General features: G+C 49.5%; 10 protein-coding genes and 2 long non-coding RNA genes across 16 annotated transcripts; 5 read left to right on the plus strand and 7 right to left on the minus strand.

Annotated features, from left to right (window-relative positions):
- Positions 1-4,179: 4,179 nt before the first annotated feature.
- ZNF648 (zinc finger protein 648) lies at positions 4,180-7,832 on the plus strand. The gene is made up of 2 exons (XM_041479078.1): positions 4,180-4,190; positions 6,364-7,832. Exons 1-2 carry the CDS (start codon positions 4,180-4,182, stop codon positions 7,517-7,519), a joined length of 1,167 nt encoding a protein of 388 aa, XP_041335012.1. The 3' UTR covers positions 7,520-7,832.
- A 26,422-nt stretch (positions 7,833-34,254) lies between these two features.
- Positions 34,255-37,015, plus strand: LOC121359819. The gene is made up of 3 exons (XR_005956087.1): positions 34,255-34,326; positions 34,680-34,813; positions 36,793-37,015. It is a non-coding gene; the product is annotated as an uncharacterized LOC121359819 (long non-coding RNA).
- Positions 37,016-53,180: 16,165 nt separating this feature from the next.
- Positions 53,181-66,350, minus strand: LOC121359741. The gene is made up of 6 exons (XM_041478902.1): positions 64,447-66,350; positions 63,163-63,435; positions 56,825-57,028; positions 56,488-56,743; positions 54,566-54,980; positions 53,181-53,269 (listed from the first exon to the last, which is right to left on the minus strand). Exons 2-6 carry the CDS (start codon positions 63,420-63,422, stop codon positions 53,181-53,183), a joined length of 1,224 nt encoding a protein of 407 aa, XP_041334836.1. The 5' UTR covers positions 63,423-63,435; positions 64,447-66,350.
- Positions 66,351-77,306: 10,956 nt separating this feature from the next.
- Positions 77,307-93,911, minus strand: GLUL (glutamate-ammonia ligase). Of its 3 annotated transcripts, XM_041478917.1 has the most exons (10): positions 93,777-93,911; positions 90,813-90,939; positions 88,472-88,554; positions 87,565-87,791; positions 82,437-82,627; positions 81,147-81,308; positions 80,747-80,893; positions 80,229-80,356; positions 79,864-80,063; positions 77,307-78,989 (listed from the first exon to the last, which is right to left on the minus strand). In XM_041478917.1, exons 4-10 carry the CDS (start codon positions 87,696-87,698, stop codon positions 78,671-78,673), a joined length of 1,281 nt encoding a protein of 426 aa, XP_041334851.1. In that variant the 5' UTR covers positions 87,699-87,791; positions 88,472-88,554; positions 90,813-90,939; positions 93,777-93,911; the 3' UTR covers positions 77,307-78,670. The 3 variants fall into 3 exon arrangements, with proteins under 3 accessions (XP_041334851.1, XP_041334852.1, XP_041334853.1); XM_041478918.1 differs by lacking the exon at positions 88,472-88,554; XM_041478919.1 differs by lacking the exons at positions 87,565-87,791; positions 88,472-88,554; positions 90,813-90,939; positions 93,777-93,911 and adding an exon at positions 83,634-83,775.
- RGSL1 (regulator of G protein signaling like 1) lies at positions 92,082-111,537 on the plus strand. The gene is made up of 20 exons (XM_041478903.1): positions 92,082-92,094; positions 92,737-92,819; positions 93,078-93,152; positions 93,839-93,968; positions 94,782-94,886; positions 95,116-95,277; positions 95,428-96,377; positions 96,862-96,924; positions 98,935-99,166; positions 99,853-99,939; positions 100,615-100,687; positions 101,518-101,602; positions 101,687-101,845; positions 102,187-102,316; positions 103,024-103,207; positions 104,263-104,401; positions 104,936-105,060; positions 105,231-105,724; positions 108,127-108,222; positions 109,918-111,537. The coding sequence occupies exons 1-20, from the start codon at positions 92,082-92,084 to the stop codon at positions 110,166-110,168; spliced, it is 3,636 nt and encodes a 1,211-aa protein (XP_041334837.1). The 3' UTR covers positions 110,169-111,537.
- A 1,897-nt stretch (positions 111,538-113,434) lies between these two features.
- RNASEL (ribonuclease L) lies at positions 113,435-118,268 on the minus strand. The gene is made up of 7 exons (XM_041479035.1): positions 118,198-118,268; positions 116,359-117,945; positions 115,938-116,026; positions 114,849-115,039; positions 114,637-114,745; positions 114,222-114,343; positions 113,435-113,861 (listed from the first exon to the last, which is right to left on the minus strand). Exons 2-7 carry the CDS (start codon positions 117,746-117,748, stop codon positions 113,726-113,728), a joined length of 2,037 nt encoding a protein of 678 aa, XP_041334969.1. The 5' UTR covers positions 117,749-117,945; positions 118,198-118,268; the 3' UTR covers positions 113,435-113,725.
- A 7,343-nt stretch (positions 118,269-125,611) lies between these two features.
- On the minus strand, positions 125,612-132,294 carry RGS16 (regulator of G protein signaling 16). The gene is made up of 5 exons (XM_041479052.1): positions 132,162-132,294; positions 130,865-130,966; positions 130,167-130,228; positions 128,565-128,731; positions 125,612-127,527 (listed from the first exon to the last, which is right to left on the minus strand). The coding sequence occupies exons 1-5, from the start codon at positions 132,239-132,241 to the stop codon at positions 127,327-127,329; spliced, it is 612 nt and encodes a 203-aa protein (XP_041334986.1). The 5' UTR covers positions 132,242-132,294; the 3' UTR covers positions 125,612-127,326.
- Positions 132,295-132,312: 18 nt separating this feature from the next.
- Positions 132,313-134,756, plus strand: LOC121359817. The gene is made up of 3 exons (XR_005956086.1): positions 132,313-132,447; positions 132,539-134,234; positions 134,355-134,756. It is a non-coding gene; the product is annotated as an uncharacterized LOC121359817 (long non-coding RNA).
- Positions 134,757-145,702: 10,946 nt separating this feature from the next.
- Positions 145,703-160,692, minus strand: RGS8 (regulator of G protein signaling 8). Its single transcript, XM_041479030.1, has 5 exons — positions 160,622-160,692; positions 158,724-158,825; positions 157,765-157,829; positions 147,943-148,109; positions 145,703-145,885 (listed from the first exon to the last, which is right to left on the minus strand). Exons 1-5 carry the CDS (start codon positions 160,645-160,647, stop codon positions 145,703-145,705), a joined length of 543 nt encoding a protein of 180 aa, XP_041334964.1. The 5' UTR covers positions 160,648-160,692.
- A 26,300-nt stretch (positions 160,693-186,992) lies between these two features.
- On the minus strand, positions 186,993-200,925 carry DARS2 (aspartyl-tRNA synthetase 2, mitochondrial). 2 transcript variants are annotated; one of them, XM_041478932.1, is made up of 17 exons: positions 200,717-200,925; positions 199,592-199,691; positions 199,168-199,234; positions 198,862-198,912; positions 197,659-197,754; positions 196,932-197,055; positions 196,232-196,278; positions 195,426-195,532; positions 194,163-194,232; positions 193,438-193,617; positions 192,963-193,070; positions 191,712-191,774; positions 191,390-191,542; positions 190,308-190,526; positions 189,274-189,384; positions 188,979-189,054; positions 186,993-187,902 (listed from the first exon to the last, which is right to left on the minus strand). In XM_041478932.1, exons 1-17 carry the CDS (start codon positions 200,784-200,786, stop codon positions 187,715-187,717), a joined length of 1,830 nt encoding a protein of 609 aa, XP_041334866.1. In that variant the 5' UTR covers positions 200,787-200,925; the 3' UTR covers positions 186,993-187,714. The 2 variants fall into 2 exon arrangements, with proteins under 2 accessions (XP_041334866.1, XP_041334865.1); XM_041478931.1 differs by having other exon boundaries at positions 198,811-198,912.
- On the plus strand, positions 200,925-204,848 carry CENPL (centromere protein L). The gene is made up of 4 exons (XM_041478938.1): positions 200,925-201,147; positions 201,274-201,525; positions 202,448-202,990; positions 203,809-204,848. Exons 1-4 carry the CDS (start codon positions 200,926-200,928, stop codon positions 203,878-203,880), a joined length of 1,089 nt encoding a protein of 362 aa, XP_041334872.1. The 5' UTR covers position 200,925; the 3' UTR covers positions 203,881-204,848.
- A 794-nt stretch (positions 204,849-205,642) lies between these two features.
- KLHL20 (kelch like family member 20) lies at positions 205,643-229,464 on the minus strand. 2 transcript variants are annotated; one of them, XM_041478934.1, is made up of 11 exons: positions 229,400-229,464; positions 222,258-222,831; positions 218,040-218,198; positions 216,891-216,985; positions 215,575-215,690; positions 214,607-214,790; positions 213,398-213,541; positions 213,062-213,195; positions 212,302-212,510; positions 209,648-209,754; positions 205,643-208,085 (listed from the first exon to the last, which is right to left on the minus strand). In XM_041478934.1, exons 1-11 carry the CDS (start codon positions 229,420-229,422, stop codon positions 208,001-208,003), a joined length of 1,830 nt encoding a protein of 609 aa, XP_041334868.1. In that variant the 5' UTR covers positions 229,423-229,464; the 3' UTR covers positions 205,643-208,000. The 2 variants fall into 2 exon arrangements, with proteins under 2 accessions (XP_041334868.1, XP_041334867.1); XM_041478933.1 differs by lacking the exon at positions 229,400-229,464 and having other exon boundaries at positions 205,643-207,918; positions 208,005-208,085; positions 222,258-222,863.
- Positions 229,465-235,747: the final 6,283 nt, after the last annotated feature.

Raw genomic sequence — 235,747 nt, forward strand, 5'->3', positions numbered from 1 at the left:
TCCTCGGCAGTGTCAGTCACTTTGGAGGTGTGACAGAGGCTGTCCCCAGCTGTGTCCGCCCTGCCTTTCCATGTTCTTTACAGCCTGATTCTGGATTTTGGACCTCTGTCTGGCTTGTGGTGTATGTGGGAAATGGATTTGTAGAAAATTCCCAAAAAACCTGACAGAAAGTTCACACAGTGTGCATCTGTATGCAAACATTGAGATAAGAAATGCTGACACAGACAGTTTTTGCCTAGAAATTTGCTGAGTCTCCATCAATATCTGCAGAGGAAAATGCAAGTTTGGGAAGCTCAAGCATGCCAGGAAGTTATTCCTCAACCAGACTGTTTCTTTCAGCTCTTTTGTGGTTTGTTCCTGCTAATTTTTCCATGTTCTTTACAGCCTGATTCTGGATTTTGGACCTCTGTCTGGCTTGTGGTGTATGTGGGAAATGGATTTGTAGAAAATTCCCAAAAAACCTGACAGAAAGTTCACACAGTGTGCATCTGTATGCAAACATTGAGATAAGAAATGCTGACACAGACATGCCATAGAATAGGACAGATATTGTTGAGAGTGAAATTAAACTAAAAACAAGTTTCAAAAGATAGCCTTACCAAATAAGACTAAATACTTCAGAAAAATAAAACTAAAAAAAAAAAAAATACATTATAGTAAGACCCACAAAGAGTAATTTTAGATGATTAGCTTTAAAGCATTTACAACATAGTGTAACAAAAGCTAATAAGCCAAAAAAGCACTTATAGTATTTTATAATTAAGAAATAGTTTGGTTCTATTATAACAGTGTAAATTATAACATTTCATATCTCAATATATATGAATATATTACATAACAATATACATAACATATTACATATATTACACTATATATTATATGTTATATGTTATATATTATATGTTATATATTATCTATTATCTATTATCTATTATCTATTATCTATTATCTATTATCTATTATATATAATATATTATATATTATATATTATATATTATATGTTATATGTTATATATTATATATATTATCTCACCCTTCACATTAAACTAAAAGCATAATAAAAATTTTTAAAACACCTCTCAGTTACCCCCTCTCTGAGTCAGAAAAAAGCTTTATCCAACAGGTGTAGTCAGAACTTCGGGTTTTTTGGTGTTTCTTCTGAATGGCTCATTCATGAGATGCCAGTTCACTGGACCCAAAGATGTGGAAGATCCTGGAAAATGTCAGTAAAATGTGTGTTAGGGTAACAGGATGGAGCTGGACGGAGTGAAACAATTCTCTGCACCAGAGATCCTGAACCTTCTTTTAATTGAGCTCTTAGGGTCCTGTGTGCGTGTCCTTTCAAAATCCCCAAAAGGACTGCAGCTGCAAGTTTAAGTTCAGTGAGCTGAAGGGGGTCCAGCTTCCCCCTGGGGAGGTTAAAAGCTCAAACTTTACCCAAATATCAGTGAAATCTCTCTTGATTCAGCTCCTTCTTAGAAGAAACATTGCTTAAGATGTTTTACATAGAAAAGTCTGAAGCTCTCAGATGTTTAAAGTGTTTATGGCAGTCCTAAAACAGAGTAGCCAGATGTCAGAAAACTCTATGACCCATAAAAATTTCAGATTTGATGGAATGTGATGTTAAACCCTTCACAAAATATATTAAGCTCCCATTGTGCAAGCAATGTGAACCACGAGTTCACATATTTTAGTGAATTTAACAGAAAATTTGAATTAAGAAATCTCTCCAGAGTAGATCTAACTGGCAAATGCATTAGAGATCCTCATCTGTCCTGACACACTCTTCACATTTAAGACACATAAAAGTGAGGCAGCATAAATAAAAAGGATTTGGCGTCCACAAATGTGTGTGTTGGGAATATGAATGTAGGGCAGGCACAAAACACCAATAATGCAATTTTAATAGGAATCATATAGTGTAAGGAAGTGGGTGATTCAATTAGTTTTTTGCCTTCTCCTTGAGGATTACAGCTGATTTTTGTGTGTGTGTGTGCTGGAAGAACTCATCAAGGCTGATGGGAAAGGTTTAGAATGCAGAGTTTAATGAAATCATGTGAAAGAGAAACATGTGAAAGAGAAATCAGAAAACATTTCAATATCTCAGTATTAAGAGAAAAAAAATCAAAACGTGTGGAAGTTGATGGAGCAAAGTGTGTTTGTCTGAGGACCAACAGAGCAAGATCTCTGAATTTTGTTGTTATTTTATGCTAGAAGGGAAACCCTGACAGAGTGTTCTGTGTTATCAAAGCCAGAAGGGAAGTTTGGGGCTGTGCTGATGGATTTGATGAGTGTGTGGATGCTTTCCCAGTCCAAGTGTGGGGTGTGTCCACGCTGGTTTTGTTACCCTGCACAGAATCCTTCTCTGTCTCATCTCAGCCCAACAACAGCAGCCTCGAGGCCCTGCCCGGTGCTGCCCGGGGTCTTTGATCTCACCCACGAGGCATCGTTTGCACTGCATTATTTACCACCACTGAAGTATTTTCAATTAAACTGGCAGATTAAATACTAACTTTGCCTGGCAGATAATGAAATTCTTGTTTCTTTCCCGAGGAAGCCGGCGTGAAAGAAGCACAGGAATTTGCACTGCCTGAGAGTTTCCACGTTTCCTAACAAGTGAGCACTGTGTGATACCACAGGTGGGAGGCAGGCTTGCTTTCTGGTGCTGACAGTTGTCACAAAGGTGAGGAACACCCAGGTGATGCCACAGAAGCCTCCCAAAGAGTGGGAAGCTGGAGCTGATGGAAGATTCCTCACCACGCCTTAGGTGCATCCTGTGAGACCTTCAGTCCAACAGGAAACCCATACGGAACTGCAGTGCCAAGAAGAGGAGACCTAAAAATTTCCTACCAAAAGTGTGGTTGAATCAACCCACAAAGCCTGACCTGCAGCGTGGAGATGAATGTTGAGAATTCTTTTCCTCTGAACACTCTGAGAAACCTCAAGGGAGGATAAGTGGAGATGAGGAAAACATCATTTTTATTGATGCTTTTGAAGAGGAGAACGTGGACTTGGGCCTTTTCCTCCATGATCCCTCAGAGGAAGGACACTGCTGGCACTACACCATTCCTTGGTGGTTGTGATAAACCACAATTTGGAATTTTTAAACACTGGCCATTCATCAACTTGGCCCCACACAAAACATGCTTGGCTGTGAGGATGTGGATGCATGTGCTTATGTATTCCTAGAGTTTTCCTTATGAAAAAGGGGAGGGGGTGTGTATTTGTCTTCTATGAGGGATGTGGAAGGGCTGTGTGATCCTGTGCATCCTGGGTCTAGGTGGGAGATAGCCTTTACCCTGCCCAGCTAAGTAAGATACATCTAAGCATTTAAATTCTGAAAAAAAAAATACAGTAAAAACAACAGAAATCTTCTGAGTTGTGTTGTTTTTTTTCCTAGTTTGGGAAAGTTGGAATGACAGTTCTTCCCCTGCAAGGTTTGCCACTCCAAGCAGAGTGTGGGCTCCTCATGGATTCAAGGACTGCCATTAAAGGATTGTTGCAAACTTAATTTTGAAGTGCCTCATCAGAAGGAACTGAACTGCCACTTACTGTGCTCTCAGAAGGAACTTGCTTTTCCATGTAGAAGGAGTAGGTACATTTCTTTTCCTCACCCTCAACTCCCAGTAGAACAATTTCTGGTTTCATGTCTATTTTTAGCAAGATCTGTGCAATCACAAAAATAATACAGAGCTAGGAGCATTCTTCTATACCATATCTGCATGTTGGCAGTGTACACTCTTGTTGATTTGTCATTTCAGTTCTGTATATGCTGCTAATTGTGGAGCCCATTCCCCAAAGCTGGAGGAGTTTTGGTAGGAAAAGGCAGTGCAAAGCTTCCCAAAAAAAAGCTGGAGCAATCTCCATGAGGTTACACAGAGATGTTGGAGAGTGGTTTCAGCTGTGGACCATGATCCTGCTGTGGCTTTGGCAAAGGCAGGTGGGATCCTTGGATGTTTGGGCAAAGGAGTTCCCAAGGAACTGGTGCCGCTGTGCAAGGCCCCAGTGAGGCGTCGCTGAAGGTGCTGAATGTCCTTTTGGGTGCAAAGACTTTTCTAGTAGGAAGTGGGACACAATCCTGGGAGGTGGATTGATCTCTCCTGACAGGGGCAGAGCCCCTTTCTTCCGACAAAGCAGGGCCTGAGAGGGAATCAATCCCTGCCAGACTCCTGCAGGAAGATGGATGCAGAGTTATTGTCATGGTGGGGGGCACAGGGGACACTCCATGAGTGGCTCTGAGCTGGAGCAGAGGGACAGGAAGGGCACTGAACCTCTTGGGGCAAGTCCAGAGGAGCATACCAAGGTGGACAGAACGCCTCTGCTATGAGGAAAGGCCAAGAGACTGGGAGTGTTCAGCTTTTGGGGTGACCTAATTGTGGCCTTCAGTACCCAAAGGGAGCCTACATGAAAGGTGGGGCAAGACTATTTGCAAGAGCTGGAGTGACAGGACAAGGGAGAATGGGTTCAAATTGAAAGAGAGTGGGTTTAGATTAGATATTGAGAGATATTTTTTTTCCCTGTGAGGGTGGTGAGGCGCTGGCACAGGCTGCCCAGAGAAGCTGTGGTTGCTCCTGGATCCCAAGGCCAGGTTGGATGGGGCTCGGAGCACCCTGGTCTAGAGGAAGGTGTCCTTGCCCGCGGCAGGGGGCTGGAACGAGACGACATTCGAGGTCCCTTCCAAGCCATACCATTCCATGACTCCATGAACAGGCTCCTGGAGCACCGGGATCCCCCGAGCCGCGGCGGTGGGAAGGGCCCGGCCGCGGAGCCGGGCGGGGAGCGATGGCCGGGGACGGGACGCGGTGGCCGGGGAGGGGACGCGGTGTCCGGTCCCGCCCCGCTGCTGGCAGCTCCAGCGCGGCCGAGCCGCCACTGCGCCGGTGCCGCTGCCGCGGGCTCCGCGCCGGCGCGGGGGATGCGCGGGGGATGCGCGGGGGATGCGCGGGGGATGCTCGGGGCCGCACCGGGACCCGCAGCGCCCAGGTAGGGCGGGAGAACAGGGAACGGGAAAAGTTGGGGGGNGAGAACGGGGAGCGGGAAAATTGGGGGGGGGGGGGTCATGCTGCCTGGAACAACAGCAACAACAAAAAAAATTCTTCTTTTTTATTATATATACATATATATGTATGTGTATGTATTTATTGTTGATATTATTGTTTTTCAGCCCACGCCGTGGTTTCCACACCGCCCCCCTCCCTTCTGCAGGAAATGGGTAGCCGTGGTTATGGAGTTCTCTTAAGCCAAGCAGCGCCAGCATCCCTTGGAAAGTTTTCCCGCCCCAAAGGCATCGGCAGCTCAGCTGGAGGGCAGGAGGTGAGGAATACTGCTGTTAGCAGCTCCTTATTAAATTGTCCGGAATGGCTGGAGTGGGGGTGAGTCGAACCACGCTGTTCCAGGCAGTGACTAATGAGGACTAATCCAGATTGTTTTCCATGTCTCCAGCAGAAGAAAGCGTGGCTTGTGCTCTTGATGGAGCCAGCCTTTCTGGAATGTGAATACGAGCTTTCACTTAATGCACATTGCTGTACTGCCTTGATCACTGCATTTGATAAGCCTGCTGAAACTAAATAGGCAAGTTTTACATTTATGTACATGTGGAAATACAGAAATATTTATGTTTTTACATATATGTGTTCATTAATATGTATGCTTATATTCAGATGTCTTATCTCACCTTCCAGTAGTTGAAGGGATTTTACAGAAAAGAAGGAGAGCAACATTTTACAGAGAGAGAACAAAGGGAAACATGTTGAAACTAAAAGAGGAGAGATTTAGATTAGTTATTAGGAAGAAATTCTTTACTGTGAAGGTGGTGAGGACCTGGCACAGGGTGCCCAGTGAAGCTGTGGCTGCCACATCCCTGGAAGTGTTCAAGGCCAGTTTGGATAGGGCTTGGAGCAACCTCGTCTAGTGGAAGGTGTCCTGCCCATGGCAGGGGGTTGGAATGAAATGGTCTTTGAGGTCCCTGCCAACCCAAACCATTCTGGGATACTGTAACTTCTCATCTTTAGAAAAATTTAAAATTGGAATTGTCAATTTATATTTGGTAGTGCAGGCTGGCTGATGATAGTGGATTTAACTTTATTGAACATGGTCTGCGTTTTATGTGCTGAATATGTATTTTCTACTTATCTAATAGTAGATGATTCTGTTTCTTCTGCATATCTAATCATCTCTTCCTTTCTTTGAATCAGAAAGATACCTTCACTGTTCTAAATTTATAATATCAGAAGAATCACTGGTGAAACAGGTGGTTTATTTTCTAGGGAGGACTGTCAGAAGAGCTGAGAATGGACTTACCATGAAAGACACAAAGCTCTGGGTGATGATGAGCTGCAGATGAACACAGTGTTTGCTTCAGAGGATGGATGTGAGTGAGAATAACATTTGTGACACAGGGGGGAAGAATTCAATTTATCCCAGAAAGGCCACAAAGCAGGTGGGCCACAGCTGCAGGCCACAGAAGGAGGTGGACATGAATTACTCCTGCAGTCCTCCTGGAAACTCTGCTGGAGCTGCGGGAAAGCAGGAGCTTCCCGCAGACCTGCGGTGTGGAGGCAAAGAAACCTGTGACACCTACTGCCAGAAACAAGGTGAGAGCCCAGCTGGGGAGTTTCCCCCCTCCAGCACCAGCTTCCACCTGCAGAGAGAAGATGAGGATTTAGATCACTGTTCCTCTGAGCACCCCAGGAAACCACGGACGATAACGAAACTCCGTGAGGACAACGGAAGCGCCGCTCTTGGAGATGCGCTTGGTGAGGAGCTGGAGCGCGTCCCCGAGGAAGCTCTGCCCTATCGATGCAAGAAGTGTGGCTCCTCCTTCCACGGCATGAGCGAGCTGCAGGAGCACAGGCGAGCTCACCTGCTGGAGAACTCCTACCGCTGTCCCATCTGCTCCAAAGGCTTCTCCCGCGCCGCCAACCTGCGCATGCACAAGCTCATCCATTCCAGCGAGAGGCCGCACAAGTGCCCGGAGTGTGACAAGGGCTTCATCCGCACGGCCGACGTCTGGAGGCACCTGCGCAACGTGCACAAGATCGAGCGCTCCATGGTGATCCTGGCCAGCGGCATGGCCAGGAACCCCTGGTCCGTGGTGCACCACGGCCAGCAGCACAATGTTGAGTGCCCAGATCAGGCTTGTCTTGCAAACCCAAAGCCTCAGGAGGATGACTTCAAACCTTACGCCTGCCCGACGTGTGGTAAAAGCTTCGATAAGCCCAACCTGCTGTCCAAGCACAAGGTGATCCACCGGGAGGACAAGCCCTACAAGTGTCAGGAGTGTGGCATGGCGTTTGTGCAGCTGCTCAGGCTCAAGAGACACCAGCAGACTCACTCTGGGGCACGGCCCTTCTACTGTGAGGAATGTGGAGGGACCTTCACCCGGCTGGCATCGCTGCAGCGCCATCACCGCATCCACACCGGAGAGAAGCCCTACTCCTGTAATTTCTGTGGCCATTCCTTCACCGAGTCAGGAACCCTACGGAGGCACGAGCGCACACACAAGTTGGACAAACCTTAATTTGGGGTCTCTGTGGTTGTGTTGTACCTGAATGAAGTCTGCTCGGCTGGGCTGGAAAAGCACCCTGTGGTGTGTGCTCTGCGCAGTCCAGACCCACTGCCCAGCAGTGGCTGATGCAGCAATGCTGCATCACAGGGAGCTCTGGAACTTGTACTGAGAAGGATTGCACTGCCTGGCTTTAAACTGCTTTGTATGAGAAAATAACCTAATTACCCCTGAGTAATGAATTGGGAGACTTGAGGAGACTGAAACCACTCGCATGTGCTTGCTCTGTCTCTGCTGGACTGGCGATGCATCCGCTCGAGCTTTGTGCAGGATCCGCAAGCAGAGGCCGGGAGAATTCACTAGATAAATTGGCCCTGCCCTCATGAGTGTGATGCCTCTTTGGGTTTGGAGATCTTTTAACTCGCTAACTTAGAACAGTCCAGAGTTGCCCCTCTTTCCTTGTATTTTGCTGAGTTTTTCTTTCTGTTACACTTCTTTTTATTTGGAAGGGGAAGTATCATGTTGGTTGTTAAAAAAACCCAAAAAACAAACTCCACTTACAAACCAGTTCCTTAATAAACACAACAGTTACCAGCTGTATTTCAGAATGTTTCTATCTGAGAGAGTACCAATACTTTATGCACTTCTGAGTGATGGGTTGAATGTCTGTTAATAATGGGGAAAGCTTCATTTTGGCTATGGTGGTGCATGCTCTTGGAGTGACACTTGTGTCTCTGATGGTAACACGCACACTAAATCTAACCAGCTGAGTATTGTGGAAGGAAATGTTTGAGGACACAAAATTCAAAGAGCAAAAGACCAAATTGAAGCCACTTTTGCTACTCATTGCACAAGAACCTTCTTCATTTAAATGTTTTCACACATAGGGAAGCTTCCTATAACAAAAGCAAGTTCTGTGATGTGTCCAAGTACTGCCCAAAGTGTCTGTTAGACTCTTCACTTTGATTTAGATTCAAATGGTTAGTGAAGAAAAATTTCCTTAGGAATTAGCCTGGCAGACTTGGGCAGGTGTTGACAAATCCTCCGAGGCTGTAACTTCCAAGAGGTGTGTAATGCCTCAGTGTCAGCAATGGGGCTTTAACTTTGAAACTTAATAATGGCTTTAAATCTGCTGTTAAGCACTGTGGTAGAAGCATCCAGTTTGTCCTGAAGTTGCAGCCTGAATTTCTTTTCCATGTCAGAAGGTTTTGCTTCCTTGCTTCCTTTTTTCTTACCAGCTGCCATAAATTCATTCATTTCTTTCTAGGGCTTTCTGCCTTTTCAGTGGAAGGTTGTGTAGCAGAATGAAGGTAAAGCTCCAGGGTAATGTACCTTTGCATTTATTACCAGGTTATTTAATAAAAAGTACTGATTGTGCTGTTTGTTTCCATATTTTATAGAATAAAAAGGGACGTTGGCAGCTCAGCATCTCCCATCTGTGCAGCAGCTGAGGTGTCACACAGCAGGTCCTGTCGTGTTTGATGTCAGGTTCTTGGCTCAGATCAAGATTCACCACTGTTCACAGCAAAACTTTAGCTTGATTATAAATGGGAGATTAATTGGTGTCACTAATGGATCATTTCCATTTCATTCCTCAAAGAAATCTCCAGATGAGGGAACCGATGTGCATCCTGCCCCTGAGGGATGTGTTCTGTGGTCTGTGTGTGTTTGTAATCAGGGATGGCTGGGCCCTGAGTGAGATTTCTCCAACATCCCCTCTGCAGGAAGCTCCAGTTCGGTTTTAGGTTTGCAAAGGCCTTTGATGGGGCCCCTTAGCAACAGCTCAGTCTTATCTGAAGGCTGTTCAGCCTCTCAGAGAGGAAAGATCTTTGCATGAAAACAATCCTGGCTGGCTGTGGGTGAGTGATCTGCAGAGGGAAGTCACCAGTGGTGCTCTGTGGGGACCGTGCTGTTCAGCACCATCTGAGGTGACCTGGAGAGAGGGCAGACAGCAAAGTGACAAAGCTGTTCCAGAGGCTATCTTGCATTGTTTCCACACTCATTTTCTAATCCCATTTTGAAGTTATCAGCTACAATCTTTCCTGTTCATCATCCTGCTTTTCCTTTGGGTATGGGGATGCTCCTGCTGTAGGGTGGTTTAATATCCATTTAAACTGCACCACTTATGCACACCTTTATGTTGTGTGACAGTTCTGCTTAGGCAGTTATGGTAATTGGGAACATCCAGTTATTCTGCTTTTTAGTGCTAACAGTCAGTGGAATTTGTACCTCTGGCATAATGGTGGAAGTATTTTGAGCAGAGGCCTGTTATATGGGAAGAGTAAATGATTGGTGAAATGAAAAGTACCAGGCTTAACTAAAAAGTTATTAAAAAGACACTTGCTTGGAAGGTTGGCTTGCATATAAAGTGCTTGAATGTGTGAAAGGAGTAATTAAAATGTATGATGGTTTCTGGGAAAAGTGTGTAGAACTCTCCTCAAAGAAACTTCCACAACTCCTGTGTGAGGTACAGGAGATCCCGTGGAGCTTAATTTAACCCAGAAATCAGCACTTCTGCACTTTACATTATTCATATAAAGGTTTGGAAGTCTCTCCCAGGCCCTGACCCTCTCACAGTGTCAGTCAGAGTGGGTGATAGCCTAAAACAGACACAGCCAGTCATGACATGTAGCTGACATAGGGCAAATAGACCTGCTCTGCAGCATTAGGGAGGGTTTGAAGGGTCTGCTTTCAGCAGGAGTAATTTTTCTTTGTCCAGAGGGGCCAGAATATCTGTTAGCTCATTTGGATCTGTGGAGGCCATGGAAGACACAATTCCTTTGTCACTGTGTTCACAGAGGAAGCCCTTGGACATGAGCTGAGCACACAGGGCTGGAGCCCTGAGCTAGGCAGAGGATCCTGATTTGATCACTGGATAGTATTTGTCAACAGTGGAAGATAGGAATACCCTTTGCTTTTTGCTAATTTTTCTGTTGCTTCCCTATATGACTTCTGCCAAACTCATTTCCATCACAGAAAACTGTTCTCAAAACTGAGAAGGTAGAATAGCTCCAGCCCTGAAGATTCCAGGCCCTCACTGACCTGGAATCACCAGACAACCCTTGGCAAATATGGTACTGTTCTCTTACTTTGTTAACAAAGATGTGGATGGTAAATCTGTTAGCCTTTGCTACCAAAGGTGTTGATGGTAAATATGTCCATGATTGAGGAGTGTGGATACACAGCACTTTGAAGAAAGGAAAAGCTGCTGCTGTATAATCTGTGCCCCCCTGCACACCATCCTCCTCCTCTTACACTGCCTGTCTTCTCCTGGCAAGGAGAAGTTTGAAGCAGGACTCTCCCATGTAAACAGGGAGCACCAAGCAAACCATCATTTGTCAGTTAACCCCAGCAAAGGGCATTGATATCTCTGGAGGAGGCAGCTTTTATTTCAAGTGAGGCTTCATCTGCCTCTGACCTTGCGGAGTTTCTGTTGGAACAAAGAGCTCCCACTGCACTTTTCCTCCTTCCAGACTGAAACCGAGCAGGGGCTGAGCTCTAACCAACAGAACAGCAGATGAAAAGCTTTTTTTTTTTTTTTTTTTTTTTTTTGCTAGGATAACAATCTGGAACTAGAAAGGAGAACGATGTCTTTTTTTGGGTGATTTCAGCTATCTGATGCTTTGAGCAGTAAAATTGCTGTGGGCCTGTGCAAGGTTAGAGCCATCTTCAAAGAGCAGGCCCGGAATGGGAGCAAGCCCTTGAAGCAGCTAATACAGGTCTCTGCACCAGAGTGCAGCCCACTTGTAAATTCCTTGTAGGATGTTCTGCTGAACCGCCCCTGCGCTGTGGGAATGTTGTTTTCCAGAGGAGAGTGTGCTCAGTGTGCTCCTGAAGTTCATGTAATGGCTTTCTTGTTTATCTGCTTGAAGAAATCATGAGAGCAATAAATTCCTTTTCTCATTAAGGGATCTATTTGGATTGTTGCTCCAGTGCTTTCCACCTGAGAGCAGCAGCAGTGATTTGTTCTGTTTGTCTTCAAGCTTCCAGCACACATCCTGTTGGCTGCAAAGGATTTTTAGGGAATGGCTCAGTGACTTCCATGGTTTCTGGCCTTGGATATTTCCAGGGATGAGGCGTCCTCTCTGGACAACCTGTGCCAGCATTTCACCACCCTCATCATAAAGAAAATCTTCCTTAGAGCGAATATATGGGAAAAGCAGAGCACTGACACCACACTGCCTCAGCTACTGGCACCAAATCCAGAGAACTGGGGTTGTTTTCCACCTGGTGCAGTCTTTTAGACTGTCCATGGCATTCATAACTAGATAGAGAGTATTTATCTCCAATTTAGTCAATTGAGACGTAACAGCAGCTCTAAAACAGCTACGGCACAGGGGAGTTCATGTAAACACAAATAATATCCCCAGGCTCACCTACATAATTTCCTTCTCTGTTTGCAGACTGTGACACAGCATCATGCTTGTAATGATCACAAAGTGATCACTGCAAGAGTGAAAAATACAGCTGGTTTCCCCCATCCTTGGCAGCTACAATACTGTAACAATAAAAGCACAATTATTAGAAGCACATTTCTATATTATCAGTCATAGATATTCACATGCCTTCAATAGCACTGCGTGGCCAGGTGGTCAGAGACTCGGGCTTGGCTGTTTAGCAGGTTTTGACCATGTGAAGGGCAGAATAAGAAATGCACAACAAACATCTGAGCAATGTGGGATATCCTCCCAAAGTGCAGGGGGCAGTGCTGGCAGCAGTGCCCTTGTAAAGGTCTGAGCCACCAAAGCACAAGGGGAAGCCCTCTCTCTGCTCCATCCCCAAACTGGAAGCAGGTGCCTGGAAAGACCTTTCAATAACCCAGAAAAGGAAGCTCTGAGCCCTTCATGGGAATCACGAGCAGGGAAATCTTGCTGGCAAAACACTGTTGGTCACCAAGTGAGGCTGGATAAACCAGGTACCAAGCACTAAATCTCTCTCTCGTTGTTTGGAAAATCCCTGGCTTCCGGCATTTGGGGATGCAGCAATAACTAGAAACTAATTTAAAAAAAAAAGAGAAAAAAAAAAAGGCAAAAAATTCTACTTGCCCTTTTATTCTTTACAGCAGACAGGTGAAAAGAGTATTTTGCCAGCAGTAGCTCTGAATTATTTCATGACTGCACATCCCTCTTGCGTTGCAAGTTAGAAATGTCAGTTTAATTATTTTTTAATTGCCTCAGCTGTAAGGTACCTGAAAGAAGCCATTTTTGCCAATTGTTCTTGGGCTCTGAAAGCAGCTGATTGCTGGAAAAGCAGTCTGTGCTCCTCTACTTTGGAAAGGGGATCTGCAGAGAGGAGAGTGAGGGGTGCAAATATTTTTGAAGTGACTCTGTAGTTCCCTCATCCGGTGTGCTCTGTGTTTGTGTGGGTTGTGTGTTTTGCAGTGCTCATCTGGCTGGCGGAACAGGAGGCTTTGGGCTTTTGTTTGTGTGCATTTGAAGCTCTTCAGGCTTCTCAGGCTACTCACCTGCATGAGGCCAGGAGCCTCTGGGGCTCCTGCGCTCCCAGGGCTTTGCTGCAGGGACCTGGATTTTTGAGCAGGAGGGGATATCAGGTGTGAGGAGCAGAGCAGCTGGGCAGCTGTTTCTTAATAGAGCTGGATTTGTCTCTGCTCACATCAATTCATGCTTAGATCTGACCTCCCTTCTCTTTCTTCTCATGGCTACAAAGTTAATTTGAAAGCACAGATTTTTATTTTCTGCACTCTGTTAACGCTTTTCCTGCTCTTACAGAACAACCAGGAAACACAGTGCAGATGTTATGAATTACAGAGATGCTGGGGCTCTGCCAGCTCTCAGATCTGTTTCTCCTGGTGGCTGAGGAGCTCCCATTTGCAATGCCAGGCAAGCACTCCTTCCCTCAGAGATCCTCCAGAATGATCTTTGCACCAGGGCAGCACTCTAGTAGGACAAATGGGGACAAAAGAATGGGGTCCTGCATCCAACAAATGCCTTGTGCCACAAGGCACAACGACTTAGTGTCCCCACATCCTTCCCAGCCTAGGCAGCGCCCTTCTCCTCTGCCCCATATCACACACACTGCAATGCCCCGGGGACCAAAAGGCTTCAGGATTTCCCCCCAAATCAATGACCACAGTGCAATGAAAATAAAAAGCATTTCTGATTCATTCATTGTGTCCTTTTCTTTCAACAAAAGCACCAGTCGAACCACTTCTAACTTAGCAGAAGCTACAACTCAACTGACTACAGAACATACTCCAAACATAGTGTTGAATAATATTATCTATCAAAACAAAAAAGGGCTTCCTAACAATTTTCTTTTAAAAAGTTACCTCTAGTTCAAGCCTTTAGGACTCTTAATGTTAACCCCTTGGCTTTTTTATATCACTTCCTATGTTGAAATCCAATGTGTATTTCATTAATTAAACAGGAATAGAAGGCATGAGATGGCCTTCATCCTGTTATCTTTACTCCTAGCAGGGAGCACTACTAATTTCTACAACTTAGAGTTTCTATAGAGTTTCTATTAACACTCCTGTTTATTCTCCTCATGTTCCTGGTATGAACATGGGCACGCATGGGATGGACCGCGAGGCACTCGTCTCTTCCTCAGTGCTCCAGCTCAGGTGTCTTCTGGCCATGTTGTGGCCTCAGTGCTCCAGCTCAAGTGTCTTCTGGCCATGCTGCAGAAGGCACTGGCCACACTTCAGACAGTCCTGGGTCCTTTGGAGCCAGAGCCCTCCTTGGTTGGTGGCAGTGACAGGCGTAGCTCTGCTTCTAGCCCTGCTCCTGCCCACTGGGAGCTTCCAGCAGGCTTGGCGAGTGGCTGTAGGGCAGCGCTCTGGAGGCAGGCCTGGAGTCGAGGCCTCTGCCCCGCTGTGAGGGGCTCTGCTGGGCAGAGCTGGGCCTTGGCTGTGGCTGTTCACGGCTGAAGGTTGCCATGCTATAGCCAGGCCTTGCGCAGCCTCGCACAGGGCCTCTGTTCTGCCATTCCCCAGCTCTGGTCTTGGTCTCATTTACCTTGGGACATCTCTTCGGGGCTGTCCCCTTCCCAGTCTGGCTCCAGAAGGAGGCAGGCCTCCCACTCACCCGCTGGCAGTGGCAGACCTGCCTCCTCTGCTGCTCCTGGCCCCTGCCCACCGAGAGCTTCCAGCGGGGTGGGCGAGGGGCTGGGGGTGCAGCAGGGGCTGTGCGGGGCAGCTGCCCCACTCTGTGCTGCGGGGGCTCTCGCTGCCGTCCCGGCCTCCATGCCCTGGTGCAGGTGCTGCTGTGTCCCCGGCTGGTGGCTGCGTCGCCGGATCACAGCCGCCACCCTGCTGAGGATGGCCCGGGAGCTGCGCTGCAGGGAGTGCAGCAGAGCCTGGCCACAGGCCCTGGGAGCCGCTGCCCGGCTCTCTGCTGCTGCCGCCTGCGCGCCAGGGCCGGCAGAAGCCGCTGTGTTTGCCACCTCTTCTGGCGAGGCAGTGTCACGCACAGGGTGCTCCTCGTCCTCAGGAGCTCCGGCCAGTGCAGCAGCTGCTGGCTGGGTGTCCCTGGGAGCTGCCAGGGCACGAGATGTGCTGGGCAGCTCCGCATCCGCCTCTTCTTCCAGCGGCGTGTCGGGGTACACCAGGAGCTGTGGGTAGTGGGGGTTCACCCAGATGGTGCGGAGAGCGATGACATTGCACGTCTCCTCTGGCAGCTCCTTGCTCTTCCTGTCTTCCCCTTTGGCAGCTGGCTGATCTCCATTTTGGGGAGTAAGCTCCAAGATTCCTGCACCTTTGCATGGCTCCAGAGGTTTTGGTTCATATTCACGGGGCACATAGATGCTCTCATCCCCGCTGCTGCTGCCCTGCACGTCCTCCGAGCTGTCCCCCTCCTCACTCTGCAGCCCTGCCAGGAGGATCCTCGCTGTTGCTATCGCCCACTGCCTGCGAGCTTCCACCTGGCTGGCTGAGGGGCTGGGGGGCCAGTGACGCAGAATTGTTTCAGAACTGGAGGTCTCTGCCCCGCTGTGAGAGGCTGTGCTGGGCAGAGCTGAGGCTTGGCCTGAGGCTGTGCACGGGGGAAGGTTGCTGTGCTCTAGCCAGGCCTCGCATGGCCTCACAGGGGGCCTCACTTCTCCGCTTCTGCAGCTCTGCTCTGGGTCCTGTTCCCCCTGGGACAGCTCTTTGGAGCTGCTCACTTCCCAGTCCGGCTCCGGGCTGGAGCAGACCTTCTCCTCACCATCTGGTGTTGTCGGGACAGCCCCCAGCTCTGCCCCTGCCCCCTGCCCACCGAGAGCTTCCAGCGGGGTGGGTGGGGGTGTGGGGGGGCAGCTGGGGCTGTGCGGGGCCGCTGCCCGGCTCTGTGCTGCTGCCACCTGCGCGCCAGGGCCAGCACAGGGGTCACGGTGTTCCTCAGCCTCCTGAGGTGCTGCCCGTGGCTCACAGCTGGACATCTGTACAGAAGACGAGAAGGATGGGGATGAGGTGGCCCTCCGGGGTGGAAATGGCCCCTCTGGCACAGCAGCTCCCTGGCTGATGGCAAGCACGGCCTGGCCCCGAGGCAGCTGTGTGCTGCCCCATCCCTCACCTTCTGCCTCCTGTGAAACATCAGCCATGTTTTCTTGGGCTTCACGTCGGTGCTCGTCTCCTTGTCCGTGGACATCTCAGAGCCGCTCCAACACTGCGGTCCCACAGGAAGATGCTGTCTCCTGATGGAGCTGCTCTCCTGGGAGTGGGCACCCCCGGGCTCTTTGCCCCCTTTTATACCCTCTGGGTCAGGGTATGCCCCAAAAGTCACAATGGGATCTGGACACATGCAAACCCCACGTCACAAAGGGGAACGGTCCAGGTGGGGTCCCAAGTGTCCCCAAGGGCTCTGGGCACAGGTAAGAAGTTCAACATTCCCCACTTTATAATGCAGAATAAGACACAGGACAACTCACACGGTTCAGCAAGCAAAGGAAAAAAATCTGCTGATAAGCTGTTGGAATAGAATTTTGAACCAAAGGAGACCAAAGACCCATGATGGGCTGGACTGCTTCAGTGTCTCTTTGGCTTTAGATGAATCCAAAAGATTTCCTTCCTAAAGTGATTGGAAGTATTATACTGCAAATCCTTTCAAGTGTGTATTTTCCTTGTTGTATCTTTGTCTAAGAATACCACATTTGGTTCATCTCATGAAAGGTACGAACTGCTGAAATGCTCTGAATTGCTGTGAAGTCTTGGCTGAGGCTGGGTTTACCTGTGATTCTGGTCAGGATCCCCTTAGGCTCAGCTCTGCCATGATATGAACTGATGCAGTAAGTTTGACTTAAGAGCTGCATGGGCTAAAGGAGTCAGCCTTTGAATGCTTCTGAATATTTCACCTCTCTGTCTGCTGCTTTTCTGGGCACAGGTGCAGTTCCAGGGGCTTGAGGCAAAGCACAGTGTGCAAATTCCTGTTGCCATTCCTGCCTTCCTGCGGGGCACAGGTAGAACGTGGTTGTTTCTCTTAGAGGGTGGTTTCCCCAGGCTAGACGCCCTGGGCTTGGATTAGAAGGAAGAATGAGGAGGTTCACAGGCCCTGGATAGCTCATGTATCCTCTGGAGTACATTTTGGGACAAGCTAGAAACTTGTAAAAAGGAAGGAAGGAAGGAAGGAAGGAAGGAAGGAAGGAAGTCCAACATTGCTGACCAGGGCTTTGCATGGGAATATGATCCTGCTGCCAGGAGCTGGGAGAGCATGTGAGAAGGGGGAATTACCCCCTTTTTGCAGTTAGACCCTCTTAAAGATGGTTCAGAGCACAGCACCACTCACCTCACCAGACAGATGACTGACAAAGCTGCCACCATCCCACTCCCTGCTCCCCAGGTGCTTATTCCCTCTGTATTTCCCTCTCTTGGAAAACTTGCCTGCATTAAATGGGAATCCATGTCTTGGAAGCAGCTTTAGATGCAGTAACTTGTAGGAATCAATGCTGTGATGCCCACAGGAAACCAGAGACGTGCAAATACATTTCCCTCTGAAGCTGGAGCCAACTGAGCCAGGAGGTCACTGCTGAGTGACAGCAGACGTGAGCACACGTGAGGCTGCTCCAGCAGGGCACTGCTGGTCTCCAAGGGACTGAAATCAATATTTATTGTTGCATGTGATAAAAATAATGGATCCCGGTTCACAGTAGCCTGGAATCCTTCTCCCAATAGTTTCATAACCTCCTGTTGCACTAGAGCCAACCACACCACACCAAAAAGTGTTTGCTGGGTCTTGACAGCATCGCTGCGAAGCAGAGTGGCATGGGGAATAATACAACAGAGGAGATTTAGATGGGATATTAGAAAAAATTTCTTCACCCAGAGGCTTGTCAAGCACTGGAACAAGCTTGGCACATCCCACATGGAAGTGACAGAGTCACCATCCCTGGAGGGATTTAGAATATGTGTAGCTGTGGCACTTGGGGACATGGCTTAGTGATGGGTGCTGGGTTAATGGTTGGACTGGATGGTCTTGAAGGGCTTTTCCAACCTTACCAATTCTATGGTTCTGTGATTCTATTACTTGAAGCCATGAGGAAACCGTCACTGAACAAAAAATGGGGATGTTTTAAAACCAGAGAAGAGAAAGCCATGGGAAGGGATTTGCAGGGCACAGAGACAAGTTCACCTGGTTGCAGCAGGAGGAGCATCATCACAGTGACCAGCTGAGCTCTGCTCAGAAGCTATAAAGAGAGCAGGGAGGAGGGCTGGAATTCCTTTTCCAGCACAGGCCACCCAAAGTAGCTCCAGGCTGGCATGGTGCCATGGGATCCTGGCATTGCTGATCCCTCTCCAGCCATGCTGGGTGTTTTGGGGTATCTGTGGGGAGGTCCCTCCTTACGCCCTGCTCTTTTCCAAAAGAGCAAGACAAAAGCAAGAAAAAAGCTAATTGTGATGATTATCATTCTCCCCTTCAGCCTCTTGAAATAGGGGAAAATACAGTAAAGTATCCTCCCTGATTGTGAGGAACATTTTCTCCTGGGCTGGTTCTACTCACAGCAGAGCTCTGGGTTGAACCCAGAGCCAAGGAAAAGCCTAATGGGATGCTGTACGCTGGAAAAGCACAAAGTTGTATGGCTTGGGTGAGAAAATGATGATTTTAGAAGAAAGAAATATTACAAAATCTATAGCATGCAGAGAAGTGCACTTTTTTTCTTGTATGTTTGGGGGTTGTTTGGTTTTTTGGGTTTTTTTTTTTTTTTTTTTTTTTTTTTGTTTCTTTTCCTTGTGAGGTTGTTCCTTTTCCCTTGCAGTCTCTGGACTGCTCTGAGAGCTGCCTGGTATTTTCCCTGGTTACCAGCGTTAGGTTATGGGATAAACACTACGTTGCCTGCCCACAGAGAAGCAACAGTGGGAGGAAATCCAAATCATACCCTGTCCAATTTGCTCCTAGGCCCATTGCAGGAGCTGTCAGAGACACAAAGGCACATGGGAGACCAAATTACAGGCTCAGAGCAGGAGAAATCCTGGCTGGACTTCCCTGGAGCTGTCAGGAGACCGCCCTCCAGCCCCACAGGTCATTAGGAGAAGGGAGCATCTCTCCTGAGATTTTTGGAGCATATCCAGGGCCAGCTCTTGGGCAGCTGTGCACCAGCAACTGGGCAGACGGGGATCTGAGATGGGGGCACTGGGCAGGTGGCATATCTGAGGCCACCTGGGAGGAAAATGTAGGAAATAAATACTCTGGTGTTTAGGAATGGCACAGCAAATCTCAGTGCCAGCCTTGACGTGGGGGAAAAGGTGATTTTGCTTTCAGACAAGCCTAATTCCACTCATGTCCCTCATGGCCACGTGCACACCAGCACCAAAGTGTGTGGCCAAATGACCTGTCCAGCTCTCAGTGGTGTCCACTTCTCTTGTGATAACTCAGGGCAGCCCTAAGGTGGAGGTGACGTGGACTCTTTAGGTTGTGGTCACTTCTGATAGCAGGAGACATATCCATCCCCATAGAGAAAGGCATTTTCTCTTGCTTGGAGATGGAGAAACACCTTAAAATTAGTTTTATTTTTTCTTTATGATGCTGCTGCACCATCCAAGGTCCTTTCTTGCTTTCAATTTTTTTACCCCTCATTCCAGGGGCTGGATCCCATTACTCAGCACTTGATTGTGTCAGCCCCTACCAGTGGATTTCAAAGTGGAAGTCCTCCAGCACATTTCAAAGCAGAGCCATCAGCCTCTGGGCTTGGCTGATCCCCAAGCACTGTATTTTTGCAGGTCCCACTTCAGTGGATCCAGCTGCTGTTCAGATATAAGGTGGGAATTGAGATGAGGATCACACCTTTGGCATTAGAGCTTTCCCTGTGGTGCTTCTGTGTCTCTGTGCCTCTTGGAGACCATCAGCCTTGGTCTTTGTCCATGACCTATGAACCCAGGAGTGACGTGAAAAGCTCATGTCTCAGGTGGGCAATCTCAATTATAAAAGGCACAGCCTCTTTCAAAAGATCAGCTTAAAAACATGTGGTAAGTGTAGCTGGGAGCCCAATTCCTCCTCTGAAGGCTGAACTTCTGAACTGCAGATAATTACTACTCTTCTCCTTCCTTTGGTGGCATCTCCTATCTCAAGCTGTAGAAACAATATGTAGGTGCTTTCAAGCTTAAAAAAAGGGAACATCTCTCGGCGTGGCTGTGAGTTCAAAAATACCATCTTTGTGCTTCCAGATGAAGAGCCCAAGGCTGAAGAGCTGGAGGTGTGTGTTCCCATGTGGTGGCTGAGTCACCAGCAGAGCCAAGGGCAGGGTCGTGTCACAGCAGCTCAGAGCATGAGGGTGGTAAAACACTGGAGGGGGGTGAAACGCTGGCACAGGCTGCCCAGAAATGGGGTGGATGCCCCATCCCTGGAAACATCCAGAGTCAGGTTGAGGGCTCTGAGCAATCTGACCCAGCTGAAGATGTCCCTGCTGGTTGTAGGGTTGTTGGCCCAGAGGACATTGAAAAAGTCCCTTCTAAAATCACCAAAAGTCCACACCATTCTGTCATTCCATGGCTATGGAAGCCAGGCTGCTGGCAGGGGACAAAGCCCTGGTTTGGGACATGGCCCCAGTGTCCCTGTGCTGCTGGGTGTGGCACGTTCCTCAAACAAGCATTCCAGCCATGTTCCCTGCAGCAGGACAGACCTGGAGCTATGGGCTGGGATGGAGCACTGCTGCCTTGTGCTCCTTGCGCTGGGCTGGAACTGGGAGCTCGATGTGGGGGTGGTGGTGTGAGTGCTGTCCCTGAGCTGGTGACACTGGAGGACCCTGCAGGGACAGTCCCCAGCGGGCCCGTGCTCCCTCCCCCAGCGGTGGCAGGAGGAGAGTGGTGAGTTTTGTTTCTCAGGGAAAAGGGCCGGTGTTCATGTCCAGGGGTCTGTGGCCCCGAGTGGGCTGCCTGCCGCCTCTTAAAATTCCAGGATGTCTCCTAGACCCGACCCGCCACCACCTACAGCTCGAGCTGCCCTGGCAGCGCCAAGGCCTCCTGCAAATGACACCAGGAAATGCCACGCCGGGGTGACAGAGGCAAGCTGGCGTGTCCTGCCGAGCAGCAGGCAGCAGATGGCAATGTCGCCCTGCTGGAACCGCAGGGATGCAGGGAGATGCTTGCAGTGCTGACAGCTTGGGGACAGGAGACAAAGCCTGATGGGTCCAGCTCCTTCAGCAGAAGCTGTAGGGTCTCCAGAAGCGTTGGGTTGCTGGTGGAGGTGCTCCTTGACTCCGGGCTACTGTGGGTCCCTGCTCCCCACGGCCACCCAGGCGGGACAGATGAGCAAGGGAGCAGGTAGGGACACTCCTTTCTGCCTGCTCCCTCCCCAGCCTGGCAGAGGCTGCTGTGGGTTGCTCACAGCTGGAGCAGCTCAGACGTAAAAGAGCTCAGACTGGCTCTTGCCAGGCCTTGGTTGGAGTGGTTTTGACAGCTGGGGACACTGAGGCAGGGAGCAGTGTCTGTGAGTGGTACTGGAGCTGGTCAGCTGGGGTGAAGCTGCTCCCAGTGCTGGGCTGGGATGTGACCTTTGGCAGGGTGTTGTGCCTCTTCCCCCGACTCACCCTGGTGCCAGAGGTGTTTTCCAGATGCAGCCGCTGGGAGGTTTGGATGGTCACATCTCCTTCCTGGGCCCCACACAGCCCAGTGGGATGGGAAGCTGGGTGTTCACTGTCACTGCCTGCCTTGGTGGTATCCCAGAGTCACCTCAAGGACTTTGTGCCATGCACTCTTTACCTGATGGGAACAGAGCCAGCACTGGAAATGTTTTCTTCACCTTTTCTCCAAGCAGCTCATCCCGTCTTTTATCAGGCAGAGCTGCTGAGCTCAGGGAAATGGGAGCTGTGTGTGCTTGGGGCACGCTCCTGGGGCATGGCTGTGGGTTTTATTGATCTCTCTGAGCTGACAACATGCTGGTGACTGCATCAGTGGTACAAAACACAGGGCTGGCATCAGCTCCATGTGCTGCCACTGCAAGTACCACCAGCAGCCAAGGCACCTCATCACAGGCCTGGGAAGGAGAGGCCAGAAGGTGCTAAGAAATAATTCTGAGTTGCCTAAAGGGGCACCGTGGGTCCCCTTGGCCTCCCCATTGCCTGGATCCACATTTCATTGTGGTTTGGAAGCAGGCAGCTCCTTGGGGTGCAAGACACTGAGTTACACATCCTCTGCTCCCCAAACTGCAACTCTTCCAATTGGCACAGGGCCATGCAGGCGCTAAAAAACAAATTAATTTCCTCCATCCGAGCACTCCTGACTCAGCATTCCTTCAGTCAGCACTTTACAGCAGGTGTGACATAACAGGAAAATGCAATGCAGAGAGCAGAGCTCATTGTCCTGGCTGGGTATCTCCCAGTATAGCCACAGAGATGCTGGCAGTGCACTTTCAGCAGGCATGGGCCAGGCATGGCTTTGGCAAAAGGGTTTGTGGGTCATGGCAGTGGTGACCTCTTGGTGTCCCCTCACCCACTCTCAACTGTATCTGTGGCTCTGCTAAAGGGTGTGAGTACCTTGGAGGGTGCTGGGTTTGGGATGCTCCTTAAGAAAATTAAAGCTTTATGCCAGGAGGCATCAGGTCCGTGTGTTCTGAGCTTAATTTCTTCCTCTCAGAAGAATTTGTGTGACTCTGTTTTCTTTACCTAAGACATGGCATTGTTGTCATTCATTAGACAGTGGCCATGCTTTGCCACAATGGCAGCTTCATTTTGGGAGAAGGAGTGTCCTGGGCTGACTCATCCATGAAATGTGGTGAACAGTGCTCAGGAGAGAGGTCAGACTGAACGAGAGGTCCTGAGGATTCGGGGCTGGCCTCTGTGTCGATGCTGTGTGTGGTTTTATGTGCTCCTCCCCTCTGGAATTATGATTTGGTTTCCAGGAGAGGCTTGACTTTACACATCAGCCTTTAGATGTGTCAGCTGGAGGAGCTCCCAGGAGACCAGGGCACAGTGTGGAGGAGCAGAGGGCTCCTCTGTCCTGGAGAATGGTGAGTGTGGGATGGAACAGTCAGGGACTAATGGCAGAGAGGGGGTGTAGGCACCTGGAGAAGGGGACTGGCAGTGCTGGAAAAGCCATGGCTACAAACAAGGAGGAAGGAAACCCTGCCTTGAAATGAAGTACAAACTGAACCAGACCTTTTTTCACTTGATCATCTAGAAGTCCTGGAAAAATCAGTGGAGAGGGGAAAGCAATCCAAACTGAATGCACTGAATCTTGGCAGGGATGTTCAGAGATAAGGAATGTGCAAGCCTTGCAGTCATGGGAAGGAGCCCCAGCCCAAGACCAGGAGATGCCTATCAGGCTGGACATTGCTTGTGCCACGTACACCACACTTGCTAGGGGGTCAGATTGCTGCCAGTGTTATAAACCCCTATCACTTTCCAGATGCAAATAAGCCTTATCTCCTAAAGTGAATCCTATTAACCAGGAGTGGACTTTGCTGCTGGTGTTTGTGCCCTTTAAACCTCACTTGGAGCTTTTCTGCCTCTAGTGAGTTGAGGAGGGTTTGAGGAAAAGAAAAACAAAGTGGTTTCTTCCAGCATGAGTTGCTCTGAGCTGTGGGTGTCCTGTGAGCCCCATGGGTGCTGCTGCAGGAGCAGCTCCAGGTTTGCTTTGGTGCAACGGTGGGGATCCAGGAGCTCTGCCAACTCCAGCCAAACCAGTTGGGATATTCTTTGCCCAAGTTTGGAGCAGGAAGCTGCCCTTGCTCTGCAGTTCCCTTGGCTGCATCAGGAGAGTTTGTCAGAGGCACTTGCACACCATACTCTCCTTGCAGTGCTAAATCTACTGGTAATGGGACTTGCAGGTAACAATGCTGGGCTGCAGCTGCCCCTGCCTCCAGTCCTGCAAGCACAAGCATTGCAAGAGACCTTTCTGGCCCTTTGTTTAAATAATGTCTGTCTTGGTGTTCCCAGGAAGGCTTCTGTAGCAGGCACAGTAATTTATGATGCCCTGGTATGAGCAGTGACTCTGTTTCACACACGGGTCATGCAGTTCCCAGTAAGGATCCTTTGCTCCTGGGACAGTTTGGATTATCAGCCTGTCCTCCCTGTGAGGCTGCTTCTTTCCACTATTTCAAGGTAAAGCAGCCCATTTCCCTTGAGGAAGGGAGCCTCTGGTCAAGGAGAAAGGGAAATATTGTCTCCCAGTTTGGCTTCTCCTCCCTTAATGCTGTGCCCATCTCTCTGGGCTGTTCCTCTCCCCATTGCCTGGGGAAGGGGAGCAGTGCTCGGTCTAGTTGATGCCTTGTGAAGGCTGACCTAGAACAGAGACTAGATGGAGTTAAAGAAAAAATTGAGGGATTTATTAGGCCGCAATGGATCCAACTTGGGCAGTCCCAGCCAGGGCTACACCCAAGATGGGCCCAAAATGGTCACAAAATGGACAACTGGTCACGGGGTCTCTCACTTTTATAAGTTTTGCTCCATTTGCATATTGGAGTTAATTGTCCAGTTACAGCTCCAGCCCATGCAGTCCCATCCTGCTTGTTTTTCTCTCTTCAGCCCACGTTGTTTGTGCTCTTGAGCCTGAGATTTGGATCATTTGTCCTTGGTGCCCAGCTAGAGAAGGAATTGTTTTGTCTCCCTACTCTGTGCAGAGAGCTCACCATCCCCTCATATGAAGCCCAGACCCACACACTAAAGCAGCACAGAATCTGAAAAATATAAAAGCTCAAACCTGAGGCATCATAATGAGTGGGACTGCAGAGGGTAGTTCAGATCAGAGAATCACAGCATGGTTTGGGTTGGAAGGTCCTGGAAGGCCATCCCATTCCTATCCCCCTGCCATGGGCACAGATGCCATTCGCTATTCCAGCTTCCTCCAAGCCCTGTCCCATCTGGCCTTGAACCCTTCCCAGGATGGGGCAGCCACAGCCTCTCTGGGCAACCTGTCCATGACATCCTGCCTTCCTTAGGTGTAGCTATAACCCGCAGGTGTGAAGGTGGCAATGGGACCACCTGGACCTCTTGTACCAGCCCGGCTCCTCAAACAGCTCCACGAGCTGTGACAAACACCAGTTCAGCAGCAGAGGAATGTGCTGCTGCTGCCTTGCCAGTAGAGAGCTCGTGGGTAAACTGGAGCCTTGGCTGCCCCTTCAGAGCTTTGCAAAGCTGCCTGAATGCTGCTCTTCCTGCATCTCCCTCGGCAGCCGGATCAGCAGAGGGCACTGCATGTCCACGCTTAATCGACCTTGGAAGGGAGGGAAGGTCTTTTCCACCGCTCCAGCTCCAGCAGTATTTGCTCATTGACCACCAAACCTCTGCCCAGCTCCCTGCCAAAGAGCTTCGGGCTGCGGGACCGCCTCTCTGATGGAAAGATCGGGTCTGGTGAAGGAAATCAGGAGGCATTCGGTGAAACGACAGGAAAATTTAGATCAAACGGCAGGAAATCTGCCCTCGAGCAGCACAGAAGAGCCGTGCTGTGGAAAGCTCTGCTCTGGCAGGAGGTGATCCAAGACAAACAGGGAGCTGCCTTCTGGGATGGACTGGCTGGCAGGCAGGATGGGCGAGAGCCGGGGATCTGGGCAAAGCCATAAAAGCAGTTTGGCTTTGTGCTCTGCTGTGGTCACTGCAGGCGGTCAGGGAGGAGCTCCCGCCCTGCCCAGTCTGCAGGATGGCACCCCCAGCCCATGCAGGAGCAGAAGGAGCCTTTCTCACCATGGCCTGAGGCAGATATCCATATTTATAACTTATATATGGGTATTTAACAGGGTATTTAACAGCCTGAAGTGGCATCAACATGATCCCAGCTGTGTTTGGTGCAGACGGTGCCCCCCTTGGTGAGCAATTTGGAGGTTTTGGGCTCTTCCAGCAAGAGTATTTGTGTGCAAACACAGAGATAAATGTCCCCAAGCTGATGTTCCCATAGTGCCCATGGAAGTAGCTGCTTGCTGGAGTGAACAGGGAGCCAGGTGTTACCTCTTGCATTGCTGCAGCACTGCAGGTTTTGATGCTGTAGTGACTTCTCCTCAGTGGAAGTCTCTGGCTGCAGAGTCAGCAGGGAAGACCAAAGCCTCATGGATTTTCTTGGGTAGAATGTCCTGCTGCCTTTCATGGGGCAGGAAAGGAGAGTGATGGAATTTTGGAGTGTTTCCCCCTGGGTTTGTTCTCTGGTTGAAATCAGGGCTTGTCAGAGAGCCAAGTTGGCAGCAGTTGGGTGACCACCCCATCACCCCCACCTCTCTGCTGGTTCCTGCAGGGCTGAACCCCCATAGGAGACCAGGTATGTTCATCTTCATGAGGTAGCTGTGGGCTGAGCCAGCCCAAGGCTTCACTCAAACGTAAACTGACATATTTCCAGCCAGTAGGAAGTGATCACTGCCTGGGAACTGCCTTGGAGTGCATTTGTTGACTGAAATCTTTATCAGGAGAGTGAAGGTGGTTTCCAGACTTGTCAATGTCCTCGAGATAGCTTTCGTGGAGGCTTTCCAAGACACTGCAATCTCAGCTATTGCCCTTTGACAGCAGCAAAGATAAAGATATATGAACCTGCCGTTCAAGGAATCCTCCTCCTCCAGCAGTTCTTGATATTAGGCTGCTCCAGGGCTCTGTCCCTGGAACAACCTGCTGGGGAATCACACACAGCCCTAACCACCCATGAAAGTGCTCTCTGCCTTGTTTCTCTTCACCCTCTTGGAGCAGGGGCTTGTGTGGAGGTGTCTGAGCTCTGCACAAGTGAGAAAAATCCTTGAGGTAGAGGTGACTGATCCCCTCTGACTCTGCAAGCAGAGGGGTGGCTCTCATCCTGTTCAGGATGCCTAAACAAGTTGGTGTTGCTCAGGAGAGATGAGAAAGCTGAGCTAAAACCACATTCCCTGGCACAATTAACACCTGAAACAGAAGTGTGTTCATGTGGGACTGTAAAGGAGCTGGGAAATGCTGCCAGCCTATCCATGAATGTCCTGGTGAACCTCCTGGAGGCCACAGGAAAAAGTGTTAAACCCAAAAGGGAGAGAAGTCTGTAAGGGGGCCCAGCTGGGGAGGTCAAGGCTACACAGACCTGCCACAAGAAGAGGCTGTGGCAGTGCCAGTCAGTAAAGATGGCAGGGCAGGTGAGCTCTGGGCCATCTCCACCCTGCAGATGGAATCACAGAATCATTTAAGTTGGAAAAGACCTTTAAGGTCATCAGCCATGTCCCCAGGTGCCTTGTCTACACTCCTTTAAATACCCCCAGTGATGGTGACTCCATCCCTTCCCTGAGCAGCATGTTTTAATCCCTAGCAGCCCTTTTCATGAAGAAATTTTTCCTAATATCCAATCTAAACCTGGTGTGACTTGAGGCCATTTCCTCTTGTTCTGTTGTTGTTACCTGGAAAAAGAGACCAATCCCCACCAGGCTCCATCCTCCAGTCAGGGAGCTGTAGAGAGTGAGAAGGTCCCCCCTGAGCCTCCTTTCCTCCAGGCTGAGCCCTCCCAGCTCCCTCAGCCTCTCCTGGTGCTCCAGACCCTTCCCCAGCTCTGTTCCCCTCTCTGGACTCGTTCCAGCCCCTCAATGTCCTCTTTGCAGTGAGGGGCCCAGAGCTGGACACAGGATTTGAGCTGTGGCCTCAGCAGTGCCCAGCCCAGGGGACAGTCCCTGCCCTGGGCCTGCTGGTCACTCTGTGGCTGGTGCAGCCCAGCTGCCCTTGGTCCTCCTGCCCACCTGGCCTCATGTTCAGCTGCTGCTGACCAGCACACCTGATTGCTGGTCCCCTTAGGGACTGCCCTGGGGACCCTCCCTCTCAACAGTCAGGAATCTTCTCCAGATTTCCAGCACTGATATATCCATGGCTGGCTTTTTCCTCATTTGTTCCTGAGCCAGAGGACAGTGCTGGCACAAACAGCTCCTCTCCCTGCCTGTGCTCTTCGATGTTCATTTGAAATAGTCTCTCTTTGGCCTTGGGTTTCAGAGGGATGCTTTTCAAAACCAGAAATAAATGGGCTTGAAATATTTCCCATAATTTTGCAAGATCTCGACCCTCTGATAGCCAGATTAGAAGAAGGATAACAAGGCAATCAGCATTCAGGCTGGAACCACTATTGTTAAATAGACACCACCGTAAAGCCAGTACTACTTGTTTACAATTGAACTCATGAATTTTTAGATATTAATGTATGAGAGATTGAGTAAACAACCATTGTGCCTCTAAGGAATGAGTCCCAGGCTGTCCTGAGCTGGAATACTTTGTACTTTCCTGATTGCCTTCCAAGAATTTCAAATTACTTGGTAAGAGAAAAACAACCCGGCTTCACGAGATGTTTGTGAGGTTTTCTGGATGGACTTAGTTCTTCTGCTCTGTGATGGGGCTGCTTTGGGGCAGAGCTCTGGGAACTGTGGGACACTGAACACCTGGGTGTTCCTGGAGAGGTGGGAATTTCATGTGGAGGATAAACCACCCGGGTCAGGAGGTGTTAAAAGCCTGCTGCAGTGCACAGGTTTGCAGCTGGTGTGTAGGCCTGGCAGTCAGCATTCCCGGTTTGTTTGGCATGGAAACACCCTGGACACTGGCACAGAGCAGTGAAGGGACAAGTGTGAAGTCACACAGCAGTTCAGGGAGAGAGCCAGCAAGAAAAGGACCCTGCTTGCCTGATTCAGGAGCTTTCAAACAGCAGCTGGGATGCTCTTGGGCATGGGTCCATGGATACAGCCCCCAGGGACAAAGTGACAAAGGGATGTGTGGCCAGGCCACGGAGAAACCGTGCCATGCACTCCAAGGCAGCTGTGGCCCATGTTATGCACTCCTGGGTTCTCCAGGCTTACCCAGAGTGTTTCTGTGTCGAGGTGGCCCTGACAACTGCAAATTGTCCCTCTGGGTCAGCCTGGACAATCCTGCCTTGGGCATCCTGGCCGGAGCTTTGATGAAGCAGGCGGGATGGGTCCCTCTCTACCTGGCTTCTTCTTGGCTTTGGTTCCCAAGCCAGCAGCCTGGAGCTGTGGAAAGTCATGAATTCGGGTTACCAAACCATCTGCTGGCTGCATTTTAAAAAGCAATTAAAGCAAAATTGTTTCCAGCCCTTCTGTTTGCAAGATGTAGTCTAAAGAGAGAGAGCCAAGCCAGGATTTGCCTGATCCTGCCACTGCTCCAAGCATGAGTTAATTTGATTTAATTCCTCATGCTGAAAAGAGAGGAGTTCCCTGCTAAGGGCTCAGGGAGCATGCAGGTAAACAAGGCTGTGTGCTGTTCAGTTTAAATGATGGGAAAACCCAGGAAAATGGCATTTTGAGGCTTTTAAAATTGCTTTTAATTAGAAATTATTAAACAGAGTTCAGAAAATGTAGGAAGTAGGAATACTTTTGCATGGTAGAGGATGATAGAGTTTTGCTGGAGATGGATGGATGGCAGGTCTAGGCAGAGTTGGAGAGTCTGAGGAGCTGTTCCTGGGGTACCCCACAAGGCTGGGGCCTGGTGTGGGGGCAAGGGGTCCCTCAGAGCCACCTCTGCTCCCACCCTGACTCCCAGGGACCTCTCAAAGCATGAAACTCTTATTTCTTCCTTTTCTCATAGTGAAAGGCACACAGAGAGAGGGGGGAAAGGAGGTAGGGATGAAAAGAGAAGGTAGGGTGACATCATTCTTCCTTGTCCTCCTTTGGCAGCTGTCACCCTGCCAAATCAGAGGATGTCCTTGAGCTGGAGGGGACGGTGAGGCCATGCCTGGTGGTGAAGGGCACAGACACAGAGGATTTAATATTCTCTGTGTTTTTATGTCTGCAGGGTTTTCATTCCTGCTCTGCTGAGAGGTCATGCCCAGGAGAGCTGGGGAATTGAATCCTCATAACCCACACAGGGCATGGCTTTGGGGGCAACTGGGGAGCTAGAGATGACAGGATCAAGATGCTCTGGTGCTTCAGGCTGTGCTTGGTGGAAAGGTCACACACCCAGGCCATGGTGACAAACCTGTGATGTTCTGGGAGCAAAGGAGAGAGGGAACAGATTTGGGACAAAGCACCTTCTTTTTCCAGCAGGGGAAGGTGAGATGCCCCAATGCTGAGTCTTGGAGAGGGTGAGATGAGATAAATCAGAGAATCCCAGAATGGTTTGGCTTGGTAGGGACTGCAAAGATCATTTAGTTCCAACACCCTGCCATGGGCAGGGACAACCTCCACTAGACCAGGCTGCCAGAGCCACGTTCAGCCTGGCCTTGGACAATTCCAGGGACAGCACAGCCACAGCTTCCCTGGGCCACCTGTGCCAGGGCCTCACCACCCTCACAGGGAAAAAGTTCTTCCTAATATCCATCTAACCCTGCTGTCTTTCAATTTCTACCCCTTCCCCCTTGTCCTGTCACTACAGTTCCTGATGATGAGTCCCTTCTTTGCTCCTCTGTAGGTACCTGCAGACACTGGAAGGTGCTGTGAGGTCTCCATGCCACCTTCTCTTCTCCAGGCTGGACAACCCCAACTTTCTCACCCTATCTCCAGAGAGGAGATGCTCTTGTCAACTTTGTGGGCCTCCTCACAACAGTTCCATGTCGTTCTTATGCTGGGGATACCACAATTGTTGAGACGAGATAAAATGAAGTGCTGGTGCTGTGTCACTGTCATATTTTCTGAAAAATCCCATTGCCCAGGATTTTTCTCCTGGGAAGCTGAGAAGCCTCAGAGAAAAAGGAAAACAATTCTTATCTCATTTGCTTCTCCTGTGTTTTGCTGCTTTGGAATGTGGTTGGAAATTGTTTACCCACAGGTGATTGTTTCATTGGTTTCATGTGAATTGTTTTGACTCTTTGGCCAATTGGGGCCAAGCTGTGCCGGGACTCTGGAGAGACTCACGAGTTTTTATTGTTATCTTTTTAGCCTTCTGTAAGTATCCTTCCTGTATTCTTTAGTACAGTTTAGTATAGTATTCTGTAATATAATATAGTATCAATAAATAATAAATTAGCCTTCTGAGCTAATTTATGGAGTCAGATTCATCATTCCTCCGTGCCACGAGGGTCCCCACAAATACACTATTGCTGTGCTGAGTCTGGAGAGTGCAGGATGCCGCGGGGAGATCCCGGCTTGCCTCGTCCCCTCGCACCGTGCCAACAACCCGCTGAATGTACCACGGCTGTGCATCGAGGGGGCAAAACCCCAAATGTTCCCTGATCAGCAGAGGGCTTAGCACAGCTGCAGAGCCTTTGCTGCTTGGTTTACAAGGAAAAAGCCCCGAGAGCAGCCCCGGGCCGAGCTTATGTAAGAGCTGGCAGCGGGGCCGGCGGTGCGGAAACCCAGCGGGGCGCAGCCGCCTTTGATTCTCTCCTGTTTGCTCAGCAGCTCTCATGCGGCGGGGGAGCGGGGCGAGGACGCGAGATTCCTGCACACTGGACTCCTCTGTTTCTCTCGGCAGGATAAACAGGACATAAAACAAAGCGCCGAGCCAGCTCTCGCCTCGGAGGCAGCGCGCTGCCAAAAGCCCCGCGGGACAGCCTGTTCCCCCGGGGAGCAGCCACCCCATGCCGGGTGCCACGGGCTGGCGTGCAGGAGGCCACGGCAGCCCACCCAGCGGGGTTCTGGGGGCTGCAGCCCCTTTGGTGGCCGGGGGAGGGTTGTCCCGTGGCACTGAGGAGCAGGGAAATGAGGGCAAAACTCCCTGGAAGGATCCAGGGGATGAGTCCTATCAAGTTGAAGAGCCCGGGATGGGTTTTCCCAGGTGACACCAGGCTGGGCACTGTGTGGCCACTGTCACCTGCCCAGCTACCCCACAAGGCAGCAGGACCGAGCCCTGTCTGACCCACCGTGGGGTGCAGCAGGGAGATGAACAGGTCAAACTCTGTTCTTCTCTGCAATGGACTCTGTCTGGGTGTTTCCAGTGCTCCCTTAAAGCTGGGCTACTTTATTTACCATTTCCCTTGAGGAATAATTTCCGGGCTCTCTTGCCCCCATACTGATCCCCGCCAGTGACAGAGGGCAATGGGGCTGACCTCAGCCCTTTCCCAACACAGGATTAGCTAAGCTGGCTCCTCAGAGGCACAGCCCAAACCCATGCCAGCTCCCCTAAATCTCCAGAGAACCTCGATTTCGCCACTGCTCTCCTCCTCCAAGGTGAGAAGGCAATGGGCACACACTCGCTGGCGGGGTTTGAAACCCTTCCAAACAGTTTCAAGTGGGGTTTGCTTGGGAACACAATGTCCTGTAGCCACCCTAAAGTCACTTGGTTGGGGGAAAGCATTGGCCTAGTGTGAGGTTGCAGCAGAACTCCTCAGAAATGCGATTGCTGCTGAAGGAACACAAGGGGAGGGTGGTGCTGTACCCCTGTCCTGCCAGCCATGGTGGGCAGCGAGGTCCCCTCTCCCAGGACACTGCTGGGGAGTTATCCTGAGCTGCCCAGCCCCAGCTCTGCCACAAGCCTTGTGCTGCTCTGTGCACACTGCTGTGGCTGGCTTCTGCTCCCAAGAGGAAGAGCTGTGGCAGGGGAAAAGCCATCTGGGCCAAAAGCTGCTTTCCTGGCTGGGATGTGGGAGCTCTGAGGTACACACACACACACACAAACCCATGGAATGCAGAGTAGGAAAGGAGGTGCTGCCCTGAGGAGGAGCGTGCCTGAGTGCCTGCTTTGGCTGCTGAACACCCCTGCAAGTGTTTGAGCTCTGCTCCTCCAAAACTCTTGAGATCTTGGTGGCAGGGAAGATGCAGATCCTGGGACTGCTGTTTCAAACCTCTTGGCCTGGGGTTTTGTGAGAGCCAGCTTTCTCCTAGGATTCCCACTTTGGGCTTAATGGATTTGAAATACTGCAAGAGCAGCCCTTTTTCTGTTTTGTTTTTTCTTTTTCTTTTTTTTTCTTTTTTTTTTTTTTTTCTTTTTTCCCTGATGTTTGTGTCTTTCCACTTCTGTCTCTGGCCAAGGCAAGCAGTGCCAAGGCACAAGGGCCAGGCACACCCAGAGGGAGGAATGGGGAAGCAAAGCACCCTCAAGCCGCAGGACAGCGGGGACAGAACATAAACCCAGTGGTGGGAGTGAGGAGGAGGAGGGTTTGCTTACCACCCCTGCCTGAGGGATGGTTCTCCTCACAGGAACTCATGGAATCATCGAGTGGTTTGGACTAGAAAGGACCTTGAAGATCTTCTAGTCCACCCCCTGCCATGGGCAGGAACACCTTCCTCTACTAGACCAGGTTATTCCAAGCCCCATCCAGCCTGGCCTTGAACACTTCAAAGGATGAGGCATCCACAACGTCTTTGGGCAACCTGTGTCAGTGCTTCACCACTCTGAATGAAGAATTTCTTCCTAACATCCAATCTAAGCCTGCCCTCTGTCAGTTTAAAACCACTGCCCCTTGTCCTATTGCTCAGTGTCCTTGTCAGAAGTCCCTCCCTGACCTCCTTGGAAGCCCCTTTTCCATGCTGGAAAGTTCCTGGACTCGAGGCCAGTATCATGGCTCCCTGTCTCCTGCTCCTTCTCTGATGCTGGGTCACCTTGAGAGAGGTGAGGAGGGTCTGCACAGGGTCTTCTCACAGGATTCCCACCCCTTCCCAGCCCCATGGACAGCTCTCCCTGCCCCTGCTTTGAGCAGGAATATGGGCTCCAGCTGCACGAGTGGAAAAGGCTCCAGCTCCCAAAAAGCAGCACAGGATCAAAGCTTTCGAAACACTCGGGGCATTTGGCCCGGGAGGTTTTGTTCTGACTATTTATAGCAGTTGGGGCCAAGCGAGTTCAGAGTTGGAGGAAAACTTTTCCAAAGCTGGGGGCCATTTGGATGAGGGAGGGAGAAAGGGAGTTCAGCCAGGCTCGTTTCCAGCAAATGTTGACTCCTTCCCTTAGGTATGTGTTGCTATCCATGACACACTAACAACAGCTCTGCACACAAGTGCCTGGCTGGCCCTGTAAAGATTGGAACAAAAATGTGAACTGGCTGGGAAGGAGAACATGAAAAAGAGAAAGTTTCCAAACAGCAAAGCTGTAGCATTTGAAAGCAAAAACTTTCCTTACCAGCTTGTTTTCATCTTCCAGTCAACATCCCTCAATTACAAATACACTGGGATTGTTTTCCAGGGGAAAGCTGGCGATGATTTTAGGGCAGAAAGACCAAATTATGGTTTCCTGAAGATGTGCTTGGAAATTGAGAGGAAGACCTTTTTAACTTCAAGGTGAATTTTCTGGTTTTTCTGATTTTCTAGAATTTTTTTCTCCTAAGAGCATTTCATTTTCCTGTGCTGCCCAGCAAAGGCAGGCTTAAACTCTGAGCAAGCAAACCAACACAACATCCTTTAAATCCTCACACCCAGACCATGAAGGCAGAGCTGGGGTTTTCTTGTCTGCCAAGTGAATTGTGCTGCTGCTGCTGCTGCTATTTAGTTGTGAGGAGCACGAGGAGAGTGTTTAGATACATACCATGGCTTTTTGCATGCCTGGCTCTGCTCTCCTGATATGAGGCACTCAGTACAGGTTATAAAAATATCCCTCTAATTACCAGTAGCTTCCCAGCCATGCTCAGCATCTCCCTTTCTCCTAGGAAAAGGGTGCAATTAGGTTGGCAGGTAATTATAATCAGCCTAATGTGTGGATGGCCCGAGGAAGGTGGGTTTGGCAGCTGGGTGGTGTCCAGCCCAGGTGGGCTGTACTGGGAGGGAGGTTTTGCTCTTTCCTGGCACGGGTGGTATGGGATTTCTCCATGCTGTAAGAGCTGAGTGCTGCAGCAGCAGACCTTGGCTTGTTTTGGGGGAGAAATTCCATAGCTAGAAGATTTCCTTTCATACCATCACAGAGTTCTTTGGGGCCTTAGAGATCACCTAGTCCAACCCCCCTGCACTGAGCAGGTTCCTCTATACCCCATCCAACCTGGCTTTGACATCTGTGACATCCCCACCAAATCCCATCCTCTGCTCCACAGGATGCCTGTCCTTGCTGTGGGTGCTTGAACTGCACTGAAGGAGCCAGACTGTTCTCCTTCAGGGAAGGCTGCAAAATCTCCAAAGGATTTTGAAGCATGAAATGACCTGTATGTGGTTGGAGAGCAGGATGAAGGTGAGTCTGCGCTGGCTGGTGGCCATGGCTGGAGTTCCAGGGGGAACTGTCAGGCAAAGGGAAGGTTTCTCCTGAACCCACCCAAATGTCAGCTTCAGGACCTGGCTTATTTCATATTTCTGCGAATGACCCAAAAAAGCAGAAGAGCAATGTTGAGCTGTGTGAATGAGGCAGAGCTGAGGGGGTATCAACGGCACTGGAAATATTGGGTGTTAAAAAAAGAGAAATGGGTGACCTGAAACACAGGAGCAACAAGAATTATATGAAGAGCAGCATTATAAAACACATCTTTGAGCCTGAGGAACAACAACACACAGTAAGATATGACTTTGCACTGTATGGAGGTACCAGAGAAGGGCTTCTGGATCTGTTCTAGCTGTCTGTGGATCTCACAGAGCCTGGGAGCCACTGCCTCAATGCTGTCATGAAAAAGGGAGATGCATCCTTATATGACTTAGGTGACAAGGCCTCTCTGTTGATCTTAAGACCCTCATTGCAAGAGCTTCCAATACCTCCAGTGGAACAGCAGATAAAACCTGATCATCCCTCCCTAGGAAATGTAACAAGTGGAGAGAGTACAAAGGAAATCAACGTGCCATGAGTGCATTTGTTGTGAGGGTCAGACGTTTCCCTCTTCCATTTTGTTTTTTTCAACATGGCAGAGATGTGCTCCAAGCCCAGTTTCCACCCTTACCCAGCAGAAGAAAATGTTCTTCCCATTTTTTTGCCTCCTAATGATGATGATCATCATCATCCATTTTGTTTTGTACGTGTCCTTGCCATGAAAGACCCTTCTTGTGCTCAGCACTAATGTTCCCAACCCTTGACTTGGAAAGGCTACACTGGCCAGCTGGACAGTCACTGGTTCACTGAGAGGCTGTCTGCTCTGCAATTAACAGCCTAAATGCCCACCATTGTGGGTGGAAAGGAGTTTTAATTAAAATCCTTTGGTATTGGCTTTGGCCAGTCCGTGGAGTGAGTGGGAATAGAGCGGAAGGGCCAGGTCAGTGACCTGGGTCACCCCAGGAGAGCATCCACTGAGCTGAGACTGAGCACAGGGTTAATAATTGCATGGGATTTTGATTTTTTTTTTTCCCCTCGAGTGACCTGCCCAATGGACAATTCCAAGCTGATAGGAACGCAGACACTGCCAACCCAAAGTTGGGATAGCTCCACAGGTTGTTGGAGCCCTAATGAGGAACCATGAATAGAAGCTCACATCCACAAGGGAAAAACACCTCACTTCCTTCTCTAATGAGCGTGGCTCTCCAAATCCTTTTGTCTTGGGCTTTGCTTGGCTTTCAGAGATGCCAAGGGCTGCATCTTCCAAGCTGCTGCCACCTACCCCATCTTCTCTCGTGATGGCCACCGGGAAGGTGCCAGGTGGACCTGCAAAAAAAGGTGTTTGTGGTGGTGGCACAGGTCCTTGGAGGGTGACACCCCCAGACTGGAAGTTGCCCTCCACGTGCTCAGCAGTGGCATGCTGAGCTCTGGACAAACCACAAGTTATTGGTGTGTACATCCCAAAAGTGTAACCACAGGTGCTGCCTTTAAGGAGTGAGTGTCATGGGGAGCTCCTCCCCATGACAAAGAGCATCAATTAATGCAATCAATTAATGCAAACATCACACAGGAAACACCAGGAAACTGGAACCAGGATGGCTTTTCTGGTTGTTTGCATGAAGCAAGTCCTGATTGCTTTCATGATCCTATTTATATTCCCTCTGCTTAGAACGGGGTGATGAACTTTCTCATTTCCACACTAATGAGCAGACAAAATTAAGAAATATAAAAAAACCTAGTGGGTTTAAGAAAATGAAGAAATATAAAAAACCTAGTGGGCTAACACCCATAACTTGTCACCTCAAGTCCAGCATGAGGGTCCTACCTACCCGTATTTCCCCTGACAAAGCACCAGGGCCTTGAAGATGCTCTCCAAAATGTTACTCCAAAATCTCTTTTTATTTTTTTTTTCAAAGCTTTTTAAGGTAATTTAGGAAGTTTTCCTCCCACCCTGTCCCATCCACCTCGGACGCCTGCACCCTTCCTTCAGACTTTTTCCAGAGGTACCCCAGACATTCCTGCAGGATGATGGAGAGAACACCTGCCACAGCCTTCTGGCAAAGGGTTTTAATCTTCTCTTGGGCTCTGGCCTAAAGAAATCAGTTTGCTCTCACATGTTGTAAGGAAAGAGGGAAAATAAAAGATCATTTTCTGCTGCCACTGAAGTTTCTGGCTGCTGTTTCAGGTTTAAGTTTGTGCTGTGCGGGAACACTGAGCAATTTTGGCATTTCTCAATCGGTGCTGATGGAGGACGAGACCTTGTCCAGGTGAACCCAGGCTGCACATGGCCAGGACAGGTGTCGGTGCCCAGAGTGCCCCTGCCCAGCTCCCATCCTCTGGGGAGGGAGGAAGAGGGGGCAGTTTGGGTGGCAGGGGCTGCAAAATGGGGAGATCCCCAGTGGTAAAGCACGGGGTGGGGGGGCTCCAGGGACTGCTCAGAGAGGCTCCAGGGCTGGGTGAAACATCCAGCTGGGATCAGTTTAGCCCTGTGCTGGGCCAGCCACCTGGGATGAAATTAGCATTGGGGGCAAGTGGCAGGAGTTTTTTAAGTGCCCGTAGAAAAACGCCATTTTTACTGCCCAAGTGTAGCAGACAAAGAGGTTGGCTGTGTTTTTCCCTTTCCTTTCAATCCCCTTTCTGCACGGTAACACTTTCTACTTCCAGACCTTGTCTTTTTTTTTTTTTTTTTTTTTCTCTCTCTCTTTTTCGTAACTTTTTCCCAATTTCCTCTCCCTTCCCCCTCCCCAACCACCCCCTGGGGGGGCACAGCCCTTGCCCCTTTCCCGGGGTCCCCACGCTGGCAGGGTGCCGGGGAGGTGCCAAGGCGATGCCAGCGCTTCCTGCTCCCTCCCTGCCAGCACAATGGGGACATTCAGGCGGGCACCGCGGAGCCCAGCACCAACCCCGAGCCCCCCCTCGCCATCTCTGTCCCCCCTATCGCTGTCGCCCAAATAGCAGCATGAGACAGAGAGCAGCTGACGCCGTGTCCCAGCGCGCCGGCGGAGGCGAGCAGGAATCCAGCACCACAAAACGAGCCCTGTGCGCGCTCCCCTCCCGACGCAGGCGCGTGTGCCCCTGGCCCCCCCTCCCTCCATCCCCCCCAAAATCCCCAAGTCTGCCCAGTAACACCAAAGTGGGCTCCCTTTCCCACCCCCCCGTCCCGGCCGATCCGGCCAATCTGCGCCGCGGAGATGCGAGGGGCAGGAGGTGCTGCTGGAGCCGCAGGAACGGCATGTTTCCCTTCTCGCCTCCTTCTTCCTCCACAGCCCCTTGTTTTTCAATGCGGGGCCGGAGGGGAGGCGTGGGTTGGAGCTTGCAGGCAGCTCCCCTCCTTTTCCCAGCAAAGCAGAATAGCCTCAGAAACATAGGAGGAGATTTCATCGCTGCTCAAGGGAGCCTTGTTCTTAATCACGGGTATTTTAGAGGTGGGACGAGAAAAGCAGGGCTTGGTCCTCCCTGGGTCCAGCCAGATCGTTTCAAGGGGTTTGTTTTTCCCCCTCCTCTTTGCTGTTTTTCCTCATCTCTGCCGGTGCTTGCAGCAGCTGCTGTGTTTGGGGAGCAGGGGCTGGAGCAGGGCTGGTGTGATTCCCGAGCTCCTGGGGCACCGGGAGTGAGGGAGAGGGATTGCCTGCTGCCCTCCAGAACTCCACAGGACGCTGCAGGGATGAAAACACTGAACATGCTGGATTGTTTTTAGTTCCTCTGCCTCCTCCGTGCACCAGGGCTTTTTGCAGGCCACAGGGCATGAGCTGATGGTGACTGGGAGCAGGATAATAAACCATATTTTGGTCTTACCTGGCCTGCTCCTGGGGCACCTCACCTTGCCACACCTTGAGCACAGAGGTGTCAGAGATATGCAGTGCCCATCCCTGACATAAAGGATGGGTGTTTGGACCCCAGATTGGTGGTGCAGGCAGGATAACACACCCCGTGTTTGCTGCTGAGATGCAGAGCTGTGCTGAAATGGGAGTGGTGGAGGCCAGGTGGTAACTGCGCTTCTGTGGAGATGTAGGAGCTCTGCTGTGTCCACGGCACTGATGGCAGTGAAAAGGCTGCCCAGGGAAATGCAGGAGTCATCATCCCAGGGAGTATTTAAAAAACATGCAGACACAACACTGGACTCAATCTTAGAGCTCTTTTCCTACCCACGTTCTATGATTCTCTGCTCTTCTAATTTGCATCCTGCTGAAGCCTCAGCCTGGGGTGTTGTGTCGTAGCTTAAAGCAAATAAATCCATATGGGATCTCAGTAAGAATCAAAGAATCCCAGAATGACTGGGCTGGAAGAGACCTCCAAGATCATCGAGTCCAACCCAGCCCCAGCACCTCAACTAAACCCTGGCACCCAGTGCCACATCCAGGCTTTGTTAAACACACCCAGGGATGGTGACTGCACCACCTCCCCGGGCAGCCATTCCAGAACTTTATCACTCTTTCTGTGAAAAACTTTTTCCTGATATCCAGGCTGTATTTCCTTGGTGCAGCCTGAGGCTGTGTGCTCTGGTTGTGTCAGTGCTGCCTGGAGCAAGAGCCCAGCCCCAGCTGAGCACAGGCACCTTTCAGGAAGGGTAAGCTGAGGACTTGAAGGTAGTGGCCTTGCAGGGAAATTTCTGCCAGCAATGGTGGCAGCCAGAGGGCATTGTCCTGACATCCCAACACTTTGCAGCCACCTCTAGAGGAGTGCCACACTCCCCTGGCTTTTTGGGATGTCATGAAGGGATAATAGGACAAGCATCTGCTCGGCTCTGGGGATCCTAAAGGGCTGGAGGGAGAACACCTGCCTGCTGTGAGCAAAGAGGGGTCAGGCTGAGTCCTGCAGGCCCTGTGTGGGGAAAACCACAGGGACAGAGCTTGTGTGGGGCTGCAGATGTGCTGGAACACCAGCTGAGCCGTGCCAGTTGTCGAGGAGGGTGGCAGGGACAGCTGGCAGGGGCAGCGTGTCCCTGTGCGTGCTGCTGCTGCTCCAGCCCAGGGCAGGCTCAGCCCAGGGCTTCTTGCACAAATGGTTTGTGTAGGCGAGGAGAGCCGGGCCCAGGGGCACGGAGCAGCCTGGGACATCCCGTGGCAGCTCTCCTGCTACAGCTGCCTGAGGGAAACTCCAGGAATTACAGCTCCCAGGGGTGAGGGCACTGCCAGGAGAGCGGCACCAGCTCAGCACCGCGGGCTCTGCCCTGCACAGGGATGGGACAGGCAGTGCTGGTAGGAGTTGTGCCAGTAAAGAGGTGTTATTTCTTAAAAAGGCCTCAAGGTGTGTTTTTCGTGTCCAGGCTGGGGATACAGATGGGTTTTGCAGTAGGGTAAGGGTCCTCCTGGTGCAGGACAGCTCCGTGTTCATGAGAGAACCAAGGCAGAGGCTGCCTGAGCTCCAGCTCAGCCTTTTAGGCCAAGAGGATGGGAAAGGGCAGCAGGGAGTGGGCAAGGGGGGCAGCCAGCTTTGCACCAGGGTTATGGGAGGGAGAACACCTTCAGGAGGGTGTTTGCTGAGGCATGGCCCTGGGCCTGGGGCAATTCCCATCCTTGCCTGTGATCTGAGCAGGGCAGTGGTCAGTCCAGAGCATCAGGAGTGACCTTCCCTTCATTTTTCAAACCTCAGCGGGGACTTCCCTGGAAGAACAACTAAGTTTTCTCTGGAGCAAAGATAATCTTCCCCTCCTCCCTCAGTGCTGAATACTCTGGCATCGCACCAAATCACAAAGACAACATGAAATACACCCTCATTTCCTTGGCCTCTCTTCCCAGCCATCCCCAGCAAAAAGAAGTGATACAGCATCTGCGTTTCTAGCTGCAGCCTTCTTCCAGGGCCAGGTCTTTGTCGCTTCTTTTGGTGCCAAAAGCTTTGAAATCTGTTCAAGGCGTAAATCAAGGAGCAAGCAGCACAAGCAGCATTGCATGTTAAGCCCTGCCTGCTGCTGGTGGTGCCCCAAAGGGCTTCCAGTTTGCTCAGGCTTTTAAGGTGCATCACTGAGGCTACCACGATCCCATGGCATTGCTCAGCCTCCCTGTTCAGTGCACGTGGGGAATGGAGCCACTCAAATCTTTTCCCTTCCACTGCAGGCAAAAAAAGGAAAAAAACTCCAAAAACCCCCCAAAGCCAAACACACACACACACACAAAAAGAAATAGGCTGGAATAAGGATTCTGGCTCTGCCCCACTGGAAGCTGCTGGTTATAACCACGATGCTGAGTCTAATTTATGGGCTAAACAGATTCGGGAGAAGCTGATCAGCAGAGAGTGGTCCTGCTGGTGTGTGCCAGGCCATTTCCTCCAGGGACTGGAAGCAAGATGAGATCAGAGGTAAGCATGGTATCTGCTGTGCCTCCATCACACCAGCTCCTGGTCTTCCTCCCTCTTCTCTTTGAAAGTGACTCAGAAGCCAGAGAAGGGGCTGTCCCCATCTCCACCCCCTTGGCTTGCTGCAGGGACCTTCCCAGGACATTGCTCCCAGCTCCTCCTTGGCTGATGGTGTGATGCAGGGATAACACTGGGAAGGGCTCCCACCCGTTTGCTGTGGGCTGCAGAGGACACAGGGGGATGGACCCACCTTACACACAGGAGTGTCTGCTTTGGGCAGGATGGGGAAAGCAGGATTTATTAAATCCTTTTGAAGGAGGATTTAGAGCCTGGTAGGACATGCCTAGCCAGGAGGAAATTATTCAGTGGTGGGCTGAATAATTTCCAGCTTTGGTATCTCGTGCTGCCCATTCCTTTGCACTTCACTGAGCTGCCCTTCCAGCCACCCTCCTGAGCTCAGAGCCACTCCAGCAGGAGCTGTAAATCTCTGCCATCAGCCCCGGGATTCCCATGCCCTCCTGTTTACCACCTTTTGCCCTGGCCACTCAGACAGGGCAGGGGATTAAAGAGGGAAATAAAATTATCAGGAGGGTGTGCTTTGGGAATGACGTGCTGGACAGGGCTCAGGTGAGGCCTCTGTAATGGGGCAGGACAGGTCCCAGGGGTCAGATGCCACAGCTGGGTGTCAGAATGGGAAGAGCTGTGAAGCTTGGCATGGGGATGTGCATGCAGGCATATTTATTGCCTCTTCAGGGTTGCCTTACAGTTAAAATTTATGGTGCATCTTTTCTCTTCCAGCAGCATTTCCAGGATCCGACTCTTGGTTCCAGGACTGCAAAGATGACTCTGGGAAATGGCATGCAGTGAGTTTCCCCCCAGCCCTGGCACTGTACTGCCTGAGCTGAGGTTTTCCTCTGCTCTGCCCTCTCCTCCCTGCTGTTCCCATCCCTCCCCCTTGTTTTCCACGCCCTGCAGAGCCAGCTGAGCAACGTGCTGTCATATTTTCTTCCAAATGAAGCTTCCTACGGTAGTAAAAAAGGGAAAATGTGGTTTGTGCCACAAATGAGAAATGTCCATGCCCTACTGCTCCAATGCATGTGCTCCCCTTCTCTGCAGGTAGGTCTGGGAAAGCTCCTGAGTCACCCTGGTCCCCATTTGTTCCCAGGTGTGCCCATGGGCCTGGGGGAGATGGGGGAATGACAACCTCCAGGTGAGTCTCCAGCTCCTCTGGGCTGGGTTTGAAACCTCTGTTTGCAACCCCTTGTTTGCCCTGCTGGTGTCACCTGGCCACTGTTTAGATGGTGTAGGGGGAAGAAGGAGTTTCCCAGTGTGAAACCCAAGGGGTGTGTGCATCGTGCCAGGGAGGCACCAGCTGAGCATTCTGTGCAGCTCCCAGGCTGCCAACAAACCTTTGACTGGTGACGTGACAGGACACGGTGACTCCAGAAAGAGAGATCAGTCTCCAGTGACCACCAGGAGCAGCCTCTGAGCCCCAGCATGGGAGCTGACACCATGCCCAAAAATCCCGTGGCAAATTCCTCATGAACCTCTCTAGGAACTGGTCTGCTGCATGGCCAAACACCACCTTCACCATTGCAAAACTGCTCATCCTCAGGGTGCTTGCACAGCAGTGAAGAGCTGCCTGGGATTCCTCCTGCCTGCAGAGCACCAAGCACTGGGCAGAGACTCCTCCTGGGGTCCCTGTGGCTCCCCATCCTGGGGTCCCTGTGGCTCCCCATCCACGCTCAGCTAATGTGCTGGATTACAGTCCTTATATTTAACTGGATTAGGTGACTGTTTCTGCAGTTACTGTTACTGTTTTGCACTGGCCATATTTATAGGGTGCTCTGGTCGTATTTATAGGGCTGCAGAATCAAGTTACAGCTTCAAGGGCTGCAGCCCTGTAGGTGACAGCAACCCCGGATAAAGTGGAGGAGCATCACCCATCGCTGCCAACACTTCCAGGGTGGCACGACAAACAGAAAACACCTGCCCAGTGGAGTGTACTGAAATCTGCTTTGGGAGAACAGGGAGACAACCCTAAACTCTGAAAGGGGGCAGTTCACACAGCCCCTTGGGGTCCCTGTCCTCCGCTCCATCCCAGCCTGGCATGTTGGGAAGCTGCCAGGCCGGAGCTGCCGTTACAGCAGTAAACACCTTCCTGCGGCTGGGCAAAGTCCAGTGCCACCTCCTGCGTGCCACAACCACCCTGCTGACCCTGCAGGGAAGCCTCTCTGCTCCTCGAGTCAACAAGGCAACTCCTCTGCTCATCCTGGTCCGTGTCCTGGGTATTGGTATGGAGAATAAAGCCCACAATGGTGCTGATTCAGCCCCAGCTAAATGTTGGCTTTCACTTTGCACGGGCCCTGCTGGTCAGGACACCCTCATGTCCACCTTTCCTGAGTGCAGAGGAGGTCCCTGAGGGCACACACACTCTTAGCTGGATTTAAGGATGATGAATATTGGAGCATATTAAGCAAACAAGCCCCCTCCAGCAGGATCTCTTTGACTGCAGCCAATCTCAACCACGCTGCACGTTCTGAGGAGCTAAAATTAGCTGTGTTCCCATGCAGAGGCTGTGCTTGGAGCATCACAGCTTTAGGAGCTGCTGCTGCTGCTGGTTTGGTGTGAGTGCATGGGGCTGGGCAGCCCGTGTCCCAAAAATGAACTTTTTTCAAAAGCCACTTGCCTAAAGGCAAGGTTGTGTGAAATGAATAACCTTTGTGCCAGGTTTTTATCTCTTTGTTGAGATAAAAACGCTGCTCACACGGGCTTGTGGAGCATCTCGTGGCCCACTGCAGCCCCAGGATGCATGGAAAGACTTGCAAAGCCCCCAGTGACTCAGTCTTCACCATGCTGCCCCAAATCCACAATCCCAGCAGAGGAAACTCCACATCTTTCCTTTGTATCTTCGTGTCTAGCTGCTTGCAGATGACGGTGGGATGAAGAAAGTCACCTCCATTGCTCAGGCATCCTGAACAACGCCCAGCAGGGACCATCCCTGGGGACAGGGAATCCCAAATAAGCTCTTTGTGAGTAATGAGGAACTCCAGCAAATGCACTAAAAATAAGGAAGCATCAGACAGCAGATAAATCAGCTGCATGGGCCCCCAGCCTGAAAGAGCCTGATTTGTGGCCTGACCTCAGCCACACTCGCTGGACTCCTCAGGCCCTGGCTCTCCTGGCTGCAAAACCAAGGGGAATAAAAAGCAGCATGTCAAGGCTGGGTTAGCTTTCCCTTCTGCAGATAAATCACTTGGAGATGAGGAAATTGGCTGTGCTTGTTTGCCAACAACTCGCTCCCGGTGTGCCAGGCCTGTGCCAGGCAGGTTGCAGGGCTGAGGTTGGAGGATGAGCAAACGCCCTTTGCTGTCCTTGGCCTCGTGGGGAGGGTGTGGAGAGTTATCCCCGATGCCTCAGGTTTTGGTTTTTAGATTTTTCAGGTTGTGTGCTGCTTTAGTGTGTGGGTCTGGGCTTCATATAAGGGGATGGTGAGCTCTGTGCACAGAGCAGGGACACAAAACAATTCCTTCTCTAGCTGGGCACCAAGGACAAATGATCCAAATCTCAGGCCAAGAGCACAAACAGCGTGGGCTGAAGAGAGAAAAACAAGAAGGATGGGACTGCATGGGCTAAAGCTGGAATTGGACAATTAGCTCCAATATGCAAATGGACCAGAACTTATAAAAGTGAGAGACCACGAGACCAGCTGTCCATTTTGTGACCATTTTGGTTCATCTTGAGTGTAGCCCTGGCTGGGCTCTTGTGCTGCCCAAGGTGGATCTAACTAATACCTGCTAATAAATCCCTGCTTTATTCTTCAGCTCTGTCTGGTCTCTGTTCCAGATCAGCCTGAACAAGGCATCATCCCCAGGAGCACAGTGGCACCCAGGGACAGGGAGCAGGGGGTGAAGCACCCACGGGCAGAGGGGAGAGTGGAAGGACCCTCCCTGTTCTGCCCTGCAATATTTGGGTCACACCAACACTCTCCATCATTGCACAGCTGCCAGAAAAGCTGCATAAATCACCAAAAAAAAAAAAAAAAAAAAAAAGGCAAGGTCTTTCTTCAAGCATTTCCCCATCCCTAGTTCAAGTGTTGGTGTTTTTTTCCATTCCATGCAAGAAATCTAGTTTTTGAACCCTCACATCCCACGCTATGTTTTGTAGGAACAGAGTTGGTGTCCAACAACCTTGCCAATATTCCCAGGGTGGTTGGGGTGTAGTATAAAGGCACATACAGCTTGATTTCCCTTCTCCAGCTTAGGGGAAGTCAGGAAGGGTGATATGTTTCAGCTGGGGTATTGTGGAAAACTTAGGACTCTTGTACAACTAATATGATTAAGCAGAAGCTGTTCATTGTTTACATTACACACATATTTATAGATTCTACAAACTACTAAGTACACACGTCTTGATTGATTGGTGCCTTTGTTTTGTTCACTCGTTTTCTGCTTGTATTTCTCAGTATATGTGATTGGTTATAGTTCGGGTGTTTCACAGTTAGCTCTTGCAATCTTGGTATTTGTTTTCTCAGCTTCTTCTTTCCTAATTTAGAGCAATTTATGTTCTAATAGCCTTGATGAAGTCTTGGGGGTTTGATAACAAACTTGGAGGCAGGCTGGCTGGTGCACACTATGGTTTAACTCTTGCAAATGCATTGCAACGCTGGGGAAGTAAATCAGCCAGAGAAGCAGGCTGAGCTCATGGATATTGAATCATAGCAAGTGCCTGTATTTTTGACAGCAAAGAACCTGTCAAGAGGCACCTTTGGCACCTGCAAGGCTTGATTTGGGCTGCCTCACTTATTAACTGCTTCGTGGGCAAAGCTCAAGGAGACAGGGAGTAGGAATTGCACCTTTCCCACCCCTGTTTTCCAGCAGCAGGAGCAGTTGGCTGCAGCTCGTGTTCCCATCTATTCTGGAGCTGAACTGTGAAAACAAACGGAGGCTGATTACGCCCCGCTCTGAGGAATGGTGAGGATGTGTGGAGAGGCAGAAAAACTTGCTCACTTGGTGTTTTGCTGAGCGCCTGCCAGAGCTGCATCTGCTCCTCGGCCGACGCAGCGCGGGATCGCTGCCTGGCTGCTGGAAGAGAAGAATTTGAATAATTTCTGTCACGTGGAGGAAGAGGGAGCAGGGACCCACCCTGATGGCCTTTGGGAGCTCAAAATTGATGCTGGTGTTCATGGACTGCCACATCAATGTAGGGATTTTTCTTTTCCTTTTTTTTTTTTTTTTTCTTTTTCTTTTTAGAGCAGTGCTTTCCAAAATGGTTATTATTTCAGGGCTCTGGGGCTGTGTGTCTTTTAGAAACCTCAAATCCTTTATTGAGCAGATCCTAAAATCCTACTCCTGCTGCCCCAGTGTGGGAGTATAAATCGAATCCCCCTCTTCTCTCTCACTTATGTGCCCTGAGTCTCTTTGTTCCCTGCTTTTATACATGCAGATGTGTGTATGGATCAAGCCTCCTCCCAAATGGACTGTTCTGAGTACTGGGCCACATAAAAGGCAGAAATATCCAATAAAATCAGACATGGTGAAACCAAATAAAGTAAAAAAACCTACAGGCCAAAAAGCTCTGCAGAACTGCAGCAAGAGCTGCTGAGAGGTTTTCTCCAGTCCCACCTCCCCAGCCTCAGCAAATCCTTTTGCTTGTGCTCTGTCTTGGAACTGGGAGGGAGGGAAGAGCAAGAACAGATGTGATTCCTTGCACAGGAATGCACCTGGGTTCATGGTGAGGAGACCCTCAGGACCTTCCAGACCCTGGGCTGGGAGAGCCTTCTGCTGCCCCTTCCCTCTCCTTTCTTCCCATCTCTCAGCACCACCTCTTCAGATAGCTGGGACCAGTTTAAACCCATTTATTTGAAGCCAAGGAGGGAGGAAGGTGCAGAAATACAATTACTCCATGATTTATCTCCTGCAAGGTTCCCTGGGTGCAGCCTGTCTGCTAGAACAAAAATCACAATTCATCTGGCCCTGATAATTTTATAAACTGCTCCGGTCCATGGATGAAACAGAGCCATTCCCAGGGGATGCCTCAGACAGCTGCTCCCTCTGGGATGAGCAGTGCTCAGCACCCCAAAATGGGTCCTTTCTTTATTTCCAGGCAAGGGGAAGGGGATGGGGATCAACTGTGGTCCCAGTGGCATTGCTCAGGCTCTCTGCTCAGCCTCTACTCCCTGGGACATGCTGGGTGTGTTTGGAGGCTGGGAGGGATGTGGGTCTCTGAGCTGAGCTGGGTCTTTATGTCAGGTGTTTTAAATTGCACTAAAAACTGTGATATATATATTTTTAAAACAGCATTTAATTAGGAGGATCCCAAGGCCTGCTGTGCTCTGGTTTGGCCAGGGGTAGGGAATGGAGCTGGGAACATAACAGGGATATAACCAGCAGTAAAACATAATCCTGGGATTACAGACAGCAATTAGCACCAGGGGTATGTTCACCCTGTGCTCCCTGTCTGCAAGGTTTGGGATAAAACTGGGGACTGGATTGTGCCTCCAGCCCAAGCTCACCCCATGCCTCCATCCCTGGGTTTGGGCTAAGGCAGGATTAGAGGTTAAGGCTCAGAGGGAAGTGGCCTTGTCACTTGGGAAAGGGGCTGCTCAGGCTGTGGGATGTGGGATTCTGTTGTGGTTTAGGGCAACTTTGGCAGAAAAACTTCTAAAGAGGTTTCCTCTAGGTTGCAACACGTTGGCATCACAGTCCCTTAGGGCAAACAACACCTGGATGACTCCAAGCAGCATCGGTGTGGATGTGAGCGGGGCAGAGCTGCTGGCAGCAGCAGGAGGAGGAGGAGAGATGCTCCAGAGGATGGAAACAGGAGAACATGAGCTGCAGCCAAGGCTCTGCTGGGCAAGGCTGAGCTCCCCAGCGTGTGCCCTGTGCCCACCTGCAGGGCTCAGCCCACGCTGGCTGGCAGCAGGCAGCACCAGGCACATCCCAGGCTGCTTTTCAGATCTTCCAGATGGCAGCTGCAGTGAGCACCTCCTCCCCAGAGCAAGGCACAGCCACCCTGGCCTGCCAAAAAAACCCCAGCAGCACTGAGAGGGCTCAGTGCTGGGCTTGCAGGCAGCCACAGCAGCATCCTCCTCCTCTGAGATGGAGACAGCACTACAGCCATTCCCTCCTGGCCCAGAAAATGGAAAATTCCCCACTAATAAAATGTGGAATTCAGGCAGCCTTCGGTGCTGACTCGCCAAGGAGGCACCAGGTCACACCAAATGATGCAACGTTTCCCCGGGTTGGAACTAGATGGTCTTTAAGCTGAATTTTAGCCCAAGCCATTCCACAAATCCATGATTTCATGCCACAGTCCTTCCCTGGCCCAACAGCCCTGTGCAAGCTGCACCCTCAGCCAGCTCAGGCTGTTTTCTGGAGGGAGGGCAGTTAAAAATCCCGGATATTTCCCCAAGGGAGCAGCTTGCCAGCGAGCCGGTGTCCAGGAGAGGGCAGGGTGAGCCAGCGCAGCACCTGCATTTTGGGTCCTGCCCAGGCATTATTTCAAGCCCAGACACAGCTTTGGTTTTGTTTGTTTGTTTGTTTGGGTTTTTTTTCTTTTTTTTTTTTTTTTTTTTTGTTGGGGGTTTTGGGTGTTTTTGTTTTTTTGTTTTTTTTGGGGGGGGATTTTTTTCTTTTTTGTTTGTTTTTTTTTTTTTTTTTTTGCTTGTGGGGGGGGGGGGTTGGCTTTTTTTGTTTTGTGGGGGTTTTTTTGTTATTGTTTTCTTTTAGTTTGGTTTTTTGGGGTTTTGGGTTTTTTTGGGGGGAGTTGGGATATTTTTGGTGGTTTTGGGTTTTTTTGGCGGTTTTGGGGTTTTTTTGTTTTCTTTTAGTTTAGGGGGTTTTGGGGTTTTTTGTCTTTTGTTTTTTTGGGGGGGGATTTTTTTCTTTTTTGTTTGTTTTTTTTTTTTTTTTTTTTTTTTTGCTTGTGGTGGGGGGGGGTTGGCTTTTTTTGTTTTGTGGGGGTTTTTTTGTTATTGTTTTCTTTTAGTTTAGGGGGTTTGGGGGTTTTTTTTTTTTTTTTGCTTGTGGTGGGGGGGGGTTGGCTTTTTTTGTTTTGTGGGGGTTTTTTTGTTATTGTTTTCTTTTAGTTTAGGGGGTTTGGGGGGTTTTTGTCTTTTGTTTTTTTGGGGGGGGATTTTTTTCTTTTTTGTTTGTTTTTTTTTTTTTGGTGGGGTTTTTTTGGGTTTTTTTTGCGAGCTTAAACCCCACTAAAGCTCTGAGGTTTGTGCCTTTCCTGGTCCCTCCCAGTCCCTGGCCAGCAGGCGCCTTGTTTACAGGGAGCTCCTGCTGGTGGCTGCTCCTTGGACAGGTGACAGCAGCACCGTGTGCCTCGGCAGGGCGGGGAAAATGCCCTGCCTTAATCCAGGGATCAGTTACAATGAACATTGCCCTTCCAGGAAAAGCAGGCAGCTGTGGTCACTCATGTCCAGCCTCGGTTTGCCGTGGGCTCTGCCCCATCCCGAGGCTCTGGAGCGGTACCAGGAGCTCAGGGGGGCAGGAGGCATCACCCCCAGAGGGTCAGCACAAAGCCAGGCAGCTCAGGCTTGGGCAGCCTGGAAAATACCCTGTGCTGGGCAGCCCAGACCTGGCTGAGAGGTGGAGAAAGCAGCTGGGGAGCTGAGGAGGATGGAGGGAGTTGGGAGAAGGTCCCTGAGCAGCACAGCAGAGCTTTCCTAGCACAGCTTTCTCCAGCAATAACACCCTTCCCCAGACACTCTGGAGTCTCCCCTGGCCTTGCACTGGCCCCAGCCTGTTAATGTTCAACCCCCTGGACAGGGACAGCGAGTTGCAGGCAGCAGGAGGTGGTGCCAGCTGTGGGGACAGCAGTGGTGGCCGGGCACACAGGTGAGGTCACCTCCCTGTGCCCCCCGTGTGTCATCAGCACACCTGGCTCCCGCACTGCCCCCTGACCCCCAGGGCTCGGGGGGAAGTGGCATTGCCACTCGGGAATGGGGCTGTGGGGTGTGGGATTCTGTCCTGGTTTAGGGCAATTTTGGTAAAAAAACCTCTAAAGGGGTTTCTTCTAGAAAGCAAATTCAAGCAGCCCCTTCCCCAACTGGTTCAGGGAAATGATTTCAGAATCTCCTCCGTTCTTAAAGGTGTGAAATTATTTCTGGGCTAAACAGGCAAATGGGAGTGCAAGCATCACAAAGTCACCCCAGGACAGATCCCTTGGCTTCTCTGGGGTGAAAGGGGGAGGGTGCTGGGTCAGCCTCCCCGTGAAGCTCAAAGCTTGGCAGGCAGAGTCTTGGGGTGCATGGGGTGTGAACCCCATGTGTTTGTGCACACCCAGCCCCTTTTCCCCCAGGAACACCATCCCAAGCAGGCCCAGGCCTTCCAGGGGTGCTTGGTGCCGTGTTTTAGGGCGAGCTCTGGCGTATTGGGGGGAAAAACCCCACGGCTTCCTTGTAGGCAAACAAAGCTTGACTTTATTGCCTTTAAAGTGCAACCAGCACAAACAGTGGCAAAAGTGCAAACACTGATAATGCCCAGAACATTCTGAGCTGTGCAAACAAGCTGGAAGTGCAGGAGTGTGTTGAAATGAAGGGGTGAGGAGGCCGGCAGGAGGAGAGGTCCCTGCCCCAGCAGCCCCCCAGGTGCCTCATTCCCTTTCCCGAGGTGTCCCAGGCTGTGATGCTGACTCTGGGCTGGGAGGGGCTGGATGGAGCCTCCCAGAGCACCCACACCCACTGGGATGGGATGCAAATGTTGTTAGAACATTTTTAGCCCCGGCCCCAGGCTGTGTCCTGGCCTGGCAGAAGGAAGAGCTCCAGAGCTGCTCCCCAGAGCTGCCGGGACAAAGCAGAGCCACGCGTCCCTTGCCTGGTGGCTGCCCACACAAAGCATCCCACCCTGTTTCAGATGCCTTGTGGTGGTCAGAATGCTGCCCCTGCCTTGCTTTATTCCCCCTTTCCCCCTTATCTCACCTCCTTTTAGCTGCATTACACACACCTGGACCCTCCTGAGCCTTGCTCAGCATTTTCTGTCCTATCCAGTGTCCATTTCTGTCCATTTTCTGTCCTATCCAGTGTCCATTTCTGTCCATTTTCTGTCCTATCCACCTCTCCAGTGACAAGCCGGAGGTGGCTGCTGTATATCCCAGCTTGCCTGGTGGCACAAATCCCCATTTCCCACCACTCCAGCACCCTCAGGGCACATTTTGCCCTGGCTGGGGGAGGAGGATGTGCAGAAAGCTCAGTCCTGGCAGAGGTGAGATGATTTACAGGGAGCCAGAGCAGCAGTGCCATAGGGAGGGACTAAAATCCAGCTCCTCAGGAGGCATTTTAGGCTGTTGCCTCCTATTCTTAAAGATTACCAACCAGGCTGGGAAAAGCAGGCCACTGCAAGAGGGATGGGAAGAAGAAAAAGGTCACTGGAGAATCAGGCAGGGTGCAGGGCCCTCAGCCCTTCTCTGGATCCCAAAACACCAGAGAATCCTCCCAGGCTGTGTTTGCTGGCAGGCTGGGAGGGGAGGAGGTGCCTGGGATCAGGGCAGCCCCATCTCAATGCTCCAGCTGACAAATTCCCACCAGATGGGGATTTTTGGGAAACCAGGGACCCAACAAGCCTTTCCCTCACTGCTTGGGATCAAGCCAACCTCCAGCACTGGCACTTGTTTTCATACAGCCAGCAAGACCAGAATATTGGGAGGAATTAACATCCTTGCCAGACCTCCCCAAAACCAGCCAGTTCAGCATGTTACTGAGGGTTGGGGCAGGCAAACAAAATGAGGATCCACTTGCTTTTGTAAGGCTTGGGAAAACAGGCTGGAGTACAGTACATAATGTAACAAAAAATAGACGTACTGGGCTGAGTTCAGTTGCTTTGGGACAAAGTGATCCGGTTTTCAAATTTTTTTATAAAGCCAAAGCTTCCTTTACTTTTGCTTCTAGACCTGCCAAGTCTCTTCTGGGGATTTTCCCAGCTGGACTCCATGAATGGTAGGAGAGGCCAGGAGTGCCTGCAGTGCCCTGTCTGGGAGCAGAGAGGTGACAAACATCAGATGTGACACCTGGGCTAGTGTTGGCCCAGTGTGGCTTGTGGATATAACCAAGGCTGGTGGCCAAAAGGAACAAGGGATCAGAGGAAAGCAGGAGGCATGTGCTGGGTGCTGTTGAATGGCTTCAGCTTGACAGAGAGCAGGTTGGGAGGGGATATTGGGAAGAAATCCTTCCCTGTGAGGGTGGGGAGGCCCTGGCACAGGTTTCCCAGGAAAGCTGTGGCTGCCCCATCCCTGGAAGTGTTCAGGGCCAGGCTGGATGGGGCTTGGAGCAATCTGGGATGGTAGAAGGTGTCCCTGCTCATAGCAGGAGGTGGAACTGGGTGATCTTTACCGTCCCTTCCAACCCAAACCATTCCATGTGGGTGACACTCCCACGAGAGGGACACTCATGGAGGAAGCCAGACAAAGCACTCCCTGGCTGCTTGATGCTCCCAGGTTTTTGGAGCAAGCTGTTATTCCCTTTATGAGCTCTTTCTCCCCCGTTGCTCACCTCAAACACTCTCCTTCCAAAAAAACTCACGATGAGCATCACACAATCCCCAGGAGCCCCATTTCCCCCCAGCCCTGCCCCACAGGCTGCCTGGAGCAGCTGCACCTCACCTGCAGGGTGCTGGAAGCTGCCAGGCCTGAACTGCTCCCAGCTCCCCAGGGAGCAGCAAAGCTATTTCAGAGCCTTCAAAATTGCAGCAGCCAAAATGATTTCCTGCATTAAGTTATTTAAGCATCTCGCTGTGCAGGTACAAAAGCAACTCACTTACAAAAAAATGCTTTTCCCTGCTGGCTTTTCTTCGGTTTTCCCACAGACACACTTTGTGCTGCTGGGATTTGGGGAAACAACCTGCTTTGGGATGGGGCAGGATGGCCAGCATGTCCCTGGAGCGCTGGGGATTCATCCCAGGGAGGAGCAGCTGGCTCGGTGCCCTCCCCAGCAGGCTGCCCATGTCCCAGGCTGTGTCCCTGCCTGTGTCCCTGCCCGTGTCCCAGGCTGTGTCCCAGCCTTACGCCAGGGTCAGGTGCCCCGCATCACGCGCCGGAGCATCGCCACCGACTGGCACTTCCCAGCTGCTTTGAGGTGCTGCCAGGGATTGGAGGTCGTGCCTGCCAACAAATCACAGGCATTGTGCTCCCTCTCCCCATTAATGGCCCCTTTCTGTCCCCAGGGAACGTGATTCTGCATCAGCCCATCCCTCTGTGAACCCCAGCTCTGCTCCGGGCTGGCTAGCTGCACCCACCACTGGCCACGTCCCTGCTGGGGACACGGTGGCTCCTCAAGAAGCAATGGAGCCTCACCCCATCACCCCAAAAAATCACTTGAGCCCCACCCCATCCCCCAAAAAATAATTTAAACCCCACCCCATGCCCCCAAAAAGTCACTTGGTGCATTGAAGAAAGTCTCCCCCACCACAGCAGCCGTAAACCAAGACACCAAAATTGGGGTTTACCCCCAGCTCTTGCAAAAGCACTTCCCTCTCTGCCTCCCAGTGGTGTCCAGAGCAGGAGAACACAGCAGTGGGCACCCCAAACCCGAGGGCTGGAGCAGGGAGGGGTTTGGAAGCTCTCTGGGAGCACACAAGCCATGAGCCAAGCTGTTGTTCTCATTTGTTATTCAGCGTTAAGGAAATCTGCCTCCCCATCCCGGAGGATAATTGATGCTAACGTCATTTCATTGCAGTCCAGCTGCTGGGCTCGGGAACAGATGTTTTATTGTTCCAACTGAACACACAGAACCCAAAAAATTATATTAAAAAAAAAAAAAAAAGCAACAAAACCCAACTGATTTGTGTTTGTGGTGAGGTTAGCTGCAGTTTCCTCTCCCCACAAACGCGAGGAGGCAGAGCAGCAGTCCCAGGGAAGACCCAGGCCTCTGGGAAAGCCAAGGTTTGTACATCCAATGTATAATTCTACATCCCCACCTCCCAAATTCTGCCCTGTCCAACAGGCAGGTGCTTCCAGCGGAGAATCATTTCCTCACCTTCAGCACAGCCCTTGCATCCTCCCAGGAGCAGGGACCCACCTGGGTTTGCCACAGAGGAGCAAAGACACCCCTCTCCTCTGAGGAGTATTGTAAATGCAGGTCCACTGACGAGGGGAGAGAATGATCACATCTGACTCCATGTGCTCAGAAGGCTAATTGATTACTTTATGATGCTGTTTTATATTAAAGAATACTATTCTATACTAAAGAATACAGAAAATATACTTACTGAATGCTGAAAAGATAATAAAAGGTAATAATGATAATAAAACATAATAATGAAAACTCGTGACTCTCTCCAGAGTCCCGACACAGCCTGGCCCTGACTGGCCAAAGAGTGAAAACAACTCACAGCAGAATCCAGTGAAACAATCACCTGTGGGTAAACAATCTCCAAACACATTCCACATGAGCACAACACAGGAGAAGCAAATGAGATAAGAATTGTTTTCCTTTTCTCTGAGGCTTCTCAGCTTCCCAGGAGAAAAACCCTGGGCGAAGGGATTTTTTCAGAGAATGTGAATGCCACAGAGGAGAAGCCAAAAACAGGAGCAAAAACGTGCCACGTGGATTTTCAGAGCTCAGCCTCTTGTGGAAGAGCTCCTGGACAGCACCTTGGGTGATCCAGGGTGGGGGTGCTGCACTCACAGCCCTGCTGGGATCTCCCAGGGACACCCACGTTGCTCCAGGAGCACAGGATGGAGGCAGGAGGTCCATGGCTTTTTCTGCAGCAGGTGCAGGACAATACCTGGAACCACAGGCTGAGCTCTCCACTGCATCCTGAAACATTCCTCTGACGCTACCACCAGGAGCAGGTGGGAAAACCTTCCCTGTCTGCCAAAAAAGAGAGATGTTTAAAATGAAAAATCTTACTGAGCAGCCAAAACAGGAGCCTTAAACCCACTCAGGTTAACAGATGGTTCATGTTGATTTTCACTCTAGCACTAACAACCCTCTGGAGAAGAACGAAACTTCTCCCATGCAGAAAAACTGGGAAACACTCTCTTACAAACCGTGCAGGAACTACCAGAAGGGCAGGTGTAGGTGTTCTCCTTGCTTCACCTGAGGAAGGACCTTTGCTGTAGGTGAGAAATGGAGACCCAGAAATAAATCAAGGGCTCTGAAATGTCCACAACAAATTATTTGGGTGATTTTCTCCTCGGGGCTGCCCGTGAGGCTGACGGGAGCATCTTTTGACACCTCCTTGGCCATATTTCTGTGTTTTCTCCCTTTCCCACAAGAGGTGGGTGGGAGGGATCTAATCCTCAGGAATCCAGCTCAGGGAATACCCTGTTCCCCCTCAGGACACTGCCCTGGAGCTGGGGCCTGGCACATGGTTTGAAAAGCCCCAGCAGCAGAGTGAGTGTGGGAAATAGGAAAGGTAAGAAGATTTTTACAAGTTGGAAAAGTAAGTTTTAGAAACAGAAGGAGTAGAGAAACTTAGAATTAGATGTAATTGCAAAGTTCGAAGGTAGATAAAGTTATAATAGTAGAGTAAGTAAAGCTATAGAACAATAGTTTGAGTTTTAGGTTTGGTTAGGATAGATTTAAGGACTGCAGGAAAATATGCTTAGCAAGAGAGTAAAAGGTTTTAAACTTAATAATGGTGTATTGTGTATTGTTAATAGAGAGCAGACAAGCAAGCATTGTGTGAAGCAGGTGTATGTGTGCTTTTAGTGACTGGCTAAAACAATTGTCTGTAAGCTTTAGCAATGTGCTGTTGGCTGGAAAGTTTTTAAAGTGTTCTGTAACAAAGAAATCTTTAGCTACTGCTGGTTGTACGTGAGCTTTTACATCTTTCTATTGTCTCAACCATGTAATGAGGCTGAGGCTGCAAATAAAACTCAAAGAACACACCGCAGCAGTCCTGTCCTGTTCGTGAAAAACAAAACCTCTCCATCACAGTGACCACAGCACCTTGTCTCAGACAGCTGGTGGTGGAGCACTTCTCGTGGCTGCAAAGAAAACCCCTGCACCATGAACAGCTCTGGGCTCTGCAGCACTGTGCAGGAAATGCAGACACCAGACGTGACTGTCCCCTTGAGAAGGACAGGCTGGGGAAGGTCTCTACAGCCAAAACACAGCCAGGGGCTGGAGGTGGAAAATACCTCTTGGATCATCCACCCCTTCCCATCTTGGATCACCCACCCCTTCCCATCTTGGATCATCCACCCCTTCCCATCTTGGATCACCCACCCCTTCCCATCCAGCTGGGGATGGGAAGGGGTGGATGATCCAAGGTGGATGACTCCACAGGGATGGAGTCAGTGGGTGTCTCCCCCTGCCATCCAGGCCTGCTGACAAGTTGCTCCCACTTCCAGACAACCTCCCTGCATCCCACCTCAGGGTGCTTTGTGCTTGCTGGCTCCACTTCCCCAGCTGGCACGGCATCAGCCCATGGCCAGGGCGCTTGGAGCTCTGAGCAGCCATGGGGACGTGTTGGAGATGCCATCACAGCAAGCCAGAAGGATCTGGTGTCCCTGGGGAGTAGCACTGGCCCAGGGGCCACCTCCTTGGTCAGCAGAGTGTCCAGAGAGGTCACTGAGACCTTCAGGGGGTGACATTGCGTGGGGACACGTAGGGAAGCAAGGAGCCGGCTGTAAAGGCAGAGCTGGGTCAGCTATAGGTACAGAGCCCGGGAGGAGATGTCAGGAGGAGATGTCATGGAAAATATTTACCCCATGAGGTCAGTGCACCCTCGGCTGCTCTCTGGAGGGGACTTTGAACACAGGAGGGCAGACGTTTCCCTTCTGCAGGAGAGAGCAGGCACTTCCTCCTCCTCTGGGCAGATGAAAAGCACAAGTGGAAAGTTTTGTGCATGAGGCAAAGCAACTGAGCCATCAGCTGCCAGCCACTGGGTGCTTGCTGTTAGGGGAAACTGCCTGTTTTGGAAAAAAAAAAAGGGTGGATCTCTCAGAAAAAAGTCTGGGGGGGAAAAAAACACCAGAGGGGATGGGGCAGAGCAGAGCTGTGAGCTGGCAGTGGGACACAGGGAAGTGCAGGCACACTCTGGGTTGTGAATAGAGGGGAAAAATCATCCCAAAATTGTGTGATGGCTCAGAAGAAAAGACACCAGTCCTCATGTCTGGCTGTTTCCAGCAATAAAAACAGTGCTTGGCATGCTCTGCTACTGGGGCTCGTCACAGCCTTTCATGTTCAAGGCAAGGTTGGTCCTGCTAAATCCCATCAGTGGGATTTCACCCCTGGATGAAAGCAATGTGGGATTGATCACTGCTGGCTGCTTGGGCCACCTGAACCATGTGAGGCCAAGAATTTGGGTGGCTCAATCAGAGAAAATCATCTCCTAGAAGACGATGAGAAAAGGCAGATATTTCACACCTCGTGAGGCAGAGCTCTCAGAGGATGACTCCCAGCACATTTTGCTTGGCCTGATTTCCAGGCAAACCTCATGCCTTGAAGCAGGGATCTGATACTCACTGCCCTTCCAGGAATCCTCTTTTGCCACCATTGCTGCCTGGGTCAGCATCCCCGCGGAGAATTTCTCTCCTTATTTCAGGCTTCAGTGATAAATTGATGATTTTCCCCCAAAGGGACAGTGACTCCATCACCCCTCACAAGTGAAAGGGGCTTCCAGTGCTGCCAGCAGTGACTCAAGAGCTGGGGCTGCAGCCCTCCTGACTCACTCCCTGTGAGCCCAAGCCCTGGTGAGCAGCTTCCCTTGCATCAGTCACTCTGGAGATGATAAAGGGACCCAAGCTATGCTTTCAGGATGTGCTGTGCTGTTTTAAGCCCACACACATTCTCCTTTTCAAGGTTTTTTCCCCATCTTTTTCAGCTTTGGACTCACCATGTTGCCAGCTCATCTCTCCACTGAGCAAGCAGGGCAGGGGTGGCCTTCTCCCCACCCTCCTCCAGTTTGTCCCAGTCTCACCTCAGCATCCCAGTGCCCTCAGCTCCCCTGGCACAAGGGTGCCTGCTGTCCCACCAAACAAATTCCACTCACACCAGGAGCCCCCCTGTGCCCCCAGTGGGGTCTCCAGCTCAGCACCACCAGACCCTCACTGCCCTGGGACTCTCCCTGGAGTGACAACAGCGGGAGGGCTGTCCCCTGTCCCCTGTCCTGCTCTTCCCTGTGCGCACTGTGGTGGCTGAGACACTTGAGCCCCGGCTCAGCTGTTGGCTCCAGTCCATCCCTGAGGAGAGGGATGGGGGTGAGGACTTGCTCCGGGCTCCAGGGTGGAATTCCACTCACTGCAGTGACCTAGTGCCTGTGGTGTGCTCTAAAAATACAAATAAAGCAGTGGGCAGCCCAACCCCACCCCGTGTCCCACAGAGGGCTGCTCGGCCAGGCCCTGCCTCCCTGGCTGGGAGAAAATCAGCTGAAGGCTGAAAATTAGGGCAAATTTCAGGAGGTCTGGATGTAGGGTGAGGAGCAGGAAGGTTCTGTGTGCCCCTCACACTCCCTGCTTTGCTAAGCCAGACCAGCCAAGCTCGTCCCATCTCCCCATCCCTCTGACCATCCTGTTGCCTCTCTCATCCATGGGGATCTCATCCATCTCAGCCATGGGGATCACATCCCACCAAAATCATCCCCCCTCACGGTGTCCTTGTCCTCAGCCACTTCAGACAAGCTCCAGTGTGGCAGCAGGAGCTTTTCTCTCCCATCCTCACCTTCATGCTCCATAGCAACAAATTCCAGCCCCATTCCTTCCTCCCCAGGTCTCCCTCCCTCCTGGGATCATCCATACTCAGACCCCACATGGCTGTCATCATTAACAGAAACAAAACAAAAATTGGGAGGAAATAATGAGGAGCAAGAGGTGCTTGAGGGGGAGAAGATGGGGACTGAGGGTTCCTGGAGGATGCAGACACACCTGGGAGGGAGGGCATCCTCCCCGAGCCTGACACTGGATTAATTAATGTGTCCCCCTTCCCACCCTGCTCCTGTCACACCTGGGGGCCCTGGGACGCCGAGCTGGGGCAGGGGAGCTGGGGAACAGCTCTGTCCCTTGGCCAGGGAGAGGGTTTGGAGCTGGGCTATATTTATATATAAATATAGAATGTATTATTGTATATTATGTATATAATATATTAGAAATAGAAATAGAAATAGAAATTTAATATGTTTGTTTGTTTTTTTGTTGTTTTTTGTGCAGAAAACCCTCAGAAGCTTGAAACACCTCTTGTCCCTTGGCCCAGGGGCTGTTCCTGACTTTGGGAGAGGGTTTGGAGCTGGGCTATATTTATATATAAATATATAATGTATTATTATATATTATGTATATAATATATAATATAGAATATAGAATATATAATATATAATAAATATATAGTAGATAAATTTGTTTGTTTGTTTGTTGGATTTTGTGCAGAAAACTCTCAGGAGCTTGGAGCACCTCTTGTCCCTCGGCCAAGGGGCTGTTCCTGGCTTTGGGAGAGGGCTTGGAGCCGGGCTGCTCCCGAGGAACAGCCCCTCACCCTGGCACGGAGAAGCATCCCCATCCCCAAAGTCGCATCCCAAGCGCCCCCCGGCGCTGCCATCGCTGCTGTCCCCTCCCCGGTGCCACCCGTGCCCGGGGACACGCTGTCCGTGCGCTGCCACCCCGGCTGGCTTCCAGGGCACAGGATGTGTCATGTTTACCACGGCCGTGTCCCGTGCCGGGAGGATTCCTGGAAGCAGGAGGGGATTTCACAGCCCTCTCCCCGTGCCTCAGAAGACGCAGGTGGTGCCAAAAGCACAGCTCCTCACCTGGCTGCTGCCGAGATTTCCTCAGCGGCTGGCAGGGAGCAGCCACCCCTTCCTTGCTCCCCTCCTCCTCCTCCCTTGCCGATCCCGTTTTTAAATTCTCCCTCCCCTCCTCTTGGCTCCCATCTCTCAGTTCGAAGGGATGGGTAAAAGAGGTTTTTCCCATCTCTCAGTTCAAGGGGATGGGTAAGAGAGGTTTTTCCCACCTCTCAGTTCAAGGGGATGGGTAAAAGAGATTTTTTCCATCTCTCAGTTTGAGGGGATGGGTAAAAGATTTTTCCCATCTCACAGTTCGAGGGGATGGGTAAAAGAGGTTTTTCCCCTCTCTCGATTCAAAGGGATGGGGAAATGCTGGGTTTCCTCCAGTCCTGTGCTGTGAGGCTGCTCAGGTGACACCAGAGCCCCAGGCAGCCACTCCAGGGTGCAAGAAAGGAATAAAGTCCTGCACTCCAGGCTCTCTAAATGGGTTTTGGAACTCTTACCTGTGCAGGGAAGTGCGGTGTGGGTCTGACCATCACTTGCAAAGCCAGGCATTAGGATAACAAGCCCCTTGCTTGCTCATGCTCCTTTTTCCCAAGCCTCTCCAGGCCTCTGATCCCAGCAGGACAGGTCAGAGGGAAGGGAATCCCTGCAGATGCTGCTCCAAAGCTCTCCTTGATCCATGTGCCTGTTTGCAGATGTTCTGGACTGGGATCCCATAACTGGCATCGAGCAGTGAACCACTCCACAGCCAGGCCCAGCCCAGCCCTGCCTGTACAGCCTGCTGTAAATCTTTTGTTGTCCCTCTCTTTTGGGAGCAGCATCACCCACAGCTGGGCTTTAGCTGGTGCCCCACCTGAATTCCCCCATGACCTCATGTCCAGCACCTCACCAGGACTCCTGAGCTATTTTCTCTCTGATTCACTTTAAATACATCCCAAGACAGATTGTTTACACCTTTCAGAGGGTCTCGTGTGTCCAAATCTTTCTAGTTTTATTCCAGATTTCTTTTTGAGATTTCTTTTTGGAAGCTATGCTGAGCTGCCACTAGGGCAAAGGTCTCCCTGGGATAATTTTACACATTCGAAAAATAAACTGTAAGATCTAATCTTGCAAAAACCCCTGAAGTGTTTTGTTGAGACACCTGCATGATTCCTTCACGGCAAACAAAACAGCTTCAAGCTGCAAGTTCACTCAAACCTCCTGAGCTTTTTTCCTGGTGTGCTTTTTCCCCCTGTAAACAAAGAGCCAAACAAAGCACCTTTGCTACCCAGTGGAAAATTCAATCTGGGCAAAGGAGGAAAAAAAGCTTTTAAAATAAATGGTTGGTTTTGCAAAGGGCCAGGGCAGCGTCCACCCCGTGGGGTGGGCTCTGGAATGTGGCTCTGGAATATGGGTGGCCAATAGAGCTGCATGAAAATGAGAGGAGAAAGGGAAGAGAAGGATGTGATAAGGACTGCGGGAGATGCCATGAGCAGCCCCAGATTTCAGGTGACCACTCCCAATGCTCAGCACTGCTGCCACGTGGGGATGGATCAGCCTTGACAGGGCCTGGATGCCCATCCCACGCAGGGGAAAGCCCTGTCCCAGCCTTCCCAGCACAGGCACAGCTTGGGAGGGCCCCAGGCTGACGTCGTGGCTGTGAGCAATCCCAGCCCTGGCTTTGGGATGAGGATCCCTCCCTGTGACCTCCTCAGACACCCCCAGCTCCTCCAGGGGCTCTGTCACGTCTGTGTGCTGTCCTCCTCCTCCACCACCTCCCTCCCACCTTCCTTTCATTGCAAACATCATGGAAGCCCTGGCAGAACCCCGATTAGCAGCCAGGCCCCTGTCAGCACCTGTTATCTGCTGCGTGTCCTCAGGAGCTGCTTCGAAACAAAGGCAGAAGGACGTTGTCCATGGGCAGCAGGAATTTTCCACTGGGTGGGCACAGCCAGCCTGGGTCACAAGATGCAGTGCCCTGGCTTGCATCACCCCCCAGCACCCTGAGAGGCAGCTGTGCCCCCTTCTGTGCTGCCCAAATCCCGGGGGATTGCCCAGAAGAGGCTGAACCTGAACCATTCCCACCTCATCCGAGGGGGACAGGCTCCAATCTGCACATTCACCCCACAGCAGCTCACCTGAGGCTCACTCAGCATGGCCTTGGCAGGAGGATGCATGGGGTGGCTCCCTGCTGTCCTTGTGCAGGGGACAGGACTGAGCAGGGGGTGTGACACTGTCCCATCAAGCTGCCTGCAGGGATTTTAACAGAGTCCAGCCCTGCTGGTGATGCTCAGGAGGAAATCATGAGGAGCAAGAGGTGCTTGAGGGGGAGAAGATGGGGGCTGAGGGTTCCTTGAGGATGCAGACCCATCTGAGAGGGAGGTCATCCTCGCCTTTCCTGCTGGGTCGTTTCCTCCCTGCAGCACACAGCACTCTCAAGGGTCTCCACTGCAAAAATCCACTGTCCACTCCTCTCTCAGCTGGCAACCAGCTGTCTCCAGCTCCCTGCCACTCCACATCTGGAAGGGAAGCACCAGGAAGGGCCACACTGGGCACTTCCCCTCTGCACATCTGGGAATTGACAGCTCTGCTTCATTGTGCTGGGGCAGGGAGGGTTTTGCTGCTGTTATTATTCCAAGCTGGCCCGGAGTCCAAAGGAAACAAAAGCTTCTTCCTTGCCAAAGGGAGCGCTGGCTCAGCCACAGGAGACGAGGGCTGCGCTATTCCCTGGGCTCCTAAACACTGCATTTTGGTGTTTAAATTTAGACCTAGACTGAAGCTGCGCAGACACAGAGCCCTTCTGGAGAGCCAGCAGCCTGGCCAGCATCAACATCAACTTCGTGTGTGCCCTTCCTTTGCTGAGAGCTCAGCCCCCAAGGCTGCAGCCCCCAGATGTGCTCCACGGGGCAGATTCCTGGCAGAGAAACACCCCAGAGTGCTCTGGAGAGCAGGGCAAGGCAGCCTGGATGCAACAACAGCTCTTTTGGCCGTCCAAACTGCAGCAAGACAAAGGAAGAGGCTGGCAAGTTTTTCTCTCCTCCTTCAGCAGATGACAAAGACAACTTCCCAGCAGTGAGAGGTCAGACGTTGGGAGCTCTGGCCATGCCCTGTGTCACCTGCCTCTTTCCTGGGGCACAGAAAGTCCCTGTGGCTTGTGGCCTCTGGTACTTTGGGATGCCAGTCCTGGCCTGGGAAGGGAGCCAAGCCCTGGCTTCCATTCCATCAGCAGGATCCATCACCCCACCCCAGAGCAGAGCATAGCAAAGAGCCTCAAGGGAAAATGCTGAGCTCACAGCAGCTCCCACTCTACATTTGGATCCCCAAATGGGAGAGGCACTGGGTGTTTACCTCCCAAATCCATAACTGGAAGGGTCCAGATGGAAGTTCCTGCCATGATGCTCCATCACACCACCTGGGAAGCCGGGAATGGTCCAGAGCCTGCCAAAAGCTGTCACCCCCCTGCAGCTGAGCCCTGCCTGAGCTGGCCACTGCATCAGAATGGGCAAGTGAGGAATCAGGAGGAATGCTGATTGTTTGCTGGAGCTCCGCAAACAATTCATGTGGTCTTGTCCCCCGGATGAACCTGCTTTGATAAGGATCCTATTCATATTCCAGTGATTCCTGGAGAACAGAAAGTTGAGTGCAAGTGAGCCATCCTGCTCTTGTCTGCCAGGGAAATACATCTGCTGGCTCAGAGCCCTGGGAAAAGAGAGGTGCTCCAAGCTCCTGAGGGTTTTCTGTACAAAAAAACCCAAAAAACCAAAAAACCCCCAAAAAAACAAACAAACAAAAAAAAACCCACCCAAAAAAATCAAAAACAAACCAAAAAAAACCCCAAAAAACCCCCGCAAAACCAACCAAAACTTATTTATTTATTTATAATATTTATATATTTTAATTTTTATTTATATGTATTCTATATGTTATATATAATATATAATATTATTTATTATATTATATTTTATTTCATATTATATAATATATAATATATTCTATATTTTATTTATATATATTATATTTTAATATAAACATATAATATATTATATATTATATATAAGAATATAATTATTAATAATTATAATATATTATATATGTTATATAAATATACAATTTTTTTAATATATTGAAATATATATTATATATGTGTGTATATATGTATATACGAATATAGCTATGGGTAGAAATCTAAATATATAAATATATATATTTCCACCCTGTAAATAAGGTGGAAAGGAGAGGTGTGGTGAGGAATCACTGGCTGAAGAGACAGCCTGACATTCAAAGGGCACCAAAGGATGGGAATATCACACTGGATCTTTAGGATGAATGGCAAAAAATCGGTGATTTGTTTACACACAGAGTAGCAGAGTAATGAAAACAGCTGAACACCCAATTTCATGGCTTGTTAAAATCCTGGGGAAGGTGATGCTCTCCCTGCACACAGCTCCCTGGGGATGAGCCAGTTTCACTGCTCTGGGGAGGGCTCAAATGCCACAGGGATGCACAGAAACCTTTGGGCACAGCAGGAAACACCAAGGTACCTTTGGCTCCGTTATTTCACCCTTCTTTTTTCCTAAATACTAATTCAGATTGGAAGAGAAATACATAGCACTGACAGAAATATGTGCTCACCTCTCCAGGGAAAAGAACTGCAAGCCCACACAGCCATGCCCAAGCAGAAGAAGAAAGAAGAAATTCTTCCTTCTTCAGAAGGAAGAGCAGAAATCCTGGCAGCTTGGTGCTGGAAAGCTTTTCCCCATGACAAAGACAACCTGTGTGTAAGGAGTGTAAGGAGAATTAAGTGTTAGGAGAATTAAGGGGATTCAGTGAGTGGCTTTTGTGGCTCACTGAGGAAGAGGAGAGGAAGGAAGGCCCTGCCTGCTGCACAGGAGAACCCTGACACACTCACAATCAAGCTTAGCTGCCCTGCTGAAGCTTGGAGTGATCCTTAAGGTCTGGGGAATTCAGACCAGCTCCATTTGCATCAGCTCAGTGGTTCCTACAATCCCCACCTTTTCCTCTGCAAACGCTTTTCCTTTTAGCCACTTTCATTCCCTCTTCTCCCTGACCACTCGGTGCTGCCAGAAACGTCACACCTGCAGGCTGGGAAGGAATTCTGCTCCAAAAAAGCAGCTCTGGAAGAGTTGTGGGGGTTTGATCTCCATGACCTGCAGAAACTGAGCCCAAGGCTGTGCCAGCTCTGCGGTGCTACTCAGGTCAGCTAACAAAATTCAATAGCAAGTAGACTGCTCTATATTTCCATATGTGTTTTCTATTCCATGTGCAGTTACAGATGCTAAAACCAATTTGATGTCAAATCATAGTCCACGCTGGTAGAAAGGCAAAGTCAAAGCTCAGGGTAGAAGAGATGGCAGCATAAACATTAAATTTTTGCTTGTTAATTCTAATGCTTTGAACTCCTAGACTCTAAAAATGAATCAAAACCAAACGAAAAACAAACAAAACCAAAACCCAAAGAATCATGTGGCATGAAACTCTTGTAGCTGATGGCATAAAATTCTTATTCAAAACAAATCTTTTAAGGGGGTTTCCGAGCAAAGGAGTCCTGGACTTAAATCTATTTAAAAGAATACGTATTTTTTAATTAACAGAAATATGATTAACAGAAATGTGTAAATTTTTTCTTTATACTAAAGGAACACAAGCTCATATTGGGAATAATTGGGAATGCTGCCATCAAAAGTGGATGCTCAGGTGGGAGCCCCATCCAAGTTTCACTGGGATTTTTCCCTGTAGAGGCTGCACCAAGCCTGCCTGAGGTCAAGAAGCATTTGGACAACTCTCGGGCACAGGGTGGGGTTTTTGGGCTGTCCTGTGCAGGGACAGGAGCTGGACTCCATGATCCTTCTCAGGATATTGTGTGATTCTATATTTCCCCAGGATGGGCTGTGCTTGGAGAGGAACTTGGTGGTTGAACCGCTCTGATAAACCCAAAAGGAGAATCAGCAAGCTGTAAGCATAAACAAGAACAATTTGCAGGTTTTGTTGCCCCAAGTCACATCTTTGCTGTTGTTTTGCAGGAACCCCTGGTATTTTTTGCAAAGGTTTATTTGATAGAAAAAGGAAAGTGTTGCTGGACTCAAACAAAGTGCCAGCCCCTCTCACTTACCTGTGTTTATACAAATGCACACAACACCTTGCTGGGTTTGTACCACCCTGCTGATTTCCAGGCAGGTCTTCATGAGAGCAGCCCTCCTCTGGCTTCACAACTGCCCAAGAACTTCCTAAACAATTCCCCAGAAACCAGGGAAAATGGAATTGAAACGAGCAAAGGCAATCAGCTGGGGGGAGAATAAAATAAAATAAAATCACACTGAACACAGAGCCACATGCCTCGAGCTCTTCCCGTGGGGAAGGGCAGAAAGCCAAGAGTGGCCTCAACACTGCCTGTGTTCCATCAGGGGATGCTGCTTGGGAAGCTGGGAGGGCAGGGCAGCACTGCCTCCAATCACACCGCTGGCAGCCCTCGTTGCTATGGCCCTCAGGTCTGAAACTTTGGAAATTAGGTAAAAGGTCTAAACGCTGTCCTGTGCAGTTTTTTTCTTTTTTTTTTTTTTTTTTTTTGCCTCCTCCCCCTCTGCAGTGGTGCCCCTTGCCTAGCACAATCCCTCTTCCTGCTGGGGAAAGCAGCTGGGATGAAGAATTAACTCTCGCAGTCCCAGGGGTTTTCCGATCAGGAGCAGGGATGTGAGGCAGGAACGGTGAACCAGGGGAGGGGGAATGTGCCAGCAGGCCCTGATTCCCACCTGTCCTGGGGTGATGGAACACCAAAGGGATTCATTAAAGAATTCATGAAGGGATTCATCCCATTCCTGGAGGGATTCATCCTCCCCTCCCCCAGCAAGCGTGTGCATTTAAAGTGGGTTTCATACTGGTGCAACAGCAGTGGGAGATCCCAAGGGATGGGATTTTTCCCATTCCCTGGGTGGAATTTGACATTTTTAAGGGTGCTAGACCCAGAGAAATCCATCTCCTCCCATTCCAAAGAATTTTTCCCATTCCCTGGGTGGAATTTGACATTTTTAAGGGTGCTAGACCCAGAGAGATCCATCTCTTCCCATTCCAGAGGATTTTCCCATTCCCTGGGTGGAATTTGACATTTTTAAGGGTGCTAGACCCAGAGAGATCCACCTCCTCCCATTCCAGAGGAGATGTCCTGGCGAGGGGCTGGCTCTGCATGGCACAGCTTGGTTTGGCGCAGAGGGAGGTGATGCTGGCCTGGCACTGTCCCCACCCACCAGGGACCCCCACAGTGCCATTCCCACAGGAATCCTGCCTGTGCCCACTCCCCACTCTGTGCCACCAAAGAGCTGTGCCAGTTTTGTGTGAGCAAAACTCTTAGCAACATTGATATCTCTGTGAAACCTACAGGACAGGGAAAACTCACTCTTTGTCCCTCATGGTTCCACTAAACCTTGGTTGTGCCACGCATCTCCAGCATTTCCAATCATGAAAGGGGAAAATCCTCCTGATGGGAAGGATTTATCCCACCATTACAAGAGACAGAAGGGGCTGAGGGCCTTATTTCAGTGTTTGTGTAAAGCTGCTGCTTTGCTTCCCTACAGCTGCACACAGTTTCATCTGAGCTGTTTTGACGCTTCCATAGTGCTCTATCCTTCCAGCCCTGCTTGGTCCTTGCTTTTGAGTGGCAGCACTCATAAATTCAATTTGGAATTTGCGGCCATTCCCTCACCCTCCTGCCCACCAGGGCCACCCCAGGCGGCGGAGGTACCTTGGGGGGTACATGAGCACCTCCAGCACACCAGGCTGGGCTGGGAGCACCTTCAGGAGTTATCCCATCCGAGCTCCTTTTCTGCTGCTGCCGGGAGAGAGGTTGCTTTTCCAGGCAACTGCCCCAAATTCCAGCTCCGGGAAGCTCTTGGCTGCTCAGCCAGCCGTCCCCAGGCCCCTGGAGAGAGCCAGGCACCTCACTGGCTTGGGGCCAGCTCTGCAGGGCAGGGGAAGGGCCACAAAGGTGGCTTTGTTCCTCCTGCCTGCCGTGACACCTACGAGGTGGAGTCGTCTTTCCACAAAAAAATCTCCAGCAGCCTTTCCCAGGTGCTGCAAACCGCAGCGGGATCGGCCTCGTCCCCCTCCTGCCTTTCCCCAGGAGAATTCCAGGCCAGGAACAATCCAGGCAGGGTTTGGCAGGATCTGCTGGACCAGGTATTTGCATTAATCCCTCTCAGAGTCCATCCCCATCTCTGCATGTCTCCCTGGGACTCACCTCCCACCCAAAAGTGAAAAGCTGTGAAAAGCACCTCACACATCTTCTCTTTCAGAATCACAGAATTTTTCACCCCTGTTTGCCCAAGAAAGTGAAAGTGGAGAAACTACAGGTGTCAAGTCTTTAAATCTGTGGGGAAAGGAATTATTCTCTAGCAGAACAGCTGGGGAAACCCCAAAGAAATGCTGGCCCAAACCCACCTCAGGTTTGAGATGGGGCAAGAAGTCCCCAAACAGGGCCTGGCCAGCAGCAGAGCCAGCTCTCGTTGCTGATTTGAAGCTGGCCACATCTCTGCTCACACATTTCTTGTTTTCTTTCCCTTGTGCCAGCAGGTGAACTGTTTATTTCCCAGTGATCCCAGTGTCTAACAATGTTTTATCTCTCCTGACAAATGCTGCCTTGCCCATCACCCAAAACCAGCCCAGCAGGCACTGGGCAGCACTGCTACAATCCCTCTTCGTGAGCAAATGAATCTCCATTTGGCACAGCAGCCGCATTTAGGGACAGCAAAATGTGACCACTTTTAGAATATAATTCTGTTCTTTGTCCATGCTCTCAACTCCCTGCTTAGAAAAAACCCACCTGGATAAAAAATTCCCTTGGATATTAAGCACCTGCAGCTCCTATTAAACCCCAGCTGGGACCAGAGGACAGGAAAGTGGAGCCTTTTTGATGAGGAATTTGCTGCCTGGGTCTTACCTGGCTGCTCCCAGCACTGTTGGGTGGTTTGGGCACAGCAAGCTGGGCTGGGATGGAAGCTCAAGCCTGTCCCACCAGAACGGGCTCCAGGGCAGCCCAGCTCCTGCCCATCCCCATCCCTGCCCCAGGAGAGCAGCAGGAGCCAAGCCAGGACCCACCAGGCTCATCCACTATGTGGCTGTTGGATGCCAGGCTTTGCTGGCACTCGGGGATAGCAATAATTGGATTTTCCCTGCAAACTCTTTTGGATCCTAATGTATTCAGGATGCTGAAAACAGGCATCCTGTGCCTTGCTTCTGCTTCTAAATACAGAGCTGCTGTGCAGCACAATGTTCTGCCTCACCACCTGCAACACAGCACCAGACTAAACAAAAATGCCAAAAAACAACCCCCAAAAAAATGACCTGAGGGGCCCAACCTTGCTGTGGCAAGGTGAGACTGATTTTTAGGATGGCAGTGGGAAGCAGGGGCTGTGCAAAATAATGTTCCTCCCAATCTCTGCCAGGGGAAAAGGTTGGGAAGGATGCAGGGAGGAGTAAAAATTAATGAGGTGTCTTCCCCTCCTCCCATTCTGTCTTGGGTTTAATGGTTGGAAAGGGACCAGCAGATGTCAACAGCTGGAAATGCAGATCCATGCCAGGGAGCCATGAGCCCAGCACACCCAAATGAACCTGGGGAGGGGGCAGAAATGTGCAAGACAATAAACCCTGGGTGAGAGCAACCAAGTCAGGCAGCAAGAACCAGCCAGGGGTGTCATTTATTCCGTGCTCCCACTGCTCCTGTTTGATCCTGCTGTGCTGGGGGCAAATCCACGTGTCTCTGGAGGAGCCACCTGGATCCCTGCAGGTTTGGCAGGCTGGAAAGAGCCAGCACAGGTACTGGGAACAGCACAGCCAGGGCAGAGGGTTTTTGTTTATTCAGTGAAGGCTGGAGGGAGATACAACGCAAGGGGAAATCAATGATAGGTAGAGGGAGGAGGGAGCTCTGACAGCAAAGGTCCTCTCAGGACTAGGAACCAGATCTCTGGAGGGGAGAGAAAACAAAACAAAACAAAACAAAAAAAAACAACCAAACAAACAAAAAAAAACCCTAAAAAATCAACCAACCAAAACCCAACAAAAACCAAAACAAAAAACCAAAACAAAAAAACCTAACAAACAAACAAAAAAAATGCAAAAAAAACAAAATCCAAAAAACACCAAAACCCAAAAAAAAACCCCAAGCAAAACAAAACAAAAAACAAAACCCCCAGGTTTTTCTTACAGAGAGAAGTCACGTTTCCTCATGACTGGAATATAATGAATGGCCCAAAGAAATATTCCAAACAAGCAAACAAAACCCAAACCCTCTCATCTGAGCATATTCCTTGCCTTCCAGCCTTCTCCTGTCCCCAGCATCCTTCTCATCCGTGTCCCACACTGAGCTTCCCATCAGTGGGCAAACAGCAGAGGGACTGGAAGCTTGAGCTGAGGATCCAGAGGAGATGCAACTCTAATCAACACAACTTTTCTTCCCTTCTGTGCAAAGTTCAGGGCTCTGGCAGGGAGGTCCCTCAGCACAGGGCCAGAGGAACGAGTCCTGCCCGTGCCAGGGAGATGGGCCAGCAGTGCCCTCGGGCACATCTGCTCCTGCTTGCTCTGCTTCCCATGGCACTGACGTTGAAAACAAGCTGTTCCCAAGCCCAGAGGAAGGGCTGGCACCTGCCCAGGGGTACCTGGCAGTGGGAGGCACAGCGTACCCCTCGGGACGGGCGCACGGTGCCGAGGCTTCCCAGAACTGCGGGATGTTTTGGCAGGGCTGCAGCTCTGCTCTTGCAGCATGCTCGGGCAGAGTGCAGAAATACACACACACAGCTCCAGGTGCCTCTGGTTTTTTGGCTTCAGAAGAGGACTGTCCAACAACAAGCGACCCACACAACTACAATCACATCCAGCAGCAGCAGAGCTCCTCATCCTGCTGCTCCCACAGACCCCTGAGCACACAGGGCTGTTTCACCTCCCCAAAATCCCCCCAAGCCCCGGTCTGGGAGCCCAGTTCGGGATTGCACCACTTTCCCCCAGCCCTAGATCTGGCCCAGCTCTGCTGAGAACACTTGATCTCCTCCCTGAGCGCTGCCAGCTGGGTGAAATACAGCTGCTGCCTCAATAGCACTGCCGAAAAAAAGCCTGACATTATTCACAACAAAGAGACAAGCATTGCTGTGCTTGCTTTAGATTTCGTGGGAGCAGTTCCCACTGCTCCATGGGCACGGGGAGACAAGCAGGGGGGAGATGAGCAGGGGGAGCTGCTGGATCTCAAAGGGCTCTTTGGGCAAAGCTGCTGCAAGCTCCCACCCAAAACATCCCGTTCTCCTGTAGAACCCATGGGGTACCACTGCCATCCCCCTACCCCGAGCTGTGCATAGAGATTCTTGGTTTGCCAAGAGCATCTCTTCCAGCACAAGCTCCCATCTTACAAGTTCCATGGCTTTCTCCAGCCCAAGGTCACCAGGAAGCTGAGGGAGAACTGGCCAGGAGAGCCAGCCACAAGGAGAGGTGGAAAAGAGGGAGCCAGTTAATCACCCAGCCTGTGTTACCTGTCTGGGTGGAAAATGGTCTGAAAATACCCTGTACTTCAGAGCAAGTGCATGGTGATTCAGCCACCTGAAGCCTTGGCCTCCAGCTTTCAGATGAAGCCCATCTCTAAGCCCAGCTGTTCCCAGGCAGCTTCCTAAATGGAAATGGAAATGGCATCTGGACAACACAGCCCTGGGCACAGCTATTCCCACCTCAAACCTGGGGGCTTGCTCAGAATCCCCTAAAAACCAAACCACCTGAAGCTTACTGTTTCACTTTTAAGCTTCTTACTCTGGAGCTCATCAGAAAATTACAATTTAGCATTTAAATCAGCCAGTATGTAGTGACTTTAGAACAACACCAAAGGATCATTTGAGGGCTGCAGTGGTGCCTTAACTGAAATTATATTCTCCTGTTTGCATCAGCTCCAGAGTCCAGACACTCTGACAGTACCTTTTAACACATTAAGCAAGTTTTGGCACCACTTTCAATATAATTGTACTTACAAACCAAGCACAGATTAGTGTACAATGTTACAAACAGTATTTAAGCAGAGCAGAAAACGCATCTGTAAATAAACAAGATATTTACAGGCGACAAAAGATTAGAGTGAAAAGGAAAGAAGCCATCCTGGACAGTGCAATTGGGCATATTGTGGTTTGTGGCTGAAAGAAATGGTCCCAGAATTTTTCCAAATACCTGCTGGCCACCACGCTTGACAAAATCCAGCCCAGGACGGCAGGAGGCTGCTATTCCCTCCTTTCCCAGTGTTTTAGGCATTTTGGCCAGGCTGTGGCTCAGGACAGAGGCAGCTGGGCAATTCAGCAGCTGCTCAGCATCTCCACGAGCCATGGATGGGTTGGAGCCACACAGCTCTGTGATGAGAAATAACAGCCTAACCCTGGGTCTTATTAATATTTCTCATTTTAACAACATGTTTGGCACTGGGGGAAGCTGCCAGCAAAAACTGTGGAGTCTGGTGCCTCACCCACCCACAGAACATGAAAACAAGACTGCTGTCAGCTTCAAACCTGCCTGGAGGGTGGGGACCTTTCCTTCTGAACCCTCATGCCCAGCCAAATGGGGTCCTGAAGATCACCAGAGCAGCTGCAGGGGTTAGGGCAGCGGGCTGAGGCTGCTGGGGAGCCCCCAAACACCTGCCCTGCACCCCACCAGGATGGTGCCAACAGCACCTCTGGGTGCAGCACCTCCAGAGTTATCATGCTGCACTGCAGGGCTTATATCTGTAAACGTGGAGAACGGGTTACTTAGAATATTAACTATTGTTTGCCAAGGAGGAGGTAGACTTCCTGCTTTGCTGTTTCTCTCACAGCATCACTCAAAAGAGCCTTGGTGGGACAGGAATCAAGTCCTACAAACAGGACACTGGGAGGGCAGCCAGTGCTGGGAAGGTGAGAAGTTTCTTGCCACCGACGTGGTCTCCCCCAGGCTGTGTTTTCCACGCCAGTTTCCTGGTGCTGGGATTGTGGGAGCTTCCATTTCCATTTTGCTGCCTCACCAGCAGTTTTGAAGCCAAGGAGAGCAGAGAGTTCAGCAAGGAAGGGCAAGGAGAGGAGGGTCCCGAGGTGAGCTGTGCACGCCCGGGCCAGCGCTCCTGCCAAGGGCTTGCTGGGCACAGCCTGTTGACAAAGGAGCTCCCCAACAAAACAAGCTGGCTCCACCTGGGGCAAGGGATTAGAAACCTCGGCACAGCCCTCGGATTCCTCCCAGCAAACCGACTGTGGCTGGAGGCAGGGATTAAACCCCGTGCTGAGGAATGCGGCTCCTTCCCGCTGCGGAGTCCAAGTTGGCACCACATCCCCACTCAAGACTCGGCTTACATAATGCAGCTTATGAAAGCAAAATAGCACGGCCATGCCAGCCTGTGGGCAGGCCAGGATGGGAGGAAAGAAAGGGAAAGAAAGGCATTTTTTGGCTGAGGTGAAGCCTGGCTGCCCCCCCTGCAGTGCAGTGTCACTGGGGAAGGAGAGGAAGGGAGCAGTGAGGGAGAAGGGCCCAGTTCTCCTGCAAGGCTGTGAAGAGCTGCACTCCTGGTGTTCAGTCTGGAGCCACAGAATGTGGATTTTCCTCCCAGTTTGCCTCTCTGACCCTGGGTTTCTCCTCTGTCAGGCAAGTTCACGTTGAGGTCCACCACTGCAGGTTTTTGGGGGGCTAACATGCAAGAAGCACCCAGCCCCAAATTCCATTCCTTCTGAACACAGACACCTCCAGAGGCAGCTCAGAGGTGCTCTGACCCACGTCATCTCCCACTGGGAATGGAGCCCCTGGAGATGATGCTTCAGTGTGGAGAGCAGTAGGATTGTGTCTGCCCAGAACCCTTCTCCACACGTTCCCACCAGAGATCAGTGCACAAAAAGGAGAAACAGTCCCCAGACACCCAGCTCAGGGTGGAGTCACGAGGCTCAGACTGAGATCACCACTCATGAACCAGGCAATTCACAAGTGACATCTTTAGTCATCCCGCAGTGACTGATATCCCCCACAACCTTCATGGCCTTGGGAAAAGCTGATCCTTACTAATGGCCTGGCCCCTTTGTCAGCAAGCAGAGAGTCAGGGTTCAATTTACATCCACACAGGATGTGTTGAAACTGCAAATAGGTCATCAGTCCCAGCTGGAGAGCCTGGAGAACCGCTCGTGGGTGGAGGGCCCACCCAGGAACCAGCCCAGGTCTGAGTCTGCCTCCAGCTGGCTGGGGAAGCCAGGCAGGCCTAAGGAGATCTCCCCTTTCAAGAGCTGCCACTTGTTCCCTAAGCAGCTGTCCTCAGTTTAATCAGTAACTGAACAAGTGGGATGAGATGCTGGCTCAGCTGGAGCTGGGTTATGGATGTGTGTGATGGCAGGAGTCCCCTCCCAGCTCTGCCAGCTTCCTCAAAGGGCTCCCATGAGATATTATCACACCTGACCTTTCTCCAGCACCCTTTGAGGGCACAGAGAACCTCCAGCCACTTGTCCTAAGGTGGAAACCTCATCACTTTAATCAGCTGACCAACTGCAAGTGTAGATCTCAGCCGGGCCCCACACCAGAGGAGCCGCTGGAGATCCAAAAGGCATTTCAAGAGTACAAAGCTGCTCTGATAACAGCAGCTTCAAGCCCAAACAGAGGCTCTTGCAGAGCAAATCACCCCCTGAGCAGTGTGTGCCTGGGGCCATTTCTTCCCATCCTCTGTGGGCAGAAGGAGATGCAGGACAGTCCCAGCACCAGCTCTCCAGGAAGAGGGGAAAACACAGGTTGGAGAAATAAAAACACATTCACCCAGCAACTTCTCCCTTCCTGCCTCTCTTCTCCCCCAGGTGAGGGCATCCAGAAGTCAGCTCAGCAATGCTGGCCCAGCTAAGGCTTGCTGATTCCTCCTCCTCCTCCAGATGTGTTCAGCCAGAGGCTGTGCCAGCCTGTGAAGGCTGACCTACCAACCAAAGGTAATCAAGGAAGATCAAACAGCGCTGAAAAACTCCCACAAAATGGTAAGGGAAGAGGGATGGGGATACTGGAGCAGCATCAGTGGGAGTGGGAAAGGGCAGGAGAGATCCAAACAGCCACACCTGATGCACCAGGCTCTGCAGAAAGGGAAAATTCCTTGTGTCCAGGCAATAACTGGGCTGGCACAGCCTGGCACAAAAAGATGCTTCAAGTGTGATCTTGATTAGCTCATGTGCTCCAGGCTGTGTTTGAAGGGAGCTGTGGCTAATCTTCTTTTGATTGCCTTAAAATCCAGCTGTGGGGAGAAGCCTGGCATGTGAGCAGATATATTAATGGGTTAGGGGCAGCCTTGTCTCCTAAGCTGGTGTTTGATTAAAAGGGAGCACAACCAACAGGCACTTCAAAAAGCTGCTGCTATTTTTGGCTGCTTCATTTGGAGCAGTTCCTGATGCTTGGATGTGCCCAGCAAACCCTTTGGGACTGATCCTTGCTATATCATTATTCACAGTTTAAGGATGTGTGAGTACAGAGAAAAGAGATTCACTTCCTCCTGAGAGGCTCAGATCAAAAGTCAAAATGTTTTCTATGAATGCATAACACGTAAATTCAGCTTCTGAGGGTTTCAGTCTCAATTTGTAAGAGCCCCTTGGCCTTAAGAGAAGGCCTCCCTACCTTACAGAGCTGGGAAATGGTGTTTAGGTAACTACAAAGCAGATTCAGCAAGCAGGCTTTACACAAAAAGTCAGAAAACAATGTCTAGGGGGAATAAATTATTTTCTTCCCCCCTTCTAATTCATTATAATATTTTTTCCCCCCATATACTTTTAATAATGATCTGAAAAGCCATTTCCCAGCACAATGTTGTTCTGACCTTGTTTTCAGCCGGGTAATTGTGCAGTGAGTGGATAAATGCTTTCTCAGCTGAGAACAAGAGGAACCATTAAGCATCAAGCTCCTGACCTAAATTTACATTCAGGGCAGCTGGAGTAGCAAAGGATTGATGCCTGCTCCCCTTATCAGCCTGAGGGATACCCTGGAGATGGCATCTTCCTCAGGGACACCCCAATGGCACAGGGAGATGCTGTTTGTCCCAAAGCAACTCAAGGAAGTTGTCCCTGTCCATGCCAGGGGGTTGGAATGAGATGATATTCAAGGTCCCTTCCAAACCAGACCAATTCCATGGCAAAACACAAAACCTGCAACCCATCAGCTCCTCCTGCCCAAACCATTCCATGATTCCATGGCAAAACACAAAACCTGCAACCCATCAGCTCCTCCTGCCCAAACCATTCCATGATTCTATGGCAAAACACAAAACCTGCAACCCATCAGCTCCTCCTGCCTTGGTGATGCTCAGTGGCCAAAACTGAGCCATGTCCCCTTTTCCCGATTTTTTTTATTCCCCAGGAGGAAAGAGTGTCTGGAGGGAGATTCAGCTTCAATGATTCTCAGTGTTTGAAAGACCAGGATCTTTAAGAAACAAACAGAAAACCAAACTGTGTCTTTTCCTTCCTTCTGTGCCAACGCCTTTAGAAAAGTTCTCTTACTTCCAATTCTTTCCTCTGTAACGTTTTCTTGGAATGCATAAGGAAGAGCAGCTGCCTTGCCCCTGAGCCCAAATCAGAACAAAACGTGAAGATTTCCAGGCTCCTGAGTTAGCCCTGGGTTTATTTTGGCTGCAGTACTCCAGCTCCCAAGTCCTTGTGGCCGTGTCAGGACGGGAGGAAAGGAAAGGTGTTCACTTTGCCTCTGTTCCAATCACACCAAGCACAGGGACAGGGTAATTTTGGGACTGTGCTGAGGAAGGTGCTGCCTCCAATGTTCCCCAGGAGGGAGATGCAGGAAAACAGCTGGTCCACAAAAAACGTGATGGCAGGAATGGCCCCATCAGCCCAGCAGGAGGCTCAGGTGCAGTTAATCCAGATTTAAAGGTGGGAATGGTTAAAGCATCCTCTCCTGGATGAAGCACCTCCTGGGGAGCTGGGGAATGGCACCACGGGCTAAATAAAGGACCACGGGAGCAAAGTGCCACATTTCTACTGCCTGGGTTATTTTCCCGAATGACTGGGTTTATGCCAAAGGAGGACAAGGTGCATTTTCTCATTTCTCTCTCATTTTCTTCCTTAGGGAAAATGGGAAAGGTTCTTCTTCCACAAAGCTCCCTTTTAAATTAAGTTTGCTGGGGTTTTGTTTTCTGTAGGATTTCTACATCATGTAGAACTTGTGAGGAGACTGGGAAATGCACAAACACCTGTAGCAATCCCATAACCCTCCCTATGGACACTCACAAGCCCAGGCCCTTTCCCATCCCAAAAGGATCCCATTCAAGCCAGAGCTGGACCATCCCTCACCACAGAACCAACCACTGCTGACAAATTCCCATTTTCTGGAGAGCACACATGGATTGAAAGACCCCTGATCACCACCCCCCCCCCCCCAAAAAAAAAACCAACCCACAAATGAAAAGCCACATCTACCCACTATCAGAGTCAAAATCCTTTCAAATGGTGAAGGCAACACACGTACAAAAAGAGGCTGCAGAGGTCAGATTGAAGGTTTTGTTCTTTTTTTCCTTTTTATTACAAAAAAAAAAAAAAAAAACCTATTTGGAAGAAGTGTAAATGCAACGGAATATAACTGGCACCATCTAAGATACCCAAGTGTAAAATCCCAGAATGTCTGAACCCCCCAGCAGCAGCTGGGAGGCACAGGGCTGGCTGGGAGGGACAGGTGGCCTCTCCCTTCCCTTCTCCTAGCCCCCATCATCCTGGCTGGGTGGCAGGCAGCCCGAGAGAGCCAGGACACAACAGTGGCATCAACGGTCTCTGTAAAACCATTCAGTTGGAGAAACTAAGAACATTATGAAAAAAAATCTAAAACTTCTTTCTTTTTTTTTTTTTTTTTTGTGTTTAACCTTTATCCAAAGCCCTGCTTTAGTGACATGCTAGCCCTGCTGGACAGGTGACACAGCCACAGCTCTGTCCAGAACGCTGTTGACCAGTCAACTCTTGGTTCAGGACACCTTCCTCCCACTCCGAGCGTGTCACGGCCACCTGAATTACAGTAACAAATGCTTCTGCAGGCTTCCTGCTCTGGGAACCCCCTCCTGCAAGCTCCACTCCACGCTGGAACAAATCTCATCCCAAGTCTCCCTCCGAGCTCACGCTCAGTCCCACCTGCATCCGACTGCATCAGCAAGAGCTCTGCCTGCTCCGGCTGGATGAGGCGTTGGAACGTCATCTCTTCAAGAAAAAAACACTTTCATATATAATTTTTTTTTTCTGTTTTTATATTTAAATAGAAAAATACTACTTCACTCTGTGTTATGAGCCAGAGATGGGTTGACTTCCAGTGACAGAACCAAGAGTTCTCCTCAATGCCAGAAGATTCCCAGAAACCTCAGAGTGGCTGGAGGGCGACGATGTCCCCATCATGTCCCCATCCAGGCAGGAGCACACGCACAGCTCCCGTCACCACAGCTCCCATCTTCCCTTCTCCACAGAGAGGCACCAACCTCAGCCAGCCATCAGTCTGCAGAGAGCCAGCAGCAGGGCTGGCCCCCCAAATCTGGCTCTGTTTTAAGCTTTCTCCTCTCCTACGGGTTTTCTGCGTGTGCAGTCTGTCCCTGGAAGCCACTGGATCCCATCGGATGTACACATGAATTAGACAAAAAAAATAAAACAGTGGTTAAAAGTTCTCTAACACCCCGTCCTCCTCTCGTCTTCCGAAGAGTCAACGACAAACAAGACACGGATAAAACTAAACCTGCCCTCCTCCCCACCTCAAGACAACAAGAGTTACTGAGACACGAAACATGTTATCTTGTACCCTCGGGATTACAGCTAGAAGGGAACTTTAGGGGCGCGGGGAGCGCGGGGGGAGGCGGCGGCGGTGGCCGCGGGGCGCAGTCTGCTTAGTTCTTGTACTCAAAAGGCTCGTCCCCGGTTTCGTTGAGGAGACACGTGCGGACCAGCGCCTCCGTCACGGCGTAGGGGTCGCAGTTGGCCGAGGGCCGGCGGTCCTCGAAGTAGCCCTTCTTCTCGTGGCCCACGTTGCGCGGGATGCGGATGCTGGCACCGCGGTTGGCCACGCCGGCCGAGAACTCGTTGATGTTGGACGTCTCGTGGAAGCCCGTCAGGCGCCTGGCATTGTCCAGCCCCCCCTTGGGGTCGTAGGCACGGATGTGGTACTGGTGGCGCTTGCTCAGCTTCTCGATGGCCTCCTCGATGTGCCTGCAGAGGGAGGGAGGGAGGGACAGGGGTGGCACAGTGAGGGATGGGACGAGCTGAATGCCTCTGGCTGTCGTGTCAAAGTGACAACGAGATTAATGGCTGTTCCCAAGGCACTTTGTGATGATGCCTTGTGCCCCACAACCCACTCGGCAGTTCATCCCCACATGGGTTTCTCTCCGCTCCTCCTGCTGACCCAGAAAAAGTCTTGTGGTCAAATCCCCCAGGCTCCCCAGGGAGTGCCATCTGTGAGACATCACCAGTTAAACTTCCCACTTCCACCTGCTCTCGGACAGGAGAGCTCTCAACACTGGGGTTCCTATTCGTGAAGCTCACAGAGTCACGGGCTGTCCCATTATCTCAGGGCAGCATCACGATTAAGGCAAGAAACCAGAGCCGCCAGGATGGATCCTTCCACACAGCTCCAGTGACACAGGGTCCCTGACTGCACAACAGTCATGTGCAGGAACTCACAGTTTGCATTTTTAGGATGTTCATCTTTTAAGAAAACATGGCAGCCTTGCCTGGAGGAAGAAAATGGTCTTTCTCTTTCATCATGGCTATAAAAATACAATTTAAAAAGTCCTGTGCTGGGTTGGTTTGTTTGTTTGTTCCCAGCACTGGAAGGTCAGGAGCTGGACAGTCTGTTAGAGATAGCTGCATCCTGTACTGGTGGAGCTGTACTGCTGGCTGAATTGCCCACCAAGCATCAAGAAGAGAATGTGTCATTATAAAAAAATAAATACGAAGAAAAAAAGAAACCACAAAAACAAAACGACCAAAAAAACCCTATCCAGAAGACTCAGATGCCATGCCAAGCACCAAACTCCCATGTCATCCAAAATCCTGCTGCCCAGTAAACAACCCAAACACTTACTTGAGACCTCCTTCTTCCCTCATGCTCTTGGTGCTGAAGTTGGTGTGGCAGCCAGCACCGTTCCAGTTCCCAGGGATGGGTTTGGGATCAAAGGACACCACGACCCCGAAGTCCTCGCACACCCGGTGCAGGATGAAGCGCGCGATCCAGAGGTGATCCCCCATCTCAATCCCCTCGCATGGTCCCACCTGGAACTCCCACTGCAAGGAGGAGGCGTCAGGGGCTCAGTGGGGTGGAGACAGGCACCTCCCACCCCCTGATGCTGGACACAGCCGCACAGCTCAGAGCAGGCAGACACAGCTCCCGCTGCTTGGGGTTTTTCCACGCTACTCTCTCGCTCCATGAGGCGTCTTAGCCTGATTTACCTGGGCTGGCATCACTTCTGCGTTGGTTCCTCCGATTTTCACGCCGGCATAAAGGCATGCCCGGTAGTGGGCCTCCACAATGTCCCTGCCATAGGCTTTGTCTGCCCCTACGCCACAGTAATACGGACCTGCAATGGCACAGGGGAACGTCAGCTCCACAGGGAAAATCGCTGACATCCACTGAAGACCCAGCACGTGCAGAGAATGCTTCAAAAGCCCCAAGGTGTGTTTTTCATGGAAGAACTAGCAGGGTAGAACACTGACAGAGAGTAAGTTCTCCCCTGAGTTTAAGTCCCCTGCAGACCAACAAATTTGTTGTCCCCAGCAGCAAATTTGGACATGGCCTATCCCCACATCAGCCTTTCTGTGACAAATTTAATCTCATGGTTGGTTTTTGCCAATATTCCGCTTTCTACTGTCCACCTTCGGTTCAAGGAACACCTTGGAGCCCTCAGCTTGCCTGAAGCTGTGCCACACAGACTTCAGTTCTGACATGCTCCAGGCTCCCGGAAGATTACCTTGGGGTCCAGGGAAGCCATTGGAAGGCCAGCCAAACGGATGTCCATCTGTCCCCAGGAGAGTGTACTCCTGCTCCATCCCAAACCAGGGGTGCTGGTTCGACACCATGTCCATAATCCTCCTGCAGGTGTGCCGGAGATTTGACTCTGGAACGGAAAAGCGACACGAGGCTCATGAGCGATGCCACCTCCACTCCCCATTTCCACCTATTTTACACTTTGAGTCCCAGCAGCATTGAAGAATCCCAAGCCCAGCCTTTTATCCATCACCAGCACTTTGTTTGCTCTCTACTTTCAAGTTATTCCTGTGTCATGCTAAGGGCACAGACAGCATTGGGCAGGTCTCCCATTCCCCTTCCCGGGAACACCACCTCCACCAGGAGAAGGTCCGTTCATTCACCTGCAGACTGGCGGTTGTATTTGAAGACCTCACAGAGAACGAGTTTGTTGGGGTCCTTGCGGAAAGGGTCCCGAAACATGGCAGCAGGTCGCAGGTACATGTCACTGTTGGAGCCTTCGGACTGGTACGTGCTGGAACCATCAAAATTCCACTCAGGGAGATCTGGAGCAAAGAGAGGAACCAGCCACAGTGACCCACGGGCCTCATAGAGAAGAGGTTTAGTCCCAGCTCAGCTGATTTTGTTCCAAGTGGGGGAAGCAAAAAAAACCAACAAAACAAAACCCAAAACAAGCAAAAAAATCACAGGAGTGCAAGTCCCTGGCCACCCTGGAAAATAACAAGTTGCTGGGCTGCTGGCCAAGCCCGAGTGAACAGAGTAGCACTGAGGACATTTCCCATGTCACAACAACCACAGGGATGAGAAAGCACCCAGTCCCCTCAGCTGGGAGAGGGCAGACCATGAGCCATCTCCCAGCTGTGGGAGTGAGGGGAGCCATACCCTCAATCACACTACAAGGCCTTAAGAAGGTGGGAAGGCAAATCAGAGAGGTGGAATCTCCTATGGAAGGGGAGTGTGGCCCCTTGCCCACCCTTCCATCCTGAGCACTGCCCTCCAGGTCAAAGCCCAGAACTCCACCTGGGCAATGTTATCTCCTCCATAACCCAGGGGGAAAGAGGGAGGATGGGAAGCACAAAGATTTCCAAGGAGCTGTGTCAACCACTCCCTCAGAGGGAAAAGGGGAAAGTAGAGAGGGGAAAAGAAAGAAAAAAAAAAAAAAAGGAAAGAAAAAAGATAATTCTGCTCAGTCACACACAGTATTTTCATTTCATAACTGTCTCCAGCCAGCTCCATGGCAACCTGGGGAAAATCCTAATGCTATTATTGTGTAAGCTGGGACTGTTTGTTCTGAGGGACACAAGCTCTTAATTACACCGGATAGCTCCATTCTTTCCCCTGCACTTTCTTCTGCCAAACTACTTCCGGCCAAAACGAGTACTCAAGAGTCAATGGGCAGCCCAGCCCCTGCCAACAGCCCCCAGCCCCTGCCAGCAGCCCCTCCACGGCGAGGACAGCACCAAGGATGGGCTCCCAGCCCCAGGCATCTCCCTGAAACTCCACATCTGGAGAGCTGGGAACGTTCCCCCATGGTACATGGGGGGAGAGAGGTAACTGGAAGGGCTGAGGAGGAAACGTCTTCCCTAAAAACCATCCTTCTGCCACGGGAAGAGAGAAATGGCATCCTTCCTCCACCCAGTGAGGGGCTACGAGTGCTGCACCTGCCCTCTCACCTTCCAGGCTCTTGGGCTCATGGTCCAGCGTGCGGGTTTTGCAGCGGAGGTGCTCCCCCGTGCCGTCGATCCAGATGTACATGGCCTGCACCTTCTCCCCCTGCGGCAGCTTCATGTACATGTGCTTGATGGCTTTGCTCAGGTGGGAGCTCGCTGAGGTGGCCATGGCTGCAGTCCTGACAAGGGGGTTCCTGCGGGGGGGAATCACAAACAGCCCCAGATGTGAGCCCTTTCCTGCGTGCCCACATTTTTCAGCAGCCCCCTTCCCCACCCAAGGCCAGGGAGGAGCACGAGACAGTTCGGCCACAGGGCTGGCTGCCATCTCCAGCGGTTCCCTGTCATTCCTCAGGGAGAACACACAGCAGTTCAGGCTAGCCCTGCTCCAGAAACCCTTCAAAACACCAAACTCCTGCTAATAAACCAGAGCAACAGACTTCCAAAGGGCTCCTTAGCCCCACGTGAACTTTTCACCTCCACACTCCGCTCAAGAGCAAGGCTAATGCAAGGAAAGCTTAGCCGGGGCTTTCTTAATAAATCTGCATCATCGAGGAGGGCTTTTCTGCCCCAGCTGCCTTCTCAGCCCGGCTGAGGTTATCCAAGCCCGGTCCCAGGGCAGCAGGAAAAGCAACAGGCAGCACACACGAGCCCTGAGCACGCCAGGCAGCAGAGGGGAGGCGGGATGGGCCGGGGTCGCTCTAGAACCAGTGTGTGGGAGCTGCAGCATCCCCAGAGCCCTGCGGGCCGGGCTCCTATGGCCAGCCAGCCCACTGGCGTCGGACCCACAGCACCGGCTGTTTTCCAGGGAGCTCGGAAATGTTTGGAAATGCGGACTGACTGGGGAAGTCGCTCCAACATCCCGTTGTCCTGCGGGTTGAGCCGTCCCCAGCCCACCCCGCCGAGGCTCCCAGCGCGCCCGCTGCACTGCCAGAAGCATCTCCCACGCGTGCATCTCCAGGGAGCAGCTGAGGAGCCTCGTGGGGGTAAAAACAACACCCACAACAACTGCAAAGGGAATGTTTTCAACAGAAAACTCAAGCTGCCACTTCCTCCCCTTCCCCGCCCCATCCACCCCTTCCCCCAAAGGAGGAATTTTCCCGTGGAAGACCTCCCCGGGGCTGCCTCCCCGGCCCTGCCGAGCCCGGGGGGCTGCGGCGGGTGGCGGCACGGCCGTGTCCCCGTGTCCCCCCGGGCCGGTACCTGCGCTCGGCGGCGGCTGCGGCGGGCGCGGGGCTCCCACGCTCGGCTCCCGGGGCCGCGCCCGCCGCCCCTTTATGGCGGAGCAGCGCCGGCCCCGCCGCACGGATTGGGCAGCGGGCGGGACGGGAGGGACACGGGAGGGGGGACAGGGCCACCACCCCGCCTGCCGCCTCCTCCTCCTCTTCCTCCTCCCGCTCCGGCCCCGGCAAAGGGGCGCAAGGGTGGAAAGGGTGGGTGGGTGAGGAGAACTGAGGGAAGAGAGGGCAGAAAGCGGAGAGGTTGGGTGTGTTTGGGGTCTTTTTAACAGCGCTCCCGACCGGAAAAACAACCCCTAGGCAGGCGGGAGCTGATCCAGAGCTTTCGGCAGCGTTTACATTAGCGGCTGCCTTGGCAGAGCTCGCAGGGATGGAAAACGGCCACTCGGGAAAAGGGGGAAGAGAGGGAGGCACCGGAGCTCCACCGAGACCAGGGCACAGGCTTTGGCTTGGTGCCCGCTCTTGGGAGGGGGACAAAAGCCTCGGTGCCCCCCTTCTCCTCCCTGGAGCAGGTCACAGCCTCCAGCACCTGGATTTGCAGAGCCTCGCTGCAAGGATCGCTCACTGTCACTCGAGGGGGGAGAAATCCCCCAGCCCCAACATGGGAGCACCCAGCAAACCGCAGGCAGTGCCCAGTATTTTTCCACAATGTCCGGGTCTCCACCCCACAGGGTCGCTTGTCCCGTCTCCTGCAGCTCCGTGCAAGTCCCAGCCCGGATCCAAGGGGCAGGAGAGCCACGCCAGCAGGAGCAGACGGAGCTGCCACCCATGTGTGCGCACGCCGAGGGCACACGCAGGTCCCAGGGCGAGCACACGCCACCCACACGCCTGCCACGGAGCCACAGGATCCTGCTGTGCCCCGTGCCAGCCTCGGGGAGATGGCACCAAAACTGCCATTCCTCGAGAAGCTGGAGCCTCCCGGCCATCACAGCCACCCTGCCCCGGACACGGCCACTGTACAGCCAGAATCCAGAGGGAAAGTGGCCAGGGAGAGCCGGATCCTCAGGAGGGAGGAGGTGGAAGTGCTGGCCAAAACCAGGCTTTTGATTTATCGCCCATCTCAAGAGCCACATCCCCACCCTCCCTGCGGGGACAGCTTGGCTCAATCCTCACACCACCTCGGAGCAGCCATGGGTGTGTGGCAATCCCCCGAGGCTGTCCAGAACAAGGTGAAAATCGGGTGCATTTCTCCTCCTGGAATTGCTTGGGCAAGGCAGAGCCACGGAGCATTGCAACAGCCTGCCCTCAGCACCCCAGAAAGTGCCTCCTGCCAGCACCCCCGCTCCTGCACCCTGTGCACAGAGAAATGGCTCCAACACACCAACAAACGTGGTGTTTTACCCACGGAAATGAGCTCAGGAACTCACGTTCAGCCCAAGTTCAGCTGTGGTCACCCAAATCTAACAGCTCAGCTGAGTTAAAGGAAGCAGAGCGGGAGCTGGTGCCCAAAATAGCTCCCATAAAGGGGAGCTGTCAAGCCACAGGCAACGTAAAGCAGTGTCCAGCCCTCTTCCCTAGGTTTGTTGAGGGTTTCTTTAATCTGAGAGCTCTGATAGCTCCAAATTCTTGGAATTACAGTTCTACCTGCTAATTTCCCAGTAACTTTGTCCACCTTTGGCTTCGCACACACCCAGATGTTTACAAGAGGAGGCCCCCGAGCAGTGGGTGACCCCCGTGCCCTGCAAGCCTCGGGGCTGGGCAGCTCCGACCAACCCTGAAGGCGGGCGGGGAGCAAAGGCAGCTTGACAGTGTAAACATCATCTCTCCATCCCAAAAATCCACACGCCAGCCCGGCAGAGCCCCCCGGGGAGGGCAGGGCAGTGGTGGCGGGGTGGTAGGATGGAGCTGCCAGCCCCGGCGGGGTTTGCTGGCTGGCTCATGCCCCAGCGCCGGCGGACAAGCGGCAGCCGCGGACCCAGCGCCCTCTCCCGGGAAGCGTCCTCCACCCAGCTTGTTTACTGCCTGCCTTCCTTGCCCTCCTCCCCTTCCAGCCTGGCCTTTTTTTCTCTTTTTTTTTCTTTTTACATTTGGGAAAGCCTGCTCGGGCCGTGCTTTGGCCCAGCTGCGTGCTGCAGTGACCCCCGGCGTCGCTGAAAAAACCCTCCTGGGGGGCAGCTGGGGAGGGCTCGGTGCCAATAGGTGACACCATCCAGGGGTGGATTGAAATCCACCTTCAAAGGGCCACATGCACAGCCAGACGGCGAGACAATGTCCCCTTCCAGGGGCGAGTCCCAACTGGCACAGGTTTTTCCTTCTTCCTCCTGTTAATTTGTGGGAACATCTTTATTGGCCTTTATTGGCCTGGCCCGGCGCTTCCCGCCGGCACAGTTTGATATCCTGAGAGAAGTGCCAAGGTTGGGAAGTGGCTGCTGAGTTATGAGGGTTGGGCAGGCTAGACTTTGCAGCCTCCTGCCTCCAAGGCAGCTGGGCAAACCCTCAGGGACAGGGCACAGCCGTGTCCCTGCGCTCTCCAGGGAAGGCATAGGGAGCAGCATGAGTTTCTCTCAGCTAGCATAAGGCATGCCTCTCCTTTTCCAGCTCGAGCCAGCAGCCAGGCAGTAAAAGATCAAGGCTTCCCTCTGCATTGTGCCTTGCTGGGGCTGCTGTGACCCTTTCCTTGTTCATGTGTTCCCCTCCATCCCTGTCTTCCATTTAGGAATGCCTTCAAATGCAGAAATGTCACACCATTGCGGGGGTAGGGGGGTGGGTGGGAAGAGGAGGGTGGCAACTTGAGGGTTAAATAGATAGGATATGAAATTTCCCTGTGGCTCAGGCCCTGGGGCAGTGGCTGATGGCTTTTGGGGACTTCCCCAGCACTGTGATCCTCACCACAGATCCTGGGATTTCAAGCCAGACAGATTGCAGACCTGGACTGCTAAGTGCAGGTACCCATTGGTTTTTCACCAGCACTAAAGAAAAATTCTGAAGTAGAAAGGGATGTTGTTATTTTGGGTTTTTTTTTTTCCAACAGAGATGTCACACAGGGAGGATGAATTGCCCATTTTATTGTGATCCCAGGTCCCGGAAGGAGGCTGGACACACCCAAAATGGCCCAGCCTCCAGCAGTGGCACAGCTGGGACAGAGGAGGGATGGGCACAGCATCATGGAATCACAGAATGGTTTGGTTTGGTTTGGAAGGGACCTTAAGGTCATCAAGTCCAACGCGCTGCAATGAGCAGGAACATCTTCAGCATCTCTCCTATCAACAGTCAAGACACTCCTAAACTGAGCTAAATAAGGTGCCTGTGCTCAGCTGGGGCTGGGCTCTTGCTCCAGGCAGCACTGACACAACCAGAGCACACAGCCTCAAGCTGCACCAAGGGAAATACAGGCTGGATATCAGGAAAAAGTTGTTCACATAAAGAGTGATAAAGCTCTGGAATGGCTGCCCGGGGAGGTGGTGCAGTCACCATCCCTGGGTGTGTTTAACAAAGCCTGGATGTGGCACTGGGTGCCAGGGTTTAGTTGAGGTGCTGGGGCTGGGTTGGACTCGATGATCTTGGAGGTCTCTTCCAACCCAGTCATTCTGTGACTCTGTGAATTTTGTGAGCTATACCACTTTCAGATGCATCCTGGGAAGTGCTTTGTGCTGGAAGGCCTTGCATGAGGAACTGAACTGCACCCAAGTGACCTCAGCCATGGGCTGCCTGTCCTGATGTTGCATCACCTCCATCCCTGCCCACCCCTGGGCACAGCCGCCTCTGCCTGGACCCATGACAGCAGCTGCTGGTGGCCTCCCGAGGTGCTCCCAGGCTGGCACACCTGGCGATGCAGCACGTTTCACCCAGGGCTGGAAAAACCAACCTAACACCCGAGCAAGCACTCAGCTCAGAAGTGACTGAGCCTGGGGAGCTCGCCCTGGGGTGTGGGGGATGAGGGCCCTGGGGGGACTGACCTTGTGCAAGCAGCAGTGGCCGAGCGGTGTCCCCCGGAGCGCTGCAGGAGGCTGACGAAACCCCCCAAGGCAGGCAGGCAGCAGCTGCTGGCCCTGGCTGTGAGCAAACATTGCACGCTCCGCAGCAGCCCCATGCTCCCTTTGAAGATGCTGCCAGGGTCAAGGGTGGCCGTGGGCTGGTGGCCAGAGAGCTTTCAGCCTTTCCAGAGCAGATCACCTGGGCTGCGCTAAAGGGCAGTTTAGGAAAGCAAATTAATCAGTGCAAACTTGCAGAGGCACACGCAGAATGATTTAAAAAAAACCCTCCCTCCCCATTCAGCTCCCTGGACCACGCACAGAGGGAAGAGGGACCTTGGGGCACGGCCCCCAGGACAGCCCAGGTGCTGCCAGCAGGTTCTTTCTTCAATTAGGTAAAAAGACACCTCATAGGACTTTGGGGACTTCACTTCAAACTTAAGGATAGCCAATTGGACAGGAGCCAAAAAAGTCTTGCCTAAGCAATTCACTAGAAAAAGAAGAGAGCAAAGGAACTAATTGCTTTTGTGGGGTGTTTTACCAGGAGCAAGAACCTCTTGCACCTGGCTTGGGTTTTGTCTGTAAAGAGCTTTGTTATTTTGCCTTTTATTAAAACTTTTTTGTTTCCAACACTTAAAAAAAAAAAAAAAAAAAAAAAAAAAAAAAAAAACACTTCTAAGCTTTTTTTCCTTTTTAAAAAGACAAAAAATAGTTTTGTCACTCCGTCAACAAGAAGCACATTCCTACAGCCACCTCCCTCCCCACCCCTTTCTGAGCCACCTGTCCCCGTGCCCACGGCTGGCTTGGCACCCTCCCAGGAGCCATGGCACTGCCCCATGCCCCAGCAGCCCCCTGCCCGGATCCAGGGGCATTCCCGGCAGGCAGCCCCTACCTGCTGTGCTCCGCAGAGCTCGCCCGGGGGCCGAGCACCTTCCCCGAGCACTTCCCCTTTCCTTCAGCAGGGCTGGGGGGAAGCTGGAAGATGAGAACGTCAGGGGCAGGCGGGATTTGAGACCCAGAAATTGCTTGGCTCAGTTCGTTCTGTACAAGGGTGGAGAATATCCCAGGGAGCGCTCGGCACATGCCTTTCCCCGCCGTTGGAAATTGGTTACGCTGTGCAGGGTTGTTTTTGTTGGGGTTTTTTCCCCCCTCATTTTCAGTTCACACCGTTTAAAAGCGCTCCCAGCCAGGTTGGGGCTGCGTTAGCTGTGGCTGGCACGTTAATTTCAGCCTAACACACCTCACATCTCCGTAAGTGAGAGGGCAGAAATCCTCAAACTGCTGCCTGAGAGGATGAAGTGGTGAATCTGGGCCTGACATTGCAAATTATAAAATAAAATAAAAAATTTAAAAATTAATATTAATTATAAAAATTAGAAATTATTAATTATAACAGCAAAGTGCCGCTGCCCATGTCCCTCCCTCGTGGCTGAGTTAGGTCCCTGTCCTGCCACAACACATACTTAGCCCAGGCTGCTGAAGTCAACAGCCCCAGAGGCTGGGGTAAGGTTACACCAGTGGTTCTGCTTCAGCTGGAGGGGAGACAAGTGAAGGCAGAGCCTGCCACAGGGGCTGTCAGCTGTAAGGGACAGTCCCAAGCAAGGAAACCACAGACAGATGACAACAGGCTCAAAAATACTCCCCAAGGAAACACCAGTGGTGTGCTTGCTGAGCAAACAGATCTTACACGCTCAGGGGACTGAGCATGGAAGTCACATGTGAAAAATCACTGTAGTGTGTTCAAGAAAGAAATTAATATTTAAGGCTGAGCTGGAATTCCTCAGCCTTGGGCAACTCCACTTTTTAAGGTGCTGTGGGCCCAATGTCCTATAAACTATTTATATGAAAAGAGGGATGAAAATTTGGGATTTTTTCACCCCCAAATCTTCCCCCAAAAGCACATGGTGGGGATATACTTATATACTTATGCAAGAGGGGAGAGCAGGTTTGTGCACTCAGGCTGGAGTTCCCCAGATTTCTGCCTCTCCAGACCATCACCCCGAGCCAGCAGCAATGCTGAGATGTTCGGGGTGTGTGGGAAACACCCCCCACCCTCCTGATGGCACCAAACGGGCCAGGCTGGGCTGCTGGGGGGGCTGTGAGTGGCCAGTGACCCCAGGCAGCGAGGCTGACACTGTGTTTGGGCAGCCTTGGACTTTGCCACGCTGGGGAGCAGTGCCAGCTGATGTTGGGCAAGGAGAAAAACCCCAGCCCATCCCCTCTGGGAACATGAGGCTCTGCCCCTCATCACCTCAGGGCTGCTCCCCACGTCAGGGTGGGTGATTTGGGCTGGGGCAGAGGGGCAGAGAAGCCCTCCTGACGTGTTTGATGTTGCAACCCTGAACCTTATCTTTTTATGGAGTCCAGCCACTCCGAGCTTCCTTCTAAATCTGGGCTCTGCTCCTGTGTCCGCTTATTTTTTTCAGTTTTTTTTGGTTTTTTGCCTAAATAGCCACCCAGCTCACGTGAGCTCCTCTTGTGAGGAGACCATGTGCCCTGGGAAAACCTGGGAAGCTGCAGCCAGGGGAGGAGAGCTCCATCCTGCCAGACCTCTTGGGGTCCCCTCTTGGGGAAAAACTCCATGGAAATGGCCCTGTGCTCTCCCACAGTGACCATGTTGGCCAATTCCTGCTCACAACCTTATTTTTTTTTCCTGGCAGAAGCCATCACACTCCCACTGAGGCCAGTCCAGAGCTGGATGAGCACCCAAGGAGCCACCCCAGCCCCTGAGGATCCTACTGGGCATCTGCTCAGTTGCCAACTGGAAAATGTGTTATTTTTTTTTAAGTTTTGACCTTTCTCTGAGGATTTCAGGTGTGAGACAGCCACCACTCCAGTTCATTCCTTTCCCCTCCCTCTCATCTCTTGGGCTCAGCCACAGAAATCTTTATGGATCCATGATGGGAGCTGCTCCTCCCCAGGGTGCTCCAAAACTCCTTCCCACAGCTCTGCCTGCCACCGCTGGGACGAGCAGGCGTTTTGTAGCTCACAGCTGCCCCTTCCCCACATCAGTGTGGGTTTTGGCACAGTGACCAGCCCCGCAGTCAGCTCGGAGCTGTCCCGTACTCCCTGGCGCTGTCTGAGATGCAGAGCCCTGCTGCTGCTCTGGGAACAGCTTCGCATTCCTGGTTTGACAGCGCCACCTCGTGAGGTGGCCCCGCTGCTGGGACACTCTGGGACACTGTCCTGCCCCCAGGTCTGGCACAAAGACCAGAGCAGGATCAAACACCCACCTGGGGAGCAGGTTCCTCCTCCTGCCAAGGGAACAGGTCACTCCTGCTGCAGGACGGGCTCCTTCTTTTTCACCTCCTTCTCCTCCTCCAGCTGGAAGGTCTCCAAGGTTGGGTCTCAGCCCCAGATCTGGTGAAGAAAGCAGATAAAAAATGTGGGCTTGGTCTGTTTGGGGCAGACACAGTGGGGTCTCCTGTGAAATTCCCATCCCGAGCTGAGCAGATGGACTGACAGCGACCACACCCAGCGCTGAGGTGCCACCAGGAACCTGCTCTGAAGGCAAGAAGTTTCCCCAGCAGGGAGAGGGGAAGAGTTTTGTGGCATTTACATTCTCTGAAAAAAATTCTTTTGTTTAAGATTTTTCTCTTGGATAAGCTAAGAAGTTTCAGAAAAAAAAAAAAAACCAAACAAAAAACACCCCCAATTCTTATTTTATTTGCTTCTCCTGTGTTGTGCTCATGTGTAGAATGTGTTTGCAAATTGTTTTCCCACAGGTGATTATTTCATTAGTCTCCAGTATAAGTTGTTTTAACTCATTAGTCAATCAGGGTCAAGCTGTGTCGAGACTCTAAAAAGTCACGAGTTTTCATTGTTATCTTTTTAGCATTCAGTAAGGATCTTTTTCTATATCCTTTAGTTTAGTACAGTATTCTTTAATATAATATAGTATCATAAAGTAATAAATTAACCTTCTAAAAACATAGAATCAAATGCATCCTTCCTGCCTTCGTCGGAGCAGTTTCCCAACAAATACAATAGGGTTTAATTTCAGGACTGCCCAAGTGTGTCTGCAGGGCTGGCAATTTAAAAAGTGACATTTCACAGCATCACAGGATGGGTAAGGTCAGAAGGGACGACCTGGACCAACACCTCAGCTCAAGCAGAGTCCCCTGAGCTCAGTACTGAGGATTGTGCCCAGATGGTTCTTGAATATCTCCACTAAGGGGGAATCCACAAGCTCTCAGGGCAGAGAGGTTCCAGTGCTCAGTTACCATCACAGTGAAAACGTTTTTTCTCATGTTCAGGTGGGAATTCCTCTGTTCCAATTTCTGCTCATCCCATTGCTCGGCACCCCTGAGAACAGCCTGGCTTCCACCTTCTGGACATCCCCTCTTTCAGATCCTCTCTCAGTACTCTCCTCTGCAGGCTAAGCAGGCCTGGAGGGAGCTGCTGAGAGCCCCGTGGTCCCCAAGACCCCCAGGAGTCACCCAAACAAGCGTGTCACAATCAGGGTGGCACTTCGGAACCCAGCACCGGAACACTGCACCACCATGATGACTGCTGGTGAGTTCCCCTTTGCTGGGGGCTTCAGCCCCTCTAAGCACACCCCAAAAGGTGGAAAAATGGGGGGAAAAGCAGTGTTAAGCTTTGAAATATAGGTCCTCCCTGTAACACAACTGTGCCTTGATGGAAGAGGGCATTTCCAGGGGCACCCCCACGAGGGGGCTGATGCCAGCCCACCTTCTTGCTTCCAGATTCTTCCAGACATGAATAAAACTTTGCAGGGTGGTGGGAGGTGTTGGCCACTGACACTTGCACTGAGTCCTGGGTGGATAAGCTGTGTTATGCCCAGTGTCTGGGTGAGGCAGAGGAGCACAGCCTGTGCCCTGCAGCCACCTCCCTTCTCCTGCCCTATGGATGCCACCGCATTTGTGCCCAGCCTCTGTGAACCTTTGCTGTTTGGGAGGCTGCCATTCAAACTCCCCAGCTCCTGCACGCCCCTGGACCTGGTGCTTTCCAAACAGCCTGTGCCACCCCTCCCCAAACACATTTCACACACTGTCCCAGCTCCAAATCCTCCCCCTGCATGAGCACAGGACAAGCTTTTACCACACATCCCCTAAAGCTGATTCCCCCCCAAAACTCCTCCTCTTGCTCACAGCTGGCAACAAAAAGCCCAGGTAACTTTCTCTTCTCCCCCTGTAGCATCCATAGCCTCCACGGACATAGGGCTGCTGCTGCAAGATGATGTTTTTGTTGACTTTTTCAACATCTTTCTGAACCTTCCTGTAAGTGCACTCTGCACCATAAAACCTGAAGCTTTTCAGAGCTCTCCTCAGGTGAACTTTGTGTGGCATTAGAAGCCACAGGAAGACTGGGAGTTCACCACATTCAGGCTGGAAAATGAGGGAAACCTGAGGATCTCAACTTGGAGATAAGGGGTCTAAAAGGGAATTTTATGCCTTTCTGCGTAGTGGGAACTAACTAGAGCACCGGGCTCCGGGCTCTTCTGCCTCTTTCAGCTGTCCCTTTCCGTTTTGATCCAGGTTTTTGGGCAGACACCCCTTTACATCAGCGGCACGGGCCGGTGGTGCCTGTGGCCAGAGCTGCCGAGCCACCTGGTGAGAGCATGCCCCTTGTTAGAAAGGAGGAGTGGGAGGAAGAGGGAGGAAGGGCACAGGGCAGGGCAGGAGCCGGTTTGTCACTGCCAGGGCCCCTCTCTGGCTCTCCTGCCCGTGCAGCTGAGCCATCCTTTCAACCCCGGCCGTCGTTTCGCTTTTAAACCCTGGGCGGAGCACGATCCATTTAAAGTCCTGCTGCAGTTTATGGGGTCTATCTATAAACACCGAGAGCTGGAGCGAAGGAGAGCATGTGTGGCGGCACAGAAGGACACAAACATCAGCCCCTTGTCCTGGATTCCTCCTGAATTCAACAGGAGCCAAGCCCTGTTGGTCACCGGGCTGGCTCAGCCCTCCCTCCCCACCCGTCCCCGTTCCCCACAGCCGCTTGCAGCGCTCAGATCCCAAAGCAAAAAGGAACCCCCCGCTCCTCCGGGGAGCTGGGAAGGCTCTGGGAAGGCGGGCGAGGAAGGGGAAGGCAGCCCCGCAGGCAGCCGTGCGGCTGCCACGCTCGTCTTGGGGACAGGCAGCGGCTGTAACTTGAGAATCCTCCTTGTGCCACCATCGCCATAAAGCAACAGGGCGCCTTCCCCACCTCCTGCCCTGGAGCAGGGAGGTGTTACTCACCCTAAAGGCCAGGCAGGAGCCGGCTCCTTGCTCGCAGCTAATCCTCCCCTTGGGCAACGCAGGATGCCAGCCCCGCGGCTTTACTGGCTTGGTTGGAAAAGCAGCGGCTGCCTCACTTCTGCAAATCCAGCCTGTGCCTGCACCTGGTGCTCTGCCAGAAGCTGCTGGGTTTCATTCGCTCGGGGGAAGCAGGTGAGTCATCGCGGCACGGAGGAAATCGGATCGGCTTCTCCTCCTCTGCGGGGCTGGCACTGCCGGCTGCCTGCCCACTGGGTCGTGCCTCTGCTCCGGGCTAACGAGGCGTTGCACATCCCATTTTTAGGGGTGCAGAAGGTTCTGGCGGGATGTGCAGGGATTTACCCCACCACGCTGTTAATGCAGGCTGGCTAAGTACCTGCCTAGCAGGGAACAGCGAGGGGTGGAGCGGGGCTGGAGAGCATCGAGGGGCACGGGGAGGCGAGGTGCCGATGTTTTGGGTTTGCTGCTGGGCAGGGATGCCCTGGGAAAACAGGCTGTGGTCTCTCTTACTGGCAACAACTCGAGGTTTTGCTCGCTTTGCCCCTAAAATGAGCCTTCTCAGTCCAGCCAGGTTCTTCCTCAGCCCGCGTGTCAGCTGCCACTGGAAAGAAAGCTCTGGCAGCAGGAATACAGATTCTCACTTGAGGAAAAAAACAATTCACCAAGGCTTTTCCTGAGTATATTGCTGCTGCTTCTCCAGTCGGGTTGAAACTCAAAGCTGGAGGAAGCTGAGGGTGAGCCCCAAACTCAGGACAGCAAAGGTGGGCATTTGTAAGGAAGAGAGGCACAAGAGCAGGACAAGCTGTCCCTGACAGGAGCGAGTTATCCTTGCAAACACCCCGTGTGCATCCCGCAGCCTGTCCAAAACTCCCAGTTCAGGGTGATTTGCTGGTCTCCCTCCAGCAGCCTCTTTCAGGGTGGGAGCTGGAGAGTTCCCTTGGGCTCTGGCCGGCAGCCCCGATGCCATCTGTGCTCTGTGTCCCACAGCAGAGCTCCTGAACTGGCAGAGTGCTGACCAGTGGCTGCTGGAGAGGTGCATCGGCGGGACACAGGGCATGCGGCACTTCTGCGCCTTCCTCCGAGGGACAGCAGGTGGGCACAGGATGCTCCAGAGCCCCCTCCCTGCCAGCCATGGGCCACCTGCCTGGCAGGAGGCTGGCACAGAGCTGGGGGCATGGGTAAGATGCCAGAGAAAGCAGGTGAGCTGGGAGGGAGATGCACAGCCGTGGCTTTTCTCTGCTCTGTTCCCTCGGTTCTGCTTCATCCACCCTCGGGGCTGTCAAGGGCTCCTCCCAGCTCCCATCCCCTGTCTGATCTGTAGGGGAAGAACTGATCGACTTCTGGCTCATCACTGAAAGGCTCCTGGATCTGGACGAGTCAGATGAGAGTCAGAGGGAGCTGTTCTTGTCCCTGGTGCACAGGCTGAGAGCCACTCACCTGCGTGAGGGCTCCAGCGTCATCACCTTCTGCACCACCATCGTGGGTAAGAGACACTGGAGCTGGGGATGGGCACTGCCCTTCCAGAGAGGGGATCTTTCCCGGCTGCTCCCAGGGGGATGGGATGCCATCCCCTGTCTGGGGAACAGCCTGCACGAAGCCATCTCCCTGTCATAATTCCCTGCATCCATCTCAGGATCTCTTCCGAAAGCCAGGCACATCCAGTCCATCAGCACCAGGAGGGAGATCCTAAGCAAGATGCAGGAACAGGTCCTTTTTATGATTCAGAGTTACTGGCTCCCTAAATTCTTCGTGCACTGCAAGATGGGAATGGAGGAAGAGGAATCGTGCTGGCCTTTGCTCCAGGAATATCAGGAACGTTTATCACAGGCTGGCTGGCAGCAGCCCCCAGGCCCTTCAGAGCCCCTCCCCACGATGCACATCAAAAGGAGCCAGGGTGTGCCAGGGCCCTACTGCAGCCAGAAGGCCAAAGCAGAGGTCTGGGCTCTGGTCAAGGAGGGCAGAGACACCCAAGAATTGAAAATGGCCACTTTTCGGGTGAAAGCAGAGAAGCAGCCAGAGCCAGCTGGGAGTAGGGAGGAATTGTGTCTGGATAAGGATGCTCTGGGATCGATTCCCCAGCAGTCACAGCATCCTGCCTTTGGAGGCAGAGGAGGAGCAACATTTCCTAGCAGACCTCAGTCCAGTGCAGAGCAGGATCTAGAAAACGTCTGTAAGGAGAAAATCCTCTCTGACCTGCTTCCCTCTGCATCCCTTGCCCGGCTGCCATCCCTGAAAAAGCCAGTCAAGACCTTGGATTTCCTTCCCTGGGCTCTGAGTGCCGAGGCCTGTGCAGGAAGACCCTTCAGAGATTTCTTGCAGCACCAGAACCGGCCCATGGAGACTCATCTCCTGGATCTGTGGCAAGACCTGGAGGAGTTTCTGCCCGTGGTGCTGGACTCCAACAGAGAAAACAGCTTCTTCCTGCGCCATTTGATTGGGGAAAAGATCTGCAAGACCTACCTGGAGGACAGCAGCATTGAGAAGCTCCCCTTGGAGACCAGGACTCTCGTCAGTTTGTGGAACCATCTGATATGTGGAGAATTCTCCCCCTGGATATTCAGAGCCCAGAAAGAGATTTGTAAGGTACACAGGGGTGCTGGCAGCAGTCAGGCTGGGAGGTACAGCTGGCATTGGCACCCCTGTGGTGGTGTGAGGGCTGTGGGGATGTTTAGGAAGTGAATCATTTGGATAAAGAAGAGGAAAAGGGATTAGGAAGGGAATAACTTGCAGTCACCTTGCAGTGGGCCAGGCCAGTGGAGAGGAGCATCCTCACTGGTTTTCTGGGCAGCAGAGCAGGGCTGGGTAGCCACTGAACATCTCTGGTGACCCTGGCTGGGTGCACATTGCAGGGGCTGGGGATGACAGGGCAGTGGCCATCCTTTTGCACCCATCACTGCTTCCAGCACAACCCCGGTAAAACCCATTTAGAACGCCAGCCCTTCTGGGCAGCCCCATGGACCAAGCTGGATGTGCAGGCGTGTCCTGGGCATGTCAGCAAGTTGTGAGCCACGCGTGGCACCAGCACTGTGACCCTGCCTGAGGACAATCCCCCTTTGCTCCTCCTCAGGTGCTCTGTGGCCTCTATGAGGAATTTCTGGCTGCTGATGACAGGACATTCCTCCAGTTTATGGTAAGGGGGATGCACAGGGGCATCCCCTGGGGGGTGTGCAGGCTCCAGTGGGGATGTGAAAAGTTGGAGAGAAAGAGAGGGAGGGAGGAGAAGCCCAGCATTAGCTGCAGTGGTCTGGCATCCCACAATATCCCCAGCCAGTGCTGCCACAGGGTGACACAGCAGATCCTACCCTGCTCCAGCTGCCTGGAGCAATGATCCTCAGCTCTTCCAGCACAGCATCCCATTCAGCTGGCAGCACTGCAGGCACAACCTGTGAGAGAGCTCCCCTGAGACAAACTGTGACCCTGCCTAAAAGCCAGGAGAAACGTAATTGCAGGCTTTTAGGGTAGGCACGGGTGAGCCCAGCACTTCTGGGAATTTATCTGCCCTTTTTTTCCTTGCCCACGCTATTAATGTGTAATTATTACTGCTATTAATGTGACTCATGTGCATGACACACATGGGATGACCCTGCCCCAGCACCAGTGCCTGGCCAGCACAGGGGGAAGAGGCCATGCAGCCTTTTAGCCTATGATTCAACCACCCTCAAGTTTTCCACTTTGTTTTTTTCCCACCAAAAAGAATTATATACGAAATCAGAGTCACACAAGCCCTCTTCCCAGACTATTATTCCTCTTGGCATCAGAAATCCCATAAAAACTCCCTAAATGCCATCATTACACCCAGAAACCTCCTTGCAGGCAGAACCCCCTGAGCATCCCACCTGCACAACCTGTGCAGGCAATTCTTCTCACTGCAGATGGCGTTCTTCAAACCAACTGTTTTCCCAAAAAGAAATGTAAAATCAGCAGCTGATCCTGGGAATGTTAAGGAGAGGCTGTCAGGGCTTGGTGTCCTCAAAGACCTGGCTCCCAGAGCCTCAGCCAGGGAGAGCCGAGCATTTTGGAAAAGTCAGCTGGCAGCTCCCAACTGCTCTTAGTGGGAAGTTAATTAGCTGCCCAGGTTTTTAAGCACCTCTTGTCGAGGAAATCTCCCCTCCGAGGCCAGAGCTGGTCTGGGAGTGTAATTAGCACTTCAGCAGGGTCGGGCCCTGCTCTCTGTGGGCACCATCCCCTGAGCCAAACTCCTCCCGGCGCTCCCGCTCCGGTGTCAGGGAGCTGCTGGCAGCTTAGCAGGGTTATTTTTGGTGCCTGCTCTCAGCTCCCAGCCAGAAACCAGCCACTCTACCCCTGCTGCTTGCAGAGCTGTGCAAACTGTTTGTCTTTGGGGAGAGGCAAAACCTGCAGGAAGGTTTGGGGGAATGAGGGAGGCACTCCCAGGGCACCAGCTGGAGCCAGCCCCGGTGACAACAGCCGACAAAAACAGCACACGAGGCTGCCAGGCTGCTGGGGACACCTTCGGGGTTGTTTCCAGCCCTCCTGGGGGGGAGTTGAGCCCTTCAGGAAAGCTGAAAGGCCGTGTCTGGCCTGCCTCTGGCTGCCTGTACATCCCAGGCAGCTGGAGCTGAGCTTTGTGCTCTTACAGATTCCTTCCAGACCACTTAAAGCTCAGGCAGAGGCCTAAACCGGGCAGGTTTGTGGTCTGAGGTGCAGTAAAACACATGGGTGATGCAGGCTGAGCTAGAACAGAGACTAGATGGAGCTAAAGAACAAAGTAGGGATTTATTAAGAGGCCTCAGTGGATCCACTTTGGGCAGCACAACCCAAAATGGTCACAAAATGGACAACTGGTCACGGGGTCCCTCACTTTTATAAGTTCTGCTCCATTTGCATATTGGAGTTAATTGTCCAATTCCAGCTTTAGCCTATCAAGTCCCATCCTTCTTGTTTTTCTCTCTTCAGCCCACAGTGTTTGTGCTCTTGGGCCTGAGATTTGGATCATTTGTCCTTGGTCCCCAGCTGGAGAAGGAATTGTTTTGTCTCCCTGCTCTGTGCAGAGAGCTCACCATCCCCTCATATGAAGCCCAGACCCACACACTAAAGCAGCACAGAATCTGAACAATAAAAAGCTAAAACCTGAGGCGGGGAAGGTGCTCTGTGCCATCACCCTGCCCTGTTCTCCCCGCAGGCTCCAGGCATGGATGTCCCCATGGCTGAAGTGCCAGGCCGTGCTGCTGGCAGATGGGGACATTTCCACTTGTCCCAGAGGATGAACCAGTCCCTGCAGCTGAGCCAGGCCTTGCATGGCACAAGGAGCTTGGAGGGGGTCTCCTCCAAGCACTGGCAATTGCTTGCTGCTCAGGACCTGCAGAAAGGGGGTTCCATCCAGGCAGAGATGGAGCTGCTCCTGGGCAGCGCTGGTAAGAGGGGGCTCTCCATTCCTGGTGGGGCTCACATTGGCTGAAGCCAGTAAAACATGTTTTGTGCTCTGGTGGTAGCCCTGAACAGGTGATGGACATCACGGGGTGGGTTGGTGCAGTGGGTCTGGGAGCTTTCGTTTGTAATTAGAGCTTTGGCAGCCTTTTTTTTGTCTGTCAAAATCAGTCAAAACTGTCCACTAGGATTTTAGACAAGGGCCAGATTCCCTCCTGCCAGTACCAGGGGCACCAAATGCCACATCCCTGCACTGGCCTGGCTCACCAGATCAAATGAAAGCTGCAGCAAAGTGACTGAAGCCCAAAGCCAGCAGTGGCTCCTGCCACCCCAGTTCCACATTTTGGCCTTCTGAGGATGCTGGGACTGGCCATGCTGGTGCTACTGGTGTAACCCCTCCGCTTTGTTCTGTCGTGCAATCTTTTGGGAATGACACCCATTTTCTAGGCACCTGTGCTGCTCTGAGGGTGACAGCAGTCACCTGTAGCACCCCTGTAGCTTGTGGGCCCTCAGTTTTACCCAAGAAATGCAGTGTCACGGGTAGATTGTGGAGCAGGACACACAAGGGGACAGGGAAGGTGACAAAACCCAGCCTGCAGAGCCAGTGCTGAAGGGCTGTTGTAACCAGAGGCAATGGACATGGGGTCTGCCCCCTCTCCTCTCTCTGATGCAGAATTCCAGAGGATGATAGGAGATGAGCTGGCTGTGGGCAGCCCAAGCAAGGAAGAGGAGCTTCTGCAGCTCATGAGCGCAGCACTCGGTGAGTCCAGGCAAGAGGCCAGGTGGGCTCCCAGACATCCATCACCCTTGGGGAGCTTCTCCAGAAGGAAAGGCCTATCCACCCACCACAGGCTGTGCTCTGGGGCATTAACCCAGCCAGGGAGGGTGGCAGTGGGGGATTTCTCTGAAGGAGATGATGAGGAGGTCAAACCATGAGAGGTGAACCATCGGCGATGATGAGAGAGATGAGGAGAGTGTGAGGTGGTCAAAGAATCCAGTTTTATTGTGGAGTACAAATGCTTATAGACTGTTTTTGGAAGGCTAGTAATGTTTTAGGACAATGATTGGGTTAAAAATCAAAGTTTGTATAAACAAACTTACACATTTTAAACATCTCTTGCTTGCAGAAGTCTGATGTCATTTTCTTTTTCCACTAAACCAGTCTGATTGAATCTTCTTGCAATCTTGATTTAATCCTCTAAGTTCTGTTTGCTCTTGCCAAGGCATCCTGTTACCAAATCTCTTAAGCTAACCAGGTCCAAAGTCCATCGTGTGTCTTTTGTGTCCCAGTATCCCCGTAGTGAAGAGCTCCCACAGCATCTCCTGGGCCAGAGTCACCACAGAGACACCACGTGGAGGCTCCAGGGTGCAGCTGGCTGCTGTCACCTCTGGCTGTCACCCGAGGAAGAGGCCAGCCCTGTTTCTGTCCCCACAGCTGTTGCATCTGAGAGGATTGCTCGAGAGAATGCTGCTGCTGCTGCAAGGAAGAGGGCAGCTAGAAAACGCAGGTCTGGCACCTCGCAGCACACCGCTTTGCTCCTTCCAGAGCAAAGAACCTTTCAGGTTCTTCCCAGTGCTCCCCTGTAGTGCCACTGCTCATTTGGTCCTCTCAGATGTAGGGTGGGCTGTGGGTCTAAACTGTAGAATTACCAGGGAGAGGAGAAAAATTAACACTCCCCACCCCCAGTTCAGATTTACTCTTAACACCTTGTGCAAATCTCGTGCACTTCATCCTCAGTCAACTCCCAGAATGCCACCTGAGCAGTGCTTAGATTCCCAGAAGGATCACTTAAAATCACACTGTAGCCATACTTAAATCTCTGGACTCACATCTCACCTCCTGGGAATACTCCAGCCATGAGTCCTTGCGTGGGGATATAAAGCAAATGGAAAAATGATGCTGAGCACCTGGGCTGAGCTGATTTCTTCAGCCCGGTCATGCAAATGCACCCTGCCCAACATCCATCCCACCCCAAGGGGCCAGACAGCAACTGCTATAAATGCATTTTTCTATGGCCCATCAGCAGTGATATTCCATCCAGAGCCTCACCCCAAACCTACCAAATGGCTTCTGGGCCTGCAGGCTGCTGGTCTGGAGGAGGAAACACTGCAGATAAGCAGGACAGACACTCCCAAGGCTACCACGTGCAAGAAGAGAGTCCGGGGGAGGGTATCTAGTGTTCTCTACCATTGTCCAACCTCCTCCAGGACCAGAAATGCAGTGGGACCCCAACCCTGGGGCTATCCCCTATCAGCTGCTCCCCACCTGAGCCCCCCTTCCATCAAACCAGTGCCCTCCTCATGCCTCTGATGCTCTCTCTGTTCTCCCATCTGGCAGCTTTGAGGACGAGGATGACGAAGATGATGAGGATGATGAGGATGAGGAAGAGGAGGAAGGACCCTACTATCAGAAGAAGAAGAAGAAGCAGAAACAGACAGAGAAGCAGAAACAGACAGAGAAGCAGAAAAAGACAGACAAGAAGAAAAAGACAGAGAAGCAGAAAAAGACAGAGAAGCATAAAAAGAAAGAGAAGCAGAAAAAACAGAAGCAGAAGAGGAAGGAACAGCAGCAGGAGGAGGATTTGTTTCCCTGGAGCAAAAAGCCCAGGTCTAGGCGTCCTCGGCTTGTGAAGGAAGGGCCAGAGGACCTCAAGACACCAAGGATGGTAAGGAAGGACCCGGTGTGCTCCCAGGCTGAGGGTGTTCACCAGGCAAGGAAGAGAGGAGGTGCTGTGAGACAAGGATGCCACATAAATGGGGTGAGGGGGTGAACTACAGAGAGGCAGCAGGGAAAGGCTCCCTCCTGCAGGCTCAGGACTGGCTGAGCAATTCACACCATCCCCTGTGGCCACCAGGGAAACTGAGAAATGCTGGAAAGCAGAGATGATGGCTGGCTCACAAATCCCACTGCCGAGGCTGCTCCAGCTCACAGTGGTAGGTCCAAAGAGGAGGGCTCAGCCCCAGTGCTGCAGTCCTGGCTGATGCCACCTGTGCTGTGTCCCTGCAGGGATGGGCCTGGGATGCCATCCGGGAGCTTGTCAGGAGCTTCTGCAAGTTCCAGAGGGACATGAAGAATCACACACGGCGTGCAGAATTTGAGGAGTTTCTCCGTCAGGAGCGAAGAAACAAGAGGGAAAGTATGTCCAGTGTCCTGCCACCCCTGCTCCTCCCTCCCCAGGACACCCCCGGGTTTAGATAGAGAAGACAATGGAGAAAACCTCTTCTTTACCTCCCACCACCATGACTTAGTGCCTTGTTATGCTGTTGCATTTCTCTCAAGCAATGTTGTATATGCAAGTTTGCATCCCTGCCTCAAAAAAAACAAAACAAAACGAAAAAACAACCACCCAAAACAGGAAACACTAAATGGAGCTAAGGTGAGACAGGCCAGGAAAATAAACAAAAGGAAATTGTCTTCTGGGCAACAGGGAGGTGACCTGAACAGAAAGTTTATACACAGGTTTGAGAGGAGGCAGGAAAAGCAGTTAGAAAAGTAATCTACTAAACACACAGAAACCCTATTTAGATTAAGAAAATTTTGTATATGGGGGAAACAGATTTTTTCCCTTTCACTCTCACTGATTATCTGCTTGTGTCAGAGCCAGGGCCAACAGCTAGATAGACCAGCAGGCTTTAGCAACAGGCCATTCCCTATGGAAACAATGGGCATAAACACTCTGGGTACAAAGAGGAGGGAAGGAGATCACTCAGCTGGAGGGAAGGTGTAGCTCACAGAGATAGAAAGGCCCCAGCAAACTGCATGCAGCTAAGGGAAGCCCAGGTGAGGTGAAGGAACAAAGCCAGAGCTGGACAGCAGCACACAGAACCTCTTCCCCTGCCTCAGATTTGCCTGTCAAGGAGAAGAAGAGCAAAAGTCCTGCCAAGAGCCCCCACAAGGACAAGGGCAAGGGCAAGGGCAAAGGGCAGGTGCAGAAGGTGACGCTGGTCAAACGCCGCATTTTGGACAAACAGCTCATCATCGTCAGCTTCCTCGTCGACGACCTCCGCTTTTACCTGGAGATAGACAAGTAAGTTCTGCTTCCAACAGGTGCTCAGGTACCTCGTGGTACACAATCCCAGAATGGTTTGGGTTGGAAGGGACCTTAAAGGTCATCTCCTTCCAGCTCCGTGCCTTGGGCAGGGATGTGTCCCTCTGGACAAGGTTGCTCAGAGCTCTGTCCAACTTGGCCTTGGCACCAGCCTGCCTTGGCTCTGGCCCAAACTCATCTCTGATGGGGGGCTCCAAAGCTCCCATTTCAGCCTGCAGTCACGCCCTGGATCAGGGTTCCTGTTTGAAATCCTTTTGGTTTGGTAGTCCCAAGCGATTCAGCATTTGGCTACACCATTCTGGATGTCCCAGTTGTGGTGGCATTTCTCCCTTGACTCTGTCCATGTACCCGACAAACCTCTAAGACCAATCCATGGCCAGTGGGCACCAGCCCTGCAGCCAGCACCCCCACAACAGGAAAATCCCCATCTTTCAGTTTCCCAAAAAAGGGAACATCACCTGCCCAGGGGAATCCTGTGACCACGAGGGTGGCAGAAGAGGGAGGTGGCTTTTTATACTTCCCGTGTCACTGGTCCAAGGGATTGCTTTGAGAATTGACGATTGAGGGTTGAGGATTGCTTTTTCTGGCCAAGCAAATACCAAATTGTCGGATTGAGCCCTTTTCTGACCCAGAGATGGGGCAACTGAGAGGTGTTTTAAAAACTTTTATTCCTTTTTCAGTCTCATGAGAAGGATGAGACAATACAGATGTTATAATTCGCTCCATCATAATCAGATGCCAACTAATTCTTAATAACAATATACTGTCAGCGTTTCTTGGCCTATCAGCTTTAGCCACACCATGCTGTAAATGCCTTAAAGCCAATTATCTAAAATTACTCCTTGTGGGTCCCACTACAATGCATCTTTCACAGTTTTATTTCTCCAAAGTACTTAGTCTTTCTTGCAAGGCCAAAGGAATTTAAGAATTTTCTACAAATCCATTTCCCACACCAAATTAAGCAAGAACAGGACTGTCTAGCCTAGCAGTTAAGGAGCACTTGTCTCAGAGCAAGACCCCACATGCCTTTGCAGGTTTTCCAGGCTGGCTGACTGCATGGAAGCTACAACACCCTGCAACATGCAGTCAGAAAAGCATAGTTCCTTTCTCAAAAAGAAACTTGAGGTCATCAGCCAAGTTTTCCTGAACTCTGACGTCCCCCCCAAGCTGCGGGTGAGACCCCAGGACCTGCCCAGGAAGGCTGGAGCTGCTCATTGCTCGAGGCCATGGCAGCACAGCTGGGAACAGTGGTGGGGAAAGGGAACAGGCAGGAGGCTGGATCTGCTGGGGGGGCTTTGGGGCTTCCACATGGGCTGGGAGGGGTGGGAAGCAAATCCCCCAGCAGGCCCTGATAAATTGAGAATAAGCATGTGGGTAAGGATGGGAGAGATGGGGATGATTCTCCAACATTACCTGCTGGAGCAATGCCAGGCCTGGAGTGCCAGTCCTTTCACTCCTCAGAGGCCGTGTCACCATCATCCCCTTCCACTGCACCCACCCCATCTCCTGCCAGTAGCTCTGCCATCTCCCCTTTGGAGGGCACAATGCTTTCCCCAGAAATCCAGGTGGGATCCTGCCCTTGTGGCCGGGGCAAGCAGCCAGGATGAAATTTGGGTCTTTGCTTAGAGACTGCTGAGGTGGGGTCGGGGAGAGAAACCTGGCCCCATCAGGAGTGCTGCAAAGTGCTTTGGTCTCCTCTGTGCCCAGGTCAACATCTCTGAGAAAGAGAGGGATTTAATCTGGCGTTCATCTTCCAAGGGGCCACTGACCCGGGCCATCTACCACAACGCCAAGGTCGCCCTCTTCCCCATCCTGATGTACTTCTGGAGAAGGTAGCCATCCATCCCCTCTCTGCCAAGGTGGAGGAGGCCCTGGGAATGCCACCCTTTATCTCCAGCCACTTGTTCCCCTGCCATGCTGAAAATGCAGACGAGACGCTCCCCAGGAGCTCAGCTGGAATTGTCTCCTTGGAGCTCCACTGTCCCCGGTGTTTCTCATGCAGGTTCTGCACCTGGAAGGTGATGAGGAGCTTTCGGGCCTACCAGGAGGTCATGAGCTCTAGCACCCATCAGGAGGAGGAGAGCTTTCAGCTCACCAAGGAGGACGGGAGCTCCCAGGTCCAGCAGGAGAGGAGCTCTCAGGAGCCCAAGGGAGGCAGGAGATCCCAGGTCCAGCAGGAGAGCAGCTCTCAGGAGCCCAAGGGAGGCAGGAGATCCCAGGTCCAACAGGAGAGGAGCTCTCAGGAGCCCAAGGGAGGCAGGAGATTCCAGGTCCAACAGGAGAGGAGCTCTCAGGAGCCCAAGGGAGGCAGGAGATCCCAGTTCAAACAGCAGGAGAGGAGTTCTCAAGAGCCCAAGGGGAGCAGGAGCTCCCGGGGCCGCAAGGAGGGCAGGGTTCCGGCCTCTTCACCTCCTGGAAAAAGCTCCTCCAAAGCACCCAAGACACCCGGGCCCAAGAAGATGGTGGCCATTCCCTCTGCTACACATTATAGTCCAGGTTTGTTCTTCCAGTGCAGGAACACCCAGACCTGACATCTTTTAGGTTGCCCTGGAAAGACCCCCTCCTTCACACAGCCTTGAGGGTGTATGTGGTGCAGGCCTGCTGGGAAAACGGAATGGAATTTTTTTTTTCTGTCAAAATCATTCAAAACTGTCCAGCAGGATTTTAGAAATTTTCTTTGGTGAATAGGGAAGTGAGCACAGAGACCTCCCATGCAAAGAGCTGTTGCATAATTCCTATTTATTTCAATAGCCAAGTTAAAAATAGTCAGGCACACCCCCTGAAACAGAAATAAAAACCCGCAATCTTTTGGGCTGCAAGTCAAATGGGAGCAGGAAAAGGAGAACAACTGTGCAGCCAAACACCAGGCATTCCATGGAGGGTGCTTTGAATATCTGGAATGGAGAATAAGCTCCATCAGGGTTTGAGGTGACATCTCCAGGGAAAGAGATGTTTTTTCTTCCTCATCCCCTTGTTTAGTTTTGATACGCTGAATAACTCTAAACTGGAAAACACAAAGTGATGCTGAGCGCTGTCAGTCTGCCTGACAGCCCGCTCCTTGGCTTGAATATTCATTTGGAAATTGTCTAATTGATTTTTGATTAAAGGGGAAACCAAAATAGGCACATACTAATCTTGCTTTGACGGATGAGTGGGTGTCAGCAAGCTGCTGTTCTGCTCCCTGTCATTTATCACTGTCAAGCTCTGGCTAAAAAGCAGCAGAGTTCGAGGATTTGGATGCCTCCAGGCAGGTGCTTGAGCTCCTGCTCCACAGCAGGGCTGAGGAGACAGAGCCCTGTGCCCCAGGAATGCCAAGCCATGTCCTTAGCTCCAACCACCTCACCCTTTGGCTATTCCCATGGACAACATCCAGTCTCCAGCTTGGGTCTCCACCTTGTTACATAGGTCTTCCAGGACCTTCTCAAACGTAGTTGTTTTAATGCAAAAGTCACCAAAAAAACCCCAGAAAAACCTCATCTATCACACATGTATTCCAAACTGGTGATAAGCCAGAAACCTTGTGTTACAGTGCAGTTATCCTGGACAAGGACAGTGTTTGCCAGGGTCTTCAGGGAGCAGAGAGAGTGACATTCAAACCGATTCAGATCAGAGATAGGAAGTCGTTTTTTACACTAGAGGGTGGTAAAACACCGGTATAGGTTGTCCAGAGAAGCTGTGGCAGCCCCATCCCTGGGAATATTCAGGATCAGGTTGGATGGGGCTCTGAACAACCTGGTCTAGTGGAAGGTGTTGGGGCTGCACTAGGTGGCCCTGAAAGGTCCCTTCCAACACAAATTATTCTGTGTTTAAATCAGTGCAAACTGCTGCAAGGCTTGGGGCAGTCCCAAGCAGCACAGCCCGTGTTTAACTGCAGCCACAGAGAGTGACTGTGCTGGGAGCTGCTCTGGACACCTGGAAAAGACTCTGATCTCTCCAGAAGGGACATTTTTCCCACAGGGACTGTCCCTTGGACAACACTCCCCAAGCCACCTCTCCTTGCTGCATCTCACAGGGAAGAGTGAGACATGGGGTCAGAAAAAACAGGAACAGGAGACAGGAGGAAAACAGGAGGAAAACAGGAGCCAGGCAGGAAAAAATCCCTCAGCTTGCCTGGCATGTGGGGGAGAAGATGTGTGACCCAAAATAGCTGCTGTTTCTGACTGTGCTGATGTCCATTCCAGCTCCCAAGACACTTTTCTGCACCTTATGCTTCCACCAATGACCTTTCTCTAAGGGTCTTGCTTTTCTAACCTTTAAGGTAAAAACTTGCTTTTGAGCTGTCAGAAAAAAAAAAAAAAATGTTTTGTTGCCTTTTAAAAAGCACCAAAATCGCTGAGGAAAATGCCTGGAAATGCAGAAAAAAAACCTCCTCTCCTTCTCTTTTATTGTGAGGGATGTGCAGACGTGGTTTGAGCAGGGCTGGGTGGTGGCAGGCAGGGACCCATCTGCCATCACCAGGCGTCACTGTGGCACTGTCCACAGGGCACAAGCTGCCCAGGCAGGCACAAAGCCTGGCACACCTTTCTTTTTCTAGAAAAAAAAAAAAATCCAGTTTATTTTCGCAATCATCCATTAATGTGGTTCAGAATGCTTCAGCTTGGCAGGTGAGAAATGCATAAGCTGAATTAGTAAAGAGTATCCAAAGAAATTTGAGGACAAACCTCCTAATGAGCCTGTATTTAAAAAAAAAAAATAAAATCTCCCATTTCTGCCACCCAGCCTTGCCACACAGCCAGGGTGGGACATGTCACCCCCAAATTGTTTTGCCATCAAGATCTCAAGTCCTTGCTCAGCCACCCTTCCTTATGCTCTGGGTGACCTCAAATGATTGGAGGGGGACACCAGTGCTGTCCCCCCTCTTTTGCCATCAGAGCACTCCATGTCTCTTCCCTCACCAGGTAAAAAGGCTGTCCTCACCTACACGATGTCAGAAGGCCTCGAGTTCCTGCTGCCACGGCCCCCAAAGAAAACGGAGCCTCCAGAGGAGAAAAAAGGTGAGGAAGCACTGCATGGAGCTGAATGGAGCCCTCCTGCTCCTGAGGGATGTGGGCACGGGAGCTGGGCTGGAGGGCTCCCTGCAGCAGCCCTGGTGAGAACTTTGTGCTGTTGTTCCCCTCAGCTGCAGATCCCGGTGGGGAGAAGAGGCCCTCGCTCAGGGAGCCCGCCCCACAGGCTGGGTAGGTGGTCCCAGGGGTGCTCGCCTCCTCCAGACCCCACCAGCACAGCCTTACATCACAGGGGTTGGTGCAGGATGCTGTTGGGCAGCCCCAGCATCTCCAGTGACAGTCACAGAAACTCCCAGCTGCTGCACGTCTCTGTGCCCAGAACTCCTCCCTGGGAGCATCCCTGGTCCTTCCCCATGCCCAGAACTCCACCTTGGGAACATTCCTAATCCCTTTCCATGCCCAGAACTCCTCCTTAGGAGCACACAGCCATGTGCTCACCCCTGCTCTCCCTCTCCATGCCCAGAACTCCTCCTTGGGAGCATCCCTAATCCCTTTCCATGTCCAAAACTCCTCCTTAGGAGCACACAGCCATGTGCTCACCCCTGCTCACCCTCTCCATGCCCAGATCTCCTCCCTGGGAACATCCCTGATCCCTCTCCATGCCCAGAACTCCTCCCTGGGAGCATCCCTGGTCCTTGCCCATGCCCAGAACTCCTCCCTGGGAACATCCCTGATCCATCTCCATGCCCAAAACTCCTCCTTAGGAGCACACAGCCATGTGCTCACCCCTGCTCACCCTTTCCATGCCTAGAATTCCTCCCTGGGAGCATCCCTGGTCCTTGCCCATGCCCAGAACTCCTCCCTGGGAACATCCCTGGTCACTCTCTATGCCCAGAATTCCTCCCTGATCCCTCTCCATGGCCAAATTCCTCTCTGGGAACATCCCTGATCCCTCTCCATGCCCAGAACTCCTCCTTGGGAGCATCCCTAATCCCTTTCCATGTCCAAAACTCCTCCTTAGGAGCACACAGCCATGTGCTCACCCCTGCTCACCCTCTCCATGCCTAGAATTCATCCCTGGGAACATCCCTGATCCCTCTCCATGCCCAGAACTCCTCCTTGAGAGTATCCCTGATCCCTCTCCATGCCCAGAACTCCTCCTTGAGAGCATTCCTGATCACTCTCTATGCCCAGAACTCCTCCCTGGGAACATCCCTGGTCACTCTCCATGCCCAGAACTCCTCCCTGATCCCTCTCCATGGCCAAACTCCTCCCTGGGAACATCTCTGATCCCTCTCCATGGCCAAATTCCTCCCTGGGAACATCTCTGATCCTTCTCCATGCCCGGAATTCCTGCCTGGGAGCATCCTTGATCCCTCTCCATGCCCAGAACTCCTCCCTGGGAGCATCCCTGCTCCTTCCCTATGCCCAGAACTCCTCCTTGGGAACATCCCTAATCCCTTTCCATGCCCAGAATTCCTCCCTGAAAGCATCCCTGATCCTTCTCCATGCACAAAAGTCCTCCTTAGGAGCATCCCTGATCCCTTTCCATGCCCAGAACTTCTCCTTAGGAGCACACAGCCATGTGCTCACCCCTGCTCACCCTTTCCATGCCTAGAATTCCTCCCTGGGAGCCTCCCTGATGCCCAGAACTCCTCCCTGGGCACACACAGCCCTGTGCTGGTCCCTGATCACCCTCACCTGCCTCCAGCCACTGATGCAGCACCTCTCCCTTCCCTGCAGGACCTAAGGGAATCTCAGCCCTCCCAAAACAACACCCACACAGGTGTGATCCAAGGAAGCTGAGCAGCCTGGACACAGGGAATTGTTTGCACTCAGCAATAAGAAACCTAAAAATAAAGCAACTCACAGCATTCTCCAGCTTACCTGGTGACAGCACAGCAGCTCACAGCTCACAGCCATGGCAGGGACGTGCTGTGACATGTTTCCAGCTGAAACACCACACAAATCTCCCTCCTCACGTGCATCTGTAAGATGCAGCTCCTCACCTTCCCGCACAAATGAAATACTTCCTGTGAGAGCCCATTTGGTTCACTTACTCAGCTGGCTGCTGAGATGGGGCCTTTTTTTGCCAAAGCCTTTCTGATCTTCCAGCAAAAATCAGCTCATGCCTGACTGGGGCTTCAGCATGCTTTTTTGGTGAGGTTTTGGTTTTTTGTTGGTTGTTTTTAAGCCAGTGTGTGTTTACAAAGCACTAACCAAATCATAGCAAGACCCTTCATTTTCCCCAGGTGAAACTGAGTCAAAGTGACTTTGCCAAGTCACCAGGAAGCTGCAGAAACCACAAATATTCTTTGGACCTTGTGAAGAAAAGACCTTTATCATTTTGTCAGAGGCAAGCTCTCAGCTTTGTCATTTTGAGCTATTTTTGTCCACTTTTTAATCCCAGATCCTAGAAGAATGCATCCTGGGAATAACACCAGGTACATTTTAAGGCAGAGGACAACGTGTTTCATATTTATGAGTTCTGATTATCAACACTTTGCCTCTGGAGGATCAAAAATACCCAAACCCAAGAACATTTATTGAACTGAAGGGCCTGGGAAGCTGATACCATTCCTACAACACAAAATGTGACCAACTCTCAAAACTGCTGTTCTGGAAGTTGATTTTGCCCCAAAAGCTTTCAGCCTCAAAACCTTGCTGTGTTTTTGTGTGCTTTTCACCAACACTCCCGAGCCCAGCTGAGCCCAGGCTCTCTAAAGCCTCGCAGATGTGCCTGAAGCTCAGCACAGCAAAACCAAAGCCTCAGAACAGCCTTCACTCCACTGCTTCTGTGGGTTGCTTTGTGCGTTTGTTTTTCAGAGCAGCAGATGAGCCACGGGGAGCTGGGAGCATCCCTGTGCACACAAGCATGTACACCCTCAGCATGCAAGAGCCAGGACAGGGAGCACCTGATCCCATCACTGGGCTCAGCCAGCTGTCCTGGGGAGCCCCAGCAGAGCAAAAAGGCAGAGGCACAGCAAATGCAGGCAGGACAGCAGGGCAATGAAGCGTGTGGGGTCAAATCACACTCCCGGGCACCCTTTGTGGGCTGCAAACCTGCCTGAGGAAAAGGCAGCACCTCCCAGGTGGGCACTGCTGCTGGGACATGCCACAGCACTAATTTTGGCAGCTGGTTCTGCCCCCAGCTCCCCAGGACAGCTCCATCTTCGGGCTGTGCCCCAGACACTGCCACACCACCAGCTGCAGCGCTGCCCGGCAGTTTTCCGTCCTGCCTGGTGTCTCACTGGCCCGTTCTCCTGGGAGAGGCAGCCTGGTGTTTTTCACAGAATTCGCAGGATCACAGCATGACCAGCTTGGAAGAGACCTCCAAGATCATTGAGTCCAACCCAGCCCCAACCCCTCAACTAAACCCTGGCACCCAGTGCCACATCCAGGCTTTGTTAAACACACCCAGGGATGGTGACTGCACCACCTCCCCCGGCAGCCATTCCAGAGCTTTATCAGCCTTTCTGTGAAAAACTTTTTTTAAATATCCAACCTGTATTTCCTTGGTGCAGCTTGAGGCTCTGTCCTCTGGTTGTGTCAGTGCTGCCTGGAGCAAGAGACCAACAGCCTTGCTCCCAGTCCTGCATTCCTTCCTCCCATGGGCCATGTGTGAAAAAACCCATAACCCTGCCCTGGATGTAAAACCCCTCAAGCCATAACCACCTTGTTAGGGTGAGGAAAAAGGCTTCTCCCAGCATGCCTTGCTGTGACATGCAGATTAAGTGTATCCCATTGGCCCTTCCATCCCTGTGCCCTCATCCCATTGGCCCTGCTGTTCTGCCCCACCCCTCAAAATCCATATATAAACCTCTGCTTTTCCTCTTGGAGTGGCTCTTCAGCCCTGGACACTTTTGATGAAGAAGCTCATAAAGTTCTCATTGGAGCCCCACGCAAAGAGCTGAAGTGACCCAGCGTGAGCACAGATGTGTCTGTGCCCCCGAGGTGTGTTTTTCAAGATGCTTTTTTGGGGAATGCCGTGGCACCGGTGCTCCAGGAGCAGCCTGCTCTGCTGATGCTGTGCATGGATCAGGTTTCTTCTCTGACACCAGGACAGAGCACAGGAGCCAGCCAGAGAGATAAGTCACAGCCTGGCTGGGTTTAATCACTGCTCTGTTTTGAGGCTGCCTGTTGTGGAACAGCAGGAACAACAAAAACTTGTGCCAACTCTTAGTGCCTCCCCAGCCAGGGTGCCCTTTTGCTGCCACAGCAGGATTCTCCCCACAATGACATGGGGACAGGAACGGAATCACCAAATCCCTTTAAAGATAGCTCAGGTGCTGTCCTTGAAGGGTTTTAGTTGGGGATGGATTCTACGTAGGACCAAAATAAAGATGTCCCACAAGGGAAAATTCTGATCAAAACAGAGCCCCGACATTATTTCTTCATACTGGGACAATATGCAGTGATGTTTAAAGCATATTAATGAAATATTTGCATGGATCTCTTTTAAACACAGCGTATTTTGTAGATGACAGTGACAAAAAGAAGTCATAATGGAAAACTCACTCATTTCTCACCATTAAGGAAAGTGCCTCAGCCACAGTGCAGGCTCATATGCCTATCCTGACCCAGCCCTTCAGTGGATTATCACAGTGATGGAAGAAGTTGCAAAGGTCACAGAAAGCAGGAAATGTGGCATTTCACAGGAGGCTGGAGGAGCCCAGCCCGTGGCCTCACTTCTCTTCATGCAAGAGCAGAAATGTTGCCATGGCACAGGGCACCCCATAGCCCCCTGCTCCCCCCACTGCTGAGACTGAGCACGCATCTCTGGGTGTCCTCCTGCCTTCTGGGCATGAGAAAGGCACAGTGAGCAAGAAAGAAAAACAAAAAAAAAACAGGGAGGAAAGGTAAAAAACCCAAAAATATTGGTGCAAGAGGAGTCAGCGTTCTCCAGGTTGCATTTTCTCATCATCAGTTGTGTAGTCATACTTCCATAATGTATTTTAAAGGTTCCCAGGACCCTCAGGAGGACCTTTGCTCCAAGGCAGGAGCACTGATGTGCTGCAGAACTTCCCTTCATGTGCAGAGGGGATGGGGGAACCTCGTTCCTAAAGGAGCATAGAGTCAGTTTTCTATTCAAGTTTATTTCAAGTTTGTTTCTCCATGGGGTCATTGAAAGAATAACAGTTTGGGTGGGAACAAACAACACAAAAACCAAAAAACAAACAAACAAAAACAAAACAAACAAACAAAACAAAAACCAACAAACCACCAAAAAAAACCCTAAAAAAACCCACAAACACAAAAACCCCAGAAAACCACCAAAAATACAAAAACCCCACAAAAAACAACCTTTTCAACACCTGAAACATATTTCCATAATCAACATATAATCACAGTGCAAATCAGAGCATCCAAAGCTCATGGCTGTTACACCAAACTCTTTGGAATCTTTCCTAATTTAAGTCCTCCGTACTCTGTCCCTGGGTGTGCTTTATCCCAACTCCTTACCCACCTCTTCAGCTCTTCTGCAGGTGAATAAGTCAGAAATAAAAAGAGTGATGGTGGGATCAGACATGGCACGGGAGGCAGTGACATCCTACAGAGAAGGCTCCTGGAAGTCTGCGAGGTGGCTGCAGGTGGGGTTCTGCCGTAAGCTGTTGTACACATAGGTGGTGAGTTCTGGGAAAACCTTCAGGAAATACTCAGCATAGTCGCCTATTTTGTTGGTGATCCTGAAAGAAAACAAAAACAAACAGGATTTTTAAAGCTTGTCCAAAGGGTCAATATTCGAGGATGCCCTTGCAGAGAAAAAGCCATTCCAGGGAGGCTTTCTGATAACTTGGAGATGTTTCCTAGAAACCCCAGAGCTGCAATTTTTCTACTCCTCAATCTTTTTTTTTTCCCTTTTTTTTTTGGCTATTCCTCCAGCACCTCCATGTGCCTTTCACTTTCATCTTGGGCAGATCTCTCAGGCACGTGGTAGGGATTCTTGGGCTTGTCCTGGGCAAAGACAGCACTTGGTGATCCTTGTGGGTCCTCTCCAGCTCAGGATACTCTCTGACTATGGCAGGGGCAAGGGTGAGAACACTTACCCTTCATCTTTGTGTTCATCCATGTTTCTCATGAGCCTCAGGAGTTGGGTGACATCATTTCCGTATTTGGTAGGTTTTGCATTCCTGGGGTGTTCCATGACATATAAAACATCTTTGTCAATCTGAAGGAAATCACACAGATTATTCCCTGCCTTTCACACCCCCCAAAAACCAATAGAATTTGAAAGTTTGCCAGCCAATTCAAAAATGAGCAACTCCTTTTACCACTCCAGTTAGCAGAGCTCCCTTTAGCATCAGCATCTTCTGACTATGTGCCTTCAACTGAATTGTTTCTTCCAGTTGTGTGTATTTTGTGTAGGGCTACTTTTTCCAATTCCATTTTTAAACACTCAGAAAATCTTCTGCCTGAATGTCTAGCTCAAACCTGAAACCAATCCAAATTGAAGAGGATTACCATTTTGGTCCAATGTGGATAAGGAAAAGCCTTAGGATCTCGAAAAATACTTTTTCTTTTTCGGTCATCTTTGATTTTATTCCATATACTCTTCAGGAAGTTGAACCTGCTGTGGGATGAGAAGCTTCATTAGCTGCAGTGGCACCTAACTGTTCCCAGCACTACAGGCAATTCCACCAGAATTCCACCTCCTTTGTACTCCCAGGCCTTACCTCTGATTGCTCCAGAAATAGGGATGTTTGCTCAACCCTTCCAAGCCTCGTTCATCAGGAGAGAACAGGCTTTGTACAAGGTCCCGAGCCTCTGTGTAATCTGGGGAATTGGGAGCCAAATCCTCAATTCCAACTTGCTGGAGGGGTTTCCTACCCTCTGTTAAGATGTAGAGCACGAGCCTGCCCAGGGCCTGCAAAGAGACATCACTGCTCCCGTGCCACAGGCACCCAGCCTCCAGCCCAATGGAAGAGGACTGGTATCCCCAAATCCTGCAGGGGCCCAGAAGTGTAAAATACACACCTGTTGGAACCCTGGTTACTGAGAATTTTAGACTTTCTGTGCTGACAGGCTCTGACCCCCAAGAGAACTCTGCATTGACCTGAGGCCATGGAGAAGGTTTCCAAAATGGAATGATAGAACTGGGGTTGTTGGTGTGGAGTTTGATTAAAAGTGTACAATATCACATGGTGGAAAACTTAGAGTTTAAGGTTCTAGAATATAGTAATATCTATAAAGCAAGATGGAGGTTTTAGGGTCGTGGCTGGTTCTTCTTCTTCACCTTCTTCTCCATGGGTCTGGGTGGTTTTGTGTAATTGGATAAAAAAGTCCACATTGCAGGCACGGGTGGTTGGCTATTGGGTTAAAAGTGAAAATAATTCAGGTTTCACTTCTTAATTGGACAGTTTATCCTTAAAAGGCCTTGTAGAGAGAGAGAGACAGGGCTCCATTTTTAGTTTGTTAGAGTGAAGTGCTGTAGAACTCAGGGTTTGTGAGACTGTGACATGGATAAGAACTAACAAACATCTGAGTCCCAACAAGAAATACCATCTTACACATTTCATCCCAACCCTGGCAAAAAGAAGTTAAGACTTGACACGCACCCAGTACAAACCTCGAAGCTGTGTGCACAAGGACAGAGGAGATGGGCATCCAAATCAACATCCCTCCTATGCAACATCTGTCCCTACACTGATTTCCCCACAAATCAAAGCATTTTCTAGTTGGGAATGCAAAAAGCCTTTCCCTAGGACCCACAGCTACAGAGCACCCAACATTTTAAACCACAGGCTGGTTCACAGAGAGCTTACCTGTAAATCTGACTTTACAAATTCTTCTTGGCCTTCAATCAACCTTCTTTTACTACCGAAGTCCGCCAAATAAATTTTGCCACCTAAATCTGGGGAAATAAGAGAAATTGTTAGCAAGTAAAGGTGGCAAACCTTCATACGGTCCATTGCTGACTTCTGGATGGCCCCTTCTTTAAAAAACAGTTCTCTGGAGGCACCTGTGATGTGTTGGTCAGCCTGCAGAGCTAAAGGGATGTGCAAGCTTGTTCTCTCTGTGGGCCGATTTGTACTTATTTAAAGAGGAGATCTAAACCACCCCATTCAGCACAAAGCCATCTCTACTTTTACAGACAGCTGTGAGGCACCTTCTCTAAATTTCAGGGAGAGAGAAATGAAAACACAAAGAAAACAAAACAAAAACATAAGGAAAGCAAAACATAACCTATTACGAAGTTCCCGGGCTGTAGATCCTGGTGAGCAAATCCGAGGGAGTGCAGCTCTCTCAGTGCTTGGAAGATGATCTTCAGAGCAGCTTTGTAATCCTTCTGGTCTTCAGGGTCCTGCAGGTGCTCCTGGAGGTTTTTCTCCCAGAGTGGGAAGCACAAGTACATGCAGCCTTTTTCCTTCTCAGACTGGAAGAGCTTCAGTAGATGTTCGCTGTGAGAACATTTTTCAAGGAACTCTTTCTCTTTGTCACCCTCTGTGCTGCAGGTTATTTGCACTGCCACCTCTGTCCCTCCGTGGAGCCCAAGGTAGATGCCATCCTGAATTTTCTGCTGGAAGTATGGAAATGTCTTCAGTTTGCCAATCATGGGGCGATACATTTGATCAAGTTTTTTCAGCTGGGCCCTCCAGCGTTTGCTGTTTGGCTCCCACGCTCTGGGGGTTTCTGGGGCGAGCCTGACCTTGTGCTCACGAAGAAGGTTTTCCATGCTGGAAGAGCGATTGTTCCTTGCAACTCTCATCAGGTTCCCAAGGTCAGTCCTCGCTCCCTTTTCACACAACAGCTTTGCTATTCTGCAATTATCTTTGTTCACAGCCACCATCAGGGCTGTGTTGCCTTCCTCATCTGCATCATCAATGTCTATCTCATCCTTCTCCAACAAAGCTGTCACCAGCTCCGGGCTCTCCATTTCAACAGCCAGGATGAGGGCAGTTTTCCCACATTCATCTTTGCTCTTCACATCCACACCGTGCTCCAGCAGGAAACTAACTATGGGCACAGGTGACTCATGCCTTCTTTTATCTGAGTCCTTCTTTAGGGCGTGGATCAGGGCGTTCCTGTCTCTGTTGTCACGGATGTTCACATCAGCCCCCATCTCTTGGACCAGGATTTTCACAGCTGAGAAGTGGCACTCCCTGCAAGCGTCCATCAGCGCTGTGGCACCTCCTTTGTGCAGCTTGGCTCTCTCCTCGCTGGCCTCCCTCCTCAAGTTCACCTTTGCCCCTCTGCTGTAGAGGAATCTCAAGGCTTCCTCCTTCCCGTACCACGCAGCCTCCATGAAGGCTGTGAAGCCGTTGTTGTCCTGCTCATTGATGTCTGAGCCACGCTCCAGGAGGAGCTTCAGGATCTCCACGTTCCCTGCGATCCCTGCCTCAGTAAAGGCAGTGCCACCATTGTCCTTCCTGGCGTGCAGAGAAGCTCCTCTGGCCAGCAGAAGCCGGACCAGCTCCTCATCACCCTTTCTCACTGCGGTCTGCAGGGGTGTCCAGCCATGGTCCACCTTGGAATTCACATCTGCCCCTTGCTCCAGCAGCGCCAGCACAGCTTCTTTGTCCTGGTAGTACACAGCATCATTTAACTGTGAGTTAAGGACTTCTGCTTCATTCATTCTGGGAGGGGAGGAGGCCTTCTTCTGGTTGTGAGCTGGGAGCTCCAAGGTGGTCAGAGGGAGGGCTCTGGGTTCACCACCAGAACCTGGGGCTCCACAGAAGGATGGGAGATCTGCAGTGCTCAGTGCCTTTGGAGTGGGGGGATGATGCCCACGAAACACATTAGGGGCACTTTTGAGGGCTCTGTGGTCTTCACCTGATTAACGAACAGAAAATACTGTTTCATTACCTGTGAAACCTCGCTGTTTACACCCCATGTGTCCTGTGTGAGGGGCAGCTGAGGACAGCAGTGCCAGTGCCAGCTGGGAGAGCCAAGGCCTGGGGAGAAGCACAGCTCTGGCACTCATGGATCCTTGTTTCCTTGCCTGGCCCCAGCCCCTCTCACGGCCCAGGGAGGTGTCCCTGCTGCTTTTGCTGTGAATGTCATCTCAGACTCGTCCCAGCTTACCTGATAAGCCATCAGTGTCAGGTGAAGATGGGCATTCCCCTTCAGTTTTGGATGGCAGCCACACACAGATCCAACACCTGGAGTGAGACAGAAATCCTTAATCCCTCCTGCTTCTACAGGCCATGAGGAGACCCTGCCTGACAGGAAGCCTCTCCTAAGCTTTTCACCACGTTAGGAAATTGATCAGGTAGGACTTAATTTGCCTTTATCTAGCTGGTATCTAGAAAAAGTGGGGCTCCAATACCCATTTTCTGTTCAGCACTTTCAGGAGTTACTGCTTGTCAAGCTGAACTGCAAATAAATTACCTAAGTAAATCAGGAAAGTGATAGAGAAGTCTTAAGGTGTAAAATAAAAGTATAAATTTACATTAATTTACGCTCAGAAAGCCAAAGATTGTTTTTTGGGTGGTTTATTTCCCTCCCACCCTCACCCCCACCTCCAGCAGGAAATAACACAGAATTTCAAGAATTTCAATAAATAAATACAGTATTTCATTTATTCCAATGCATTTCATTTCCTTGTATTAATTTCTATACATTTTGCCATACAGGGAAAAAAAAAAGAAAAAAAAAAAAAAAACAAAAACAAAACCAAACCAAACCAAACCAAACAAACAAAAAAAAAAAAAAAATCCACGTTACTTTCCTGGCCAGAAAAGCAGCACAGCATCCTCTGGGCTCGGTGGGGCTCAAGTTCCTCACCCCTGTCACGACAGCAGAACCCTGGGGAGGAGGAAGAGAGGGGCTGAGCACCTTCCTCTTCCTCCGAGCAGCAGAGTCACAAGGTCTGCACTCCAGGAAATGTTTCTATATTTCTATCCCCGCCCCACTGACTTTTGACCATGCCTGCATGTCCCTGTGTGTCACCCAGCCCTGCCTGCTGCCACCACAACGACACAGCCACCAAGGTGTCCCCAAATGTGTGCTGGCTCCTTCCAGGAGGGAAGGTTTTATCCACCTGCAGGAGGATGCTGGGGTTCTGGGGGAGGTGTTTGGTGCCTTTTTTCCAGCATGCAGCAGAGAAGTCGTGAGCAAAGTGCTCTCCCCCTGCACTCAGGCCCTGCTCAGAAACATCTGCCCAGCAGTGCTTCAGGAGCTGAAGGTCTGGAGACATCAGGGCTGTGCACTGGGGGACATCTGGGGTTTCATTTTTAAGCTTTTCCTCACCTTTTTGGTAAATCCATCCACGTGAGGGGAGTAAATGCTGCTGAATTACACCCAGGGAATCGCTGAGCTGCAGATGTGTGGGCTCCTCCCTGGCACCACCCTGGCACCCTGCCCCTTGTAGGCAGCTCTGTGTAAACACCAGCCTGCTCCTCCAGACCCTCCCTATCAGCCTGGAAAGCCTGTGCAGGAAACACACAGGAGGAGCCCAGGCTGTGATGGCACACCCAGTCTCCTTCACTGCCCTGTGAGCTGAGATGAGCTCAGCAGAGCCTGAGCAGCTCCCCCAGCCGCTGCACTGCGCTGTGCCAGCAGCAGGATGCAGCTCACATCTGAAACGGGGCTGGAACTGCATCCATCAAATCATTCCTGGCTTTCCCTGCTGCCTGGGCACATGCACAAGCTGGGAATCTGCACGTGGACACGGAGACATTGTGAAAAATGTGTATTTTATGATTGGCTTTTGGCAAATATTAAAATGAATATTGTATGTGTTATGTTAGAAAGTTGTGCTGTATTAATTTTCTTAAATATAGTTTTAGGTTTTAACATAATGTTTAAATAGAAACTATTCTATGTAAGATACTTTTTTAAATGAGAGGACTCGCACCAGGTAGCAGCCACAGGACACCTAAACCTTACAGAGAAAGAGAATTTATTGCTCCATTATCAGAAGAAACAAACTTCTTCCCACCTCGCTCAGCCCTGAAGGATGCAGAGGAAGAAGTTGACACTGACCAGCCAGAATCCTTTGTTTGAATGGAATTTATGCATCATGTATGAGCTGTATGAATATGCAACAGGCTTTTAAGGGTTAATCCTCTGTTAATGTGGGTCCTTTTTTGGGCTTATTTTGCCCAGAAAGAGGTACCCGGACTGTCTGTAACTCTTTTTTACTGTCTTATATTGTCCTAATTTCAATTGTTCAAATTTTTATTACTCTAATTATATTACTTTTTTTTTAGGATCAAACTTTTAAAATTTAAAAAACAAGTGACTGGTGTTTTTCACACATGGCCTGATACAGGCACAAGGGCAGGGAAAAGCCCTTAAAGAGCAGGGGGGATGCAGGGTGGACTTTGTCTGGCTGGGGAAGAGCTTTTAAGGTAGACAACTACTTTTGGATTAAAATTTGGCGCTTCTGCCATTTGAATTTTTGCAAAGCTCAATCAAGATAATATTTTTTTAAAGGTAAATAGATAATTACAAGGTCTTGGCTTGTTATAGCCAGCAATCTCATTTCGGCTCTCATTATAATTTGAGTTATCATCTCTATAATTGTCAAAACTGTTTTTGGAGGCTGCCATTGTGCAGAGCCCAGCATAAGGAGGGGATGATGTGTGGGACTAAAAAAGAGGTCCTCCCATCTCTGGGTGCAGCCCTGTGTGTGTTTTCCATGGATATCCCAATCCTTTGTCACATCTCCACGCCAGCTCTCACTAAACTCTGTCTCTGCAGGAGACACATCCCTGTACCTCATTGGGCATCCTGCTTCCCACAGCATCCACAGGCTCTGGGAACATCCCACGCTCTCGGCGTGGAATTCTGCAGGGTTTGTGCTGCCACAGGAGACCTTGACACAGCCCCAAAGGGACAGAGACTGCGAAAACTCAGGGGCGATCTCCAATCTGTCCCATGACTGTCTGGATCTCATTTTAATTCACAGGAAGAATCTCTCCCAGTTTGACCAGGGCTGTGGCTGCAGCTGCTGGTGCTCAAGTACCCATTTGCAGGCTGCAAAACACACAAACTACCAGAGCAAGGGCACGTCTCGGCTTCAAAGCCAGTAAAGACATCAAAAAAAAAGCCAAAAGACATTAAAAAAAAACCCCAATATAACAACATCACATCACCCACCCAAGTACAAGAGCCTTCTTCAGCTTGCTGGTTTAATTAAAGTCATTTATTGTCTTGTGTTGGTAGGAGGATAAAAATCCCTAGGATGGTAGGAACCCAAACCTGGTGGTGGGAACGAGGTGTTTGCAGCCAGCAGGGCTGTGGCAGGAGTGTGCCTGCACCCCAGTGAAGAAGGGTTTGCTGCTAGTGCTTTCCTGATCCAGATTGTTTTTCCCAGAGCCACAAGTCTGAACTCTGAGTCCCTGCAACAGCCAGTTTCCAGGGAATGAAAGGGTCTCCAAGGTTTTCTAAAGTGTGGGAGTAACAGAGCTCCTCTCCACCACCATTCCGTAGTCTCTGGGTTATGGAGTTCCTGCTGTATTTGTGCATCTGCAGAGTCATTATTTGCCCCCACGCACCCAGGGACTCAGGAGATGAGCTGCTGAGACACAGACAGCAGGGAAATCAAGGGCACAGCTAAGCAAATCTCCCTTTTCCTCCATTCTGGTGGACTTACACCCATTTCTGCATCCCTTCCCCTGGGATGACATCTCCCGAGAATCCTTGTCCTCCCAGCAGCCACAAATAAACACGGAGCAAAATGTGGCAACAAAAACTGCCTGCCAAGGGCAAAATTATTTTTTAAAGGAGCTATGAATAGTAGGATGAGGTTTTTTTCTTCATGTTCCCTTCATGTGCTTTCTTATTATATTTCCAAGTGGGAATATCCCAGGGTTTATGTGCTTGGCCATGCTGATATGATCCCAGTGCTGGAACACAACCCTGGAAAATAGTCCACAGAAGGATGGCAGGTGATGCCACCCATGGAGGAGCATCCACCACTTCTCACAGAACCATTTAGGTTTGGAAAGACCTCCAAGGTCATTGAGTCCAACCATCATCCCAAGTCCAGCACTGAACCACATCCCTCATATCTGTGCCTTTTCTGGAGTATTTTTACCTTTTTTAAACTTTATTTTTTTTAGTTTTTTGGACTGCTGCTCAGTCCTCATCACCACCAAAAAAGAAATTTTTGCCAGTAGGAAAGGAGAGATGAGGGCAACAACGAGGCAGGCAGGGACCTCACCAAGCAGGGCAACACATCCCAGTCCCTGGGCAAAGAGAGCAGGGCAGATCTATTTAAAATAGCCCAGAGCAGCCAAAACAGGTCAGAAAAGGAGTCAGGCTGAGCACCTGAGCTCAGATGCCTTTCCCAAGGAGAGCAGGTGGATGTCCAGCAGGATTTCTCCCAGCTGTTTCTCATCCCATCCTTCCCCGTGTCCCAGCTCCCCTCCAACACAGGCAGCCCAGCCCTGGGCAGGCAGGAGGGCTGTTGGATTGAGCCCTTTTCTGACCCAGAGATGGGCAACTGAGAGGCATTTTAAAAACTATTCTATTTTCAGTCTCATGTGAGACAATACAGATGTTATAATTCACACCATCACAATCAGAAGCCAACTAATTCTTAATTAGAATACACTATAAGTGTTTCTTGGCCTATCAGCTTTTGCCACCCCATGCTGTAAATGCCTTAAAGCCAATCATCTAAAATTACCCCTCGTGCATACCCAGGTAACATTTTACAGCAGGCCATTCTTTAAAATGAGAAATAAATCATGGATGTACATAAATGCAGCTGAGCTTCCTCCAAAAACATATCCAGATAACATTTTACAGCAGGCCTTTTTTAAAAAAAGAGAAGTAAATAATGAATTTATACACATGCAGCTGAGCTTCCTTCAGAAACATATCCAAATAACATTTTATAGCCTTCTTTCATGGACTTTCTTTAAAAAGTGAGATAAATCATGAATTTACACACATGCAGCTGAGCTTCCTCCAGAAACATATCCAGGTAACATTTTACAGCAGGCCTTTCTTTAAAATGAGAAATAAATCACAGGTGTACACACGTGTAGCTGAGCTTCCTCCAAAAGCATACCCAGATAACATTTTACAGCCTTCCTTCACAGCCTTTCTTTATAAAGAGGAATAAATCATGGATGTACACACATGCAGCTGAGCCTTCTCCAGAAACATATCCAGATAACTTTTTACAGCATTCCTTCCCAGCCTTTCTCTAAAAGGAGAAATAAATCACGGATGTACACACACACAGCCTGTCGTCACGTGTGTGTATCCATGGAAAACGAAAAGCTCAGAATTCCTACACTTAAATATCTGCACATCCACCTGCCTAATCCTTGTCCTAGCGCACTCCTGCATCCACATCCATGTCCTAAGAGCACCCCAAAGCTGCCTGGTCCCACTGGAGCAGGGATCTTGTGGCTGCAGGAGCCCCTGAGCTGCTGGGAATGCTCCAGCTCCCAGGGCACGGGGTGAAACAGCTTTTTTTTCTTTTTTTTTTTTTTTTTCCCACCAAATAAATCCATCCCTCCTCATCGTGGCTCATGGAAAGCTGGCCCAGGAGCAAGTTCATGTTCACAGCCTGGGGGAGCAGGGCAGTGCCAGCCCCCACGGTGGAGCTCAAATCCCCTCAGCTGCTTCCAAATGTGCAGCCTCCTCCCTGGGAAACTTCAGCCTGGGTTTATTTGAGTGACCACAGCTGGATGAGGGAAGCTTTGGCTCCTCGGTCTCAAATGTGGTTTTGTGGGTTGGTTTTTTTTTTAGTCCCCCCACCCCCAAGGCTTTAAGGTTTTGTTGTGTGACTGCTGGGTTTTGGCAGCAGGCACAGCTGGATGCAAGGCTGGCTTTTAGTGACTGGGTTTTCTCTTTGGGAAGCATCTCAGAGGAAACTGAGCTGCAAGAGGGATTGTCCAGGATCAGCTGTGGGGGCTGAGAGCTGCCACCGAGGCTGAGGCTCAGCTTGGGCCATGCATGATGCAGCAAGGATGGACACAGCCTCACATTTCCTTGTAAAGAAAGCTCAAAAAGGTTTTAATTCTATATTTTTATGACTTCTTTATTTTTAAAATTTAAATTTTATTTTTAATAATTTAATTTTAAAATTAATTTAAATTTAATTCTAATTTTATTTTTAAATAATTTAATTTTAAATGAAGTTTATTAATCATTTTAATTGAGTTTTGTTAATTATTTTATTTGTTTCTTATTTTATTATAATAATTTATTGTTATTTTATTAATATTTTTATTAATTTTTTTAATGGAGAATCAGTTTTAAATTAACTTCAAGGTGTGCAAGACAAAGTATTCATATTTTTCATTCAGAAGCTGCAGTGAAAAAAAAAAGAAAAGGCAACAACAAGATTATTTTTTTTATTCTGGCTTATTCTAGTCTGCTTTACTGCTCTCTTTTCTGACAAGTAATTTAAATATTTCCTGGCTACTTTCCAGCTCATTTCTTCCCTCTGACACTGACAAAGATCAGACAGAGATGCAAACTGCTAGGATCCCAAATCACCTGGCTTGTAAGACAAGGCCATGCTTAATTCAAAAGGTGAGGGGAAGCTCCAGCCCTTTCCCCTGGCCAGGTGGGGATGGAGCAGAGCCCGTGTGTTTTACAGCACCTGCTGATCCTTGTCCCTGCATGGCTGTCACAGGGCTCAGGAGCTGCAGCTGCTTGTGAAATGCATTTGGGTGGCAGGGGGTGCTTGTGCTCATAGTGACACCTTGGAACATGCACATTCTGAGTTATTCCCTGGGATCCCAGCTCCTCCTCACCAGCCCTCTCACACTCTGCTCCGCTGACGCAGGCCAGTTAATTTTGGCTTCCAGAACACGCAATAAATAGAAAGAAGGCAATAAATAAAACCATATTTTGGTTGGGTTTTTATTCCAAGCACTTCTTTGAGCTGCACTGGGCTGCTCTTCTCCAGCCCTGGGTGCTTCTGTGGAAAGCTCTTTCCATGCAACTTTCCCCTTCCCTCCCAGACCCTTAGAGGGAACGGCTCAGACCTCACTCTGCACAGGAACAGGATTTTTTTTTTAACCCCTCTGATATCAGAGTGTTCCCCCTTTGCCAACAAATTCAATAATCAGGTGTGCTACTGACAAAAATCAAGTATTGTTTATGTCAGTGGCCCAAAAAGAAGGGGTTTTTCCCTGCATCCTCTCAATTTTATGACATTTGTGTTTTTAATAATACTGAGCAGATATTGGGAACTGCAGTCCTGTAAAGGGCTGAGAAAGTATGAGCAACACAAGCAGCACTGGCAGCTGGCAGTTCATACATTCAAAGCTTCACTTCTGCTTTCATTCTTTCTATGAACTACTCAGTTTTCTTTGACAAACCAAATACCACAAAGTTTTATGCCTCAAAAGTCTTCCCCCTTCCTCTTCTGCTTTTGACACTGTCACTTTTAAAGGGACTGGAAATGCCCCCTGAGTCACCCAACACAAGCAGCTTTGCAAAGCATTTAGAATTATAATGTAAAATTTAATTGAAAGTCCACGACCAGAAAAATAAAGACCCAGCCCATGTTGTCAGGGTATTTTGCTCTGTACATTTTATTTTATTTGATTTTGTAATGACAACATTACGTCGGCAACGAGAACAGACCATTGTGCATCGCTCGCTTCAGTAACACAGCAAAGGTGGTTCCAGTTGTAAAAATAAATAATAAATAAGAAAGCAGCTGATATCTCCCTGTAAACACAGCCAGGACAACAGCCAGAGGGTCAGAGGTGGGACCAGGATGGGGGTGGTGGAAGAGGACTCGGAGGAACATCCCCAAACTGGTCTTTGGTCCCTTGCTCTGCTCAAGCAGCTGTGAAAAGCCCAAAGGATGCTGTGCTCCAGCTGCTGCTGAGACAGCGGGGCAAAAGAGAGTTCCCTTGGCAAGGAGTGAGTACCAGTGGGACAAGGATGTCCAGGTTTGGTCTTTAGGGATAAACAGAGCCCTGGAAAGCAGCAGAGAGCAGTGCTGGTGGCACATTCCCCAGGACCCAGCACAGGCTCCACATCACCCAGCCACCCACCATTGCTGCCAAGTGGGACCCACACCTCTCCAGAACCCCAAAATTCCTGCTGAGAGGGACTTCCTGAAGAGCTGTCCCCAGGTTTGGGCCGGTGATGTGTCCTGCCGCCCCCGAGCCACTGAATTCACGGGACTGGTTTCACTCACTCCACGGGTTTCTGATAAAGTGCTGTGGCTGCAGACTGGTTTCACCATCCAAGGGAACAACATGCCCAATTATAAACCCAAGCAAAGCCCTGGGTTTTCTCTCCCATGTGTGAAAATCAAGTTTTCCATAGAGTTGCTTACTAAAGTGCCTGTTTGACCTCTCTGTTCCCTGCCTGGGACAAGCTGCTGAGATGCCTTCCACATCTTGAAGGGGAGAGAGGGAACAACATGGGCTGCAAAGCATCCTTGCACTGCCATCCAAACTCTCTAGCAGCTCTCCCTGCTGCTACTGGTGTACCTTGCTCCAAAATTGTGCTACAAATCTGTCTGGTCCTCTCAAATTATTACACAGAAAAGGTGGGAGGCATGCTAAGTGCTACAACAGCTAAAAAAATTTAATTTACAAGCTCCTTGGAGCAAGGGGTACACGTGTGCTTTCAGCAGTGCTCCTGTAATAAATATAGCTATAATAATAATAATAATAATGAAATAAATAACAATAACAGGGATAAAACGTCACGCACGTGACCTAAGATTAGGTGCAATCTGAAGGTCGTGGAGCTCAAGCGAGGGATGAAAACGTCACTGCACTGGAAGGAGGTGGAAAGCGGCGATGCAGAGCATGCATGGGACACAGCTGGAGGATCTTGGGATCAGGAGAAGGCAGGAGCAGGATCCCTCCAGCTGAAATTGCCACGTAGTCTCGGGGCTTTTACGCCGGCCATTCCCTGTGGGCGGGATTGGCAGGTCCTGTGCTGGCCCCGCAGCAGGTGGGAGCTCTTCGGCTGTGGGTGCTCGGGGGAATCCCATCTCTGAACGAGCTGGGTTCCATCTGCACTCGCAGCTCAAACCCGAATTCTTTCCGCGTCCGCAGTGGCAAAGATCTCCGGCCAAGCTGCGAGGGGAGGCTCCGGGCTCCCACCCCCGGGGAGGGAGGAATGCCGTGTCCGGCGGCTCCTGAAGCGCTCAGGGTGCTGGGGATCCTGCTAAAATTCCACAGCTTCAGCTGGAACCCCGCCACACGGGCCTCAGCCCTCGCCATCCGCGTCCCACCCTGTGCCTGGCCCCCTGGCCGGCCCGGGTCAGGTGTGCGAGCGCTTGCTGGAGCCGCGGCTGGCGGCCTGCTTGGTCATGTCCTGGTAGGAGGCGGATTTCAGGAAGCGCGGGTAGGAGTCCTTCTCCATCAGCGTGCGCGTCTTGGCCTGCGCCTCGTTGAAGCAGGCGGAGGTGGCCCCCGAGAGGTTCTTGCGGGTGATCTCCCTGGTCTCGTGGTCGATGTTCACCTGCAAGGCAGCAGCGCCCACAAATGTTAGTTCCTCTTCTATGTGAGGACGAAACCTGGTTTTAATTTGTCTTCAGATGAGGGTGAAGATGCTCACTGTGAGAGACAACTGCTCACTTTGGACATTTAAAGGGTTTATTAAACCTTAACAAAAATACAACAAAGGACTACATAAGGAAAAATTCGCAGCACTGGGAGCTGCCCCTCGCGCATTCCACGTGGCCAGTTCATCCTCAAGATGGATGCTCAGTCCTTTGTACCCCTGGGGGTTGCATCAGCCAGCCCTGGCCCCTCCCAAAGTCTGTCAGTCAGCTCTTCTTTGCTATTTATCGGTGGAGATTGCTTTCTTGCAACTTGATTGGAGGTGAGGTGTTGCCATGCCTCACCCCCTAAGCAACAAAGCTTTTCCATTCCCAACTGCCCCAGGTAAGGGGCACATGTGCACACCTTCTTTTTTCCTGCCTTAGACAACCCCGGCTATCTGATGGATGCAATACGGGGGTGGGGGGAAAGGGAACCATGGGGAGAACAGAGGACACCTCAACTACAACAACATAACTATAAATTACTAAAGCTTTTCTTAATATTCACACAATAGTTGTCTTTTAATTGCGATAGCCAATCATCTCATTATCCATCTGTAACACTCACAAACCTTTCTGTCCCTTCACTAATGTGGCTCCAGGGTTTTCGGAGTCTCCCCGAAAACGGCTGCTGTGGGTGTCCCTCATCTTACAGAGAGATAACAAGGGTCTAAAGGTGGAAGAGGGGCTTCTTAGGTCCAGTCATCATAACTAGGCATTTCTTATCTTAGACAACTGACCACCAGGGAGGCCTTGCATGCCCTGTGTCTGCTACACTTCACAGTTAGACTCAATTTCTCTTCCAACATTATGTGATGGACCGCACGGTGTTAAAAATTAAATCTCTCATGAACAAGAGTACTCCTTCCCACTGATCCAACAGCACTTTCATAAAACCCACCAGGATATTTTATTCCTTTCCTGCCCTATTTGATGTGACAGAAAATGGTCTCACCTCCCTGGGTGCCTCACTTTGGACAAACTCCTCGAAGATCCTGTTGGCTTTGGAGGCCAGCTTGGTTTTCGACCGGGTCTTTTTGAAGTCCTCGCATGCCAGCCAGAAGTCGAGGTTCTCCTCACTGAATTCGGTCTTCAGGAAGGTGTGGAATGCATTTACCCCACCTATGGAGGGGAGAAAAGAGCAGTTAATGGGAAGGGAGGTGGGCAGGAAGAGGACCAGCAGCAGACACCGCCTGGCGAGCGTTGCCCTGGGAGCTCAGACCGTGACATCGGCAGATTTCCTTTCCTTCTGGGCAAATTCCACCCTCTGAGACACCACTAATTGGCCTCTAGACTCCAATAAAATCCTTTCCCACAGACAAGTAATCCTCTGGTTTTATTTATCTGACCTTTCTGTAATGAGGCTTCAGAGTATTTTCTTTACAGCTTCGGAAAAGAGCTAATTCTACCTAAGGAGAAGCGCGCTGACGCATCGGAACGCTGCAGGAGCCGAGCAGCCGTGCCTTGATTTTGATTTCTCAGCCCACATCTGGGGGGGAACGAGATGCTGAGGACGGGAGAGTAATTGCAGCAAGGATTTCAAAGCTGTGCTGGGAGGGTGGATTAAGTTACAAAGCTAGAGATGCTCATTAGCCATCACAGCACGTGAGGGAGACAGGGAAAAAAAATACACTTGGCCCCAGACTAGCGCTGTGGAAGGACTTTGTCTGGCTGGGGAAGAGCTTTTAAGGTAGACAACTACTTTTGGATTAAAATTTGGTGCTTCTGCCATTTGAATTTTGCAAAGCTCAATCAAGGTAATCTTTTATTAAAGGTAAATAGACAATTACAAGGTCTTGGCTTGTTATAGTTAGCAATCTCGTTTTGGCTCTCGTTATAATTTGAGTTATCATCTCTGTAATTGTCAAAACTGTTTTTGGAGACTGCCATTGTGCAGAGCCCAGCGTAAAGAGGGGATGATATGTGTGACTAAAAAAGAGGTCCCATCTCTGGGTCTGGAGGAGCTGCCTGCATAGGGAGAGGGAGACAGCATCTCACAGGAGCCCTGTGCATCACAGACACACAGCTGATATCAGAGTGGGAAAAGGGCAAGGTTGTTCAATCAAACAGCTGAATTCCTGCTCCCTGTGCAAGAGCCATCCCCGGAGGCACAGGACAGACAGGCAGAGGGCAGCAATGCAGTTGTCTGAACAAGCCTGAGGGGAGGTGGCTGCATGCCTGTTCCCACCAGACACGGAGAGCAGACACTGCCTTCTCCCCAGTGTGGAGAAAGGGGTGCCATGGGAATACCATGATGTTCCCCCTGGCGAGCTGCTCCTCAGGGGGTGCCCGTGACAGTGCTCCTGTGCCAAGGCAAGACAGCACTTCTGTCCCCCAAAAAATCCCAGCCAGGAGGGAAGGGTACAGCCTCATGGGGCAGGCAATGAGCCCTGTGCCTCAGATCTGGGCAGGAAAGGGACCTCTTTCTAAGTCCTGAAACACCTCATCTGAGGAGGAGGCGAGATTTCATCACACACTGACTCCAGTCATACAGCTCACTATGAGTACATTTGTCCTACACACTCTCACCAAGAGAAGAAAACAAGATTCTACTCACTTTTGCTCTTGAGGAGCTGGTCAAAGGACTCCCTCCATTCCAGCACCTCTTGGGAGGAGTCTCTGGAAAAGACAAAAAGGATGTGAGGCTCTCTGTCCAGCAGTGAGGGATGGGAGCACTTCAGTTGAGCAGCTCCATCAATGGGACACGGAGGCATTCGGCAGGAAACCAAAGCCGGGGGCCAATATCCATTACCTGTGGGCTCTCTTTCCTCTCTCCTCCCTTTCTTTCACCTTCCCTGAAGGCTCACCCGACCTCCTCTCCATGCTGCTGGCCAGGAGGTTCTTTAGGGGATGCTCAGAAAAGCCCTTTTCTGCTGGCCCAGCAGAGCCTCCTCTGCAGAAGACCCCCTGCCCTCAGCAGCAATATTTAGTGTTCTATGTTTAATGCTGCCTGCATTCCCCGGGGATCCCAGCCACTGGTGTGAGACACCAGGAAGAGCAGGAGCCCTGCGGCTTGCCTGCCTCTCGCCAGGGCCCTGCTCTCTGTGCCTAATGCCAGAGCATCCGTTCCCCTGCCGGATTTTATAGCCGCTGGAGCAGGGGAGTGATCCGCCTTCCCGGCCCGCCTGGGTGGGACTTCGTGGAGGGGGAGCTGTGCTCTGTGCTGCACAGATGGGCTGCAGCATCCCTCAGGAACGGCTGCTCCATGGGGGCTTGGCCCGGGCTGGACCTGGGGCAGAGCTGGGCTTGGCTTACCTGTGCCTCGAGCCCAGCTGCAGCTTGCTGGAGCTCCCACTCTTGTGTCCCAGCTCGGGTTTATGAAGCAGGATGCCCAAGCGGGTCTTCAGATCCTTGGCTCTGGAAGGAAGGGAGGGAGGGGCGAGATGGGATCTCTGCACCATCAGTCTGCTGCCCCCAACCCCTCCACTGGCAGGGGCACAGCCCTCGCTGCCCAGCTTCAGCCACTTCTTGGCTCTCTGGTGTGTGAAATAAATGCTCCCCGCCTGCTTTTCCTGCTCCCTGGCAACCGCGCATTAAGCCTGGGGGACCGTTTTCTCCTGCTCGCTTCCCAGGCAGAGACACATGGAATATAAAGCACGATGAGCTCTTTCCTCTGGGGCAGGTAAAAGCTGCTGGAGCACCCCCACCCAGCTCCTGGTTCCTTTTCCCATCCCACTCTCCCGGCAGCTCTCCGCTGGAAAAACACAGCAATTTCCTTCCTGTCGACACAGCGGGAGCATCTCCCTGCTGCCCGCCAGGCTGCTGCTCCCCTGCTCTAATTTTTGGGGTGCCTCTGAGCTCCCAGGAGCCTGTCACCAGGCTGTGGAGAGGGCAGCGCCATCCACCTACCCCATGGCTTCAGGAGGCAGAGGCAGCACTGATGCGCCTGTGCCAGGGGCAGGGATGCTCCTGTGCCAGGGGCAGGGATGCTCCTGTGCCAGAGGCAGGGATGCTCCTGTGCCAGGGGCTGGGGTGCTCCTGTGCCAGGGGCTGGGGTGCTCCTGTGCCAGAGGCTGGGATGCTCCTGCCGGTCCCCGCTGCTCCGCGGCCAAGGCGCGGAGAAGGCACCTGCCTGCCGGGAGGTGTCTGCGGCAGCAGGGCAGGAGAAGCGGCTCCTGTCTGTCCCCAGGGTGTCCCCGAGGCGGCGTGTGGCCCAGCTGCTATTTGCGTGCCCGCGGCTCGTTCAGGCGTCCCGAGGCGCCCGTACGAAAATCAGGGTTTAAATGTCAAGCCGGCAGCGTGGGGCTTGGCAGGAGGAGCAACATGTCACTTAACAGTTCGGCCGTGTTGACAAAAATACTCCTGCTGCTGTCGAGTTGTGCAGAGGCAGAGCCAGAAACCCCTGGTGTGTTTGTACAGCCCTGGGCAGCCTCCTCTCTCCCCCTCCGCTTGTTCCACCTCCGTGCTCCCCTCCTGGGGAGCAGAAGGGATGCAGCCACAAGGAACCATTCGGCCGCGTGTTTTGTGCAGCCCGCTTTCTAGCCCACCATCACATCGGCAGCAGCAGAGGCCGGTCCGGGTGCGACCCCTCTGCCGCCCAGAAGCGCCTTACCTTTCCAGGCAAGTGATGGGGAGCGCGGCTAAGCCCCGGCACATGCTGAGAGCTGGGCACCCAGGCATCCAGCAACTCATCGGCTCCTCCCGGGGGTGCCAGGGGGTGCAACAGGCGGCTGCGGCACCTCCTGCCCCGCGGTCCCGGGCTGGCGGCTGCGACAGCGGCGCGGAGCCGCGCTTTATATCGGCTGGGAGGCGGGAGAGCGGGAGGGGGACCCGGCATCACTCCAGCCTCCAGCCAACCAAAAGCTGCTCAGGCAGCGCCCCTGAAGATGAGAGCTTAGGTAAGTTTGTGTGCGCTGCTAAGGGAGGGGGGAGTGGGAGGCCCAGGCTCGTCCTTGAGCATCACAGTCATAGCCGCTTCCTCGGGAACAGGAAAAAACAGGCTCGTTTCCAGCGACGTGTGGAGCCTGCTGATGAACCGCCGGCGGGTGGGAGAGCGAGGGACAGGACAGACGCTGCAGCCCTCGCCGACAGTCGTCAGCTCCATCCTGCTGCTCCATCCCGCTGGCCCAGGGCTTCCAAAGCTCCCCGCACTTCCCGCTCTGCCCCAGTGGTTAAAGCAGGGGGTGGCAGCAGGGTCAGCAGGGTTTGTGCTTCCTGGGGGGATGCAGATGGAGTAGGAGGGTTTCATGTTTTCACTTTCCTTCTTAATGGCACTGCCAGTTCACAGCTGGAATATATAAGGACAATGTCTGGCTTCATGTGCTGGCTGAAGTTGCACTTCTTCATCACAAATTCCCTGCTGGGTGTGTGGTGAGAGGAGGGAAGGGAAGGGATGCACATCAAAGGAGCCAAAACCTGGGAAAGCATCTGATAATGGAGGATCCTGATGAGACCTGGAAATTGAAAGGAGATTAAAAGCCAGGGAGAGGTTGGAAACTGGAGGGGAAGGACTGAGCCAGCAAAAGAGAAAGGGTTAAACCAGTGCACACCAGCAAACCCCAGGGTCTGGTGCTACAAGAGCCAGAGGTCCATGAGGGACCAACAGGCCCCGTGGTGAGGTCAGGCTCACACAGGATCCCAGAGCTGCCCTCCCTGCAATTCCCCAGCTCAGCAGCTCTGGAAGGGAGTGACCCTAACCCCCCTGCTCATGGCCAGCCAAGCACAAGGCCACAGCTGCCACTTCCACTCCTCATCCTCTCCCTTGCTCCCTGCTATTCCCAGCTCAGACGTTTTTCCAGAGCTCAGGTTGTCTCCTACACTTGCTGCCTGCATTCATCACCCTCTGCACATTGCCAGAGCATCTTTCTCTTTGCCAGAGCATCTTTCCCAGGAGAGATGAGCTGTGCCAGGAGAGTGGCAGCACAAAGCCATCTGGGCCCTGGGCCAGGGAGAAAGACTCCTCTCAAGCTGCCTTTGGGAGCAGAAGCATGAGGATATCTGGGTGGGAGACACTGGGAGGAGCATGAGGCACCTCAGCCCCACTGAGCAGTAAAGGAGAGTCCTGTCTTTCTCTCATCACTTACAAGGAGCCCCAGAATGGTCTTGCTCATGGACAGACAGGAAGGATACATCAGGACTAATGACTGAACACTCACTCTGAGCTCCTCACGTAAGAGCAGCCTCTTTCCTGATGGCTCTGGGGATTTTCACTCAAATGATCAAGCCTTCTTGGCTAGCAGATATTCAGTTACAGATAAATGGCTGGAGCTACACCAAGCTCTTATTCATGTCTTCTCTGTGCCTTAAAACCAAGATCAGAGCTGTGATCCTTGCTGTGGATTCCAGGGAAGAAATGGGAGAGTAAAGGAGAGAGGGCTGGAAGGTTGCCTTTGCCTGTACAGCTGCTGAGAAGGTCTGTGCACACCCACAGGATGTCTGTGCACACCCAGAGCGGGCACAGTGCTTGGCATCGGTTTTGGAAGTGCCACACCAGCCTGGAGCTCCACCCCAGTTCAGCACCATGCTGGGAGCACTGGTGTCACAGCAGCAGTGGCACGTGGGGGTGGGCACGGGCTCCTGGCACCCACACTCAGCTCTTCCACTGAGTCACTGAATGCTCAGGGTTGGAAAGGAGATCTGGAAATCATGCCAAAGCAGCTTGGCACTCACCTCCCAGCTGCAGCAGGTGACTAGAGCGTTCAGGGTGGCAATGCCCCTTCTCCTCACCACCTACATCTCCATCTCCTCCCTGCTTTTTCCACATAAATGCCGTGGAAATGTTCACCTCTGTCCCTTTCCCCTCTAGAACTGCAGCCCATCCTCCCAGCCACAGATCTGCAAAGTCACAGGATGCTCTGGTAACTCTCCCTGGTGTTTGAGGCATGGTCTGAGCAGGTCATGCCGAGAGGAAAACCTCCAGGAGCCTGGACACGTGTCACAGGCACACGGGACAGATGATTTCTGGCTGCAACTCCATGGAGCCTGGCACAGCCACTGTGCTGGGAACCACGTGCTGCTGGGAGCAAATGTAACTATGGCAAAAACACAGCTGGGATGGCAGCAACTGCAACTGGTGAGGAGCCTGGGGGATGTGAGCCAGAGCAGAGAAACTCTGCACATCTCTGCCTTGAGATTACAGCCTGCTGAGCCCCTCTCTTGGCTTCAGGCCATGTTTCCCTGCCGCTTTTCCCCAGAGAAATAAAGTGTATTGGACAAACGTGTGTGTGTGTGGCTTTACCTTGTCCCCTGTGGCAGCTTTTGCAGCTCTGGGCTCAGGTGAGGCCAAGCTGACAGTGAAGGAAAGGGGAGGAGCTGCCCATGGTGGGAGAGAGAGCCCTTAAGGAAGGGAAGGGGTCAGCCAAAGGCTGTGTCTTTTTGGGGACCACAGCAGCTCAGCCAGAAGAGGCACAAAGGTGTTGGCTGCAGAGCTGGCTCTGGACTCAGGGCAGTGCCAGATCCATGTGTGCAGGTCTGAGCCCTGGACTGGGAGCAGGATTGGGCTGTTCCAGCAAAGTCCCCTCACCAAGGCTGGGACAGACCCTGTGCCCACTGTGCCACAGCCAGGAGAGGAGCCCTCTGCTCCCTGGGGCAGCTTTTCTGCCTGTCCCCTCCATGGGGCTGCTGAAGGCCAGGCAGCTGGCCAGCACGGGCTGCTCTAGGTGAGAGATTTCATACTGCACAGCTCTTCCCGGGGTTATGCAACAGCCTCTCAGCCCAGACCCGTGTGTGTACTCAGATGTCTCCATGCTGCTCTGTATCTAATTTAATTACGTGCTTCCTGTCTCATTTAGCTTAGCAGCCTCCCGCGGCTCCGGCCCCGTGCCCTCCATTATCAGCCCTTGTTTTGGAATACAAAAAAATTCATCTGTGTCGCAACCAGGCTCCCTTCCCAGAGCCCTGCCAGCACCAATCCACCTCCCATCCACAGGGCTGGGTTTCATCCCCACCAGGAAGGTCCAGGCTGGGAGGTGGCTGGGCTGAGAAGGCACCCACAGCCACCCTTCAGCAGAATTTGGGGGGTACAGCCACTGGCTGGCTTCACCCCCAGCAGCAAAAAACACACACCCGTCAGCCCCAGGGATTGCTGCTGGTGTTTCTGGGTTAGTGTTTGCAAAATGCCAGCAGCTTTGGAAAACACAAAAACCAAAGGTTTCAGCCCCACAAATGGGGTGGGGAATGGAAAAACAAGGGTTTGGTGACAGGGTGCAAAGTGCCCTTGTGTATGTGCCCCCCCAAGCAAAGAGGGGGGCTCAGCCAAGCTCTGAGGAGAGTTTCTGGCAGAGGCATTTTTGTGTTTTTATACAGTTTGAGTGGAATAAGGGGAAGATACCCAAAGAGATTGGGAAGGGGAGGCAGGGAGATGAAAGAGGGGAAAAGCCAGGCTGAGCTGTGCTGTTTTGGGGTCTCACTGCAGGCAGGCTCCCCAAGGACTCTGTCCCCCATTCCTCCTAAACGAGAGGGGAACCACAGAGGTGGCAATCAGGGATGATCGAACCTGAAGGCACTCCTGCCATGAAATCAGGGAGGTGCTGACCGCAAAGGAGCAGAAATGGGAGGTTTAAAGGCCCTGCTCCTGTTGCACAGCCCCTCCCTCCACCTGCAAGTTGTTGATGAGCTCTGGATGTGTTTAAGGAGGGAAGTAAGCCAAGGAGATGGGGTTGGTGCAGGCAGGAGTGTGGCAATGGGGACAGGGTTTGGTGGTGGGCTTGGCTTAGACCTGATGATCTTAGAGGTCTTTCCCAGCCTGAGAAATTCTGTGAGGGTGCCAGGGAGGAGCATGGAAGCTGCCAAAACTGAGACAGCAGCCAAGAATTTGCAAGTGGCCCCTGAGTAGCCACATTGCAGCTGGGTCTGAGCCATGGGCACAGCTTATGGGACAGGGACAGTCAGGATGGCTGTGGGACACCATATCCATGTGGCTGCAGGTGAGCCTGGCTCCATCTGTGCCTGCCCAGCCCATGGATATCCCATGAAGGATCCCTCACCACGGTTTGATGGATTCCCAACACTCCACGTTCACATGAGGCACGGGAGGAAATAGCTGCTCTGGAAATTTGTAGCAGTGCAGAAAGAGATTATTGAAATACTACTAATAATAATAAAAAAGAATAATTAGAATTACAAATGAGGTTTTCAAGGGGCAGCTGTTATCCACTCTGCCCACGTGCTTGCTTTGCACAGCTGCACAGGGAGAGGAAGCTGACAGCAGGTACTTTAATCTTCTCTTTCCGTTCCCAGCACCTGCTTTTTAAAGCCACTGAACAGCCAGGAAAAAAAGCTAAAAGATGATGGCTAAATATATCCTAACTAAGAGGAGAGACAGAGCAGCACTAATGGCAGATCCTTCCTTGGATGCATTCAAATGGGTTTGGCTCGGCGACAGGCTGAGGGAAGAAGCAGCAGATGAAAAACAGCAGAAGAAGGGATTTAGGGGCAAAAATAAGGGGGATATAAAGAAGCCAGAGGGACTGATAAATTCCACTAGACCCATTTCCAGAGGAAAACAAGCCAAATTTTTGGTTTTAAATGCAACATATGTGTGTGCAGACCGCAGAGCAAACACTCACCTTTCACAGGGAGAGGGGGCTGTGCGCCAGGCAAGGCGAGAGCCCTCGGTGTGCCCAGGGCCAGGTGAGATCCAGCTCACTGATCTTCCTGCTGGCCAGACCTGCTCAGGAGATGCTCAGCCCTTCCTCACTGAAGCCCCACACAGTTCCTGCAATAAATCTCTGTCCTGGGTTGTAGGATATGGTTTGGGGGTGTGTATTCTCTCCACCTGTCTTTTCAAACCAAGACAATCTCTCACCATGCAATTTCCCACTAACACCTAACATCACATCAAGCGCCCTGTTCCCTGCCCCTGCTAATGCCTCCCCTTTCCCCCTTGCTACCCAGGATTGCCCTCATTGCTGCCTGACCCTTCCCCAGCAATCTCAGCCCCCTCCAGGCTCCCCAAACTGACCCGTGACTGGCTTCGTACTCTCCTGCTCATCCCTCCCTGGTTTATCCCACCAGTATGGGTAAGCTGAGGCCCAGGCGTGAGCTGCCTGCTGGAGCACAGGGTGGCTTTTCATGGTCTGGAGAAAGCTCTTATCTGCTGTTTGCTCTTCGTGACCTCATCGTGCTCGATCCATCCCCACTGCTCCCTTTCCCAGGAGCTTGTGTGTCATCCCCCCCACCCTCCCCCCGCTGTTCCTGGTGCAGGGAGCAGGCTCAGCACTTGTTTCCACCTCTGGCCATGATGGTTTTGGGATTTGGGGCAGGGAGTCCATCACGGGCAGCAGGGAGGTGTACTCAGAGAAGAACAGTAGTGTGCTGCTGGAAGGCTCTTGGGATTCCTCTTCCTTGCAGGTCCTACTGACTCATTTGGGACTCATCTCTCCCAAATTGAACCTCTGGGGAGCCTGGTTCTAAATTGCTCCAACTGAGCCATCAACAGCTTGGAGCCAACCCATCCCCACTCTGCTGCCCCATCCAGCATGTCTGCACCAGGGGAGGACAAAGAGCTCTCCCCTCCTCTTCCTCCTCAGCAATTTGGCTGGGAGACACCCCTCCATGCCCAGGATTGCAGCTTTTCAGACACTCAGGCAGAGAACAAATAGTCTCAGGCTGTTTATTACGTCCTCGGGGTGTCTATACAGCACGGGTGTAACACTGCACAGCTGGTGACACGGCTCGGTGCGGGGTTTGTGGCATGGCTCAGGAGCTTCTCCAGCCTCCCAGGGAAGAAGGGTAGCCTAGCAAACAAGCAATTAATGCAGGGGAGCTCGGGGAGCCGAGCCCATGTCTTTCCTTGAGTGGGAAGGGATCAGACTGAGCAGCCTGCCTGGCCTGCCCCAACCCCAGCAGCACCCGGGCACCGCAGGGGTGGCGGCTGCAGCAGCAGGATCTCCTGGAAATAAAAGCGTTGCCCAGGGAAGCACTTTTGAGCTGTTCTTTCTGCCTGGTGGCTCACTTCTGAGTTCACTGCGTGCAGCAGAGCCATCCTCAGCCTCTTCTGAGCCACCCACGAGCTGATTTGCAGAGGAACCAGATATCTTTGTTATTTCAAGCAGCCTTGCTGGTCTTGTGGGTTTGTAGTCAGGTCCTCAAGGGGACACTGCCATCCCACCAAGGTGGAGGCACCAAGGAGCTTAAGGACAAATCTGAGCTCTTGTTTGGGTAACTCACAGAGGAGTTGGGGGGAGAGGTTATGAGAAGATGAGATCTTCAGTTGTGGCTCTTAAGGAAGGGGATCTACCCCAGGGTGTGCTCGTACCCTGTTCTCTTCGCTGCCAGGAGTCCTACAGAGGTCTGCAGGAGGAAACACAGCAGAAGGTGCCTCCTTCCCCTCTCTGCTTTTCAGCTGGTGGCTGCAGGCACTGATAGAGCAACATGAAGACATTTCTCTCGGGATAACGCTGTTACCTACACTGGAAATGCAAAGCTGAGCAGCTCCTCATCCATCATGTTTTAGAGCCAGCCCGGGGCACGCAGCACGTGAGGCAGACTGGGAGGTGTGGGGCTGCTTGAGACAAACAATTCACAGCACAGCTGGTCCCCAGAGCTCCCTGGTCCCTCCAGAAGCAGGCACTGCCTTTTCTCCTGTGCCTTTTGCCAGGAATGTTGGATGTTTTTGGTAACAAGCTCATCCCCCTCTGCCACCTCCCTCCCACAGCCTCAGCTCCCTGAACTCCCGCTGAGTTCACCGCAGTCTCAGATTAGACACACGTCCTCCTGTAAAGCCAGGAGGAGGCACAGAGCACAATGACTGACTTTGCTGAGCAAATGCAACCCACACACATTTATTGAGACTACTTTTATAAAGCAGAGAGCCGCGGGGGTGCCCAGCTGTGAGTGACCCAACACGGACACCCTCTACCCTAGCCAGCCCCTGCCACAAGCACTGCATGTGCAGCCTGTATGGAAGAAGGAGAAAAAGAAGGAAGACAAAAGACTTGGGGACAAGATGAGCCTCTGCAAAGCCCAAGGGGTGCGTGGTAGACAGAAGCATTATGGTCTAGCAGCAAAATGAACTTTAATTCCAGTTCTGGGATATAATGCTACGATGCCAGAGAGAGCACAGCACCAAGGAAGAAGACAACTGCAGCAGCCTCAGGGATGAAAGATAATGCAGAAATGATGTGAAACGTTTTGTTCTTATATAACGGGCAGGGAAGAGCTCCTAGGAGCCTTACAGTGGCAGTAGGAGGAGTGTAGGAGGGAGATGGCATGACCAGAGATGAGTGCCTGGGGAAGGCAAGGCAAAGAGGACAGGAGGGATGGATGGGGATGGAGGAGAGGCAAGCAGGGGGAGGTTAGGGGAGTCCCAGGCTCAGACAGATGAGGACAAACAGTGCTGGTGGGCAGGAAGGTTTGGAGTGCTTCCAGGAGGAGGAGGGAAGACAACCAGGACAGGACAGAAAAGGAGAGAGGAGTTTGAAGGGAGAAGCCAGAGGCCCCCAGGGAGGGGAGAGCTTGCACTGACAGGTGAGAGGCACTCAGGACTGGCATGAGGTATGCTTTGCTATTGCTCTGAATGCTGTAAACATTTTGGTTTTGTGTCTATCAGTGAACATTCAGTTCAGTTTGATACATGTGCTCTTAGGGGTAACTGGAAACCTAGCAGAGTTTTACATCTCTTACTACTACTTGGACTTACACACGAGGCAAACACAACACTGGCTAAAGATCTCAGTTTATGTCATTTGTGCCTAATTCTCCTATTTTAACATGCACATCTATGTCTCAGAAAAGCTTCTGTAGTAGAGGACACTAAATAAGATACAGATGAAGTCACATGCACTCTCATCCACCCACACCCCCAGACACACACAGCAATTTCCCCCTCCCTTTGCCCTTCACATCTCCCCAGCATGGGCAGCAGGGACCCCTTGGTGCCTTAATGAGTCCACTAAAAGTGGTGGAAATCATCCCAAGCCTGGCTGATGGACCAAAGCAGGAGAAACTTTAGACAGATTAGAGTTCTGCACCTGAGCCTGGAGTTAACATAACCACCTGAAGCTCATAGAAAAGGAAATTTGTAAACTCTTTTTCCCTTCTGCCATCAATCTACCTGGGAGCTGACTGGGTACGAGCCAGCAAACAGAATAAAAAGAACTGAGTGAACCGATTTTTTTCCCCCCTCTCTTCATGTGATGGCACATTTTAACGTTGCTCCAAACAGGAGGAAAATTTTGGAGGTGTGTGCTTGTGGAGAGGGGAAATGGGTTTGTAGGTTGTGAGTATTCCTTTCACACCAGGAAGAGATGAATCAAGGATAGGATATTTGCCCTTGGTGGGAATTAGTCACCACTCAGCTCTTTCCAAAGCTTTGGCTCAGTCTTTATTTCCTTGATCAGCCCCTGGTTTAAGGGGTAGAGCTACAAGCTGCTTATTTTGATTTAATTCAGAACAACATTTGTCATAAAAGAAGCAGCTGGTGCCATTTTCTTGTTTAAGAAAAATAGAATTTTACTTTAAATAACTAGTCTGCTTTCCTTCCAGAGAGACAAACTGCAAGAGCAGCAACAAAAATAAGGAGTGGTAGACTCAAATGCCTCAGACAATACTTTTGCTCCACTCTGTGTTCTAGGATACTGTTCCCAGTGAAGGGAACAGTTTACTGGGGCCCAGTTTGCTGGGGAAAACACTTCTCCTACATCAGCCAGCCTGATTCCAGCTCCTGTCACCACTGCAGCAATGACATCTCCAGGTGTGCCCTGCTCCAAGCAATTCCCCAGGTGGATGGAGGAGATAAGGAAGCTTGGATTTGCAGGGTGTTGGCCACTTTGAAGTTTTCCCATGAGTTCTGATGTGAAATGAATGGACTTCCAGCACCAACACTGCTGGAGCACCTCGTGGAGAAATGGAGTCACACTCTGGACAGGAGCAGGGAGTCTCACTCTGGACACCAGGGGAGCCTGGGGATTGTCCCCACTCACATTCCTGGACACAAGCCTCTGGTTCCTGCTTGTCCCCTGGCCTGGCTGTCTCTGTGACCCTCCCCAAGGTGCTGCAGAGCCTTGTCTGGGGTGCCTCAGGTGGCACTAGAGCCCACCCAAGCCCACTCAGAAGGTCTGTCTGGAGAGTTGTCATGGCTTTCTGCCTTCTCTCTAAAAGCAGTGACTGCTTCATCCTCCTTCTGCTGGCTCTCACATCCTGGGCAGCTCTGGGATGCTTTTTTTTTGTATGTACAGGCAAGAGGAGGGTGGGAAGGAGGAAGGCAGGGCCAGACAAGGCGGCCTCGTTCACCACTTGCAGCATTTGTTTGATGCCACAGTGCTGGGAAGCTGAGCTGCTCTTTGGCAGCAGGGAGTAAAACTGGACCACAGGCTGATGCCTTAAGATTTTAGCTTTTGGATTTTTCAAGTCCTACACTGTATTAGTGCATAGCTCTAAAGTCCATATAAAGTGCAGTTAATTCTCTCCACATTTTGGTCAGACAAAACAATCCCTCTGGGCCTGTGATCCAAAAACACCTTACAGCCTCAGGGCCCAAAAAGGATAAACAAAAGTGAATTGGGGGGAGCACACTGGGGGTAAATGACTTCATTACCTGAAGCTGTAATTGGAGGATTAACCCCTGATATGTAAATGGATCAAACTTATAATTGTCTGAAAAACTCATCACCATTGTCCCTCTTAGGTGTAGCCCCTCTGGGAGGCTTCTGGCTGCCCAAGGTGTGCCTATTGAATGCCTTCAATAAATACCCACTTTATCCTCTTAACTCTGTCTAGCTTCTGTTCTAGACAGCCAATCCCCATCAGTTTTTGGTGACCTAGATGGGAGAGGAAACTGCAAAAGGAGCCTGTGCCCCTGGGGGATCCCAGTCTGTCCTGTGTTACACAGGGGTGGCAGACAGCATTTCTGGGAAAGGGGAGTTCCTCCAGCCTCTGCTCACAGCCAGAGGGGGAAGATTTCCATCCTCCCTTGCAGGTCAGGCCCTGAGTGTGTTGTCACTGATGCGTGGTTGGGTTTGTTCTTCTTGCTCCCCACCCCAGGCAGGGGCTGTGGGGGTGATATGACTCCTTCTGTCTCAGATGATGTGGCTGGGGGTGTGTGCTCTATTTGTCATGTGTCAGAGGTGGGGCAGTTATCCTCTGTTCATTGGGCAGTTTTCTTTATCTCTCCCACAACCAATCCTCCCTCCAGAAGATCCCTTCTGTTCATGGGCCATTAATTATTAATTATCTTCTGTTCATGGCCAGTGAGTGTCCCTGCATGGCTGATCAAATTCCAGCATCCCATGGGGAGATGCTCCGCCCAGGGGAGGAGCCAAGCATTCCTACCTGGATACAATCTGAGCCTGGAACAGCACAGCAGCCTTTGCCCACTGCATTCCCAGAGGAGCAGCTTTCTCCTGCCCTGCATTCCCAGAGGAGCAGCTTTCTCCTGCCCTGCATTCCCAGAGGAAGAGCAGGCCCATCTCCAGCAGCCCTGGAGCTCCAGAGGAAAACTCCAGCCTTGTGCAGGATCCCTGCTCCAGCAGAACCACAGCTGGCACTGCAGGAGGGCTGAGCCCCCATGGGATGGGACTGTGCCACCACCCTGACACACAGGGGGCCAGGGCCTGCTCTGACTCTGGCTGTGGTTTTTTGGTTGGTTTGTTTTTGGGGTTTTTTTTTTGTACTATTGCATTTCTATTTTTATTTTTCCTAATAAAGAGCTGTTATTCCTACTCCCATATCTTTGCCTGAAAGCTCCTTAATTTCAAAATTACAATAATTCAGAAGGAGGAGGTTTACATTTTCCATTTCAGGGGAGGTTCCTGCCTTCCTTAGCAGACACCTGTCTTTTCAAACCAAGACACCTTCCTACAGCCCAGACAGTGCCAGGGACAGCCACTGGATGTGTGGCTCTGTGTCCTTTGCTTCCACCTCTGATTCCTTCCATGCATTGCACAGGTTCACCAGACCTGTCTCACTGTGCCTTGCTTGCCATAAAGCTTTGGGACACTGGGCTCCTGCATGATCTGGTCTCCTTGGGGAAATATGGCAAATCTGGAGCATTTTCCAGATGTCCCTCACTGCTCCCTCTTTTAAGCAAGCAGCAAAAAGTTTGTGTCAAACTGTCTCACGTCCAGACCCTGAGCTTTGTGTCTTCTGTGTGCCATGAGGGCCTCAGCAGTGCCAGGAGCTGTGTCACTGAGCCTGGTGTGGCTGCAGAATGTCACCTCTGTCACCACAGGCCAGCCTCTGCTCCTCGGGTGTCCTTGCAGGGGCAGGGGCCAGCCAGGAATGCTGGGTCATTACTGCTCTTTCTGGCCATTCCTCAGGGAAATTTAACTGCAGATGGGATTTGCCTTCCAAAGACCTGGAGGATTCTGCTGCTAACCTACCAGGCAGTGAAAAGCAGGTTTCCCTACTGAACATAAACTTTGCAATTGCAATTTAGACTTCAGTGTCTTGAAGACCACACGAATCCATCTCCAAAATAAATTCAGATAAGGTGGTACCTTATCTTGATCCTATTTGTCCTGCTGTCCTACATATCATCCTCACAAAAAGCCTCAAAAAAGCTGTTTCCTACTTAATTGATGGACAGTAATTTTTAATATCCAGCCAGACTTTTTTTTCATCTTGTTCCAAAAACATTTTGCTTGGCTTTAGAATTCATTCTGCCTCATACAGCACATTACACAAAGTCTATATCAGCAGCTTTCTGATGTATCAAAGCCACCCACCACCCCTGGCTGGAGCAGAGGTTTACAGCCTCTGGTCTGGGGATGACTGAGAGAAGAAAAAGATCCATGGGGTCACTTTCCAGGCCTTCATTAAATTAAGAAAAGAGACCTCTGGTCTGCCGGCTCAAATCCACAGACAAGCTGTCTGCTTCTCCCCTCAAAAATATTGCAAGAATCTGCCAAGCTGGAGCAGCAGTGCCATGGAAATGGGGCCATGAGATGGAAGGAATTATTGCCCAGCACAGAGGAGGTGCTACACCTCTGGTGTGTGCACAGAGAATTGTCCTGCAGTGGCCACCCAGGCTATGGGAATAGGGCCACAGGGCCCTCACACCCCACTGCACACCCCAACACCCATCCTGCTCACCCCATGCTTTGTGTCCCACTGGGGGCAAGCAAGCAGGGTCTGTGTCTTGGGGAGCTCTTTGCAGGGCACTGAACGCACAGTGGACACTCAGTGAGTGGGAACAGTCAGTAAAAGGGAAATAACAAAAATAGAAATGGGATTTTTCACGTTGCCACGCGCTGGCCAGGTACTCCATGAAAAATGCCATCTGCTGTGGCAGACGGGCCTTGTGCTTTTCCTACACCTCAGCAAGGGCCAGAAGGGACATTCCCTCTCTCCACTCTCTCCCAACAGGTCCTTCCTGAGGAGCCACCAAGCCTGTGGCAGCCGGGAGCCCCTTTGTGCTAGGCTTTGGTCCAGTGCCCAGCACAACAAAGCCTGAATGATGGCTGAGACTGAACTACCACACAAATAAATAATAGCCACAAAAAACAATCATTCACATCAGAAAACTTGCCTGCCCAGGCCTAGTGAGAGCTTTTGGAATTACCTTCCTCATGAGGAAAGCTCAGCTCCTGGAGAATACTCTAAGCCTCCATCCCTGAAGGAAAAGAGGCAGTGACAGGGTGGCAGCTAAGCCATAAGGTGTACAGGATAAATGGGGAGGTGAGCTGGGTTTGCTGATGGCTTCCAAGAGAATGAACCCTGTGCCTTTGTCTCCTCCCTGCCTCCCCTCAGTCTCTGGTCCAGACCCCAGCAGTGTGAGAGGTGGCCTGGATGTGGCTTCACAAGTGTCAGCACTGCCCTTGGGGCCCTCCTAGGCACAAGGGAGAGGTGAGAGACAGCGAGATGGGTGGAAGGATGGAAGGGTGTTATTTACACACAAACCAGCCCAGCCATTTTAAAGGGAACCTGCCTTGCCCACAGGTGACCCTGTGACTCCAGAGGGTTGTGGGTTTGTGCTAGACAGAGGGAACGACTGCAAGGTGCTACTGCTAACAAAACAAAAAAAAAGAAGAAGAAGAAAGCACAGATAGTCAAAGAGTCTCAATACCCCGCCTGGATCACTCTCTGGAAGCTCCTTCTGCCCCTTCTCCCTCTCTTCCCATTCCCACTGCTTTTAACACCAAGAAAGTTTCACATTTAAACATGGGTTTTGGCTGTTGTGGGAAGCACGTGGTTTCTGAGAGCCCCATGGCTGTCCTAGCTGAGCCTCCTCTGGGTCTGAGACAGCAGGTCTGTGTAAATTTTGGATCTCAGGAACCTGGGGTACGAGTCTTTCTCCATCAGGCTGTGCACCTTCCCCTGAGCTTGGTCAAAGCAAGAGAGGGAGGGCTCCTGCACATTTCTTCTGGTCAGCTCCCGTGTCTGGAAGTCTATGTTCACCTGGGGAAAGCAGCAGAAGAGAGTTTGGCACTGAGTGTTCAGCTGGCCTCCTTCAAATGGCAAAATTCCCTCTCTGCCGTGGCTGTGGAACAGCAGCAGAACCAAGGTCCTACCCCTGTCCAGCCCCACAGCTCTGGGGGGGTTTAGAGATTCAGGGCTGGGAATCCTGCCCCAAGCCCGGAAAAGTTGGATTTATAGATTTATATATATATATATTCTGAAATCACTTTACTTTTACTGAAATCACTTTTTAAATTACTTTTATACAGACTCCTAGGCAGCACATCACCTAAAACTGCTGACTCAGCCTAACCTCTCTCCTGCTCCCTCTCTTCTTCACCACATGCCTAATAAATGGGTGAATAAACTTTTAACTGGGTTTAAACCACTAGTTCTTATTAAATGTCTTTAAACTCAGCTGATCTAAAATAAACTGTTTGATTTTTTCCCATAGAAGCTTCACGTTACAATATCTGGAGGAGAGGCTTGGAAAAATAAACCACCCTCTGATGTTATGACTGCCATTTGTTTGCAAAGCCAGCCAGTGGAGTTTTCCTGCTCTCCTTCCCTAGTAGGGTAATCAGCATTTTTGAGGGTTATTGCCTGGAAGAAAAAAATGGCTGAAAAAATGTTATTTGTTGTTATTAATTCAGTGTGCAAACTGTAAGGAGCCTGGAAAGTAAAGCTGTCTGCCTCAATGTGGATGTCAGCAGTATGGATTAGCTCTAATAATTTCATATTCTAAGCATGCCAAAATTATGTAACAGTGCTAAGGAAACATCACCACAGGACCAAATTGTAGGAAGGACCCCATCCTACCTGCATTCCCATTTTAATCAAAAATCAGCTTTCCAGTCCTTAAAATCTCATCCAGCTTCCTGAATAACAGTGAGAAAATGCTCAAGGAGAGTGTTGAGACCCCACACACCTTGGTGTGAACCTAGGTCCTTCCCAGTGGTCTTGCAGTGGCTTTCCTAGCTGGGAGAGGGAGGAAAATGAGTCTTTTTGGGTCCCTGACAGGCACCCATGCAGGAGCAGGAGGGGCTGGGTGCAGTGAGAGCCCCGCTGGCTGTGCTGTGATTGCAGTGACACAAGCCAGCATGGTCACCAGGCAGGATCTGGCAGTGCCATCAGCAGGATCTGGCAGTGCCATCAGCCTGTCAAGTGCTTGAAAGAGGATTTAACAATCCTAGGCTTGGGGTGTGACTACATTTTCTGTTCAGCTCAGAGTTATTGTTTGCATCTCTTGGGAGGTCTGGGTGAGGGGGGAGTTAGTCAGAAACTCTCCTCCCTTGGGAGTCAACAAGTTACTCACAGAATCACAGAATTCACAGAATCACTGGGCTGGAAGAGACCTCCAAGACCATCGAGTCCAACCCAGCCCCAGCACCTCAACTAAACCCTGGCACCCAGTGCCACATCCAGGCTTTGTTAAACACACCCAGGGATGGTGACTGCACCACCTCCCTGGGCAGCCATTTCAGAGCTTTATCAGCCTTTCTGTGAAAAACTTTTTCCTAATATCCAACCTGTATTTCCTTGGTGCAGCTTGAGGCTGTGTGCTCTGGTTGTGTCAGTGCTGCCTGGAGCAAGAGCCCAGCCCCAGCTGAGCACAGGCACCTTTCAGGGGGGTATGGAGGGTGATAGTGTCACCCCTGAGTCTCCTTTTGTCCAGGATAAACACCCCCAGCTCCCTCAGGGCTTGTGTTCCACTCATGGCTGGGATGGTCCTGTGCAAGGTGTCCTGCCAGGGAAGAGCCCAACAGCTCAAGGCTGACACTAAATATCAGGAGCACTGTGAAATGCTCCTGGGGAGCTCAGTGAGGTTAGGAAATGTGGGTTGAGGTTGCCAGTGAACTGTGAGTAATTCAGTATCATCACAGCAGTTGCCCTCATCAGGGATGAGTCACGGTGAGCAGAGGCAGCTGGAGCAGGCAGGACGGCATCGCCACCGTCCTTAGCCGCGCTCTGAGAGGGAAAGGAGAGAGGGACAGCACCCAGCTGGGGGTGCCAGCCCTGCTGGGTGCCCTGGGCACGCTGTGCCACCCCATACCCACCTCCCGAGGGGCCTGCACGTCGATGAACTCCTCGAAGATGCGCTGGGCCTTGGAGGCCAGCTTGGCCGCCGAGCGCGTCTTCTTGAAATCCTCGCAGGCCAGCCAGAACTCCAGGTTCTCCTCGCTGAACTCTGTCTTCAGGAAAGCACGGAAAGCTGCCAGCCCATCTGCCAGAGACACACAGGGAGGAGAGAGCGAGGCCTTGAGGGGCTGCAACAGAGGCTAGGCAGAGGTAAGAGGAATAACGTGGATATTTATTGAAGAGCCTTCAAAGGCCGCACCCCGGCAGTAGAGGAGTCATGGCTCTGCCCGGGTGGCTCCAAGATGGAAGTAAAAGAGGGTTTGGTCACAAAATCTCCCATTTTTATGTTTTGGTCCATTTGCGTATTGGAGTTAATTGTCCAATTACAGCTCCAGCCCATCAAGTCCCATCCTTCTTGTTTTTCTCTCTTCAGCCCACGTTGTTTGTGCTCTTGGGCTGAGATTTGGATCATTTGTCCTTGGTGCCCAGCTAGAGAAGGAATTGTTTTGTCTCCCTGCTCTGTGCAGAGAGCTCACCATCCCCTCATATGAAGCCCAGACTCACACACTAAAGCAGTGCAGAATCTGAAAAAATATAAAAAGCTAAAACCTGAGGCATCAAGAGAAGGCAGTGAGCTGTTCCATTCTCAGACATCCTTCCACCCACCCTGGCCTACCAAAGAAAATTTGATATTATCCCAAGCTCTGCCATCCCAAGATGCATCCATAACTTACACCACTGGTGAACCAGGCTCCCGTGAGCTGCCACAAAGCCAAACATCACTTGATGTAACTCTGAAAAAAGTGTTTTCCTTTCCTAAGGTGGCAAAAGGTTTTCCTTTAGACTGGGACACCCACCCTTTGTAAAGTTACTCATGGAATTATCAAGGTTCAACTCATGTTAATGCCACACTTTATAAAGCCCTATCTTCCACCAAGAACAACCTTCAATAAAACATGGCTGATGTGGACTTGTCTCCTATGTTTTCTGTCATTTTGCTTTATTGCCTTGTGCCATTTTTAGTTCTTATTTAAACAGAGGAAAGCTCTCAGAGAGTCTGTTACAGCTCCAGTAAAGGGGAGAGGGAAAGGACTTGGCCTAATTACGGCTTGTCTAGTCAGTGGTAAAAGTGTGCTTATCACTTGCTAATGCTCAGCAATTGTGACATTTCAGTAATGCAATCTGAGTCAGCCGGGGCAGATTAGAAATATGGAAAGATTTATTAGGCAATCTGTGTTAAACCCCTGCCTGGGCCTATTTATGGTCACAGCCATTGTTTTTTATTTCCTTTCCCTGAACGGCACCAGGGGAGTCGATGCAGGATAAAGTTAGCTTCTCCTTTTTTTTTTTTTTTTTTTTTTTCCCAGTAATGTGCTTCTAACTCTTCCTGGTCTTTTGCAATAACATGCAGGTTTTTATAGCTCATGACTGGAAAGCTCTTGGCTACTTCCAAGCAACTGTCTAAAAATACTGGTGAAACTGGGGATGAGCCTGGTGAGGTCAGACTCCTCAGAAGGATGAAGGGAGCAAGGACAAGGCATGTCCAGCCTCTCATCCACCACCATCCTCAAATCCTTCTGGGCAGGGCTGCCCTTGATCTGTTCATCCCCCAGCCTGCATTGATGCTGGGGGTAATCCAGGTGCAGCACCTTGCACTTGTTGAACCTCATGAGTTTTTCATGGGCTCATTTCTCAAGCTTGTCCAGATCCCTGTGGAAAATCCCAACATTTTCTCAAGCAGACCATTGAGATAGTTCCTTCTATATGCTGTATATGCTAACTATATGCTAGATATAATAGATATGCTATTTATATGCTCTCTGTATGCTATATATATATGTGCTATGTGTGCTAGAGATCTATAGAAATGTAGCATTGCCCTGCATCTCCCTTGCATGTCCTAAACTTCTTCCTGCTCCCCTTGTTTCTGGTAATAACTTAGATGTTTTCCAGCTCCCTCTGAAACCTCAAGCCCTAAGCAGTGGCCCTGGGTATTGAAGAGCACAAAAAATCCTATTTCTGTCTGTGTGTCAGTCAGAGGAGATTTCTGACTGCCTGGATCCTCAGAGAAAAAAGGAAGATACATATTAGGCCAGGCCAGCCCAAAGTACAGGCTAAACCTCCCTTCTCTGCCTTCCTCAAAGCTCTTTCATTTGGGTTTTGTTTTTTTTTTTTTGCATTGACTGCTCCATCAGCAGTCTGCTATCAGCATAAAAATGGATCCATCCCATCTCAGCCATGCTCCCTCCTGCTGTCACCCCAGAAATAGCTGCTTTATTCCAGCTCGTCCTGACACTTCTTCCTTCAGGCAATTTTAGGAGGAGATCAGGGTTTTGCACTGCTAGGGTAGACAAAAACCAGGCCTCTCATCCAAGTAACGCTGCAAATTGTGGGTCTGGGGCAATATTGTGGCATCAGCCCCAGAGCAGAATGCCAAAGGAGCAGGGCAGGATCACCCTTTGAGCATCCCCCTGGGTAGATAAATATGGTGAAGGTGAGGGGTGCACCTTCCTGAAATCTGGGACACAGAAACATTTCCCAAAAGCTGTGTTCCCCTTAATGCCTCTAAAATTCCCAGGGCCTGCGTGAGAGCAAGGGAAGGACTGGAGAACAGAGCAAGGAGTCTTTGCATGCCGGCAGCTTTTAGAAACAAGGGAATAAAACAGGCAGAAAGCTCCAGTTCCTCGAAATCTATGTCATTTTATCAATCATCAGCTCCTAGGATGCTTGACATTAAATATTCCAGCACCAAGCACACTGCTATGTCTCTGCAGTCTCTGCTGAGTCCCTGCTGAGGTCTTGGTACCCTGTCTCTGTCCTGGTCTTTTTTTTTCCCCCTTTTCCTCTACAACAGCCCCAGAGCTGCAGCACTGACAGAGGATCACTTGTAGGAATAGCAGTGTTGCATGAAAGTACACATCTGCAAAAGATCACTGGTGCAGAATAGAATATCTGAAAAATAGGATACCTGACAAACAAAATACCTTAAAAGTGAAATATTTGAACAATATAATACCTGAGAAATAAAATACCTGTAAAGTATCATATTTGAAAAATATAATAACTGAAAAATATAATATCTGAGAAATAAAATACCCAAAAATAAAATATCTGAAAAATATAATACCTGAGAAATAAAATACCTGAAAAAACCCCTGTAAAATATAATATTTGAAAAATACAATCTCAGAAAAATATAATACCTGTGAAATACAATACATGAAAAATATCATATTTGAAAAATATTATATCTGAAAAATATAACACCTGACAAATAAAATACCTGAAAAAATACCTGTAAAATATAATATCTGAAAAATATCCTGTCTGAAAAATATACCTGAGAAATAAAATACTTGAAAAATATAATACCTGAAAAATATCTGAAAAATATAAAACTTGAAAAATAATATAACTGAAAAATAGAATACCTGAAAAATAGAATACCTGAAAAATATTGTACCTGAAAAATATAGTACTTGAGAAATAAAATACCTGACAAATGTAATATCTGCTAAAAGAAGGGAATGTCATGAGTGACAAGGAGAGAAAGGCGTTTGCTACAGCCCTGCCCCAGAGAGCAGCTGCAGCAGGTTCCCCTGGGACCAGGAGGTTTCCATGAGCTCTGCCTCCTGCTCTCATGTCAATCAGCTCCTTTTGATCCTGAAATAAGTTTAGACAGTGAATGGATAAATAATAGTGTCTGGCTGTTCTCTGCTGGTTTTTTCCCCTCCTGTCATGCAGTCCCCACAGCCTTGGAGGAGCTGCAGATGGTGAGGCTGAACCTGTGAGGGCCTTGCCTGGGACACTTTGGGTGCAGGAGAGCTCATCCCTGCCTGCCTGGTTTTCCACAGTTCTCATCTTTAACCCTTGACTGCCTGCCAGCCTTTCCAGCTCTGCCTGACAGTCAGGTTTGGGGAATCACTGCCGTGGAACAATGACAATGTGACTGAAAGGGCAGGAGGACAGTTAGGCATGGGAGCTGCCACCACCTGAGCTGGGATTTGACCTGGATATTGACTTCAATCTCCTCCTCTCCTTCATAGCACATCCAGGCTTTCAAGGAATGATCTCTCATGAATGATCAGCATTTCAAAGCTCACCCCGCCCTACTGGACATCTTTTTTCCCAGGACAGCCACCACTGGAGTCCAGTGTGATATGAGCAGGAGAGAGATTTCACCTCCTGAAAAATCCCACTGTGCAGTTCCAGAGGGATTCTTTAGAGAGAAAGCACGGAAATTAACTGGACAACTTTTAACTTTTTAACTAACTGGACATCTTTTTTCCCAGGACAATCACCACTGGAGTGCAGTATGTGACGAGCAGGAGAGAGATTTCACCTCCTGAAAAATCCCAGCGTGCAGTTCCAGAGGGATGCTTTAGAAAGAAGGCAGAGAAATTAACTGGACAGCTTTTAACTTTTTAATTAACTGGACAACTGGACATCTTTTTTTCCCAGGACAGCCACCACTGGAGTCCAGTGTGATATGAGCAGGAGAGAGATTTCACCTCCTGAAAAATCCCAGCGTGCAGTTCCAGAGGGATGCTTTAGAAAGCACAGAAGTTAAAAGCAGGACTAGAAGTCTGCAGAGGCAGCAGCACAAGATAATCCCCAACCTGAGCCCAAAGGCATGGCCACTCAGGAGGACAGGATGTGCTGCTGTGGCTGCACAGCCCTTCAGGACAACTATTGGACAATTATTCAGGAATTTGCCTCAAGAGTCCTTTGCTTGAAGCCAAAGGAGGAAATTGGTCCTGGTGGAGCAGATAAGTTGATGGCAAAGAAGCAGAGCTCTTTGCTGGGTGTTGAGAGTCTGAGGGAGAAGCAGCAGACATTTGATGTTTTCCTTTTGCAGTATAAATCTAAGCTTCAAAATGCCCTGCTCTCCTTTCAGACTGACTGAGGAACGTGCAAAGGGGATTGTGCAAGTGCTCAGACATTACTCAGGATCCTGCAGTGCTGGAATCTGAAATGCAGGGAATTCTCAGAGCTTTGGGCCTGTAAGCCAAAGCTTAGAATTAAACCCAGGATTTGATCTGAGACCTTGGGAAAGGCTTCCAAACTTAGGTGACAGAAGCAAGAATGTGGTTTTATAGTTTAAAGCAGAGACACTTTAAGCTAAGTAAAGGAAAGTTTAGACTTTTAGAGTTTAAGATATAGAAAAAATAGAAGTAGTTACAAAGGTAAATAAGGAGTTTAGAATACAGTACTGTAGGTTTGTGTGTCATAACATGAGTGGCTAAGAAAGCTTACACTCTAGCATGAGTCCATAAGACAAAATATTGAAGGATTGGGTCAAAATCATAAATATCCTTGTTGGCAGTGTTTTATTGGTTAATAAATCCTTAAAAGGTCTTGTAACTAGAGGTCTTGTGACCTTCTGAACCATGCTGTGAAGATGTGAGACAAACTCACCCTTCCTGCCTCTGTAGAAGGTAAGAAAAATAAATCACATCATCTAAAAAATTCAGAGGTCTTGTCTCTCACTCAAAACTCCTTCAACAATCCCCATACTGCAGATCATCTGTGAGCTAGGCAGTGGCAGGAATTTCTGTTTTATGAATGGGCAGTGCCAGGCTGTTTGATGACCATGTGAGGACAGGGACTCCTGAAATCCCATTCAGGAGATGGAAAGTGGATCCCTTCCAGCAAGAAGGGACTGAGGTGGGGAGCAGAAAACACAAGACAGGGCTTAGCTCAGCTTCATCAGCGTGAGGAAGAGCCCAGATTAGTGGCCTAAATCATTCAGGCAGTTTAATAACCAAGCACCTGCCACTGTCAGAGCAAGAAAGCAATCCTCAATCATTTATTTAATGCATGTGTTTCACACCCTCAGCAACCAGACTTCGTGCAGGGAGCAGAGTCCCTGTGGCTGGTGGATGGATGGACTGGCTCCCTGCAAGGTGTTGGGTCCAAGGCTGGAGGGACAGGGTCAGAATTGCTCTGCACAGCACACAAATGTGCTCTCACTGCTGCTGAGCAGAGCTTCCCTTCATCTCAGCTGCCTGTCACCAGCACAATGCTAATGCTCTTCTGGCTCAGAAAGAGCTGGGAGTGGGTTGGGATATTCCTGTGCTGTGTAGGAAGTGAAGGAATGTGTAGACAACAGAGGGAGGAGAACAACAATAAAGTTTGGGAGGAAGAGCACGGAGATCACAAAAAAATCCAGAGAAAAATCACCTTTTCCTCCAGATTTCAAAAAATCTGGGGGAAAATCACCCTTGACATAAAAGTGGGAATTCAGGATGAATGTTTTCGGTGTTGGGTGAGAAGTTTAGCAAGGGCTGAGGACAGACTGTCCTGCTGGATGTTGGAGGAACAAAAATCTGTGTGTCCAGCCCTGTGGGGGATGCAGATGAGACATGCTATGGCTTGTATTTCCCTCCAGCAGGCTGTCAAAAGAAATGCTCATCTGGCCAGCCTCCTGGGCACAGGCACAGGCTGAGGGTTACTCCTCAGTTACTCACAAGCATGCACTCACTCGCTGGGGACCACGCCGAGCTCGCTTCCCTGGCACAAAATGGGGAAAGCTGCCAAAATCCAGCGTGTTAAAACCACTGCTTTTCCTCCCTGGGCACCCAGGGAAACACTGCACATGGTCTGCCTCTTACTCTGCCAATTCCCTGACAAGAACAGCATCAGGCTCCCTCTCCTGTTGCTTGCTCAGAAGCCCTGACCCCAGGGACCGTGGCAGCGAGCTCAGACAGGGCTCCTGGTGTAAAATAGGGATTGTCTGCCTGACCCCAGGGTTTCTGAGTTGATTTGCTCCACCCATCAGCAAAAACAATTAGGATTTCATTGCACTGACCTATGGATGTTGCTGCATCCTGCTGCTCAGCACTGCTCACTCCAGGAGGGATGAGGGAATGGAGTCCCAGGGCCAGCACAAAAGGGAGGTGGGGAGAGCCCTGCTGCATTTCCTACTCACAATCTCTTGTTAACTCTAATAACTTGTCAACTCCAATTATCCTTTGAATGGAAAATCAGACCAGTCTGTGTAGAGAGAAGGGCATTACCCAGCCTGGGAATCACCCAGGAGAAAACAACTGCTTCAAATCCCAAGGGATTTCAATCCTCCTCTCACAACAGGATCAAACATTACCTGCAGTCATTCATTCTTCAGAAGGGTGAGGGGAGAGCAGGGGAGCTCCCCAGGGCCATCAGCACTTCAAGGGATGTCTGGCAAAGGTGATAATGGAATCACAGAATGGTGTGGGCTGGAAGTGACCTAAAAAGTCACCTCATTCCAACCCCTCTGCCATGGGCAGGGACACCTCCCACTAGACCAGGTGGCTGAAATCCCCATGGACTCTCCATGGAATCTGGGTAATGCATGACACTCCTCAGGTCACTTCTGTTTAGAAACGAATTATAACATCTGTGTTGTCTCACCCTTCACATGAGACTGAAAATGAAATATAAGTTTTTTAAACACCTCTCAGTTACTCCATCTCTAAATCAGTGTAATCCAACAAGAAACCTTTTGGAGACTCATGAAAATAGGAAGGGAATAGGAAGTGTTTTTCCTGTCTCCCAAAGTACTGCAGCCCCGTGAGCCTGCTCCGTGTACGAGGGCAGCATGCTCAGCTGGGTCCTTTGGAGACCTCTTGGGGAGCTCTGATCCACATTCTTGCTCCTTGGAGCAATTCTGCCACTTGTCCAACCCCTGGCAATATTACCCACAAGGTCTGCCCCGTTTCTAGCCGCTCCATCAGCTCCTGAGTCCTGCTCCAGCACTTTGGGGGTTATTTTCCCTGGAGAACAGTTTGCCTGGAAGGCACCTGATCCATCTGAGTGCAGCAGAAAGCGCCACAAAGCCCCCCAAAATCACAATCCCCTTCCCAAAATAAATGAGCTGTCCATCCAGTGAAGACAGTTTCTGACAGATGTGTCAAGCAGAAGTGCTCTACCTGCTGATGCTGTGAGACCCAGGGGGAATTCTCCCCAAGCCCAGCTGGTGCTCAGCCCCTGCCCTCAAGCATGAATTCCAATTTTCCCTGGCTAATGCTGTTCACCTGAGCAGTCACAGGGAAATTAGACTGGGGCAGTTCTGTCCTCCTCTTGGCACTAAAAGCAGAATTTTTGCTGGCAGCTTCCCTCACAGATGCCAGCAGGCCAGGCACAGCTTTATTTAATCCCAGATTTTGGCCAGTTAAGGCATAAGGCTCCCTTACCTGTGTAACATCAGCACATCCTAACAGCAAAAATGCAACTTGTACAATATAATTAATTCTAGGAGTATGTGCTGTTCTCTCCTTTAAAGCAGTGTAACTAAAATAACACTTCTGTTTCAACAGAAATTTTTGTATTTGCATCTTTATAACCCTTGACTGCCAGGCTGGCAATTCCAGAAACTTCAGGTGCAGAACAGTTATAAAATATTCCTTTAGAAAGTAGTTTATTAAACAACAAATTTTTTTGTCACCAATCACCAGGCAATGTCACCGTGACTGCTGATAAAAATAGATTAATTTAAATTTTAAAGATCACCTTCTGTTGCCATTAGGAACTGAATATTTTTCATTAGAAACTGAATATTTTTCATTAGTGCCAGAGATTTATCAGAATTACTTTCCATTCTAAGAGATGGGAAAGGTCTTGATAATTCATTTATCACTCCATAAGGCTAATTTATTAATAAAACCAGACACCTTTGTGGAGGCTGCTGGACAAAATCATTGAACTGAGGTTTGATTTTGCATTTTTGCAATAGTCAGCTGAAGAGGGAAGAATCTGTATAACATCAGGACATGGGTGGGTAAATTCACTGGGGTTTGTAACCCAAGCCCTTCTTCTGCAGTCTAATAAAGAAAATTTCTACTTTTACACCAGTGAAGAAGAAATGGGTTTGAGTCCAGGATGATAACAGGGCTGTGAATATCCTGCCTTCCCCTTTCTCCATCCCCCAGGTGCCCTATAATCTCCTTGGTGTATTTTCCCCTTCTTGTTCTGAATTTCCACAAAAGAAATGTTCCTTTTTAGCCATTCCCAGCTACACCATACTTTTTTTCCCCTATTGGCTGCAAGAGCAATGATCTCAACTAGATACTGCTGCTAAAATTACATCCTGCTTTTCCTGCCTTGGTCAGCCTGCCTGTTTAAAGTTGTCACTTAATTCCCTGCCAAAACTGTTGTCATCTCAGTAGAAATCTGGCAAAATTACCTTAAAATTAGCTTAATAACATAATTTACACTTACATTTTAAAATGTAAGGGAAACCTGTGTCTCTAAGCAAGCCAGACAGCTCCTTATTGCCATGAAACAGTTCAGCACCCACGGTGACTTTTCCCCAACCTCGACTCATTTGGGTTTTTTTCTTCAATAGAAGTCCATGAATGAACCCATACTGGGAACTTTGCTTTGTTTATAATTTCTCAGTGTGAAAATGCTGCTGAAGCAGAGCAATATTTGCACAACAGAACTCAGAGGGCTGAAGAGAGCAGGGGTTGCTGATTATAGGTTGGCATAAGGGCTCTGGATGTGAAATTTTCGGGTTTGCTGTGATACCTGCAGATCAGGCTCTGCTCAGGGGGACCAAGGGAGATTCCTCTGTGACAGGGCAAGCTGATCAAGGGTGCTGAGCTGGAAAAGGAAGCACCTTGGGCTGATGGCTTTAGCAGTTGTGGTTTTCCTCGTGGTCAGGAGCAAAGACGTGAAGGGAACACACAAAACTCTCTTTTTTTCTGCCTGTTAAGGATGGTGGCTGCTGGGGAGCAAGCAGCTCTGAGGGACCACAGCCCTGGACAGGGGTTAAGGGAAGAGGAGGGGAAAAAAGGTAGAATTTGATCTCTACTCACATTTATGGGACAAAAGGACATCAAAAGAGTCTGCCCATCTTGTAGCTTCTTCTGTTGACAGCCTTCTGTAAGGAAAGGAAGGGGCAAGTTACAGACAAACCACAGCTGCCCATCCCCTCTGGAGATGTTTGGTGAGGATGCCGATGAAGGCTGGAATTCCTCTCACCTGATTTTGGAGGTCTAGGGTGTAGAACTGAGCCAAGTGACCCTGGGCTTCCTTTAGAATCACTGAGGAGATCCCAAGGGACCTGCAGGGACTCTGCTCAGCTCACATACCCAGGCAGGCAGGTAAAATAGGCCAGATGAATCATAGCCAAAAAGGCACCAATTTTTCCTCATTGACTCTAAGCAGAGGCCCAGGAAACAAGCTCAGATGCAGACATTTACATTGTAAAAGCCAAAAGTCAGGCGAAATGGAACTCAGCCCTGCACAAGTGTTTATTTCTCTTGCTTGCCTTTCAGAGGAAGGACAGATCTTATCTCAGGTGGAAGCAGGGACTTGTGATCAGATGAGTCCCATCCCACACTTCTCAATCAGCATTCTGGAGGGTTTGAAGAATCTCCCTCCAGCACTGTGCAAACCATCACCCCAATTTTGGCAGTGTCAAATACAAGACTGAGCTGAAGATGACCTGAAATTTCTGGTCACCTCTTACACCAAGCCAGCTGCTCAGGCTTTGATTTGTGATGACAGAGGTGTAAATTACATCCTCAAAGAGGTGCAGACATGTCCCCCACACAGCAGTGGGGACTGGGAGCACGTCTTGTCTCACAGTGCTAAAGATCCAGGAATTTCTTGAGGCTGTTCCTGCTGGATCCGTGCCGGTTTGTTTTCCTCCTGGAAGCACTCACAGCTCATACAAAGTACAACGAAAGGAAGACAGTACTGGAGGGGGGTGGTGGGTGGGGAGGGGAAGGGCAGGAGTGGGGTTGGGGTGGGATGCTGCAGCTATACTCACTTCAAAGCCCGGTTGGGCTTGTCCGGAAGAATAGCTGTGAAATCATTATATGAGTCTGATTTGTGAGACAGGCAGCCCAGGCGAGTCCTCATCCCTCTGCTCCTGCGGTCGAGGTGGGGAAGCAGGGGTGTTAGCAGGGGAAAACCAAAGAACAGGATGATTATAAGTCTAGCCAGCTTGGCAAAAGAAAAAGAACAAACCCAAAAAAAAAAAAACAAAAAAAAAAAACAAAAAAAACCCAAAACTCAGCGGCTCTCGCCAGATCTGTGTCCTTGGTTCCCTCATGTGTGAGAGGGACCCTGAGACATCTCCAGGCTGATGTTAAGGGTGAACACAGCACTAGAGCAGCTGAAGGCTCCTTCACACCAGGGTTTCAGCTGCCTTGGCTGGCAGAAAGGCTTCGAAAAGCTGAGCTTTGGGATGGTTTCTTGGAAAGTCCTGCTCTGGTCGGGTGTGGGAGGAGGGCAATGGGCAGCAGTACAAGAAATCGGTCACCACGTTCCAGCAGCACCAAAAATACCAGAGGTGGAGGTCAGGATGGGGCTGGAGGAAGGAGAGGGGTGGGAAGGCACCTGCAAGGTGAGCCTGTGCTGCAGCCCCCTGAGTTCCCAGCCAGGATCGATCCCGAGCGGCTTCTTTAGACTCAGGATTACATAAGCAGGATCAAACTGCCTGTTTCCAGACACGCTTACCCAGGCAGAAAATGGCTTTATAGCTTTTTTTCCTCTAAATTTCAGCCCAGCCCCAGAGCCTTCGATCCCGTGCCAGCCCCTGGTGTCCTTGCCCAGCCCCTTCCCGGGACAGCAGTATCCTTCATTACATAACCCAGGATGGGCAGGACAGAGGGACAGGGAAAGGGAACACATGCACTGCACGGGACTGGCATCACCCTCTCCCCAAAAACATGGGGGGGCTGCTTCTTGGGTTTGCATGGGCTCTGTGATCTGCCTCTGCAGCCCGAGGGTGTCTCCTCTTGGAGATTCCCTGGACATCCAACTGGGCCATTCTCTCCTCGGGACCATGGGAGGAACATCCAGTGACCCCATCTCCACTTCTCAGCTGCTGGACCTCCTTTGGAGCTGCTGAAAGCCCTTCTCCAAGCCCTGCTCCCAGACAGATGCCCAGTACTCTCTGTGGCTGCACAAGTACAGCGTTTTTTCCCCTTCCATCTGTAATTCTTGCAGAACACTTCAGCACCAGCGCCTGAGCCAATCTGTAGCGCGCCTGTTTCCCCCTTCTCCTCCCGCCCTTCGGAGAGCTTCTATTATTGCACATTTTAATGTAATCTTAAAGCAAATTAAATGTTAATTAAATGCACCGAGTGTCTCCCTGGTGCAGCGCAGGCAGCTCGCAGCATTTAACAAGCACAAAACCCAGGAGCTCCTCAGTCACAGGAATTGTTGCACAGCCTCCAGCTACGGCCCCACGGCCGTGGGCACTGCACAAACTCCAGAGGACAGCACAGGGAGTGCCACGTTCCCAGCTGTGCTCCAGTGGACACCAAACCCACTAGAGGATCCTTCTGGTCCTTCTCCAGATGCCTCCTTCCCTCCCCCTTTCTGTGCCCTACTCTGTCTGCTCACGAATTTCCCAGCAAGAGGTGTGACAGGCGTCAGCGCAGCGCTGCTCCCATTCCCCTGTGATGCCTGAGATCAAGGGGCTGCAGCAGGGAATCAGAGCTGGGAGCTGGTTCCTCATGGAAAACACTTCTCTCAGTGAGGACTTCCAAGACAGGACACAGGGGAGAGAGAGAGAGGGAGAGAAATTGGGTGTGCAGGAGGTGGAGAGGCAAGGGAAGGGCAGCAGGGGACACTGCAGTGGGCAGAGGGGCTTGCTGGACGAGGCAGACAGTGACAGGATGGCAGGGTTGGGGGATGCACCGTGTTCTTTCCAGTTACCTCCGTGGGATCAGTAAGGCAGCCATTCAGGCATCCAGCTATGGTTAACCCTTTAACTGGCTGGCTTGGACCGCAGTCAGGGCTGCTTGCAGGAGGCAGGAGGGCAGGAAGAAGGGATTTACTCTTTCATGTCCTGGCACTTAAAAATACACCAAAAAATCCTCTTTTCCAAAGCCAAGAAGGGCCAGTTGTCCTCAACCCATTTGATCCTTGCCTCCTAGAGTGGAAAGTCAATTGTTCAATGGAAGACGTTGAGAGTTGAGGGATGGCCACAGAGGAGAGACAGCATTTCCTTCTAAGACCAGGTGAAGTCCAGCTTCAGGTCTGAAGCAGTGTGAGTTTGGTGTCCCAGCTCACCAGGGAGCAGCAGGAGTTGGCATTATCCCACTCATCCTCCAGCACCTCCGAAGGTCTCTCCTCAAGGGGCAGAGCTCCGGGCTGACCTCGCTAAGAAGACCAAACTACCTCTTGTGCCTGTCCCTCCAGGTCATGGCTGGTGTTACTGGCCAGGCATCACGGAAAAGCTGGCACTGCAAACAGAACAACAGGAGGACTTCACACAACTGCAGGCGCTGCTGCTTTCACCACCACGGGCTCACACAAAAATAACTCGAAGCAAGCAGGGCCTCGCTGGGGTGGTGGGAGCCTGAGGGGAGCCACCAAGGAGATGCACAGCCTGCAAAAGGGGAGGGAAGGAGAGAAGGAAAGAAGGAGGGAAGGAGACCGGAGATGGTGGGTTCCTCGTGAGCCTTGGCACACTGGGGATCAACTGGTTGACAACTCTCACATCAACAGAGAGTGAAGGTGAGATCCAGCAGGCAGGAGAGCCAGGGGACAGAGAACAGGACTCTACAACGAGCAAAGGCAAAGGCTTCTGGTCTGCAGGCTCCAGGTACCCTCCATGTCGTGGTGTCACTAGGAACAACCGAGGAGGAGCCCAAGGTGTGATGAGAGCTGAGAGGGTGTGCAAGGAGCCAGGACCCTGCTCTGCTGGGGCCTGGGGAGACCCGAGAGCTTGGGCTGCCCAGTGCACCATCCCTCTTAAAACCTGATTACATTAAAAAGGCACAAAGCCTCTTCCCCACTAAATTAATGGAGCTGGGATTGTGCTGCATTGCCAGTGAGTGCATTCCCTTAATCCTCGCCCCGACCGGCTGCTTCTCTGACTGAAATCAATCCTTGTAATTCCTTAAGCCCCTCTAAATTTCCTCATTAACAGCCTCACCCCCATGTGGGACCACAGCACATGACTTCCTAGAGTCCAGCAGCTCCTGCTTCTCTTGCCCACTGCTGCTCCGAGCTGGCAGTGGAGCCATCTGCCCTCTCCCCCTTGCAGCCTCCTCCAGCAGCCCGAATTTTGGGGTACTGTTATGAAAGAGCTTTCTGCTTACTCTCACTGCCACCCACTGAGCCCCCAGAGCAAGCACCTGCACCACTGAGCAGCACCCAACTTCCCTGAGATCCCAAAGTCTGTCTGACTTCAGGGGTGCTGGACCTACATTCCCCATGGAGGGAATCCCACTGCTCAGCTGGCATGCCCGTGGATGTTCTCTCTGTCTGCAAATAAATCCAGTCAGTTTTGGCTTTAAAATGTAATCTGTGGTGTCTGGCAAATTGCAATAAAGGTCTTGGTGAGAGGTTTTGCCTCCCCTGCTCCATCCTTCGTCCTGCCTCCCCCTCCTATGGAAGGAACCCAGTCAAGGAGAACAACCAGCCTCGTCATGGATGAGTTTTGGGGGTTTCTCCTTGACAGACAGCAAGGGAGGGGTGTGATCAGGACGTTCAGGTTATCAAACCACCTGGGCAAAGATAAAGAAGCCATCCCAATCCAAAAAAAAAAAAAAAAACCCAGCAGCACAAAGGTTAAGAACCCAACCAAACAAATAAACAGAACAGCAAAGCATGAGCTGTCTCAGGGGCTTCAGGAGATTAAGACCATCCATTCACATGCAGGGAAAGCCAGGGGAGGAAAAAAAAAAAAAAAAAAACGAGCACGGAGGCACTGCAGACAGACAGACACCGAGAAAAAGATACTCACTGCCTTTGACCTGTCCTCTCCGCCGGTGGGTCTGTGCCGACAGCGTGCTCAGCGAGGCTCTGGGGAGACAGCAGAGCGGGCTTCTTCAGAGCCAGCCCCTGCCCGGGGTGACAGGCACACCTCAGCACTCCTCCCCTCCCCTCCCAGCCCTCCCCGGGCAGCAGCAGCAGCGGCAGCAGCGCAGCTCGGAGCTGCTCTCGCATCAGCCCCAGCCCGGCTGCGCAGCGCTGCGAGCGCTCAGCGCCGGCTCTGTCAGGAGCCCCGCGCATCCCAGCGCATCCCGCACATCCCAGCGCATCCCAGCCCTTCCCAGCGCTTCCCAGCTCACCCCAGCGCATCCCAGCCCTTCCCAGCGCTTCCCAGCGCTTCCCGCACATCCCAGTGCATCCCAGCGCTTCCCGCACATCCCAGCGCTTCCCAGCTCACCCCAGTGCATCCCGCACATCCCAGCTCTTCCCAGCCCTTCCCAGCTCACCCCAGCGCATCCAGCTCACCCCAGCGCATCCCAGCCCTTCCCAGCGCATCCCAGCGCTTCCCAGCGCATCCCAGCCTCACCCACCTGGCAGCAGAAGCGCAGCCTCTCCCCCCGAGGGGCCGAGGGAGCGCGGCGCAGGGCGGAGGATGCCAAAGGCTGCCGGGGAGCATCGGGGGCGGGGAGGGGGGATGCCTGCCGGGGCTGGGCTGGGATAAAGCTCCCGCCCGCCTGGCTCCGAGCCGCTCCCCGGGGCTTTAGGGAGCGCTGCTGCCCCCAGATCGCTCATCCCCAGGAGCTGCCACAGACAAGAGAGTTTCACTGAAGGGCTCGGGTGTCAGCGGGGCCAAGGGAGATTTTGGCACAAAGCAAAGGAGGATTTTATTGCTGGGCACGGGAGGACAGAAGGGAAATGCATCCAGTGGTGCTGGACATCCCTCGGTGCCCTCACCCCTGAGTGTGGGCTGCAATCCCCTTTTTCCTCCTGCTCCCACCAGAGAACACGTGTGGGATGTGCAGGGCACCACGGGGACTGTAACAACAACCTCACCCATGGCACCAACACCCAGCAGTGACTGCACCCTGTGTCACACTGATGGGGGTCACAGCCTCGCTGAGAGCTCAGGCCATGGGAACTCCACTGATCCCATTTTTGATCCTGACAAAGCTGATTGACTAAAACAAACAAAAAAACACAGAAAGAAGAAGAATTATTATAATAAAAAAAGTCCTCTGCAGTTTAACAAGTCGTTGCCTGTCACATTCACGTTTTCTGAAAAATCCCTTCACCCAGGATTTTTCTCCTGGGAAGCTGAGAAGCCTCAGAGAAAAATGAAAACAATAATTATCTCATTTGCTTCTCCTCCGTTTTGCTCATGTAAAATGTGTTTAAAAATTATTTATCCAACAAGTAATTGTTTCATTAGTTTCTGCTGTATTTTCACTCATTAACCAATCAGTGCCAAGCTGTATCGAGACTCTAGAAAGAGTCACGAGTTTTCATTATTATCTTTTTAGCATTCTGTAAATATCCTTTCTGAATTCTTTAATATAGTTTAGCATAATATTCTTTAATATAATGTAATATCATAAAATAATAAATTAACCTTCTGAAAACATAAAATCAAATTCATCATTCCTTCCTACCAAAAATCCCTGCAAATACAATAATTGCCTTTTCCCTGGAAACTTGCAGTCACCTTCCTGTCTGCTCAAGCCCTGCTGGCCCTGGCACCCCGGTGCTGTGAGCAGGAAACATGCCTTGAGATAGCACATTATCAGCAGCCCCATCCCTGGGGAGAGGCAAAACCTGCTAGAAAAACACGGGGATTAGCAGCAGTGCAGCAAAGATCCCGGCTCTCCACCAGCCTGCGTCCCCTCCTGCACTGCCTGCCGTGCTGTGGAGATGTTTGCCTTGTTCTCATCCTCCCCTGGCAAAGCCCAGGTCGTCCTGGCTGGGATTAATCCCATCTCCACTTATCAGAAGACAAGCACTGCAAAAATGCCCTGGCCAGTCAAAGGTTGAGGTTCATCCTCTGCCTCTCTTGCCACAGGCTGCTTTGGCCGAGTTAAATAACAGTCAGCTGCAGCCCTTGCCCCAAAACCCAAGCCAAATTTAACTCCTAACCTGTCATTTTTGGTTTAATGCAGCATTTCCATGCCCCCAGGTTCCCTCTGGGCATGCAGGGGGTCACAAGTGACAAGGTTTTTATAACAGTCCCAGGACATCCCGGAGCTCTCGCTCACAAACACATTGTGGGCTGGAGGAGGTCACCAAAATGTTCAATCCACACAGCTCGGGGTGATTCTGCTCCATTATTCAGATTTCCTGAGTCTTTGCTGCAGTCCCAAACAGATCAGGCTCTGGTCCACCAGCACTGGATGGGACAAATTCCTGGATCATGAGAGTGCTCCCATTTCTCCCTCTGCTTTTATATATATTTATATATATTAATGTATATCTTTATATATTTTTAGTTTTATATAATATAGAAATATATTAATTTTGTACATTTTGTATATGTATATGAATATTATTAAAATTATAAATATGTACATCCATCTTTTTTATCTTTATCTAAATATCTGATTTATATATTTCTATAAATACATCTCTTATAAATTTCTATAAATACATATTTTTAGATATTGCCATCTCACAGCCATCACCACGATGAGAACCCCAATTCCTGCTTCTCCAGTACCTCGTTAGACCCTTTTTGTGAGCTCAGTGAGATCCTGAATAACACACAAATGACTCGGAATGCCAACAATTTTTCCTTCTAGCTTCCCGGGGCAGGTGTGAGTTAATAGAGAACAAGAATAAGTGAACTGTTCTGACACAGGCACTATGGGAAATGTAATTAAATTGCAGATAAAGAGAATTATGGGGTTTTTACAGGGTAATATTTTAGAAAGCTTCTGTGCAGTAGGTTTACAGCAAATTCCTTCTAAAACAGCCCCCCTGCTTCCGACCACTCTTCAGTTTCTATTTCAATGCTTTTAATAAAATAACTCATTTTGATATTAGGCTTGAATCCCATCCAAAAATTTAAATCTCTCCAAAAATTACTCCAAAGCAATTTCCTCCTAACCTGGCAGCAGCAAACACAGCAGCAGTGACCAGGGGCAGTGTTGGGAGCGTTGGCTATCACTGTGGAAGGGCAGGAAGGAATTTGCCAGCCTCTTCCCTACACATCAATCTCCCTCTCCAGGGTCCTTTTTGTTTTCAGTGCCTCCCTGCCTATTCCAGGTGTTTTGACCACTGATTGTGACTCAAATGGGTTTTACCCAAAAAGCCTCGCCCAGACCAAACAGCTCCACCAGCTGCAGTTGCTTTTACTTGGTGATTTTTCTCTGGCAGCATCTCTCCTGGCTGTGCCGTGCTCCAAGGGCCTTGTTCAAGCTTTCACAACCCCTTGGTCCAAGAGGATTTTCTCTCCTGCCAAGAAAAGCTCTTCTTCTCTTTGCTGTGGTGCTGGGCAGCTACATCCCTGTAGTGAAGTCATTCCCTGGTGTGTTTTCATGTTTTTCATTTCTGCTGCCTCTGAGATCTTTCCAGAGGATGCTCAGCAACCACAGGAAGGTGCCCCTGCCCGTGGCAGGAGGTTGGAACTCGATGAGCTTTAAGGTTCCTTCCAATCCAAACCCTTCTGGGATTTTGTGTGGGCTGTGTGGCTGCAAAATGCCAATCACAGGGGCTGGCTGCCTCCCACAGCAGTCCTGGCTCTGGGAATTCAGGTGAGCTGCAAAGCCTGCCTTAGGCTGAGCCACAAACCTGCAGCACACTGCTGTAACCCAGGGGGGATTTGGGCTGTTGCTGCACTACTGAAAGGAGTAAAATGTCATTTGCTCTCCTTCATAGTCATTCCAGATTTACCCAGACTCCAGAGTGGCACTGATAGGGCCCAACCCCAAGGGAATTCAGATTAGTAATTAATTAATCACTCTCCAGAGAGTGCTCTTCTCCAGCACCTTTTACAATTAAACCTGGAAGGAAATTACTTGGAACTTGCACCCAACTCTGCTCATTGTGCCAGGCTGCCCTGCTGTCTTGTCTGAAAGCACACTTGGTCCAGCACAAGGTGACTGCCTTGGAAAGAAGGAATTATGATCGGTGTAGATCACAAAACAAACCACACACTTATCTTAATTGCAAACAGAACCCCCTTCTAAAAAAAAAAAAAAAAAAATTAACAAAAAAATCTCAGGCAATGTGGACAGCAGGAAATGTCCACAGATGAAGCTCAGAATGTTTTAAGGAGTTGATTTATCTGTTCATCTTAAACCTCAAATCATTCTCCACGTCAGGCCTGGCAGGGAGGAAATCCTAAAAGGTGAAAGAAGCAGAGCCAGAATTTCGGGGACAGGTGAGGAGAGCAAGCATCTCACATGTGCTCGCTGAGGCAGGGCAGGAGATGGGAGACACCCACCGAGCCAAACTCCCCTTGAAAATGAAAGCACCCGTTCAAAAATAGAAATAAAAGCGAGTTATATAAAGTGAGATCCGCAGATGTGTCTGTGGCTCAGCTCGAGAGCGTGGCAGCTATTTAAATTGTGCCCTGTGTCAATGACAGAAGTGTCTCCTGGCCATGCTTGTGGCTCTTGGGCTCGGTGGCTGCCGCAGCAGAACAGATGCTTCCCCTGCTCCCTCCCCAGTCCCTCCGGGCAGGCAGGACACAAAACCAACAGAAAAGCAGGGCAGGAAGCTCCAGGCTGAGAAGGGCAGGCGAGAACCAAAGGGAGGAATTTTCCCTTTAAAGCACTTTATTACAATTTCATAATTGCTCTCCGAGGAAAGGCGCTGCCGTGGCCAGAAGCAGCTCCGCGGAGAGCAGCGCTGGGGAGGATGGGGAGGATGCCGTGAGTGCGGAGCAGGGAGGCAGAAGGGATTGGAGCTGACACAGAGCTGCTCTGTGCAGCCTTGGAGCCCTCCCAGCTCCCAGCATCGCTGCTGCTGTCAATATGGCAGCGGCTGGAGCACAGCTCCGTGCGTGGCTGGGAAGCTGGGACCGACCCACCCCGGCACACAGAGCTCCACAATCATCCCCTGCCACGGATCGCCCCGGCCCTGGCAGGGTCTGATTGAGATCTGATGCTCAGCGCGGGTCAGGGAGCCAGCCTTGCTGACAGATAAGGTTAATTTTCTGCTGGGAGATCATCCGAGGTGCTCGCAAGCAGCCTGCATTCTGTGAGCTGACTACCGCAAACGAGCTGTTTATTGAGTGTTAAAAATCAGCCCCAGACCTCGGGGCTGCAGCCCCAAAGCCATTTATGATGGACAAGGTCTGCTTCTGCTCTGCTCTTATCGCTGTTATTCCACAGACTGGGGCCCGCAGGGCATCCAGGTCCCTGAGCGAGGATTTCCTGGGGCCATTGGCTGCTCCATGGACGCGCTCCCACTACAGCAAAACACCTGAGCACGTGCTTGGCTTTAAACACCTCAGACAGGATGAAATACAAACAGAGCTAGCCACCAGGGTGAGCTGGGATTTCTCTTTCATCCGTCTCTGGAGGCTGCTGCTGTAGCCTGAGCTAAAATATAAATGAGGCGAGCGAGATGAGCTCGTCCTCTTTCTCCAGCAGATTTTTCTTTCATAAAAATGTCTGATGCATCCAGCAGCAGCTTCTCCTCGGGAGAGTGGCTGCCAGCAGCGCCCGTGCCCTGCCAGGCTGGAGGGAGATGCCAAAGCCCAGATGGGCATTGTCCCCAGAGCCGCATGGCAGGGGGACAGGGTGGCAGGGTGACAAGGCAGGCTTGTCCCTGGGGGCTGCAGGGACGAGAGGAGGGCAGCACGGCAGGGCAGGGGAAGCTCAGCCCTCTCATTATGCGACCTGCGGGCTCCCCAGCCGGAGGAATCCCACCGCATTCCGCTGGGACGGGGCACAGCAGTCCGAGAAGATGCCAGCACAACGGGCCCCTTGTATTTGTCAGCTGTGCCAAATATTATTGTGTTATTTCCCCCACCCAGGGGAGAGCAAGGAGCTGACCCTCACTGCTGTGGGGGTGGTACAGCAGCCCCGCAGTCAGGGCAGGAGCAAAATAAATCCCCCAGTCCAGCTGGTTCTTCCCCAAAGAGTGCACATGCCTCTGCTATCTGCAAGTTTTCTCTCCAGCCTGGCTCAGCACAGCTCTCTCCTCTCCAACACGGAATCTTTTCGCTCCAATTGGTCCCGTTTTTAACCAGCTCAGCCCCAGCGCTCAGCCACAATGCCACAGAGACCCCAATATTCAAAGCCAACACAATCCACCATTTTAAAACCGCAAGAGTGGCAAAGCAGGGCGGGGGGAGATGCCGGGATGCTGAGGATCTCCGAGGTGCAGGCACAAGCACAAGCACAGGCTGGTGTTTTCTCCCAGCATCCAAGGCCCAGCGCTAATCCCATTGCAACGGAGATCACCCAGAGCCGGTCCCGCTCCTCCCCAGGCAGGGCTGGGCTGAGCCTAAGGAAAGCTGCTCTTTCCCCGCCTGCTAATCAATTACCAGCCGTGCCCGTGTCCCTGTGACCATTCACAAGATGCCACGGGAAGATTAACGCGGGGGGAGCAGCACCGCAGTGCCACCAAGGGGGTGACACGCCAGCATCGCCCTTCCCCTCCCGCTTCGCAGAGTCGCCCTTCCCCGCAGGAAACTGGGGCAGGAACAAGCCAAAATCCCTCCTCCCGCAGGGAAGGCCTTTCATCACCCTCCTGGCTCTTACCTGTGCTGCAGCTGCGTGGCTCCGGGCGCTCGATGGCCGCGGCTGGGCTCCCGCAGCATCCCGGGCCCGGCCCCGTTATCTCCCGCGGAGCCGCAGCACCGTGCCCCTTCCCCCGGCTGCCCGGCCCCGCATCCCGTGGGAAGAGCAAGGGCTGGTGGAAGGAGGGGGGCTCGGAAGGAGAGGGAAGGGGGAGAAGGGAGAGCGGGAGCTCCGGCAGATGCGCACACACGGAGCAGGGGCTTGTGCAGGGGGCACTGCCCGCCTGGCTGCCAGCCGTGCGCGGGCTGGGGCTGCTGGGCACCGGGAAAGGGACGGGAAAAGGATGGGAAAGGGACGGGGAAGGGACGGGGAACGGATGGGAAAGGGACAGGGAAGGGACAGGGAAGGGATGGGAAACGGACGGGGAAGGGACAGGGAAGGGATGGGAAAAGGATGGGGAAGGGACAGGGAAAGGATGGGAAAGGGATGGGAAAAGGACGGGGAAGGGACAGGGAAGGGATGGGAAAGGGACAGGAAAGGGATGGGAAAGAGAATGGAAAGGGACGGGGAAGGGACAGGGAAGTGACAGGAAAGGAATGGGAAAGAGACAGGAAAGGGATGGGAAAGGGATGGGGAAGGGACAGGAAAGGGATGGGAAAGGGACAGGAAAGGGACAGGGATGGGAAAGAGTTGGGAAAGGGACATGAAAAGGAGAGGAAAGGGATAGGAAAGAGTCAGGGAGGGGACAGGAAAGGGACAGGATGGATACAGGCAAGGGAAGGGAAAGGGATGGGAAAGAGTTAGGAAAGGGACAGGAAAGGGATGGGAAAGGGACAGGGATGGGAAAGAGTTTGGAAAGGGACAGGAAAAGGAGAGAAAAGGCACAAGGAAAAGGATAGGAAAGAGTCAGGGAGGGGACAGGAAAGGGACAGGATGGATACAGGCAAGGGATGGGAACTAGACAAGAAAGGGACAGGAAAGAGACAAGAAAGGAACAGAAAAAAGGAAAGGGACAGGACAGAGACAGGAAAAGGACAAGAAAGGGATGGGAAAGAGACAGGAAAGAGACAGGAAAGGGATGAGAAAGGATGGGAAAGGGACAGGAAAAAGATAGGAAAGGGACAGGAAAGAGATCAGGGCCTCACACACCATCAGAGCAAGGAAAGGACTCATTCATTTTGAAAAACTCTCTCTCCTCCACATTCCTACTCCTATATTATCTACAAACAAACAACAAAACAAAACTCTCCTTTACTTTTAATTAATTTTAACTAAAACAAAAAAAAATTCCCTAAACTATAGGGGTTTTTTTCTTTTCTTTAAACCTATTCTAAACTAAACACCCAAAAAAACCACCAAAAACTCACACCTATAACCCAGCAAGACCTAAACCACAACATTTCCAACACCAAAAAAGTAATAAAAAACTAAATAAGCCAAGCTACAACCCACAAGAAAACCTTTCTAAATTTATCATCTCCTTTAAAAGACAAACATTTTTATGATTTAATGTTATTAATTTTTATACTAATAAACACTTTGCCTATTAAATAAACAAATTTTTCCACTTTTCTCCAAAAAAATCTTTTCCCAAAACCAATTTAAAAAAAAAAAACCACTTAAATTTACTTTTCTAAAAAAAAAGCCTTTAAAATTTTCTCTCCCAAAATTACCCTAAACCAAAACAAATACAATTTTTGGGCTCCATGGTCTTTGCTGTTACCTGGGAAATAGATTTGCAGAGAAATCTTAAAGTTTGATGGAAGGATTATATAGTATATATTTGTATGTAAATTTTGAGATAAGAAATGTTGGCTTATAAATGTTATGGAATATAGGACAGACACTGTTGAGAGAGAAATGGAATTAGAAATAAGTTTTAAAAGATGGTTTTGTAAATAAGACTAGATATTTTATAGAAATAGAACTATGAAAGTAGAATTTATGAGGGGTAATTTTAGATAATTGGTTTTAAGGAATTTATAGTATAGTGTAGTAAAAGTTGTTAGGGTAAGAAACACTTATAATGTATTGTAATTAGGAAATAGTTGACTTTTGATTGTGATGGTGTGAATTCCAACATCTGTATTGTCTCACTCTTCACATGAGACTGAAAATAAAATAAAAGTTTTAAAAATGCTTCTTAACTGTTCTATTTTTGGGTTAGAAAAGAGTTTAATCTGACAAAATCAGTGTTTTGTGCGAGGAATAAAATATTGGTTAGTACTGTGTTGTAAAATTGTGTGAAGACATGAAAGCCTTCATTATATATTACATCTAAACAACAACAGTAATAATAATGATAACAATAATGATGATAATAATAATAGGAAGAAGAAGAAGGAGAAGAAGATTTTATTTCTCTAAAACGTTGTGTTCTTAGAAGCGTGTGATCCTCTGGAAGGAAGGGAGAGCTTTGTACCTTGTGCCTTTTACAGCTTTTTTGAAAGTTCCCAGCTCTCTTTCCCTCCTCTGCTCCAATGTTTTGTCACTCAGATCTCACCTGGGGGAGCTCAGTTTGGTCAGACGGGTTAAAATAAAGTCAAGTCAGATGCTTGAGGTATTCTACACTCCCCAAAATCCCCACTCACCCGTTTTACTCCAAGGTTTTGCAGACACATGGATCTCTAGCCACAGGGCTGCTGTTAATAGAAATCAAGGGGTGATGCATGGAATGACAAGTGCAGAGTTTCCAAGCCAGTGCCCTGCCCAGCAGTTACCCCGGGAGCACGCCAGGCCCATCCCCATCTCCGGGTGGCTGTGTTCAGTCACACGCCTTCAAGACTGCCTAAAATGAGGAACATTCCCACAGCAGAGGACAGGATGGGTCCTGCCAAGCAAAATCCAGTGCCATGCCTGCTCCAGTGGCCTCAGGATGTTGGCAGCCAGCTCCAGGAAAGCCCCTCCTCACAGATCACCCTGCCAGGAGCTGTCAGAAGATATTTCAAGTCTCAGCATTCCATCAGCCCGGCAAGAGAACAGGTCTCGCTGTGGGTCCATGGCTATGGATGGATTCTCTGCCTGGAGCAGCATATCCAAGGCCCAAGGGATGATCACTTCAGGGCCTTTAACCAGGTATTGATGCCTCAGGTTTGAGCTTTTATATTGTTCAGATTCTGTGCTGCTTTAGTGTGTGGGTCTGGGCTTCATATGAGGGGATGGTGAGCTCTCTGCACAGAGCAGGGAGACAAATCAATTCCTTCTCCAGCTGGGGACCAATGACAAATGATCCAAATCTCAGGCCCAAGAGCACAAACAGCGTGGGCTGAAGAGAGAAAAACAAGCAGGATGGGACTGCATGGGCTAAAGCTGGAATTGGACAATTAACTCCAATATGCAAACGGAGCAAAACTTATAAAAGTGAGAGACACCATGAGCAGTGGTGCATTGTGTGACCATTTTGGGTTCACCCGGGGTGCAGCCCTGGCTGGGCTCTTGTGCTGCCCAAGGTGGATCCATTGAGGCCTTTTAATAAATCCCTACTTTATTCTTTAGCTCTGTCCAGCCTCTGTCCTAGGTCAGCTTTGACAAGGCATCAGTATCCCATCCTCATTCCCACCACAAGAGCAGTGAGGAGCTGAGCTTTGATGCCATGACAGGATCATGATTGTTTCTCCATGCCAGAGAGATCCCAGTGGTGCTGGGGAGCTGGATCCCTTTAGGATGCTAAAATTGGGAGCACTGTCACTGCAAAGGGGGGTGTGGGCATCTCTCTTGCAGCTCTCTGCATCTGTATTACTGACATCACTAACAAAGCTGCCAGGAGTCTCTGAGGATGCACAGCTTTCCTACAGCCCAGGGCTGGGAGATTTCCAAGTGACATCCATTCTCTGTAGGGCTGTTTTTAATGCAGATACACTGCAAAGCCATTGGGGATGGTGGGCAAGAACCATCTTTGGGGGAAATTAATCCCCACATCTGTGTCTTGTGGGGAGTGAGGAGCTGTCTGCTCTGTGCCCCAAGCCAAACTTCTAGTCTCTACGAGGAGAGGCACTCTGGCAGCCTTGTAGGCTGGGGTCTGACTCTCCCAGAGGGGGAAAAAAGGGCAATTTGATGATTTGCAGCATGGTGTCCAGGACTTGCAAGGGGACACTGTCAGTGCCACTCTCTGTCACCACCGTGAAGGTGCCCCCAGCTTTAGAGGGGCAGGGACGGCTTCTCCCTGGGTGACCCAGGATTTCCAGCTGCATGTGGAAAAGCAGGTTTGTTTTGTATGCATGCAAGATCCTAAACTTAGCGAGCAAGATGTTAATTTGGGAGGGGAAAATAGGCCATATTTATGTAACTGCGAAAAGCTGCAGCGAAGGCTACAGATCCAACGGGAGAGGAGCGTCTGCTCCCAGCTCAGGGCTTTGTGAGAGCTCCAGCAACTGCATATTCATCTCCCCACACCCCAAAGAACCAGCTCTGAGGCTTTCCAGGCTAAGAATAGAGGTTTTGTTGTGTTTGCTGCTCCACGGGCCGGGTTTTGTCCGGGATTAGAGGCACCAGGGTGTGGAGCTGCAAACGGCAGCATCTCCTCCTGCCTGTCAGCTCCGGGCCCAGCAGGGATGGAGAGCACAGAATAAAGGCTGAATTCATTCCCAGCCACACAGGATGGCATTAGTGCTGGCCCTCTGCTCCCAGAGACGTCCCCCGTGGTGGATGGGGCACCCTCAGAACACGACTCCCTTGTGCACAAACAAAACCCGAGCGATTTTCCAAGCAGGGCAGCTGGGGCGGTGCCACCACTGAAATTAGCAGCTCGTCCTGGCTGTGAAGCCTGATGGCTTGGATCCACCTCGGGTCCCTGCAGGGGCAGACAGCTCCCTGCCAGCCGGTGACATTTCTTTCTGTCACCTTCATATTTTCTCTGAAAAATCCCTTCGCCCAGGATTCCTCTCCTGGGAAGCTGAGAAGCCTCAGGAGTCAGATTCATCATTCCTGCCTTCATCGGGGCACCCTGCAAATACAATATCCTTCCCCTTCCACTTGCATTCTTTGCCCTCCTTAAACCAGGCTGGGAATCCAGCAATGCCCAGCCTTGGAAATGGGAAGCCCAGAGGCAGTCACTCCAGGGTTTTCAGACAGCCCTGTGTCGTCGTGTTCGCGGGTCCCAGGATGAGGGAAGAGATTAGTCTGACTCCATATTTATTAGAAGGCTGATTTATTGTATTATGATATTATATTAAAAATACTATGCTAAATTTATACTAAAAAGAATACAAGAAAGGATTTAATCAGAAGGCTGGAAAGGAATGAATAATAAAAACTGGTGAAGGACAGAGCCTTGACACAGCTGGACCACGATTGGTCATCAAGTGAACACAATTCACGTGAGACCAATCCAAGAGGCACCTGTTGGTGAACCACCTCCACACCACATTCCACAGCCATCAGACAGTGATTGCTTACAGCTCTTTTCTGAGGCTGCTCAGCTTCTCAGGAGAAAATCCTGGCAAAGGATTTTTCAGAAAAATATCGTGGTGACAGCTCTGCACTTCAGAGGTCTTTCAGCTCCAGAAATCATCATGTGGCAGTGCTGGCACTCGTGGGAAGCAGCATGACACCACTCCTTGTTTGGCTTTGAATTTGTCACCCTGGGACTCTGGCAAAGCCCTGTAAGGGCTGAACTGAGCTCACAAATGGCAGCAAAGTCATTCCTGTGGGGAAACCAAGAGGAAAAGGACTGAACTGTGGAGGCTTCTGTGGCCTCTGGCTCCACTATTCCCTGAGCCTGGGGCCATATTCCTGGACACTTACCCTAAAGCAGAAGAGATGAGTCTTGCAGAAAGGGTGGTGACCTTGGAGTAGCTGTAGCCAAGGGCAGCACTGAGCACGGGCACTGGCTGCAGACAGGAGGATGACTCCAGCCTGGGAGGTGAGGAAGGCCACCACAGCACAGACTGAAGGCTACGGCTGATAGGAGGTGTTGTTTTCAAATAAATGGGGACAGAAATTGGTTTTTTGAAACACGCAAGGAAATGCTCTGCAAAACATTAATCCCCTGAGAGAATGCACAGCCTCTGGAGAAGGTCTTTCTTGCTAAAACATCACATAACAGAGAAGTCTCTTGGGAAATGACTCCTGAGATAACCTCTCTCCTAAAATAAATGCCCCTGGGAGCAACTGTCTCAGGGAAAAAAAAAAAAAAAAAAAGGTGTTCTAAAAGCTGCTATTGATTCTGCATTTACCCTCCCTGCAGCAGCAGCACACATAGCTCAGAGGTGAGCCATCACCTCTTGCAGTGCTCCTTCCTAATCAGAACTGAGAAAGATCCAGCAGTGATCCTGCTGCTCCCTCATTTCCTCCCCGACACTCAAACCTTCTCACTGTGAGCAGCAGCTCCACAAAACGTGTCCTGGAGCCGTCTGGCAGCTTTGTGCAGCACCACAACGGGGCCATCCCATCTGCTGCTGTTTGTTTAGCCCTGGCATTGCTAGAGGAACATCTGGGAACGCTGCTGAGCCTCTGCTCAAAGGGCAGGGACACGGGGGTGTCTCCCCCCGTGCTGTGTGACCCCAGCAGCGAAGGAGAGGCCAAGAACCAAGTGGTGCCTGTCCCCTGGCCAGCCTGCTGTAATGAGCCACTCTCGTGACGCTGGCCAACATCCAGGCACTTGGCCAAACACAGTCCAGACACTCTGACCCTGAGAATTGGCTCCCACGCCTGGAAAACCACATGCCAGCTCTGACTGAGCACCTGCAGGTTCATTTATCTTTCACATTTCCATCAGCACAGCCCAGCAAAACCCAGAGCCACGCTGGCAGGAGCAGAAAGTCCCACATAAACAGCCGTGGTTGGGAAGGCCTGAAAATTCTCCAGGAAATACTCATGGAGGCAGGAGACAGCCACTGAGCACTGTGGATGTGCTGCAGGGGGCATTGGAGACCAACCCTTCTGCTGCTGGCAATGCTAGAGAGCCAGGAAAGATCCTTTGGATGTCTTTGGGAGAGGAAGGCAGAAGCATTCTAAAGCCTGGTCTAGCAGCTTGTTAAAACCTACCTGTCCTCACTGTGGTTTAAAATCATAAATCTGTATTTATTGCCCAAATTCTGCATATCCTGCAGTCCCCTTATCCATGACCAAATGTGTGCAAACAAGCTGACCCCCAGAGAGGGGGTTATATTTCAGGATGTTCCATTGCCTGCCTTTAGCAGCAGGAAAATGAGGTGCTCCTGAGACAAAAGGAGTCGATCCAGATCCATTCTGAGCTCAGACTGATTGCAAAGACAGCGTGGATGCAGTTCCCAGGAGTCCTGTGGGCTTCAGGCAGCACCCACAGAACACAAGGTACTGTGTGAATAACATCTCCCTAAAAATCCAGTATGGGGGACGTGGATCCCCTGGGATCTGTGCAGTTAAAACCAAGAGAAACAGGCAGTGAGATCAAGGAAAAAAAAAATAATAATGGACTTCCACAGCTACCTAAGCATGAGCATCTCTCTGTCTGGGAAAACAGATGGACAGAAGTGGAACAGAAATGGACACCTGCTAAAGAAGCTGGAGTGGTCACGGAGTGTCACAGCACCTCTGCGTGGCCCAGGGCGTCACCACGCCCAGCAGCCAAGAGAGAACCCCATTTATTCACCTGTCACCATGATATTTCATGAAAATCCCCTTGCCAGGATTTTTTCTCCTCAGAAACTGAGAAGCTTCAGAGGAAAAGAAAAACAATCATTTTGTGCTGCTGTGGAATGCAACAGGTGCATCTTTGATTGGTCCATGTGAGTTGTTTCTACTTAATGCCCAATCATGGTCCAGCTGTGTCGGACTCTCTGAGAGTCACGGGATTTTATTATTCATTCCATTCCATTCCATTCCATTCCATTCCATTCCAGCTTTCTGATGGATCCTTTCTCTCTATTCTTTTTTTGTATAGTTTTAGTATAGCATTTTAATATAACATAATATCATAATGTAGTAAATCAGCCTTGTGAAACGTGGAGTCAAGACACATGGGTCCTGGGGAACACAACCACATCCACCCACATCAGTCTCTGCCTGCCCTGCTGGCAGGAGGAAGGAGCTTTTCCGTGCCAGGCTGCCCATCCAGCAGCCAGGACAAGGCAGCCGTGAACAGCTCTGCTCCGGCCCCGCAGGGACCGCGACTAGGGCAGCGTGCAGGGTCTCCTAGGGAGCACAGCTCCCGAAATCGGGAATTCTGGGTGGGAGCAGCAGGAAGGGCCAGCAGTGTGTGTGCTGTCTGCAGGACAGTTCACGCCCAGCGTGGTGTTTGCCTGTGCACGGTGGGCTCAGTTTGGTCACTCGCGTGCGGCTTGTGAGCCGGCGTTGGCAGCGTCTGCTGGCACAGCAGGTGCTCCTGCAGGGCTGCTCCTCCAAACCCAGCGGCTCACACGCTCTGAGGGATGTTCCCTGCCTTGCCATCACCATTCCTCAATTTATCAAAGCTCAAAACCTCTCCTTAGGCTTTAGGAGAAAACCTACCTTTAAGAGAAAACCTACCTTTAGGAGGAAACCTACCTTAGGTTATTTAAGTGTTTCTGTTCTGCTTTGGTGTGCAGCTTTTAGCTTTATTTTAAGTGTTACTGGGATCTTTTCACAGGGTGGTGAAGACAAAACAATCCCATTTAGCTGGAGACTCAAGGACAATCTCTTCAATCTTCAGGCCCAAAGCACAGACAACGTGAGAAGAGGAGGGCGGACAAGCAAGCAAGGAGGATGAAACTTCATCATTTGAAGCTGTTAATTGGACAGTTAACTCCTATATGCAAATGAACTAAAACTTATAAAAATGTGAGATCTTGTGACCTCTTTTGCTTCCACCTTGGAGCCATCTGGGCAGAGCCATGGCTGTGGCTGTGGTACTGCCAGGTTGTGGCCTTTGAAGGCACTACATATATATATACATATGTAATAAATATAAATAAACACATATATTAAATAAATATATGTTATATATTATATATTTATATATTATATAAATATATAGAAAGATATATTTATATATAAATATATAAATAAAGTGAAGGCTCCTCAATAAATATCCACTTTATTCCTCTTAACTCCATCTAGCCTCTGTTCCAGCTCCTTAAGGCATCACACCAGTTTGGTGGTTGTACTAGTTTGTTCACAAATATAGGAAACAACGTTTTCTATTCACCATCCCAGACTGAATTAAACTACCTGAAAATACCCATTTAATTTACCTTATAGCAGCCTCCCAGTACCTAAAAGGGGTTTACAAGAAGGATGGAGAGGGACTTTCCACACCAGATTACACTTCCCAAAACAACCACATGGTTTTACCTGTCCAGCACCTTCCACACCTGTGCTTTTTTTTCAGGTTTTTTTGTCCTCCTGCAAGTGAAATGAAACTGATCTGTAATTACCCAGGTCCCTTTTTGTTCTGTTAGAGACAGGTACTGAGCGAGTTTTACAGCAGTCAGGTTCCTCACCTATCCACCCAAATTTATCAGAAAGCACCACAAATTATTCTGAAATCACTTCAAAGCTCTTTATTGAAATTCCTGCCACCCAGGCAGCCTGATTTCCCAAGAGCCCTCTTGAATGCAATTTTTTCCCCTCTATTCTAAGCAAAGCCCTCACTATTTGTCATTATCACCAGCAGTGCTACTCAGCACTTCTTTCTCTTGAACTTTCTAACAATGACAACTATGAAAAATAACCATTTTGGCCTTCCTGACATTTTTTGATAGTTCTTTGTGTTCCCAGGATTATCCCACATGGACATGATCAGCCTGAGGAGGACCAAGCGAAATGCTGACCTCGTTTGTTGTGATTACCAGGACCACTGAAAGGAAGGGTTGTCACAGTCAGAACAAGTATTTCTTACATTAATGGATCAGGGTGAAGCAAAATGCATTTTTCCTGCAGGTTTAGAGAATAAAGCAAGCCCAGGGTTACAAAGGGGAAGTGTTTTTATTCACTGAGTAGCAGTACCTTTAGGTCAGTGTCACAAAAAGCTCATTCCCAACAGTCCAACTCCATCTATCATGAAATGTTATATGGTACATTTATAACTCCAGCCCCAGGGAGGGAGAAAAAGCCCCAGACAAACCTGCAGCAGTTCAAAAGCAAAGCCAAGTGAAATGCAAGAGTTGCCAAAGAGATCATAATTCAAATTCAGCTCAGTTAGAAACAGCCCAGTGTTTTTACAGTGTTAGGTTCAAGTCCTGACTGTGGAGAGCAAGGTGAGTGAAGCATCTCACCCTCCTTAATCCTCTTTTATGATGGACACAGCCTCCAGCAGAATTCTCCTCCTCAATTTTCCCTATCCTCTTTATAGTTAATAAATAAATATATATTTATATAAACATTTTTAATATATTATATATGTATATAATATATACTTAATGGTTACATATATATAAAAATATATATTTATTTATAGAAATAAACATACATAGGTATGTATTTATTTATATATACATAAATATATAAATTATATATACTTAATAAATAAATCAGCACCGTACATTGACTTCTACATTAAATGACATTTCCTGATTATGAATTTGTTAAAATGACTACAGTTTTCTACAACTGCACATTATATGGTGCCTATTCTTCACCATAGGATGCAAAGTATCACAGAATTTATATAACTACACACAATTTGTACCTCTAGCTTTTAGTTCCCACTATTGTGAAAGGCTAAGGAAAAAAGCAGCAACCTCTTTTAGGATTTCAAAAGGAACAGTAACCCCCAGGAAAGCACACAAAAATCTTGTGTCACTGGCTATTTAAAGAACAGCTTCAGTATTTCCTACTGTTGCATAATAGATTCTGATTATTTTGACACTTTTCAGTATTTTTAAATCTTTTTAAGCCGGAGCCATGGGGAGGCAGCACGAATTAGCTGCACCTCATTTTATTCCTGTCAGCTAATTTCTATATCCTCCAAAGCTTAGTAATTTAGTCCTGTTCCTCACCAGAAGTGCAGCAGCTGTTTTGGGAGGCCATGCAGGGTTCTGGGTCCAAAATCTGATCCTGGATGAAATAATGAAGGGCTGCTCATCAGGCATCCCTCAGATGCTTTGATCAGCGCCGCCAAGGAAGCAGTGAGGAGCAGAAAAAAGGGATGGAAATGACCTTGATGTGAAGAAAAAATGTCTGCAAGCTCCCAGCTTCAACAGGAGGTTTTGCAGGTAGCATTAACAAAATTATAAACTCTCAGAAATTGCCTTTCAGAAAGCATCATTTCAGCTGAACATTCCTGACTACAAAGCACATTAATTCAGTCAGCACAGTTATTTAACTGGTGAGTCTACATTTAATAGGTGTTTATATTCATTAATATTTATCTCATCTTCCACAAATGAAATTAGTAACAGCATGCCAGAGATTTTCTCCACATGGCTTCTGCAAATGCATTAAACCCAGCTATCTCCAGAGGCAACTGTGGGCAGAGCTTGGCCCTGTGTGTTTCTGTGGCAGCTGTGCTAAAATTATGCTCCTCCCATTAAAAGAATCCTTTTTTTGCTGGATCTGGCTTTAGTTATACAATATTAACAGTGAAAATATGAGCTGAGAATTCATGGCTTCATATGCTTTCAGTTTAAATTCTATTTAGAGAATTCTCGGGATTTTTACAAGACATCTTAAACATCCAAATCAAGATCTCGCCTTCCATAATTGCTTTTTTAATCCTTTACTATGAATATGACAGGGTACCTTTTATTTAAACTCTTGCCTTGAAAAGAAGCATGGGAGGTTAGAGATTAGTTTGATTTAAAGTACTCAGAGAAGGAATGGTTTGGGTTGGGAGGGATCTTAAACAACATCTAATTCCACCCCCTGCCACGGGCAGGACACCTTCCACTATCCCAGGTTGCTCCAAGCCCCATCCAGCCTGGCCTTGGACACTTCCAGGGATCCAGGGGCAGCCACAGCCTCTCTGTGCCAGGGCCTCTTCACAGGGAAGAAGGTTCTGGAAGGCCACAATGAGGTCTCCTTCCCAGGCAGTTTCTGGGATGCTCCCTCCGGGACAATACCCTGTGGCACCCTGAGCTGCTCAGCCTGCCATCCACCCACATCTCCTCATGGTTCTCTGGCAGGTTTGTACAAAGCTGCAAAAAAGGGGCAATTCCACAGTTACCAGGGCTGTGTTATCCTCAGGAGAACTCCTGGCTCAGGGCAGAGTTTGGCTCTGGCTGATGCCTCAGGTTTGAGCTTTTCTATTTTTCAGATTCTGTGCTGCTTTAGTGTGTGGGTCTGGGCTTCATATAAGGGGATGGTGAGCTCTCTGCACAGAGCAGGGAGACAAAACAATTCCTTCTCCAGCTGGGGACCAAGGACAAATGATCCAAATCTCAGCCCAAGAGCACAAACAGTGTGGACTGAAGAGAGAAAAACAAAGAGGATGGGAGTGCATGGGATAAAGCTGGAACTGGACAATTAACTCCAATATGCAAATGAAGCAGAACTTATAAAAATGAGAGACCCCATGAGCAGTGATGCATTTTGTGACCATTTTGGTTCATCTTGGGTGTAGCCCTGGCTGGGCTCTTGTGCTGTCCAAGGTGGATCTGATAAACACCTAATAAATCCCTACTTTATTCTTCAGCTCTGTCTGGTCTCTGTTCTAGGTCAGCCTTGACAGGGCATCCTGGCCATTGTTGTTGTGCCACTCGGAGTGAAGGGATGCTCTATGAAAGGATGGGACTCACTCAGTCCTTCTCCTCAGAGCCCTGCTGCTGTAATTGCTGTCAAATTAGTTCTGTTCATGCTGCAGGAAAAAATCTATTGAAGGCTTTTCTTTCCCAGAACCACCCTGGATGTCTTTTCTCTTTACATACAAATAAAAATAATGGTGAGGAAAATTGAATAGATGACAAACAAGGAGGCTGCATTTCAAGGGAAAACATCAAGGAGATGAGGACTTCATCTCCAATTCCCTTCAAATTGCTCAAGTAAACAAGTAAAATTCTCAGGACTGAGGGTGTTTTAAATCTATCACTCTGCAAGTAGAGGGTAATATTAAAAAATCCAAGAGTACATTGTGATTGCTGTTCCAGAGAAAACTGCCACCTAACAGGCCCCTTGTACCAAATGTTCTCAGAAATGTTTTTATACTGTTCACTTTGCCACTTGGGCAAGGAGAAAGTGTTGTCCAAATTTGCTTCTTACTTTTTCAGGTAGATTAAGATATTTTTGAGCAGTTAATATTTTTTAAATATATATATAAATATATGATTTAATACTAGTTTTTGCAGCAAAAAAAGTATCTAGTCACTGGAACTGAAGGTTGGTAAATACTAACAGCAAGATGTGGGGGGGAAAAAACCACAAAAACAACCAACAAGAGCATTCAGCTTTGGCCATCCAGCTGTCCATGGGTGTATGAAAAGTCACTGCACAGAAGGCAGGCAGGGATTTCCCTAGGAAAGTAGGTGAAATTGCCTAAAACTGTACAGCTTAAAATAAATGTGAATGGAAAAAAAAAAAAAAAAAAAGAGAGAGGATATTAATTCATGAAGTTATAAGCAGAACAGAAAACATAAGAAATTTGAATATCATTACTTCTATAAGCTACATGGGAAAGTGCCTTGTGCAATGATCAGGTGAGAGGCTTAAATTAAGCATGAGGAAGTAGTTTTTAGAATAACACATAATTTAACACAACTCAAGGCTATAAAAATACAGAAGGGAGTCTTCAAGAAAGAGGGGGAGGTACTTTTTGCAAGGGCATGTAGTGACAGGACAAGGGGATAGAAGTTTAAAGTGACAGACAGCAGGTTTAGATGGGATATTGGGAAGAAATTGTTCCCTGTGAAGGTGGGCAGGCCCTGGCACAGGGTGTCCAGAGAAGCAGTGGCTGCCCCTGGATCCCTGGAAGTGCCAAGGCCAGGCTGGGCAGGGCTTGGATAAACCTGGGATAGTGAAAGGTGTCCCAGGGTGGAACTAGAGGGTCTTTAAGACCCAACCCAAATAAATTATTGGATTCTATGATTCTATGAAATACAAATATAGGTAAAATATAACTAAGTTAATGGGGGAATCATTCACAATTCTTTTCTTCAGCTCTGCAGTGAACACCAAGGCTATCAAAACATAAAAAGCAAGCTGGCTCCTGATGGGTTATTAGAGAAAAATGTGACCAATCCATCTGAACGTATCTGTCACGGAGCTCTGCTCGCTGCAGAACTGTGCCTGGCACAGCTGCTGACTGCATGGAATCATAATTTTTTAATTACAGGAAACAATGCTTCCAAAGGAACACAACAAACTAGAGCACAAGCCTGGAATCAGAGCCCAGACACTGAGAGGTGAAGTCATGTGAAGCTGACACGGGGGATTTGCATCTGGCACTGTTTAGGTGGCTGTGGTTGTCTCTGCCTGTTCTGCTGCTGTGAGCACAGGGACTCAAGAATGCTCCAAACACACCCCAGTGCAAGCAAAGGTAAGAAATAACTGGGGGAAAATAGAAATCCATACATCTGAGAGCATAGATTCTCTTTATCCTTCTGCTTTTATCAATAGACACTCATTTTCTGGGGCTGCCTGCATTTAGTGCAGCATCACTGCTCCTTTCCTCACAGTGGGAGAGGTGCTGGTGGAACCCAGAGCAGCAGAGGCATTCCTGGGATTGGGAACATAAAAAGCCCCACCTCCTGCTCACACCCAGGATAAAATAGTGGGTACAAATCCAGCTGCAAACAGCTGAAGCCATTCTTGGCATATTTCAGCTGACTTTTTACAAATGCTAATACTTTCTGTTTTCAGCAGAATTGGGAATTTGTCAGCACTCTGAACCTCTGGGTATCTGCAGCAAGGGATTACACAAAGCTGCTGTGATACATTGCAGCTTGGTAAATTATATTGTAATTTAGCTAATCTCGAGAGAGATACCAGCACAATACAGGATTAAACTCCATATTAAATTCTGGGAACACTTTCTGTCTTTGTGGCACTTTATACAAAACCCTTCCAGCTAAATTCACCCAAACCACCTGGGATGGCTGAAGTCAAAGGCTTCAATTTCTCCCAGCTTGGCCCAACCTGAAATATTCTGGATAGGCTTGGAAACTTTTAAGGAAAAAAAAAATTAAACTAAAATAACAACTCAGACTTTGGCTGATGAGAATCCCACCAGAACACTACATTCCTGCTCTGGAGGGGGGACAGGGGGAATATACTCAAATATATTCACCAGAAAATGATCTCTGCTTCCACGAAGGGGTAGTATAAATTTACTAGAGGGTTGTTCTGGTCAAATCTATTAAAACGTATACAGAGTAGGTTCTCTTAGAGGCGGGGAATAATCATTTTACCAGTGTTTTGTTCAGATCCAACAGAAGAAAATCAGTAAGAGGTGGGGTCAAAGAGTGCAGAGGCCTCACATCCAACCCTGGCTCCTGCTGGAGCACTCCTTGTACAACAGTATTGCCCACCCTGATCTTCACATCCCATCTGTGCCAGTGGTGGAGCTCTCTGCAATGGACAGGATCATGCCAGGGAACATTCAACCTCACATTCTTACCTAAAGAATAATTCTTAACAGAGGATTTGACATGTTCCAGCACAGATGACAGAGAAACATTTCTCCACAGGTTTGTCTGATACAGGGAAAATAACAAAGAGCAGAAGCAACAAGGGGTCTGTGATGGTTTCAACATCTCTTTTCAGGATCACAGACTGGCATAAGCAGGAGATACTGGTCTGCAATATGACCAGCCCTGATTTCCATGGATTTCTTTGTACTGCCTGTCTACCCTTGTTCCTACCAAAATATGCAGCTAAAGTGTGCCAAGCAGATGGTGGTTTCAGGGATTTTCTGTAGATTTGGCTTCCACAAGCAAGGCCAAGCACAATCTTACACAATGCTCTATAAAACAAACAAAAAAAAACCCCTTAGTGTCGTCTCTGTGGCAACATTCTCACAACCCTGGCAAACTCACACTTGTCTTGGAAGCCACCTTCATTCACCAATCCAATCTCAAATGGTTTTCCTGGATTTGGGACATACCTTTTAACATTTAACCTAATTGTGGCAGGACAGCAGCAGCCCAGACAAGGCGTTTGGTTGCATTTTTTATTTCTAACTGCAGTGAGTCCCTCATCTAGCAGTGGGAAAACAACCAGCACCCAAAGCTGCTTGCACAAGAGGGATGTGCATGGCTGGGACACAGCTCGCTCACATGTTTTAACAAGTGCTCTCAAAAAGAATTTTCCAGGCAGGGTTACATTTCTGCCTGAGCCTCCCAGAGCATCAGCTTCCCCTTGAACACTGGATAATCCTAATTTGGGACTCAGCAGAGGTAAACAGCATTTGCCTTTGCAAGCAGGTGCTAAGCAAGCAATACGCTACTCCTGATTTCACAATTAAAAAGCAAAGTTCAGCACATTTTGTTTACAGTTACTATAAATAACAGCCTGGGGGGAGTGAAGAACTTTTGAGAGTAACTTATTTCCTATGTTCCATGACCTCAAACAAGCCTATGACATCCCTGCTTTGGGAACACAGATGATCCTCAAGCAAGTTCCATGCAAATCTTAATCACACTACCAGTGAAGAAATGAAATCAGAAAATCCAGCATCCTCTAAACCAGCAGTCTGAATACAACACATAGCCTGCAGTGGCTGTACTTTGTACCACCACTGACAAGTCAGAACAAAAATATCTGGTATAACTGCCCCAGGGTGACTCTCCTCCCTGCAAAAACAACAAAAATTAAATAACTGTATTTAAAGTCAGAGACTCAGTTGAATGGCAACCACAAAGATCATAAAGTTTATCATGGATCTGCTTATGGATGTGTTTTTCAGGTCAACTTCTCTCTGAAAACTGATCTCACTCCATTACTGACAGCTTCTACTCGGGGAAAGAAAAAAAATGGTTAACTACAGATAAATTGATTTCAAATAGAAATGAACAGCCCATATGAGGAAAAAATGAAGGAATTCAGTGTTTGGCTAAAATGAATGTGAATACAAATCCAGGATTGTATTCACATTGTGTTTTGTTTTAAATAACATTCAACCAGCTCTGAGACTGAAAGTAACAATTATGCCAGAAGCAAAGAAAGTATTTTTCTTTCACACATGTAACTCCATCATTTTATAACGTGCAAAGCAGCAGCAAGTCAGCTCTAGTGCCACTTTCTATGGATGGTACTCAAAAAACCCCAAAAACCACCCTTAAGGAGAAGGGTTATGATTCTTATCAGCAGGACAGGTCAGTATTTAAATAACAACTGTGAACACCACTGTGCAATGTTATCCCAGATGTGGAGACTGAGAGTGGCCAACCCTTGGAGCAGACCAGGATCTGACAATCTGCAGGACAGGCTGGAGCTCACTATCAGCTCAGACTGCAGTCTTCTTTCTGTCCTCCAGCACTTCCTCTGGCATGTGCCTCCTGCTATCCTTCCCAGCTGGGACACAGGAGCTCTCCCTTTTCTTCCTCTGCACCATCTTCTCACCTTCATCAAGGAAACTTTTCCTCAGTTTCTTCACCTCCACCTCTCCTCAGAACAGTCACCCCTGCACTGTGGATGTTCTGGTGTGGGACAGGGATGATCAGTTCCCTGGGAGGAACTTGCTGCTGCCTCACTCACCACTGCAGCAGCAGGTTTGCAGGAACAGGCAGAGCTCACAGAGGCTCATGCTGTGCTCCCACAGATTTCTTGTCGTCTCCTGGAGGGGCCAGGAGTCACAAAGCCAAACTGACAGCTTGCTGTTGCAGAGAAAGCCCAAAGCTGCACTCAGGCAAAACCACACTGCCAGGTAAACTTTATTTATAAACATACAAACTGTGCTGGAAGCACCAGGACCACAGGCCCCAAAAACAGATCAACACCTCTTTCAGGAACATTACAAGGACAACTGTTGCAAACATCATCCATGCTTCTTCTCCCTCTCCTTTGAAGGGAAAACACAGCTGAGTGTCAATTCCTCATGGCAAAGTTCTGCATGATCTGGTATCCTCCAACAGGAGACAAGTTGCTGGCTGAACAGAAGTTTGGCTGTGCAGTGTTCAGAGCTACTGGTCCAGCACAGTTTTACTGTCACAGTGCTTAGCTGACATGATTTAAAGAGGATCATGATTTAATTCCTGCCAGGGAAGCTGTCTATCTCCTCCAGATGGGAGGAGGAATACTTTACAAAGGACATGTAAAAATTGAGAGTTGGGAAAACCAGAACCCCTCCTCCCTCCAATATGACACCCTAAAGCAAACAATCTCAATGTCCTATGCTAAAATTATATTCTTTGCTATTGATTTTTTACATGTCCTTTCCATTACCTCCCAAAGAGGAATTGCTATCAGGAAGATCCCTTATCTACTTCCCACTCCATCCTGAAACTGCCACAGCACAGTGGAGTTGGACTGTCCCCCACCCTGCCACGACAGCTGATATTTTCTGAACTGAATCCCGGCCTTTAGAAGCTGTAACCACCTCTGGTTGCTCAGATCAGCTTACATCACTGGCGTCAAGTCAGTTTTTCTTTGCCTCTTTTTCTTCAAGAGGCCAGGAAACCTGAATGTGATACGGTTCTAGTTCTTCTGGAGTGACATAGTCTGGAGCATTGCCCATCAGGTCTCGTCCCCTGAAGGATTTTGGAAAGGCAATGACGTCCCGGATACTTGGAGCGTCAACAATGAGAGAGATCAGCCTGTCAAGTCCTACAAGCAGAAAACAAATCGGTGAAACACTTGAGTTATGGCTCTGTATTACCTCCCCTGAGTCAGAAAAATCAGAAAGATTGAGGAGGTAATATCACTGAGCTTGAAGAAAAAGAGTGAGGCAAGTAAGGGAGGAAAAAAATTAATCTCAGCTGGTAGCAGAGAAACAGATTTGCCTCAAGAGCAGAAATGTCTACCAAAATAAAGCTTTTCAATATTGCAGGAAGTTCTGTGGTACACTAAGGGCTGCAGGACACAGACAGCAAACACAGCATAACAAAACTTGGGCAGCTGAATGGCAGAACACTGGCAGGGCTCTGCTTTAGAGCTCACAGCTCTGCATCAACCAGTTTGGAAGGATTACAACTACTAAGAAGAATTCAAAAGGAACAAAAGCCTCTGGGTGACTGGATGGAGGAAGACCATCAAGAACCTGCAAGACCACAGGTTAAAATACCTTTGTTTTTGTAGGCTTTTTTATTTTGGTGAGTGTAGGGAGGGTGTTGTTGGTCTGTTGGGGTTTTCCCCTCTTTCTTTAAACCATGAACTTGCATTGTTCTAGGGAAAAAACCAAACCATGACATTTTCTGAATTAATGAGCAAAACAGGTGAGGAGAGAAGGGAAGTGAGATGGCAGCAGAGGGGAAGGGTGTGAAAGACAAAGTGCCACTGCTGTCCCATGCTTCCAGGCAGGCAGCACAGGGATCCTGCTCTGGCTGCACTGGAATTGAACAAAGCTGACCCAACTTCACTGAATAGAGGGTTTGCAGATCAGCAGATAAGGACCATCCTTAGAGCCACCAATGTCCTTGCTTTCTACCTAAACCCCACTGTGACTCTGGGGAGGAACACCATAACTTTCTGCTCTTGGCAACCACACCTCTATTTCTTTCCACAAAGCTGCTGCAGAGATGGAAGCAGCAAGGTTTTTCCTAACAACCATGAGCCTTGTTCCCTGGATCTGGTATGCAAAAAAACTCCACACCAAAACAAAACCCGAGCAAACAAACAAAAATCCCCAAACAAACAAAAAAATCCCAAAAAGACCTGCATCTGTAGAACTATAGATCACTCACCTAAAGCAATTCCTCCATGAGGTGGAGCTCCAAATTCCAAAGCCTCAATTAAATGGGAAAGCACCTCGGAGTCCTCCTGCAAAATCACATTAAGAGGTGTCACTGGACAAGCAATGCTCTTCCTATTAGCAACACAAGATGAAGGTACAATGAAATCATCCATTGCTCAGGGCTAGGAGTTATGTCTTTATCTGAGAAGAAGATGAGTGTTTCTTTCAGAATATGCAATTAATATTTCCATTAATCAGTGCTTTTAAATCTCCAAGAGAGCGTTAGAGGCATCTGTAGGTGTTACCTTCAGCACTTTCTCCAGCACAAAACGCTGCTGTTCTGCACTGTGAATTCTGATGGAGCCACCTCCAACCTCACTGCCATTCAGCACAAGGTCATAGTGCTGGCTACGGACCTGCAGAGAGACAGGGACAGGCACCTCAGTGAGGCTGGCCCACAGCTGCACCTAAAAACAACCTGCACAGAGGTGCCAAAGGCACTGGCAGTGAAGCCATGGAACTCTGTAAAACTGCTCTCTCAGGGGTTCATTGCAATTCAGGTACCAGTCCTGCTGGAGGCATGGGGGGCCTCTGATGTGGGAGGAGAACAAATCCTTTTGAAAGGTTTATCAAACCTGAAGCAAATGAGATAGGTCAGAATATAAGATTTGTGTTTCCTGTCAGTTCCTTTTGCTGGGGCACACTTGCTATTTGCAGTAATCAGGAAGCCATCTCTTCCAGACATGTACAAGATCACAGAATCACACACTGGTTTGGGTTGGGAGGGACCTTAAAGATCCTCTAGTTCCAACCCTCTGCTGTGGGCAGGGACACCTTCCTCTATCCCAAGCTGCCTCAAGCCCTGTCCAGCCTGGCCTTGAACACTGCCAGGGATGGGTCAGCCACAGCTCTTCTCGGCAATCTGTGCCAGTGCCTCACAGGGAAGATTTTTATCCTAATACCAATCTAAGTCTACCCTCTTTCAGTTTAAAGCCATTTCCCCTTGCCCTATCACTGCTTGCCCCTGCAAAATATCCCTCTCCAGCTCTCTTGTAGCCTCTTTAGGCACTGGAAAGGACTCTAATGTTGCTCCTGAGCCTTGCCTTCTCCAGGATGAACAACCTCAGCTTCTCCAGCCCTTCCTCATAGCAGAAGTGCTCCAACCCTTTGATCATCTTAGCAGCCTCCTCTGGACTCATTCAAACATATCTACATCTTCCTTGTGCAGTCAGTGCCATGAAACAACATCTCTTTTTACACTAAACCCAGCTGCTGCTTGCCTGGTTTTCCATGGGAGCAGCTGTAAGAGAGCCAGCATGGCAGGCATGAAGTTGGTTACCTTTGTGGGATCAGAATACAGGAGGCTGGCATCTGAAGGATGAGGGGCAGTGAAGGGGTGATGAGCAGATTCCAGCTCAGTGGGATTCTCAGCCTTGGGGAGGAAAAGGGGGAAATCCACCACCCAGAGGAAGTGAAAGGCTGTGGGATCACGGAGTGCCAGCCCAGCTGCCTCCAGGAGGTTGGCACTCAACAAGCGCAAGGCTCCTAAGGCAGAGCACTGCAAGAAGAAGGGAGAGATGAGACAGGGTCATTTCACCATCAGGGAACTCACTCAAACACCCACCAGGCAAAGAGTGTTCCATGAAGGAAGTACCACAGACAGCATCAGCTGGAATGCATTGTTGCCTTGAACACTTTAGCTTTGTATCCTGAAATATATCACCTTCCTGCTGAGGCAGCAGCAGCACCAGGCTTTGACAGAGACCAAGTAAGGAGCTTGGAAGTCCATGTTTTTCCAGCTATTTCATCTCCAGAACTTTCTTAGACTACCCTCCAGCTCCACACATGTGGATTAACTGGGGAACCACATGTAAGATCCACACTTTGCAGACAGAGAAATGAAGGCACAGAAGAGAATACAACAAAATGTTGGCTATTGAGCAAAGCGTGACACCTTATAATAAAACAATGCTTTGTTTTATTGTTTTATTTCTCTCTATTCTTGCCAGCAACATCTGATGCCAAGAATAGAGAGAAGAATAGAAACAGAATCTCTCACATTGCTGCTAATAAGTCATGCACTTATGGGAGACACAATTACCTAGTTGACCTCATTTTGCAATCTGTTTGATGCCTCAAAAATGAAGTTAAAAGAAAAGAAGGCACTGATTTATTGCAGGATTTTTTATATTTCAGCCTTCATTTCAGTTACAAGTCCTGCCCAGAATTTGACTGGGGGCCATAAAAGTAATAGGCACATTTCATGCTTTATCTGCTGTTGCTATAGCTGCCGTTCCAGAAAACGGAAAATTAGATGATGACCTATTTTAATAAGAAGAAGAATCAGACTAAGGTCAGATAACATCAAAACCATCATCAGCAACATTCAACTCATAGAGCCACCCAAGAAATGCCTCCTACCACTTGCTTGTGCTCTCCAGCTGCCAGCAGCACCACATCACCCTCCTGCATGTTCAGTGCTTGGATGAGCTCTGACTGCTCCTTCTCACCGAGGAACTTGGTAAGCAGAGACTTCAAGCTTCCATCAGGTCTGCGGATAATTTCCAGGATTTCCTGGAGAAAGGTAAGGGTATGTTCAGTGCAGTGCTGCCCTCTCTTGACTTGAAGCATTACATGCTCAGACTGACTATCTGCTATTAAAAACTGCTCTCCTACCTCCCTCTGCCTGTATCACTCTTTGTCACTCACCCTTCCCAAAGCCTCAGAAGAGTTTCTGTCTCACCTGGTTAAACTGGGACTTTGCAGACTCCTTCAATGACTCCAAGCCTTTATTTGTAAGATACCTCTGGGGAAAGAGCAAGAGAAGACACAGCAAAGATCAGCTTGGAAAACCTAACTAGGTATCAAATTTATTGACTAAGCTGGTTTCAAACTTCTCAATTCTTTTGCTCCTAGTTCAAGTTCTTATGAAGGCTGTGGAACAGGACAGGGTCCTTAGCACTGGGCTGGGTGTCTGCTCTGAGAGCTCCTTTCAGGAAGAGACCCCTCCAGATCTACATTTTTTCCTCCCTCTCACAGATAAATGTATCTGGTCAGCAGGGTCAGATCACTGCCTCCAACCTGCAGAAACAAGGTTACACCACCACACTGTGGATGGGGAATGCAGAGCTCAAACTGGAAAAGAACAGAGAAAAAACAACTGGCCTGACTCTGACATGCAAAGCCATGCAGTAAATGAGGACCTGCATCAGGTCTCAGAATCTTGATTTCTTTTTCAGCTACTCTAGTGTTTAGGGTGGTTCTACATGCCGTTTTTGTGTTGCTCAAACAAACACCTCTGTGCCCTCTTGTGGGAAGCCACTAACTTGCACTTTGTGCCAAAACGAAAGGAATCCCAAGGGAAACCATGGCCCCTCTGCTCCCCAGATAAAACTCAGTATTTAGAGGAGTGGTTTTTTCCATACTGTCCAAGCTACAAAGATGCCTACAACCAGAAATAAATCTGTTTCCTTGCCAAAATGCAGGGCTGTGTCAAAAGTCTTCCACATCTATTGTCAGCCTTGATTTTGGTCCATGACATTCTCATTACAAGACATTAATTGTACCCAAAAATGCAGCTAAAGCAAACAGGAGGAGGACTTGGAACCACCTGACCATTCTCTGCCTGTCCCAGAGCTGTGCCACGCCCAGCCCCTAAACCAGGACAAATCTCCTGTCACAAGGCACAATTTATTATTGAGATGCACATCAAAAAGGTCATAGAAAGCAAGGTGAAACCCCGAGAGGGTTCCCTACCCTCATGGGATCTTGTAGCTCTATTGTTTTCCTTCTCTTCCTAAGGGTAAAATACTCCTCCTGTTGCCTTATCACTCTAACACCACTCAGCCCCACCTAACACGGATTACAACCAATCCCAAGCTCCCTTAAGAGCACCAGTAATAGCAAGGAACATTTCCATACCAACAAAGGAATTCAAATTAGCATTTTATTTATTCCACATAAACCATAAACAGGATGTAAGAGCATCACTTACCACTCCCTGAGGGATACAAATGGCTCTGATGGAGCCATGTGGGTAACTGAGGGCATTCTGCACAAAGTGAATGCTTGATCCTCGTAAAACATCACTGATATCCACGATCTGACAAAGGAGAGAGCACAGGAAAAAGCACTGCTGGTAGGAATACAAAGCAGAAATTCCTGCACCTGTGTCTTAACACCTTCCACACTATTGCCTTTTAGAAGCTTTTGCTCCTAAAACAGTCAAGATGCATTGCTCCCTAACACTACATCACCTTTAAAATGAAGTTTTATTAGAACATATATTTTTCACAGTCATCTGATTAAATCCTCTATTCTTCAGCAGACTGGACAAAGCAGCAACAATGGGACAGGCACCTTGGGTAAATGACAGCACTCAAAACTCCAGCCAACCATGTATGCACGATCCAAAGGTTAGTAAAACACTGAAAGGAAAAGCTGCAAGCTTCCAACGGGCAAACCCTCACCTTCATCCCAAAGCGAGTGTCTGGTTTATCAGTCCCATACTCAGCCAGTGCCTCCTCATATGTCATGGAAGGGAAAGGAGTCATAATGGAGCCTCTTTCCTCAGGCCAGGAATGTTGCAGGAGGCCCTCTATGAGCCTCTGGATCCCAGCTTGATCTACAAACGACATCTCTATATCTATCTTGAAACAGAGAAGAGGGGGGGAATTCCACATTAGCTACAGGTTGTGCTTTCACAGTGCTGCTTGTGAGTACAAAGCCAGCAAAACAAGAAACAAAACACAAAATGACATCACAGCATGACTGCATTAGGGCAGGAACGTGCTTAGGATCACCCTCCAGGCTGATGACTCAGGCAACAACCTCCTCAGAGCGTGAATGAGGTAAGGATGACAAGGACACAGATGCAGCCTTGAGTGAACCAGGCTAACTCAGCCTGGCATTTCAAGGCTGAGGAATGGGATGTCTGACCTAGCAGGACAGGAGGAGATTGTATCATCAAAGTAAAATCACTGCTGCAACGTAATTCCCACATCTGCACCTGGGGCACTGCAGCCAGCCAAGGACAGGAACCACGCACTCATCCCACTCCAATTTCCAAGGGCTGTGTCTGTGAAACACACACCAAAGCAGCACCAGACTAGCACAGACTAAGCCTCCAGAAGGGAGAACAGCTCTGAGCCACCTGGGTTGAGGAGCAGGGAGCAAAGGAGCAGAGGCTGGTTACCTGGGTGAATTCTGGCTGCCTGTCAGGCCGTGAACCCTCGTCCCGGTAGCAGCGAGCGACCTGGAAGTACCTGCAGTGACACTTTGACTTAGATAATGATTTAAAGTATCCTGAACTCAACTGTGGCTATAGAATTGATCATACAGAAGATGAGAAAAAAAGAAGTAAACAGAGAGAGAGGGCTCTATTCCTATAGCAGATGATCTTTGTTCCCATCCCTTCAAAAGAATGGAATTTTGAGTGGAAGCAACTCTATCAGCAGCTGCATCCCTCTACAGCCATATGTTCCAGAGGCACATGGAGACTGCCAGGTGAGCTGTCCTCCAAGGGCAGCACACTCAACTCTTTATTCCACCTTCCACTCCACTCCAGGACTCTCCTAACAGCCATGCAGAACTAACTCTCAGACAAACCTGGCCTGCAGTTCACCGTGTGAACAATTGTCTGTCTCCCTGTCCATCCATTTGATGTGGAGAAGTAAGCTCAATTAAAAGCTTTGCACTTGGCCACCCTGACATGCTTTTCCTTGTCTCAGTCATGCTCAGCTGCCCAGCCTCACCTCAGTTAGCTCTGTAGGTTACTCCTGGAGCAGCTTTCATCACACATTAAATTTTCTGCCCTTCAGGTAGGCTCTGCTTCAGATCAGGTTTGCATTTAACACAGCAGTAAAGATTCAGCAGCTGCATCCCTCTCCAGCCGTATGTTCCAGAGGCACATGGAGACTGCCAGGTGAGCTGTCCTCCAAGGGCAGCACACTCCTCTTTATTCCACCTTCCACTCCACTCCAGGACTCTCCTAACAGCCATGCAGAACTAACTCTCAGACAAACCTGGCCTGCAGTTCACCGTGTGAACAATTGTCTGTCTCCCTGTCCATCCATTTGATGTGGAGAAGTAAGCTCAATTAAAAGCTTTGCACTTGGCCACCCTGACATGCTTTTCCTTGTCTCAGTCATGCTCAGCTGCCCAGCCTCACCTCACTTAGTTCTGTAGGTTACTCCTGGAGCAGCTTTCATCACACATTAAATTTTCTGCCCTTCAGGTAGGCTCTGCTTCAGATCAGGTTTGCATTTAACACAACAGTAATCAGCTTTCCAGAAGGATACATTTCATCTGACTATAAAGTCCCAAGTATTTAAGGATCCGTCTTCAAGACACAAATTCTTGGCAGTGAGTTTTTTCAGGGAAGTTTCTAAACCTCACAAATAAAGCAATCAAACCCTAGAGAGGAGATGCAGAGAACAGGGGTCCAAGGAACTCTTACCTGTCCAGGCCTCCAACCATGAGGAGCTGCTTGAACTGCTGAGGACTCTGTGGCAGAGAGTAGAACTTGCCCGCTTCCCTCGAGGGCACAAGGAATTCTTTGGCTCCCTGGTATCAGAAAGAGAATTTACAGAGCTCAGCAAGTAAGTGGCCCCGATTCCTGACAGAGCAAACACTGGAACTGCAAGAGGAAAGGACCTATTTCTCCCATTATGAAATCCCACAATTGAGGAAATGGTTGTTTGTACATTACACTTCATATTTGTTAACCAACTTGGTCCAAAATTGGTCTGAAAGGAGAATTCTCTACCTTCTTCTCTGAGAGATTAATGCATAACAGACCATCCAAGACTGGGGTTTAAATGCAAGAACTCCAGGCTAGCTGCATCAACAATTCCTCAGCTACAGCTCTCTTCTCTCTGACTATTTTTGAAGTGAAAGAAAGTAATATAAGATCAGAAATTAAATTTACTTGAGTATGATCTCTACAATAACCTACTGGTTAAGAGATAAATGCTGAAAAGACAGTGCTTCAAAGTTTTTTGGGTTTATAATCCCAGGGTAGATTTGCATTCAACATGTGCTCTACAAGGCAGAAGCTTATCTTGTTTGAAGGTTCAAAATTAAGACATGAGTTATCACCTCTCCCCTTTCTCTCCCTCTACTTTTAAAAGGATCTGTGGATGGTATCAGAAATTCCACAACCTGTCATTTAGCAAGGGAAAAGCAACAAAGGCTGAGTGGCAACTGGAAATGATTCAGCCCTGACTGTGCAGCTGTAGGAGGCCAAAAGCATCACATACATACCCCTGGGGTTCTTTTAAACAGAGTTGGAGTTTCTACATCCACGAACCCTGGGGAACAAACACAGAATATGCTGAGAGGAGGGAGAACTAACATGATAGAGTAGGCTAGAATAGGGTTAGTCAGCAAAATAGGTCATGTAGCACACCATGGAGCCTCTCCAAAACCAACACACTTTACTACTTCCAATAATTATTCCTGTAATGACAGATCTAAAGGCTCTGAGCTACTCTGATGTCCTGCCAGAACTGCTGATGACAGAGGACTCCAAACAGGCTGAAAATGTGTTAATTCTCTATCTATTCTGAACCAGGCAATGATTTTCCAAAAAGCACTTCCTGATTTTAAGAGATGCAAAATCCCTAAACAAAATCCATCCCTTTGACATGCCTCAACTGGGTGACCAAAAGAGGGCAACTACCTGCAAAGAGTCTTTTCTCATTGGAAACAGCTAATTTGAAACAGGTTACTCAGAACTTCATCCAACCTGGCCTCGAACACTTCCAGGGATGGGGCAGCCACAACTTTTGTGGGCAGCTTTTTCAGGCCTGACAACATCCCACTAAAGACCCCACCAGAAGCAGACACGTCCTTATTAAGTGTGACCAGTTTGGAGCAGCAAGTTGGTTAGGAATCTCTGCCAGCAGAAGGAAAAAGCAGCAGGGAGAGCTGGAATGTCTGCTGCTCCAAGCAGCTCCCTCACCGTGGAGGTTGCAGAGGTACTCGCGCATCCTCATCACCACGCGAGAGCGCAGCCGCAGCGCGGACTGCAGCCGGAAGCTGCGCAGGTCCAGGTACCGGTACTGCATCCGCAGGGCCTCCGACTTCTGGGGAGGAGAGAGGGTCAGGGTTAAGGGACAAAATTCAAACTGCACGTCCAGTCAAGGTGCTCCTAAAGCCACAGAGAAAGAGGAGAAGCTAAAAAAGGGATGGTGCTTGGTTGCCACAATGTGCCCGTTATGCACAACCTACACAAATATGCCCACAAAACCAAACTGCCCACAAAAGGTGTGGCTGCCCCATCCCTGGAAGTGTTCAAGGCCAGGCTGGATGAAGCTCTGAGCAACCTGGAGGCATCCCTACCCATGGCAGGGGGTTTGGAAAAGGATGATCTTTAAGGTTCCTTCCAACCCAAACCATTCTGTGATTCCATGAGTCAAATAAAACAGCCTCATTTCACACTTAAAAAACCCAGCTTAGCCCTATTTCTTTCACTCTCTCCTTTATCATCAGTTTTTCCTGAAATCTGGAATCATTCAAGCTAATTGGAAATAAATCCTCCCAGCAAACAAACAACACCCCTGTTCTAAATACCATCATTCTTCTGAAGTGAAGAGAACCAGACTTGGCTCTCAGATGTTTTGCCAACACCCTGGGCAAATTCCCAATTTAACAAAAAGCCACCACTTTGATAAGAAAAACACAGACACCTTGATAAAATCCTTGATTTCAAAAGGCAGCTTCTTGCAGGAGTTTAAGATCTCTGCAGTCTCTGCCTTCACTTCAATATCCCCTGTTGGCATTTTCTAGAACAAAAAGGCAAAAAAATTGTAACAGTTGGACAAAGGTATTTCACAGATGATCTAAGGGAAAAAAAGAAGCAATGTGATTACCCTCCCTGCCTTCTAACACAGTGTATAAATCAGAGAGCATCTCCCAAGGACAGATTTCTTCCAGATTTCCCTTCTCTTCAGAGAAACACAAGTCACCTCACCAAAGATGGCAGCTTCTTTCCCAGTAGCATACTGGTCTCTAAACGCACTAGCCCCAGCAAAACCACACAGTGTGGGTTTCAGTGAGCATGAGCAGCAGCAGCCCTTAATATGAGTCAAAAAAGGCAAATATGAGGAACTTCTCAGAACTTCCAGTTCTAAACACCAGTTCTCAGAACTGGTCTTCTTTTGACTCCATCCCGAGGGAGGGCAGGCAGCTCCCCTCACACATCACTGAGGCACAGCAAAGTTCACTTATCCTGCAGGACTCTCACTGTTTACCAGGGGAAAGGACACACAGCCTTCCCACAAAACCAGAAATTAATAAGGGAAAGAAAGGCATTGCTTGAAGCCTGGATTTTAAGTGGACATCTATGAGATGGAGCAAAAAGGTGTTATGACCATAAATACAGTCCTCTTTTTCGACCTGCCAGTTATATGTACAATCCTGAAAGATCAGTCTACAGCTGATTACAATGACAGCTGAGGAATGCAGAACATTAAAAAAGTATTCAACCTCTGTTTCCTATACAGGGAGACCAGCAGAATCAATAAACAGGTGGAACTTGACATGACAATATTGATTTTCAAGCAAAAGAAATTCCCACCACACTCTGAAAGCATGGAAAAGCCAGCATTATCCTTGCAAAGGGCTGGGATCCACTTTAATTTGTGGGTGCCTGCAATGTGCTCTGAGATTCTCCTGTTATCTGACATAGCACTGATTGCACCTCACACTATCTGAGGATGTGCTGTCACACAACCAGAACCTGACAATGCTCTCACACAAAGCCCACCATAATCCCACCATCCAGGGGTGTTTCCTTCAAGGAATAAAAACTTTGGGAGTCTCTCCCACCCCATCCTCACCGGATTCTCCTGCCCCAGGGGCCGGGGGGACACTGTCCCAGTGACTCTCACCACAGACTCCAGCGGGGCGCTGGACAGCAGCTCCTTCACGTGGGAATGTGCCTGCAGGGAGAGGACAGAACCTCAGAGGGATCCAAAGAACAGGACAAAGGCACTGTGGCCAAGCACCTCAATCCAAAATCACTCTTTTAAGGCACGGGAAACAGCGCTGATGCTTCTGTTGCAGTGTCAGGTCAGGGCTCTCACGACACTGCAATCTACTTGTGAGTCAGAGCACTCAGTCTGACAAAGTGGCTGCTGAAGCCAAGCTGCCAAAGGAAAAATAAAAACACAGACTCGTGTTTTGGTAGCACTTACCTCATCCTGAGGAATGATGACCTGGGTCAGTCCCTGGAAATCCCTCAAAACCAGAAAGAGGCCTTGTCTGATCCATTCCTATAAAAAGTTCCACATGAACAATCCACACTGCCAGCCCCAGAACCATAAATCTTGATTTCTTCAAGCTGCAGCAGGGACAGCTGCCATTGTGCATTATCCATCAAAAAACTGCCCAATGGGACATGCTCTGGTGTCTTCAAAAACAAGATCACCACAACCACATTGCAATAATCCTAACTCCCTTTCCTGAGTTCCTATCCACAGCTGCTCAAAGAGACACTCAGGACCTCCTAAAATCAAAAAACCCATGCAGACCATCACTGGAGAGCAATGCTGGATGAAACACAGCTTAGACTGGATGTGGCAAACAATCATCTCCATTTTCACCATGGCTTGCACTTACCTTTGATATTGAACCCATCCATACAGGGTCACCCTCTGGCCCACGTGAGCAGCACGCAGCTCTCCACACGTGTTGGTCCGAGTGACAAAACTGTTGAAGTCTCAAATTAAAAGTAAAAAAATATATATATATGTATATATACATAATCTCTCATAGCTTTTACAGATGAGACAGAATAAATAATAGTTTTCCCTCCCAATAAAGTTTTATATATATATATGTTACTTCTTATATAGATCTGCACTAAGATGCTATGTCATAAACATGAAATTAAGCTAGTCCAAATGCATTTTAAACAGGGATTATTTATGTTTCTCAGTTCATAAAGATACGTGAACATAGCCTTGCTGCAAACTGTTTCCCTGCAAATTTCAGGAGCAAGAGAAGCAAAAGTCACAGATCAATCCTGAGGGATTCTAACAATTCCACATTTAAATACAGAATCATAGAACAGTTTGGGTTGCAAGGAAAGCTCATCTCATTCCCCTCTACTGCCACGAGCAGGGACACTTTCCACTATCCCAGGTTGTTCAGAGCCCCATCCAGCCTGGCCTTGGACATTTCCAGGGATGTGGCAGCCACAGCTCCTCTCAGCAGGATCAAGACCTCACCACCCTCACATGGAAGAATTTCTTCCAATATCCAACCCAAACCTACCCTCTTTCTGTTCAAAGCCATTCCCCCTTGTTCTGCCACTGCAGTTCCTGGCAGTGACACAGCAGAACAGGGCTTAACCAAGAATCCAACACACATGCAGGACAGCCACCATGTAGGTGTAAACTGAACAGGTCCTGCCTGAAACAACTGGAAGAAGGCCTTAGCCATGGTTACAGAGAGGTGTGCACAGAGCCCCGTGTGCCTGCAATCACGGCCTAAGCACACACCACTTACAGAATGCGCAAGGCTCAGCTTCGGGACAAGCCCGAAGGATGCCATTACCTGGACATATATAAATAATTCTTCATGACAGCCTTTAGAATTAAAAGAGATTTAGACACAACACTTAATAAAGTGATACACGGAAAACAACTTGTGATATTATTCGACTGCGTGGACTACCGTGACCTGTACCCGTGAGAAAAGGCACGCAGATCTCGAGGGGATGGGAGCACCGCTCCTCCTCACCTGGAGCCGCAGGTGCGGCGGCAGCGGCCGCCCGGTGCAGCGCTCGCACCAGCAGCCGGGGCAGCGCCATCCCGCAGCCGCCCCTCAGCCAGACACGCGGGAGGAGCGCCACAGACCTGCGCCAAGTGAAAAACAACAGCTCCGGAGGGGAAAAGGGAAAAAGAGGAAACCACGGCCGCCTCCTTCCCCCAGTGCCGCCCGCCCCAAAAATGGCGGAAGGGCGCGCCCTCCGCGCGGGGGCCGACGGGAAGAAGTTCGAACGGCGCGGGCGGGCCGCGGCGGCCATGGCGGAGGAGGCGCTGGAGGACGGTGCAGTGCGGACTCTGCCCAGCCTCAGGCGGCTCTCCTGGGCTCTGCCCTTCGGACGGAGCCATGGCCGCCTCGGCCTCAGCGCCAGCGGGCGCCTCGTTGTGCCAGCGCTGTGCTCTCAGGTAAGGAGAGGCGCGGGCGGCGTCTCCGTGTTTCCTCGGTGTCCCCTCAGCCGCGCTGCGCCGCGCCGCAAAAGCAAACTTTAAATCAAACTTTAACCTTATTCCTTTTGCTTTGTTTCCCGCTAGGAAAAGGCTGACCCGCAGAAAACCGCGTTCCTGCTGCGTAAAGCCTGGACGCTGTACAGCGTGACCCCCCTGTACGGCTTCCGCCGCGCCCGCCTCAGGGACTACGCGCGGCAGCTGGGCGCCTTCATCGCCGCCGAGAAGCACAAGGGGCTGGCGGTGGAGGTGGGCGTCGAGCTGGACATCAAGGCGGCCCTGTCCAGCCTTGCCGAGCTCAGGGGCAGCGAGCTGGACCAGGCTGCCCTCCTCGTGCAGGTGAGGGGGCTGGTTTGTGCTGTGATGGAACGCTCTGTCTTGAGAGAAAACGCCGAAGTTAAACCCCTAGCTGTGTGGAGTGGCTGCTGGGGCATGCACTGTGATCTAATGAAACTGAATTCTGTTTTTAACTGGAACTGAACGTTTGTAGTCTTAAGCTGTGCCAGGGGAGGTTTAGGTTGGACATTAGGGAGAGTTTCTTTACAGAAGGGATGATTAGACATTGGAATTGGCTGTCCTGGGAGATGGTGGAGTCACCGTCCCTGGAGGTGTTTAAGTTAAGACTAGATGTGACACAGTCAAAACCCTGGTCTAATGACAAGGTTGTGTTTGGTCACAGGCTGGACTTGATGACCTCAGAGGTCTTTTTCAGCCTAATTGATCCTGTGATCTCCCCTAAGCAATGCATACACTAAAGAGCAAGTTTGAGTTCAACTTTTTAACAGCATCAGAGTATGACTATACAGAGCAATCTCTGATGTTTCAGTTCAGTAGTCAATTTACTGCCAGGACGTGGATGGGTTATTTTTTTTCCTGGATAAAGCATAATCCCACTTCCTGGCCAGAGCTTAATTTCTGAAATGTTTTGCCTCGAGTAAAATGTGCTACTGAAGTGTCAGGTTCATTGTGTCAATGGCTGTAGGATGTAGCATGGGAGTTAAGCAGCATAAACTCAGATCTCAGGATTGTTCCGAAGGAATTTAAAAGTGCTTTTTCTGCTGTTTTCAACAGAATTGCATTCAACTTTTAGGGATGTCATGGATAGACTGAATAATTGTATGTATTCAACACAAGGGGGGAAAAAAAAGCCACTTTTAAAAAAAGTCTTAAAACTTTAAATCAATATCTGTTTTTAGCTGACCAAAAAAAAAAAAGCCATACTTGCTTTGCAGCATTGCAATGCTTCTTCTCCCCATCGCAGCTCTCTTCGAGGTCACGAGCCTCCTCCAAGAACTCTGAGGATAAACCAGTGTGGATGGGCTGGTTCTGCTCCGTGTTTGGAGATGACTTTTCCGAGAACGTGCCGGAGCACTTCACCTGCCTGCCCCTGTTCCTGAGCCACGGGGCCGAGAGCTACACCTCCTTGGTTGGCAGCTGGTTCCAGAAGACTTTCGACTGCTGCTTCCGCCGCCTGGCCATCAGCCCGCTGAACCTCAGCTGGATGGTGGCCATGTGGGCTGGCTGCAAGCTGGACAGAGCTGCCTCTGCCGTGGAACTGCTCTTCTCCGTGCCCCGCCTGTCGCAGCCCCTGGATATTTCCTACGCCATCCACCCAGAGGATGCCAAAGCTCTGTGGGACACGGTGCAAAAAACGCCAGGAGAGATCACCCAAGAGGAGGTGGATGTCTTCATGGACTGCCTTTACGCCCACTTCCACAGGCACTTCAAGATCCACTTGTCAGCTGCCAAGCTGGTGAAGGTTTCCACAGCGATTGCCTCGGCACACTGTGATGGGATTGTAAAGGTGAGGCCTTTAGTAGCAGGTTGTCCTAATGCTGGCCAAATAAAATAGCTGTACCTGAAGGTCTTGTGTTCCTTTTGCATGATTTCTTACAAGGAATTGATAAACCCTCAGCTTTTACTAGTCATATTTAGCTTTAGAGGTGGGGCAGCTGCCAGTGCAGCATTTTACTACTGTGTTGCAGCAGAAGCTACTTGCCTGCGGCAGAAATAGGTGTATTAGCTGTGGTATGAACAGGAAAGTTTCTTAGGCCATAGAAAACCTCATTTTGGACGTAAAAAGATCCCAAACTTCAAAAACATTACTAACTTTCTAGTATTGTAGTTATTAAGACACAGGCAGAAGACTCCTTCATATGTAAACCTTTTCATAAAGGTGCTGATCTTTCTACCTTCAATATCCTTCAAACCACAGAACATTAATCCTTCAAGCAATACAATATTTACTTCTGAGTTAAAGAACAGTTTGTGTAAATGCAGTTCTTTAAATTTACCCTCTGATGAGGAGCACATTGCTTGTTTTTATCTGTAATACATTAAAACTGTCTGAAACAACTTTTTCTGTTGCAGGTAAGTGCACAGAGATATCTCAGACTTTCTGAAGGGTGCTCTTGTGGAATGTGTGCTGTGTAAATTCAGTTATGGCTTTTCATAATGGGACAGAATTCAAGTCTCATGCAGTACGGGAAAAGTAAAGCAGCAACAGAGCAGCTGAATAAACACACAGAACACTTAGTAGTTTCCTTCCAACCAGGGCTTCAGGGTGTGGAAATCTGGCAACTGCAATTGTTGCTTTGACGGGCTTTTTTCTCTTTCTTGCAGATTCTACACAGCCAGTACCTGCCTGGAGTGCTGATGCTACTGACTGAACTCGCAATCTCTCAGATACAGTGAGAGCCATTTCAGTAGCTCCTCATACTAAAAAGGCTTTCTGTTTGGACAATCTGTGCTGAGAAACCACCAGGAAACTCACTCCTGCAGCATCTTCTTTCCTCTCATTCTGGCTGCCCAAAGTCAGATTGCAGCTCCAGCACTTGGCTGTGTAATTCCATGCATAGCAAAGTCAAGCAGGCCCTGAAGAAGGGCTGCAATGCAAACTTGTGACAGCATCCTGAGCAGCTTTGTTTTCTCAGACTCGCTCATTTCATTTATGTGCCGGTATCAGCTCAGAGACAAGCAGTGCAAGTTCTCGATGCAACTTACTGCCAGGTATTTCTGTTCTTTCAAAGTTGGTTTTCACTGGACAGCCTAAGCTACGCAGACTTTAGCATTGGCTAAACTGTGATTAGTCTTGGGCTAGCCTAAATGCAGAGTTCAGCACACCTGAGAAAGGGTGCATGCTCTACAACCCAGGCAGAAAAATCCAGGTTTCTAACTCCCTTTTTAACTTGTTAAGGGTACTTGGTAATGGTGATAATGTTCATTCATGTTCCAGTTGGGCATGAGATTGGACATGAGGCACTTGTCAGCCTATTGGTCCTCCCAGACAAGTTGATAGATAGGAAAGTGATGTAGATAAGCTTGATAGTTACTAGGCTTTGTCCTGATATTTGTAATCTTGGATATAATCCTGTAGGCCAGAGAGCTCTCAGGGTTGAAGCTATGCTAGAATTTGATGTTGGATCCCTCCCTTCTGGAGCAGGTAAAAGTTCAGAGGGACATTTAAGGAGCAGAAAGTAGCACCTGCTGAGACATTTTTGTAATACAGTACTAAATAAAGAAAATATTTTCCATCTTTTGTCTTAAGGAAAGACCACCACTGTCTAATTAAATATATCCTTGCATGGAGCTTATTTCGAATTACAGCTTACCTGACCAAACCACTCCTTGTTACTTATTAAATGCTTCTGTGAGCAGCAAAATTCCAAGTCTAGTTACTTGCTTCACACTTGTGCAGCACCTCTGGGAGCTGATTTGTGCTATGACCTTCTCCCAAACAGGGGTGCAAGTTTCCTTTCTTTTCCCAGTATAAAACTGCCTAACACATGACATAACTGCATGCCTAGTTCCTAAGCTGTTTCCAGAATTGAACAAAGAAACATGCACTTGGTTTCAGATTCTTTACTACTTGAAGATGGATTGGTTTTTGCATGTTAAGGTTGAAATCTGTGCTAATTCTTACCCTGGTAAAAGCAGCAAAGTGATCTTCTGAAGGTCTTGGCAGCTCAGCAGCTACTTAAAACTATCACTTCTGATGCTTTAGTTTCCTTTTTTGAAATATCTCAGACAAAGTTTGCTATCTGGAGTCAGAAGAGCACTGGACAAAGGAGCGCAAGGTTTGGAATTAACTGGTACCTGTATTTGGTTTGAAAATAGGACTGTTACACCCAGGGCTAAGTTTTAAATCTGATGCTCAGCTCTTTCCAACCAATTTGCATAACTAATCTCTAAAAACCTAAATTCTTATAGCCTCTTTTAACCTCTTCCTTGTGTTGTCCTCACTGTTAAATGCAGTTAAGTGAGCAGAGATAAGATTTAGCCAGATAGCACAGAAAAAGCTGGTTCTGAGCAATGTGAAGAGTAACAAGAAACAGCAGAGTTTTAAGCCTCTTTTACTGGGATTTATCTGGGGAAAAAACCCTCCAGCATCTTTGACCATATAAACCACAGACAAACATCTCCCACTGCTGTCACCCCAAGGAACAAACCAAGAACAGCATAGAAGAAATTTATTAAGATAGCACTATTTATACAAGTTACTCATGCTAGAAAAAAGCATAAATGATACATGTAAACATTTGTTTACAGAATACTTGTTTTCCTTGTAAAGGTGCAAATGATCTTCATATGTAAACACAAGAATACCGACCTTTAGGGGTAAAGGGGCTTTTAAAAAAGTTGTAATGTCCCATTTATGACTGTAGTGTATTTTTTACTATATTCAAGCACATTAAAATCTGAGTTACATGAATCAAACTATGACGTTAAAGAACTTAAGATGTCATCACTGCCTTTTTCATCTCAAGAATTTACAGTCCTCTTTTTCAAAATGAAATTTACTAATGTCCACAGTTAGATCAGGTGCAAAAGGTCATTCTTCCATACACCATAGAAATTACAGTAAAAACAGAACTGCAGAGTCTTGAGTTCTTCCCTGCTCTCCCCCCACTCCTGGGTGACTCCACAGTTATTCACAGTGCCAGAAAACAGCCCTTCCCCTCCAAACTCTTAAATGAGCCTCACACCTTTCCCTGCTCTAACCACACACAGGCAAAGTGCACAAAAACCACTCAAAGAGAGGGCACCATCCATCATGGTCAGGAATTCTACAGGCAGCTGAGGTGAGGCTGGTCTGAGGTTTTTTTTCAGAAGGAAGGAGCTGGCTGTGGGTCTGCCCCTTCCAGCAAGAACACAAGAAGTGGGTGTCAGAATTAACAGATGATACCTGCACCCTGCTTCAGACAACAACTGATACCGAGCAGGCAACAGGAGGAAAAAGGCTTTTAAAAGTGGGCTAGAACTAGGTGGATTTAAGTTCTGTCAATGGTTGCAGGATGAAGTACCAGTGTGGGTGTAGCCAAACTGTATTCCACACCCACCTGCATTATTTCTGATGAACTGATATTATTCCTGTAAGTGGTGGGTCCTTTGTAACAGCTGGGAGCTGGGTGCAGTGTTCCCTGTCTTCACAAAGTGACAGCTGCCCCAGCCTAAGGGGGGGTCACCTCTGCCAGTGGGCCGCCAGGGACTCCCCAAAATGTCCTATGACTCAGGATTCCACCATTTCATTGGGAAATCCCTTGCTCTGGGGGAGGGATTCAGCATTCCTGCCTGGCTTTGAGGGTCCATGATCTGGGCGTTTGGGGACCTGGACACCACCACCACCACTGGACATCCAAAGAAGGAGCAGGTCTTTCCTGCTACTTTGCACTTTCCTACAGGACCAGTGCTTTAGACAAGATCTCATCCATCACTGCAACAGGACTGCAAGCACTGTTTAATCAGGACTGGTTTTAAGCCAGTCTTTGTGTATTCATTGCATTTATTGTCATCTTGCTATTGAATTGTAACTCCAACTTGAAATCTCTCACAAGGTGTTTCTGTGGGGTTAATTCCTCCCCTGCTGGCTTACCTTCAAACCAGCACAGGTTCACACACAGGAGAGAGGAGAGAAAAGCTGAATTTTTGTACAGTAAAAAGGCATTGCTTGAAATCCTTTTCCTCTCACCCTTTTTGGGCACTTCACTGTCAAGCAATGAGAGTTCCAGCTCTAACAAGATACTTAGGGCGCTCATCTTCACAGCTCTCCTGTCCTCTGAGACCCCAAATCATACCACAAGGGTTGGAACCACAGTAGCTGGCAGGACACAGCCCTGCTCAAACCACCAGCTGGTCGAAACGCAAGTCACACATATACATATATATATATAAAATACATATATATATGCACACACAGATGTATATAAAAAGCTGGAATCATCGCTGTGAGCAATACAAAGGAAATACATGATACAAATCAAATGAAAAAATAAATATACTCTGTGCACAGAAAAGCTTCTGTGCAAAGGTGGCACCTTGCAGGTCAAGTACTTTTTTTTGAAGCTCTCTGTAAATAAGGCAAAAGCAATGTTTTCTGTATCACTTTTTTTCTCTTTCGCCCACCAAACAGCTGCCACATCCACTGCTCCCACAGCAGGAGGGAAAGCAGGAATCCCTCCTCCTGGCCAGACTCCCAGTACAGAGTGTATAGGCTCTACATCAGCATCCTTTTAGGCTACAATAACTGTTACAGTTTGGTTTATTCAAAAAATGTAGAACTATTTAGAAAAAATACGGACATAAGCAACACTTCTACTTTTGTCCAGTGGTTCCCTGGAGTCTGACAACGTGGTCTCCCGCGGGGCACACTCTCACAGAAGTCAATTTTTAGAATTCCATAGAAAGAGTTCACCGACAAAGAGTTACATTGGATCTAGACCGTGCATACTAGAGCTGCAAAGAGGTCCAGTGTCAACAAGTCTCTTCAGTTTTTTTCTAGGAATGAGAAGGCAGGGGACTCCCTCCCTCTGGAAGCTTACCATATATGAGATTCACAGTGTGTCATTTTGATAACGCCCACGCCTCCGCCCAGCCGCCGGTAGTTCATCCCGCCGTACAACCTGCAGAGACAACATTCCAGGCTCACACAATGGCTCCCATCCTCCTCCATGGGGGCACCAACCCTTGGGAGCTGTCATGGGAAACACTGAACCAGCCTGTGTTACCATCTTTAATGTCTGCTTAAAGTGAAGGAGAGGTTGAGGAGCACCCATCTTGCACACTTCATAAGTAAACAGCTGTATTTGCTCGTGCCTTCCTCTCTCAGAACAGAAACTGCTGCTTGATTTGACACCAAATTTCTGTCAAATAAATACTTCCCGCTCCCTCTTTGGTAATGTGCAAGACAGAAAAAAGCTTTGTAAGCTGTAGCTGACCTTAAGCTAGGTTTTGGATAACACAGGACTAGGCTTAGTCCTCACAATTCAACTAATTTATTTTGTATGTCTAAACCCCTACATTCAGCTGATCCAACCAAGATATAACACATCCCAAGCACCATCTGCTGACTGCAATGGTGTCTGCATTTCATAGGGATATCAGATCCCTACAGATTGCAGCTGCATGTTCCCCTCTGTGCCACTGGAGTCTGCTGGCAGGAACAGGAGAAGCAAGTTCTCCAAACACCTTTGCTAAAGCCAAATTGCAGCAGAATCGTTTCTCAGTCAAGCTGCACAAATAAAAAATATCTTCAAGATACAAAAGAAAGGGAAGACCACAGAAGCTGGTCACCTATGTTGAGTTCAGTGGAGGAAAAAAACCACAAGCTAATAATACCTTGAATAATCTCCCAAACTGTGTGAATGCCTGCCTGGACTGTCACAGGGAGTAGCTGAAACCATTCCACTAAGCAATCTGATCGATGTACCACTCTCTCCTCGACTGGTTTCCTCAGCAGTTCAAAAGGTCCTATGGATCCATGGCTCACCAAACCAGGGGAAATTCCTCCACTGCTGCTCATGACAGCCATTCTTATCAGTGAAGGGTTAAACTACTACTATCACTAGTAAGAATAAGGAAATTAATTTCTCCCCATTCCCCACCCTTGCCAGATCACCACAGCAGCAAAAATAACCACAGGTGCTTGATCCTTTATGCTAATTACATCTAGGAATAAATACTGTTTTCAAGTATAGTTTTGTCTAGAAAGGCTATTTTTCCTCTTTCTTTTCTGCTCAGCATATATTTTGATCAGCAATTTTGTATTATTTGTCTCAGCTTGGAGATTCTTCCAGTGGCTGAATCCTGCTGATTTAAAGGGGGATAACACCATGTGCTTGAAGTGTTTCAGCTCCTCCAAAAGGATTCAGAAATCACTCCCTCAGCTTGAAAGCAAGAAGTGAACAGGCCAAATTCTGCATGGTGGCTGAGAGTTCCTTCTACTAAGGACAAGCTCAGTTTTACTGGGAAGCAGGAGAGACTCAGCCCAAAATGAACAGAAGGGCCATACTGGGATATTTTTCAAAATGTGTTTTTTTTCTTGCAAGGCAAGAAGCCAGAATGGGAATGTTGTGATGGTTCTACCCCACACAAGCTCTCTGTTATGGTGTGTACCACATTCCTACTTTTCCTGGGACAGCTCCAGCTGATTTCACTGTTTGATTGTCACCCAAATTCAAGTTACCTCCACGTGTTAGCATCTGGATCAAACACCTCAATGGTCTTCAGGTACGTTGTGCCATCAAAGCCCCCCACTGCCATCAGCTGTCCATTCACCACGGCCAGGCCAACCTGCAAAACAGCCATCAGACAGCAGTTACTTAGCTGGGATGTCCTGAAAAGAAGGGTCAAAATGAAAATATTAATGAAACTATTTAATAACCGTGTTTGATGAAAGGCAGTCTGCAGGAGAGGGTTGGGGTTTTTTTCTTTAGGGCACGGCACAAGTAAAATACCCTAAAAAATGAGACATGGAAAGTTAAATGTGTATCTCAGAATAGAGAATCTCTCAAAGAAAAAGCAGAGGGTTGCCAGCTACAAGAAGTAGTCTTGAGTGATGATAAATACATGAGACTCTAAACCTTTTCCATACAAAACTTATGTTCTGGACTGAAATTCTTCCCCAAGAAAGAATATCTACCAGCCCACAACACTTGGTTAAAGTAGCAGAACCACAGGCAAGCCCCTGGTCTCAAACCTCTCAGGTTAGGGCTTTGACAATCTGTAAGCACCTTGGCCTCCAGGCTTTCTATTTAGTCTTTCTGCAGAAGCACAAAATCACTGAAACATCAAAAACATGATCACTTCCAGTGGAAAATGTGAAGTATAACAGAAAAAAGGGAAGGTACACATTGTAAAATGGTCCCTGTTCTGGCTTTGAGGAAGTCAGCTGAGCTGCAGATACAGCTGCATGTGTTTAGCAGTTTCTGTAGAACGCAAATACAGAAGCAGCTGATAAAAAGTCACTGTCTAATGAGAAACTAAAGTGGACAGTGTTGGACAGCTCACTCTGCGCTTGGAGAACAGAAATAAATATGTGTTCTCTGCCTCCAAAACCAGTGGTTGCTCAAACTGTGATTCATACTTGCCCCACCAGACACTGGAACACTAACACACAGATAGAACTCATCCTCTCTTTACCACATAATCCAGTATCTAATGAGAACTCCCATGCCATTTACATCTCCCCAGCCATGATGACTGCTGAAAACACTGCAGCAAGCTGTTGTTCACAAGAAAGCACCATGATGAGCAGTGGATGGGAACTTGCTGTCACTCACAGGGTTCAGGAGGAGAGGCAGCAGCCTAAGTGAAAGCCCAGGAGCCCTGTTCCCACACACGCCTCAAGGCAACGAGAGCCTGCTGGGAATATGTATCTGAACACATGCTGACCCAGTTTCCCAGCTTTTTCCTCTGAGCAAGTGGGTGTTTTCACCTCCTAATTCATCCAGAGAGATCCAGGTGCTAATTTGATAGCGTTCTTTAATGGTATCTCATACCAAGTACAGCTATGTCACCTAAAAGTTCCTCTGCTTCAGGCTCAGCTGACCGCATACAAGGGCCCAAAAAGATTTTAAAACACCCTCAAAATGACTGATTTCCCCATCCTAAACAGCGTCTGTGGCATGACTTGGCTATCTCTTCACCCTCTCGTCTTGCTAGAGAGTTTTTTGCAAACTTTTTCCCTCACAGAGAAGAGGTGAAGATGCAGAGGAAGCAGGAAAGCCTCATGAGAAGACTGACACTTCACCATGTGCTCTCCCCACAACAAGAGTGACAATGACACCCTCCTCTGTGCCCTCTGTCCCCACATGGTTGCACGTGGCACAGAGGAGTCCACCAAGCCCTGTTGGTGCCTTGAGAGGCTCCCTGGAACAGAAGCCGAGCAGTGTTAAAGGAATAAAAGTAGGGATTTATTAAAGGCCTTCACAGGATACACCTTGGGCAGTTCAAGATGGCTACGCCCAAGATGGATGACCAGTCACAAGTTTTCACACTTCTGTAATTTTTGGTCCATTTACATATTAGGGTTAATTGTCCAATTACAGCTTCAGGTTATGAAGTCCCATCCTCCCAGACTGCTCTCCTAAATTTGCTGTTGTTTACACTTTCTGGGCCTGAGACTGTAATGGCTGTCCTTGGTTCTGGGGCTAGAAAAGGATTGTTCAGTGTGACTAAACAGTGAGGAGAACTTGCCAACACTTTATATGAAGTTCAGAGTTATAAACTAATGCAGTGGAGAACCTGGAAAATGTGGGAATCAGAAAAACAGAAACTTCTACAGACACTGAAGGATCTGATCTGCAGCCTTGAAAGAATCTTGGATTGATGTAAAAATACAACACATAGACATTAAGCAGAAAAATCATAAACTTATGTTTCTATAGTTGTAAGAATATGCTTTAAATAAGTGAGAAATTAATAAGATGGGGAAGGGTTTGTAATGTAAGGGTGTGGCTGTATAGAGTAAGCTAAGAGTTTAGAAGTTATGAGAGAGTGCAAGTGAGACAGAAGCTCTTGGATAAAAGTATCCACAGTGCAGCAGAAGTAAATAAAGGTGATAGGTTAGAAAAGCAAAATAAATTCTGTGGCAACTGTCTATTGGGTTAGAAAGTTCCATACTGCCTTGTAACAAAGAACTTGTGACTACTCTTGAGCTATGGCCGAATGCTTCCTCCTCTAAAAACCTCATGGCCTCTGAGACTGATGTTTATCTGAGCAATAAATCATTCTTAGCTTGAGAAGAGCCCCATCCCTTCATTTCTAATGGCAACAGTGACAGGAAAAGATGAAATGTAAAACTTGAGGCACAAGTTTCACATTTCACATCAGACTCACCCCGCTGCGCCGGGACGTCATGGCCACCACGGGAGACCACTGGTTGGTGCGTGGGTTGTACCTCTCGGCACTGCTGAGCTCTGTGGTGTCATCCCTGCCTCCCACAGCATAGATCATGTCCTGGTACACAGCACAGCCCAGGTGCTTCCTCCTGGTGCCCATGGGGGCTATGGTGTGCCAGCGGTTCTCCTGGGGGTTGTAGCGTTCCACTGCGGAGGGAGAGGAGGTGTTTGGTCAGCAGGGTTGGCAGGCAGTGGGTAAAGCACTTTTGGACCTGATTTCCAAACACCAAAAATGCCATGAACCCATTTGTTCTGTCTTCCAAAGCCATGAACCCCTTAGTTCTCTCTTTTCTTCCCAAGAACTCTTGCTAGTCTCTCTCCTGTTTCCACACTCAAGAGGGAGCTGGCAATGCTACAAACTGACCTGCAGCAGTTTTACTTTTGGCACCTTCCTTCCTGCAGCAAAAATGGCTGCTGCAGGAATTTAGGAAAAAAAAAAGTGCTTGCAACTCCTATGCAAACGATCAAAGCCTTGTATTAAGGACATACTGCCAAAGGAAGCACTGAGAAAGTAAAAATATGACACACAACGAGATAATAGGGGCTCACAATTCTGGAGAGTGAGTTATTGTATGGCAAAATAATATCTAAAGAAGAAAAAACTCCACAAACTGATCAATGAGATATTCAACAGCTATCTGGGGACACGACAGGCTCCCAGGATCAGGACTGGGATTAAGGGACAGCAAAAGGCATACCAGTATTGAGAGGAGATGTTCCATCAGAGCCTCCCACAGCATAGAGGAAGCCTCCCAGCACAGCCACTGCCACTCCCAGGCGCCTGGTGCTCATGGAAGCCACTCGAGTCCATTTGTTTTCTTTGGGATCATACCTGGCAAAAGAATAAACACCAGAGCTGAGTGAAGTGCTGACATCTTCACAAAGGGGCAAGAAGACTGACTTTATTCTCTCCAAACAAAAATCCCTGTAAGATTTGTACAGTTCCTATCTCCTCTCCAGCTGCACCCTCTAAGAGACCCTCTTTCTTGCTGTGCCCCACCTTTTTGGGGTTTTTTTTTGTAATTAAAAAGTACCTCTCCACAATGTTGAGACAAGAGACACCATCCTGGCCACCCACAGCATAGAGGTAACCTCCAAGGACTGCTACTCCAACACTGGTCCTGCAGGTGCTGGTGGGAGCCACATCACTGCTCCACTGATTGGTCTTTGGATCATACCTGGAAAAAAAAACCACAACAAACAGCACAAATTACCTGTCCAGGTCTGCTTCAGACTCTCCCATGCTTGGGAGCTCTACTAAGGCTGTGAAACTTGCCTATCCTGAGCTTCAGCTGCAGCACAGCTCTTTGTAAGCTGGATAAAAGCCCTGAAGTGATACAATGCATCCTCTACATGTTATTCCAGGGATGTTCAAACTGCAGGTTGGGATGAATCAAGCTGGAGATCAAAGGTTCAGGCTCCTGAGAGAGACTGGCTGGCGTGTGGTAACTTGCAGCAGAGTTAACTCTGCTCTGTTCCCTGCAGTTCACACAGGAACTCAGCCAGCACTGGGACTTCCAGATAAAATATGGAGGAACAAGAGGGACTTGGGAATCCACACACAAAGAAATACAGTGCATAGCAAAGAAGTGCAGGATATGGGAGATACAAATGCTAGGGTCATGATTTGGGAAGCTGGGAGCATTCATGGAGATAGGTGGGAAGAAGGAGAGGAGGTAATTGTATAGCTCATTGGGTTTGTTACAGGGCCAAGATTTAGACTAGTAGGAGAGCTTGAGTCATGTGGCTTTCAGGCATGGGAATTGTCCTATGCAGCTCCCAGAAACAGAAAGCTTGGTAAAACTTGTTTGACTTTAATTTTTCACAGGCCTAAAACTGACCTATTTTCCTTCTTCTGTCTATGTGCCAAGGTTTCTTAATTTTCAAGTTGCCACTTCACAAAAAAAAAAAAAGTCTAGGATCTTTCCCTCAGCATCTAAGAAATGCTCACTGTAACCTCACCTTCCTCAACAATGCTAGAAACAAACCCACAACTGCAAGGAAGGTTAACCAGGATCACCACCCCTTCCAACAATACACCCAGACTCATCTCCTAAAGAGTCCCTCCTTATGCCAGAGGTTTTGGCTTGTCCCATTAAGCTGGGGACAACATGTCACAAAGCGTTTTCAAGGGGTATGCAAGGCAGGAGGAAATGGCAAAATGAACTCAATTCCTAAGAGGCTGCACCCAGGTTTAAACATCCACAGCTGAAATTCTGCACAGGGGCCTTATGGAGACCTACCTTTCCACACTGTTGAGATAAGAGGAGCCATCATGGCCTCCTACAGCATAGAGGAGGTCGTCCAGGACGCTGACCCCGACACCACAGCGCCTCTTGCTCATGGAAGCCACCATCCTCCACTCGTTGGTCTGGGGGTCGTAGCGCTCCACGCTGGAAATGGCGTCCCCGCTGCACCAGCCCCCCACTGCAGCCAAACACCAAACCCAGGGTCACAAAAACACTCACTGAGCTCACACACTGCCTGTGCTCCTGGCACAAATCCCCCCTTCGGACTCGTCTCTAAGTCGCTCCTTCCGAGGTTTGTAATTACAAAATAGAAGGAGATTTTCAAGAGCCTGAACTGAAGTCTGGAAATGCTGTGGCATGCACAGCACCAAAGAAATCACGTGAGTAAGAAAGGTAAGTTAACTCAAACTTTCAAATATTAATGCACAGGTCACATCAGAAATAGGTTGTGAAGACTTTATGGGAACACCACCACCAGAAAATCCTGCCTGGAGTCTCTTTGCCTAAACCAGTGGGAAAAATACATAGAATATCCTGAGTTGGAAGGATCAAAGTCCAACTCTCCTGGCTCTGCACAGGATAGCCCCAAGAATCCCACCACGTGCCTGGGAGTGCTGTCCAAATGCTTCTTGAGCTCTGTCACACCTAGTGCTGTGACCACTGCCTTGGGAAGTCAGCTCTAGTGCCAGACTCTACTGTGGGTGAAGAACCTCTATCTAATATCCAGCTTCAGCCTCCCCTGACACAGCTCCAGGCCATTCCCTCGGGTTCTACTGCTGGTCCCCAGAGAGCCCAGATCAGTGCCAGCCTCTCCTCTCCCCTCACAAGGAAGCTGTAAGCCATGATGAGCTCTCCTCTCAAGGCAGGACGGACCAAGTGACTTCAGCCACTCCTCATATGGCCCCTCTAGAGCCTCCACCACCTCCTGCTGACACCACAGCCACACCTGCAAGGACACACACCTGCAAAGAGCACCTCTCCACAGCGGATGGGTTTGCGCGGCCTCGTTCGCGGTCCCTGCATCAGCGGCCGCTCTTGGGGCAGCAGCAGGTAGTTCTTGGCTTCATCCACCAGATCCCTGTGCAAGACAGGAAAATATTAACCCCCAGAGCTCTTGGGAGAAGGGGCCAATCAGAACTGATGGGAAGAGCAGCCAGCACTAGTCATGCACCTCAGGTATTGACAAGTCACACGAGAAGAGCGTGAGCAGCTCCGGTTAAACGCACGCTGTCACCTAAATACTCATCGGCTGTTTACAAGCCACTGACACAGTGACAGCAGCAAACCAGCACCAGTGCTTGGCCAGAGCTCCTAATAGACACAGCTTGCTATAAAAAGACTGATAAAAAAATATATATGACAGAAGATTTGTCAGGCTTACTGTGCAGAAAAGAAAAACCCAGCCTGCCTCAAGCTAAAACTGAACAGTCAGTGGTTTTGCCTTGGAAGAGAACAGGAGATGGAAAGCACACAAATACATAACACACACATGACCAATAGATGGAGATAGTACCCTTCTGATGAATATTTTCTCCATCAGCTCTGGCCAGCTCACACTGTCCATCCATTCATTCATGACTTGCCACCTGGACTAATCCTAATATTCCAAACCCTTAAATAAAACAAAAAAGAACAAAAAAGTCCTCCTTCCCTCTACAAATGCGGAATTCCCCCAGTATGAATGCTTATTCAGGAAAAGAAAAATTTAGCCTATGCCCTGAACTTCTTTACAATATGGACAACTTAGATCATGTGCTTTGTGGACAATACAGAACTCTGCAGAACCAGAAAGGTGACACTCACACCATAAAAGAAGGAAATGAAAACTTTCCTGTATTATCCTTGTGGGAAAGAGCAGACTCTAATCCCAGAGTCAATTCAGCTATCAAAGTGCAGATATTCAACACAGAAAAACTACTTTAGATCCCAGTGAGATCATCATGAAAGCCATGCAAGAGCTAAGCTGCAATAACAGGCCATGACTAGAGGGGGTGGAAAAAAAAAAGGCAAAATGAAAATCAATACACTGAAAGGTCTTTTATCAAGAGTCAAACTGCACACTCAAATTTTGCCATTTCACTGAAAACTTGAAAGAACAAAACCACTTCTAGGGTGCACCAGTGACTATTATGCAAATAGTAAACATTTTTTCTTGCTTCTCCTATCCTGCCAGTTGCCAAAGACAAAATTGTGAGGCGTCACCCATTTACCAGTGACAAATGAGCACAGTTTCAGGGGACAACATAATCCAATTCTGTAAATGGCTGAGGAGATTTACCTGCATTCCTCATCACTCTTAATGAGTGGATCAGAGCCCACTGTACCCACAAGAAACTTGGGACTCAGCAGGGGCAGGCGGACGTGCTGCAGGACCTGAAACACAAACCAGAACACCTATGGTGCAACCACAGATACCCACAGAGACGCAAGAAACCAAATGGAAAATATGAGAATTTTAGTTGAATGCAGCTTGTCTCACAGCACATTTGCCTTTTCAATATCCCAGTTTAGATACCCAGCAGAAAATCAGTCTTTGGAAAGGGATAATGCACTGGATCTATCAACAGCTGAAAGGTCACAGCTGGAAACCTTTAGAAAATTACAGATGTCAAGACATCTGCCTGAACACTGGTTAAGTTAGTGGTTTTATCAACCATTTAGCTCTCTTAAACCTGAGTGGTATTGCAGAGTAAATGAACAATAAGAAACAACACATCTTTCAGAAGGGTTTAGAATTTGAAGGCCCAAGCACATATAGACAGAGGCAAACACTTATAAAAGCATTAAAAGCTGCCTTGAGAAGAGCAGCTTTTTCCAGTTTGGTTTGTTTACTTAAAACCATTTTCAAAAGCTTTCCAGTAAATAAAGTTGCATTTAACATCTCTTTCCAAAGCAGAAACAGTGAGGCAGGCAGATGCTCACCTCTTTTGATCATCCAGCCCCAGACTTCAGAGGCTTTGGGCTGACAGCTTTGTCAGAATGGGTTCTGCTCTGTGAAATGCCTTGGCTTAGATGAAACATCACATTCCAACAAAACCATTCTGACAAGCTCCACTGTAAAATCGTGAGGGCTGAGGCACAAATCAAGCAGCAGAGCTTAAAGAAGCACTGCAAAGCAAGACAAGCCTTTTCCTCCCCACTGTGGTGTTGATACGACTCTCCCAGCAGTGCAGACAGGTTTGTCTGGACAGACTGCTGGAGTGAGCTTGTTTGGCAAGTCCTAGCTAGGAACAATCCAACAAATCCCCTAATGAAGGCTCTGGCCAGCCTAGATGAAGGGACAGCGCAAGCCACCTAACAGAGGTGGGAGTCAGGGAAAATTTTGGTGGCTTTGCATCATTCAGAAGCGCTCCGGCACCACCCTACCATCCCTCATTCTTCTCCCCCTGCATAAAGCAGCCTGGAATGTCTCTGTGCCCAAGATTACCTGTGGCAGCTGGGGTCTTCTCTCCTGGATGCTGTACTTCACCCAGGCCATCACGGCGTTGAACACCTGCTCCTCGCTGCGCACGTTTAACTCGTCACTGGATATGATGTCTATGAGCTGGTTGGCAGGCAGCAGCATGAACTCCTCACTCTCCATCACCTGGGAAAGGCAGAGGAAAAAGGAAGGGAGTAAGGACAAAGCATCAGAGCCATTCACCACTCCAGCACTTCATGGACTGACCCAGGAAAAAGCCAAATCCCCAGCAGTTCCAAGACCAACACACGTGAAGGGTTTGCTGCACTGGGCACAACGCAGCCCCCAGCAACACAACAGGACACTTCTAGATGGGCATGCCTTTTACACCCTTTAATACTTTTAAAGGGTTAAACCACACTGATCAGGTTTCAAAATTCAGGAAAAACAAAGCCTTTCTTTAAAATCAGCCTCCTTGTTTGCCCTGTCTAATACATAAGGCAGAAATAAAATCACAATAAATACGTGACTAAAAAGCAGCACTGGAGCCCAGAGATTCACAAGGAAAGCAAAACAGAGCACAAAAATAAGAGTCTCAAACAAGTTACCAGAGGCATCGCAGAGAACACAGAAAGCCTGATTTGTGGCAGAACAGAAAATATTTCAGGAGACTCATCTGATCCTGCCTCTTTCATTTGCTCTAAATATACACATGGAGTATGCAGTAGTCGAGATGCACTAAAGAGGGAATCAGAGCCTCCAGAGCCCCCAAGGACTGATCTCTTGTGAAAGTCAAGTCACTGACAAACACATTAATTCCTTCAGCATCCAAGATAGCAACCAAGTTTCTCAGGAGGCCTTGGATGCTGCTGGGGGACTGCTCACACAGCATGAGTCAGTCAGACTGCCCTGGGAGCTCACACACCACCACAGCTCCTGCACAGACACCAGACAGATGGGGAAAGGTACAAGAATCAAAATTAAAACTGCAGAAATGGCCTGACTGATAACTGCCAGCTCGTTTTCCCTGCAAGCATTCCTAGTCTGCAGCCTGCAATTTCCAAAAGGTTCAGGGACAGAACATTACTGAATGCTGGCTTGCCCATATCATCTGTGACCACATTAGAATTCCGTGATTTATTTCAAGATTTGCTGCATAAATTAAAGAAAAACATTTTTTTACATGATCATCTCAACAGCAGTTGGCTGTGCAGTCCTTTTAATTACCTGAAGAAGTTATTTAAGGGCCCTGCACAAATATGCAGTTACTGACAACAGAAAATAATGTTAAAAAAGAACAAAAAAAGAGGACAATGAGATCAGTTACCAGACTTGGTTCTTGGGCACCCTGAGCTTTTGGGGACAGGAAAGGCCACAGCAAGGTTGGCCCACACACTCCTTCAGCCTTTAAGTAGGAACTGGGTTGGTCATTAAAGATCTTTATCAGCTTTTTTCCATAGTCTCCCTTCCTCCTACAAAGCTTATGTGCAAACTTTAGTCTGATGGTTTTAAATGCAGCTTCAGAGTCTGAAAACAGCAGCTGTGGAAATTCCTGAGTTAAAGATGCTCATCCAGTCTCTCCCTTTGAGCCTCAGGACACCCAGTTGCACTGATGGCCTCACAAAATTCAAAGCACTCAAAGCACTTCTTTAAACCAAATTATTACTGCTGTGCAGCTTGTTAGTTTACATAGTAAAACAAATCATTATTTAAAACGTTTTGGCTTTTTTTGGTTTAATTATCAGGACACTCATAATTGCCTGACTAATATTAATGACCTATTTGACTGACTTACTTAGTGGACAAGAATTGGCTGGATTTCATTTCCTCTGCAGCATTCCTGAACATCAGTGCTTTTATAACAGAGAGAATTCATGTCAGACTATACAATATAGAGTCCAATTTTTGTCTGTTGATAAAAGTGCAAGTTGTCCACCTATGAATATAATTTTTCCCTACACACAAATGTCAAAAGACAAAAAAAAAAAAAATACAAAGGCTGTTCTTGTACAGTGAAGTTGTTAACAGAACCACTTCACATTATATGCACAAAATCCAAAATCCACTAGGGGTTATAGGCAAAAAATTAAATTGGGAGGAATGGAAAAAAATTGAAAAAACATTTTACCAAGAAGTTAATGATGTAATGCAGCAATACACATAAAAATTTAATATAAGCAGAGGTTAGCACAGCAGAGGACATGAAGCAATTCAAACTGCATTCAAAGTAACTGCATGGGTTGGCCTGGTGCCTGCTGCTTAATATTTCACATTGCCACCCAGGAAATTCCCAGCTCACGTTCCTTTCTGCCAGCTTGGAGGAACCACACAGCCTCCACACAGGAAGGCAATTTTTAATCAGTTTTTTATTTATTTTTTATTATTTTTCAACCTCCACAGTGGAGGATGGTTAAACAGACAAGTGCCTGGCTTCCCCCAAGGATCACCAAGCCACTCCCCAGATGGAAAATACTGAAAAAAGGAATGCAACCCCAAGGAGCAGCACCACTGACACTGTCTGCAGAGAAACAGTGGAAGCAAAAGAAGTGATTATTAAGGATGAAGAGCTGCAGAACTCCTGGGGCACTGAAATGGACACCAAAACCTGCCCAGAACAAAGAAATAGTGCTCCAATCTAAGCCTCAGCTTTCCAGAGGCTGTGTTTAAGTCAAGTCAATTATAGTTTGCATCATCTTTGAGGAAGAGTGTTCTCCTTTTCCTCCTTGTGCTTTAACAGGGATAAGGAAGACAAAGTTGTCTTCAAGGGACTGCAAAAGAAAAGAAGCCCATAGCAAGCAGCTCTTAACAGCCAGCTGCATGTATTAATGCTAAAACGTTTTAAAACAAAACTGTCAAGCTGTTAAAATGTTATTTAGAGGCTTGTAAGCATGCCCTACTCATGTAATAACAAGATCTAATAACCAGTAAAACAACCAAGCACTGAAAATAAACAACCATCTGGATAGCATCTTACTCCTCCCCCTCAAAAAAAAAAAAAAAAAACCAAAACAACAAATCCAGAAGAAAAGAAGTGCAGAGCAAGCACAGAGGATATGAAGTGGCCAGCTAAAATGTAGGGCTTTGGGAAACCACCAAGTTCTACAAAAATCAACCTCATCTTATCAGCAAATTCTATTTGGTTAGAAAAGAAGTATTTAACTGCAGCTTCTGTAGTAAACTGATGCTGTGTCCACAGTTAGATACCAGGAATTGTCTTCACTGTGTCCAACAGTCATGTTCTGTTGGGTTGGTCCTGCTCAGATTTTTCAGTACTACCTGACTGAAATTAATACAATTCCAACCTGCTTCTTGCATGTTAGAAGAAAAAAAAAAAAAAAAGACAAGCTGCCATCACTCACAGCACTTCCATACTGCTGCTTCTCTGGGGAAACTAAATTAGCACCAGGAGTTCCTGGAGTTCCTCCCTTTGGAAAGGATCTCCCAGTGAAACTGGTGGGAAGAGGAGATTTTTCTGCAGCAGTTCAGTAAAGACCCACTCTTCTCTGACTATTGCTCACAGAATCCTTAATTATTATGTTGATCCTTCTCTGAACCAGCTGCTGGCATTTTTTTTTTCACCAAAAAATCATCTAGGCAGAATTAACAAAGGATGAGAAACTTGAGTTTATAAAGGTCAGCTACAATATTACACATCTGAATTACTTTCAGACAGCTTCTTCTGAATAATAGATGCTAAACTCTAGCTCTGCTGTAAGCAGGGATTTGAGGACTCCCCTGAGGCAGCCTCATGCTCCCCCAAACACCCACTTTTCCAATCCCAGAGCTCAAGATCAAATTTTGTGGGTTCTATTGATGTGTTGTCCTTACTTTTAAGGCCTCCCCACCCTCCAACCATGTAGAATCCAGAATATTTCTGAAAGAGGAGTGGCATATCAAACCATTGTGCAGGCAGGACAGATTCAATGCCAAATCCACCTGCACCCACAGCCTTGCCCCCCACATAGCACTAACCACACACCTTTCAGGGAAGAAATGCTGTGCATCATATACAAACCACTGGTACAACACAGTTCTGCCACCCCTCTCCTCCTTCTTCCCCACTTAGCATCTGGCACACCTGGCACCCATCACTATGGGTCCCATCACTGGCAGTTATCACTATCATGGCACAGAGCAGGTGTAAAGGCAGGATTTGGAAAAAAGGACAAAATGAGAGTTGCTGAAAGCTCTCACATGCCACGTTGATGCATGTTACATCACAATCCCAGCATGCCAGCCCCTTACCTCCTGGAAGTTGTGCTGTGTGAATTTGTCAGCGATCCTCAGCAGCTCACGGCACGAGTGAGTGTCAGCAAAAGCCCGGATGCCCAGGCAATTGGAAGGGTCCAACTGTCTCTTGAGGAACTCACAGCAAGCCTCCTGGATCTCAGCCAGCTGGAGAAGACAGGCAGCTGGCAGCAAGGTCTGGACATTCCCCTCTTCCACAGTGATCTGCGAGGTGTAGGCGAAGTCGATGAGCAGCTCCATGGCGCGCTCGTCGATGTCCCTGATCACCACCTCCGTCTGCCGCGACTCCGCCAGCTCCCCGGTGAACATGGCTCGGAAGTAGGGGCTGCAGGCCGACAGGATCACCCTGTGGGCGTAGATCTTCTTGGCCCCCACTACCAGCACCACATCGCAGAGCTCTCGGTGCTTCCTCAGCAGGTTGATGACCTCCAGGGTCTGCCGGGGGTGCTTGTCGGAGATGTAGGGCATGCGCGCGGGCTGCGGCACCCCCTCGGGCAGCTTGTTGGGGTCTCCAAGGGTGCAGCGGCTGGTCACGTCCATTCCGGTCTCTCCTGGGCGAGTGCTGGCACACCTGCAGCGCAGGAGATACAAATACAGCACCATGGTCAGGGATCCCAGGGGCAGCCACGCTCCGAAGCTCCGCGGCTCGCTCCGAGCTGCGCCCGTAAGTGCACGGCGGGACGTGAAAACAAGCACGTGACCACATGAAAGAGGAATCCATCTCCAAGCAAAGATGGCTTAGAAGTAAACAAATGCCAACTTGCAGCAGGCTTCTATTTATTGCTATTTTTATAGGCTTTCTATGACACACGGCTGTAATATCCAGCTACATATACATATTTATGAGCTGAACCTCACCATAGCCTCGTGTGGTAAAGGCACATTATCCCCATTTCACAGAGTGACTCAAAGCACAGATTAGCTGACTTGCCCACTGTCAAGTGCTGGAGTTTTCTTTGACAGAGGTGGAGATGGATTTCCACTGCAAAGAGTTCCAGCTCTGTGATTTAACCAGACTTCTCTGTCCTACCTACGTTTTTAATGGGGTCACTCATCACTGTAATGTCTGAACACACTAAACTGTCACACAGACTTCAGGAGCTCAAGATGGCCTGCAGACTACCATGAGCATCTCTCAGGTTCACAGAATACCCATTTTAATAATCACCTCTTCAATTATTTTTGAGCTATGGAGTCTCCTGACTCAACCCACCCTCCCTGACACGTGCAAAAGAAGGTTAATCTTCCACAAAAATGGCAGAAGGCAGGCAAAACCAAATCAAAGCAAACAGGAAAAAGATAAAACGATAAAAAAAAGTATCCACCACTATGAACTTACCAAAAAAGGAAGAACAGGAAGCCAGGATGGTAACTTTAGAGATGAAGAACCACTTAAGAATACATAAATTAAGTTACTGGCACAGAGAAGAAACATAGTATCTTCCCAGTTTCAGATGTAATTAGGAAAAATCAGGAAACTGCTGCCTCTTCCCACATCAAAGGAAAACCATCACTTAGAGCAATTAAAGGACATTGAGCAAAATATCAGAATACTGATGGTTTATGACCATTGAAGATGTACTGAAAGACCCAAAACATGCCGGCCACTACCAGTTTTTCCCTGGTCCACTGGCACTTGTGAGCTGTCACTACCTCACTGTTCATATTAAGAGTTAAAAAGAAATCAAGCTTGGCTTTGCCATGGCTCAATGTAATTTGCAGCAGGTTTGAAGGAAAGAATTAAAAAAAAGACCTCACATCTTTTCCTCTCATTATTATGTCAAATGCACTTTCTAAACACTGGGAAACAGTCTCTGCAGCAGTTCAAATTATTTACTTGCATCTTAGCCTGTTTCCCCATTCCCTCCACACCCTCTCCTTGATCATCATATTCAGATGTTTTAGACCATTACCTCCTCCTCCTGTCTTGGTTACACAGATCCACCTGGGACTCCCCTCTGGGTTTTGCTGCTTGCTCCTGCTCAGCCTCTGCACCTTAAATGCCTTGGATTTTTATCCCTGCTCCATCTTTTTTTACATCCATCACCATTCTGCTTCCCTGGCACCTCTGACAAATCCTTCTGCTCTTACACTGCCTCTCACTCTCCTCCACCCACTCCTGTCCCTCACAACCGAAGTTCACCTTTGGGGGGTTTGACAATCATTCTCAAAGCTCTGCCAAGTTCCTCACAAACAATGCATAAACTAAACTCCCCTTGCAGCAACACACACCAGCCACAATTAATGGTAACCCTGCAAAAACCTCGAGAAACCTCAGCTGAAGATCAATTTACTTAATTGGCTTATTTTCACAGTCCTTAACAGCCAAGGCCAGAAGGTAAGTAATTTAATCCCTCTACCAGAAGATGGAGAAAGGTAGTGACAAACATTCCCCTGTAGAGTTTGGCTCTTGCTATTTTACTGTGCATTAAGTGTTTTCAACTATGTCAAACCAACCCTTGGAAGGAAGAAAAGAACACACTAAGAGCTCTTTTAAGACACATGCTGCTATGATTCTGGATACTTTGTCTTGACCAGGCCATCAGTCAAAGAACTGAAGAGGCATTCTTCAAATAAAAGTCCATTTCATGTAACTACAGCTCAGAAGAGATGGTGCACATCCAGGACAGGGCATCCTTTTGGAAAGCACACAACCCCTCTGCCACACCTGTAGATTTTCCTCATCTCCCAGTAAAAACAGCCCTAAAGCAGATCTCAGAGTGGCACAGGTTCTAAGCACAGACAGATTAGATTAAGGCCATGCTGCCAGAAGAAACACACAATATTCCTGCCAATCCCACAGCCCAAGACTCCCTGCCAACACAGAGCAATGGGATGTACCATCTTGTGCCACAGGATTACCAGCCAGATTGAGGCAGTAGCCCTTGTCTTTCCCAGCCAGGACAGAACAGGGGTTTTCTGCCCAAATGAGGCCCTGCTGAACACACCTTTAACTCACTGAAAAGATGTCTGGTTAGCAAGAAATGAAGTCATTCCTGCACTGTTCCCACCAGTATTTATCTGAGAGCCTGCATTGTACCCAGCCTCCTTACTCCTGGGGAGAAAGTGCTGGTTAATGATTAAAGACTGAATGGATGGAAAAGAGAGTAACAACCAAACGTTCCTGATTCATCCATAACTTATCTCTGGGTGGTGCAGAAGCCAGTGATCAATTGGCTTAAGAATATCCAAGCTAGATCAACGCAGATGCTTGATGTGAAGCTCGGAGGGCTGCTGCTACACACAGGCACAGAAGTGTGAATTTAAAGGACATGTCTGCTGGCTTGTGTCTCCACAAAGATTGTAATTCCACTGCATTCTGTGTGCATTATGCATAAATATGCACAGAGAATGAAATGATGAGTCAGTAGCTTAGAGGTGTGAAAGACAGAAGGCAGCACTTGATTCTCACATAGCAGGGGAGCTGCCTCCCCCCCATAGAACTCAGAGCTGCTCCTGAATAGCCAGGGTGATTAAGGAGGGCTGAGGATCCAGAGGAAATGTGTGTGTGCCCGGATAAAACATTCACACCCAGCTATGCAGATATTCTGGGATTAGCTTCCATCAAAATGCCGGGCTGGGGAAATCAGCAAATACAATGGGATTAAGAAAGGGCTGACAAAGGATCAGTTTTTGTAGCACACTGCTGAGAAGTACAAATGGGAACACAGGCAGTCTGCAACACTAAGTCAGCTAAATAAACAGGCTGCTCTGCCTCCATTTTATTCCACTAATGCCCAAAATTTCATTCATTAACAGGGGCATGTATGAGACATCCATCCTTACAGCAGCTTCTCCCACAGCTCAAAAAAATACCTAATAACACACACCTAGGGAAAATTCTCTCCCATGCTGTCATAAGGGCACATTAACTTTCAAACCTGCATTTTTAAGACAATGTGTGTTTTAGCACAAGATTACAAACAGGCTTTAACACAGTTCAGCAGAAAACAACAGGCTGACCTAAGGCTTATGAAACACACATCTCAAGCCAAAAACATAAAATCCAAATCTAACTGAATCTACAGCTGAAACCCAAAAATCATACACAGCTGAAATGGATTTCAGTATCAAGAGATTTTAGTAGCAAATAGAAATAACAAACCAAAGGGGTAATGATTTCTGTCAATGCCTTGATTTGAAATTAAGAAATATTTCCTATACTCATTACAGAGCTGCAAGAACAAGGGCCACTGACTTGGCCCAGCCTTTGGAAACAGAAGTCAATACCACAACATGCCAACTACTTAAATGTAAAAGCTTTATTGTGGCATCAGTACTCAAGGCATTAAGTTAGCCAGAAGTCTGATTATTAGGAAAAATAGCACTGATTCATTTTCTTGCCTTGCTAGCAAGGTTTCAGTAAGCTGTCTAAACAAAGTTATGTAAACAAGCAGACAAATCTGACTGAAATACTATTTTATGTTACACAAAAGGAAAACAGCAAGGATCTGGTGTATTTGCCCCTGTTTATATTGCTTGGTTTCAATTTTACTGACCAAGCCCAGAAAATTCAGTTTCACCCTAACTGAGGAAAACACCCCAGTCAGGGTGAAACTGAGGATGCCCATACTCTGAAAGAGGAGGTCATTACTGGAGCCTTCCAAAACCTTTCTGAGCCTTTTGTAGTTTGTTTTGGGCAAGAGCTATGTCCAGGTAGTCCTAAGTGCACGACCAGGATCTGAAGCCTCCTTCCTCCTGCCAGGTCTGGCTGCTCTAGCCTGCTCTGATCCAGCACTGCTGTAAGCTGGGAAAAGGCTGCCAGGAAAAAGTTGGGTGAGGAAGAGCAAGGAGAGCTTCCCAGTTTGTTTGGGAGCTGCTCAAGCCCTCGTGCCTGAGCTATGTTAAAGAGATGTCTGCAGCTGACTGTGCACCCACCCATCCTGAGCTGATTTCCCTGCTTCCTTCCTCACCCCTACCTGCCTGAGGAGTCCAGGACTCCTGTCTGGCCCTGGCCATCAGATTTGCTCTGCCCTCCTTGTCTGGGTGCTGTGGGATCATGCCCTTCACTCAGAGGTCCCTGCTGCCTTGTTTTTCCCTTCAGCAAAACCATATTCTCTTGCTTCTCCCTGAGTGAGCAAAAACAGCCTGCCCCAGCCACCCCTTCATTCCTAATGCAGGGTAAATCCTGTTTGCAGCAGCAATTCTGTGTTCCCTGCTATAATCTTGACAGGAATAGCTGGAATTCCTTGTCTGTTCAAGCTGTTTCTCCTCCCCTCTGAATGCTGTACACATTTGATACCATCTCACTGTGTTCATTAACCCACTACTGGCCAAGCCCCACTCCCCTGTTCGTGCAGGACCTGCCACAACCCTCACATGGGGGTGTTAAATCAGCTTCAGAGCCCTGAGTTAAAGGATAAAAGAAAGTGCTCTGCCATCTGCATAGCTGGAGTTCGTAGGAAGATCTATGAGTTCTTAGGAAGATCAAGATGCCTAAAATCCAGTCAGGAACCTTTTATCATTTCCTGCTAAGACAGGCAATAGGAGGAGAACAAACAGAAATTTTAACAACCCACACTGAGGCCCTTAAAGCAGGCAAGTGTATTCCAGAACTGGAGTCCACAGCTCACAGCAGAAATGTGCTCATCAGGCCAGACTGCAGCAATAATAAAAACCTCCACTTCTTCAGCTCTGTGCTGCTGCCCACCATAAAAACTAAAACTGAGTGCCAGCCAGAACTTCCACAATAGCAAGTCCAAGGCCACAAACCCACAGACACACAAACTCCAGCACACGAATTCTCTGCCTCAGTGTGACACAGAAAACAGCAGACACAGAAACAACTTTAGAACCTCAATTTCCCCATCAGGAACACAAAAAGTAGGGAGAAAACAAGAACACAGGCCAAGCTAGTCACCAATTTTATGTAATTCTGCAAAAACATCTTATAAATGGAGCACAACATCAAAACCTAAAAAGCTGGTTGAGACTGAAACAACCTCCACTGAAGAGGGCTACAATGAAAGAAAGCTCATCTGCTATTTAATCCATCTTGGAGGAAAAGGAATTCACTGCAAAAGTCAGATACAACTCCTCGCTGACCAAACCACATTTCTTATCTTGGCAAAAATGCAGCACAATACCCAGGCTCGGCGATGCCTCTGTCATGTCCCAGGTTTACTCACTGCTGAACTGCAGCAGCAGCACAGCAAATTAAATTCATTAAAATTCATTTCATTAAAACAGCATTGTGCCATTCTTCAAGGGTTTAAGTGACTACCTACTTCTTGTCTCCCCACACAGAACCCAGGCTAATGGTTTCTGTGGCTAAGAATGCTCTGTATATTCATCTATGGTTAAAAGCCTTGCCTTCCCTTACATGAGTGTTTACAGATTTACCCACAATAAAGTTTTCCTTCTTTCAAGATCCCAAAGAGCACAAACAGACCAAGCAAGCTGCCTGAGTTCCCTCCAATTCATTTAGAGGTGAAGAACTTGAGGCAACTTTGCTTCCACACGGCCTGTATCACATACAGAAATGTATCTGCTGTTAAATTTTGCTGTGGGATTGCCATCAAGCAAGGAAAATCAACAAGAACTAGCAGGGAACCATGTTTGCAAACCTGTCATCGTGCTGAACTACTGTGACAACTTTTCTCTATATGAGAGAGAATGTTTTTGACACAACCACAGCAAGAACTCCCCTGAATTAAACTTCAGCTGCATCTCCAGCTCATTAGAACTGAGGCAGCTGGCATCCATAATTAGAAAAGGAAATCTCCTTTTCACCCAAGACCTCACCAAACTCTGTTTCTTAAGGGAAAAATAATGCCCCTTGGAAACCAAGTTTAAATTTATTCTTAGGCAGTTTATTTTCCATAGTTTTAATACCTAAGTAATTAAATACTGAATTTTAAACATGACAGTAAATGAGGAAAGTGGAAAAGGGGATGGAGAATTACAGTAACTTGTCTTCCATACTCTTCCTTAAAGGCATCTAGTCTTGTAAATATTGAAAACTAAATATATTCAAGAAAAGAATAAAGACGAATGGTTTATTTCCCAATTCCCCATAGCCAGGCTTTTTTAAAAAAATCCAAAACCACACAACCTTTTACAGTCCAGGCACATAGAAAACCAACTCACATGATTTATCCTGTTTGGGGAAGAGAAGAGCAATTGTTTTTGTGTCTTACCTGCGCATTGGCTTTCCGTCCATGCACCGTGAAGAGAAACCTTCACCTTACACTTCAAGACCTGATCCAACAGGAAAAAAAAAAAAAAAGAGAGAAAATAAGGTGATTTCCTATGGGTTACTTTTAATTTTTGAGGGAATGCTTTGCTAGGCTCTGTCTCTACAAATGAGCTGGTATCTTTTCGGTATTCTGATAAAATGGTGTTAAGTTTTACATCCCCTGTGTCTCACTATTCATCGAGACTGAAAATAGAATAAAATCTTTTAAAACACCTCTCAGTTACCCCATCTCTGTAAAAACTAAGAAAACCAACAATTTCCAAGCCAAAAGAACTTTCTTTCCCCTCTTCAGTCTCCCTCCAAGAGAAGAGAGCTGCCCACAACCACGTCCTAATGTGCCTTTGGGCTCTTATCCAGTTATAACAGATTAACAGCACCTGGACTGCAGAGAATAAAGCTGAAGAAAACACCACCAGCATTAAAAATATTTCCATCACAGCTTCACAAAAATTCCTTACCAAACAGAACACACACATTATAAAGTCAGCAAACTGTCTGCCTCCCTGAATCCTTAAAACTGTTCTACCAAAGGGAAAAATATCTGAAGTGACAGGGTGCTCACTGTCACCCCTTGCTCGGAGCCAGGAGGTATCTCTCCCTCACACATTTAGCAGAGATTTAAGGCAGGCTGGCACCTAATAAACAGCACAGCGCTGCTCACCAGCTACACTGCAGAGCCAGAATTTGATAGAAGATAAAACTTGTGTCTGGAAATTGAAGATAACTGTGCCCCAGAGGTAAGAGGGATGCTAATAATGCCACTACATCTGCAAAGACGAATGATGCTGCCTGATGCTCTCTACACTTCCACTCCAAATATTCATTTTCTGAGAGTAATAACAGTTGCAAACTGCACAGGCCTTTCATATTCAACCACTAACTTCTAATTCTAATGTAAATTAACCCTTTTTACAAGGGCATCGCTTGCCCCAATTTCATTTTCGATAGCTATTCATTTAGGAATACATTTAATTCAATTATTATTCAAAGCAATAAGCCTAACTTTTTGTAAAAAAAAAAAATCTATTAAAAGAACAGAAAGGTGTTCTGCTTCCACACTGATAGTCACAGGCTTTTACCCCTCCAGAAACAAGAAACCACTGAACTACGGGAAAAGCAATGACAGAATGAGAATGAATTAAACCTTAAAATAAACACAAGTAACATTCACAAGAGGAAAAAAAATAAAATTTAGGAAAAGCAAGATCATTTTTGGAAGACTGAGACTGTCAGATTGGAACCCTGCATCCAACAATAAGCAAAATGTTTTTGGCACAATTTACATTGAACTACAGAACTGTCATAGCTACGTGAAGAAGAACCTTATTTTACAGGCTGCACTCTCTAGGAGCATTATCCCAGACACACCAGCGGAGCTAGCTAATGAAGAATAAGCTCAGACTTGCTGTCTGCCACACTTGCAAATTACTCATGTTCGCAGCTCCCTGCAAATAAAGACAGGCAATTCCTCCCGGTTAGGGCACCGCACAGCAGTTCCGAGGCGAGCTCCGGGCTGCCGGGGCACCGCGCACCCCGCCGGGCTGTCCCGAGGGCCGGCAGCGCCGAGCGGCCCCCGAGCACCCCGCACGGCTATTCTTAGCCCCCCGATTGCATCAGATTTAATCCCCTTAAACCCACGTTGAAAGCCGCGGAGGAGGGGAAAACACACGCACATATACGCGCAAAATAAAGACATTTAAACCGCGCTGTCCGCGGGGCAGCAACAGGCTCGGGGCGGCTCTGCCAGCAAAGCTCGGCCCTGCAGCCCGCCGCACAACTCGGCTCTGCCGGCGGCAGCTCCTGCGGGACGGGCACCGCTCCCCTCCGCCGGGCCCGGCCGAAGGGCCACCCCGAGAGAGCCAGCCCAGCCCAGCCCAGCCGTGCCGCGGAGCCCACCCTGCCCCAGCCCGCCCGGGCAGCGCCGCCCGGCCCAGCCCGCGGCCCCCGGCCCGCCGTCCCGCAGCGCCGCCCGAGCGCCTCCTCAGCCGCAGGAAGCGGCCCGGCCCCCGCCAACCGCCGCCGAGCCGCGCCCGCCCCTTCCGCCCCCGGAGCCGCCGCAGCACGGCCCGCCCGGGCCCCGGCCGTGAGGCGGAACCCGTGTGGAGCCCCCAGCGAGGGGGCAGAGCCGCCGCACGCACAGGGCCCCGCGGGGGCTGGCATAGAACCAGAACGGTCCGGGCTGGAACTGAGCTTTAGGATGATACCGAGCCCTGCGTGCGCCCAGCGCTGCCGCTGGAAGCGCTAAAGCAGCGCCAGGTCCAGGCGCCTCCTAAACACCGACTCCAACACCTCCCTGGGCAGCCTGTTCCAATGCCTGACCACCCTGACAGTGATTTTTTTTTTAAATTTTTTTTTCTGATATCTAATCTGAACTGCCCTATCTCAGCTGGGCCATTTCCTCTTGTCCTCCCAGCAGAAGGGACCGAGCCCAGCTGGCTGCCCCCTCCTGTCAGGTGGCGATAGCGATGAGATGCTCCCCGAGCCTCCTCTTCCCCAGGCTAAACCCCCCCAGCCGCTCCTCGGGTGTTTTCCAGACCCTTCACGAGCCTTGTTGCCCTTCGATGGACACACTCCAGCACCTCAATGTGCTTTTTAAAGTGAGGGGCCCAGAACTGAATGCAGCCTCACCAATGCTGAGTACAAAGGGATGATCACTTCCCTCGTCCCCCTATCCCTCCGTAATTGCAGATTAACACCACTTCTCATTCTCAGTGGGTAATGCATTCCTCAGTGTGCCCAAACTTGGCACATGGTGTGATTCTGGGGCTGCCCTGTGCATGAGGAGACCTCACTAATGTGTATAAATATCTAAAGGGGAGATGCCAAGATGCTCTCAGTGGCACCAGCCACTGGGAGGAGATACACGAGAGGTTCCACCTGAACAGAAGGAAGAACTTCTTTACTGTGCAGTGATCAAGCACTGGAACAGATTGCCCAGAGAGGTTGTGGAGTCTCCCTGGGCAGATATCCCAGACCCGCCTGGATACAAAGCAAGGCCATGTTCTGAAATGGCCCTGCTTGAGCAGGGAGGTGGGACCAGATGACCCTCTGTGCTCCCTTCCAACCCCACCCATTCTGTAATTCTGTGCAGGGCCACGAGTTGGATTTGGATGATCCTTGTGGATCCATTCCAACTCAGGATATTCTATAATTCTGTGAACTTCTGGCTTTCCTCTTAACATGGGTGACTATTTTGCCCATGTGTCTCTGTAAGGTGACAGTGCCCAGTTCCTGCCTGTGGCCTGCTGGGCTCCTTAGTCCTTAGAACCTCCAAGGCTGGCAGGATCACACCTGGAAGAGGAGCAGATGTTTGGAAGTGGCTCGACAATGCCAACTGGAGTGTTTTCATCCAGCCAGCAGTGAATTCCCTCCAGGATGACAACCAGCCACAAGGTGCCTCAGCCCACCAAAGGCTCCTGTGGTAGGGGCTCTTCCAATGCCTGTGCCCTCCTCCACTTGCCTGTCCCCTCCCAAAGGTGTTCCCAGGCATCCCAAAGGCCAGGAATCTGTCTCCCTAAACATGACAGTCAGACCGTGCCCATGCATCAGACATATCTGTGAAACTCAGCAAAATTCCTGCTAGGAATCTTCTTTCAAGGATTTTATTGTTCCTGTGGCACGTGTCCTTTTGGTAGGAAGGGCATCCAGGGAAGGAGCAGCATGGAAGGCAGGGTGCCAGCCAGGCTGCTATATGTGAGCTTCCAGAATGTGTGTGTGCTCTGGGAGACGGGAGAATTGGGGGCGTGGAGAGCAGGCACCCCACAGGTGCCACATTCCAGGAGGAGGCCATCATTCCTGGGGCACAAAAAACCCCATTCCTTGTCCTTGCCCAAGTGGACATGTCCTGGCTGCTCTGCAGGACCTGGAAAACTCTGGGCATGCTGGGCCTGGCTTATATTGCCCCCAGCATCTGGAGAAATGTGCAGAAAAACCAGAGATGGGCAAGCAATCTAAACCAGTCACACAGGAAGGGACGGGTTTGTGGGGTGCAGGTAAGGCCTGGCCCTGTCATTTCCAGGGATGGGGACAGCCAGCTTTACATTCCACAAGGACAGACTGCCAGGCAAAGTGCACCTTCCTCTGTTCCCAGCTGCACAAGATGAGGACCAAAACCGTGGTGATGCTCAGGACCAAAACCATGACGCTGATGCTTGGGGCCATCAGGCTTTTGCATCACCTTTACCTGCAGGAGCTCCAGCACCAGCAGTAGCAGAGGAAAGCGGCAGGAGGAGCTTGGAAATCTCCTTGAGGAGGGATATGGCTTAGAGCCAAACTCAGGAGAAGAGATAAAGCTGGCACCAGCTCCTCTCCCAGCTGAGAAATTCACAGACTGGCTGAGGTCAGAAAGCTCCTGGCAGCTCAGTTTGTCCAAGCCCATGCTCAGGTGGGGTTGTCTCAAAGCAGTTGCCCATGAACTTCTGCAGGTTTGCTATGTCCGAGAAAGAGACTTCACAACCCCTCTGAACAAGCTGTGCCAGTGCCTCGTTACTGTCCCAGCAGATGTTTCCTGATGTTCAGAGGGAGCCCCTTCTTTTTCAGGTTGTGTCCGTGTCCAGCCACTGGCTGTCTTTTCACCCTCCCTCCTGCTATTTATATACATTAATAGGATTTCCCCTCAGCCTCCTCCAGTCTGAACAATCCCACATGTCCTAATTTTTCCCCACAGGAGAAATCTTCCAATCCTTCATCATCTTCATGACCCTTCCATGGACTCTTACCAGTAGCTCCTGTACTGGAGAGCCCAGAACTGGACACAGCACTCAGGTGTGGCTTCACCTGAGCAGAGGGGAAGGATCACCCTAACCCAACACCTCCTAAAGCAGCCCAGGATGCCATTAGCCCTCTGCTAACGAAGAACCAGGACCCTCACAGCCTTTCCTGTGCATTCCAGATGTCCCAGCATGTACTGGCACGTGGGATCATTGCTCCCCAAGTGCAGGACTTCGCAATTCCCTTTGCTGAACATCGAAACGTTTCTGTCAGCCCATTTCTCGATCGTGCAGATCTTCAGTGAAGGTGTCAGATGGGCTGGAACTAGTGACACAAGTTACTGGTCTTCCACCAGACTTCACACCACTGATCACCACAGTCTGGGACCAGTCTTTCAGCCAGTTTTCCATCTCCCTCTGGGCTCATCCAGCCCGTGCATCACCACTACCAGGTTACAGGAGACCCTACCATATGCCTGACTCAAGCCAAGGCAGACAACACACCCTGCTCTTCCCTCACCCACCCAGGCAGTCATTCCTTCAGAGGGTTATCAGGTCACTTAAGCCTGACTTCCCCTTTTTGCATCCATCCTGACCTCAAGTGTTTTGCCACAAACTGATTTATCCCTTTGCCAGAAGCAGTGCCCCCTTGCCTGACACCCCGCTGGTGCTAATGCCACCCTGCCTGTGAGGGCTTTTGATGACTGTCACTTATTCAAGCCACATGTGTACCAGGACTTGCCGAGTGAGTGTGACAGATTGAGTCTTGAGGCATTTTGGGGTGCATGTGTGTGGGGGAAGGGGCAGGTCAGGCCTTGCCCTGCTGAGGTACTGCTCTGCTCTGCACATCCCCATCCCCAGAGTCTGCATCCCAGCCCTGCCGTGGCTGCCAGTCCCTGGCACAACAGAGGCAAGGCTCCATACCTGCCCCTGGAGCTCTTACCAAGCTCCCCAGTGGCCAAATGACTGGAAAACCCACCTGGGACAAGGGCCTAGGATGGCTAAGGAGCAGCTGAAGCTGAACTCGAGGTGAGCACAGGTTTTAACCCTGTCCTCGTCTTGGAGTTTTCATCAGATCAAACACCTCTGGAACCCAGGAGGGGGTAGCTATATGTGTCCTTTTCTCTATCTTTTCTTGCTTTCTTCTTTAATTCCCTCCTCTTGGAATTCATGGACAATTTAAAATGGAATGGGCTTAAAGTTTGCAAAGTTGAATGGGCCAATTTAACGCTCTGAGGTAAGTGTTTTATGTTGAGCGTGTGCTACTCTAAACCTTTAGTCAGTTGATTTCTAAATTTGCCAGCAATGTCTTTTTGGTTGTTTTGGCCTCTTGAGAGTACTTTGTCAAGTTTTTCTCCTGTGCATCTAAAGCAGAGCACATCAACAACCACCAGCCCTTTTAAAAGCCTTGTCAGGCAAGTTCTTTTGGGCCTTACAATGGGGGGAACCAGCCAAAAGCCAGAGCTGCTGCCTCCTTCTTCACCAAAGCACTGATCTGTACCTGCAGCTTTTCTCCAGGTCTGGCTTAGACTTGCAGAACTAAGGCAAGGTTGGCCAAGCCTGCTCCTATCCTGGGACTG

Source organism: Pyrgilauda ruficollis, unplaced genomic scaffold, assembly GCF_017590135.1.
Source record: "Pyrgilauda ruficollis isolate IOZ18807 unplaced genomic scaffold, ASM1759013v1 scaffold47, whole genome shotgun sequence".
NCBI classification, from domain to species: domain Eukaryota; kingdom Metazoa; phylum Chordata; class Aves; order Passeriformes; family Passeridae; genus Pyrgilauda; species Pyrgilauda ruficollis.

Excerpts from the sequence above, each read along its gene's own strand:
- KLHL20 (XM_041478933.1), bottom strand. The coding sequence starts at position 222,863 with ATGGTGCTGTATTTGTATCTCCTGCGCTGCAGGTGTGCCAGCACTCGC. Across the intron at positions 208,086-209,647 it reads CCAGATGCTAACACGTGGAG|GTTGTACGGCGGGATGAACT; the intron begins GTAACTTGAATT and ends TTGTCTCTGCAG. Across the intron at positions 207,919-208,004 it reads CACTGTGAATCTCATATATG|CTCTAGTATGCACGGTCTAG; the intron begins GTAAGCTTCCAG and ends ACCTCTTTGCAG.
- RGSL1 (XM_041478903.1), top strand. Across the intron at positions 93,153-93,838 it reads CAGAGCTGCCGAGCCACCTG|GATGCCAGCCCCGCGGCTTT; the intron begins GTGAGAGCATGC and ends TGGGCAACGCAG. Across the intron at positions 94,887-95,115 it reads CTTCCTCCGAGGGACAGCAG|GGGAAGAACTGATCGACTTC; the intron begins GTGGGCACAGGA and ends TCTGATCTGTAG.
- CENPL (XM_041478938.1), top strand. The coding sequence starts at position 200,926 with ATGGCGGAAGGGCGCGCCCTCCGCGCGGGGGCCGACGGGAAGAAGTTC. Across the intron at positions 201,148-201,273 it reads TGCCAGCGCTGTGCTCTCAG|GAAAAGGCTGACCCGCAGAA; the intron begins GTAAGGAGAGGC and ends GTTTCCCGCTAG. Across the intron at positions 202,991-203,808 it reads ACTGTGATGGGATTGTAAAG|ATTCTACACAGCCAGTACCT; the intron begins GTGAGGCCTTTA and ends TCTTTCTTGCAG.
- RNASEL (XM_041479035.1), bottom strand. The coding sequence starts at position 117,748 with ATGAATGAAGCAGAAGTCCTTAACTCACAGTTAAATGATGCTGTGTAC. Across the intron at positions 115,040-115,937 it reads TTGTAAAGTCAGATTTACAG|GCCCTGGGCAGGCTCGTGCT; the intron begins GTAAGCTCTCTG and ends GTCTCTTTGCAG. Across the intron at positions 113,862-114,221 it reads GATGAACACAAAGATGAAGG|GATCACCAACAAAATAGGCG; the intron begins GTAAGTGTTCTC and ends GTTTTCTTTCAG.
- RGS8 (XM_041479030.1), bottom strand. The coding sequence starts at position 160,647 with ATGGCTGCCTTACTGATCCCACGGAG. Across the intron at positions 157,830-158,723 it reads AAGCCCAACCGGGCTTTGAA|AAGGCTGTCAACAGAAGAAG; the intron begins GTGAGTATAGCT and ends CTTTCCTTACAG. Across the intron at positions 148,110-157,764 it reads TGTCCTTTTGTCCCATAAAT|ATGGGCTGGCAGCTTTCCGT; the intron begins GTGAGTAGAGAT and ends TGTCTCTGGCAG.
- LOC121359741 (XM_041478902.1), bottom strand. The coding sequence starts at position 63,422 with ATGAATAGGATCCTTATCAAAGCAGGTTCATCCGGGGGACAAGACCAC. Across the intron at positions 56,744-56,824 it reads GGGTGCACTGACCTCATGGG|CCGGCTCCTTGCTTCCCTAC; the intron begins GTAAATATTTTC and ends CTGCCTTTACAG. Across the intron at positions 53,270-54,565 it reads ATCTCATTTGCTTCTCCTGT|GCACGACCTCCAATCCCTGG; the intron begins GTTGTGCTCATG and ends ATTTGTTGGCAG.
- GLUL (XM_041478918.1), bottom strand. The coding sequence starts at position 87,698 with ATGGGGCTGCTGCGGAGCGTGCAATGTTTGCTCACAGCCAGGGCCAGC. Across the intron at positions 80,894-81,146 it reads ATACAACCGCCAGTCTGCAG|AGTCAAATCTCCGGCACACC; the intron begins GTGAATGAACGG and ends TTTCCGTTCCAG. Across the intron at positions 80,357-80,746 it reads TGGCTTCCCTGGACCCCAAG|GTCCGTATTACTGTGGCGTA; the intron begins GTAATCTTCCGG and ends GTGCCATTGCAG.
- RGS16 (XM_041479052.1), bottom strand. The coding sequence starts at position 132,241 with ATGAGTTGCTGGATGCCTGGGTGCCCAGCTCTCAGCATGTGCCGGGGC. Across the intron at positions 130,229-130,864 it reads CAGCTGGGCTCGAGGCACAG|AGACTCCTCCCAAGAGGTGC; the intron begins GTAAGCCAAGCC and ends TGTCTTTTCCAG. Across the intron at positions 127,528-128,564 it reads AAAGTGAGGCACCCAGGGAG|GTGAACATCGACCACGAGAC; the intron begins GTGAGACCATTT and ends GCTGCCTTGCAG.
- DARS2 (XM_041478931.1), bottom strand. The coding sequence starts at position 200,786 with ATGGCGCTGCCCCGGCTGCTGGTGCGAGCGCTGCACCGGGCGGCCGCT. Across the intron at positions 196,279-196,931 it reads GTACCTCTGCAACCTCCACG|GGTTCGTGGATGTAGAAACT; the intron begins GTGAGGGAGCTG and ends TTTGTTCCCCAG. Across the intron at positions 191,775-192,962 it reads TTTGTATCCCTCAGGGAGTG|AGGTATCTTACAAATAAAGG; the intron begins GTAAGTGATGCT and ends CTCTTTCCCCAG.